Consider the following 271,561-nt stretch of genomic DNA (forward strand, 5'->3'; position numbering starts at 1 on the left):
CCACGCGTGCCAGCAACCCTCCCTGCGCCTGCCAGCCTCCCACCTCCCACCCCTGGCCCTCTTTTACTTACATTTTTAGTAGTTGCTCAGCAGGGAGGGGTGGAAACTTCCAGACAGCTCGCCTTTGCTGCAGACACCTTGCAGCACCGTTTGCAGAATGGGACTTTTGGCGGGCTCAGCAGGGCAGAGACAGCCTGGACAATTCCTATTGGCTTTTGAAAGCCAATAGAATTAGACTCTATTCAAGAGAGTCTATTCTATTGGCTTTCAAAAGCCAATAGAATAAAAGGGAGTAGCACAGCTAAGGAAAAGGGGAAAAACATGGCGGACTGCATTGTTTGGCGACCCCCGTGAAATGGTCGTCCAACCCCAAATGGGGTCGCGACCCACAGGTTGAGAACCACTGTTTTAGATAGTCTGACCCTAAGCAAAATTCATGTTCAAGAATGGGAGTAGAAAACATCGGGCTTAGATAAATTATTCTTCTCCCATCTGAAGTCAGAATGGGCTAAAGAGGGCTATTAAAGGGGTTGACTGGTTTATTTCAAATACCTTCCTTTTCTAAGCTGCAAGTAGCCTGTGTGATCCCTGTTTCAGCAGCCTTTGGCTGGGGTATTTCTGGGGGTTACAAGGGGTCTGGTGATCTCTCTGTGCACTGACAAGTGTCCTACACTGGCCATAATGGGCTTGGTAACCCCTTGAATCAACGCCCCCCCCCCAGTCAGAGGCTTGTAAGGCAGACAGGGCTGCAATAGAGATTTTTTTAGTCAAAGGAAAGTGTTTGATACAAGATGTTTCACTCCAGTATCTAACAGAGCTTGCTTAAGATCATTGTGGATTAAAACAGAAAAGTAATTCCTCATGTCTTTAGGGTCTTTCAAATGTTTTCCCAGATACCGCCTGGCAAGACCCATATGCTTATCTCTCTCTGTGTGTGTGTGTGTGCTCCATTTCCATCCACCGCTCCGTGCCCTTGGTCACTCCACACATTCCTATTGTCTTCCTGCCTTATTTCCCATCTTTCGTTACCTTTCTGCATCTGCTTATCCAGCCCAGGATTGCTCAGGATGCTGCAGCCCACCCAGCACTCCTTTTAAAGATAGGGTGCTGCATGATGTTGCCTGTAGTTTGACACTCATCCCCATTACTAGGGGGCTCTACTCCAGCTATGAACTGGTACCATAAATAGTGATGGCAGTTTTTCTAAAGGATCCTCTTTCCCCTGCTGATCCCCAATGGTCCTGCACCATGTTTTGGAACCCCTGTAAGACACTGAAGCGGTCAACAGGCTTGGGGAAATTAGGATTTCTCTAGGTGTGCTGTTTATATGGACTTCAGGATAGGTTAATATGATCTGCTCAATCTCTTGGTCAGACAAACTACCAGAGGCTGTGTAGCCTCCAGGTCCATTTGAGGAAATTGGGGCTCAAGACTCACATCTGTAGCAATCTGTTTCAGCTCTCCTGATAAAGGAGTATGAATGACTACTTATTCCCACTCCTCCAACTGCGGGTTTGGGGCATTTCTGTGCCCTGTTTGTGCCAGGGTTTCCACTGCAGCTATTGAAGCCTGGGAAACTATTGCTTAATTCCTCAAGAGGCTCCCACCCATCAGACAAAAAGTCTGGGGTTTCATCAGGATCTGAGCCTGTTAACCAGGCAATTTGGTAAGATTGCTGCCTTATTTGTCTGCGCAGCTCCCCAACCTTACTACAGTACATTCTCTACAAGCTGGGTGCTTATTCCTTGGCGAGGTCTGCACAAGGTCCTTTAAAGCTTCCATTTTTAATTCTTGCACAGCATCGTTTTATTACTCTTTGCTTTGCCTCTTCCCTTGCTAAGCTATTCGTCAGTTGAGCCAAAGTCTCTTCGTTCTACCAGTTGGCTCTTTTGCGGCTGGTAATCAGTCTGCAAAACGTGGTGGTTACATCTGAGTCGTCGCAGCTCCAGGTCTGCTTTCGAAGAGGAGCTCTCCGATCGGATCGGCCGGAGGAGGAGAAGTCCCATTCGGGTCAGCCCTGCCCCCTATATTAGGGCCACCACTCCAAGTTCATCTTTCTGTTTCTTGGCTCCTCTTTTCTACCTTGGCATCTCTCCCTGGATGCACGGACTCCTGATTCAGGTGACGCTTCTCTTACTTGACGACTTGGTTGTAGGACAGCTCCAACACCAGGTGGGTTTCTGGGCGGGCTCTGGTGTTTGTAAACAGGCTCAAATATTCTCGTCCCTGCCAAACATCCTTTTCTTTTGGCCTCCGGCAGCTGAAATGTTCCAACGATAGTTTCCCTGTGGTTGCTGATTATTTTGGCCGAGGTGTTTTCAACAAACTGATCCTCCTCGTAGACCTTCCTCCGAGCAAGTCGGCCGCAGCGCTGGATGCCAGCTTGCAGCGGGACCTGGCTTGTCAGGAGGAACAGGAGCACGTGGACGTCCTTCCCTCCAGATGGGTTTATTTTGGGGAACTGGGAAGCGGCAGAGACGGACTCAGGCGGGAACGGGGAGGAACACGACTCAGGGACAGGAAGCCCGCTGGCCGGCCTCGGCTTTCCCTCCAGGACCCCAGGATGGGCGCCAGGCAGGGCCGGGGCGGTGCAACTTTCTCTGGCGGAAACAGCCCGACTGGGGCTTTGTTTCCGGGTCTGTATGGCCGCTGGCTCTCAAGCAGGCCAGAGCAGAAGCTCCGGCCAGGCCTGCCAGGGCCACAGTGGCAGCTGCAACTGCCGCCTCGGAGGGGGGGGGGGAAGGCAGCCCTTCCTCCTCGAGGGCTTCTGCTGGTGCGGCTGCCCGGCTGCCTCAAGGGCGCCGCTTCCACCGGCCTTCTTTCGCGCGGGCGGGCCGGCCCGGGCGAGGGTACCGGGGCTGGAGGTTCGCTGACTACGGGGCTGCTAGGGCGAGGCGCCCACCTGCCGGGAAAGGTCGCCAACGCGAAGGCGCCCTCCAGGGGACCGGAACGGATGGCTCGGAAAGCCCCGGAAGTGACGTCACACGGGAGGCTCGACGCGCTCGTCCGGCGAGGTGACCCGGTCGCGGTTGTCGTTCCGCCGGCCCCGCCGCCCTTTCGTCGGCATGAGCGGCCCGCCGCCGTCCTCGTCGCCGTCTCTGGCCCCGGTGAGCGCAGCCCTCCGCCCTGTCCAGCTTGCCGCCTCACCTCACCGCGTGGCCCCCGTTCCCCGCGCCACCCCCTCGGCCCGCCCCTGCCGCCACCCCCCTTATCGCGCATCCCAGAGCGGGGCGGTGCCTGCGGGCGGGCGGGCCGGTCGGGGAGGGTCGCAGCCGCCCGGCCTCGGGCTGAGAAGCGCTGGCGGCCGCGGCCGAGGAAGCCCGCCGGAGATGGCCGCGGAGGTGAGGGGCGCGCGCGAGACCGGCCGGCGGCCGCGCTCTCTTGGCTAGGGCGGCGGAGGCAGGGGAGGGCCGGCACCGGGCCTTTCCTCCCGGTCTCGAAGCGGCTGCGGCGTTCCGGCCTCGCTTTGCGTCTAACGGGAGAAAATTCTTTTCAGAATAAAAACTCCTCGGAGAACCGGACCATCCGCGTTGGCACCCGGAAAAGCCAAGTAAGGGTTCCCAAGTCCCGACATACCGCGATAGGAAAATCTTTCGATTGCTCTGCGCTTTTGTGGGGGGGGGGGGGAAGTGTTGATTTTTCTCCTCTGCACAAACTCCCGGTTGTTTATCGCAAGTCAGCAACATTACCCAAGGGAGGCAAAGGGACAGTAGTCGAATGACGGAGTAGCCTCTCTTTTTTCCTACCTTTCAGAAGACCCTTAGGGTGGGGCTGATTGTAACCCTGCTGGGCCCCCTAAGCAGCTGAGGCACAGAGAACTTTGTAAGCTGCACCCAGCTCTTCAAATTGCACCTATGCATTTCTGCATTGCAGGGTGATGGGGTACAGCAACTTCTAGGAGCACTTTAGAGTATTACCTCTGGTGACTGGTGCACAAAGCCCAGTTTTTCTGGCCCTGTAGTACTCATGATGTTACCTATTTGGGTAATGAAATGTCTGCAAGAAAAAAACCAAGCCCAGAGACCACCAAGGACCCCTCAATTCAAACCTGAGCTACAAATATTATCTTTTACCAGTACAAAGCCAATAAGGCATTGATGGCCTCTGCTTGGCTGGCAGGGTTAACTAAAACTTTGGCTGTTGGACCATCCCGAATAGATTGAGCAAGCCTTGCTCTCTTTTCTTTAGCGTAGGAAGAAGTGCAATCTTTTTTGCTCAGGGCTGGAATGGAAAGCAAGCAGGGAAAGTTGTGCAATGTGACAGTGCCAGGAAAGCAGCATCTCCAGCCACAGAAATCCAGCATGGCTGCTAAGGCAGAGGCGTTGAAAGATCCACCCAAAGATGCAGGATTGGGAAAGGCTGATAATGCCATACCCTTGTAACCTAGAGCTAATCTCCACCTACCAGCCTCTAACAAGTATGGGGAGGCCAGCAAGGAGCCAAGCAGAGAGGAAGGGTTGGGTGGATGGGGGAACAGCTCCCCCCTGCCAAGGCCCAGGAACTGCCCTTCCTCTTGCCCAGTAGCACAGCCAGAGTCTGCCCCCTCCAGTCTCATCTGTTGGGGGGGGGGTTATTTAATGCCTGATGGAGTTCAGGTCAGGTTGTCCTTTGTCTTCTCCCAGCATTGTGTTCCCATAGTGGTGCCTGATGTCAGAAAACGTTTGTGTGAATAGCAGGCCCACCCACCCAGAGCTATTTTAGCAGATAGGATAGAGGGGCAAGGTTTCCTCTTGCCTGGGCTCTTGTACGAGCAGCAGAAAGTTTGAATTCTGTTGTTTGAGTCCCCTTCATGATGGGAGGCAGGTAGCTGTTGTGTTTCTGATGTGCTGGGGGGGCTTTCTGAGAGCCTTTTCCTTCCTTTCTCAACATTGCAGCTGGCTCGTATTCAGACTGACAGTGTGGTGGAGATGCTCCAGGTGCACCACCCGCATCTCTGCTTCAAGATAGGTGAGCATCCAGGGAAGGGGGCCTATAAGAGAGGGTCTGCTCTTGAGGTGGTGTGGAGGCAGCCCAAGCAGGTATATTAGGAGCAAAATGGAGGGAAGGAGGGAGGCCATGGTTACCCTCCAACTTCTTTTTCTCTGATAGTTGCCATGTCAACCACTGGAGATAGGATTCTAGACACAGCCTTATCCAAGGTTTGTTCCCCTGCTTATATGTTTTTTTTTCTCGCTCCAGACAGCCAGGGCTGTCCTGTAGGGCTATGTGACAATAGAGCCCTGGGAGTCCTGGGCAGAGTGGCCTTGCAAGACTGGAAGGGTACCCATGCTGTTTCTCTTCCCCAATAGATTGGAGAGAAAAGCCTTTTTACCAAGGAGCTGGAAAATGCGCTGGAAAGGGATGAGTAAGTGCTCTTCTTCTGAAGGTTTGTGGAACATTGGTGGTCCTGTTGAAGTGGGCTCAAAGCCCGACTCTCCAGGACCATAAGTAACATGGGTCCCCTGCTCCCTACTTGATGGCCATTCAGTTTGCCAGGGGAGAAGCCAGCACTTCAATGCCAGACATACTGTGGCATGATGGCGGATTGCAGATTTCTGGTCTGGCATGTTTTCTTCTTTCTTTTAGAGTGGACTTGGTGGTTCACTCCCTGAAAGATCTGCCCACCTCCCTGCCACCAGGCTTCACAATTGGTGCCATCTGCAAGTGAGTTTGAGCTCCTCTCTTGCCTGGGTGAGCCAAGTGGTGGCCCTGCCCATCTGCCCGCCTTCCTTTTGCTTGTGAACCTGGCCACAGCAGAGGTGCCTAGGGAGTGTCTCGGGAGCAAGAGGGGCCGAATGGTGCTTGAGCTTCTTTCTCTGCTTGGCCTGCTATCCTTTTGCCAATGTTTACTGGAGAGGTTTCTGAAAAAGTCATCCTCCGTCCTTTGCAGGAGAGAAGACCCACACGATGCTGTCGTCTTTCACCCCAAACATGCTGGCAAAACCCTCAGCAGCCTCCCTGAGAAGAGGTGAAGGGCTGGCTGGAGCAGGAGCTTGGCCTTGGTCCAACTTCTGGAGTCCCACCCTGGATTGATGCTCTAGTGGGCTGTCTGGGTGCTGTGCAGGAGGGGGGAGAACAGGGCTGCCTTGCTTCTTGGAAAGCAGAATACAGAATAACAGAGTTGGAAGGGAATTTGGTAGTCTTTTAATCCCATCGCCTGCTCAAGCAGGAGACCCTATACCAGGGGTGTCAAACTGCCAGCCTGCAGGCCGGATGCATCAGGGCGAAACTGCGCCCACCCCATTGCCGGCAATGGAAAAAAAGTCACGATACGTCGAGACACGTCACGTGATGTTGCGAGTTTGACATCCCTGGCCATTTCAGACAAATGGTCATTGAGTCTCTTGTTTAAAAATTGCAGCTTGCGAGGGGAGGAGGGAAGAGCCTGGGAGATCTTAATGGAATTGAGGAAGGTTCTGAGTAGCCTTGCTCATCTCAATTTTGGTTTTTCTGCAGTGTAATTGGGACCAGTTCACTTCGCCGTGCAGCTCAGTTGAAAAGAAAATTCCCTTGGCTGCAGTTCAAGGATATTGTATCCTTTCATGATTCAGGCTGGCCCAAGTTCACCTTTATTTGATTTCTCTGATCACCCAAACTTGCAAATCAACTCTGGGCGGCTTACAATTAAACAGAAGTCTAAAACCTGGGGTCATCTGCCTGCCCACAATGAGAAACACATGCTGGAACAAGACAGGCCTTGCTTTGCTCCTTGCTCTGGCCTTTATTGTGTCTCCAAGAACAGTAACTGCATCAATGATACACTGCCCCAATTCATAACAAAATTTAGTCTGAATAACCCAGCTTTTATCCTAAAAGAATTGAGATAACAGCTGATTCTTACTCCTCTTGACAAAGCAGGTCCTTCTTCAAGGTACCTTTGTTTTTTCTGGCCTGAGTTTGGCCTTTTGCAGCTGAGGTTGGCTTCTCAGAAGGGCTGGGCATGTCTCCCTCCCTCAGAGGCTTAGGGTGACCAGCTATCCACACCCAGACCTACGATCATAGTGCCCCACCTCCTGGCAGCGGGCCTGGCAGGCTAGCAGAAGCCTCTTGGTTTTGCTTAGCCTTCCGACAGAGGGGCAACCTGAACACCCGCCTGAAGAAGCTTGATGACAAGGAGGACTTCAGTGCCCTGGTTCTGGCAGCTGCTGGCCTTAGGCGCATGGGCTGGGGGGACCGCATTGGCCAGGTGAGGGGCAGGGGATTGGCATTTATGCCACGTTGTCCCAACAGTGGGGTGTTTAATATTCTATTTTAAAAAGTAGTCTGTTGCTGACTCTCACTTCCCTCTAGATTCTGAGCCCCGTGGACTGCTTGTATGCGGTTGGGCAGGTGAGTGATGGGATCTGCCTGGCCAGTTGAACCTCCCAGGTTTTCTTTTGGCAATGGAGCCCCATATCTCTCCATCTGGCCTCTGGAGAACACCTGGACCTTGGATATCTGGGTCTCTTCTGGAAGGGAATTGCACTGCTGAAAATCCCAGAGCTGGGCAAGGAGGCACCCTGGCTGGCCAGACTTTTTGGGGCGGGATACAGACTCCAGAGGGGTGTGCTGCTACTTACTCTTCATTGCCCCCAACAGCTTCTGTTAAAGGGGGAGCTGTTTGTTCCCCTTTGCTGGGTATCTGTTGTGGTAAGAGACTACTTTGGTGCACAGATCTTTCTTGATCAGGCAGCAGGGCTTAGGTGAATCATTTGGAAGGGGAATCCCTTATCAGCTCAGGTGCCTGCTTAGAGATGGGAAAACCCCCCAAAAGGGACTGTGATGCAAGTCCTAAGGAAGGAGAATGCACTTTTGGGGGGCATTGAACCACAGGAATGGAAAAGCGCCCCCTTCCCTTTACTGCCCTCTCCCCCTCCAGGGTGCCTTGGCCGTTGAGGTGCGGGCCAAAGACCAGGAGATCATAGAAATGATCTCAGTTTTGCACAACGAGGAGACTGTGCTGCGCTGCATCACTGAGCGAGCCTTCATGAAGCACTTGGTAGGTTTCTCAGGCTGGTGGGGCCCCCTGAAGCACAGCCCAGCAGCCTTGCCACGTCTTCAAGCTGTTGCTTCCCTCCGCAGGAAGGAGGCTGCAGCGTGCCGGTGGCTGTGAGCACCCAGCTGAAGGACGGCCAGGTAAAAGCAACTGGCTACTCCACCTCCTGCTTCCACTGCAAGGCAGACACCAGCAGAGTGCAGAAGCCTGCCTCATCCTGGGAGGGAGGGAACAGTTTAGAAAGATCACCTTTTTTAAAGAACTAAAATTGAGGAGGCTGTTCACAAATGCTGGCATTTGTCTCCATTCTGCTTGCTAATTGGTTTCAATCTCCCTCTTCTCCAGCTGTACTTGACTGGAGCAGTCTACAGCCTTGATGGTTCCGACAGCTTGCAAGAGACCATGCAAAGAAATGTGAATTTTTCCCTGGAGGTAACAGTCTTGGTTGTTTTCAGAGTAACAGCTACGGAACTCCTTTACTCTAGGATAACCACACTCTCTACTGCATTCTGGGGGGTGGTGGTGTCCCTATTGTTAGCTGTCAGTTCAACTTGAGCCCCAGCATGTCATGGCCGTGACCCCATAATACAGTTCCCTATGTTGTGGTGACCCCCAAGTGGGTATGGCCACCAATAAGAGGGAGTAGGACAGCTAGGGAAAAGGGAAAAAAATGGCGGACAGCATGGTTTGGTGACCCCCATGAAATGGTCGTTTGACCCCAAATGGGGTCCCGACCCACAGGTTGAGAACCACTGCCCTAGGGTGAGATGTGGCTTCTCCTCAAATCCTTTCCCACAGGCTGCCCTTCCTTTTCAGAATGAAGGTGGTCCCGATGACAATCTCCAACATGCTGGCATCACAGCATGGAATGTACCTCGTCTTGCTCAGGAGGCAGCAGAGAGGCTGGGCCAGGAGGTGGCTGATCTGCTGCTGAGCAAAGGGGCCAAACAAATCCTCAGCGTGGCAAGGCAACTCAACAGTGCATGATGGGCACCACCTCCTTGGAGAGCTATGATGCTGGCCAGTTATTTATCCCTCCTGGAGGAGAGGGGAGCAAGAGATGATCTGCCACTAGCACTGCCGGGGGAGCAGCTGAACATTTGGTGTGAAGAGGCAGGTTTGGGGCAAGAATTGCAAATCTGCATATCCACCAAGAAATCACTGGTTGGTCCAGCAGAGGTGTAAAGTTGAACTCTGCTCAGGACTTGGGAACAATTACTGCTAAAACCTATTAAAGATCGTGCACAGAGTCTGGCGCTTTTTCCACTGCAGCCGATCGGGTTCTTAAATCCCAAAGAGCAGAAAATGGGGGGGGGGACGGGTAACATGCCATCTGGGAACTAACTCGCGACCACCCCCACGGGGCAATGCGGCTGGGCTGGAGACCCCCCCTCGGTACCCCTCCATCCTAATTTGCACGCGGGGAGGGGCCCACAAACTACCGGACGAGCGCGCGTTTTCAACGTCCTTTTATTGGGGACGTCCGGGAGGCCGCGAACAGCCCCGCCATTGAGTGAGGCGCGGGCCGCTCCTTCCCGCCGCCGGGAGTCCCGAGTCCAACCACGTGGCACCAGCAGGAGGTCCGCTGCTCCGGCTTGCCCAGCTCCGCCGCCTCGGTTCGGTCTCCGGTTCCGCGGCCGCCGCGCCTAGTACTCCTGCGAGGCCTGGACGGTCCCTTTCTTGCGTGCCACCGCCCCGCCGCCCTGGGCCGCGGCCTTCCGGGGCAGGAGCGCGGCGGGGATGTTGGGCAGGACACCGCCCTGCGCGATGGTGACGCGGCCTAGGAGGCGGCCGAGTTCCTCGTCATTGCGCACCGCCAGCTGGACGTGACGCGGGACGATACGCGTCTTGCGGTTGTCGCGCGCCGCGTTGCCCGCCAGCTCCAGGATCTCGGCCGTCAGGTACTCCAGCACCGCCGCCAGGTAAACGGGAGCGCCGGCTCCGACCCGCTCCGCGTAGTGTCCGCGTCGCAGTAGCCGATGCACGCGGCCCACCGGGAACTGCAGTCCAGCGCGCGACGAGCGCGACTTCGCCTTGGCCCGGGCCTTCCCGCCGCCCGCCTTGCCGCGGCCCGACATCGCAAACGCCGAAGGAAGCGAGGAACCGCCGACTTGGGCGGGCCGCCTTTATATGGCCCGCGCGTCTCACACTGGCCCGCCCGCCGATTGGACTCTGCGCCCCGCGCTCCTGATCATTGGCTGATGCCAGGGCCACTGAGCAGACAGCGCGCGCGATTCAAAGGTTCGCAAAAAAGCCACCTCGAAGGAGTCCTTCCCGAATAAGACGCCTGCAGCCGAACCGACGTGAGGCGTGCGAAATCATAGAGCATAGAATCCTAGGATTGGAAAAGGACCTCAGAGATCTTGTGATCTAGCCCAACCCCCTGCTCAAGGCAAGAGCGTTACACGATCTCAAATGGTTGCCAAGTCTGTTTTTAAACCTCCAGTGGTGCAGCACCCGCAACTCTGGGAGGCAAGTTAATCCACTGATTATTTTCGCTGTCAGAACATTTCTACGATGGATCTCTCTTTAAAAGGCTTCCCCTCTTTACTTCTTGCTTTGCCGCCTGGTGCTTTGGAAAATAAATTAATCCTCTGTCTGGGATGCCCTCCCAATCCCGTCCTCTAGGCTAGACATACCCAGCTCCCTCCAGTGTTCATCATACAATTTAGTCTCCAGACCCTTCTTTGTTGCTCTTTTCTGCACTCTATCTGGAGCCCCAGCAACTTTTTTTTTGTATCATAGTAACCAGAACTGGATGCAGTATTCCAAGCATAGTCTTACCAGTGTGGTGCACAGCGGTACTATCACTTCTTGTAATGCTGCCTCTTATGATGCTGTCCCTGTTGATGCAGCCCAGAACTGCCTTGGCCGTTTTGGCAGCTGCAGCACACGACTGGTTCATACCTGTGGTGGCCCACTAGGATGTATAGATCTCTCTCACCTAGACCTGTTGAGCCAGGCAACACCTATTCTATCCCCCAGCTTGATATCATCTGCAAATTCAATGAGTTCCTCTTCTATCCCCTCATCTAGATCATTTAAGATGTTGAAGATGGAACTGTGAGGTATCCCACTGCATGCTTGCCTCCATGTAGATGTAGTTCCATTGAGAACAATATGCTGCGTATAGTTCATCAGCCAATTGCGAATCCATCTGGTGGTGGTACTGTCTATATTGTTCTATCTTACAAGGAAGTAGGTTGTAGCCCACTTTGTCAGATGCCTGATTGAAGTCCAAGTATACTACGTCTATGGCCTTTTGTTAGTTCACTAATATAATCACTATCAGAAAAGGCAGTAAGGTTTGTCTGGCATGATCTGTTTTTAACAAACTCATACTGGCTTCTAGTAATCTTCTTGTTTGTTTCTAGGTGTGTTCACAAATCCTCTGCTCGATTATCTTTTCCAGGATTTTCCCAGGTATTGACATCAAATTGATTGTCCTATAATTTCCTAGATCCATTTCTCTCCTTTTTATAAATTGGAACCACATCAGCCCTTTTCCAGTCCTCTGGTAGTTCCCTGCACTACAAGATATTTGAAAGATTACATTCTGTGAGGCTGAAATTACATCTGCCAACTCTTTTAAGAATCCTGGGATGCAAACCATGTTGCCCAGATGATTTGTATTCCTCCAGGGTGGATAGGTATTCTCTTACTAATCTCTTTCTTATTTTGACTTGTATATCTGTTCTATCTCTCTCAGTGTCCCAAAGGTGCTTTCTCATGAAGCAACTGGACTTTATTTTTTCTTTGAAGACTTTTCACTTCTTATCCAAGAAACCTCTTCAGTTGTGACTGGATGGGGAGGGGGGATAGATTTATATTCTTTGCAGACAGCTGGTCATTTGCATTCTTTTAGAGCAGGCATGTCAAACAAGCTACACCTAGTCCGGCCCCGCAAGGGCAAAACAAATCCCAATACGTCACAATACGGCCCGCAATGTGATTGGGTTTGACACCCGTTTTAGAGACGCCATTTGGAGATTTACCTGTGTCCTCAGGGTCAGCTGAGTAGTGCAAACATGTGTGGAGCCTTCTTGGCTGCAGGACGTTTTCTGCCCTGTGTCCCTCCACTGTTGAAAACAGGCGCAGGCTATTGGGGATGAGTCTGTGTTGCCTGCATCTCAAACTGAAGTGCAAATGGTTCCTGTAGTCTGCAATGTTTTCTGGAAATCCGTTCATACTCTGCACCATTCAAAGGGTATTCATCCCGAAGTGCATGGCTAAACGTCTATGGAGATTCTCAATCATCCAGGTCCACACACGTTTGCACTATTCAGGTGACCCTGAAGACACAGGCAAACCTCCAAATGGCCTCAATGACTCTCTAAAAGAATGCAGATGGGACAACCATGACCTGGATGACTGAGAATCTCTAGAGACATATCTCTCTCAATGCTACATTTGGTAGGCTGGGATATTTCTTCCTTTTGCGTAAAAACAGAGGCAAAGAAGGAATTAAGCAGTTCTGCTTTCTCTCTGCTGCCTGTCACCTTCTTGCCCTCTACTCTCATTAGCAGACCTATTGTTTCCTTTTCTTGTTCCTTACACATGAAAATATTTTTTTTCTTTTTCTTTTTTTTCCTTGAAGAGCTTCTTAGCATTTCTTCTATTTTACGCATCCAACACCCTCTCAACAAGCTCTCTGCAAGAACCCTCCACCTCTTCCAAATTGATGACATCAGTTATACACGTGTGAATGAAGACAAATATACACGTCCCAAGATAATATTGCAGGATCCAATCTGGGTCGGTCACCAGGACCAGAGATTTTGTCTTCCGAGCTTTCGTGGGTTCAAGTTGCAGATTTGCATAATGGAGCCATCAGCTGTGGGCCATGTGCCTCTGCCACAGCCTCCTCCCCAGCTCAACCTCTGCCTATTCCTACACCATGTCCTCAAAATGCTCGATCTCCACTTCACCCCTCTATGGCAGATACATAAATATGTTGGGTACAAAATGGGATGTAGAAAAACACAGTACAAATTTATACCCAGCAAAGTTTGTGGGAAAGGTGGTAGCACAGCAGTTCTAAACAGGCTTCAGAGCAAAATCTCAAATACACGTAGTTCTTTCAGCACAAAGTGAAGAAACCAAAATCAAATCCTCTCCTGGAGTAAACAGCAAAGAAACCATTTACGAAGCTGAGTGTCCCCTGCTTCACCTGTTGCCACAGGCATTGCCTCTGTTAGATTTCCTCCTAAGGATGCCCATAGGCACCCTGAGATCACCAGGGGGAGAAATGTTGCTTCCAAGCTGCATCTAGGAGAGGCCGACAGTTGGACCCTTTGGCTGGTCTGATCTTCCCAGCAGTAGCAACAGCAGCAGCAGCAGCAGCAGCTCACCTTCTGCCAGGAGCTAAGAACGCCCTGGGCAGGACAGCATTCAGGCTTTTCTCAGATGGATAACAGGGACAGAGGAGGAGCAAATAACCACATGTCGGCTCAGGCGTCATAAAACAGTCGCACAAGCTGGTACCGGATACCAAAAGCTACCAAGCTACCGGCAACCTCAAGACAGAAAGGAGAAGAGGGATGATAATGCAAACATGCAGCTGACTGCTCATGACTCATCATATTGAGGCTTTGCTCACCTCACTGTAACTGCTAGGATGCAAAGTACCCCTGGCTATGCATCCTGCTTTGCAAACCCCCACGTAACATACCACAGCAGTCAGGCAGCAGCGTGTGTACTGTGGAAACTAAAACTGCTTAATGTTCCCCTAGTTAGGTTTTGTTGAAAAGGGCACAACTGTCATCCCCAAGGGAGCATCACTGAACTGCCCCCCCCCAAAGTGCTCCTTACCTGTATTAGCAGCAGCAGAACCGTCAGGTTTTGTTCAGGAGTTGGTCCTTTTAGCTTCAGCACAAAGTTAATAAGGGTCATGTTATTGCATTCTGTAAATTCTCCATCTTTGTCTGTTCCCTGACGCACATCAACTAGGCAGAGTGTCTTAGCTACCTGGAGAGAAACACATTTTACTTATCACACAAAGCTTCATCAGCATAAGGAAGAAGAGCCAAGAAACTCTCAAAAGATTGCTGCTGAATTGTGCTTTCCCGCTTTGGTTAACAGTTACCTTGAGGGTATATGCTCCCCAAGGAGAGAGGTTCTTTGACTTGAATCTCGAGTAGCTCATCTCTAGCTTCCCTGTATCTGTGTTGAATCTGAAGGCAGAGATGAAGGCAGTCAGGGAGGAAAGGGGGACGCAGCCAAGGCCAGGATGAGCAGAAACCAGGTTGCAATACAGGACTACAGAGGGCACCTGATCAAGGCAGGCAACCCTTCACCCCAAGAAAAGGGATGGTTCTGAGTAAAAGTGAGAGTATCCTTTGTGAAGTTTGATTTGACAAGTCCCTATGTAAAGGAGATGGGTGGGTTCAGAAATGTGAAATATAAATAAAATGTAGATCTCAACAAATAGGATTTACAGCCCCGATCTTTGCCCAGGACCAGGCCTTTCTCAGAAGCCTGCTTTGAAAGGAATAGCACTTTCCTTGGCTCTTACTCTGGTTGCGGCCAAGCAGCAGGCAGGCTCATCCTTTTTCTTACCTGGGCAATCGATGGCGGGGGCACGGAATGATGTGGAAAAGCTGGGGCAGCGAGTAGAGAAAGTTGACCACTTGGGGAATGAAGAAGAGAAGCATTGTCTTGCTGAAGTGCCCAAGGATGCCCACCACGGCAAAGGTCATGCCAGCAAAATAGCAAAAGGTGTCTCCCACAAACACACGGGAGGGGTACCTGCAGTAAGGCAGGAGAGAAAGCAGATGTGGCAGTTCAATAAAGACTTCTCCCCACAGAAGGCAGAAAGAAGCATTATCCATAATAAAGAGAAGGCACTTAGTGCAGAGCTGGAAGGGACCTTGGAGGTCTTCTAGTCCAGCCTCCTGCTCAAGCAGGAGACCCTATACCAGTGAGGGCAAACCTTTTAAAGACCGAGTGCCCAAACTGCAACCCAAAGCCCACTTATGTATCGTCGGGTGCTGGGTGGGCGTGGCCCATTGGGTGGACGTGGCTGTGGTGGTAATGGCAGACTGGATGGGACTAAGAAGTTCAATCAATCAATTCCAACTTTGCGAGATCTTTTTTCTTCCCACGAGAAGTTGAAATTGATTGATTGAACTTTTTTTTTTTGCACACGGCAATGGAGGCCTAAAGCGAACAGGTTTTATAAAACCCAGATAAAGGCCTAGGACTGGGGCGAAGGCGTGCGTGCCAACAGAGAGGGCTCTGTGTGCCACCTGTGGCACGTGTGCCATAGGTTCGCCACCACGGCCTTATACCATTTCAGACAAGTCCAGTCTCTTAAAAACTTCCAGTAATGAACACCCACAACTTCTGAAGGCAAGTTGTTTCACTGGTTAATTGTCCTCACTGTTAGGAAGTTTCCCCTTAATTCTAGGTTGCTTCTCTGTTTTCATCCATTTTTTCTTGTCTTGCCCTTTGGAAAATAAATTGACCTCCTCCTCTTTGTGGCAGCCCCTCAAATATTGGAATCCTGCTATCATGTCCCCCTTGGACCTTCTTTTCTCTGGACTGGCCATTCCCAAATACTGCAACTGTTCTTCATATGTTTTAGTCTCCAGGCCTTTAATCAGTTTCTCTTCTCTGCACTTTTTTTTTCAAAGTCTCAACATTTTTTTTATGTTGTGGAGACCAAAACTGGATGCAGTATTCCAGGTGTGGCCTTCCATAAGGCTTTATAAAGCGGTACAAAACCATGTGATTTTGATTCTATGCCTCTGTTTATATAACCAAGGATTGTATTAGGTGTCTTGTTTCCACTTGAAACCAGATTACTCATGAGGTGACTATCTCCTCCTTCTCAGGAAAGAAAGTTCCAAAGTGCCCTGCGGGGAGTTGTGTAATCCCTCCAGACTCTCAAACTGCCACCCACAATTTGTCCAGTAAGGACTGCAGATTCTGCCGTGAGAAAAGGCTGGCCTTTGCCTTCAAAAGTGTGTGTATGTGTGTGGGGGCTCTTACCAATTGTGATATAGCAGTCCTAGCGTGGTAAAGAAAAAAGGAATCATGAAGTAGAGGGAGAAGACGTGGTCATCCTTGCAATCCCCTGCGAGAAGGCAAATAAGGAGCAGGCAGGTTAGCCAACCGACAGGGCCCAACTGGGCTTTGCCGAGAGGAGCTAAACCCTGAGTACCCACCCGATAGCTCCGCAATATTGAAAGCAATGATGGAGGCAGAGATCACCAAAGACTGCCCGGCTTCCAGACCGTTAATCCCAGCCAGAATGTTGATTGCATTGGTGCAGAACACAGCCAGCATGCCCATGTACACGTAGTACAGTATCCCTGCAGGAAAAGCACACAGCAGAGGAGATCCGCTTTGACCCTCCACCAACCAGCCCCAGGACTGCCTCTGCAGCCTCCCACAGCAGGGCTGGGAGCCACAGGCCCAGCGGGGGGGGGGGGGGCGGGGGGGGGCTCACCCAGGTCGAGGTAGACGCCCAGCAGCAGCCGGAAGGGCTTGGGCACCACGATGGTGGTGTTGCCCGAGTTGGTGAAGTAGACCATCAGCAGCGGCAGGGAGGCGGCGGTGGGCAGCAGCAGCTTGTGACGCCAGCGCAGGTTGAGGACGTCGTCGGCGAAGCCCAGGAAGATCATGCAGCAGATGGCCAGGAGGGCGCCTACCAGCGCCACCAGCTGCGAGGCAGGTGGACGGCGGGAGGGCAGTCAGCGCCGCCGCCGCCGCCGCCCGCGGGGCTCACCTGCCCGCCCTGACTCGCCCCGGCTCCCGCCCCGGCTGACCTCGTGATGCGGGAAGGCCTGGCAGCGCTCCTCGGCGAAGCAGCTCAGGAAGGGCACCGGGATGAAGCAGAAGAGCAGGAGCAGGAAGACGGCGCCGCTGATCACGCCCTGCGACTCCGGGCTACGGACGAGAGCGCTGCCGGTCAGCCCCGGCCCCCCGCCGCCGGCCCCGCCGGCCCCGCCGGCCCCGGCACTCACACGGGCTGCCTGGAACGCTTGTTCAGGTCGGTCCCGCACAGCCGCGCCGCCAGGAAGTGCTCGCGGAAGGCCGGGATCAGGCGCAGCGTGGCCCAACAGCCCAGCGCCGAGCCGCCCAGGTTGATCAGCAGCGGCACCACCGGCAGCTTCCACATCGCGCCGCCGCCCTGCGGGCAGCCAAAAGCCGGGCGAGTCGAGCGCCGCTTCCGCCAGGATCTCCCGCGGACGCCTTGGCCTGGCCCCGGCGGCGAATGGCGGCCCGCCCACCCGTCACGCGACAGCTGCCTGCGGGCCCCACGTCACCCGGCTCGCGCGCGCGCGCGCGCCGGCCCCGTTAAAGGGACCGCGGCTCGGCACGTCGGGCGCCGCTCCCAGCCGCCCTCCCGGCTCCGGCGCACTGCCCCTCCGCCCAGGCGCAGGCCGGGCCGGGCCGGGCGAAAGCGGGGGAGGGCCCGAGAGACCCTCGACCACGCCCGCCAGGGTGGGAGGGAGCCCCGTCGCCGCAGCCCTCTGGGGGACGGAGAGGCGGGGAAGTGCTCCGGCCTTGAGTGCCGCCCCAGACCCGAAGAGGCGCGGGACTCCTTGGCGCCCTCGCGCTTGCCTTGCCGACCGAGCTATCAAGGCGGCGGCGGCGGCCAGATGCTGAGCTCGCCCAGCTGCTCCGGGCCCTTCGGCGCGCCCCTCGCGGCGGGCAGGAGCAAGCCGAGCAGCGTCCCGTCCGGCGCTTTGAAGGCGGAGCCGTCCCCAGGGAGGGCGGCGGTGGCGGCGGCGTTAGCCCGGCCCAGCCGTCGGCTCTCAGCGTCGCGACGCCCCGCCCAGCTTGGCAGTCAGGAGAGGCGGAAGAGCCCGGCTGCCATGTAGCTCCGCGCCGGCTCCGGGAAGGAGGAGGCAAGCCGCACCGCCCCCGCTCGCTTCGGCCACCCAGGAGGCCTCGCCATGCATGCCCCGGACGCCCCGTGAGCGGCGGGCGCGCCATGGAAGCGGCGCCGGGGCTGGGCTGGGGCTGGGCGGTGCTGGTGCTGCTCTTCGCTGCCTCCCTGCTCACCGTCTCGGCCTGGCTGCTGCAGTTCTCCCGGAGCCTATGGCGCGGCCGCAGACGGTCGGCAGGAACCCCGCGGAGCCAGGCGGCCCCCGCCGGCCTCTGGGCGGCCGTACTGCGCCTGGGCCGGGCCCGCGAGGGCGCGGGGAGCTCTCCGGCGGCTGGGCCCCGCAGCTTGCTCGCCTCTCTCTTTGCCTTCCGCGCCTTCCGCGAGAACTGGCAGCGAGCCTGGCTGCGCGCCCTCAACGACCAGGCCCGCCAGCACGGGGTAAGCCGGCCGGGAGGAGCGGGCAGACGGGGGAGCTGCCGTCGGAGCTGCGCTCCGGCGGTCCCGGCAAAGGCTGACCGACCGGCGGGGGAGGGGGGGCAAGAAGCGGAGCGGGCGGTACTCCCCTCGCCCGCCGCAGCCGCTGGCCAAAAGCCCGGCTCTCCCCGCGGAGCGATGAGGGGCTGCGCTCGCGGGAAAGCTGCCGCCCTCCCCTGGCGGTTTCTTGCCGGCGGCCGCCGCTGATGGATCCCTCTTGGCCGGCTTTCTGCTTCTCCTGGCTAATCTTGGGGGGGGGGGGATGGGGATAGCCGGCCTGCTCCTTCCTGGCCGCCTGGCGAGTTCCGCTGTTTCCTGTATCAAGGAAGCCGAGACTGGCCGGTTGGGAGGGAGCTCCTTTCTGGGTGGTGCAAGCATTTGGGAGCTCTGGCGAAGTTTCTTGGCATCTTAAAATTTGGAGTTGGGCAGGAAACTGACCTGATACCCGGTGGTCCCTGTTTTAAAGCCGGAGTTTTGAGCTTCTAGGTACCTTCCCTCAGCACTTCTTTCTGCCTGTCAGAACTCTTAATTATCCTTATTACTCTCGGAGCAAACTTCCTAAGGAAGAGTTTTCTTAAATGCAGCAAAGGTCTTTGTAGGCCTCTCTGGGTATTTGCGTGAGGAAGAGAACCTGATTTGGAAAAGGTGCAGTTGCCCGAACGTCCTTTGTTCGATCAGGCCGAGCTTGGCATCCCCCTCCTTCTGGAGCTGTACCCTACTTCCTCACCCAAGCTGCTTTGTTCCACTGTTCTTAAAAAATAAAGATAGGGCAGCACCACAGCAGCTCCTGATTAAGCTTGCCCTCTTCCCTCCTAAGACTGGTCATCCGTTCCTAAGTGTCCTTCTGTCCAGCCTTACTTTGCTCAGATCTGTCCCTGGAGATTCTGAAGTTTTCCTCACAGGAAGAGAAGCAAAGAACAGGTGGACAGTAGGCACTTTCTGCAAGGGAAGAGTATCCATCTGGAAATAACCCTGAAGAGAAACAGCGTCAGGTGTCCATCGCTTTGGCATCCAAGGAACCTGCTGGCAAGCCTGCTTCCCCAGGTTCAGTCACCAGCACAGAGGTCCATCTCAGTAGAGTTTTGGAGGAGGACCTAAGTCCTGTGCCAGAGTCCATGTTTTCTCACACTGGAGCTTATGTGCTGCCCCCTTTCTTGCCATTCCATCAGCAAGATCGGCCCATAGGCAGAGCCAGTATTGGAGCAAGGAAAGGCTGCCGTCCAAAGGGGCTGGATTGTGCTTTGCTTGGAAATGAGAGAAATCACCAGAAGGCTTTTCATGCGCAGCACAGTCTGCCTCCCCTTGGGACTCGCACACTGCTCAGTTGAGCTGCTCAATATGTGTAGCTAATGTCCTTGTACTGTTTGCTTAGTAACAGGCGTTACGTTCACTGCTTCTTTGATTATGTTTCTAGTTCCTTGGTATAAATTCAGTCCAGAAATGGTCTGTTTGCTGTATTGCAGACCTCGAAGGGGGACGTCTTGTTCTGCATCTTAAGCACCTAAACTCTCTTCTTGCAGAGAAAAAGGATCTCTTGCTTTGGGGCTGTGACTGTACCAGGATTAGGACCACAGAGTTAGATGGCCACCAGCCTCCCCTCTCCCACTCAGTGGCGACCCCAGAGGCCAAGGGAGAGGGGAGGCTGGCCCTTCCTGAAGCCCAGCCTGCGGTCCTTATCTGAAAGGGGCATGGCAGCACCGGCTCCGTGGCAACTTGGCCATTGCTTCACCTGGTGCTGCATCCATCCCGTGAACTGGAGGTTGGTGGAGAGAGGCGGCTGCTCTGGAGCAAGCTGTCCCCTACGAATAATACATTTATTTTGGATATTGCCAGAGGGTAGAGCAAGATCTGTTCTTTCTGAAGAAGCAGGATTGCTTCAGGATCTCTCCTTGGTGTTTTGGCCAAAGTCCAAGCAATGTGCAGGAGTTCAGCAGAGGCTGACATTCAGCTGAGGAAAGCCTTGCACATTGCCAGCACCCTGCCTGGCTGCTCCAGCTTGGACTGGCAGTGGAGGCCAAGTGTCTCCCTCTGTGGCTTGAAAAGCCAGCCCATGCCCAAGAAGGGGATGCGTCTGGACTCCCGCTGGATGCCCTTGACAAATGCCACCTTGCAGAAGAGCCTGGATTGAGAACATGACCTTGCCAAATCGGCTCCCTCCTGTGGGCTAACTAGACTTTCTTCTTCCCAGAGCTCAGTCCAGATCACGTTTGAGGAAAGCCCTCGGCAGTTGCCAGCCGTAACTATCAGCCACGTGGTCTACACTGACCAGTCGGATCACAGGATGGTGAGTTCTCCAGAGGGCCACAAGCGCGAATACCTTTGCCTACAAAGTGTGGCCCTGGTTTGAACCCAGCCAGTTTTCACATCTCTTACTACCTGCCATTCACTCTCCTTCCTAACTCAGGGAAACTTCTCAGTACCCTGCAGAGTGCTGGGGGGCGCTTGTACTCCAGGCAAGGGGGCTTCTGCCCTACGGGCAGTTACCTCCCCCCCCCCCATGCCCTGAGTCCTCCCACTCAGACTCCAGCTGACAGCCTAGGTGTCAGGGCTGGGCTCCTCCCTGAAACTGCAGAAGAGTCCCCAGAAAGCCCCAGAAGCTGTCTAAATGCAGAGGGCTAGAAACCTCTGCTGTCCCTAAAGGACAGCTGCAACTGGGGGGAACATATATTTGGTCTGAGGTTTGCCAAAGTATTGACCTTGGCAGTTGCCCTCCATCACTGGACAGCTGACCTCTTAGATCACAGCAGCTAACCTAAAGTCCTGTGGCCCTGCATGGGAAGAGACAAGCACAGATCAGGAGGAAGGTGGGGAGCCCTGTAGCCTGGCAGAAGGGGGAGGGGCTGCTTTTTTGCAGGCACCAGATGTCAGCTTGTAGATGAAGGCTTAAATTGCCAGGGAACTGAACTCTGCAAATAAGAAGGACACAGTCCTGGGATGTCAGCTGATTGGATAAGTGCTTTGCTCTGGAAGTGTTGGTCCCTCCTCCACTGAGTAAAGGAACGGCACACCATAATCCCCGGGGGACTCTCCCGAGGCCCACCTGAATGGGAGTCAAGATGCTCAGACAGAGCTTGAAACTCCCAGTCAGAGATTATAAAATGTATCTATATCTAATACGAAGAGCAGCTCTGGAAGAGGGATCTGGATTAAGCTCCAGAGTTGAGCGGATTAACTTGTTTTCCTCTAAGATTGCAGGGAGGCGACAATCCTCCAGTTTTCTTGATGAAAGTCTCTCCCCCCCCCCAACTGTTATTCACTAGGTTCCAGCAGGAATACTTAATTAAAGCCTCTTTTCCAAACCCCAATCAATGAGTTATCTTCAGTAGTTCTTTCCAAAAGGTCAAAGCTGACAGGATGGCAGTTACTGCTGCTGCTCTAACTGTAGATGGAGGAGGAGGAGGAGGAAGCTGTGCAGTTGCTGCTGCTCTGCTCTGGGAAAGCGCTCGGTGACTGCCTATCCCTTTCCCCCCTCCAGGTGTTGCAGTGCCTCCTTTCAACTGACACAGTGCAGTTCCCTGTCTTGGTGGCCCAGCAGTCTCCGGCAGCGGTCTCTATGGACACCTATTGTGTCTCCCTGGCTGTACGGCAGGCCCAGGTGAAGGAGGTAGAAGGAGGGGGCTGAAAACCCTCCATGGTTTGATCTGGGGCGGGAGGGGGTGGGGTGCTTTGGGCCCCAGCGTTTGAGACCTCTGCATCTGGCACGGCTGATGTTGCCTTTAGGGGAATTATTTTTGGTGATCATAGCCAGCGTTTGCATTTCACCCTGCCTGGCAATCTGCCCTGACATCAGCTTTGTCCCATTGGCCAGTTGGAGATCCGCCTGGAGGAGGTGGAGGCCGAGGGGCTGCTGGTCTCCTGGGCATTCACAGACAGGCCCGACTGGAAGATCTCTCTCCCGCCGAGACTCCAGCCGCACAGTGTAAGTAAAGGAGGGGACAGCAATGCAGGAAGAGCCCCTCCCCCATGGTCCCTCCCCTCCCTCTCATGGAGCTCTGTGCCGCTTCTGCCAAGGAGACCCAGGGGGCCTTTTGCCAGGCCCTGCAGGTACCTTGCCAAGCAAGGGGTATTTGGCACCAGCCTTGTGCAGGGATGTCTTGGGGCAGGCATGGCCCTCTGCCTATCTAGGATGCCAGGTGGCCAGTCCAGGTAACTCACGGCGACATTCAGAGGAAAATGGTTTCCTGAGCTTCACTGAAACTCGCTACTGCATGTGCTGCAGCCCAGGGGTGTTTTTGCAATCTGACCGGATGCCCTTATAAAACTCCTGCATCGTGTTGGGCACCTAGCAAACCGCCACCCAGCCCAGTGGGCGCTCAGTGAATGCTTGGCAAGAGCAGGAATTAACCTGCCAGCACGTGGCCGGAGCTGACGAGAGCCAGCTGGTGTTTCTGTGGTGGCAGCTTTGCAGGGCCAAGTCTCCCCTCACTCCGGGAAAGGAACTCTTCCCCTGCTGGCTGGTCTGGCATAATGTTCCTGGTGCCCCTTGCAGGAAAACGATGGCAAGGCAGACCTGTCTATCATCAAGAATCTGATTGAAGACTCCATTATTAGCACCCAGCCAGCCATGATGGTGAATCTGAAAGCCTGCATTATGAATGCCAACATGGTAAGGGTGGAGGGTTGAGAGGGAAAACTTAATAGGGCCCGTCTGGGCATTAAGATAAGGCCGAACCGACCATTCCTTTCAGCCAGATATGCGGCTGGCCCTCCTTCACTGTTGAGCATGAAGAGGTTAGGTCAGCATTTTCATTGCCTGCTTCCTTTGAACCCAGGGCAACCTCTGGGAAGGGAAGGCCGTGTCCATTTCACATCCTTATTAGCATTCTGCTTGGCTATTCTGAGCAAAGGCTTCACATAAACTGATCGACTCGGGGAATCACAGGACAACAGCAGTTCTGGCACTTCCCGTGGGCCACCTCAGAAGTTTTTTGGGGGAGGGGGAGGTTCCTCCAGCCAGCTACTTAGTGCCCCCTGGCTCTCCCCCACAGGAGCCCAGCAGCAGGCTTTCCCCGGGATCCCTCTCCAGCTCAGTGCCTGCCCTGATGCCCAAGCTGCTGCTTCAGAACCTGCGAGCTCTGCACCTGGGATCCCAGGAGAGCCAAGGTATCAGGCACTCCAGGCATTTTCGGGCCTCTGGTCTCCTGCCGCATGGGGTGGGTGGGTGTCTGATGGGGAATCCGGTGAGGTGAACTTCGCCTACACTGCTGTGGGCTTCTCTTGCAGGAAATGGGCTGCTGTGCTGTGAAGTGGAGCTGGATAGCCCTCGGCAGCAGAAGAGAACAGGCTCTGTGCTGGCCGGGCCGGCTGCTGAGGTGGAGTGGCCCAGCAAGCTGCTTCTGTAAGGAGTCCTGAGCTTCCGGTATTTGGGTCATGGGGGGAGGGAGCTGGGAAAGGATGGGTGTCATGGCCAGAATCCTAAAATAGCAAAACCAGTCCTGGCTGGCCTGCCCTGAGGAGAAAGCAGATGCTGCCCACTCCCCCCCCCCCAGGCCGTCTGCACTTCAGGCCCTCTCCCTTCCTTTGGAGAGCTCTGCCCTCAAAGCTGCTGGGCAGAGAGAAAGTGGCCCTGATCCAGGAAAAGACCTACAGGGCGAGGCTGACAGCCTCTCTGCTTCCTTCCTTCCTGCCCTGGACAGGGAGCTTGGTCCCCGGAGCAAAGAGTTGGTGCTGAGAGTATTTGAAGGCAGCACTTTTGGAGAGGGTAAGTCATCTGTGGGCAGCTGAACGAGTGCATGAGGCTGGGCTTGGCTTACAAGCTAACAGCTGGAAGAGCAGAAAGGGGGTAGAAGCATCTCACCTGGCTGGCATCTGTGAGAGGAAGGAGCTGCTGCAGTTCAGTGGGCCTCACATGCTGGGTTTTTCCTTGCAGACGTGCTTCTGGGATTTGTGGCTGTCCCCATAGACCCCTCCTCCAAAGAGCCGCAGGGGCAGCAGCTCTACCTGCTGAGTCCAGGGGCCCCCAAGGGTCTGCCCCCAGCAGCAGCCATTGCCGTGGAGGTGAGAGGCCAGAAGGGGAGGCTAAACTGTTTCGTGATTGCCTGCCTTGCTTTACGCTTTTGTCTGCTCCACTCAACCCTCCCCCCCCCCCCCGTTTCTCAGCTTTAAGCCAAGTGCATTGATTTGGAGTGCAGGACTAGGTAAAGTCCAAACAACAGAGGTGGGGGAATGTTTTAATGAGTCTACGTGGCTTATAAAAACTTTATACTACCTTTTTCAAGCAATAAAGCTCAAAGAAACCCCCTTCTCGGAACAGGAGAAAATGATGTTGGTCTCCATCTCCAAGCATGCTGAGCTGTTGGCAGCCAATGTGATTCAGCTGATCAGCTCTAAAGCAGGCAATTTGGAGTGGCTGAATTTTTGTGTGTCTTTGTGTATGTGAGGCAGAAAGCTGGCTTCTCAGGTTTTGCTTTTTTGAGTTATATTTGGCTGTCTTGGCAGCTGCTCCACCACGACATGCCAGAGCTCCAGGCTGCCTCCTGCCTGCGCACCAGCATCACTCCCACTAAAAAGATTGAGATGGGCCGGACCATAATGCCCGATGGCACTATTGTCACCACCGTCACCACCATCCAGTCCAGGCCCAAGCTGGACTGTAAGCTTGGTAAGATATCCTAATTTCAGCCAGCCAGCCAGGCTTGCAAGTCATCAGCCAACTGGTTTATGAGGCTGGAGAGCATCCCAAATGGCCTCCTGATCACATCGATCTGGGCAGTAATGCAACATTCAGCCTGAGCAATAAGGAGAGAGCAGGGTTTGAGTGGTGGGAGCCTGTACCAGGGCCAGAATTCCTCTTGAAGCAGCTGCTCCCCCCCCCCATGAAGGCTGCAGCTGAGCATTGTCCTAGTGCAGGGGTAGGCATAGCTGACTCAGGAATTCTGGGAGTTGAAGTCCATGAGTCATAAAAGAGCCAAGGTTGCTTATCCCTGTTCTATTGCAAAGCATGAGTGGAACATTTCTGTGGTGCTGCTGAAGGGAGGTTTCTGCTGGATGTGATTGACTCTTTGCTGATCCTTCTTCCTCCTGCACTCTAGATTCACCCTCAAGATCTCCATCCAAAGTGGAAGTTACAGAGAAGGTCACCACGATGCTTCCAGAAAATGGCTGTCCTAGCAGAACATCTCCCTGCAGTAGCAGTGAGTCACGTCAGAAAAGAACAATTAGGGAGATTGTGAGATGGACAGTGCTGGTGGGATGCTGTCCCTCCAACACAAGATGGGCCTTTTTGAAGAAGCAGTTGACCAGCTGTGTCTGTAATTTTTCACTGTCTTCCTTCTCTCCAACCTTGGCTGAGACTAGACATGGGGATGGGAGCCAGTTCCAAACAGGAGGACAGTTGGGTTCCTTCCAGATATTTTGGATTGCCTGATTGGGCAAAACAGCTGTGGATCATGGGAAAGAGTTCAGAATAACTGGAAGGCACCAGATTACCGTGATGAAATGCTTAGAGTATTGGATAGGAATAATTCCTGCTTAAATCTATATTCACTTTGCTGAGTTGACCTGGGCCAGCCAGCATGTTCTTTTTTTTTTTGCTATTTTTTAATTTTGTTTTATAATATATTTTATTAATTTTTTAACAAAGCATAAGTCGCTCAATAATTGGTAAACAGTGTGTTGTCTGGGTTTGTTGTTGTTAATTCCGAAGTCGTGACCCCATGGACAACGTTCCTCCAGGTCTTCCTGTCCTCTACCATCTTCTGGAGTCCATTTAAGTTCACACCTACTGCTTCAGTGACTCCATCCAGCCATCTCATTCTCTGTCGTCCCCTTCTATTGTCCTCAATCTTTCCCAGCATTAGGCCCTTCTCCAGTGAGTCCTTCCTTCTCATTAGGTGGCCAAAGTATTTGAGTTTCAGCTTCAGGATCTGGCCTTCTAAAGAGCAGTCGGGGTTGATCTCTTCTAGGACTTGACCGGTTTGAACGCCTTGCAGTCCAAGAGACTCGCAGGAGTCTTCTCCAGCACCATAGTTCAAAGGCTTCAATTCTTTGGCGCTCAGCCTTTCTTATGGTCCAACTTTCACAGCCATTCATTGCAACTGGGAAAACCATGGCCTGGACTATACGCACTTTTGTTGGCAGGGTGATGTCTCTGCTTTTTAGTATGCTGTCTAGATTTGCCATAGCTTTCCTCCCCAGGAGCAAGCGTCTTTTAATTTCTTGGCTGCAGTCCCCATCTGAGGTGATCTTGGAGCCCAGAAAAATAAAATCTGTCACTACCTCCATTTCTTCCCCATCTATTTGCCAGGAATTGAGAGGGCCGGATGCCATGATTTTGGTTTTCTTAATGTTGAGTTTCAAGCCAACTTTTGCACTCTCCTTCTTCACCCGCATCAAGAGGCTCTTTAGTTCCTCTTCACTTTCTGCCATTAGAGTGGTATCATCTGCATATCTTAGGTTGTTGATATTTCTCCCGGCAATCTTAATTCCAACTTTTGATTCATCTAGCCCTGCCTTTCTCATGATGTGCTCTGCATATAAGTTAAATAGGCAGGGCGACAGTATACAGCCTTGCCGGACTCCTTTTCCAATTTTGAACCAATCAGTGGTTCCGTGTCCAGTTCTCACTGTTGCTTCTTGACCCGCATATAAGTTTCTCAAGAGACAAATAAGATGGTCTGGTACTCCCATCTCTTTAAGAACTTGCCACAATTTGTTGTGATCCACACAATCAAAGGCTTTAGCATAGTCAATGAAGCAGAAGTAGATGTTTTTCTGGAACTCCCTAGCTTTCTCCATGATCCAGCGTATGTTGGCAATTTGATCTCTAGTTCCTCTGCCTCTTCGAAATCCTGCCTGTACTTCTGGTAGTTCTCGATCCACATACTGCTGGAGTCTAGCTTGTAGGATTTTAAGCATAACTTTACTAGCATGTGAAATGAGTGCAATGGTGCGATAGTTTGAACATTCTTTGGCATTGCCTTTCTTTGGAATTGGAATGTAAACTGACCTTTTCCAATCCTGTGGCCACTGTTGAGTTTTCCAAATTTGCTGGCAAATTGAGTGTAGCACTTTTACTGCATCGTCTTTTAAGATTTTGAATAGCTCAGCTGGAATACTGTCACCTCCACTAGCTTTGTTGTTGCTCAGATTTTCTAAGGCCCATTTCACTTCACATTCTAGGATGTCTGGTTCGAGGTCAGTGACCATCTCATTGTGGTTATCTGGGATGTTAAGCTCATTCTTGTATAGTTCTTCTGTGTAGTTTTGCCATCTCTTCTTAATCTCTTCTGCCTCTGTTAGGTCTCTGCCATTTTGGTCCTTTATCATGCCCATCTTTGCATGAAACGTTCCCTTCATATCTCCAATTTTCTTGAAGAGATCTCTGGTCCTCCCTATTCTGTTGTTTTCTTCTATTTCTTTGCACTGTTCATTTAAGAAGGCATTCTTATCTCTTCTAGCTACTCTCTGGAATTCTGCATTCAATTGGGTGTATCTTTCTCTTTCTCCTTTGCCTTTCGCTTCCCTTCTTTCCTCAGCTATTTGCAAAGCTTCCTCAGACAGCCATTTTGCTTTCTTGCATTTCTTTTTCTTTGGGATGGTTTTAGTTGCTACCTCTTGTACAATGTTGCGAACTTCCATCCATAGTTCTTCAGGCACTCTGTCTATCAGATCTAATTCCTTAAATCTATTTGTCACCTCTACTGTATATTCATCAGGGATATGATTTAGTTCATACCTGAGTGGCCTAGTGCTTTTCCCTATTTTTTTCAATTTAAGCCTAAATTTTGCAACGAGAAGCTCACGATCTGAGCCACAGTCAGCTCCTGGTCTTGTTTTTACTGACTGTATAGAACTTCTCCATCTTTGGCTGCAAAGCACATAGTCAATCTGATTTCTATGTTGGCCATCTGGTGATGTCTATGTGTAGAGCCGTCTCTTGGATTGTTGGAAAAGAGTGTTTGTTATGACCATCGTATTCTCTTGACAAAATTCTATCAGCCTGTGCCCTGCTTCATTTTGTACTCCAAGGCCAAACTTGCCTGTTATTCCGGTTATCTTTTGGCTTCCTACCTTAGCATTCCAATCCCCCATGATGATAAGGACATCATTTTTTGGTGTTAATTCTATAAGGTGCTGTAGGGCTTCATAGAACCGGTCAATTTCATTCTCTTCAGCACCAGTGGTTGGGGCATAGATCTGGACTATTGTGATATTGAATGGTTTGCCTTGGATTCGAATTGAGATCATTCTGTCATTTTGGGGATTGTATCCCAGTATTGCTTTTCCTATTCTTTTATTGACTATGAAGGCTACTCCATTTCTTCTGAGGGATTCTTGCCCACAGTAGTATACCTCATGGTCATCTGAGTTAAATTCACCTATTCCTGTCCATTTTAGTTCACTGATTCCTAAGATGTTGATGTTCAGTCTTGTCATCTCTTTTTTGACTACATCTAGCTTGCCTTGATTCATGGATCTTACATTTCAGGTTCCTATGGAGAAAAAATCTTTACAGCATCGGACTTTCCTTTCACCACCAGATATATCCACAGCTGAGCGTCCATTCAGCTTTGGCCCAGTCGCTTCATTCTTTCTGGTGCTACTAGTACTAGCCCTCTGCTCTTCCCCAGTAGCATATTGGACACCTTCTGACCTGAGGGGCTCATCTTCCAGCGTCATATCTTTTTGCCTTTTAGTACTGTCCATGGGGTTTTCATGGCAAAGATATTGGAATGGTTTGCCATTTCCTTCTCCAGTGGATCACATTTTGTCAGAACTCTCTGCTATGACCTGTCCGTCTTGGGTGACCCTGCACGGCATAGCTTATAGCTTCATTGAGTTACGCAAGCCCCTTCGCCACGACAACCTCCATAAAGGGGGGTGTCTGGGTTACATGTGTAAAAACACTCAACAATTGATTTCTATAATCTGTATTCCATATATTAATTTAGTTGATTTCCTCTTTCCCCAAAACATCCTTTTTTTGAAAACATTGAGTTAATACAATTCTTATTGTTTTAATAAATGACAAATTAAATTAAGTATATACTTTTTCCAATATTCCTAAAAAAATAATCCTCATATTAGAATATTTTTTTTCTTTTCAGTCATTTGGGTTGCCTTATCATCAATCCTATTACAATTCTTATTTTAGTTTATTTCTCCCACCAAATTCTAAATATTCTTACTTGTAAAGGTTTTCTCAACGATTAGTTACATTTACATTGACAGATTTAATTATATTTTTTCCATATAAGCCATCTCACATTTTTACATTTCTTAAGTAATAGAAAAAAAAGTAAAAAGAGAGGGGAGAAAAAGAAAAACGAAAAAGAAATAAAAAATAAAAAAATAAAAGAAAGCAAGAACAATGGAACATAAGAAATAACATACTACTTAGAATATATATCCCTCCTAGGTTAATATGTATTTATTTCCTCAAATTTCTTATTCTTTTTAATCATAGTTAAAAATATATTTAATCTTTAGACATTCCATTCAATAGGTCTAGTCATCTAATCCCTTAACTCTGATTCAAAGCATTTTTTTATATACTCTTCTTAAATTCAGTCACATTTAAGTATCTAAAACATTTCATCCCTCTTAGAGTGGTATATTCCAACATTTTTCTATTTCTTTAACCATATTCAAACACATGCTTCTTTTTTAAGTATTCTTTCTGAAATGTCCCATCATCTATTTTCTTAGTTTCCATCTTAATCTTTTTTCTTTGCCCAGAATCTTTCTTAATCAATGTACTTCGCTGAATCAAAAGGTTTTCCCGTATGATCATAGGTGTTGCTGTAGATATAAAAAGTAAATCAAGGTCTTTGTCATGGGCATTTGCCCACTCCTTTTTATTAGAAATCATTTTCCTTCCTTTTCTCTCCACTTCTTTTATCACTTTTTGTCTCTTCATCCAATCCTTTCTCTTATTTTCAAATTTGCTTTGTAATGTTGAAATATAAGTTGTCTTTTCTTCCACTTGAATTAAATCATACTCTTTTATTTTGTGGAAGTCCATCTTTAAGTCTTTATCTTCGGATTTATATTCAGTCATCTCTACTCTATTCTCCTAAGGGTCTTTTTGGAGTAAAATTAAATTGGAGATAAGTTGATTTATACTTTCAAAGTTGTTTTGTATTTCTTTGTAGTTTGAGATCATTGAATTGATTGCAGCTTATCACATACTTCCTCTTGTAAAGTATACATTGTTTCTGTAGGTCTCACTTTATCTAAACAGCTGTGTTTATTAAAACTTTGAAGGCCACAGGCAGAGATTTCATCATCCTCATCTACCAGTAGGTGTCAGCATTGGATCATTTTTCAGTTCTTTCTAGACTTTTTCCTCCTTAAAGGGTTAGATTCCCCGCTTCCAATAGCCAAAAGGGTGGGGAAAAAACCCTCCCTTTTTTTTTACTCTAGGAGGTATTTTTGCTTCTTGGGAGTTCTCCTTTTCAGGAAAACAAGTAGGATAGAGAAAATCAATTCTTACCGAGCTTTAAACGCACTGTTCACTATCAGCTTATAGTAGAGCTTTTGACTTCCGTTGCTTGCAGCTGGGGCTAGACAATGGAGTTAGCTAGCCTTTCTCCTGTTGGTTTCTGGGAGGCTTCTCCTGGACCGATCAGGGAGACCGCTGTCTCTCCTAGGTCCCTGGGACTACCTTCCTTCATTGCCACCTCTCCGGGGCGGCTTCTGGCCCATTTAGGGTCCCCAAACAGGAAGAAACTCAGCTGGAGAGCTCAGCATCCCGAATCTCTCAACTGATTTCACTGCTCGCAGGAACCGGAAGTCCAGCTAGCATGTTCTTGGTTTCACCTGCCTTGCTGGCTGGCTGGCCTGGAGGAAGAATCAGGCATCATCATGTTTAACATCTCCCTGAACAAGTCTGAATGAAAAGAGATGCCTCTCGACCACTGGCACAGTACACTTGTGCAAAGCCAGGAGTTTGCCAGAGCTACTCTGTGCAATTGGCATCTTGGGCAGTGTGTCTCTTCTCCCCCAGGAAGCAGCTGTGTGTCCAACGGCCTGGATCCAGTGGCTGAGACAGCCATCAGGCAGTTGACGGATCTGACCAATAAGCCTGCAAAGAGGACTCCAACCAAGCGCAGTACACTGATCATCTCAGGAGTTTCCAAGGTAACTGGCAGTTTATCTGGTTGAGAGTTGACACTGCTTTGTTATTTTAATTTATTCATTGGATAGGGCTTTCATGCTGCTCAACTCCAGAGCACTCTGGGAAGCTCTATTGTTGAGAAAGAACTGGAAGTGAGGGCAATCCCCTCCCCCCCAACTTTCAGCTTCTCTCTGTCCTGATCTGCAGGTACCCATTGCACAGGATGAAATGGCCCTCTCCCTTGGCTATGCTGTGTCACTGGGGAATCCCCTGCAAGAAGACCCCATCATGGCTGGTCTGTCAGAATACACGCCGCCAAGCATCTGCGATGCCACGCAACATCTGGAAAGTTCATACTCGCCTCAGACGGCGAGCCAGGATCTGGATGAAACAACACATTCAGACATCTCTGAGAGACCCTCAGTGGATGACATGGAATCTGAAACTGGCTCGACAGGTGCCCTGGAGACCCGAAGTCTGAAAGACCACAAAGGTGAGGAAGGAGGCCAGCTTTCTTTTGGGCGGGGACCTCCTGGCCCTCTTCTGTAGGAGTAGCCAGGATTCGGGAGGTGGTCTCTGAGCCATTCCCCAACTAGCATGATGGAGGCTTGGAGCTCCTGTGCTAGGCAAGCCAGCAGCGCAGGTTCAGTCTCCTCCTCCTCCTGCAGTGGGTTTCCTGCGAAGTGGCACCAAACTGATCTTCCGGAGGAAGAACAAACAGAAGGAGGCAGGCCTCAGCCAGTCGCATGATGACTTGCCCAATGCCAGCAGCGCCTCTGCCCCCGGGAAGAAATCCGGAAGCTTCTCGCGCCGCCTCATCAAGCGCTTCTCCTTTAAGGGCCGGGCAAAGAGCAAAGCCAACGGGAGTACCCCATTGGTGGAGAAGCCCTGAGGAGCTGCTGCGTCGGCTGTCTCCAGAAGCCCCCGACCGTCGCTAATGGTTATCTGCTGTCTGTGTACTATGGCCCCAATCCCCCCGTCCTCCTGTGCAAAGGGAGTGAAGGCCTGGGGGCGGGTGGGTGGGTGGGAAGTCTTGCCAATAGCCATAGGAAACGGACACTTGGTGGAATGAGGAGTGTAACATACTGCTCTGCTGAGCACTCCTCTTTTAGCCTAGGTGGGGAGCGGGCAGCCCCCATGGGCTACCTCCAGCCTGAATCTGAAATTTGGTGTGTGTGTGTGTATGTGAGACAGAGAAGGGTTTTATCCAACAACAGCCGCTCTGCCTGCCAGACTGTTGAACAGTAAGGGCAAATAGCTGGCTTCCTTGGCATCTGCGGGTTCATGAGACACGATGAGAAGGGCAGACAAGCCAGGCTCTTGGGCCCTGAACTGTGGTTCCCAAAGACCCTTCAGTTGCAGAACCCTCAACCTGGCCCGCCTTTGAGAAAGAAGGATCTTGGTTGCTGTCAGAAGGGAGCCAGAGAGCTTCTAAGCAGAAATCGCCTGGCGCTGCTTGCTCAATCTCTTCCTTGCCAGACTTGGTGGCATGGAATGGAGGCCCCTTGCTGAGTTCCCGTCCCCTGCAGGGCACAGCAGGGAAGGGGAGAAAGGAGGCACCAGCTGCTGGACACAGCTCTGGAGGCTCCCCGAGAGACTGGACTGCACCGTCCTGACGTCCAGCTGGATGCCGTTCCTGACCCTGACTGGCAATGCACATGAATTGGGGTGAGCTGGCCCCTTCCTGCAGGTTCCTGGAAACAGACTGGGAGTGGGAGGAGGGGCAACAAGGAAATCACTGTTTTGTTACCTAGAAGTCAGGTTTTTGGCAAATTTGGAACAGGCTTCGCTGAAACCCCATGTTTCTCATTGGAAATTGGGGGGTGGAGGGGGTGTCAAAGGCAATTCCAGGTGGGATGGCTCCCCTTTCTATGCTGCAGGTTGAACCCTGTCCGGGCCCTCAACCCTCCAGTGGATTTCTCTTCTGGCTGCTTGGGTCTGCAGGTCAGGGCTCTTGCTGTCCTGCCCTTGCCCCATCAGCTGATACCTCAGGAGGACAAGCTTGTGGGGCTGCTTGTGCCCACGAAGGAATGCCTGCAGCTTTCCCTAGATAGGATTGCACTCCACAGTTGCAGGGAAAGTGCGCCCCCCCACCATGTGCTGCAAGGCAGGTTTGTCACAATAGGCCCCGGCTGGTTATGGCTGCCTTGGCTGTCAGCAGGGAGTGCCAGGGCATCGAAGCTTCCCGCAGTGTGTGTGCGTGTGTGTGTATGTGTGTGTGTTTCAGGGGGGTTGTCTGCTTGGGGAGAGGAGGGAGGTGCGTCCAGCAGGCACATTATTCCTGCTGACCCTTCAGCAGTAGAGAAAGTGATGTGTTTTCCCCTGGGGTGTCCTGGGAACCTGTGTCCCAGAGGTCAATTCCTATGATTGTTCCTGTCAGTTTGATGGGGGAGGGGGGAGCTGAAGAGGTCAATTTAGGTTGAAGTCATTGGTACAACTTTGCCATGAAGACCGGCAATTCTATGTTTCTCTCCTGATCTCCTGCTGGCTGCAATCCTGTGATTTGACTCAACCCTGTCTGAGCGCTGCAGATAACACTGTATTTGCCGATTTGTCTACCTTTGCCATGTTTGTCTAGTCTTGATGGAATTACTTGTAGATTTACCTTTGAAACACTTTGGATCATTTTTTTCTCATTTTTTTCCATTTCTAAGAGAGGTGAAGATAAAGAGTTAGCCCTACATTCTGACTTCTGTGGAACTTGGTTTAGGAACAGAGTCCTCGCTTTCTGAAGAGGGAGGGGGAGTGGGCATTGCCTGTAACATCCATCTTAGAGCTTGACCAGCACAATCCTTGGATTTACCCCAGGGCAGCCAGGCAAATTGGCTTTAACCAGCTGCCCATAATGTCCATGCCAAACTTCAATACTCTTCCTGGCTTTTGAGCCTGCTGCTTGGAAAATGTTTCCTGTCACCCAGAGAAGAAGGGGACAATCTGAGGCCTTGTTTTATGGCAGGAAAACATTGAGACATCAGTGCAATAAAAGTGATGGCCAAAAGTCAAACTGTAGTTCGCACAAGAGCCAATAAACAGTGCAGGGCCGAGGAAAGTGGAAATGTATCCCTTTATTTCTGATCAGAAGCAAAGGGGCTACGAGGAGCCCTGAACAAGACAGGCATTCTATTTTTGTACCCCAAGGTACAGGAAATTCAAAATGGCAACATTGATTGGTTGCAAATTTCATATTATGGCACGTGTATAAGCAATGATGTTCAGCGTGGAATAACAAGTATACAAGCCGTCCTGTTCAGGTGTTCTTAGCATGATCTATACCACATAGACCCCCGCTTGCCCCTCATCCCAAGCTGAAACAAGCTGCTAGGTGCTGTTCTAACAGCATCCTATGCCTCTAGCTGTGATTTCTCTGTAGGGTCTGCTTTCAGCAATGGTTGCCAAGCGTGCGGATCTTATTCTGATCTAGCTAAGCTACTGGCAGCTTCCTGTTCTGAGTTTCTATGCAGACAAGATGAAAGGAGATGGAAAATAACTGAAAATATGTCCCTTTTAAATGAAGCACTTTCAGGGCTGGGGTCTCAGGCCCTCAACAGCAAACCATTCAGCAAGTCCCAAGATGGCCCAAATATGGAGTTTATTGAAGAGATCCAGTTTAAAAACAGCTTGCAATGGGAAATGAAGAAGACTGGCAAGCAAAGCCAGTGCAGAAGCTGAGCATCTTAGATTAGTCTGGCAGCCGGCCAGCCAGTGCTTCGTGCTGTAATGTGGAGAAGCTCTTCTGACCATCAAACTAACATGGCTGTTTCTTTGGCAAATGTGTTCAAAATTATTTTTTTAAATGGAGCGGTGGTGGTACTTTATAGCTTGGTTTGCCCCAGGGGCTCAAGGCAAGCACAGGATGCTCCCAGACTGTGGGGCTTCTGGCTGCATGAGGAGCACCTAGGCCTCGTGCTTCCGCTTAGGGGTCAGTGTTGGTAACTGTGAAGTCAGTGGGACCAGTGGCGTTTGGTGGGAGGGATTCCCCCTCTCAGGCTGGGAGGGCCTCCTGCAAAAAGGCGTTCAGGTGATCCAAGGCCAGGTTGCCCATTGCCCAAGTCACGAGACAGCAGGGCAGGTTGTAACTGGCAGGCTACCTCTCAATCTGCGCCAATCTGATGCAGTTGTCATCAGAGAGGAGCTCCAGGGTCCCTGCCCCTGTGCTGCGCCTTAGGCAGTCTCCCAGCGAAGGATCCCACGCGTGAATCCAGTGAGTGTATTGTCCCAGATCATTGTACATGGGAAAGCCGGGGCCAGGGTTCGCCTGAGCCAAGCATTCATTTAAGGTGAAGGGCCTACCTGTGTACCCGTTGGCGGCCCTGCTGCGCCTGCTGCCTGTGACCTTATTAAGCTGCACTGGACTCCGAAGCCGCGTCCAGAACCCCTCTGGGCCTGAAAGGGGGAGGGCTTTCTCCCTTGATGCTTCATCCACTTACAGGATGCACGAAACCACGGAAGCAGCAGAGCCGGGAGGACGAGGGACAGGAGACGGCGGCGGCTTCTTCCGCTGCCGAGAAGCCCGGACGTCTTCGCCCGTCCGTCGCGGCGCTTATCCCCCGGCAGGCCGCTTCCACCGAGGGCCCCGAGAAGGGCCTTTTCCGGACCGCGAGAGCAAAAGCGTCGGTCCTACCGGAAGAGGGTATATGAGCCGGCGGGCACGGGGGCTCCGGCCTCCACCCTGCCGTCCCAAGGAATCTCCCTCCCATCGCCGCGGCCCGCTCCGGCCGAGTTACGGGCCCCGAGCGGACGAGATTGAACAGCGGCCTCGGCCTCCGCCCCCACCTCCCGCCGGCCGCGCAGCTCCTCCTCCCGCCGCCTGCGCAGAGGCACCTCCTCCGCCCCCGGGCCCGGACTACAGCTCCCGGCGAGCTCCGGCAGAGGAAAGCTTGGCCGCCGCCGTCGCCGCTTTTCCGCCCGCGGGCCAGCCAACTCTCCCGCTCCGCCGCGCCGTTGGCAACCGCCGGAGATGCCGCTGTAAAGCCGCCGCCGCCGCTCCGCAGAGGCGCCCCGATGTCTCCGGCGCTGCTGGCGCTCTGGCTGTGGCTGGGCTCGGGCGGGGCGCGCGGCCTCGGAGGCGCCCCGGCGGGGCCGTCCGGGCTCCGCTTGCCGCTGCACAGCGCGCTGCCCGGGACGCCAGCGGCGGAAGGGCGGGCGCGGCGCTCGGCCGGCGAGCGGGAGCAACCCCGGAGCCGCGCCGCCGCCATCAGCAGCAGCAGCTTCGTGGCCATGGTGGACAACCTGCGCGGAAAATCGGGGCAGGGCTATTACGTGGAGATGACGGTGGGCAGCCCCCCGCAGAAGGTGAGCGGCTCCGGGCGCGGGCGAGGCGCCTTGGTGGCGGTTTCCCGGGCTCCGCTGTGTTGCTGAGGAAGGGTGGGCGCCTCTCCTCGCCTGCCCAATTCTCTTGCCCGGGCTGCGGTGGCTACCGGCTCCGAGGGGCCCTGCCGTCCGCGGTGGCTGCCCCCGATTCCGGATCGCTCGGAGCATCATCCTGGCCCGTAGAAAGCGGTGCGACGAGTCCGGGTTGCTTCTGAAGGACCCATCCCGGCTCCCAATTTGCAAGAGATGCTCTCTTCTGCGCAGCATCCGGAAAGGCCCCCGCCCTTTGGGGCCGCTGATCCTCCAGGCCGTCTGGCCCCGGAGATCCATGCCAGCAGGCCTTTGCAGGGATGGGAGGACCACGACTTGGGCGCGATGCAGTAGGAGGGTCACCGTTTCTGACACCTTCTGTGCCCTGGTCGGGATGGTGTTGGTGTGGCTTCTTTCCAGAACCGCCTCCTGGAGATGTGCAAATCATGGGCGAGTCTAGCAGTTGCACACTGTAGATAGGACGGGGTTTGAGATAGCCTAGCTTTGACCTTGAGTTGGGGAGATGCTCACCTGAGCTGCTTGGCTCAGGGCTGCCTCTGAGGGCAACTGTGCATTTTGTTGACTATCATGTTCCTTCCTCTCAAGCTGGGGTCTACAGCAAAAAAGCCAGGAGAGCCACAGCGGCCTTGGCCTTCACCACAGCCGTTGCTGCAAAAAAAGATAACGGATAAAGCCCTAATGTCTCTTATGGGGCTGGTTGGTATCAGCACACAGAGAAGTTGTCTGCTGCCTCTAGAGTGCGTCTCCTAGGCTAGTCAGAACCATAGATGTAGCCACCACATCTGGAAACCAATGCAGTCTGGTCAAATGGGGGGCTGGGACTACAGAGACATTTCCCAATATTTTGTGTGAAGCAGATTCAGTCTCCTTCGGGCTCTTCTCTCTTCCAGCTGAATATCCTGGTGGACACTGGAAGCAGCAACTTTGCCGTGGGTGCAGCCCCTCATCAGTTCCTGCAGCGATACTACCAGTGCCAGCTGTGAGTAGGCAAGGGCGGTGAGGTGAGCTGCTCAGAGAGGAGAGGGGGCCTCACTCGAGAGCTCCCCCAGCTTGCTTTCAGCAAGACATTGCAAGAGGCAGGGGGGACGTGGCACCGCAGGGGGTGAGCCCTGACTTTCTACTCGTGTTTGTTGTAGCTCCAGCACCTATCGGGACCTGCGGAAGGGAGTCTACGTGCCCTACACGCAAGGGAAGTGGGAGGGAGAGCTGGGCACTGACTTAGTGGCCATCCCTCATGGCCCAAATGTCACGGTTCGTGCCAACATTGCCGCCATCATCAAGTCGGACAAGTTCTTTATCAATGGCTCCAACTGGGAAGGCATTCTGGGCTTGGCATATGCCGAAATTGCCCGGGTGAGCTTCTTTTACCCTTCTGTGCATCGCTCAAGCTTCTTTTCATGCAAGTGGCGCAGCTCACCCCCTCTTTTCTTGAGCAAGATACCAGCTGGTTGGTTTGGGCCTTAGGGGAGAGTCTGTTCTAGGGTGTTTCAAACGCAGAATTCAGTCCTTTCCAAGCTAGTTGCCAGCCTTCTCTAGGGCACAGCTCTGCCCTTTGGACTTCAGTGTGCTGAGCCGTCTCAGCGAAGGCCCTGCCTTGAAGTGGCTGTAGCACTGCTGTCCAGAGCAACCCAAGACCCTGTTTAGGTCAGGAAGATGGTTAAAGCCCTCCAGCCCTCCCCGTGCCCCTCCACCCTCCAGATCGTTTACAGTAATGCTTCCCTTAATTCGTGGCCAATTAGGAATTCTGGAAGATACGGTCCCAATATATTGCTGGGGGGGGGGGGGAATTGGAAAAGTCACGGCCTTGACACGATGCTTCTTTTCAGCTGAGTGAGAATGCCCAACCACACTGTTGGCATGCCCCTCTTTCTTTCTCCCGCCAGCCAGACAACAGCCTGGAGCCCTTCTTTGACTCACTGGTGAAGCAAACGCAGGTGGCCAACATCTTCTCCCTGCAGCTGTGTGGCACCAGCTTCCCGACCAATGATTCAGAGACCCTGGCGTCCGTGGGGGGCAGCATGGTGAGAGTATGCAACCAAAAGGCCTTACCTCTCTTTTGTTTGCAGAGAGTGGCTCCCCATTATAGCATCATGACCTTTAAATGGCCTCAATAAACTAAGAGACTCAGAATGAGAGCGCAAAGTGTTTACATTTAGAGATGGCTACAGCCTAGGCCCTGTTTCTTCCTCCAGATGGGTCAGCTTGTGCCTGTACCCAAAGAAGGGGGGTTGCAAGAGGCAGCTGCTCCCGATATAGGCCAATCTTCAGCCCCATTCTGGGTGGCCTCTCTGCCTCCGGCCCCTAAGAGTTCCTCTGTTCTTCCCTTTCGTCACAGATCATTGGGGGCATCGACCAGGCCCTCTACAGGGGCAACATCTGGTACACCCCTATCCGGAAGGAATGGTACTATGAGGTTGTCATAGTCAAGATGGAGATCAATGGGCAGGATCTCCAGATGGACTGCAAGGAGGTGAAGGGGCTGCTGGGGGGAGGGAGTTGGCACAGGCGCTTCAGCTGACTTGGTCAGGTTCAGCTGGATGGTGGAAGGAGTAGCGGCACCGCGACGGCCTTTCCTCCTTCAGAGAGTGCCCTGCTGCCTCCCGAGCAGCTTTCCTGCCCTGCTCAGGCTGGGTGGGCCCCTGCACCAATATGGAACCAGCACCTGAATTGTGACCTCCCCCTTCCCTAGTACAATTACGACAAGAGCATTGTGGACAGCGGCACCACCAACCTTCGGCTGCCCAAGAAGGTCTTTGAGGAGGCAGTGAAATCCATCAAGACAGCTTCCTCGGTGAGAGAAGCCTGTGAGCAGGCGGGATCATTTGTGGGCAGGGATCTCCCCTCCTGCTCAAGAAGCCAGCATCCCCCAAGAGGCAGGGTACCCCAACAGTGATTTTGGCTTTGTTGGGGTGTGTGGAAGGGGCTGCGCTTGGTCCCTGCTAGAACCAGCCTTTGAGGTTCTGCAGCTGAGGAAGCAATGGAAAGTGAGGGGACAAGTAATTTGGTGTGGAACATGAAATAGCTTCAACTTCAGAGAGTCTGTTGCCCTTCCGGCCTCTGCTGGAGGCTACCTTTTGCTGAGCAGTTTCTGTTGTGGCTCCCTCACCACAGACAGAGAAGTTCCCGGATGGCTTCTGGCTGGGGGAGCAGCTGGTTTGCTGGCAAGTGGGAACGACCCCTTGGAACATCTTCCCGGTCATCTCTCTCTACTTGATGGGGGAGGCCACCAACCATTCCTTCCGGATCAGCATCCTGCCCCAGGTGGGTGCCAGCTTCTCAGCAGTCAGAGTAGGGGGAAGGGTCTGTTTGGGGGGCAATATCAGCAGAGGGAGAGGAGGAGACTGGTGGGGACCCTGAAGGAAGGTCAGTTGAGAATATTGCTGGTAGAAACCAGGTCTTTGGGCAGCCTGGGAAAAACGGCCAACCCTCCAGGACTTGAACTTTGGGCAGGTATTTGTTATGGCATGGAGCAATGTCGGCCTTTGCGCTAAGAATGTGCAGCTTTTCTCAACGACTGAAATACAGAATTGTCCATTCTTTTCAAAAGCACATTTTAAGCAGCATCAGAAGCTTAGTGTTAAGAACTCAGAGGCTGAGCAAGAGAGCCCAGGGCACCTGTAGCATTACAGGTAATCCTTAACTTACAGTGGTAATTGGGATGGGAATTTCCATTGCTAAGTGACAGCATTGCTTAGCAACAGCAATTCCTGCAGTCCTGCTTGTACTCAGAAACCAAACCTCACTGAACCCCACAGTACTTAGGTGAACCAACTTCCTGTTGGTTTCCCACAACTAAAGTCAATGGGGAAACCAGCAGGAAGTTGCAAGTTCCAGGCTGGCAAGTAGGTAAGTGACTGCTACTGAGTGGGAGAGCGAGTAAGGGGGTGGATGAGGTCCAGGGAAGCACAGCACGTGTTGGGGAGGGTATATGAGAGGCACGGGGCTATCTCAGAGGGCCTGGGGGGTTATTGTGGATGGGGGAGACTTCACTTAGCGACTTTGACCTTCCTTGACAGCTTCCCCATTGACTTTCTGGGGAAGCCAGCTGCAACTGGTGATCAGGGCACTGAAAGAGATCCTAAGTGTGAGCCAGTTGCTAAACAGTCAGATCTTAATCATGTGACTCTGGGGTGCTGGGATGGCCGTAACTCCCAAGGACCAGTCATAGCTATCATTCATTCATTGTAACTTTGAATGGTCATTGAAAGAATGGTCATAAGTCAAGGACTACTGCATTTTGTTATGTACAGTAGCAATACTATAATACTGACATTACCTATAAGAAAAGTTCAAAATAGGGACTTTTAACACATTGTGAAGACAGTATTGGCCAAACCGTTGATTGGCCAATCCAAATGCTGGATTTGTTTTTCCCTGGGGCAAAGTAACCCTTCTGTCCCTCCCTGATAAGGCTGGTAATTAAGCATGTAAAACTTTCTAGCTGATTTATCTGCAACAAGAAAAAGGGAGCTCGTACACTCAAACTAAGTAATCTATTTCCAACAGGTCAGCCTTGTTTCCCCTGCTGTCCTGGTTTGGGACAGTCCTTGTTATGTGATAAGGCTGCCACATGGCCTTGCAAGGTGAGAGGCTGGAGGACGAGAAGCCCAAAGGGAAAACAGCTAAGAACAGCAGTGAGCAAAAGGCCAAAGGCCCTTTGCCCACAAAATGGAGCTCCTCTGGCTAAAACTAGCTATACCAGTCCTACAATAGCACTTTAAAAATATACATCAGATCTTTTCAGGCAGTAAATTTGATCCATAGATTAATTTCTGAGCTTGACTTTGGATACTGCTTAACTTTTCCTGGCAAGCCAGAAAGAAAAACGCAGCAGAGATCAAAATCAAGAAGAGTCATCATTCTCATTATGGCTCATGGGCCAGACTGCACTTGGAATATGTAGCCCAGTTTGGGCCGCCCTATTTTGGGAAGGAATTGAAAAACCCTGAAGCAGATCAGAGTTGAGCAGCCAAGAGGACAAGGGCCCTGGATAGGAAACAGGAGAAGTTCATGACATGGGATGTGCTTAGCCTGGAAGAGAAATTTGTGTGTCTCCCAATATCTCAAGGTCTGTTGTGTAGAAGACAAGAAAAGTTGTTCAGAGTCATCCTAGAAGTCAGGACAAGAAACCGCAATTTAAATGACCACAGAGAAAAGTTTGAGTTGGATGTCAGAAAAAAAAATGCAACAGACATCTTTGAGAACAGACTGATTTCCATGGGCCTGATGCCCACCTGTCAGGATGCCAGAATAGTGGAATTCTGCATCTGGCAGGGCGTTGGACTACATGAGTTCCCGAGGTCCTTCCAGTTCTGTTGGAGAAATGGCTGGACTTCATTTCAACCAGCTTAATGCAGGAATGTGTGAAATGATGAACGTCTCAGAGGCAGTGTGTGTGCATGGCTTTCCTTGATCCTCCTGGGAATGCTAAAGTCTGCTGCCCCTTTGACCTGAAGAGGCAGGACACCATTTCTCAGGCATGGCCTCATGTCTTTGTTGCCTCCTCTCAGCAATACCTACGGCCTGTCGAGGACGTGGCTACCTCCCAGGACGAGTGCTACAAGTTTGCTGTCTCCCAGTCCTCCACTGGCACCGTCATGGGGGCAGTGATCATGGAGGGCTTCTACGTGGTCTTTGACCGGGCTCAAAAGCGCATTGGCTTTGCTGTCAGCACTTGCCATGGTAGGTCTCAGAGCAGGGAGGGGGGCAAGCGCTGCCAGCAGTCTCATCTGCTGCTTCCCAGACTTGAACAGCCCCCCAGCTCCTGCAGGAGACCTCCAGGGCCATGAAAATGGAGCTTGAATTCAGCCCCTTCAGGTGTTCTCTTTGGCAGGTTGTGAAGTGGTGTCATCAGCCCTCCAACATGTCTGGAGCACTCCTTCTCCCTGGGCCCCTGGGTTACCGGACCTCCATCTTTCAGCTGGCTTCTGCCTGGCCTTCCCCACACATGAGCTGGTCACGTTTCTCATTCCTTCGCCATCCCTGGCCCGGTGCTTGGCCCAGGTCGAGATGGGGCCTCAGTCAGGCCCCTGTAGTCACGTCTTGCCTCTTCCCCTTCTGTTCCCGTGTTCAGTGCAGGATGCATTCTGGACAGCCTCAGTGGATGGGCCTTTCTTGCACCCCGACATGGAGGACTGTGGCTACAACATCCCCCAGACGGACGAGTCAACTCTGATGACCATCGCATACATCATGGCAGCCATTTGCGCTCTCTTCATGCTTCCTCTCTGCCTGATGGTCTCGCAGTGGCGCTGCCTGCGCTGCCTTCGCCGTGGTCACGATGACTTTGCTGATGACATTTCCCTGCTCAAGTGAGCGCTGCCCTCCCCCCCAGCCCCAAGCCCATGCTGGCAACATGGCTGGGCATGGGCACTGGGACCATCGTCCCCTCTCCTAGCGCTGCTGTGGCCTTTGCCTTCTCCATGCGGACAGCTGCTGTTGCTGGGTTTGCTCAGCTGCCGCCCAGGGCCTACCATAACTACCAGCCTCCAGCCTATGGTGGGCAGGGAGATTGGCAGAAGAGCCGTTGCTTCCACTGGTGTCCCAGAAGTTCCACAATTAACACAAGCAGCGGGCAGGCGGACTGGCTGGGTCCTGTCATCTCTCCGGAAAACACCTTTTCTCCTGTTGCACTGAGTTTGCCAGTAACAGTGACTGCTGCAGTTTGTGCATCACGGAAGCGCTAGGTGAAGGGGGGGGGGGGGGCTTCTGAGCAGTGCTTCTTTTTAATTTATTAAGGGTGTGTGCTTTTTTCTCTAGATTTCAATAGTTATATAACTGAAGGGGGGGTGCCATACCCCACTTTTAGAGTCTTCAGGTGCCTGCTTGGAATTTATGTCTGGTGACACCATTTCAAGGGCATCTCTTCCCCTCTCCCCATGCCTGCTGGGACAGGGATCAGTTCAAGATGAGGGACCCACTGAATTGGCGAAGGGGTTACTGGAGGTTTTCTAGATGGCTGTAGAAACCTGAATTCCAGGAATCAATGAAGTTTATGGCTGTAACAGGAACAGCCACCTGGGGGTGGGGAGACCCTCCTGCTTATTGTGTTGCCCTTCCTCCCCGGGAAGGATCCAGTGGGCTCCCCTCCTCCAGACAAGTTCTGCTACAGAGGCCCCATGAGCTGGCCATTAGGTCAAAGTGCCAGGCCCCCATTTCCAGTGTGTGTGTGTGTGTGAGAGAGAGAGAGATGGAACTCTCCCATTGGCAGAGTCCCTGCTGACAGAAGCAGGACCCAATGCCAGCCTCCTGCCTGGCTGTCTTGGATGCCAAGCAAGCTGAATGTGTGGCCTGGTTCTGGCACTTCTTCCTCACCCCTTTCTGCCGATCTGGCCCAGCTTTTTTCCTCCTGTCCTCCGCCCAGGAGGGTGGGAAGGTTCAGAGGGTTTGAGGCCGAAGCAGCTCTGTTGCCAGCTTGGGCACCCAGTGGCCTTGCGCAGTTGGGAATGGACAGGCAGAGAGACATCTTTCCTCAGTAGCCTGCAGCTGACTTGCCAAGGAGCCGCTGGCCGTTCCCCAGGCTCTGTGGCGGCAGAGTTAGCTGTGGGCGCCCAAATAGCTGCCTCTCTGCCAAATGGGCAGCCTGGACTCTGATCCCTGCTCTGGGGCCTCTGCTGAGCAACACGTGGTCAGGCAGTATTGGAGCAGGGCAGGGCCCAGACCCCTCAGTAGCACAGGCAGCTCTCCTGCAGTGGTCTAGGGTTTTTGCTTGGGCTAGTTGACCTCCAAGGTCTCTTCCAATTTCTGTAATTCTGCAGTGTGGAGTCCAAGGTGTTTCCTTTGCAGCGGACAGAAGTGGGTGAGGAGAGTTAGTTTCCTCTGTTGTATTGTGAGACCCCCCCCACCTTTTCCAGGCTCCTGGATGCGGTCTGCCTGAGAGGAGCAGACAGCTGTGGGACTGGGGACCTCTGTCCTCTGGGCAGGGATTTGGCATGGAAAGCCTTGGGAGGCCGACAGGGCACAGAGATCCCACTGGGTCTCCACTGCTGTGAATGGAACACTCCTTGGGAGATCCTCAGCACCGACGCTGGCCATGGGAGACGGGGATAGTTGCAGTCAATGTGCTTGTACAATATTTTAAATGTTGTACATTTGATGTACAATGTAAATGTACAATGTAAATATTTGTAATATTAGCTCCCCAATCTTCCCATTTTGTCTCAAATGCAAAAGAAGAAACAAGCTAGAAAACCTTTTAACTGTGTTTTGTATTTTGGTAAATGCCAGGTTGTTTGGTCTGGTTTTGTGGGTTTTACGCTGCCCATACGGAGAGGTGGGACAGGATGGGGGATGTTTTTCCCTCCTGTGAGGGCCATTTGTGCTGAGCCAAATTGTGGTAAAATTAGTGTCTTCCAGGGGACAAGTCCCACTCAATATTGACCAGGACCCTACTCGCTGGAAGTTGCCCAGTGCAGCTATGCATTTTCAGTATGTCTCACATCAGAGGATGCCTTCACAATGAGGGAGTTTCCCCCTCCATGCCGAAGTCCCAGAAGGAACTTAGGCCATAACCCCCCCCTCCAGTCAGACGCTCATGCATGCTCACCCACTGCCATTAATTCATGGGACGGTGCCATGCAATCCAAGCCAGACTGCAGTCCCAGGGGCCCTCACAGCCAGCACCGTGGGTCCTTGGCCATCTTAATTCTGAGGGTAGGGAAAAATCCCACAGCCCCACAGCGTCTGTCCTGATCCAAGTGTCCGTGACAGCAGCAACAGAGAAGGCCATGCCACTCGGGGTGCCCATAAGAGCATCTCTCACTCTGCAGAGCCATGGACTCTCTCGGGCTGCATCCCCACAGCAGAGGAAAAATGCTCCAGTTCTCACACCACCTTCTGCAGCAGAGCCGTGGTCCCTCTGAAGTAGGGAAAGGAGGGTCCTGCCCAACTACTGCATCATATACACATTTTATTATGAACTGCTATGGGTGTGGACTTTCTATACACACATTCCCTATAGAATAAAAATGTACAGGTGTATACACTGCCATATAAATACAGAGCCATACAAACACTGGGCACAAGGCCCCTTGGAAGCCACCTCCGCCTCTCCACTTCAGCCGGGGTCATTTCAGGGCGGGGCAGAAGGGACAGGCATCGTTTGTGTTCGTCTGAGCCCAGAACTTAATGCACTGCAAGGAAACAAGTGCTGCCCTTCAGCCCCAGGAGAAGGGGGGGAGGGGGCATTGTAAACCTCTCTTTATGCAATCAGGCCAATTCAACCCCCCCACCCGGAGGTCCTAGCGGCCCCTCACCTCCTTGTGCAGCACATGTGAACAGGCCATGGGGTGCAGGTCGCTGAGTGAGACCAGCTTCTGGCACATTAGACACAATTTGCAGGTCACAGGTGCCTGGCAGAGAAACAAAGCAAAGAGGCATGAAGTCCAGGCAAGGGATGGGAGAGGGGTCTCACCCAATGTGAGTTGAGCAAACTCAGAAGACCCCACTGGACTCACCTGTGGTGGCGTCCCAGAGTAGGAGACCTGTGCAGGTGGCAAGAACATAGGGTTGCTGATCTGAGGCAATGGACCAGGGAACAAGGGGGAGCACATCCGGCTATGGGGCTGCGGCAGAGGAAAGCAGACCCCCTTAGACTGAGTCTGAGCCAAACTCAACCCCACAGCTTGCCTTCAGCCTCATAATGCTTAGAATGCCCAAGGCTTGCCGGCCAGCTCACCTGGGTGCCAACAGCTGCCACCAGTTCCTGTTGCTCTGCCACTTTGGCTGCCACAAGCTGGCTCAACTCTTCCATGGTGAGTCCCGCCAAGGTCCTTCGAGCTGCTTTGATCTGCTGGAGGACATTGGTCAGCTGGGCCCTGTGAAGAAGAGGTGAGGGGACGGGCTCAGCAGGGGCACAGGCCAGCCCTGCAGGGGATGGGCTGCTCTTGCCCAGCAGAGTCCCCCACTGGCCGCCTTCTCCCATGGGCCACTGGCCGCAAACAGACCTTCTACCAGCCAGTGGGTGAAGGCTGGAAGATCCCATCTGCCAGAGAGAGCCTCTGTGTGAGGCCAGGTTGTTCCATCAGTCCGAGCCTGGATGCGTCCCAGGGAAGCCAGCTAGGGCAGACGGGGCCCCTCGCCCTTGGGGCTCCTACACTCACTTATTACACTGAGGAAAGCGCGTCATCAACTTCTCCAGGATCTTCTCCAGCTTGTCCACGGGAGGGGGTCTATGGAAGTCAGATGGGGTCTTGACTCCACCCAGGCCTGGGGGGGGAGGCAGCGAGGGTCCAGGCGCCCCATGGGAACCGACCAGGGAAGAGAGGCAGGGATTGCTCCGCTCCTGGGCTGCAGGCAAAGTCGGCGAAGGCTGACTGGGCCTGGCGATGAGGCTGGGGTTCAGCAGGGGGAAGGAGAGCACCCGTGGGTCAGCGCTAGGCATGACCATCGGGGGCATGGAAACTGTCCCGATGGGAAAGGGCAACTGGGGGGCGAGAGAGGACTTGGTCTGGAAAGGAGGCAGCAGAAAGTCTGTCTGAGGAAAGGAGGAAGAAGACCATTAGTCTGGTGCCCGATAGTGGCCAGAGCCCCGATACCAGCCTTCTGCATCCCCTGGCTCACCTCCAATGGGGGCGGGGGCAGGGGGGGTGTGGGGATCTGTGGGAGACTGCTCAACTTGGTCCCGTTCCGTACCAGCTGGATGTGGTCGTTGAACTTGTCCTAGAAGATAGATGTGCATTGAGCAAGGTGGACGCAAGCAGGGTGGGAGGCACAACACTCCTGGAGAAGAGCTTCAGCAGCACCTCAAAAAGGGAACACCCCACAAAACTCCTGAGGCCTTCCAGCTTCATCCTGAGGAAATACCTCCAGCAGTCTCCGTGGAGGCCCACAAAGCCTCAATGGCAACAGCCCTGGGATGCCTCCCATGATCCTGAAGGGCACAAGCACTGCTCCACTGAGGGAAGGGGTGCACTTCTGCACTTACACGGACACTCTCCTTGGTCATCCGTATTTTGTTCAGCCTGGTCTCCCACTCCTGCTTTGGCCGGATTGTCTCCAGCGTAGGGGGTGCTGACCTATGTGTGAGAGATGCCAAGGGGCAAAAAGAGTTCTGCCCTGAGCTCACAAACCACCAAGACTCCCCCAGCTGAAGGGGAGAAGCCTCCTCTTCCTCCTCCTCCTCCCCTTCCCCAAGTCTTTTAAGCCCAAGGTTCTGAGTGAGATGTTGCACCCTGAGTCACAGAAGGACAAGTGTGACGTCACGGAGCCGGCAACAAGGCCTGCCAGAAGCAGGAGAACAGGAGAGCAGCACGTGGCAGTTGCAGACAGGGCTGAGCTTCCCAGCTGGAGCATCGCAAAGAGCCTGACAGGAGCAGCCCCTCCGCCCCAGATGAAAACTCAATCTTGTACTACGGGCCTCCTCTTGCAGATACATAGTCCCTTTTTCCCCAAAGGTGGCTGATGCAACTCGCCCGCTGGCCTCCAAGGTCAGGATACCCCCCCTCCACCCCACTGATTGGCAATGGTGCTTTCTCTGCCCGCTGAGCCCGCCTGTGGCCATGCTCACTTGAGGTAGGTGAGGTGCAGCTCTGCTTCTTTCTCGGCTTCTTCTAGCTTTAGCACCAGGAGCTCCTTTCGGCTCTCCAGAGATAGGATCTGAAAGGGGGGGGGCAACCTGCTTATGCTGTCTGGCATGTCTGAGTGGGCAGTGAAAGCACAGTCACAGTACCTCCCCCCCCAGCCACTGGGCATCTAGCGCCACATCAGCCTCATGGGTGCTGCAGAAGTAACACCTGGAGAGGGGCCGTGTCCTTCCCACTGATGCAAAGAGCCCCCAGAGGAGGCTTAGCCCCCCCCCCGTACCCCCACCTCTGCTTTCCAGGCCCGCTCCGTCTCCTCCAAGATTGACCGGTTGATGTCACTCTGCTGGTTCTTCAGCTTGCCCAGCTCCAGTTCCCATGCTTCCCTGCAGAGCAAGCAGAGATGCTCACTGAACGAAGGGGCCTGCCAGGAGCCCTGGAGGAGCTACCCTCCAGCTACATAGCTTTTCCAGCTGGCAAAAATAGGAAGAGGCCTCAGGGACAGTGTGCACGAGTCCCTTCCCCTCCTTTCCATTTGAGGTGATGCTCAGGGCAATGCATAAGCTTCCCCCCCCCCCCGGCTTACTTCTCCTCTGCCTGTTCAGCAATCAACGAAACAATCTTGTTCTCCTTCTCTTCTTGCTCCTTCAAAAGCCTGGGGGGAGGCAGGGAGGGAGAGGAGGGCAGCCCAGTGAATGCTTTGGGCTCAAGACTCCCAGGAGAGCAGCTGCACTACGCAACTGGAAGCCAAGGGGGTCTGGACTAGAGGCAGCAATGCTGCAGATTTGCAAACATGCACAACTGGCTTGGAGGCTCAGCAGGTTGAACCTGGGCTGCTACCATGGGATACTGTGGACCTCCTGCATTGCTGATTCAGATTACTGCTGCGGGAGAAATGTGGGCCTAGGTGCCTTGCTCTGCTCGCCTGTATCCGTGACCTGCTGCCCCCTTCAGAATCATCTTTCTGAACAGGCCAGCAGCTGGCACCCTGAAATACCTCCGGCCTTTCTCACAGAGCTTCTCAATTTCTGCCTTCAGGTCCTGTTCCTTTTGCAAAAACTCCTTCTTTTCCTTCTCCATCTTCTTCCTGGTTTCTTTCCGCTTAACAGTCACATCCTGAATGGCCTTCAAGATCTCCTAATGCAGAAAACGACCAGTAGCATGTTCTCAGCATTCTCAACATGGTTTCAAAATTCAAGACACTTTGCCTGGGCTCAGCACTCTTCAACTGATAATCCACTCAGCTGTTCTCAGCTGGTGTCAGATGAAATTTCCTCCTTCCCCGGTGCCCCCCTGATTTGAGCTTGGCACTCCCTGATTTGCCACTGCAGACCTGGTGGAGGCAGCCTTGATCTCACCTGGTGATTCTTCATCTCTTCTTCCCTGCGCTGTTGCAGATGCTGGAGCTGCACCTGCAGCTGGTTCTCCACCTGCCTCTGCTTGTCCAGGACTTCTTGGTATCGCTCCTTCAATGAAGCTCTCTCAGACATCATCTTGTCCTATCGGGCAGCAAGAGAGAGGTTTGAATTCTCTGGGCCACCTTCAAAAGACAAAGCCTTAAGCCAGCATGGCCAAAGCACCCCGGCTGGGTTAGAAGACCCTGACTAGGTAGGATGCCAAGCAGAACAGTTCGACGAGCGGAGTGCGTAACGCCCCCCTCCACATGAACACTGTGCATTTCAGTCGCAGCCCCACACCACTACCGGAAGAGGAGAGTCCCATACTTACCAGGTTCTTCTCGATGTTCAGATCAGTACTGGTTGCCAAGTCAGCCGTCCTGAAGTCAGTCTGCAAAGGGAGAAGAGGATTTGTCTGTAAGCAACCAGAGGAGGAAACACGATTTCCTCTGACTCCCACCATTTCTGCCCAGCAGCCTGTGGTCAAGTGGCACCACAAAGGTTTGGGCCTGGCTAGTGGTCTAGTCGCAGCCTTCTCGTCCTCTATTCCAATGCTAACTGAAGCAGAAAAAAGGCCTCAGTTCAGACACCCGCTTAACACCGTCTTTCTCTTCCACCCAGATTTCGTGGACTGCCGCAGAGGTGAAGAAACCACCCAAGTTTTGCCTCCTTCTCTTTGTTGCATTTCATGCAGGACCAGGCCCCTTATGAGGGCCCCAAGCCTCCCCTCCCAGTCCCACTTCCTACAGGGAAGGTTCAGCAAAGCATTCACTCCCTGACCTGAACTGCAATGTTTTGGGACGGTTTTGCAGCCCCATCATCGTCCTGGCCCTGGCTCTTCATGCCCAGAGAGGCTGCCAAGCGCACATCTTCCAAATCAGGGCAGCCATTTTGCCGCCTTCCGTGCTGCAAGATCCAAGACCCCAGCTCAGCCTTGGAGCAGTTCATGTCTGTGGAGTGGGCTGTTTGTGGAAGCAGCAGGGCCGTTGGTGGATTCTCCGCAGGCAGGGAGGCTCTCTTTTCACCCACAGCATTGTCCAGATCAGGCAGGGAGGGTGCCTCACTTGAGGGGCTGGCGGGAGGCAAGTCAGCAGCCTCAGACGCAGACTCCTCTTTGGGGGCTGTGCGATGCTTGGGAACAGGCGAGCAGCAGGAGGAGGACGGAGAGCCCGGGTCCCTGGGGTCCCTTTCGGTTTCATCTTCGGGGGGCTCCTGCTCCCGCGGCCGGCTGGGCTTGGCAGGATCCGGCGGGAGGCAGCTGCTTCTGCGCACAGGAAGGTCGCCGGGGCCAACCAAGGCGGCGCGGGGGGCGGAGGGAGAGAGACGGGTCAAGGTGCTGGATACCTTTTCTGCAGACGCCTCGCAAAAGCGGCTCGGCTGGTGCCCTCGGAGCATCGCACGCAGCTCCGTTCTGGGCAAACTGCCCGCCCGCGGTGGGGACCGGGCGGAACAACCCCCGGGCCTCCAGCCCTGCCCGAATCGGGTCCGGGAAAGGCGGCGACTCTGACACAGCAACCGCTTTCCCGCCTGCCAGGCCGGCCCCACCGCTTCCCCCGAAAGCCGTCAGGAGCTCCGCTTGGCCTTCCTCGGACGAGAAGCGAGCGGAGCGGGCGGCCCTAGAAGCTGCTGCTGCTGCTCTGCCCCTTGGAGTCCCAGGGAGGGCAAGGACCGGGCGCCGAAGCGGCCCCGAGCGGCCCTCCGGGCGCAGCCACCCCCACCCCCGCCGGCCTTCCGACTGCGGGCTGCCCGTCTCCCGCAGGGCCCTCTTCGCGGCGACGCGGCAGGCCGTTCCCCGGTCTCGCCCGGCCTACCTGTGGGCGGCGCCGGGGCCTGCGCGGGGGGGCTCCGCATCCGCGGGGGCCTTCGCCTCGGCCATGGCCGCCTCTTCCGACGCCATCGCCCGGGCCGAGGGGGAATGCCGTGGCCCCTCCAGGACAGCCCGACGCGGCCGCGGGAAGCCGGGCCCGGCGCTCACCCTGCCCTCCGGCCGCGGGACCCTCGCCCGTCACAACGCGCCCTGCACGACCTGCGGCCGCCTTGGCGCGGCCTACTCTTCCTGCCGGCGGGCGGCGCCGCGAGGCCGAGCGGCCAGAGCGGCGACAGTGAAAGTCCGACGCGCGCGCAGCGCCCCCTGTCAGCCGGGAGGGGCGGGCGGGAGCGGGGGCAGTGCCCGAGCATGTGCAGAGCGAGCCGCGGAGGCTCCGCCCCTCGCTCTACCGAGGAAGACTGTCATGCTGCCGGCTGCTGGCCTCCCGCACCGCCCCACCAGCCGGGAGGGAGGGGCTCAGCGGGCAGCGGACGTGACGTTCGGCACTCTCCCACCGCCGGAACTCGACTCGCCCTCGGCTCCGCCCCAGCTCGCGCGGTGGGTGCCCCTCGGCTGGGCTGGGGGCGGCGGGCTGGCCTGGGCTAGTCGTAGGGGGGGTGAGGGAGGGAGGGAGGGAGGGGAGAGCTTCCCCGTCCCGCCCTCCGCAGCGCTGCCCGCCGAGTCTGGCGGCGAGGGAGCCGGTCCTGCGGCTGGGCGCTCCGCGGGGCTGGCTCCGCTTCCCGCTTCCCTTCGCTCGGGCGAGCACACAGCAGCCGGAGACAAGCTGGCCCGGGCGGCCCGTCCGGCCAGGGATCTCCGCTCACGCCCCCCTTTCTCCCGGCAGCCCGCTGGTCCGATGCTGTCCCGGGGCGCCGGGCCCCGCCATGGAGGGCTGTGATGGAGGCCGCCGGGGACGCTCGCCGCTGCCCTGGACGGGCCCTGCTGGTGCTCCCGCTGCTGCTGCTGCTGCTGCTGCTTCCCCGCGGGCTTAGGAGCGCCTTCGGGGCGCCGGGGACCCAGCCTTGCTCGGCTGCCCGCTGCCCGGAGAGCCTGACGTGGGCCGTGCGCCTGACCGGTCCCGAGGAGGATCTGGACCGGCTGGCCGATGACTTGGCCCGCGAGGCCCGTCTGGTCAACGTGGGCCGAATCGGCGAGCTGAAGGGCCACTACCTCTTGGCCTACCGGCCTGCAAGCGCCTCCGACCCGCCTCCCGGAGCGGTCCGGAGGGCTGCCGAGGCCCTCTTCGCGCGGCACGCAGGCGTAGGGTGGCACGCGGCTCAGCGGCTCCTCAAGCGCTCGAAGCGCGCCCTGCACTTCAACGACCCCAAGTTCCCCCAGCAGTGGCACCTGGTAAGCCGGGTCTCCCGGTGGGCTGTAGTCGCTGCCCTCCCCAGGCCCCTGGCGCTAGAAGCCCTCCACCAGGCCCGGCTGGGCATCCCTGCGCTGTGCCCCCTTGTTCCAGCCGTCGAAGGAAGGAGGGATGCAGCAGGCCTTAAAATGGGGGCGTGGGCCTCTCTGCTCTGTTCCCTGTGGGCGTCTTGGCTGGGGGGGGAGGGGCTCCGGGCCAACAGTCGCCTTCCTCCAGCCCCCATCGGCCACTGTGCCAGGGAGCAGCCCATCTGAGGGCTGCCGCCACCAGTATGGCTTTGAGAGGGGCCAGAGGCTCTCTTGATGCTGTCCCCTTGCTGGCCACGTTTGCTCTCGTAACCAGGACAATCGCAAGAGGCCCGGGATGGATATCAACGTGACAGGCGTGTGGGAGCGGAATGTGACGGGCCAGGGGGTGACAGTGGTGGTGGTGGATGATGGTGTTGAACACACCATCAAGGACATCCAGCCGAACTACGTGAGTGGCTGCCCCCCCCCCGCCGCAGTTCAAGTCCATGGGGTGGCGTTTTCCTTTCTCAACCAGGAAAGCAAGTGGGCAGAGGAAGGGCAGTCTGGGCTAGGTTTGGGGAGCCTTTTTGGGTGGTTGGCTCAGATGACCTCGGTGAAGAACGAGTGGGGGGAGCCCAGGAAGCTGGGCTCCCCATGAATTCAGAGGTGCCCCTGAGAAAGCAGCTGTCTCTGGGCTGCGAGGATGAGGCTGCAGCCTCTCCAGAAGGTCTCCCCTCCCTAGAATTGTTGAGCCTCTCAGTGGATTAAGCAGTGGGACGGAGCCTGTTTCCCACCCCGCTAGCTTTCCTCTCAGATGGCCTGGCAGCCAAGATGGGCATTGTAGTGCTGCTGGGGGATGGCTTTTTCAAGCCCTTTGGAGGAGGATTTGATTGGGTTTGAGCTAGGTTGGCTGGGAGTTCTGGACATTGGTGTCCATTCAGGCTTGAAGGCCATGGGCAGGAATGTGCTGGCTTCCCCCTCCTGGTCCCATGAGAGGAGGCGTCTCAGGCTGCTCTCTCTCCCAGAGCCCGGAAGGCAGCTACGACTTGAACTCCAATGATCCTGACCCCATGCCCCACCCCGATGAGGAGAACGGCAACCACCACGGGACCCGCTGTGCTGGAGAAATTGCAGCCGTGTCCAACAACAGCTTCTGCGCTGTGGGCGTTGCCTTTGGGAGCCGGATTGCAGGTGTTGCTCCCTTCCAGTTCTGCAGGGGAGGGGGGAGACTGCCTAGCTTCCAATCGGGTAAGAGAGGGAGTAGCCCCCAGCTGCATAAGTGGGCAGAGAAAGAGGCCCAGTCCCCTTAAGGTTCTAAAGGAAATTTGTACTTTCAGACTTCCTTGGCCTTGTGCCACACAAACTCCTCCCCCCCCCATGCCTGGTGGCGTCACCTGGAGTCTCTTGTCCCACAGGGATCCGCGTGCTGGATGGGCCCCTCACAGACAGCCTGGAGGCCGTCGCCTTTAACAAGCACTATCAGATCAACGACATCTACAGTTGCAGGTCTGCAGGAAGACACAGGGCTGGGAGCAGGGCCTGCCGTGGTTGTGTTGTGAGCTGCCCTAGAGACATTTATTTTGTGTATTTTTGTCCTGCCCTCATTGTTACTTGATAACTAACTCCAGATGGTGACCGTACTTCTTTCCTCCCCAATTTCCTCTCAAGGACCCAGCCATTGGTGGGCTGCCCAGAGAGGCTTTCCTGGCTTCTCCTGCAGAGGACAGCAAATGCCTGCTCACTCAGTGTCCCCTTGCCCTCTTTTGGTGTGGGGGTGTCCTGTGTGCATGTTGAACCCAGCCCTTGCTCTCCTCGTGCCTTTAAATGCCCTTCTCTGCCTCTTCCTTGGCAGCTGGGGCCCAGATGATGATGGCAAAACAGTGGATGGCCCCCATCAGCTTGGACGGGTATGAAGGAAGGCATATGTGGGGGGCTGTGTGCCCGATGTTCGCAGGGGGCCAGAGCCCAGGAGCCCAGGGGGGACTCGGTGGTGCCCCAGCCTCCACAGGGCCAGGCAGCTAATGAGCTTCCACAGTCTTGGCCTTTTTCTGGCAGGTTGTCAGCTGGGCAGAAGTGGGGGAGGGCGGGGGTGTTCTTGCAGCCTCCCCTCCTGAAGCATTGCCTGTTTTCTCCTCCACAGGCCGCTCTGCAGCATGGCGTAATTGCTGGCCGGAGGGGCTTTGGCAGCATCTTCGTGGTGGCCAGTGGCAATGGGGGACATCACAATGACAACTGCAACTATGATGGCTACGCCAACTCCATCTACACAGTCACCATTGGTAACGGCTCAGCTAGTGCAGGGCTCTCTGTGCTTTCGCCTTCCCCAGGCCAGGGTCCCTCTCAAGATGGGCACCCTTTTCTGGCTGTGGGGGAGCCTCAGGTGCCCTGATGGCTGTTTGGGGAGCTGTTTGGGCAACAGGAGAGCAGGAAAATGGCATTTGCACCCTGTGCCGTTCGAGATGCAAAACAGTTTCTAGGTTCCCCTCCCAAGATCTGGGCCCTGCCGGGGCTTCTTGAGAGCAGCTTTGTTTCCCCTTTCTGTTGTGCCCGTTCTGAGCCTGGAGCTGAGGCAGAATTCAGGGGAATGGCCTGATGTTGCTCATCTGCCACCTTCCATCTGGCCGGGAGGGACTCATTGCCAGGCTAAAACCAGCACAGGCCGGGAGAGTCACTGTCCAAATGGAAGGGAGCAGCATTGCCAGCCCATAGGGAGATTTCAACAGGCACGGAGAAGCTGCCTGGGAGTTGCTCAGGAAGAGGCCCGGCCGCCGCTATTCGGGAGGGGAGGGGAGGGGAGGGGAGGGGGGGTGTTATCGTGTTCTTCCTGGGCCTCAAAGACTCCTTCCTTTCGTTCAGCTGTGGGTCTCTGGGTTCTCCCACAGGAGCGTGTGCTTCAGTCCGCAGTCACAAAAAAGGAGGCCAGGCTGCTGGCTGCGAGGGAGGCTTATGGACACTCAGGGGCTCTGTCCCATGGCAAGACCCCCTGGCTAGCAATGCTGGTCCTATGGGGAAAAAGCCAGCAAGGCCAGGCAGTAGGAATCCAGTTGGTTCTTGTAGTCCCAGCGTCGTGGTCTCTGCTGTCTGTTCCCCAGGCGCCGTGGATGAGATGGGCTACAAGCCATTCTATGCGGAGGAGTGCGCCTCCATGCTGGCCGTAACCTTCAGCGGAGGTGACAAGTTGATGAGAAGCATTGTGAGTAGAAGCCCCCTCGAGCGCCTGGCTCGCCCGTCCTTTCTCAGTGCTGGTGGGGCTTTGTCTCTTTTGATGCCAAGGAGGATTCCCCAAGTATCCTGCTGGCCCTTCCCAGATGGGCTGTTAAGGGGGGCAGACTTAAGCTGCACCTCCTTTCTTTCAGAGCCCTCCTGGCTTATATCTTCCATCTCACCAGCCATGGGCAGAGAAAGTCCCAGCTGAGACCCCTTGAGGATCTTGCCCCCTTTGTTGGCAAAGGCCCTGGCAGCGGGAGCCTCGGACTTTCCTTTAGCCACGCAGAGGACGTGGAGGAAAAATAGCCCCTCTTTTCCAGACACCTTTGTGACTCTTGTCTTTTGTTGCAGCAACTGCAGCTTTTCCAATAGGCAACTCCGCGTCCTCCCTTTTGCTTCTACTCCATGACAAGGACCCCTTTCTGTCGGCTTCTGCTGGGGATGATGGGTCAAATGCAGGGAGCCAGCTGGACAGGCCCATCCTCCTGTAGTGCAGCCAAGCAGGAGGATGAGGCCAGGGACTCCCGCTGCCCGTCTGCATGAGTGCGTCTCTGTCTGACCCTCTGGCCCCAGACATGATCCTCCCAGGGCCAGTGGCTGGCCTGAGAAGTCTGGTTTTTTTTCTGCCAGGCCTCTCAGCGGGTTGATGTTTCCTTAATGGGAAGAATTTCTCCAGGCTTCTTGGCTGCCGTTTCCTGGCAGAGCAAGTGCCTGTTTAAAGATGGATTTGCAGGATCCCATTGCAGCTGTTAGCAGCTGACCGAAGGGACAGATCCTCAGTTAGCTCACCCCTCTTGGCAAGGGAGGAAGAAGGGAAGCCCCCAAGAAGGCAGACCAAGCACTCCCCATCCCACCTCCGTCCTCAGTGCCTGAAACTAATAGTTCTGCATGGAAGCAGCCCAGATCCCATCCCAGCAAGGAGCGGACCAAGGGCCAGGCAACCCCAAGACTCATCCGTTTTGCGTGGGGGGGGAGGGCCAGGGACCCTGCCTGCTTTCAAGGCATCAGAGCTCTCCTCTCTGTGTCCTTGAGAATCTGTCTGGAGCTCCCCCCCACTTGGGAGTCTGCAGTCCCTCAGAATAGACTTCCCTAGGCTGGCGCCTCTTCCTGGCTGGCTCCTCTCAGAGTTCCTGTTTCTCTGCAGGCAACAACAGACTGGGATTTGCAGAGGGGGACGGGCTGCACAGAAGGGCACACGGGCACTTCTGCCGCAGCACCCTTGGCTGCTGGACTGATCGCCCTTATGCTGCAGGTGCGCCCCTGCCTCACCTGGCGAGATGTCCAGCATATCATAGTCTTCACTGCCACTCAGGTGAGCCAAGCCCACGGAGGCACCTGAGCTGGCTCTCTTTCCATTGGCCAGAGCCTCCCTCCCATTCCTGCAGGATGGTGTGCTGGCGCCTTTTAATGGGTACGGCGAGGGTACCCCACTGCTTCTCTTCTGGGCTACCTCCAAGGAGGAACTCCTCCTCCAGACTGCCTGAAGCCATTCTAGTCACCCAGTGCTGACCCTTGGCATGGCCCAGGCTGCTTCTCCCTGCCACCCTGCCTGCTACCATGAGCTTGTGCCAGGCATGCCTTCCCAGTCTGTATGAAGCGGGAGCCCTGGCCAGGAAGGATGGCCCCTCCGTTCCGGGTCTTTTCCGATCAGGGCCGCGGGGGCTTGCCTTGGCTTGACCGGCTCTCCCCGCTGCCCCCTTCCACAGTACGAAGACCATCGTGCCCGCTGGGACGTCAACCAGGCTGGCCTAAGCCACAGTCACCAACATGGGTTCGGACTGCTGAATGCCTGGCGGTTGGTCAACGCAGCCAAGGTGCGCCCCTGCCTCCTCTGGGCTTCAGGGCCTTGTCGGTGGAGGGTGATGGTGTAAGCCCCATTTTGTAATCAGAAGAGAGGCGGGCCTCTCCTTCTGTCTGGCTTGAACCTTCCCAGGAAAGGGGTGCAGGACTCCCTCCCTTAAACTGCAGCTGGCAGAGAAGGTAGCCCCACCCTTCAGGCGGCCTGGAAAAGAGGCAGCCATTCTCCTGGGCAGCCATGCTGGCGTCACCTCTTTATTCTGGGCCTGAGGGCTGGTCTGCGATGGTGGGGTGGGGGGCTGCCTTGGTGGTGCAGGAAAGCAGAATCCTCTCTTGTTTGTCTGGCAGGTCTGGGAGTCTGTCCCTTATCTGGCCTCCTACATCAGCCCCCTTCTGAAGGAGAGCAGAGCCATCCCCCTGGACCCGGGGCAGTTGGAAGCCACCTGGAACGGTCCGTGCAGTTCTGGGGGGAGGGAGAGGGCAGCTTGGGAATTGGGCCTTGCTCCGCCCATTTCATTGGAGGGCTGGCCTCTGCCCGGAGCAGAAGAGGGGCAGGGGTTGGGGACAGGCAGACCAAGGGCAGGGATGCAAGGAGCGCTGGCGGAGGGCCGGGGATCAGCCCTGCCAGTGGAAGTGGCAAGTGCCCAGGGCTGCAGCTTGCTCTCCATTTTAGGCAATGTTGCAGCTTCTGTTTGGCCATGCTCTGTCCACGGCAGAGGCATCCTGCCTTTCCTCAGGCTTAGCCAAGGAGGGAATCTGCAGACTTCCCTTGCCTAGTGGGTTCCCTGCCTGCCAGTTCTGCAGAAACAGATCCCTCCTGCAACTGGCTTGGCATCTGGTTGGCACCAGAGGAGCCTGGCAACTCAGTGGCCTCCCTGGCAGGCTAGTCAGCTGGGAGAGGGTCAGGCTGGAGAGGAGAGGCGCTTGATGCACTTGGCTGGCCAGCCAGCCCTTTACTCACCCCAATCCCTTTGGCCAGGGTTGGGGGTCTGGCTCCCCTCTGCCCATGGGAGCTGGGTCCAGATGGGCAGCGAGCTTCTTCCTAGCTTCCATGCAGGCCTTGCTGTCCAGGGGAGACTTTCCCCTACAAGGAATTATTGAAGGAAGATATAGCAGAAGACAGAGGCAGGGCTGGGAAATGCCAAATCTTGGAGAAGGGGTCAGGGTCAGGCCTGGGGGGAGGATTTCTAGCTGGTGGTGGGTGGGGGTGGGGGTGGGGGTGGGGGTGGGGGTGGGGGTAGGAGTGGGATGCTCCAAGCTTCAATACTGCAAAACACAGCAATCCCCTCCCTTGCCAGGGGAGAATCCCACCCAGCTCTTAGCAAGATTGAGCTGAGAGCTTCCCCCTCCCCTACTGGGGGGAGGCTCAAGGAAGGTCCTACCAACAGTCAGCATGAATCCAAACCTGGTCTGAAAGCCGCAGATACTCTGGAAGGCATCTGCAAGGCAGCGCTGCTTCCCCTGGCCACAATTCCTGGCTCCTCAGCAATTGCCAAGGGATCAACTTTGATCCCTGTGAATTTATCCTGCCCCTTATTAAAAATGCCTCTCCTGGGGGCTTTGGGATCTGTGGCAGTCTTGAGACTTGTGGAAAGAGAAACACATGTTATAAATGCTGCCTACATGGGCAGGATGCAAAGACCTCATTGCTGGGTTCTCTTGACCCCCCCCCCCAGCAAGTGCCCAGAGCCTTTGGAAGGCCTCTCGGTTGGGAGACCTTTGCAGACCCCGCATTTGGGACACAGCTTTTCTCCCCCCCCCCCTTCCTTAGTGACTGAAGCTGACCTGGAGCTGTCGGGGTTGAAGACTCTGGAGCACGTGGCCGTGACAGTGAGCATCACCCACCCACGCCGTGGCAATCTGGAGATCCACCTCCGCTGCCCCAGCGGCATGGACTCCCTGGTTGGGACAGCACGCAGCATGGACTCGTGAGTGCACTGCTGCTTGGGGGCAGGAGTGGGAGGGAACCTTGTGGGGCCAGGTACCAAAAGGGGGGCAGGACCATCCCCTCAGGCACCAGGGAAGGCGCCTGTGACCCGGTCTGGCAGCTGGCCTTGCTGGACATTCAAGGCCCAACAATGTTTCTCTTGCAGACCCAGAGTTTCTAGGCTCAGTCGGGTGGGGGCTAAGGAGAGAAGCCTCCGCCCAACTTCTCTGCCTCCCCCTACAGAGATCCCACTGGCTTTGTGGACTGGACCTTCTCCACTGTGCGCTGCTGGGGCGAGGAGGCCCAGGGCACCTATCAGCTGACAATCCGTGACGTGGGTGAGTTTCCTACCCCTCAGCCTGAGCAATAGGAAAGCAAGGCACTCCCATGCTTTGTGACCTGCTTCTTCTTCAGGCGATGAGACGCAGAGAGCGGGCAGGCTGGACCAGTGGCAACTGACCCTCTATGGCTCATCGTGGACCTCCTCTCAGATCCAGGAGCGGCAGAGGTGAGAGGGACAGACAGAGGTGAAGGGCCAGGGTCAGGGCGTCTCCCTGCCCAGGCCCTTCGGCAGAAAGTCTTTGCAGCAGCCATGCCCACACGAGACACTCTAGGGACAGCTTCCAAGGGCATGCTGAACTAGCGAGTCGGGGGGGGGGGCAGGGGGAGTGTGCAGCATGAAGGCTGCTCATCTGGAAAAGTAGCTGGCCTTGCAGCTCCCCAGGCCCAGCATCAGCTTTGCAAGGCCTGGGCCGTTCTTTGCAGTGCCAGCACTGCTTTGCCCTCTGGCACCTTCCTGTTGCACAACTGGTGTGCAATGTGTGTGACTTGCTGAACACATGACTTTCTTTTGGGGGGAGGAAGACAGTCATTTGGGGTGATTAGCAGAGGACACAGGAGGGCCCCGTTGTCCCTGCGGTGATCAGCAGAGCCCCTCTCCCCCTGCAGGCTGCTGGAGAAGGTGATGAGTGGCCAGTTCCTGAACAGGGACTTTGCCTTGCCTTGCCCCCCAGGCCTCCGGATCCCCGAGCAGCAGCCCTACACCATCACTGCCAACACCCTCAAGGTGACACCCTTCCCGCTGGGTGGGGGATGGAGATCTGGTGGGACTGGGAGAAGGTGCCAGCTGGCAACACAGCCCTGCTTTGCATGGGAGGAGGGAGCCCCTGAGCAGTTGCCACTTTGGGGAGGGTCTTGATCCCACTCGGAGGAGGGTCCATGTGATTTACCTAAGCCTCTGCCACTTCCTTCCCCAGACTCTGATGCTGCTCGGTTGCTTTGCTGTCTTTTGGACCTTCTACTACATGCTGGAAGCATTCCTGACTTGCAACAACGTGGCCTTTGATCTCCCAGCTCGCAGCTGCCGGGCCTCCAAGAGCCTGGAAGAAGGAGCTGTGATGGATCACACGGTGCCCCTGTGCAAGGAGGCCAAGGCCGAGGCCGTGCAACCATCCCCGGGCCTGCGAGGCTTGGAGGATGGCTGGGGATCTCAAGGTCCTCACTGGGGAGAGGATTGCTAAACCTCGTGGAGTAGGAGCAGTCTACCTCAGTCATGGGTTGCTGAGCATGCTAGTGCTGCCTCCCTCTGCTCTATGCTTTGGAGATCAGCTGAGAGGCTTCCCCTGCCCCAGCAGCTCCCTGAGAAGTAACTCGGCTTTTCTGTGGCCTTCTTGGCTGTGCCTGTCCCCTCTTTGGCCCAGAGGGGATTCCCGGGCCCCAGCTGGGCAGTGCAGGGACAAGGAGACCAGTCCAACCGAAGGACGAGAAATTCTGGCCTGTGGAGGGGAGGGGCTGCTGCTGGCCAGAAGGGGGTTGTGGCCATGAACTGGGCTCATGCTGCCCCCAGCACTCCTCTCCTCGCCCCACTGCCTGGCAGGCCCTGGTTCTGCCAACCCGCTGCTCTCCCTTGCTCTCTGCCCCGACTGGCTGTACGCCGTTGCTGGACCAGGCCTTGCCTGGCTCCTGCACTTGCCTTGCCTGAGGGGCTGGGAGTTGCTCGGAGGGCTTGGTTCTTCCACTGAAGCTCCTGGGACCCTCTGGGGATCTTTCTGGGGACTTGGCTTTCTCTCCCAAAGTCACCCTCAGGCTGGAGGACACGTTTTGATTTTTCTGGCTTTGGATGAGCAGCAGCCAGAATTATTCTTTTGCACTTTTCCAAAATAAATTCTTGAAAATCCAGTGCTGCTGCTTCCTCCCTCTGTACACTGCCTGCACCAGGAGAAGGCCGGTCCTCCCCCCTCCTCCCCAACACCCCCTCCTGAGGCGCCCAGAAAGGTGTTACTCAGCAGAAACTTTAGGCCATTTCTAGCTCAGTCCCTCCCCCCACTTTCTGCCTCCTGGACTTGCCAAACGGTGGGATGAGGACTGGCCCTGGCCTGGCCATGTCCCTCTGCTGAGCAGGAGGGGTGCGGGGAGCCTTCGGCCTAGCCTTCCGTGCTCTTCAGGTCCTGCTTGCCAAAGATATTCCTGGCATCATAGCAGCAGCAGAGGAGAAGAAACTCAAACCATAGCCAAGGAACCTAAAAGATTCAGTTTTTAATCTAATGAATAACTCCCAAAAAAGTACAAAAGTTAGCTTTGTTCTGCGCCCCTAGCAGAGTTTGTCAAGAGAGGCTCCTTTCCTCACGCACCTTCCGCCAAGTTCGGTTCTGCAGTTGGGAGAAGCCTTCCGACAGCCCCAGGATTCGTGCCAGGGCCAAAGCAGGTCGGGAGGGTGTGGTGAGTGGGTGGGTGGGTGGGTGAAGCGGGTAGCATGCAGAGGCTGGCAGCTCTGGAGCAGGTTGGCTGCCTGGCTGGCCGTTGCTATGCAGGAGCAGCACAAGTCTTTGGGCACAGTGCCCCTTCCGGGAACTGCTTAGGGGGCACGGTGGGGAGGTTCCCTGCGGATACCCCTGGCAGCAGCAGAGGGGCAGAGCTTGCCAGGCTGTTAGCAAAGAGCGGGAAGACCAGCCGGCTTGGGGGGGGGGGGAGGAACAGCACAGCAGCTGGACTGTGCTTAGCTGATGATCTGCCGAGGTCGGCCGTAGCCCGTCATGCCTGCCTGCGATGCCCCTTTGTTAGAGCCCATCTGTAAGCCGATCACATTCTTGCCCTCCTTCAGCTGGCTGTCGGAAAAGTCCCGCTTGTTCTCCTGGGCCTTCCTGGGGAGGGAAAAGGGGTTCACAAGAGAGCCTTTGGCATGGTACTCTCCCTGGCAAGCCCTTGTGCTGCAGCCAGCAGGCCGAGGCTCTGCTTTCCCTGAAGACAGCCTCTGCCACTGGAGCGTGAGGGGGGCAATTGCTTCCCCTCGAGACGAAAAATCAGTAGAGCTGCTCAAAGCAATAGGCCCTTGGGCGCCTCTGCCGCCACTTACTTCATGAACCACGAGGGGTCCCCCTGGTAATTCCCGTCGTTCTTGGTCACGGCCAGGTTGCCCAAGGCCATGAGGGTCCGCTGGACAGCTGCCATGTCCTTGGCTGGAAGGAAAAGCAGAGCTGGGCTGAGGACACAGCCCCACTTGGGGAGGTCTCTCCACATTCCCTGCATTTCTCTAAGGGTGACATCCTACCCAGGAAACTCCCCCCCCCCAGTGCTCCCTGGGGTATTTGAAGCCGAGGCTGCCCATTTGAAAGGAGCCCTCCCCTAGCTGACTGGCTTGGTCAGAAAAGGGATCCATTTGTGGGCAAACTAGCAGCCTATTTTTGCTGAACGTGAAACTTGGCCATTTTGGAAGATGGATTCCCACTTGGCCCCAATCTTTCTGGGACAAGGAGGTGATGGCAACTTCTGGCTCTGGAGCAATGGCACAAGCTCTCCCCCTCCCCAAATCACAGCCCCCCACCTTCAAAGAGATCAACCGTCTGGAACATGTCGGTCTTCACCACCCCGGAGTCCTCGGCTGCCTTCAGAAAGTGGGAGATCTGCTCCATCTGCTTGAAGACCATGCTGGGAGGCGGGTCTGGGATCTTCACAGGCTTGCAGCCGCTGGGGTTAAGGCTGTTGATCAGCTTCCCGAGGACCTGCCCAGGTAACGAAGAAAACCTGCAACTCCTGCCAGGACTGGCTCTGGCCCCAACGGACACCCCAAGTCCTCCCCTCCCAGGCGACTGAGGAGCCCCAATACTTACAATGCCGTTCTTCAGCCAGACTTGGAAGCCCAGCCTCCCTCGCTCTGGGCGTCCCACCTCATTCCCACACTGGGCCACCACCCACTCGACCAGACGCTCTTCCAGCTCATCATCGTATTTCTTCTCGATCTTGGCCTGGACATCTCTGCTCAGCCCAAAGGAAGGCCCCTTGTTTGCCATATCTGCAGGGTGGGTCTGGGGGAGACAGCAGGCGAGGAGACTGAGGCAGCTGGGTTGTTCCACCGGAGGTCCAAATGCAGGCAGGCAGCAGGCAAAACAATGGGGGCTCATTCAGGCACAGGCTTTCATCGGTTCTCCAGGCCTCCCCACGGCTTTTAGGCAGGGTGGGGCACAGAGAAACAAAACTTCCTGCCTAGCCTGCCCACTTTCTCTTACACCATTTGGCTGAATTGGGAGACTTTACTCCCCCCCACCCCCCATGTTTCACAAAGGCTCCTCTGCTGCTCAAGTCCAGGTGTTTGGTCATCTCACCTTTGCCAGCTAGCTGAAGAAGACACCACTGGATGACCCCCTCCCCCCTCTGTACAGGCATTTGCACCTTTTCCTAATCTGGCAGCAACAAACAGGTCTGTCCCAAGATCCTGCCGTCTTCCATCCTGTACCTCCAGCTGCCTTTGTGTCCCACTCAAGTGGTCCAGTGGTAGCCACTGCCCTCCCTCGCTCTTGCTTCAGGCAAGGAGGCAGAAGCAACATTTCCAGTTCGGAAGCTGCAGAGGTAGAGTCCCAGGTGGCTGCACAGCCACAGGCAGCAAGTGGGATGGACCCGCTGCCACACAAAGCCCAGTGTCCCAGGATGGTGGTGAAGCTGGTGGTGCCCAGCACAACTGCCCTCATGCTCAAACCAGGAAGGTGGAGTGCATCACTGCTATCCTCAGTACGCCCAGTCCGGCTGCTCTCGGGCCTGGTCAACCCTGGCTTTGCAACCCTCCCTTCCCTCCTGCCCAGGATCAAATCTCTAGTTGCTTCCAGCCACCACGCCCCAGCCTGGATACGTTCAGAAAACGCCAGGGGCTGGTGGATGCTTGGTAAATCCTGCCACCCCTTTTCTGGCTTCCGCTCATAGCCTCTGTTCCCCACAAAGCCTTGCGGGAATCCTGCACGCCCGTCTCCCAGCCAGGGCAGCAGGACCTCAGCAAAGTCTAACGCATCCTGGAAATGTTTTCTGGGCTGCCTGCAAAAGGGATCCAGGCACACCTTGGCAGAGCCAAAAAAAAGGGCCCCACCCAGGACCCTCTGCCCTTCTTCACCTGCCTGTGAAGGCAGCATTTTCCAGCAGTTCTGCTTCCTCCTGGCTTTCCAGGCCTCCCTCTCTCCTGCCAGGGGATGGACCAGGGAAAGATCCATCTGCCCCAGCCCAGCTTTTTGCTAGAGCCCTGGCATCCCCCAGGTTCTGCCCCCCTCAGTAACTGTTCCAGATGACCTCTCCCCCCCCCCCCTCAGCAAAGCAAGCGGTCCAGACACCCCCAAGGCAGCTCCTACTGAATCAGCTAGAGAGGCACTTACAGCTATGGTGGCTCCGAGGCTCCCCAGATGTTGCTCTGCCAGGACTCTGCAGCCCCAGGAGGGGCTAAAAGGCCCCGGCCCTCCAGCCCCTGACATCACTGCCCCTCCCCCTCCTCGGTGGCTGAAGCTGCGCACCATATTTGGGGAAAGACTCCAAAGTCGAGCAGAGTTATTGCCTGAAGACATTCTCGGCATGCCTGAGTCCCAGCGGATGCTCGGCCTGGGCTGGCCCAGCACAGCCTCTCCTTTTTAGGCAGGGCTCTCCCCAGCCAGACGGGCCAGTCCTGGCCTCACTCCTGCCTCCTGGATGAGGTCACTCGGGAGAGTTTTGGGGTGCAGAAAGAAGGGAACGCCCAGGCCCACAGCCACTGGGGCTTTACTGTAGCCTGCCTGACAGAAGGCAATTGGAGAGAAACTGGGGGCTGAACTGAGGTCACCCCCTCTCAGTAGAGTCTGTTCTTTAGGGACAGTCCACCCCCCCCTCCATCCTACAAGCAGCTGTTCCCCCCCCCCAGCCTCATATTCAATGAAAAAAAAGCAAGGCAAGGCCATCTTTTATCACTTGCATTGGGCAGCAGCATCTGTAGAGATCAAAATGCCAATTTTCTTCAACAGTGTTTTATACCAAGAACCATTTCAAAGGAAAACCGTCTCAGCTGCAATCCAAAACCAGGAATGGTCAAATATGGAGGGAAGGCCCAATTGTTGAATGGGAGCACTCGGCTTCCGCCTCCTGAACTGGCCCTTCTGATCTTCTCCTGTCACCCCGCCCCTCCTCCATGTGCAGCCCCTGCATCATGGTGACTATCTGCAGAAGCTGCCTCCCCCCCCACCCAGGAAACCAGAGCTGGCTTGCTTGGGGGGGGGGTCAAAACTAGGGAGGGGCTCCAGGGACCGCTCAGCTGCGCAGACCTTCAGCCCCTCTAACCTGCATTGAGGAGGCTCCTGGGCCCACTTCCTCCCCATAGGCACCCACAGGGCTTGAGGAGGAGGCTCCCCCCTGCCTGGACAATGCTGCAGGAGGGGGCCCGAGTGGCCATTACTCCCTGCTCAGCAAAGAAGGCAGCTACCTCACAGGGGAGGCCCCTTCGGAGGTCAATGCAGGCACCAAGGAAGGGAGCAGAGTCAGTTTCCGAGGGCTGCCCCGCTGAACAGGAGCCCAGCTGTTCCGCCTGCAGCTTCTGCTGGACACCAACAGAAGGGGCTTTTCTCTCTGTTGTTGGCCGAGGAAGGAAACTGACAGAGAGGCAACCCAGGCAGCATTTGAACCCATTGCCCTGGCTCAGCTTTCAGAGGCTTAGGAGGGCAACTTCATTCCCCTTCTGCACTCTTTTGAGGCCTTGGTGAGGGGGGAGCACACAGCTGTGGCCCCAGCACCCGCCAGCAGGAGACCTGTCCAATCCTTCAGAAGACATAAATCTTGTCACGCTGGACACAATCCAGGTCATCATCCATTGTCAGCAAGACCTGCACAAAGGGAAGGGAAGGCACCATCAGATGCACTGTGGGGGAAGGGATGGGGTGGGTGTGTTTGTTGCTGGCATTCCTCTGCACTTCACTCTGGGTGCTTTGCGAGGTCCCCTGGAGCATTTCTCCAACAATGGCCAGCACTCCCCCACCCAGGCTCTAGCCAAGTTGTGTTCCACTCTGGAGCACACAACAGCGGTGTCCTTCGTGTTGCAACTTTCCCCAAAGGATCCTGACTAAAGCAACTTGAAGGATGTGATTGCCAAGGAAACATGTCAGATCAGGCTCTGGGGTGGGGGACAGGATACGTTCCCCCCCCCCAGTTGGAAATGGGGCTGCAACACAGATGCAGGGCCAGCTGCTGCTGACCCTGGAAATGCCAGTCTGACCCAAGAAGTTCTAGGCTCCTGGCAGAGAGCTTGTGCCACACTGGCAATTCAAGGGCCAGCAGCAACCGGCCCCACATCTGTATTGCAGCCCCTTTTCCAACGGGGGAGGACATATCCTGCCCCCTACCCCAGAGCCTGATCTGGGTCCCACAGCTCCCAGGAAGGGACCGATCTGCCATGGGTTGCAGCGCTTGAGCTCTGGGCCTGCTGAAGAGACGTACCAGGAAGGAGCCAAACATGGCGATGGAGGAGAGGAAGTGCCAGACGTCGTGGTCGTCGAAGAAGCCCAGCAGGAGGCACTCCCGGTTGTGCTCTCGGGATTCAGCCGGAGTTTTCTGTGGGGACCAGTGACCAGCCTCTTTGCAGGGCTCGGGATGGGCAGCAGGCTGGATGAGCCCCCGCCCCGGCAGACCAGGCCAAGCCCAGGGCAGGTGCTCCTCTCGCCTGCTGCCTGCACAGCCCAACCTCTGAATCAGCGGCTTTACCCAATGTGCCCAGCGCTCCGTGCAAGAGCCCAGCACGCAGGGGAACGGATGCACAGACCCAGCCCCCCAGAGAGGAGACCCATCTTTGCATTGCCTGGATGCCAAGCAGCCCCGAGGCAGCTCGGCCTCCTGTGGCGGCAGAGAGAGGCTGCGACTGGGTCCCCCTGGCCTGGCTGAGCTCACCTGCCAGGTGCTCAGGCCCTGGAAGAAGAAGAAGAGGGCGAAGCCCCACACCACGGAGGTGCAGACGATGCAGAGCAGGGAGACCAGCAGCAGACGCTCGCCACTCCGGAGCTGCAGGGGAGGGAGTGGTCAGGGGGGCCGTCTGGGGAAGACCCAACCGTTCCAGAGAGAGAAGCGCCCCCGGCCAGAGTAGTGGCACCTTCATGATGATGTAGAAGGCAAAGTAGAGCAGCAGGTTGCAGATCCCGATGGCCAGCAGGTAGGAGGCGAAGTCGTTGGGGCGCATGATCAGGCCATAGGCCGCCCTGGGGAGAGCAGAGGGGTCGGTGCGGCTTCAGAGCAATTACTGGGCCAACCAACCGTCCTCCTGGCTGAGCCCCTAACTCTGCTCCTCCCCCTCCCCCGAGAGAATCCCCAGGGGGTTTTGAGATCCCAAAGCAGCAGGAAGACCCCCCCTCTTATAAAGCGACTTTTTGCACCCCAAAGGTGGGCAGCCATTCTTCAGTCCAGTGGGGGGTGGGGGCCCAGTTGGCTGCCTCTCGGGCTGGGCAGCTGCCCTTACTCACAGAGACCAATTGATGAAGTTGCCCATCACCAGCAGCACCATCCGATCCTGCAGACAGAAGTGGCGGGGGGGGGGGGGAGTTTGTGAGGCTCCAGGAAAAGAGAATCCTTTCAAAAGTGGGAGGGGGCCACTCCCTCCACTCACCATGTACATGGGCCTACTGCACTGCCGGATGCAGTCTGTGTACAGCACATGGAAGATCCTGCGCCAGGTGCCAGAATCTGGGGGGGAGGGGAGAGACGGAGACGCTGAAGACTCCCAGAAAGGGTGGGAGTGGGCCAGCATCGTGGCCATCCCCCTGGTGGGCAGTCCCACCCAGCTCCCTGGAAGCTCTTTGCGGGGAACAGCCGGCCCCCAACTGCACCCACTCACCCAGTTTCCAGCGGCCCATGTAGTACAGTTGGGTGCTGAGCAGCAGTGTGGACAGGATGTGGATGACCGAGAAGATGATCCAGAAGGCCGTGTTTCCTTTGCCAAAGACCTGGGGGCCAGAGAGCCCTTGAAGGGCAGAACTGACGGGCTTGAAGAGGAGGGTGGGAGGGGGGGCTCCTTTTTGGGGCAAGGAAACCTCCCTCCTCAAACTCGCCTTTTGAGGGAGAGAGGAGGGACGCAGCGTCTCCCTCGGGGGGGGGGGAATCTCAGGGAAGGCACATTTCCTCCCCAGCTCCGCACCCCTTGGAGGCTGGGGCTCCCCCGCTCTCTCCAGGGCTCACAGAGCCTCCCTCCATCTCCCCCAAAGGGTGAGCGCCCTGAGGGAGGCCCAGAGGGGCTGCCGGGGGTCCCGCTTGTGCTCACTCACCACCCCCACGACCGAGAAGAAGATGATGACGGCCAAGCAGGCGTAGGCGCTGTAGGCGCTGGCGTTGATATCGGGGTGCCTCTTCTGGTACAGTTTCAACATGCACAGCCCGGCAATCATGTACATGAACGATGTGTCTGCCATAAAAGAGCCATGGCTGAGTCCAGGGATGCTACTCTCCGCCTGGCTCTGTAGCTCCTCCCCCCAGCTGAATGGCAGTGACAAACTGCAGGGCTGGGGCTTCTGGGGGCCCTTCTCAGGCCTTGGGAGCTGGGTCAGGTCACCCACCAAGGGACGAGGCAGAGGGCCACTCACCAAACTGGAAGTTGGTGTAGTTGGGGCACACGTGGTAGCACGCACTCAGAAGGCCTTCCATCATGAGGGCGGTGCCCATGGCGTAGAAGAGGCCGAAGTGTTTGGGAATGCCACACTCCTGGGAAGGGACACCCATCTGAGAAAGGAGGTCCCTCTGCCCAGCTCCCCTTTCCGTCCGAAACAGAGAGCAGGCTGAGGAGGGCAGAGGGGAAGAGAGGCGAAGAGCCACAGGCCCCTCTCCGGGCAGCGGGTGTGGCCCTGGGGAGAAAGGGGCCCCCTGTGCAGCGGGTGCCTCACCACAGCCTGGAAGTCGTTGCGCACCAAGGCCCGGTTGTAGTGGATCTCGCGCTGCAGGATGATGAGCAGGAAGAGCAGGCCCAGCAGGACATAGCCCAGGTTGCTGAGGATGTTGTTGAAGGCGCTAGAGGGGGGGGGAGGGTGGCGTCAGGCCCCACGGGGTGAGAGGGTCAAGGCAGAGACCACCCTCCCAGTTCGTACCTGAGGTTGCTCAGAGGGTGTGCGCAGAGGAAGTTGTAGTAGCAGATGTCCTGGTTCCCCGTCACGTTCACCACCTGCAGGAGGCAAAGGAGGGGCTGGCCAGGGGCCCAGGAAGGCTCGGGCCGGCATCAAGGAAGCCCAGGGGCTCCAGGCCAGGCTCAGGCCAGGGCCAAAGCAAGAGTGGGGGCCCAAGGGTGGTCAATGCTCTGAGGAAAAGGGGTTACCGTCTGGTAGGTGATGACCAGCTGGATGACTGGGAGGGCATAGAAGACAGCGATGGTGGCAATATTCCTGCAGCAAAGGGAGGGAGGGAAGGAGGGACGGGCGAGAAGAAGTTCTCCATTGGAAGACTCTGGTCAATTGCCCCGGCAATGCACAGCCTGTGGGGGACGCACAGCCAGCCCCCAGTCCCACCCAACTATCTCACCAAAAGTAAATCTGGTATTTCTTCCGTAATACTCGCTTATCTTTGCGGGCCAGATCTGCAACACACAGGAATTTCTGCAACAAACACAAGCATCTCGTGAGGAGATGCCAAATTCCCTCGTCTTCCCTGGAAACCTCCCCCTGCGCAGCCTGAACCTGGCAGCGTCTCCAACGGGACGTCACCTCTGTTGGCATCCAGGAAGAGGCTCCTGCAGGTAACGGGAGGGGGCACTCAAGTTGCCCCTGAGCTCACATAATTCACAAACTCCTCTTCCCTCAGGCCCAAATTTCACAGCTCTTTAGAGAGGCCCGAGGCCTCACTGCATCCAGAGCAATTCTCAGCCTGCTTCTGAGGACCCGCAGCCCTCCTGGGCCCCTCCTCAAAGAGGCTGCATTTTTGGCGGGGCTTTGTAGCAGCCGCTGCAGCCCCCCAGAGGATGAGATGTTGGGCCGCCGGAGCGGTGCCCACTCTCGGTAATCTTCCCCTCCCTAATTTCTGGGCATCATGCCTCGGAACCCGAGAACCGGCCCACTCCCACGGGGCAACCTTGGTGCGAATGACGTTCTTGTCTGACTCGATGTCGGCCAGTGTGTCGTAATCATCCTCTTCCACGGAGCTGAGCGAGTCGAGCCGGGGGCGTCCCACCAGGTTCTCTAAGGAGCGATCTGCAGAGGGTGAAAACCCAGCATTACAGCAAAGATTTGGGGCACTCCATGTCTTGAAAGGGTCAGACAGTCTGTGCCATCGAATTACCGATGGAACCGACTAGAGCCTGCTGACAGCTGGCCTGTCTGGACGTTGACTGGGCAGGCGTCCCGAGGAGAGACAGGGCCCACAGCAGCCTCCCCGCTTCCCAAGCACCCTCGCCCTGCTGATTGGAAGCCATGCAAGCCCCTGGCATGGGGAGGAGAACCATCATGCAAACTGCCCCTCCCCTTGAGCTTTCTGAGGGGCCACCATTTTCTCAAGTGCAGAGGGAGCAGCAGCTTGGAGGCAGCCTGGGGGGCATGGAAGATTCAGGAAGACGGTGCTCCCTCCCTGGCCAAGGGGCAGCCCTTCAGGAAGCCTCAGTCCATTGAGGGAAAGGGGGGCTCTGGCCTCCCACCGACGGTGCCCTTGCCAGCCAAGCAGCAACGGGGTCAGGTCTGCACAGGCCAGGCCCTTGATGGATGCCCTGGTCCTTCAAAGCTGCTCTGCCAACTGTTCCCTCGGGAGGCAGAAAGGCCACCCAGAGATCCTCAAGGCGAGGAGCAGCTAGGAAAGAGCATGTGCAGAGAACATGCTGTGCCCCACTGACAGGATCAGGGAGGAAGCGAGAGGCACACACCTCATCACTCCCTATTCTTTTCAATCACAGCCCATATTTTCAAGCTCAGAAATACTTTGCAAGAACATTTCTTCTCTGCAGAGCCCCGAATAGAGAGATCTGGCCCATTGTTGGCCAAGGAGAACCACCAGGCTAGGCAAGGGGCACAGTAAGGAGATGCCAGGCTGACAGGGAGACCAGTCTCTCTACCCATTGCAAAGGCTGCCCAGTGTCTCTGCCGCTGCTGGCACAGATCCTGCCCTTGGGGAGAGAGGAAAGAGTTACACAAAGTGGGCACAATCCTGTCCAGCCAGGCCCATTGGGAAGCTGAGGACAGTGCAGCCCAGTTCCGGCCTCCTGGAGAGACCCCGCATGCATGGAAGTGGCAGCCGGGTGAGAGGAAGCATCCTGAGTGCCAGCATGCCAGCCACACATCTCACCAGCGTAATTGGAAGAGGTTTCCGTGGAAAGCAGGCTGTCCGTGACATTCTCGCTGCTGGCAGCTGACCCAGTGTCTGCTGGGGGGAAGGGAGTGGGCCCCCAGGTAAGTCACCAGACAGGTAGGAAAAAAAGCCACCTGCAGGTGCAGGTGGCACTAAAGGAAAACACCCCCAACAGACAGGAGCCCCCCTCCTCTGTCTGGCTGGGAGGCTGGAACTCACCAAAGGACCCGTAACTCTGACTGCCAAGAGGAGGGTGTCCGTGGAAGGAATCCGGGAGGTCCTGGGGATTCCCTGCAACAAAAGAACCACAATCCAGCTTGGAAACGGGGAGCTGCATCAGGTACTAGTGCCTGGCTGGCCTTGGACCAGCCAGCCCAACCAGCTCTGAGGATGATAGCCCATCCCTCTGCATCTGATCTCAGGGCCTATCCAAATGGAAGTGGGTTTTCCCCCAGCACAAGAAGCAAGAGAAGTAGAGGACGGAGATACTGACTGCTTACCAAGGAGAGAAGCTTGGCGCGGAGCAGCATCCAGGAAGGAAAGGAAAGGAAAGGAAAGGAAAGGAAAGGAAAGGAAAGAAGACGTTTATGGATATAAATTAAGGTAGCTGCCTGATGCAAGGGAAATGCATGCCGTAGTTCTGAAACGTGGCTCTAAGGTCTTCAGTGAGGTCTTCTCTACATGCCAGCTCCTAGCCCAAGACTAACAAAATCTGTTACGTCTATGTAACATGCAAAACCAGCAACTAGGTCCTTGCAGCATCGCATTTCAGCACAGTCCAGCATGTTGTGCAAACCCATCATGATTTATGGAGCTGCATTTGAAGCTGATTCAGTACTGGAGCTCCAGCAACTGAGAGCTGGTCCCTGCAAGAGTCACACCCCAACTGGATTTCAGCGCGCACCCTCGCCACTCCCCACCGTGACTCAGCAAAAGGCCTGCAGGAGTCAGAACCGTGAGCACCTCAAGCAGAAGCCGAACAAAAGGAGAGGCCCACCCCTGGCCACAGACCCCACACTTCACGACGGCACCAGACCCCCACCTACCTCGCACACTCCCATCAGAGCACGGTGTGTCCACAGCACTCAGGAGCCGGAGCTGCTGCTGCCTCCGCTTCTGCTGCCTGTCGAGCAAGGAAGCCCCCTGAAAGGATATGCGGCTGCCCTCCCTGGAACCCCCTCCACGCGGTTACCGAGTCCCCCTCCTCCTCAGAGGAAGCAAGCATTAGATGGCATGAACACTGTTGCCCTAAAGGCCCTCTTGCCTTGTCTGCCATCCAGCCCTGCCACAAAAGCAGGGGAAAGCCACGTTCTCTGCCATGACCAAGCCCCCACTGGCAAGGAAAAATGGGGTCCATGACGGCAAGGAGGAGAGGAGAGGCTGCCATTCCCACCAGGAGAGGGACCCTGATGGGCAGACTCACCGCCAGTTCTCCCAGCAGACAATGAGCACTGCCAGTATGTAGAAGGACAAGAAAACGCCCAGGCAGAAGAGGATCCCGTTCACATAGGCCTCTGCTGCAGAAGAGGCAGGGAGATGGCCTCACGCACCTGGCAGGCCTTGCTAGGTAGCCCCAGCGGGTCAAGAGCTGCCAATCCCCCTCCCCTCCCACCCCAGCAGCTTTCCTTCCTTGCAGCCTCTCGGCCTCTCTCAACCACTAACCTCAACTCAAAGGTTTCTGGAGATTCAGCCCCCCTCCCCCAAGCCCTCTGCTACCTGCTACTTAGGTCTACAGAGGAGCCAGCTCCAAATCAGGAGCAGGGGGAGCTGCTTCCCTTTCTCCTCCATACTGGGGAATATGCAGCTGAGGTGCTTGCTTACAACTGACAGCAGGGGTCACCACAACGTCCAAGGTTTTCTGGCGGTTGCCTTGGTCAACAGGTTCATCTGGAAGATACAAAGTCCGGGACCAGCTCACCTGTGGAAGAGCCCAGCTGCAAGTCCCCTTCACTGGTGATCGGGCAGAGCTGGATCAAGGCCTGGTTCTGAGGGCCCTTCCTTCAACAAGCCACCTCCTTGCTAATCACGAAGGGCTCCCTGGAGGCCTCAAGCCCTGAGCTCAGGTAAGCTCAGGCAAGCCATCTTCTTGCCCCAAAGACGGGGCACTGGACTAGCTGTAAAAGTGGAGGCCAGAAGGCTGAACGACTCTGGACCTCCATGGCCTCTTAAAAACCTTTCCACTCTCTCCAGCTGTTGCAAAAGAACAGACTGCCGGCTTGCCTCTCCTTGCCCCCAAGGTTTCCTGATCTCTTTCCTCTTATTCCAACGTGCACATCTGCTTTCTCCACCAAATGCACTGGTGGAAGCGGCCAAATGGAGAAAGGGGATCAGGGGAAGAAGCCCTGGAACACAGACCAGATTATCTCCAATCCTGGTGTTGGCTTCCAGATCCCTCAAGCGCCAGGTGCCACCCTCCCTGGATGCTCCTTGGCCCCTACCAGTTAGGTGACAAGGCCTCCTCCACAAAAGCTGAACCCACAAACAGGCCTTAGCCCGGCTCCCCCCGATACCTTTGGAAAAAGGGTAGTAATGTAAAGGTCCCCCACAAGCTTCATCTTCAGTCTTCACTACCACGACCACATAGAAACTCTGGCTGGGGAAATCCTTCTTCTGTGAAAAACCAAGGAATGGAGAAAATCTTTGACTGAAAATCAGAAATAAAACTGATCTTCAGACCCAACTGGGCAGCGACAGGCTCCTTGTTCGCCCCTTCAGGTGTCCTGGTTTCTACTCACTAACCGTTGTGTTACAGACAACACGTGGATGAACCCTCCAGAGACTTGAGTTTGTGGTTCAAGATGCTGCTTTAGAAGCCAAGGCAAGATAGGCCATTCAGGCCAACCAATAGCAGCAGCATTGCTGGCTAACTGATGCCCACGGTATCCCACATAACAGGAAGGCGGACTCGGGCAGTCAGATTACAGGGCTCCGACTAGCAAAGGTCCCAGCCAATCAGTTATACCTGCACTGTGATGGCTGCCTTCTTGGTCATGGTCTGGTATGTGCCAATAAAAGCCACGTTGTTATCCAGATCGTAGACGGGACACTGGGCAGTAAGAAAGAAAGCAAGAAGTCAGCCCCTTGGGCGAAAGGAGGCTTGGAGCCTCCTGTGTCCTGTAAGCAACTCCCCCACCCCACCTCACTGACCAGAATGTCCTGGACGGAAATGACCGAACAAGGGAAAGCTGTGGATGAGGTCACCTTAATGATGGCAGAGTCCACCCCCTCTGGGAACTCGTACTTGAAGTACTGTGGGTCAAGGAGAGAGACAGAAGAACCACTTCAGAAGACCCTGGCTGATGACATCTTCCTTTCTTGGAGCAGCACATCCAACCTGCAGGTCCTTCTCTGCCTGCCAGCTGTGGCAGCTCCTTGGGGGCCCTTCCTGAGACTGGGAAGCCTCATCAGGGAGACTAAGGAACCAAGCAGCCTCATCTTGCTTGGAAACCCTGCAGCCGGTGCTCCGAGGGCAGAAAAATCACAGCAAAGAGGCTGCAGCTTGGCAGACAGGGGCCTCCCTCAGCTCCTGCCTGACCCGAGGACAACAGCAAGGCCTGTCCAAGCACTGGGGTGAGACGGACAGAACCTCCGGCTAACTGTCCCTGTTTGACAGCCAGGTCCAGAACTCAGAGGTGCCCAAGCCTTGGCTGGGGAGGGTCTTCTTCCCATCCAGGCTACACCCTCGCCCACCTAGATTGCTGGGAAGCCTACCTGTGGCTGGGCTGCTGTGGCGTTGAAAGTGAACCGCTCACCTGTCCTACATCAAGAAAGACCAGCAGGGATAGCGGTTGGTGCGGGCAGAGCTACCACAAGAGGGGCCGCACTGTCCGTTTGCCCTCTTGGCTCAGAGACCCCGTCAGAAACAGAGAAACTGCTGCTCCTTACTGACTGAAGTTTTTCACAACCCAAGTCCCAAGCACACTTTTGGGACTGCGCATCTCCCAATCTCCCTGCCTTCCAGCCTCCCTCTCCTTTCTCCACCCTCGTCTGTTCAGACCTTCCCCATGGCTGGGACTCTTGCCACACCTTCGCCCTTCGTCTTGGACCGCCAGCTTGGCTCACCTGAGTACAAAATTCTCCACACGGGAGACCCGCAGTTGGTAAGAGGCGTTGCTGGCCGAGAGGGTGGAGACGTCCACAAAGAAGAATTGCATCTCGACCTCACTCTTGGTTGGAGGCTGGCACAAAGTGCGGCTGACATCTTGGTAGAGATACTTCCTCTGGAACCTGCGGGTGGGGGATAGGGTGGGAGAAGGAGCTGCTGCGGGCATCCTGGGGGCCCTTCCAGGCGGCCACAGAGTGATCGGGCCTCACACTGAGGTGCCCTAACCCAGCCAGCCTTTCCGTTTATAGAGGGCAGCTTGAGGACCAGGCAAAGCCGAGGTGGGGCCAGGACATTGTCCCAGGCTCCCACAAATTGGCTGGGTAAGGGCGCCAGCTGTTGGCCCCAGCGGGCTCTCCCGCCTGTTGGCTTCCCAGCTGGGCAGTGCCATGGGAGGACGGCGGGGCCGGATACTCACAGGCCGCGGAGGATTAAGGGCACTTGGAAGGAGACCACCGCCTCCTTCTGCCGCACCACGAAGAGCACCGGCCTCTCCTTCTGCTCGGAGAGCACGTTCACCGACACCCGGACGCCCTCGGTCTGTGGGGCCACGAGAGAGCGGGGACTCAGGTCGAGCAGCCCCATGCCCGGGACCTCCGGCCTCGGGAGGGAGGTGGAGCCGGGCGTGATTCTCGGGCCAGCTGGCAGGCAGGCGCGGGGCAAAGGTCGGAGAGCCGAGCGGCGGAGGGCGAAAAGGGCCTCGCCTGGCGCGGAACTCCGGGCTCCCTCTTCGGCAGGCAGACGCCCATCGGGGCGCCCGGCGCTGCCGCCGCCCCCGCTTCCTGCCGCCCGAGGTGCCAGCGCGTCGTCCGGGACCGGGCGGAGGCGCTCATCCGGCAACCCGGATTGAGCGCCGGGCCCGGGGCGCGGCAGAGGGGAGCCCCGGGGAAGCCGGGCCGAGGCGGCCGGCCGCTGCTGTACTCGGGCGGCGGCAGCTCACCCGGTTGCGCGAGACGGTATGATTGAAGGCGTAGATGTTGAGCAGCTTCTCGTTCACCGCGTCGCCGTAGAGCCGCTCGAAGGCCGCCTCCTTCTGCACCACGCGCTTCTCTGCCGGCCAGGCCGCGGCCCCGGACAGGGGCAGCAGCGGCAGCAGCAGCAACAACGGCAGCGGCGCCCTCAGCATGGCCAGCGGGCGGGCGGCGGGGGCCGTCGGCCGCGAGGACGGGCGCTCCGCTCGTCTGGGCGGCACCGCCGAGGCTACGTCCTTTAAAGGGGAGGCGGCGAGGGCGGGCCGCGGAGAAGAGGCGGCCAGCCTTCCCGAGCAATACGGTGCGCCGCGGTCGAGAGGCCGGCCCGGCTCGGAAGGCGGCGGCCGCGCCCGGCTGCGAAGCTCCCGAGGCGTGAAGACCCCAGCCACAGCCCCCACCAATGAGAAGCTGACAAGGCGATTCGGTGGAACACAGATCTTTATATGGAAACACGCACTAAACCAGTGAGCTCTCCCGGCCATCAACGCCACTTAGCCAGAGTAGATTCATCCCTCCAAGGCGCAGGGAAGCCACTGATGTGGGGTCACCGAGTGACTGCTGCACCCCAACTTTCAGCTCTTCCTACAAAGCCAAGGGAGTCGGCCCCTTCCCACATGCATGTTACAAATAAAAGACAACCACCCCTTCATCTACACTCCCCAACTGCTGCGATAAATAGAAAATAAGCAACGCTTGTACATCACAGGACAGACAAGATTCGGGGTGCAGCACACGCTTTCATACAGGAACAAGAGGAGGGGGACTCCAAGGAAAAGCAGAGGAGGAGCCTGGTTATATAAGCAAGTGGTGCTCCTGGGCTGGCAGTAGGTGAGCCAACCTGAATCCTCAACAAATCTGAACACCTCTGTGGGGTACAAGGAAGCAGCAGGATACTGGCCCCAAGGATACAGCAAGGAGCTCAAGAGACTCTGGCGAGGCCGCCAATCCCATGGCAAGAGACTGTGCTTTTGTATCAAGATCAAGTCTGCATCCGAGGACGAGGGCCACTGGCAGCTGGAAAGTCCTGTATGCAAGCAAAACTGCTGGGCTACAAAGCGGCCACAGCTCCGAAATGGCTCCCAACCAGCCAAACCTGGTGCGAGCATTAGGCCACTGAGACTGCCCCTGCCGGCTCCCAGTTCCCATCCCAGAATGTCGACACAGAGCACTCAAGAGAGTGTGGATTCACTGGGAATGTTTTGACAGAGCAAAGCCTTGTGCTTTTGTCAAGCTGAAGCCTGTGCTGGGAGATGCAAGAAAAAAAGATGACGGGCTAGATGACCAACCAGGGCAGGAGCCTCAAGAAGGGATGCATGACCAAGAGCTCGTCCACGAACTAAGACGCCTTCTCAGAACAAATCCAAAACCAAGTGGGTAACGGGTGATCTTCCAGGGTCTACAGCAGATGGGGGAGGGAAATTATGACAACATTTGGATGGTCACACACTGCATCTCTTACACTGTGCTCTCGGGTTTCAAACTGTATTTGGGGAACTGGGGCAGCATCCCCTTGACCAATCAGGTGAAAAGAGGTAAAGTATCTTCCTTCTTCACTGCCTGTTTAGGGACAAAATCTTTCTCCCACAATCTCACTTGTTTTCTAAGACTGAAAAGTCCTTCCCAGAAAAATCTCATCCAAATATAAACTTGAGGCCTTTCACTTCAGAAACTTTTTCTAAAAACTTTTCATGACACCAAGCCCAGAGAAAGAGGCCTATTTTCTGGCAGAACTGAAATATCCTGGGCAGATGAAATGGCTGCAGCCAGAGGCCTCATTTGCATGAGTAGAATACTTGTATAAGGTTGACCCAAAAAAGAAATGGATGCCCTGGGATTATGAAGCTCAAGCCTTGGAAGAAGGGAAAGGGCTGGGGAGGGAGGGTGCAATGGAACAATCACTTGCTTTCTGCTCTTAAAAAAGTGAGCATTCTGAAGCAGGAAATCACCTAGCAAAAAGCATCAGTTTGATCTGGATGGGAATGAGCAGATAGCCTCCAAGGCCTTGGACGAGTTGAGAGTGTTGCACCAACACACCTCAGAGGCAAGTCTTTCCAAAGCTGACCACATCCCACCCTGTCCCCAGCAAGGGAATCACATCCTTTTAACAAAGAAATGAAATAGCCAAGTTAAATGTGTTCACTCATTCAACACATAATTGTTCGCAAGTATCAAGTTGTCACAAGTAGCTGTCTCCTGTTCTGGTTTGTTTGTTTCCCAAAGCAAGAAAGCAGCTAATATCACTTAAAACAAAAACCCAAACCCAGTAAATATAAAAACTCTTCAAACAATTCCAATTTTTAAAGAAGCAGCTACTTTTCAGTTCAGGGGCTGGAATGTGAGTACGACCAATGAGTTTAGGCATTTCAGCTTTGAAGACAGCCTGGATATCGAGGAGTCGGGAATGGGAATGAGAGCAGAAGAAGCCAGCAGGTTGCTGACCAGCATGCTCAACCCACGAGCAAGAAACGGCTTAGGGGAGATCCTGTTCCTGTTAGAGGAAACCTGTTCAGGCCAAGTGAGCAAAGAGGCCTTGGGAGATCTTTGGCCAGCCACAGGCTGTGAAACTGGCCACGCTACCCCCCACCTCCCTTTTCCAGTGCTAAACACAACACCCAGTAACATTCAACAATGGAAAGCACGTCGAGCGAGGATTCAGTAGTGCCATGGAAAAAAGAACTGGGCTGATGGCGCTGGGATGGGGCTGGATGGGAGGCTGTCAGGCCAGAGTTGCCTGTTTCTCTTCTGGGGTTTCCTCCAGCAGCTGCATGATGAGTTCATGGAGGGGTTTGCAGATCTTTGTGTAGCCAGCACCCGTTAGGTGCAGAAAATCGAACATGTCATGGCATGAAATGGTGCCATCCGAGTGCACAAAGCCCCCATCCACATCCAGCAGCTGGACTCCAGCCAGCTTTGGCAGGGAGGTCTTCAAGAGATGGTTCACCTTGGAGTTCTTCTGCCGCAGGGGGTTTGGCTTCTCGCCTCGAGGGAGCAGGCCCTTGAACGAGGGAAGGAAAAACAGCAGGTTAGCAGGCTCCTATCCTTAGGGAAAGCTCACCCCCAACCCCTGGCCTAGCATCACTCTGTACGCTGACACTGCCCTGCGCGCTGTCTGGACATGGACATACAGGTGCTGCCTCTCTGGCAAGCTGAGACCTTTGTTCTTACTTGTCTTTCAGAAGTATCTATAGTCTTCCGGTACTAAAATGTCTTCCAAATTCCCATAGATGCATTTTTGGCTTTTCCACAGCCATTTTTTAAATATTAATTAGCACGGGAAGAATTGTGAAAGAAATTATCCAGATGCTTACAAAAATTAAGCTGTCAAAATCAATGATTAAATTAGTGATTGTCTGAGGCAGATTTCTAGTTCCCTTCCTCAGCCAATGTAACTCTTCTCCAATTGATTTTCTCTAACAAAGGCCAGCAGGCTACCACAGCTGTTCTCATGATGCTTCTCTTCCACCTGATTAAAAAACCCATACAAATGCATCAAAGATGCTATTTTTACATACCAGTACAATAATCTTAGCCTGGGGCTGCTGAATATTGATCAGTCTCACAATGGCCTCTATTCCACCAGCTATTTCCTCTGCTGTGTTTTCATAGTTGTTTGTTCCAACCCAAACAACGATGACCTGTGATTGAGGGACCAGAAAGAGACAAACCGCAGTGATTTCTGCGAGATTTCCCGGCTTCAGAGGAAAAGGAAACATGACATGCTGCCTCTATAATGTCAGTGCCCAGAGAACACGGCAGTCAGAAGCTCTCTGTTTCCTTCCCAGTCACAGATATCAATCGGACTGTGAATGTAATAGCTGTGAATTAAAATAACATAGAAATGCTTTAGGTAGAACAAAACCTTGCAAAGGGCTGTGGTATGTGTGTGTGTCTGGGAAAGAGGGAGAGAGAGAGGGAGGGAGAATGAAGACTATACCGCAGGAGGTTTCTTGTTCTTTCTCATAATTACAAGCACCCTACCTTGGGCTTAATATTTTCCAGTTCACCGTTCTTCAGTCTCCACAAAACATGTCCTGTAGTGTCTCCACCAATCCCAAAATTCAGTGCATGTAATGGTGAAAAAAGTTCTCGCCATATCTGCAATGATAAATTTTAGGAATCTTCCTTGAAGAAAAGCAGGGGATTTCAGGAATAAACTATTGATATAGTTAAGCATTCAGAGGTTGATTAGATTAAAAAAAGGGAACATGTTTATTCAGGCTGAAGCAAAGGGTTCACCCTGGGTCATTTGCAATCCATATAAGGATTTAAATCATCTGGAGGCCTGGAAATCATCTTATGATGTCACTGAACTTCCTGGACTGGGAATGGAATCAATTTGTCTTTGGAAAACCTCCCATGGCCTTTCCCACTATGCAACACAACTAACACAAGAAACAACCAAATTATGATATTGAAATCCAGCCACAATGTTGTCTGTGAGATTTTCAGATGCTACATTGTCCCCCAAGGGCCAGATGTTGCCCACCGAGGTGGCCCCTGGTCTGCCCTAGCTGTTTGTGCATCCTCAAACCGCTTACAAATATGCCTTCGGGGGAACAGATGCAAAGAACCTTTTCAGCATGATAATCTGCATTCTGCATGATAATTTTGCAGAATGAGTTTTGAGGAACAGTCTCCATAAGAAGGCTTTCTGGGGTGAGTGAGCCTTTGCCCTATTTTTTCAAATCAGAATTATTTATCCAAGCTTTTCTACTGGAAATCAATGTTTATTTATTGTAATTTTACTGTTTATTGCAGATCAATTTAAAGATGAACAGAAAAGATGAAATCCTATATAATGATGAATGTGCAATTTTACTAAACCACAAGCAAGTCCACTAAGTGGATCAGATTCGACCAGCCGTGGATTTCCGCAGGAACCCCGGAAAGTCCTCCAGCGCAGCGCAGAGTACCTCGTATTGCTGCAGCAGCTGCACCATGGAGTCGCCCACGAACAGCACGTCGGGCTCCTTGTCCTTGCAGTCCAGGACGAATCGGCTGTGCTGGAGGGAAGGAGGCGAGCAGCGTGAAGGAAGGCCGTCGTTTTTCCACGCCGGCCCCTTCACCAAGAGGGCGGGCGGAGAACGGGCGAAACGACCGAGGGCCACGCTCTAGGGCAGTTCCGGGAGCGCGGCCGAAGCCCCCCCGCAGCAAGGCTCACCTGGGACATCCACCGGCCGTCGCCCTGCACGTCTTCCGCGATGTGGGGCGTCGCCGCCGGGTTGGAGTCGCCCTGGCTCATCCGGTTCCTGCCGAGAGACGGGGGGAGGGGAGAGGGGCGCGTGGGCGGGCGGGCGGACGGGGAGCGGAGGCCGCCCCGCCCCGCCCGTCGCCATGGCAACCGGGCGCCCGGGGCCCCGCGGGGCGGGAGGAGGCGGGCTCGGCGGAAACTGCCCAGAGGGGAGACACGTCCCTCGCCCGTCCCGCACTCACGCTGCCGGCGACTGCGGCTGCCCCCGCGCCTCCATGGTGGCTTCCCGGCGACGATCCGATCTGCCTGCTCGGCCTTCTCTCGCCCTCCCCCGCTCCGGCCGCCACGCAGCGCGCCTGCGCGATGATCCGCTTCCGCCGTCTCGGCAGCTCTCGCCGGAAGTCCCGCCCCTTGGCGCCTCGGTGTTCTCCGGGGGGGGGGGCGGTCGGGCTTCTGCCCTGCTGCTCGCGGGCTTTTTTCGCCGGCGCCCTGTCGGGGGCGGGAAGAGCGACGCGCCTGGGGGCGGGGCCTCGCCCGGTGAGGCGGTCTCCAGGGGGAGCCGCCGGTCCCGTGGAGTTGGCGTCGCCGAGGGGCTCGGCTGTGCCCGCAATGCTTGTGCCCGCATTTCTGAGCGTGGCCCGGAGCCCGGCAAGTGCCCACGGCGGTCCCGACGGCTGAACAGCACAGCCCGGGGAAATGGCTGTCGACTGTGGGATTAAGGCCCCGCTGTAGGTCAAGTCCGACCCCTGCTTGGAAGGGCGTCTGCCTGCGAGGCCTTGGGTCAGCACAGCTTTCCGCCTGAGGCGAGCCAAGCCTTCAGGAGCCTCGATTTGGGGGCGCTCCAGAGCAAGCCCCGATGCGGCGCGTCTGCTTGAGGCCAAATCGCAGTGCGGAGCTGGTGATGTAAATCGGAAGGAATAGGGAAAGGGCCTTCTGCTCTGCCTGGTCCCGGACCCCATTTCTTCAGCATCCCAAAGCCTCTTAGCAACTAAGGTTTTTCGTGGAATGGACAATAAATATTTGAAATCCACTAAGCTGGGCCTGGTTATCTGAGTTTGAAAATTTCTTAGAAATCCAAAATAGTTGACATTTTAAAATTGGAAACAATGAAATGTTAACCACTGGATGATCGTGTTTAAAGTCCCAAAGCAAAAATATGTTCAATTGTAGAGTTGCAAAGGAATTACCTGTGTACAGTTGCCACAGTTTCCCTCAATTCAAAGCATCTCATCTTTTCCTATTAAGATCATATTCCTTGGTGCTAATATCCTTCATACAATCTTCCACCTCGTTGCTGTTAAAGAACCAAATTCCTTTCCATCTCCTGATGTCTAGAGACTTACATGTTAACATCCTTGATTGTCTTCCTTGCCAGAAGAGGCGCCCACTAAGTAGCCAAGAACTGGATGCCTGTCACTGTAGGGGTATATTGAGAGCCAAAGATTTTCAAACTGCAGATGTCAGTTGTTTGAGCTAGTAGTTACCTTGCTCCAAGGCTGATTAAGTACAAAGAAAAACTCTTAAGCTGTGGGAAAAGAAAACAAAATATTTAGGGTTAGGGCAGGGAGTAGGAGATGAAACTGTACTCTTATTAGCACAGAACATCAGCTACTCTCTTGTTTTTCCCCAGATAAAATGTCCTATCTAGCCTTGCCATGCAATGTCTGGGAAACCTCTGAAATTGAATTTGAGCAAGAGGCTGACACCTTGGGCATTTTTGAGGTCACAGAAAACAAGGCGCAGATGACTGAATAAAGGAGGGTGGTGGTGGAATGGGAAAAGCCAGATAAAGCAACAGTACAGAATATGCATTTTCACCTGAAATCCACAAAAGGCCAGGTTAGCCATCTAAGTATGAGGCAGTTCCTTCCTCCTCTCCATGCAAGGATTACCCTTTGATTCTTTTTTTCAGCAGTAACCACACACCTGTTCTTTGCTTTCAGGGGAAATGAAGCTCCAGTGTTGCCATTGGCAACCACTGGACTGCTGGAGACTAATTCAGCTGTTTCCCTAGGCAACAGTTGGAAGGAAGCAGCTTTAGTAAAAGATGCAGGCCACAGATCTCTACGTGGAGCAGAGCCCATCAGCCAGCAGCAAAGTCAAGCCCTTTAACTCTTGGAGTATGTGTAGGTGTTATGCAGCATTTCTTTTTTCCATTGCCTGCATGGTCCATAGTCATTGTCCTAGTTTTCTTCAGTCTCCATCTCACAAGGGGAAGGGCTGCTTGCTACCTGCACTGTATTAAACTTCATAATCTGGAATTGTGCCAAATTAATCATGAGTGGACAACATTTATGACAGATTGGAACTATCATTACCATGTATTTAACTCTCAAATTCTGGAAGCAGCAAGCTTTTTCTATGGCCAGCAAGATCATTTGGTAACTATTAGAAAAAACAATGAGGAAGATGAGAAATATAAAATGGAAAGTTACCCTCCTCTTACCTTTTGAAGATCTGGTAAAAAAAAAAAGGCAGAAAAGGAGAAATGTGATTATCTTTGTCAGGGATGGAATCTTACAATAGCAGGGTATATGGAACATCTAGTCTCAGTGCAGCTACTCTTCTAATGAGCTCAAATATGGAACTCATCTTCCCCACACCTGTTGCTTGTAGAATGCCACAGGAACATAAGTATGCTTCAGCTGACAAAAAGCCAGTCTATCCAACCTTCTGTGGCCAACCTGGGGCTAGTTCCCAAGAACATGAAGCAACAGCAATTCTCTTTTGGCTGTGCTAGTAATTCATACTACCGGTAAAATCTATTTTGCTTTTCTTGTTGGTTAAAGCATCACTACTTAATAAACTTAATAAACCACCAACTACTGAAGTGCCTGTGATGAAAACATAATTTAAAATGTACAAGCAGAAAAATTAACATCAACAATTATGATAAATCAGAGCCTGTATATTTAAGGTTTTTTGAACAGCTAGCAAAGAGATCAACTTCAATTTTAGGGAGTGCATTTTAAAGAACTGGGGGACTGTGGAATACAGAACTGCAATGACTTTCCATTGACAGCCATATCTTCCATGAAGTTGCTCAGAACCCAGGATAAGTAAACTAGGTTTATCAGATAAATCTTTCAAGAAATCTCCACTCTTCATGAATCCTAGGGCACTGGCAAGGTCCTGGGAGGGTTTTATTTTAGTCAAGCGCTCTAGAGGGCACCAAGATATCCTTCCCAGCTGAGGAACCCCAGCCTGGAAGTTGCTCCTCAGAGTTCCCAGCTTCACTCCAGGGCGGTGCAGTGCCTTCTGTGCCTATTGCTGTACAGACTGTTATGGAGTCTGGCCTGGAGTGCTCAGCACAACTCAGTATTCTGACTCAGGTTTGTTCAAGCTTTTAAGACTGAGAGCAGATTGTTCTTTAGCCCTCTGAAAAAGACCAGGAAGTTATGACATTTCCTGTTGGGACTTGTGAAGAATCTGTATCCATTGAAAACTAAAAGCTATGCTAATGCAAGGGCTTTTTTCCTACTTTTGTCATACAAGAACAACAGAGAGGTAATTCCAACTATCTGTTGAAAAGTGTGGTTGCTAGTTGCAATCTTCTGCAGAAAAATCTAATGATACCTGTAGGATTCATCTTAATTCTATCTTACTGTTATTTTATAAACTGCAGACAGGAGCTTTTTTGTATTATTGAATAATCTTTTCCTTTGCTGTGGTTTTACCTCCCAACTTTCCTTTCAATTCATGATAGATGACTCCATTCAGGGAGCTGTTATTTGGCTCGAAAAAAGTGCGTTTAGGTATTGGCTACATCTTTCTACCACTGCTTCCATTGGTTTAAAAAAGCAGGACGCCTCGCCTCCTGGGGCGTTTCTTCCTCGGTCCTGCTCCAACCGGTTGCCCGAGAGCAGCTGCTCGAGGCTCCCCGGCTCTCTAGTTGCTATGGGGGCGTTCCTCCGGCGACTGCCCTGCTCGGGATCCGGCGCCGAAAGACAAGGGGCTGAAGTTCCGGGTGGGAAGCCAGGCTCGGGCCCTTCCTCTGCCAGGGCGAGGCTGAGTCGCCCCGGTCCGTGTCCGACCTCGACCTGACCGCGCGGGGAGGCCTCGGGCCTCTGCGTTGAACCAAGCAAGCGGGGTGGAGGAAGACTTTCAGGGAGCCTTCGGCTCGCCAACAGGACCAGGTCGGCGCTGAATCAGGCCGAGGACGGGTATCCCGGAGGTAGCTGCTGCTGCTGCTGCCTCCTTTCCAGGCCCCACGACGAACACCGGGAAGCCCATCAACCGCGGCCCTCCGAGACCGCTCGGCCCGGCAGGCGCACCACGTCCCCGACGGCATACGAGGCGGCTTGTGCCTTCGCGCGCGCCGTAGCGCTCCTCCGCAGGCCAATCAGGGCGCAGCTCACAGCGCCGACGTCCTCTCGCGTCACAGCCGTCGCTGCCGGGCGCGCTCCTCCTCCGCCGGTTGCTATGGCGGCGGCGGCGACCCCGCCCCTGTGCGGATGAGCTCACGCGGTGCCGCAGCTCCGGGAGGCGGCGGCGGCGGCGCGGGGGGAGGGTCGTCGTCGGCTCCTTCAGAATAAGATGGCGGCGGCTGCGGTGTCCGGGGGGGGCCCGCTCGCGGCCCCGGGCCCCCGCCTGGCCCCGCCGCCGGCCGCGGGCCGTCCTCCGGGCCCCGCGCGCATTGGCTACTACGAGATCGAGCGCACCATCGGCAAGGGCAACTTCGCCGTCGTCAAGCTGGCCACGCACCTCGTCACCCGCGTCAAGGTGAGCGACCGCCGGGGCGGACCGAGCCGGGCGCGCCTGCCCCCTCCCCGCCCCGGGAGTCGGGCGACGGTGGGCTCTGCTCCGCGGCCTTAAAGGCGGCCCGCCGGGCAGGCAGTCGGGGGGTCCGACGGTGAAGCCCCGGCCGGGCCTAGATCGGGAGGCCGGCGCTGCGGCTGCAGGGTGCGCGCGGCCCCGCAGGCGCTGGGGCGAGCAGGCCCCGTGGCGGCCTCCGGGGCTCCCAGCCGCTCCCTCCCCGACCGCGTCCAGGGATTGGTCCCCCGAGCCCGAAGGGCGCCCCAGTCTTGACGCGAGTCTTGGAGACACGTGAGAACGTCCCCCACGGCGCTTCTCGTCTGAACTTGCGGGGAGGTTTCCTTTGCTTTGGCCTGCGAGGGAGGAGCGCTTCGAGGGGGGAGTCTGCGCGGCGTGTCCCCTGACCCGCTTTCCGCCTGCCCCCGGGGGCCTTTCTGCCGTGGGAAGCCGGACTGCGGTACAAAGGGCTCCTCGGGGCACCACAACCGCGCCTGGGCAGCGTCTACTAATCGGGGCGGGCAGCTGAGCCGGGCGCCCAGCGTTCGATGGCGCCGGTGGGCCTTCGCTGCCTCCGCCGGCGACGGGCCAGAGCGAATTGCTCCGAGACCTCAGGAGGAGTTCAGTCCCTGGGATAAGGCAGCCGCATCCCTGGGATTCTGCCCGAGTTTTGGTGGTGAAGCTTAAACTGACCTAACCTGCTGCTCCCGAGTTATTTTCCGTGCAAGGCGAGTGGGCGCAAAGTTTCCTGAATGTTTCTGCATACAGAGTAGAAATAGACCTTGTTTGGTCTTTATCGAAAGCTGTGGGTCTCGCCATCCAATGTGAATCTGGCCCAGAATTCTATTACTGCCAGGTGAGAGAGAGTATTGGCATCATGAGTTGGCACTCTTGCTGTTTGCCTTGGCCCTGAATCGCTGCCAGGGACAAATTGCCAAATCTGGAGGAATTCCACATCGGTGTCTTTGGGATGATCCAGCAGAACTACCCGGTCACCTCTGTGCTGAGGTTTTGCTTCTGTTCAGGGCAGAGAGCAGGGAAGGTCATTGGGGCAATCCTAAGACTTGAGGGCTAGCTTGCCTCCAATAGTTTCAGCTTGTGCAGTGAGATCAGACAGGGGAGCATTTAAGCTCTTTGATTACATAGTGTCACATATTTAGGAAGCGTGCTTGCCTTCTCTGTTGCAGCGCCTATCTGCTGGAACAGCATCCTCCAGAGGTCCGTATGGCTCCCACCCTGATGACACTCAGAAAGTTATTGAAGACTTGGGGCAGAGGGATGGGGGAGCCCTTGTAGGATGTTTGATTTGCTGTGGAGAGTGCACCTTCTAGACATGTATGATCTACTTTTTTATTTGCTCTTGTTTTTGCTTTTTTAAATTTGTGTGCTCACAGGCAACCTCTAAATTGTATGCATGTATGTATGTATATACAAACACACACACACACACACACAATGAATTTGTATTATGACTTGGGTACAGTATGCAATCTCTGCCCACAGCTGTGGTCCTTTTCCAGTTCCTTGGTAATCTGGCTGCTGCTTTAAAAATGATGGTTAGAGTCTGCTGATGAAAGTGTTTCTTCTGAGGTGATTGTCAGTCCCTCTAGTCCAGGCATGTCAAACTCGTGACGTCACATGACATCGCGCAACGTATCGGGCCAGTTTTGCCATTGCCGACAATGGGGTGGGTGCGGCTTCCACGTGATGCGTCCAGCCCACGGGCCGGCAGTTTGACACCCGTGCTCTAGTCTGCAGAAATTAATATCTTTAGACATTTGGTTTTGTACGGTTGATCCTGAAGACTCTGAATATTATAGTCAGAGGAATGACTTGATAGGATCTAGCTTTCCAGTACTACTTTGTAGGATCAACATTCTTGGAAATTTACCTGGTAATGATTCTTCTGTGATTTGGAATGATATTTAGATTAGGAAATCTTATTGGTTGAACACTTTTGCAGTATTTTAAACCAGTTGCATCAGAAAAATAAATATTTCTCCCTGTGTTTAGGTTCCTTGGTACAGAAATACAGTGGTTTGTGGGATCAGAGACATTGAATGGCATCTGAAATGCATCCTGAACCTGATTAAGTTCTATTCCTGAGTGGAGAGGAATCATTGATCATTAAAAGCCAAGCCTCTGATCAGTGTGAAAAATGTACACTTCTGTAGACCAAAACTCTTTTTCTCTCCATTTCTTTGGTCCTTGAAACTCAGCTACGTTTCTGAAGGAGACTGTGATAAGAAAAAGGTTCTTTATGTAGGATTTCTCTAGTTTCTATGTTCTGTGGTCTTTACTGGAGATGGTCACTGCAGTGATTCAGAGAGCGCTGACTGGCTTCAAACAGATGTAGAAACAAATGCATGATTGTGTACATATTCCACCAGAGAGTTTGAATGGTTCAGTGAGAGATTTGGAGTAGTAAGAAGGTCATTATGGGGAACCGTCATCCCCCTCCCCACTATAAGGACTAACCACTCTGACAGGAATCCTGCCTGGAGCCTGGCTTAGCTGCGTAGGGTAGACAGAAAGGTTTATGGGGCATTTTTTGAAAAAGAACTGGGACCCTGGGATACTCTTTGAAAAATACACTTCAATTTTATAATAAAAGTTTTTTCCAGTAGTTTGAAAGCTATAGAAGTTGATTTGTATGTGTATTATCTGAAATATTTTTACCCTGTTCTTCAGAAGAAAGAACTTCCACAGTATCAACAGAGGTTAATAAAAAAGGTGCCCTAATCTCATTCTTAAAGAAGCACAAAAAGGAGGTGGACTGGAATAATAATGAATTTGGAATTAGCTTTTACTTTGACATTTTTGGAAATATGTAACTGTGATAGAGGAAATCATGAGAGAATCCAAAGGTTGCTTATCAAAACTGATGACAGTTTTATGAGACAAATATAGCAATAGGCATCAACTGTCAAAAGGGCTGGCATTCAAGAGCCAGGGAGTGAGGATCTAAAGCCGCTGCCCACCCTCCTCCTCAGGCAAAGGAGAGGGCATGGGATGCAGAGAGGATCACCCACCACACCAACATCCTGCAGGCCCTTGAATGCAAACCCTTTTGTGCCTGTGCCATTGAGGAGGCCTCACATGCAACAAGAGTGCCCTTGATGCCCAAGTCCCTCACTGTGTGCTGTGGCTCACAGTCAGGGGTGCAGGCTTCAAAGGGCCTGTGTTGGGAAGAAGGGCATTTGCCCCTGCAGCCGTTACACTTGCATTCTTTTGAGGGGACCTGTTGCTATCTGTTTGGCTGATTAGTGGGAATGGATGAAGGGCTGGGAATGCTCTTGGCTGGAGCCATTGTGGTTTTTACCTGCGTTCTTTGGAAGGCCAAGGGAGTCTCATCTGATGTCCCTGCAGCGGACTCCTGCCTTCCTCCCTGTCTTTTGGGGGAAGAGAGTGAGTTTTCACATCCTTGACATGACCAAGAGAAAGATGTAATTGACTGGTTGAACAATCTGCAATGTGCTTCAGCTCCAGGCCGGTGACTGAAGTGGGAGGGGCTGCCTTGCTTTGTGGCTTTGCACCTGCCAGTAGTGGAAGTAAAAATAAAATATTGGGTAGTAGTTGTTTTTTTCTTTATAATTCTGTGTGTTTTGTGGCTACTTTACTGAAAGGACAGCCTGTCTGTCACGGGAGCCTCTTGTAGGCCCTCCCAGGGAATGGCAGCTCTGTTACCCTAGCCTCCCCACCCCTACCTGCTGAATCTGACGGGGCTTCCATCCTGCAGGGCCTCTTAAAAGCCTCCTTCTGGGATGGAGGCAGCAGGGCAGATTGACTGTTTGGCTGCCTGCTTGGCTGACGGGCATGAAAGAAAGCGTTCCCCCTTCCGGCTCTTCTGCTCCTTCCTCATGTGTCAGAGACCCCTGTGCCTCCCGAACAATGCTCCCTGGCACTTCCTTCAGGTTGCCCTTGGTTTTGGGTCTGACCAGAAACACGGCTGCTGGACCTTCCCCTCCTGCTGCAGCCTTCCGGTTTTCAGTCCTGAATCTTGTGAATGATCTTTCTGTCATTGATTAGAAGCCACCTTCTTTAGCAGCACTCCTGAGGCCTGTGGTTTCTCCAAGTATCTGGGTAGGGGAAAGAAGCGGAGAGTTGCTGCCAGCTAATTCACTCAGTGATTCCCTGGGTGCTTTTTGAGTAATGGAAGGATGTATTAAATACATTTTGGCTATTAACTGCTTTATCTGGGCTCTGAATTAAATTTTTTAACTCAAAGAATGTTGTGGGTATACACATTATTTGGAAATGCTAAATCTACCCAGTTCAGTTCAGTTGATGGAACAATTCAGACTTTGTACCTGAGAACCCTGAAAATTGTGGCAAAAAGTTATGTGCCATTTATGAGAGGCATTTAAGACAGCTATTGACAAGTCATTTCAACCACATTCAGAGAACTATGGTGCAGAAATACAGCAAAGGGGATAGTAAATTGCATTTATATAGATCTATGGAAAATTGATGAGGGATTCCTGGTGCTCTCTGAGCTTGGTTGGGTTTCCCCTGCCCCCACCCCAGACGTTTGGTGCCAAACTAAGCAATGTCATCAGTGTTAGCAGGGAATGGGATTGGCTCTCATTGTATAGACGAATGACTTGCCCTGTCAGTGTCCAACTTGCATCTTGGTCTAGATGTGGTTCCTAGAAGTGGGTTTTGTGGGTATGTATATACACAGGCGCAGGCAAAGTAGGGCTTCTAAGCCTTTCTGTGGCTATGGCGTGTTTTCTTTGACTGCTGCTGAAAGTTGTTTAGTTGTTTGCCCCTCTGTTTACTCCAAGTTCTCTGGAGGAGCCTGTCATTTTCACTGGCACAGCGAGAAGCGGCTCAGCATTATGGGTCTTTTACTTTGCCTTCCTGAGAACCATCAAGATTGCAGGCAACTTGGTGTCTCAGTGCCTATCAGTAGTTGTTATTGTCCAAAACAAGGGCAATACTGTAACACTTTCACTACCACTAAGTAAAAACCAAAAGTCACTTCAGCTGGTGTTTTATTTAGTGCAGTGGTGGCAAACCTATGGCACGCATGCCAGAGGTGGCACTCAGAGCCCTCTCTGTTGGCACGCGCAACACCAGCAGCAGCAGGTCCATCAGGCCGCCACTGCTGCCCAGAGCAGGAGCCCCACCCAGCACAAAGGAGGTGAAGAGGCTGACTAGCAAGCTCGAGTACAGGTGGTAGAGCAGAGCTCACCAACCATTGTTGGACTGGAAGAAAAGGGAGGGGGAAGCATTTTGCACTACAAAAGGGGCGGGGCTAGTGCCTGCGTGATACTAGCCCTGCCTTGTTCTTGCGTGATGCAGTGCCTTGTATCTGCACTCCGTAGTGCGGCGACGGCCGTTTTTGCGCCTTGCAGCACGGTGGCCCATTTTTGCGCCCCCAGTTTTTGCGTGCCATAGGTGGCACTCAGAGGCACCTCCCTGCCCCCCCCCCAAGGACACCACAATGCTGATGCAGCCCTGGCACTTTGCGATAAATAAATGGGTTTTGGGTTGCGGTTTGGGCACTCGGTCTCTAAAAAGTTTGCCATCACTGGTTTAGTGTAACTCTTCATTGCTCTTGGCATAAAATAAAGGAAGAGAGAGGAAAGAGAAGATGTTTAGCCGGACAGGGAAGACACCTACTGTAGAGTGTTGTTTTATGTGCAGATTTTCAGAATCAAAGTAATGACATTCACCTGAAACATCAGAGAAGCATCGCTGTTGTTTTTGAGTTACATAAAGCCCCTGAGCTGAACTCGGCTCCTGGTGAATTCAGTGACATATCCATGTAGTTTTCTTGGGAATACCATAATAAGGAATTGATTTGCCATTGCCTTTTGCCATGATTTTTTCCCCCAAGGCTGCAATCATGGGATTTTCCAGTAATCTCCATCCAATTACTAATCAAGTCCATCCCTGCTAGGCCTTTATATCTTACTCCTAAAACTCTTCACTTGTCTAGTTGGCAGGTCGGTATCTAGGTACATACAATGCTGTTTAGATATTTTATATGTTAGTTCTCATAAATGGGATCAGTCTATGCTGTTGTAGAATGCGCCTGCACAGAGGGAGGAAAGGTACGTGTTTTAAATCTCAACTGTGTGGCCTAAGCAAGATGTGGCACGTAAGTCCTCTCTCTTCGTTGGGGCTAGTTAGGTTTGCCTGGCCTTGCTAACCAAGCTCAAAGTTTGGGTTAACAGGGTGTTGCCCTTTCCTTTTCACAAGATTGCCATAGAATGGGGCCAAATGCTTTTGCTGATGAAGGTCTTTCATCTTGCTGCTTGAAAGCAGACCAGGTGCCCCCCAAGGCTGCTCTTTAGGAGTTGGCTGGTCAAAGACTGAAGGGGTTTGACTGTACAACTATGAAACAAGTTGCAGTTTTCCTCCCAATTTTGAGTATAGCGTGTGATTGCTGACCTCTGCCCACATTCACTTACTTGTCTGCAGTAATGATTTACAACTGATTGTAGAGGTTTTTGATGTCTGTGTGAACTGAAGCCTCTATTTAAAAGCAGATAAATACGTCCCCCCTCCCAAGTAACTGCAGTGGACATAAATGAGAAAAAGGAAGACTGAGCTCTTGTTTTCAGGAGTCTTTATCTTCTGTTTTGGAAGTGTGTTTGCCAATTTAGTAGAGCACAGTTTCACCTGATATTCCTAGAGGTATATCTGTGGGCTGACCATCAGCCCTCCACATGCTTCATCAGCCAAGGGATTTTTGCTTCGCTGAGTGTTGTTGTGAGAGGAGTCTATTGGAGGAAATTAGTAAATTCGCTTGAGAAGGAAATAGTACCTTGATTTATACTGAAGGGGATTACCTGGGAGTATGCAATTGTGGAACAAGCTATTTTGGAGATAGGGGTGAAATCTGTATCAATAGAATAACGGCATTGGCATTCTTCAGTTTAGAAGTGGCACCCAGACAACTGGAGTGCTTTAGATTTTGATGAAGGCAGACTTGAGTTGAAGTCCCGTGGACCAATGTCTTTTCATTTAGTTTGGTAGGTGAAATTTGTAGTTGGATATATTTGGAGGTCCTGAGGCTGCAGAAAGAGGACAAGGGCTGAAGCAGCAGTGAGTCTTAGGCACCGGGAACAAGTAAGTGCCAGTCAAGCAGGGAAATTGTGTGGACCGCAAAACAAATGCCTCCCAGCTTTCACCATGGCAACAAGGGTACCTGTGGCTTGGGGAGGAGAGGAAAAATCAAATAGGGTAAGTTGGGGGGGAGGCAAGATGGGAAGCTGGCACAGTTTTGAAATTGCTTTCATAGCCAGAATCTCCTGCACAAGGTGAAGCACTTTATGCTCTGGGTTATTGGAGGATTTGGAACGGGATGAGTTCTGCAGGGAGAAAATCTGAAGTTCCAATAGAAAAGAATCTATGTAGCCACCGTAACCAATGGCAAAGAGGGAATTATGATCAAGAATTTCTAGCACCAAATTCTACAACTTTTTGAAGTCTTTTTCTGAAGCAGATGGAAATCGAGGGTGCCATGATAAATACAGAATACTGATCGCATTTCTTGGATGCAGCCTACAACTGCATTTGCTTTGTTTGCAGCTGCATCGTGCTTTGGATTACATTCATCTTTTATTTATCTCATCCTGTTCATCCTGTTCTGATTCACCAAGACGCACAAATCACTTGATATGCATTGCTTGCCACTGTCATCTGTCTCATTCCGCCGTCATTATACTTCTGTTTCCCATCCAAAGGAAGAACTTTGTCTCTGCCGGAATTCTTCCTTTTGGTATCTTTTCACTGTGGGGCCCATGAAAGTCCTGAAACTTGATACTGGCCTCTAATGTGTTTGCTCCTCCTCCTCTTGGTGTCTACCATAATAATCATATTTTCTAATATTGAAGAGTGCAGGACCTAGAACAGAGCTTTGCGGTATGCCCCCTGACCCCTTTTTTCTCTTGACCCAGAAGTATTGGTGTGTGCGTGCATGTGATAATGATTGCTCAACCAATTCTGTATCTGCCTAATGATATTAGAGTCCATCCCACATTTTGTTGTTCTCCTTCTTAGGATTTCAAAGGAGACTCTTCTGATGCTTTGCTGAACTTGTGATTATATCCCCGACATTCTTTTGGTCAACTAACAGGTTACTCTATCTAAAAAGCAGATCAACTTGTTTGGCAAGTCTTGTGGGTTTTTTTTAATAAACATATGCTGGCTTGTGCTAAGATATGTCGTCTTTTTAAAATATTCAGAAACTGACTGCTTCAGAGGTTTGTCCAATCCCTGCATCAAACTGCCTAGTCTCTTGTGGCCCCGGCCCTCTTTTCTGCCCTTCCGAACATAAGAAGGCCGCCTGCCCTTCCGCTCCCTCGGCAGACAGGGTGCTGCTCTTCTTCCAGGGGTCTTCAGGGAGGACAGAAAGGAGCCTCACGTTGACTTCCACACGCAGGTCAAGGCACCTTAGTGTTGTGGATTTGGCCACGGGTGCTTAAGTTAAAGAGTTTTAACCATTTTGGTATTTAACTTAGTTTGCTGCTTCAAGTGGTCAGTTGCTCTGTCCTGACCCACTTGAACAGGGTTCCCCTTTGGGGAGAAATCCAACACAAGTAGGAATTGAGATGCTTTGCCCTTTCTTGGCCACCTGTTACCATCTGCCCGCCTTCTCTGGACAGAATAATAATAATAATAATAATAATAATAATAATAATAATAATAATAATAATAATAATAATAATAATAATAATAATAATAATAATAGTAAAGTTGGAAGGGACCTTGGAGGTCATCTAGTCCAACCCCCTGCTCGGGCAGGAAACCCTACACCATTTCGGACAAATGGCTGTCCAGTCTCTTCTTAAAAACTTCCAGAAGGCCCATCCCTTCCTTTCTCTCTCTCCCAGTACTACTGCCAACTACCCACCCTCCTTTTCCTTACATTTCATTTCCCTTGCACGCCTTTGTTCCCTTTGTGCTTTATTTCTGAAGATACCGTACTTCCTTAGTGATCCCACCCATCTTCCATTTCCTATAGATACCCCTTTTATGTCTGTGCCTGAGCAGTATCCTAAGCTTTCCCCGCCTCACTTTTTTTCTCCTCATGGCAATGATATGTGATGGTCCTTCATAATCTAGTAACATGTTTTTGGAGAAGCTTCGTAGTCTTCTGTACTTTCCTCTGCCTGAGGATTCTGTCCTGCCTCATACATCTTCTTTAAAGCTTGCTGAAATGGGCTCTTCCATAATAGAGTGTACAAGTACAATCATGTCCCAATGTCATTTGCTCTGATATTTCTGAAATCTAAGGTGGTAAGATGACTTTCTCCCAGGTACCTGTTGTTTTCACTTGCCCAGTCAGCTCTTCCGCGTTGGTTAGGATAAGACCTAAACCTCCTTGTCTTTTCTTCGGTGTTCTGGACAATGTTAACAGCAAGACTGAGGTCTCTCTAGTCCACAGGTCGGCAACCTGCGGCTCCGGAGCCGCATGCGGCTCTTTGAGCCTTCCCCTGTGGCTCCCAGCCTCCTCTGCCTTTGCAGAGAGAGACAGAGACAGAGAGAGGCAATTGCACTTCCCTGCTTCTCTCTCTCTCTCTCTCTCTCTCTCTCTCTCTCTCTCTCTCTCTCTGTGTGTGTGTGTGTATGTGTGTGTTGTGTAAAAGAGAGTGCACTCACAGTGTTCTCCGAGGAGCTGAGAAGCTTACTGGGCGGAGCTCCTCCCTTTGCTGCTCTCTGCAGGAAGCAGGAAGCAGGAAGGGCAGGAGAGAGCTAGCTAGCCCAGCTAGGCTGACTCAGGAATTCTGGGAGTTGAAGTCCATGAGTCATAAAAGAGACCAGGCTGCCTACCCCTGATCTTGTTGGACAACAGCCTGAAGCTTGTCAGGTGAGCAGCAGATAGGAGAGGGGGGGAGAAAGAGAGAGAGAGAGAAAGAGAGAGAGGGAGAGAGAGAGGGAGAGAGAGAGAGAGAGGAAAGAGAGAGAGAGAAAGAAAGAGAGCAGGGGAAGAGGAGTGGCAGACCAAGGGCAGATAGAGAGGTAGAGAGAGAGAGAGAGACCCTTTTGACATCTAAAATGAAGATAACACTGTATATATCCTTTTTTTACCTGTGTGTGTATGTAATTTTATTCTCTTAAAGCATTCTCTTGGTGATCATTGTTTTAATAGTATGGATATTCCCAAGAGTCATATTTTTACTTTTATTTTTAATGTGTGTGTGTGTGTGTGTATACACATACATACATACATATACACACACACACACATACATACAAATATACACACACACACACACACACACACACACACACACACCCCTATAATAAAGGTAAAAAAGGATATATGCAGTGTTATCTTCATTTTAGATATCAAAAGGGTTTTGTGGCTCCCGGTGTTTTGTTTTTGGTGGGAAACGGGTCCAAGTGGCTCTTTGAGTGTTTTGGGTTGCCTACCCCTGCCCTAGTCCAACATCCTTACCACTCCCCCACACCAGCTCTCATCTAACAGTTCCAAGAACTCTAAACACTTTCCCAAATGTTCTGAATTTATGTGTATGTGTGTGTGTTGATTATTCTGAGAGTGTTCAGCCTTTTTTCAGACTGCAGCCCATGGAGGAACCAGGAACCATTTCAGTACCTGATTGCTTGGTGATAATTCTCATAAATGGCAAGACTTTTACTCAGCTAACACCTCCGTGATCCCTGACAGGTGGATTTATGGCTGGTTTGAAGTGATACTCAGACTGTTCCTTAACAAAGTGGAGGGAGGTTTGGGTTGAGACAGCAGAAGGGTGTCTCTTACAATTTGTGCTCTTTAGCTGTTTTTTTATCTGTTGTTTGGGAGGGATTCTTGTCAGCCTTGTGGATGGGACAGTTTTACAATTTTATAGGCCTGGTTACTATCTGCTTGGGACCACCAGACAATTTCAGATTGGAAGCTAAACTGGAAGCAAAAAATACTTTCCCAAAGAAGGTGACTCTGTATTGTTGTCAAGAAAATTACAGGGATGTGTCCATGAAATCACTAGGAACTGAGCTTTGTCTTTTTACCTTACTTAATAAGGCTTTTCCTTTACCTTACAAAGCCTGTGGATACATCCAAATACCCGAAAAATTCAAAATGACATTTGTAAGAACAGGAAATAACCTGATATTGACAAAAGATTGGTTTAAGACATTGTATTTATGCAGGCAAGTAATCAAATGCACATGTATTGGATGAAGGAAAGCTGGCGCCAATTGTTTTGTGAGTAGTGATGCTGCTCAATTGTAGGAATCTGTAGCAGAAATATCTTTGTATTGTTTTCTCTGCAAATTTGAAACGATGTTACCATTCAGTTTGTTCTGATAGGATGAGGGAGCAGGCTGTGCGAAATATAGATCTATATAAATAGGTATAAGGACTCAGAATGCTGTTGAAGGCTGTCACTGGACAACACTGAAGTGTGTTATGTCGGCCCAGATGATGTACACAATCCAAGGCAGCCCTGGAGTTGGTGCTGCCTTCAATGTATAGCCATGGTTTATTGACCAAGCCAGAATTGTCTGAATCCAGACCCTCCCAGTCATAAAGAAGCAAAATGTAGGGTATGAGGCTAACTGTAGGGCAGGGATGTCCTGTTTCTGGCCGTACTAATCACTGTCCGAACTGCTGGAACTGGATAGCAGAAGTCTGTTCCCTTCGGCTGGCTGAACTGCCCTTTGCTTCCCTTGCAGGGAACCAGCAGCCCTGGGGTGCAGTTTCTTTGTAATCCCTCATTCCCCAGGGCTACCTGAACTTGTCTCCCTTCCCTCCAAGAAGTCGGGGCAGGAAGCCTGAGCTGGCAGCCCTTCTAGTTCTTGACTGTATCACCAGGTCCAGCTGCTGTGGTTCCCAGGCTGCTGCTCCAGGGGGAAGAGAAGACCCTCCTGGTGTTTTTTTGGGGGGAGGGGGGAGGTGGTTCTATAGTAGGTAGGCTGCCAAGTCAGTCAAAAAGAAACTCCCTGAGTGCCTTGCCAGGAGATAACCTATTATCCGGTGTCCCTTGTAGGTCCCCTTGTCTCCACATAACAGCTGGATACAAATCTGAGTCCCCAGCAACACACCCCAAAGACCTTGGGGGGTATGTCTTTTCCCAGGCTGTTCCCTGCAGGGGGCAAAGCCCTTCTCAGCCAGAGGCAAGGGGCCATCCTGGTCTGCTCTCTTCAAAGACTCAGAAGAGCCAGGCTACTGAAGTCTTGGTGTTTTTATTGTTAATTTTAAAAAGCCAGGAATGTCTTTCTCCAGTCATGAGTATTCTTTTCTTTAAAATAAAACTTCCTCTTTTAAAAAAAAAATAATAATCATATTTTCTGACATGCTACAGATTCCCCTATAACAAATATCCCACATTATTATATTATGAATAGAGCAATGGACATTTTTGCCCTTTGATTTCTAGAATTATTCTCGTTCATAGTAGCATTTCTCAAAATAAGGAAAGGAATTGTATAGCCAGAGTGGCCTGTTGGCAATTATCACGGTGACCAAGCTGAATCTGTGCTGTGAATTTTGATTGTGTGACCACAGGAATGCTTCAATGGCTGTAACTTTGAGGATTGGGCATGAGCATCGTTTGTTTAGTGCCAACATCATTTCAAATGGTTTCTGAACAAGCAGTCATTATGCGAGGACTATCTGCATGGTCCTTTGTTGTGGTAGTCTGACCAAAATGGATGGAGTTCATGATTTCCTGAAAAAGGAAAAAAAAATAAAGACTGGGCAACAACCTAAGAAGCATTGTAAGGAGGATGGGGTGGAAGCGAAGGTAGCTTGCAAGGACTGACAGATACAGAGCATAGATTTATCCCCTTTTTCCATTTCTTTGGCTTATGATATCCATCTTCCTTGCGGTCAGATGATGTAATATGACTGCAGACATTTAAATTAGCCTCTCCCAGGCATTGCACTGGTTTCACCGTTTAAGTTAAATCCAACTGGGTTGTACGATAGAAGGCTCAGGCTGGGAAAGCTGGTGCTGTGGTTTCTTACCCCAAGCAGGGAAAGAGGATGACCAGATGTGATCAGGGTCTGGCATTTCTTATAGGCGTTTCAAGGGGTCTTCCTCAGTAGCAAAACAGACGAATGTAACAATGGCAAAAGAGCAACTGGTCCCTACAAGCCCTATTACATCCTCCAGAACACCTCACCTCATCCTTCCCAGTCAGGTGAATCCGCTGCTGTGAATGGCAACCTCTGGGACCTGCAGTTCTCCTCAGAGTGATCAAGGTGCTACATAGGGGGTGGGGCATCATCATTTTATGCACAGTAGAGACGGAGAAGTGATGCCTGAATCCAGTGGAATGTTTGAAGCAGCATTCCTAGGATGGTGGGCATCTCTTGCTGTTTTCCACTTGCGGCTTAGGCCTGGGATGCTTTTTTGATGAGCTTGTATAATTTTTGTAGTTTTACCCTATTCAAGTTGCAACAAGAACCAGTAATTTGGGAGTGTCAAGATCCTGCATTTGGGGCAGTTGCAGATGTTTTTAATTTTGACAAAGTCTGGCTGTTTGGAAGCAGCGAGGAGGACTGTTCATATGTCCGTGCTAGTCTCCAGATGAGAGGGAGCCTGTGAAAGGCAAAGGTCCTTACTAGTTGTATCTAATGAAGGTTACTAACATTGGAAAAGGAATTAATGTACCTTTTTTGAAAAGAGTTTTGCTGTCCATAATCAGTAGTTGGGTGTCTAAAACTGGATCGTGTGCCAGTTCAGATATTTTCTAGCCCTGGTCTCAGTTTGTGATTACCACAGAGGTTGTCTAGCCCACCCAGTGCATAAATCAAAGGCAGAGACTCTCTGGCTTCCCAAGTATGCCTTGGGCCCAAACCCACACTAGCCCAGTTGGCAGGGTCAGTTGTCCAGAATGATGAGCCTTTCTAGGACACGAAGATGGCCTGTTGGAGATTACTGAGAGTGGTTCCCCCATCATTTCTGCTAGCTCCCCCATCCATCTGGGCTTGGAGGTGAATATTTGCTTAAATTAGCTAAATCCTCTTCCTTGTTTATCCTCAGGCAGAGCTCCCTCCCTCCTTCTCCCAAGGGCATCAGGATGATCACTTACACCTTCCAGAGAAGAAGCCGGGGCAAAATAGGGGTTGAGTTTTGCCTGCTCACCATTGTCCATCCCACAGATTTGACCCTAGAGGACTCTTAAGTGGAAATTTTTAGGCTCTGGCTGCTAATGAATAATAAACAGATGTTATAAGCCATGAACCAGACAGTGTAATATTGGGAGAACTGATTTCTGTTAAGATTTTTCTATTTGAGGAAGATATTTTAATAATTCTCTAACTAGACAAAAGTCTTTATCACATCTTGTGCCACATGAAGTTGAGAAGGGATTAAGAAAACAGTTTTATATATATTTGCAATAAACATGTATCTTTAAAAACATGAGTGATTAAAATGTATGGGGAATAATGACATTATAACACTGATGTGGCTGCTCTCTTTGGCGTATGTGTTAAATCTCTCTCCCCCCCCCCCCATCTACGGAACTGCAGCCCCTCTGCAGCCCATCAGTGATAGTAAAGTTTTGACAATGGAGAACCCAAACAAGGGTCTTCCCAATCCCAGAGAGACAAGAAGGCACTTTCAGGTAGTTAAAACTTGACTGAAAGCATGGTTTAAAAATGCAGAGCAAGTAATTTGACCAGTTTAATAATAATACAAAGAAGAGGAACTCTTTTTGAATCCATGGAATAATTGCCTAGCGTTGCAGTCGGAATAGCAAGCTATCACCTGGCATTTAATTTCACTCCAGAGACCTAGCCGTATTTGAAAATAGACCATTTTAGTTCTGTATCTGTAGTGGCAGGAATGAAAGGACTTACAATTAAGCAGCCTCTTCTGGTTCTCCTGTGTATTGCAGTGGTTCTCAACCTGTGGGTCGGGACCCCATTTGGGGCCGAACGACCATTTCACGGGGGTCGCCAAACAACGCAGTCCGCCATTTTTCCCCTCTTTTCCTTAGCTGTGCTACTCCCTTTTATTCTATTGGCTTTTGAAAGCCAATAGAATAGACTCTCTTGAATAGAGTCTAATTCTATTGGCTTTCAAAAGCCAATAGGAATTGTCCAGGCTGTCTCTGCCCTGCTGAGCCCGCCAAAAGCCCCATTCTGCAAACGGTGCTGCACCAGTTGAGTAGTTCTCGACTTACGACCAGTTGAGTAGTCCTCGACTTATGACCGGTTGGGGGTCGCAGCATTAAAAAGGTTGAGATCCACTGGTGTATTGAGATTGCAAAGTCTTTGTGTGTTTGTGTTGTGTGTCCTTGCGTGTACCCAAACAGTCATCCTGTGAATAGAGGCACAGTCTCTGTGTCCAAGCTTCTCTTATCTTTTTTTTTTTTTTTAGTGCTTCAGACAAAACACACGAGAGGGAGCAGTTTTCCAGGCTGCCCAGGGTGTGGGAGCCAGAAGGTCAAGTGTGTTCAGTTTTAGTTTGCAACACAGTGCAGTGTGGTTGAGACTGACCTGGGCTGTGCTTGGTGGGTCTTCTCCCTTCCTCGTCCTTTGGCTAATTTCCCCCTCTGTTCTTAGTGCTATGTTGGCGTTGGGGTGTGGGGGTTGTTGGGTGCGCTCTAGGCCTCTCCCACCTCTATAGCATGGAGGGGTAGATTCAGCACTTTAATCTCCTGGTTTTTCCATTGCAGTGATGGAGCATTCCTGCCATATGAATCATTGTTACTGTATAGAGCTTTTCCTGTAAACACGTGTATTTTTATCAAAACCTCATACAGTAGCAATTTTTAGCCTGTATTCTGGGCTGCTATCTTGGCACAAGTAGAGGACAAATGGAGGTTTCCTTACGTGTTTCAGGGCTGAGGCACTTTCCCTTCCCCAGGACTTTCTTGAGGCTGAAATAATTCTTCCTGCCCTCAGGTGTAGCACCGGCAGCCAGACCTTTCTTAAACAAAGAAGGCCAAACATTGGGGGGAGGAGGAGGAGGAGGAGGACTGGGTTGGATGTGAAGTTCTGGCTAATAAGATGATTTTTGCAGGAACTTAGAGCTCACCCTGGTCCTTTTGGCTTGTAGCCTGCTTTGCTGATAAAGGAATATTTCAGCCTGAGGGAAGAACAGAATGGAGAACTCTTTGTTTAACCTTGAAATGAGGCTCAGTTTTGCACATGGGTCTGTATTGGACAGCTTGGCACCAAGCGACACTGCCAGATGTTCTCCTGTATTCTCTGCCAATCCAGTGCAGGGAAGTCTAATTGTGTCTGCGACTGGCCTGGCTTCAGCTTTCAGGAAATGCAGAGCTGAAAGAAAGGCTGTTGGTTCTGACATGGGCAGGCAGCAGCTGAGGATACCGATGCCTCTCCAAAGGGAACCTGACGCTGTTCCTTCAGAGGCTTGTAGATCTGGAATGTCCAGGCTGACCTCTGGCTGCAGCTGGCCTCAGAAGCCTTGGAAACGTCACCAAATGAAGTTGAACAACTGGAATGGTTTGTTTTAGCCAACCACTCAACCTTAATCTTTTTCTTTTCTAAGTGTTATCCATTCCTTCTAATGTGTTGTTTACAAATCATTCATACTACACATGTCAAACAGCACTGGGCCCAGGATTGAGCCCTGAAGCAATCCACTTGGTTTTGCTCTTCAGGTTCATGTGAAGCCATTGATGAGATGCCGGGTCCTTGGTGATTTGTCTTTGCCTTTCAAAAGTGCCAAGCAATCTTTGGGTGGGCCAGAGGAGGTGACTCTTCTGTGTGTGTGTGTGTGTGGGGGGGAGTTTTTGCAGAGGATCAGCTGTGCGGCCCTGAGCTCCTCCTGACAGCCTGGCTTTTGCCCTGGGAAAAGGGATCATCTGCCACTAGCAGCCAAGGCACTTTTGGGCCTGATGCAATCGCTCTGGTGGTTAGGACAGCTCAACCGAGCATCCCTGGGAATGGCGCCTCCTGCCTTGCTCTGCCAGGAAAGGGAAGGCATTTCCTCTCTCTGCAGAGCGGACATTGTCTGTTCGAGGGCTGATCTCAAAGGACAAGTCACAGAGGCTTTCTGCTTCAAATGGTGGAGGAGGAGAAGATTGATTTGCAGTTCAGGTTTTTAAAAAAACACAGAGTGGAGAAACCCTCCAGCAGCCATGCCACTTTTGTCCTTACTTGCGGAGCTTCTCCTGGGTAAAGGGGAAAACCAAGGATGATGAAAAATGGATCGCCAGGGACTCTTTGCTTCTGTGGTTGCTGACCTTTTTTTCTGGCCTAGGGATTATTCATCCCACAATTGTCTCTTTGATTGGAGGGCACATTTCACCTCCCCTGAACTCTGGTGAGCGGGTGGCTTTTCCATGTGCAGCCTCAACCTTTCCTCTGACTGGCAGGGCCCTTTCCGGAGGACAGAGGAAGACATCCCAGGAGATGAGTTGGGACAAGCAGAAATTGGGTGGCCTGGAATTCCCGTAGGCTCCCTCGTTCAGTCAGCGTCTTAGGGAGAGCCATCTGCGTCACTCTCTTGAAACTCCAGCCATGGTGACGATCTCAGAAGGCCTTTGCTAATTGGCTCAGTGCCTGCCCAGCACAGAGCATCACCAGTGGGAGGAGAGCTAAGCTGCAAGGCAGGAAGATCTCGTCTTCTTAGTGGGTTATGCTTTGGAGCTTGCAATATTTGTAGAGCACCTGCAGAGCTCATAGCCATCTCCTTTCAGTACTGCAAAGTGGCTCCTGCCCCAGGGACTGCAACCCCAGTGCTGCAGTGAAAATGCTGGCAGGTTGCGAAGGGCCAGACAGGGACCGGCCTTTGCTGTGCCCCTTGGCAAAATGCTGGCCTTTTCCAGTTCTGTTCCATTGCAGTTGTAGGAGAGGTTTTCTGAGCAGCTGCAATTCAGTGCATCAGCTATCCTTATCTTTGGGCACTCTGTACAGCTACAGCAGAAGGAGCTACTCTGTTTTTTTCGGTGGTGGGAATTGCCAGCGTTTTAACTTCTTAGAGTTAAACCAACAAAAGACACTGGCTAATAAGGGATAGAGCCTCCTTGTGCTTTTCTGACATTGCATTCCTTGGACATTTTCTTCTTCACTTTTTAAAATACAGTAATAATAAGGTAATTGTTTCCAGAATAATTACATTCCAAGATGTTTTTGTTGAGACAGAAGCATATTTTGTCTTAAGCAAGGAAGAATAATTATGGCTAGTAGTTGACAGGCTTGACTATGTATCCTGAGTCAGTAGTTCACAGATCTCTGGACAGCTCAGAGGCTTCTTCCTAAACGTTGGTACTGAAGGAAGCAGGGTGAGGGTGGCAGACTTGGCTCGGAGGATGGGAACAGCCCTTAAGGGACAAACCTGCCTGTGGATGTTATAAACGCTGGTCAAATGAGCAGGAAGCTGGCAGACACGAACTGTTAATATCACCAAGGTCCTCAAGGTGTCGTCTTCAGCAGAGACTCTATTAATCTTTCCTAACTTGTTGGCTCAGTTGGACTGTAGTTTGTGGAATTCCCAAATAGGTTGGCTATTTGGGGGAAAGGAGGCTCAGTCATTATGATTATGTCTGTTGTTTGTCTTACTCAGTTGGTGTGATGTATGGATCTTTCTATTATCACTGTGCAAAACAGGCCACTATGGCTTGGTCCGAAAGATGCTTAGAGTGATGCCACATGATGCAGTGTTTCAGTGGTAAGTTCTGGCCAATAATGATATCAAGCCAGAATATTGACATAAATTGCTGTTGTCACAAGGATGATGAAAGTCCTGGACCAAACTTTCCTGATAATGCCTAGCAGCTTCCAGATGCTTTCTGGCAATCAGCAGCTCCTTTCTGGCTGATATCAGCCTGCCTTGACTGTACTGTCTTCATCAGGGTGTGCTACTGATTATAAAAAATGTGCAGTTTCCCTTCTTACAGGAGTGTTACTTATGGATGTACACTGCATGGGAAAATGGTGAGTTCAAAATCTGCATGAACTTTGAGAAACCACAATTAGTTCCTCAATGCAGGACACATCAAAGCAGAAGTGAGACTTTTGAGAGGAAGAAAATGACAGCTGCAGAACTGTGTGTTTGCAAGGGGAATCTGCCTTTGAGTTAAGCTGTGTAGTCTCAGAGGTCTGCTTATAAGTTGTGAATGTGAAAGAAATTGGCAAGGTTAGGGGTTGAGTCCAAAATAATCTTAATTCACTCTACTCATTTCTGTCCAGGCTGTCTGAACCCCAAGAGTCTGTGCCAGCAGGTCTTCTGAGACGTGCGTTATAAGGGAACCTTTTGAAGGATACATAGGAAACCAACATGTTAGCTAAAAATGGATGTCTGTCAAAACTATGTCCCATTCCTGAGCCTTTGGAGACCCAGGTCTGCATTCATCTGCACAGAGCAAGGTGCAGGTTTGGCATAGAATGATAAAAATGGGAAAACTGAGCTGGGCTCATATAAGAACTAAATAGAAAAGGGCCTGCCTTTGTTTTAATGCAGCCAAAGGTGTTCTTGAAAGCAAGAAATGGGAAGACACAGGGAAGCATCAGCTCCAGGTTAAAGAGAGCCTTTTGGAAGTCTCTGCAGATAACCAAAAGGCTCCCCAAGAAGTCGCTGTGCAGCTTATGTCACCCAAATTTGCCTCTGCTTCTCCCTGGTTTCCATAGGAACTGCTGGCTGATTGCTGCAAATGGCATAGAAAATGCTTGTCAGAAGTTAATTTGGAACGTTCCAGATCCCCCACAGTAGCTCACATCCACATCCTCTGAGATAATTTGGGTTCTAAAACCCAACTGAAATTGATCTGGCCAGGAGCACCTTCCTGCCTTTGGCAGAGCTGGGATTATTACTGAGGGAGTAGGGGGCTGGTGCCTTGCGCTCAGGCTCACCCCAGGAAAGGCCAGGTTGAATGGGCTCGGGAGAAGACTTTCTCCCAGATGGTCAATTCGTATCCTGAGAAGAAGTGAACTAGAAATGGGGGATGGGAACTTCAGTAGCAAAATGCCCCGAACAAACATGACAGAGCGGGGAAAAATAAATGTATAGCAAAGTGCTTTGCAAAGTAATCACTAGAGAAGTTAATAAAGATCATCCTTAAAATTAAATACATCAGAAACAAGAAAGCAGATAGGGAACAGCTTGAAGACAATGTATTTATGATGCCTGAATAATGAGCTGAGGCAAATAGCAATCATACCTAGTGAAATTCTAAAACATATTGACCCATTGAAAACCAACAGATTGCCAAGTCCAGATACTGTATATCCATATATTGAAATAGCAAGTGTGCAACATGCACATAAGATGCTAATTTTAAAAATGGACCCAGGGGAGTCCAGAAATTTAGACTGGTCACCCAAAGGTTGTTATGACTAAATGAGTGAAAATAATTATTAAAGACAAATTGCCAAGCTTATAATTTTGGAAATATTGCTGAAGAATCTACATTTCTTCTATGAAGAACATTTCAGAGTTCTTTGAGAATTCTCTCCAGATGGATGATTCTGCATATAGTTTTCAGAAAGCCTCTGGTAAAATCAAAGATCTTTTAGCACAATTAACTGTAATGTAATAATAACTAAATTCTTCTGTGGAACAATAGCTGATTAAAAAAATGGAGTATAAATGACAATTCTTACATTGAAGGTTTATGATATCTGCTTTCAATGCTTCCTCGGATGTTTGCAGACTATCATGGGGTAGAATAAGGTGACCAAGTTTCCTGAGAACGTAATATTATTTGTGCTTCAATAAAAAGAAGCCACGAAGAGAAGAGCGTCAGAAACTTCTCTCTCCAAACCAGGGGAGTAAAATGAAAATAGAAAGTGCGGTTTAGAATAAGCAAGTACAAATTGATGCACATTGGCATAAACATTCCTAAGTTCAATTAAAAGCCTAGTATTTTCTGAGCTGGCAGGAAAGGGATGCGGAAAGAGGCTGGTTGAGAAACTTTAGCCCAACCTGTTGGGTGTCAGATTTCCTGTTTGGAATCTTTGGGAAAGTGACTGTGGCAGCAGCTCAGAGCCTGTCAGACACGTTTTCCTCTTGACAAACTACAGCTCTTAGCATCACACCTCAAAAGTATTATAGAAAAGATGCAGAAGGGGCCAGCCAAGTTAATACCGGAACTAGAGCAAACCCATTAAGAGAGTTCTTTTTCCTTCCTCTCTTGTAATATACTAGGATTTGGAAACATTGTGAGACTTGCTGATGGGAAATTTATGAAAAAGAAATGCAGTAGAAATGCAAATTCTAAAATTACTCTCATACAGTAGAAATGCAAACTCTAAAATTACTACTGGTAACAAAATATCCGGAGGCTTATTGTTACCATTGGCAATTGCAAATATGCCATTTGCTAGGAAAGTGTAATTTCCTTTATGAGGTTCCTGTCTGTTCAGCCTGAGTATGTGGTAGTCCATTGTGAGAACAGAGGGTCCAAGGGCATCGACCTTTGAATCCTTTGCGTCATTACAATATATATTCATTTTAAAAATTTCTTTCTGGGAAGGAACTTTTCAGTGAAGATGGTGCTTCTCCTTTTTTCTAGCTTCGGTGTTTAAAAGATGCTATGCTTTTGCACATCTATATCTATAGACAGGACAGTAAAGGAGATTTAGGTCCAGATTGCCAAGCCGGCAAGGGATTCTTGCTCAACATATTTAAATTAAATAAATAATTCTATTATGGACATGCTTCTGCCCCCCCCACCCCACCCCCCGGCTTCCTCTTCAGACCAAGGGGAAGCTTCAGGTTGAGAAGCTGGTATTAGCCACCCCCGCCAGTCACTTGATTTTCTGGCTTAAGTGGGGTAAAAGGAGCGATTAGATGCAGTTACAAATTCCTCTGGAAGAGATTGCCAATTGGGGTACAGGCCAAGGCATCCCACACATTTTCTTCCTGAAAGTGATCCAGTTTAACCCTTGTGCTTTGGGAGGTACCAGCTAAATCCCCGGGCTTGTAGCTCAGGAGAGCACACCCTGGGATGCGTCCCAGCTTGTACATCTGAAGGATGACAGATCCTTTAGTCGGCTTTGGTGTTACAGAGCAGAGCAAGGAGAGGAAGTATCTCAATCAAAGGCTGTATCTGGGTTGAGATGAATCATTCTCCTGAGGTGAGAATGAAAATGCTTTTGATCATCAGGCACCAGAAATACGTGTAGCATATACACTATGTAGATCTGTTTTTTCTAACCCCCAAAAGCCTCTGACCGTGATGTGGTTGGAAAGGAAAGTCCAGATGTCGAGCCTTCCAAGAACACCTGAACACCTATAAACAAACCACTGCAGATCAGCTGTAATGCATACCGTTGTCAGGTTAAATGCCATCATTTAGATAGTGGAATCGTTACCTAATAAGAATAAAAGGGAACACATATCCTTAAATATAAATAAACAGTACAAGAATAGATTTTAAAAATGTTGCTGTAGAGTCTACATTTCTTCTACAAAGAATGTTTCAGAAGTCCTTGAGAATAGATTTTGAGGAGCACAGTATTAAAATGTACCAGCCACCCAATAAAGCTAAATTCATTGGAAGAAGTCAGCTAGAGAGGTGGTTGGACCTTTGGATGACAAGGAATTAAAGACTGACATATGCATGCATGTGTTTGGACACAAATATGTGTGTGTATGTGCACGTCTGTGCACAGAATATATAGAAATAAAAGCTCTAAAATGCATGTCATTTTCTAGCAAGGAGTCATGACGATAAGAAAGGACTTGGTTGGGGTAAGAGATCCTGGGGAGTGGTCCTCTCTTAATGGTTGGCAAAGGAGAAAGCAGGAGAATCCCAGACGGGAGGCACCTAGCAATTATGCAGCCAAGTTCCTGAGGCCACCAGACCACCTCCTTTGGAGTGGGCAAGGGGGGCCTTTGGTCTTGGGGGGAGAGCGCAGGGCTGGGACAAACTCCTCTTGGTTTACAAGGATGGGATTGCCAAAAGGAGCTTGAGTCCACGTTGGCCATGCCTAGCAGAACTGAGGGGAGGCCCCAAGGAGGCCTTCAGTGATATCAGAGGTTTGTTTGTCAATCCTTCTGGCAAATCCAAATTGACACTATTTAGTATAACACGCCAGTCTCCGAGGAGGCTGCTGTACAGATTAGGCCAAGATTTAGCCAAGGCTGTCGATCCTTTCGCCTTTACCTCCCCGACCCACTTTATCAGCTCTGTTCCAGTGCTATAATCAAGGTGGCACCAGTCACAGGCAACTTGCTTTGTCTTTTCTGTCCTTTGGGTCCAGGTCCCTGGCCTGGGGGAGCCTGGGACCTGGGTTCAGGTCAGCAGGACTATTTCTCAGGAGCCCTGGCCTGCCTTTGAATGCTTCTGCTGCTCCGGCAACCTGTCACTCCTCAGCTGCTAAGCAACTTTGCATGGCATTTCAGCTCCTCACTGGTGCTGTGCCAGAGCACAGCAGCTGTCCTGGGCTCCAACTCCATTGGCACCTCCTGCCGAGTGATCTAAGAGCCACGTTCCTTGAGAGACAGGTTATCCAACGGCTGGCAGACGGACCGTCCTGCTTGGCACCAAGGTTACTCCTGCTGGCTTCTGCCTCAGAGAAAAGTGCAGAGGCTACTTGGTGACTTCATAGCCTCTGTTTTATGAGTACACCTTATGTTTATTACATTAATTGATCGCTGAAGGTTTGGCAGCTTTGCACAATTGAACGTGATTAGATTTTAGTTTGACTTTGTTTTGGCAACTGTGTCATACACACTCGCTTGATTTTGTGAAATATGTTTTCTCCCAAGTGGTTAAATGCTGCCTCTCTTCCATCACAGCCCTGTTCAGTCATTGCTGCCTTTAATCTCCAAAGTGGGCGACTTCTGCAGCTTTCATGACACTGATAATTGCCAAGTTCTTCAGTTCTCAAGAGGTTCTTCTATGAATTATCTGCAGCTTTTTCCAGGAACTCATCAAGGCCACTCTTCCCATTTCCCTCCCCTCTTTAACAAGGTCCATTTAAGTCTTTTATTCCGTGCTTCCAATGTTAACTGAAAGAAATTCCCCGTGAATGAGATTTGGACAGTTTTAACCCTATTTTACCAGTGCTGACAGACTGTCAAGAGAGATGTACATTCCACTCTGTAATGCATCTTAAAAGTGCCCCCCCATTCCCCCCCCCCGGGGTTTTCCTAGTTGCTAGATGAGTTGATCAGGCTGCTCGAGCCGGCTGGCTTCCTTTCTTTTCCAGTCGGCCTGGCCTTTTGCAGGATCCACTGCCCCCAAACCTGTGTGCCCCTCCTTTTCTTTCTTCCTGAGAGGTTCAGGGCTGCATCCATGGGAGACGGTTTTCGTCTCCCTGCCCACGTGCCGTGATGAATGCTTGGGTACATGTGTGGGAAAGCAGCTTGGAGGACAGAACAGTCTTGGTTGGATCATCATCTGCTTTCTGTGTTTGTGCTTCCTTGATGGAAGTGCAAGCTTGAGTCACCCTCCGCTTTAGGCTGAAGAACCACAGGCTGCCTCTATTCAGAGGCGCTTTCCTGAGCAGCTGCATCCAGCAGGAGAGCTGGTTTGTTAGGGAAGCAGCCTGGCTCAGCAGATAACCCAGAGGTCGCCCTTCCAGGAATGAGAGCGAAAGGGAGGGAAGGAGATTTTGCTGCCGCCCCTGGCCCTGTGTTGCCCTGATTGTTGGAATCTCTGCAAAAGAAGGGTCACCAAGAGGCAGTGTGAAAAACAGCAGTTGTGCTGCCTGGGAAGGGAGAGAAGGAGGGGGGCGGGGGGCAGGACTAGGAGTGAGAGGAGGTGGGCAAGGGATGCCCACATGCCCAGAGCAGCAACTGCACAGGGAAGGTGTCCGCAGGCCTGGCTGGATCTGTGAGCGCTGGGCAGGACAACAGGAGCTGATTATAATCTTCTCTCTCTCTCTCCCTGCCCTGCCGGTCCTGGCGGCTGCTGCGTTTTTTGTGTTTTCAGCATTCAAGCCAAAGGAACCTAATTCACAGCTCCCAGCAGCGCTTTGATGAGAAGCCGTATGGGGGCTCTCAGGGCCAGAAGGGCCAGGCTGGCTTCCCCGAGAGGCCCTGGACCTTTTCGCAGGGGACTGAACCCAGGCAGAATGGGGGGCTTGCCGTACGAATTGAAAAAGATGTATATATGTATGTACGTATACACACACACACACACACAGACACAAACATACATGCACATACAATGTGTATGTATACATACATACTTCTTCTTCCCATATTTGGGCCGACTGGGTGCATCATAAAAGAAACCACTTAAGATACATACACACATACATACATACATACATACATACATGTATGTAGGGCTTTTTTTGTCATAGAACGCCCAGAACGGAGTTCCGGCATCTTTTTTGGATGGAACCTTGTAGGATAGGCAAGGTTCTCGTTCTCCCTCTCCCTCTCTCCTATATATGTCCATATATAATGCAACCTATAATACCTGGTGCTGTCCAGACCACTACTCAGAACTCCCCATTGCCGTCCGTTGCCACTGTGAGCTTCCTATGCCCTCCTGGACCATTTCCTGGCATGCCAAGATTGGACTGTGGCACAGAAATGGGCATCCTGCCATTTGGCAGAGACCGTCGTTGATTGCCGCTTGCTAAATTTAAATCCCGTGATGTCATACTGTGTGTCTAGATTGAGTTGAGTTTTGCCTGGAGAACTCGGATCAGGAAGAACCCCAACTTCTTTGGCCAGGCTGCTTTGGGTCGCAGTCCCAACAAAGGCACTCAAAGATGGTTAGATTGTTTGTGGTTTTTAGGTGGCTGCCTGGATGTGACCCAAATGTGAGAAGAGCCGGGCAGGGCTCCTTCTCTCGAGGGCTTCCTGGCCCTGGAGCTGGGAGCCCAGGCGAGGGCGCCAGGCGAAGGGAGGGAGGCCGGCCTCTGCGGGAGAGCTCAGGGGGGCATTCTTGCTGTAGAGGTATCAGCAGTGCCACCTGGTGGCTGCCCACGCAAAGACAGGGAACAGATGGCCGGGTCGTGCTGGGCCCCAGAGCTGACTATTCTGGGTGATGTTTGCAGATGCAGCTTTGCAAAGATCGACATGGTGCAAAGAAGCAGACGGGCATTTGAATTAAGCAGCTGGTCAAAAACTTGGAGTCTCACTGTGTGGAAGGAAGGAAGGAAGGAATGGAGCCAGGAGGAGGTAGCAAGAGAGATTCTTCATCGTTGTGCTGCCGGTTTACTGTCTCGGATTGCTGATAAGAGGGTTTATGAACTGGATATCAATCCAGTGGGAAGATTGATAGTGTTATCCCTGTAGTTAGAGTTTCAAAAGGTGTTTAATATTTGGACTGAAGGATTTCCCTTTATTATCTTCTTTTGCTGTTTTGCCAAGAGAGAAGGCAGGGTGTAAATTAGATGGATAGATAATTAAATAAAGTCACGTTAGAGTGATCTTGATTTCCAAAAGCTCTGCATAGAAAGCCTGTAATTTTGGTCAGGATGTCAACTACCCAGTGATTATCTTCTTGGTTTTTTTAAGCACTAGCAAAGCATATTAAGTTATATTGTAGCACACTTCCAGATGAAGCCTTCACGGTGAAAGCATATCTACTCAGTCACAGAGCTTTCTTGGAGGGGCTCCAGACACCGCATCCCCTGTGTGTAAACCTTCCGTGCACCACAGGTTCATGTGCTGAACCTTCCTTGGGTGGTTCCTGACTAAACAAGTTTTTTCCAGCTCTGCTCTTCCTTCTCCAGTGAGCAGAGCTGTCCTCTTGTGTTTCTGGAGCAGCAAGGAAAGGATCCCTCTTCCCCTGAAAAGGGCTATGTAATCATGAAAGCCCTGAGCAGGGAGGCAAGAGAGATTATGCACTATTCTGGGACAGTTGCTGCAAGGGGCTTAAGTAGGAAGAAAGAGCTGATGGTAAACTATTTTGCTGGCTGAACAGCAAAACAGACAGTTCCTGTCCTTCTTGCTCCCAGCATTTGCACCAGGAAAGTGGCACAGATTTGGGCTTTGTGTGGAATTGCAATCTCCATGGTGACAGATACCCAGGCAGGAAAGTAGGTGGCTTCAAACACTGGAGCAAATGTCTCAGCAAGAATCTGCTGGCATGGAGTGGGACAGACCCCGTGGAAAACAGTAGAGAAAGCAGCAACAGTGAGGGGAACAGCCAGCAGCCTGATTAATAGTGATTCCTCTCCTGGGCTTCCGGCCTCTGTTCCCACAGCTGCCTGCAGAGTTGTTGCTGGGCTGGGCAAGGAGGTGGGCTGAAGAATTGGGATTTGTAAGAGATACGGGTGGTCTTTGAGAGTTTATTTTACTATTTTTATGTTACGTTGGATCTCAGCTTTCCTTTGGGAGCTCTGGTCAATGCACCTTGTATTTACCCTCCCCATTTCCCCCCTGAAAACAACCTTGTGAGGTAGGCTGGGCTGAGAGAAGAAAAGGGAGCATTTGGCAACCCATATTCTGCAAGTGGTGCTCAGAGATCTTCTGAGCACAAAACTGATAATCAGGGGAATAAGAGCCCACCCTTTGAAGGGGAAGCAAGGCTGAAGGCTTGTTTGTTGACAACAGAGACAAGACAGAGGCACAAGGGCTGGAACTTTGCATGATGATGCATGAAATTTGCATGATCTTCCTCAAAATAGTAAATTCATGGAAAACTACCATTCAGAGCACAGTTTATAGAAAGTCACTGGCATCTCGGTCATACATATTAGGGTTTTTGGGCCAACCTTGGCACGTTGTTCAGAATTAGAAATCAATCATTCACTTCCATAGACCAATCATTTTTCTTGCTGTCAGAATGAATCAAACGGCAAGAAGCAGTAATTCTCCTCTCCCACTTTTCCTATTCTCAGATTGGGTTTCATAATGACTGCTCTCATTTTTGCCCTTTCAGGTCGCAATAAAGATCATTGATAAGACTCAGCTGGATGAAGAGAACCTCAAGAAGATTTTTCGAGAGGTCCAAGTGATGAAGATGCTGTGCCACCCTCACATCATCCGATTGTATCAGGTCTGGCGACTGAGTAACTGAGACGGGGACAGGCAGCATGTTGGTAAACACTGTGGGTGGGGGCAGGAGGTGCCTCCAGCCGTTGGGCTCCCTTCAATCCAAAGGGAACCACTGGGGCGGGGGGAGGGGGGGCTCTTGGAATCTACAAGACTTCCTGGGCCTTTGGGCCCCCACCATCAGTAGGCCTCTTGCTGGTTCAGATGAATATAATGATTTCGGAGTGAAACAGTTTTGGTGGGGCGTAAAAGATAACTGTAAACCTTCGGTCTGTGGACCCTTTGGTGCCTCGACCACGGGGAATCCTGTGGATCCCCCCCCCCAAAAGAAGCCCAGTTGGCGGAGGGTGTTTTGCCTTGAGCCTGTCCATATTAGCAGCTGCTTTGTCCTTGTGCAGGTCATGGAAACGGAGCGAATGATCTACCTGGTAACCGAGTATGCAAGTGGAGGGGAGATATTTGGTAAGTTTGTTGTTTGCCTTATTCGACCGAATAATATACTTGATCAACTCTGATAAATAAAATAGCTGGCCCTTTTGCTGACCTTTTGGCTGATGCTCTGTGGTGTTGGAAATTTCCACTGTTGCATCATTGCTGTGGAAGAAAGATTAGTGAGCTCTGGTGCATTTGGATAAAAGAAAAGGAAGCAGGATAATTCTGAGGGGGCTCGTCACAACAAAGGACTCAAAACGTGAAGACTTGGGAAAGTGAGAGCAGGTACAGGATGTTGACCTTTGGTGCAGGTCAGCTGCCAAAGTAGCTAGAATTTCCCCTGGGCAACCCAAGCAGACCCACCGGGCTGTCCTGCTGAGTTTCCCAGAGCACTACAAATCATCTGGCAAGCCAGGTTAGATGCAGAAATAGAGCCATCCAGGCCCGTTCCTTTCTTGGGCAGATTTATTTTTAATAGGGCGCGGTTGCAGTGGCTACGGAAGAGCCAAGGGGACTGCAGACCATAAAAAGAGACTCCACCCTGGACCCTGACCACCCAAAGGGCCCTCCTTTTCTTGGGCCAGGGTTGTGCTTGGCCTTCGTGTGTTACTGCACTGGATTCCAAACAGCAAGCAGGGCCAGGGCAAAAACCAAATTAAAGTTTAAATATTAAAATATATTATAATCAAACCCATTTGCTGTGGTTACTCCCTGTGTATTTTAACACTCTCATCTGGGATCACATTAAATCCCATTTTGGCAGCAGCCTCTTGGGAGGGGCTCTGCAGCTGTGTGGAGGCTTTTGAGAGCCGAAAGCCACGGCCCTCTTTGCGGGGCAAGTTGCCAAGATGAAGAGCCCAGGAAAGCCCAGGCATCTCAGTGGCTGGGGCATCCTCTTCCTGCTGCCAGCCCCAGGGCCTAGCTGGCTCCCACAGGTCCAGGAAAGCCAGAGCTGCCGTTCTCTTCCTGGCTGTGTCTGCAGGCTGCTCTCCCTGGTTCTGTGGGACCCTCCCAGCCCCCCTTCTTCCCACCCCTCTAATGTGGAGGATGCCCTTCCTCACCTGCCATGCTTTGCCCAGCTCTCCTTCCCCTTAGGCAGGCAGACTGAATGTGCTCTGCCATTCCAAAGAAGTTCTGATTATGCTAGGAACAAGCATCAGAGTGGGTGGGGAGCTGTTTGAGTGGTTAGGTAGGGTTAGGGCCCCAGACTGCGGGTGACCTAGGATACGTCTCCCACGTATCTCCCACAATCTCCTTCACTCTGTGCAAGGCAGGGCTTGCATCACAATGGCAGCTTTTGCTGACCCATGGCACACTAAATGGAGCAGCTTGGGTGCTCTTGTTTCTCCTGGGGGGGGGGAGATCTAAAATTACACCCATGCCTTGTGAGGCCATCCTTCTTGGGTAGAAAGGTTTCTTTTCGGCACTCCCTCTTCTCCCCAAAAGCCTCGGCAAGGCCGAACCTGGTCATGCTGAGGAGCCTCTGAAGCCGTCAGGTTAGACAGAGGCAGCTCCAGTGCCTGAAGGGCCAGTAGGCAGCCTTGGGGCTGGGCGAAGAGCATCCGGTGGGGGACATTTCTCCTTTGCTGCAACTCTGTCTCGCTCTTTCCCTTGACTGCGCTGCAGGTGATTTGGGAGGAACTGTACCGAACTTCAAGAGAGCCGTTTGCCCCGCCAGCAGTTTTGGCTGGCAGTTACACAGAGTCTCCTTCCACAGGTGGCCTAATAAATTTCCTCGTAGGTCACTTCCTTACACCTCCCCTCATTCACCCAGAATAGACGTCTAACCAGCTTCGTTCCTCCCGGTCTCGTTCAGATCATCTGGTGGCTCACGGACGAATGGCTGAAAAAGAGGCTCGGAAGAAGTTTAAGCAGATAGTAGCAGCGGTGCACTTCTGTCACTGTCACAATATTGTCCACAGAGACCTGAAGGCTGAGAATTTGCTTCTGGATGCAAATCTGAACATCAAAATAGCAGGTGATCCATTGTAATTTGGACTTTCAAAAGGTTTCTTGGCAAAACAGGTGGATTGGGAGGCAAAGAAAGTTCAAAAAGGGAGAATGAGTTAAGGAACAGTCCTTGCAATAGAGACAGCAAAGTGGGATTTGGGGGGAATGGCTGCATTTCCTGACAGCATATAATTATTTAACCTGGTTGAAGCAGGAAGAGAAGTGAAGAGATCTAAAAGGATCTCCAGACTCAGTCAGTGATATTACACTGGCAAATTCAATTCAGCATACACCAGGTGAAAGTCACCTTGGAGCAATGGGCAGGGACCTTGAGGGTTGTGGTGGAGAGTTGTGTGGAAACCTGTGGACACACAAGTATGGCATTTCTTGCCAGACAACGGCTCTGCCTGCTGCTCTCCCCGGCTTCCCCTGGGCGTCAGCCTACTCTTGGGCAGGACATTAGGAAATAGACAGTTTGGTGGGAAATCACAGGCCCTTCTTCTCTTCCAGATTTTGGATTCAGTAATACCTTCACTCCTGGCCAGCTATTGAAGACCTGGTGCGGAAGCCCCCCTTATGCCGCCCCTGAGCTTTTTGAAGGGAAGGAGTACGATGGGCCGAAAGTGGACATCTGGGCAAGTGGCCAAGACCTTCTCTTCTCCCTTGGGAGTGACCCAAAAGGCATCATTCTGTTCAATAAGCCAACATTCAAAGCTGGAATCTTTGCTTTGGCCTTTTTAGGGATGACCTCCACTGGCCATCTGCGAGGCCTCCCTCCACACTGCCCTACAAAGGAGTCTCAACGCCCTCTTCTTTTGCAGAGCCTTGGGGTGGTGCTCTATGTCCTGGTGTGCGGGGCCCTGCCCTTCGACGGGAGCACGCTGCAGAACCTGCGCGCGAGGGTGCTGAGTGGGAAGTTTCGCATCCCGTTCTTCATGTCAACAGGTACGGAGCCTGGAGAGCGGTCGGGCCCCACCTGGCAGTGTGTTTGGAGGGTGGTGCCTGCAGACGAGCCCTGGAGGAACCAGGTTCTGTTTCCTTGTGTCCATTGGGTAAAGCTGCAGGGCCCTAAAAAGCTTGCGCCCCAAAATAGGTATCGCCTCACACTCCCTACCCATTATTTGAAACGTGGAGCTGCCCCTTTGCTTGCAGAATGAAGCAGCTGCCTTGCTTTCCTCCCAGGACTGGGCACAGTTAGACTTAGAAGCGGGTATAATTTGTGGAAATTTAGAGTCATCCAAATAGCCCATTTTGCTGTAGAAACAGCTGTTGCTGTTGCTTTTTGTGCATGGCTATTCTTTGGTCTCTTCTGCTTCAGTGGGAAAGTCAAGCGGTGGTTGAGGCCAGTTCATGTTTCCCAGCTGCTGCTTGCATTGAGGACCCCCGCCTGCCCCAGAGTCTTCCCCCACTCTACTCCCCCGATGGGAGAGAGGGAGGAGGCCGTGATTAGTTTTTCTGATGCTTTTTAGTTTTGCAGGAAGTCAGACACCAGGAAAGGACTGACCTGGGGAAATGTTAAAGCAAATTATTTTGATACAAGCCTGAAAAGCGTCTGTGAGACTTCCCTGCCTCCCCAACCCCCAATATGAAAGGGAATCTAGGCTTCCCTGCCAGTCCCTGGCCTTTCCTCTTCCTGTGAGTAGGAAGCCATTATCTAACATTCAGTGGGAGGAATTTAGTTCTGCCTACTGCAGAACTATGTTAAAATGATTTCCTGTGGTCTGATTAATTAGAACTTGTATGTCTTAATGCCTGATAAAGTAATTAATGCAAAGCAGTAGCTTCTGCTGTGCAAGGGAGGGGCAGCCTTAGGTAGGCCCAGGATCAGGCCAGGGAATGTTCCAGCAGGGCTCAGCTTTGGGACAGTGGTGGTTTCACCTACAAGTAGCCTTCAGCACAGAGGCCCTGAGCAGGCATGTTTTTTCTGTTGTTCACCTGATTCCTGCCAGGAATGAGACTGTATAACTGGTGGGCCAATTGCTCTTGGTCTTCTGGTTTCCAACTCTGGAGCCTTCCTGCTTTGGCCTGTTGTTTACATGAACATCAGTGATTTGATAGAGGCAGAAGTAAGTCTTCCTTCCATAGAAAAATGGTGGTACCAGTCTAGAACTTTGTGGAATGTTTTGTCACTCCCCTTTTCATGGAATTTTTGTGGGAAAAATGCAGGCAAAGTATTTGGGAAAACACAGGATGGATGGAAGGTCAACCTCCCGTACATTCTGTGACACGAAGGAGAGAAAGTGGAAGATGGCCCACTGGACTAAGGTTCCTTCTATGCTGGTTCAATATCTGTCCTTCATAGGTTCTCGAAGAGAGAAATGGAGGAACAAATGTAGGACTATTGTTAGTTGTGGGCAGTGGGCTGTTTTAAAAGGGCTCTGCTTCCTGGATGGTTCTCACTGCAAGGTATTGAACCCCTTTCCTGGGCCTGCAACACCGCCGTTTGGCCTTTGGGTTCTGGTGGAGGAGGGACTCGGGGTCACCTCCCCTTTGCAGTAGGAGAGCCAGGTGTGGACCAGTTCACATTCTTAGATCACATCAGGCCACAGGGCAAAGGGCAAAGGAGGAACTCTTTGGGGATGCAGGAACAGACTGTTGCAGGTGGCCTTTGGTGACATTCCAATGCCTTATCCTGGCTGCTGTCTTGCAGAGTGTGAACATTTGATCCGCCACATGCTGGTGCTGGAGCCGAGCAAACGGCTCTCCATGGAGCAGATCTGCAAGCACAAGTGGATGAAGCTTGGGGAAGTAGACCCCGAGTTCAGTACAGTGAGTAAATTCGTTTTACTGACTTTCATAAGAAGCTCATGTATAAAAGCAGGGTAGGTTGGGAGACGCATTGGGCGGACCAGGTCACCATAAAGGGAAATTGTTAAAGGTAGGGCCAGCCCTAGAGCAGATGCACATCTATAGCCTCTCCACAAGGGAAGGGAGGGGGAGGGGAGGGGAGGGGCTTGTTCCTGCCAATGGGGTCCCTGGGGCTGATTCCCTGCCAGCCTTGCTTTCTCATTTCTCAGCTTTATGCTGTGTCTTTTTTGGGCTGGGAAACTTCCCGCAAAAAAAAAGGGGGGGGGGAATGATGTCCTGCTCAGCCAGCTCATAGGCAGCAACCACCCTCCCTTTGCGCATTTGTGCTTTTTCTTGTTGTGGGAACAAGCAGCCTTGAAAAAGTTCTCTGCTTTCTAGTTAATAGCAGAATGTCAGCATCTGAAAGCCGAGAGGCAGCTGGAGCCCCTGAATGAGGAGGTGCTACTGGCCATGGCTGAGATGGGGCTGGATAAGGAACGCACCCTCCAGGTACCAAGGCCACTGGCCCTTTGAGGACTCTGGTGGGCGTGCTCAGGGGGCAGGGAAGAGTGACGCGTGGCTTTTGTGACCTCCTAGTCATTGAGGACAGAGGCCTACGACCACTACAGTGCAATCTATAGCCTTCTCTGTGATCGCCAGAAGAGGCATAAACCTCTGCGTACTTCTGCCCTGCCCAGCCTCCCACGGACTCTGACCTTTCCAGCCAGTCTCCAGGTCAGTCTTGGGGGAGAGGCGGCTCTGCTGCTGGGCAGCCTGCAAGCATAAAGCCCCAGAGAGGCCCCCTCATCCCCTGCCTCACAGCACTTTGGGGGCTTTCACCCGGAAGTTTCTGGTGACCTGGGAATGGCTCGCATGGTCTGGCTTGGCATGTATGTGGAGGGATAAGACAGCCGTCCCTGTGTTCGTTGGGGTATCCTTTCTGCCCTCTGACTGCCAAGATCTGGGGTGGGCCGTGCTCCTGTGTGGCTCAGCCAAGTGAAGGACTTGACTGTGGCAGAGAGGATGCAGGCCTCCCTGTGGGAATTCCTTTTCTCCCTGGCTGGAATGGCTCATGGGACAGAAACAACTGCTCCCCCTGCCCTTCTTCCCAAAAGAGGCAGCCCTCCCAGAGAAAGGGAGAGGAAATGTTGCCTGTCTCTGTGTGTCTCATCTGAAAGTCGGAGATGGGCTAAATTCTCTTCTGGGAATACTGCTATCCAGAGCAGCTCTTAGAAGTTTGTTTTCTGGATTGTGTCCAACTCACTCTAACATAGTCTCCTTCTCTCCCCCCCCCCCGCGAGCAAGGCAACTATTGCGCTGGTGGAAGACCTGGTTGGGGGGGGGGGAACCTGGGCCAAGGCAGCTCTTGGTGGCAGAGTAAGAGGGGTGGGCATTCAGCATTTGGGGGTGGGTCTGTTTTACAGGCAGAACCTGCTGGCAACCCAGTGAGCCTCAGCGTCCCACAAGTGCAGCTGATCAACCCAGACAACCAGATAGTCGAGGTAAGGGACTTTCCACCCAGGGCTTTTTCTTGGAGTCTCTCCTTTCTCTTCCAGAGGCTCGTGCATTCCTCCTTCTGGGGTCTTTCTCTTATAGACGGATGGCACCATGAACTTGGACAGCGATGAAGGAGAAGAGCCGTCTCCTGAAGCTCTGGTCCGTTACCTCTCCATGCGAAGACACACCGTTGGCGTGGCTGATCCTCGGTGAGCTTTGCTGACCCTCCCCCTGCTTTGTTCCTCTCTGAGTAACACTTGGGTCTATTAGTGCGATTGCTTCTCAGCCCCTTCCCGTCCGTTTGGCCAAGAAATCATGGAACCCAAAGGCAGGTGTGCCGGGGTCTCTGGCTTCTGATATCCAAGCTCTTATTTCTGTGTTGGCAGTACTGAGGTGATGGAAGATCTCCAGAATCTGCTCCCAGGCTTCACGCGAATCGCCCCACAGGCCCCGTTCCTGCAGGTGGCCCCAAATGTGAACATGGCAGCCAACGTGCTTCCCAGGCAGCACCTGCAGCCGACCGGCCAGTTGGAGTACAAGGTACTCTTCCCCTTTCTTTGCCGGCCTCAGCCCGGCAGCTGCAGAAGGCTGCTGAAGATGGGGCACAGAGAGCCTCCTGCCTTTGGGCACGCAGAGGGCAGCCATAAGAGAAAGCTTTGTTGCAGGAGCAGTCTTTGCTGCAGCCGCCCACACTGCAGCTGCTGAACGGGATGGGACCACTGGGGCGCAGGGCCTCCGACGGGGGAGCCAACATCCAGCTGCACGCGCAGCAGCTCCTGAAGCGTCCCCGGGGCCCGTCTCCCCTCGTAACCATGACCCCTGTAAGCCCCCATTTTCTTATGGACACCTCTCCATAAGGGGCTCCTTGGCTGTGCTTGCTTGGGTCGGGTGACAGAGACCCCCATGTCTGAATTGGCTTTCCACGTTGCAAGGGGGGGGCATTGTTTCCTCCTCCCTGCTCATCCGAGTCTGGGTCTGGGTCCTGGGGAGGGCTGGTTAGCCTTGGCGTTGCCACCTTGCTTCCTGAGCCCTTGGCAATGAAGCTCCCTTGTGGGCTGCGTGTTCTGCCTTGCCCTTCTTCAGGGCCCTCCTTCTCCCCCTTGGAAGGGGACCATTGGGGAAGCTTTTGGCCAAGCACAGCCAGTGACCTTGTCTCCCTTCAGGCAGTGCCTGCTGTAACCCCCGTGGATGAGGAGAGCTCGGACGGGGAGCCAGATCAGGAAGCCGTGCAGAGGTAACTCTCGCACCTGCCTCCCGGGAGCTTCCGCTTGCTTTTGCTTCCCTGGGAGCCGAGGGTTCTGCTGCTTGGACCTGCCCTCCTCTCTCTCACTAACCTCTTTGCACTGACCGGAAGGGAGGGGCGGCCGTCTGTAAGTATGACGTTCCAGGGCAGGCACCCAGCATTTGCCCTGCTGGTGCCCAGCGGCTTTCTTTCCTATAGCCAAAGTGGTTTGTCTTTCCTTCCAACACCCGTCTCGTAGCTTCTGCGCTGGGAAAGACCGACAGTGGTCTTGACTGCTGATTCCCAGAGGGCGGCGTATTAGGCTGTTGTGGTAGAAACAAGAGTCACCGATTGAGATGAGCAGTTATAGAAATCAGATGAATGGATAATAACTGCCCCAGAGGCCTTGCAGCATTTTAAAGGCACACTAGCATTTTAGAGCACAAGTATCTGATGAAATGGGTTACGGCCCCCACCGTCTTTGGTAAGTTCTGAAGGTGCCACAAAATTCAGTATCGCTTTGGATTGCAGCTCTTTGTCTTCTGCTGATCCCCTCTTGCAATCACAGCGGTCAGGCACCCAGTGGGCCTGGCTCCCAGGCAGCTTGGCAGATGCTCCTTTGGAAGTGAGGCTACTCTTTTCCCGTGGGAGCAGGGAACGGGAAGGGAAAGCCGTGATGTCATCAGAGCACGAAGGCACTCTTAAGACAGCCGTCTGCACCAGAGTCTGCCTGGAGAGCAGGGGAGAGGCAGGTCCTCTCTGTGAGGTTGCTTTGACTGCCTGACCTCAGAGTGGGACCAGAGCAAATTGAAGCTTTGGCCCAGGTGAGCGGATCCTGCCTGGGAACTCTAGCAGAAAAGGAACTTGCTCACTTCTCACTTTTTAAGAAGGAAGGCAACTTGGAGGCCAATGCTTTCATAGAATCGACACTGGTGGGTTTCCCCCCTCCCCTTTGTAGAGATCCTCTCAGATTTGTTTTTAAAGTCTCCCGTGAGAACTTGCAAGATCTAGTCAATTTTTAAATAAGAAATGAGAATTTTTGATGGTTCCTGTGACATCACGGAAAGCACCTGCTGGCTGAACATGTTGGTGACCCCTGTCCTGAATGATCTTGCATTCTTCTCCGTGCTCTGCCCTGAGCAGTAGGCCTTCCTTCCCTCACTCAGCCAGAGGTTGAGCCATCTGGTGCATGAGCTGAATCCCTCCGGTCTCCGTTCTGGACTGCGAGGGCAAAGCTGTCCAGCTTCTTCTTGTCAGTGATCATCCCAGGCTAGGTGGCAGCTCTATAGAGGGAGACCTGGCCTTTGTCCTTCCTCTCCACCTGAACCTGTGTTAGAGAGGCAGCTTAGGGTGGGCTCTCCTGTTGGGCAAGGCGGCTCCCCAGTGGCTAAAGATAGTTACTCAGAGCAAATAGCGGGTCAGAAAATGGGGCAGGGCTGGCTTGCACAGTGGCCATTCTTCTGCTTCTTCCTGGATCATCTGGATGGCTTGGTCATGTGGATGAGGGAAGCTTTGTGGTTGCGCTCCTTGTAGTTGCCTTGCTCTAAGTGCCCTTCCTCTGTCTATAAGTAGCCTTTGATGCCTCCTCTTCCTGCCCTCCTCCCAGTTATCAGTGAGTGGTGAAAACTGGTCTAGGCAGGCAGGCAAGTAAGCAGGCACTTCCAAGCCTTCCCCTCTCTGGGGCAGGTTCCTGTATTTCTTACGGGTCATAGGTTGGCATCCTGGTTAGCTCTTCTGAAGCCTGGCCGTTGCTAGCCAGCAGCTTCCTTTCAGCCTGGCTTACTGCAGCCTTGGGTGTGGGCCTGGTGCTCCAAGGCTGTGTGGCAGCAGCCCCACTTGGAAGGAAAGGGCTCCAGCTTTTGATTTGTTCCTTCCAACTCTGCACTGGACGGGCTGCCTTGACAGCGTCCCTCTCAGGCTGAAAGGCCTCTCTGACCTCTTATGCCCCATCAGTCCTTGAACTCTGCCGATGGGAGCCACATTAGAGCGGTTCTCCTGCTAGGCTTGCCCTTCCTTGGGGGCCCCAGCATGGGTGCTGAGGTAGCCCTCCTTCCTCCTGGGTAAGCCTGCTCGCAACTCCACCTGCTTGGCTTAATTCTCTGGCCCTTCTGCTTTCTCCAGAGTGGGACTGTGCCAGTAATGGCTGGCCTTCTTGCTCTCTCTCTGCCTCTCTGTGCCCCCCCCCTGCAAGGCTCTAGAGAGGTGGGCAAGAGGCTGCCCCCCCCCTTTTGCTGCTGCTGCTGCTGTCGCTGCTGCTGCTGCCGCTCTGTCTTCAGAAGGTCCTGGGTGCTGCCTTTTATCCAGAGGGGCTTCTGCTCATCTCCTCTGCTCCTGCTCGTTGCAGATACTTGGCCAATAGGTCAAAAAGGCACACCTTGGCCATGACCAACCCCACTGCGGAAATCCCGCCCGACTTGCAGAGGCAGCTCGGACAGCAGCCCTTCCGCTCCCGGGCCTCACACCTGGCACCTGACCAGCACCGGTGAGTAGCGGCACTGGACGCTTGGGAAGCTGCCCCTCAGAGGAGGGCAGAAGTTCTTGCAGTTTGCCCGGGTGCCTGTGGCTCTCAACTTGTCGATCGCCCCCTCAGGCTCGCTGCCCCCTTGGGCCTCGGGGATGGCTGTCAGTGCTGGGTCTCTCCATATAGCAGAAGTTGGGGCTTTGTTAGCCCCCTGGAAGGCAGCTTGGTGGGCAGCTGGCTAACTGGGTGGCCACCTGCTAGTTCTCCCTGACATGGTGGATCCAGGGTGGAGCTGGAAAACGGCAGCATCAGCAACAGCAGCATCAGCAACTTTCTAGAGTTGGATTTGTGAGCAGGACAGAGGACGTGGCCAGAGCATCCAGTCTCCTCTGTTTGTACTGATACAGGGGCCGCCTCTTGATAACCATCCTCAGAGAACAACCTCTGAACCTTGTTCATGTCAACAGCCGGGCCAGGGGATTTGCACTGGAGTGGCCTGTTAACCTGCAGTCCTTCCAGGCTAAAATTCCAATGGGGGGCGGAGAGTAGAGGGGGCAGATGTAGCAGCTGACCGTTGATCATTGGGAAATGACTTCTCAGCCTGGGACATGTTACCAGGGACGGTGCAAAACTCCTTTCTCTGCCTGGGAAGACCAGCAGGAGGGGCTCTGCTCCCTCTCTCCCACTTGTCGTAGTTTGCCCCCACCGAGCCCCCCCCCATCCTGCGTTGTCTGCAGGGGAGCTGGAGGTCTCGTGGGCAGAGCATGACGTCACCAGAGGAGCAACTGGACTCTGAGCCAGCTGGGGCCACAGGGCTGCCACGCTGGAAGCGGAGCAAAAGGGCAGAGATAAGAGTCCGCCCCTTCTGTGACTCAGCTAGGCTGCTCTGGGCCAAGCATCCTCCCTCCCTCTGCATCGCTAGGCCACAGACGACCAGGAAGGAGCATCTGGGCTCCCGGGGCTTCCTGGAAGCCTTTCAGCTCTGTCCCCCCTCCCCCAAGAGACACAGCCTTTGAATTGCTGCAGGGCAGGAGTGTGGCTTGGGGGAGAGGCAGGCATTCTGGGGAGTAGCTGCATGGCGGTTTTGGCACGCAGGGCTCCCAGGCACTTGCAGAGATGGCCCAGTGACTTGAAATCTGCCATTGTGAGCTGGGTGGGGCAGCCAGCCAGGCTCCCGAGGAAGTGAGGAGCTCTCGCCCGTGCCTCCCAGAAGTCCCTTGCCAGGCAGCTCTGCTGGCAGCTGAGGCCACTCAGCCGCTCTGACTTCAAGGATTTGACAGGAAGGGGAGACGCTCCCTGAACCTAGTGGAGAACCTGGTTGGGGTTTGCCTCTACTGGGCTGTCCCTGGCCTCTCTTCTTTCTCCCTTCTCCTCAGTCCGTGAAAAAAAGGAGATAATTTCGCTGACTTTATTCATTTGTTTAAAGATTTCTACGATAGCTTTCCATACCGTGCATGTCGCTGAGATTCATACAGCATTTAAAGTAGGCAAAGGCAAGGGTGCTTAGAAGACAAGAAGCCCAAAGCCAACGCTTAGACGCTATTCCAGAAGAGTCATGAGAGGGCCTCTCCTGCGGTTCACAGGCCACTGGAGGAAATCCCTTCCTGAAGAGGGAGGTTTAGGCCACTGGACTTGTGCCCGAGAAAGGAACTGGTAACCAGGACAGTGTTGGCAGGACCAGAGTAACTTGGCCATGCCCATGTTTCCAAGGTAGCCCCAGGCCAAGTGCATGTCAAGCACTCACTTGGTTGGAAAGAGAGGCGTGGGCCACCGTGGCCAGGGCTGGGTTAGCATGCCAGCTTAAGCTGGGCAAAGGTGCAAAGCTGAGTCCTCCCTAAGGCTAGCCCGATTCCTGGGGGTGGGAGGGGGTTAGGGTTAGATTGGCTCTCTGGGGCTGAATACAAGTCCTGCAGGAAGAGCGGGATGCCCAAAGTGTTGTGCCAGGTTTTGCTGACGTACGCCTAACAGGTCCTTCAGCACCAACCGGGATACATTCATCTGAAGCCCGAATCCTGATGGAGATACCTCTGGATAGTTTGTTCTTGGAGCTGATGTGCCTTAGGGGTCATCTCCCCCACTTGGCCTGAGCACTTTGCAATATCCTAGAGATGATCAGGAAACAACTCCTTTCTGCTCCTCTGGTAGTTAAGATGGGCGTTAATCAGTTGCAGCCCTTTTGGGCTCTTATAGCAAAGGGAAGCACATGCTGCAAATGCTTTTTTCCTGTCTTGGAAAGATGGCATCAGGTGCAGGGGGTGTAGTGACCCTCCAGCTCCTCTGCTGCTGCTCCCTTCGTGTTCTTGGGGGGTCAGGTGGTGGCCAGACAGGCCCTGAAGCCAGAGACCCCCGGACGTGGCGTTGGAGCCCGGAGCAGATGGGAGGAGTTCCTCACTTCCATTAGTTGCTCTGACTAATAAGAGACAAATTGGGTAGGTTTGGCAGGCAGCCAGTGATCAGATTCTTCTGTCTCAAGTGGTTCCTGTTCTGTTAGGGTGAGTGGAGGGGGGAGGCTGGCCTTTGGGGAAATGGCCCTGGGGTCCAGCTGCTCCTCCTAGCCTGCTCCTCTCCTCCGTGTGTGTCTCCAGCTATGTCTACAAGGACTCGAACACGCTGCACCTCCCCACAGAGCGCTTCTCCCCAGTGCGCCGTTTCTCAGACGGGGCAGCCAGTATCCAGGCCTTCAAGGCGCAGCTGGAGAGGATGGGCAACCACAGCAGCATCAAGCAGCTCCAGCAGGTACAGGGCTGAGTTTGGGAGAAGCCAGCCGGGCCTCTCTGCCAGTGCGAAGCCAAGTTGGATGGTCTCATAGGCAGCTGACCTGCAGGGTTCCTTTTGAAGCCCAGAGGGTTGCCCTTTTTCTCACTGTTCGGCCCAGAACTTCTTGTAGTGCTCGGAGCCCTTGTTTTGGGAAATCTCTTCTTTTTCCCTGAAGAGTTGCCAGTTTTCAGTTCAGGGTCCGCTACTGCGCATGATTATGTGGTGAGATGGTCGCTGGACCTCTCTGGCTACCAAGGGAGCTGCTGGAGGCTTCAGTGGGCTCCCAGCTCTGGCGGGCAGCTCCGAGGGTGCTTGCAAGGAGGATGGGGAGCGAGTGTGACAGGGATGCCCAGTTGAGGTGAGGCTCTTGGCAGCCCAAGAAGCCTTTCAGCCTCTCAGGTCTTCCTCTCCGGGCAGAGTGGGGCCAGCAGTGGGCAACTTCTTTTGAAGAGGGAGCTGCTTCCGGGCCTGCCGTTCTGCGCAGTGCTGAGGCAGCTGCCATCACCCGAGGCCAGGCCTGCTGCAGCCCCCTCCTTGCTGGCTCTCTGCAGCCAGGCAGGGCTGAGCCTCACCAGGAGGTTATTTCAGGAGTGTGAGCAGCTCCAGAAGATGTACGGGGGGCACATGGACGAGAGGATTCTAGAGAAGACACAGCAGCAGCATATCTTGTACCAGCAGGAGCAGCACCACCAGATCCTTCAGCAGCAGATCCAGGTAGGGGGGCGTTGAGAAGGGCAGCACTTTAGATTGGGGGGGGGGCTGGAATCTCCTTCTGCCCACTCTTTGGGCTTCTGCAGAGCTTTGCTGCTTTGCAGGTATCCAGAGTGACTGCTGAATCCCAGGGCAGTTCAGCAGCCCAGCTCTGATGCAGAGGCGGCTCTTCTTTTGCCCATTGCTCAAGGTGGGGGGGAGTCAGTGGGGGGGGAACATGCTCACCGCATTTCTCTATGTTCTTCCTCTTCCTCTCCCTTGCACAGGATTGCATCCGTCCGCCACAACCTTCCCCACCCTTGCAGGCAGCAAGTGAAAACCAGCCTGCTCTGCTCACTCACCAGCTCCAGAGGTGAGCAAAGCCTCCACCCTGCCTGCCTTCTGGGAGCCCCAGGAGGTCTAAAGCAGGGCTTTTCAACCTTTTCACCCATTGTACCACTTTTAGGATATGGCAACATCCGAGTACCACCAGTCGCCTAGCAAGGTGTCAAAAATTTGATGACCAAAAAAAAAAGGAAAAAAGTGATAAAGTACAGGTAGTCCTCGACTTACAACAGTTCGCTTAGTGACTGTTCGAAGTTACAATGGCACTGAAAAAAGTGCCCCCCAAGCCACAGCCGAGCAAGACAGGGCCCGGCGACGCTCTTCCTCCTGTCCGAGGTTTTCATTGTTGTGAGCATTTCTGTTGAGGATTGGCAACGGGGGTGGGGTGGGGGGTGTTTGGTTTTTATTCTCCCCGTCTGCTGGGTGGTTGCAGTAGGTTTTGGTCACTTCACATGACCCTGGGACACTGTGACAGTCATAAATATGAATCAGTTGCCAAGCATCTGAATGTAAATCACAAGACCCTGGAGATGCTGCAACATTCCAGCTGATCGGCGCTTCTTCTGGGCTCAGCAGAAGCCTGAGCTCCAGTCGATCCTGGCACTGATCCTGGTGCTTCCGCTGAGCCCTGATAGTCCCGAAGAAGCGCTGATCCTGGCGCTTCCGCTGAGCCCTGACAGCCCTGCAGCTCCAGCCGTCTCTCGCTCAGGCCTGTGTGGTGCTGCCACCGGTTCAGCTCATTCCCCTCCCCCACTACCACTTTTCTAGGATGGTCACGTACCCCCTGCCAGGTGCCCATGGACCACAGGTGGTGCGCGTACTCCTGGTGGAAAAGCCCTGCTCTAAAGGCCTCCCAAGACCTCCTGCAGGGAAACGACGGTGCCTACTGGGTCAGCTGAAGGAGAGGCCTCTAGGCCTTTGGAAAGCTCAGCTCTGGCTCAGATCTCAGGAAAGGAAGGAGGAAGCAGGATGGGGGTCCTGGCTGAAATCCCTGACAGCAGCTTCAGCAGGGGTTGTGGCCCTGCTCCCTTTCAGCAGGGAAAGACTGCAGGCATCTGGCACAGCAGATGAGAAAATGGCTGAGCACAGCAATAAAAGGACAACTGGTTAATCACCCTCAGCTGAATAAAGCTGAGCTTGGAGCTGTTGACCTTTGCTTGCGTAAGGAGGAGGACAAGGGGAAAACACTGAGAGCTTCCAGGCCCTCATTGTGGAAGAGAATTAGATACGGATGTAAAGAACGGCAAAGCTCCTTCCCTGTGAACATGTGGCCTTGTATAAGAAATACGCCATTTGAACGAGGGCATTTCCTAGTTTTGCTCTCGCTGTTTTATAGTGCTTTCCTAGGTTTGGTTTTGTAAAAAATCTGCCTTTCATTTTCTGGGTCTTAATTTATTACTTCAAAGATTAGAATTTGGTACCACAAGAAGTGGTGCTAGCTGTCAGGTTGGCTGGCTTCAAAAGAGGATTGGACTCTTCTTGGAAGTCCTGGGGATGGGTGGCTGTTGGCCTGGAGGCCACCGCAGTGCTTCTGAAGGGCACAGCTAGGTGATTCTGGGCTTCCTTGTGCCCTTGGCTACTGGCAGAACAGCTGCCGGACTACCAGGCCAGGAATTCAGTCCCAGCAGGGCACGGCTTCTGTCCTCGTGTTCCCGTGCAGCTTCATCTGGGGAAGGCTGGGTCCAGGTCTCAGCATATCCCTTAGGAAGCCACCGTGGGCTGAGCTGGAAAACTGCCTGGGTCTGGAGTCCGATGCAGCAGGGCCCAGCTTCTGCTCTGAGGCGCCGGTATTCTGCTTGGGGCCGAGGGGCTGTTCCTTAGAGTGCCAGGCCCTCCTGGGGCAGGGACAGTCCCAGAGCTGGCCAGCCAGCCAGACTCACGAGTGGATCGTGCTGTATTCTCCTGAGATGCCAGGGCTCTGCTTCTGATTTTGTGTCTGTACACACAGATTGCAGATCCAGCCCTCCAGCCCACCTCCGAGCCACCCCAGCAACCATCTCTTCAAGCAGGCGGACAGCAGCCCCCCGCCCGTTAGCAGCGGCATGCTCCAGGCCCACAGTAGGTGTCGGCTGGTGAGCAGCCCGACAGGATTTGGGCTCGCTCCACAGGGCCCCTCTGCTGCCCGGGGAGTCCCCGCAGTTATGGGGAGGGGAAACGACAGGGCCAAGGCTCGCTCACCAGGAAGGCTGTGCTCTTTGCAGGTGCAGCCTCCCAGACACCCTTCCAGGGGGGGACGCCATCACCTCTGCCTCCACACGGCAACATCTTCCGGCAGCCTGGGAATCGCTCCCCACCCCCTAGCCTGGCCTTGCCCTGCGTGGGCCTGCAGCAGCCGGGGCAGCCTGTCCCCCTCCCGATGCAGGAGCCCGGCGACCTCATGGGCAGCAGTCTTCTGCAGGCTGGGCGGGGCTTGCCCAGGCCCCCCAGCACCAGTCCGCTGCAGATGCATCATCGTGCCAGCCTGATGGCCTCCCTGACCTACGGACATCGGCCCCTGTCGAAGCAGCTCAGCGCAGACAGTGCCGAGTCTTCCCACAGGTGCGGCTGGCCGAGGGTGAGGGAGGGGAGGCAGCCCGGGCTTGGCCAGGCAGACTGAGCAGAGCAAGCCTACCCCATCCGGCTGGCCTGGGCAGCGAGCCGATCCAGACGGACCCATCTGACTTGGCCTCTCTTTGTAGGTACCCATCCACCACAGGCTACGCCCAGGCGCACCTGCACCCCCAGCTGTTCCCTGAGCCGTCCCGCATCTCTCCGAGCAGCTTCGGCCCTGCTGCCCCCGCCGGCTTCCCTCCGGCCCCAGCCCTCAAGGTGCCACTGCTGGAGCAGTACTCCGGCTTCCCCCAGAGCAGCCAGCAGCAGCAGCAGCAGCACTACGCAGCCTCCACCCTGCACCAGGCCTTGCTGTCCCCCACCCCACCAGACTACAGCCGGCGCCCGCAAGTGCCCCCCATCCTGCAGGGGCTGCTTTCTCCCCGCCACTCGCTGGCCGGCCATCCAGACCTGCGACTGCCCCAGGCAGAGGTGGCCCAGCTGATCAAGCGACGGCAGCAGCAGCAGCAGCAGCAGGAGTTCCAGGAGCTGTTCCGGCAGATGAGCCAAGGGGACGCGGGACAGGGGCTCCCCAGCATGGCCCAGAAACTCCCTGACCGGCCGCCCCTGGCTTTGCCTTACCAAAACACTGACCTCTACCATCCCCATGCCAGCCCCCAGACACTCTTGAAAGTCAGGGGACAGGAGTGCCTCTCGCACGCCTCAGGGTCGGCCCGTGGATACGCCCCGCCTTCGGCTCTGCTGCACTCGGAGAGCATGGAGGAGGAGGAAGCGGCGGACTGCTTGTGTGAGGGGCCCAGGGACCCTTTCCCGGGCCACAAGACCAAAGGCTGCCCCGAGACCCGGCTCCTCTTAAGCATTGGGGGGCCTGGGGATTCGGACTCTTTATTTGGGCCTGCCAAGGGTGAGCCAGAGCTGGGAGCCCACCTGTATCGGCCCCAGACCGTCTCGCCCTTCAGTCGGAGCGAAGTGCCCTGCCCAGGTAAGGCCCGGCTCCCATCCACGAGGCGCTGGCTAGAGCCCCTTTCCAGGGCTCGCTTGTGGGCAGAAGGGCGCTCTCTTTCTCAGCTGAGAGGCAAAGGCAGCCCCCTCTGCCCCTGGGCGGCGTTGGCCTTTCGGTGGCCCCAGCTTTCCCTTCAGGAGGAGGATGGTGTTTCTCGGAGCATGGCATCCTCAGCACTGCGGGGGGGGGGAGAGGGGGAGCTGGATTTGGAGCCCTGGAAGAGCAGCAGGTGAGCGGGGGCGGGGGGCGTTCTAGAAGCTGCTGCAGTTATGTGGAGGTCTGGCCAAGTGAGGGTCAGTCTGGTAGGCTTAGTGGGAGGCCGGACCGAAGCTTTGTCACGGTATTCTGTCAGGCAGGTGCCTGGCTGCTCATGATGGGCGGAGTGATTTGGGATGAAGGGGAAGAAGAAGCAGCAGAGCCCAGATGGCCACGGGAAATGCTGTCTTTGACCTCTGTGCCCTGAGCCAGGGACCATAGGAGACCTTTGGTGACATTAAGTGGCTTGGCCTCCGGGGCCAGCACCCCTGATTTGGATCCCCTTGGCGACCCAGAAAGGCTCAGCCAGTTCTTGACTGGATTAGGAAATGGTCTTTCCTGTCCCCCTGTTCAGCCGGACGGAGCTGGGCTCGAGGGGCAAAAGATCGGGCTGGCTGGAAGACTTCCCTGGACTCCTGACCTCTTTTGCCCTCCTGCTTGTCCATCCAGATCCCATGGTCACCGGTGGCCAGGAGAGGACCTTGCCCGGGCACATCGAGATGGCCGATGTGGAGGGGCTCACGGCGTTCCCAGCGAGAATGATTCCTGGCGCGCATCCCAGATCCCGGCCCCTGCAGAGACACCACACCATCCAAAACAGCGACGATGCCTACGTGCGTTGGGGGCCGGGGGCAGGAGAGTCTGGCTGGGGCAATGCCTGAGCCTCTTGTGTCGTGAGCAGGGCTGGGTGGTTTTCCCTGTCTTATCCACGCATCCCAGCCCCTCAGTGCCCCTTTTGCTGGCTGCTGCAGGTGCAACTGGACCCTTTGCTGGGCATGAGCCTCATGGCAGGGAAAGCACTTAGTTCTGCCCGGATGGCCGATGCCGTTCTCAGCCAGACCTCCCTGGTGGGCAGCCAGCCTCTCCCTGAGGGAGAGAGGAGGGGTGAGTGCCAGACACACAACTCTGGGGGGACCCAGACTCCGGGGCAGGGAGAGCCCAGGCGGGCGGCCCTCCCTTGGCCTTGGACACGTTGGGTGGCAGGAGGGCCCTCCCTACAGCCCGGGCCCTCAGCCAGGAGGGTGGTTTCATTTTCCTCTGCCCCCACAGATGGTGGGGAACGTCTGGAAGGTCGGGAGCAGCCCGGCTTGGGTGATGGCAGCCAGCATCTCAACGCCTCTTGCTACCCCTCCACCTGTGTCACCGACGTCCTGCTGAGCTACAGGCACCCAGAGCTTCCCTTTGGGGTGGAGCAAGCGGGGGTCTAGCGAGCTGATGGCAGACGTGAGTCCTGGAGTCGGGCGCCCCACCTGCTGAGAAAGGAAGGGGGACCCGACTGGCCCTTGTTGAGGGAGCAGCACCCCAAAGGAGGGTGGGCCTGGGGCAAAGAGCATGTGTGAGTCGGGGCCTGGGGCGTCCCGGACCTCCTTGGTGCTTCCTGGCTGGAGGTGCCGACGTCCGGTGCCCACAGGAGATGGGGCGGGGGCTGGAGGCCCAGGGTTGTGTCTTCAAGGGCCATGGGTTTGCAGCTCCAGCCCAGCTGCCCACATTTCCTTCCTGGTATTGCGTTGACAGGGTTTTATACAGCTCCGAAGTGAGAAGGTCCATTTCAAACCGACAGTATCTTGCAGCCTTGCACCAAACAGCCATCACGTTTCTCTGGGAAGGAAACCTCATGGCAGTGGTGACTCTTCCTGCTCTTCCTCCTCCTCCTCCTCCACGTTGGTCCCAGAGCGTGCTTGTCCCTTTCAGATGTTCATTATTGCCATATCTGCCTGTGATGCCGGCTGTTCTGGAAGTGCCAGACCTCCCTTCCGGGGGCTGTGGAGAGGGATTGACTACCACCACGAGGGCAGCAGGCGCCTCCCTGGCCTGGCTGGAGCCAGCAATAAGCAGACTTTTGGACAGGGCCTCTCCAGGCCGGCCCTCTGCAGGGACTGAGGGGCTGGGCTGGGGCCGTCTTTATGCCTGCCTGCCTGCCTGCCTTCTGTTGCTCGTCCCCCCCAACCCCCCCCCCAATTCAGGCTCTCTCTTCTCTCCCCAGTCCCTTCCTGGCCGCAGTGCAATATTGCTTTTGTGTCTCTCTCATTTATGGACTTTTCTGTGTTTGGATTTTGTCATTGTGCTTAAACATCCTTTTTTTCTCTTTTGTATCTCTTTTTCATTCATATCATGTGCTATCTTTCCTTTTTTAGTTTAATTCTGAGAAAGTTTGGTTCTTGTTTTTTAATTTGTTTCCCATCAGATCATGTAGGAATTTGTTTCAGTAAATTTTTGGGTATTATTATTATTATTAATATTAATAAATTAATTCAGAATGCCTTTCTGCCCTTGGCCGTGCTGCTTGCCCCCCTCTCCCTGCCCCTCTGTTGGCTCTTCCCAGGGCCCGGCATCTTGGCTGCGCGGCCTGCCCTCCGGAGGAACCCCCCTTCTCGGTGACTGGTCGGGTGAAGAGGCCTTCGTGTGGAGAGCGCCTGGTATCATCTTTCTGCCTTTGGGGACCTTTGGAAGCCCCCCCCCCCCAGAATTCCTGTTACTGACTCTTTGGAAGGATTTTTTAAAAGGGCAGCCTTCCTGCAGCTCTCCGGATCGGCATGGAAGCACAGAATCCCTCGGAGGGCTGATTCTTTGGCTGAGCCTCCCTTCTCTTCGGGAGCACCTGGTCTCTTCCTATGGGCTGGATCAGAACTGGAGCTTCCGTGGCTAGGAGGAGGGGGGACCTGAAGGTGGCCCATCCACCCACCACCTTCGGCCCAGCTCTGGACTCCGGCTTGTTTATCCTCCTGTTTACATGACCTGGGAGGTGACAGCAGCAGCACCCCCCCCCCAGCCCTATTCCAACAGGCTGGGTGGGGCATGCCGGGCTGGGCTGTTTTGCAGTATCACATTTTTGTTTGTTTGTTTTCAGTTTTGGGTTTTTTTTAATTGTTGCTTTGTATTGTATAATCAGTACTTACAGTATATGTTGAATGTATAATATACTTTGCTATTATTTCTGTTTTGGGGAAATGTCCAGAGTATTTTTCTTGTTTATGTTGGACTAAAACAAGACCCTCCATACACACAGGTCCCCCAGGTTTTCAGTAAATTCTTAGTTCCGTTTTGGGTGGGTGGGCTGTTTGCAACTAGCTGTTCAAATAAACCCTTGATTCTGATTGGCTCTCAGTTCTGGTCTGGCTCCTCTCTTGCTGCCATTGGGGAAGCTGCTGCCCAGCCCAGCCCAGCCCAGCCCAGCCCAGCCCCCGGGGGCTAGGGGGGGCGGGAGTGGTAAAAAGAGCCCAGAGGATGGCTGCAATGTTGCCGGTGAAGTGAAACTGCGTCCCTTTGACTTTGACCACGCCCTGCAGGGAGCAACGAGCGTGGCAGCAGGGGTCTCCTAGAGCGGCTGTAAGGGATGGTCTCCCCCAAGGTGACTTGGGGCCCTTTTTGCCCTGAGGGCTGTAATCGGCAGCAGCCCCCGTCTGTGGCTCCAGTGCCCCAGCCAGCCTCCGTTAGGTTGGATAAAAAGCTGGTCCCACTTGGAGTCTACAGGGTTTGGCAGCTGACCCGGCAGGGCCAAGCTCTTCATTGCTGGCTCAGGGCAAGCAAGTCTCCGTCCAGGCTCTGGGAAATGGCCGGCCAGAGCAGCCCTTGAGCAAGGAGGAGCCACGCTCCTGTTTCGTGTCTGCCATTTGCATGGAGGATCCCTCTTCCTCCTGACAAGGAACTGGGAGCCTTTGCCAGCTCCAGAGCTTTGGCCTGAAGTGTGCCCACGGCCTCCTGGGTCATGCCAGGCCTGCTCTCCTCCCTGGGCGGGCATCTGGGCAGCTCCTTCACTGTGGAGGGGCTCTGAGGCTCCTCCGGGGGTTTTGGGCCAACCTTTCACTAGCAGCTCATATTGACGCAAGGGACCTGTTTGTAGCCTTGGCACAATGGCAGGATTTCATCCAATGGAGCAGGAGGGGGGAGGGGCTTGATCCAGAATTTGGAGCAGCCATTCTCCACCTCCAATTTTGCTGGTGGCAGAAGGGTGGGTGTCCCTCCTCTGCCCTTGCCCACCTAAGCTGCTGATTGGTTGCAGGCTAGAAGAGCCGGGGGGGGGGCTGCATGCCCCCAGTAGCTTCTCCGGAAATCTGGCTGTAGGAGTACTTGGGTGGGATGTGCGATCAACCCTGGCATGTGTTGGCTGTTGAGAAAAACAAAGCCCCCCCCCCGTGTGGCTTGGCTCAGCTCCATGAATTAAAGAAAGGAGCCCCCACCTCCTGTCCCGTCCCAGGTGTGGAAGGACAACAGCGGTGCAGAGCACCTCCTTCAGCTCTGCCTGCAATAGGCTGGGCTAGTATTTGCCCTGGGCATTTGATTTCACCACCTGCGTGCCAAGCAGGGCTCAGGGCTGAATTTTGGAGCCTCCAGGAGTGGCTTCAATGGGGGAAGCAAGTCTGACAGAGAACCACAAGAGAAGCCTTTGCTGGCTTCTCATGCTCAACTCAGTTGGTCCTTCATTTGGGAAGGCCCATCTGTTAGGCCTGGTTGGAAACTGAAACCAACTCATGTCCACAAAAGAGGTTTGCCCAGGCCCCGGATGAGTCCTTCCAGGTGGGGGTCTCTGCAAAACCCATCTTCCGTCTAGAATATTTGGAGTGCGTCTTCTCTGCCAGAGGGGTATTGATTTGCCAGTGTGCCCCCCTTGTCTGACACTGGTGCTCCATTCCTGTTTCCTGCAGCTGGGAGTCTGTTCAGGTGGGCCACTGTCCGCTGCTTGTGGCAGAAGCAGGACAGAGAGGGCCTAGCCTTGATGGGAGGAGGAAGGCTGGCATAGCCTGTTGGTCTTGCCCCAAGTCTGGGGTGAGCCTGACTTCCATCAGCTTGCCTGGAGAGTGGAAGCATCTCACGGCCGGAGGGCCCTGCCAGCTACTAAGCCTCCCCCACAGTCCCAGGGCCCTCCGCTTGTTTACTGCTGCTGGCCGATGACTGCCAGCTGAGTACGCAAACTGGCCCTGAGCCCAGGCCGGCTCTTGGCTTGATCCCAGTCAGTTCTCTTGTCCCTGGTTCTCTTGCCTGGGGATGTGTTTGATCCTTGAACTCTTAAGCGCCACATAGTCACAGCTCAGGAGTGAATTCCCTGTTTATAGCTACTGCTTATCTCCAGCAATAAACAACCCTGTCGGTATAAAAAGCCTCCATCGACTCCATGCAGCAAAGACCGCAGCAGACACCTGAGTGGCTGGTAAGATGTGGGCAACCCCCGGGCTTGGCTTCATCCAGCTGCTCTCTTCCTCCCTCATTTACTGACCCTTCTCCCCAATTCCTTCGCCGGCAGGAGGGCGGTAGAGAAGAAGGGCAAGGGAACATTTGGCGTGGGGACAAGGAGCAGGTGCTGGGGGAACTGCTCGGGGTCTCTTGGGGATGGGCAGGGGCCCAGGCTGGATCCTCAGCTGAGAGGGTGTTTGGGCATTAAGAGCCACCCTGCGCCCCTCCAGCTTAGCCCTATTTCCCTTGGGTCACTGCCCATGCCAGGAGATGGAGCTGTGGGCCTGGGCAGAGGTACGGAGGGCTTCTCTTTCCCAACGGCTTTTCTTGCTCCCAGGGTTGAACGTAGTTCATGATGCAGAGCCTCAATCTTGTCCTGGCCCTCCTGCTCCTTACAGGTGAGTGTGGGCAGAGGAGCCGTCAGGTAGGTTGGGCTGGGTGTGGGGGCAAGGCTGCTGCCCGGGTGATTGTGGAGAGGAGAGCAGTTGCTCCTGCTGTGGCAAGGGCTGCCTTTGGGTGGCTGGGAAGGGAGAGTCCTCCGCCTGTGCTGAGCCCACTCCGCCTTGCCCTGCAGGAGCCCAGGCCCGCTACTTCTGGCAGCATGATGATCCCCAGCAGACTCGCCTGGAACGCCTGCAGGAGCTCGGCCAAGTGTACCTGGAGTCAGCCAAGACAGCAGTCCAGCAAGCTGTGGCCCAGTTCGACTCCTCTGCCGTGGCCCAGGAGCTGCAGTGAGTAGTGCCTCGCACCTTGGGGCGAGGCTGGGGGGCACCTCTGGGATTTTCCGGGAGGAGGAAGATGTGGTTGCCCTGGAAGATTGCGAGCCCTCTCCCCATGTACTTAGCAGGCTGATTGGCAGAGCAGACATGGCAGGAGAAGGCTGCTGGCTAGGGAAGGGTCCACTGTCCTGCCCTGTGGGATGGACGAGAGAAGAGGCAGAGCCAGCCGGGCTGCTTCCCAGGGGAGGAGAGGAGGGTCCCTGGTGATGGACGAGATCCGGGGTGTTGGACCCAGGAGAGAATGCTGGCAGTTTTTCTTTTTGGAAGATAAAAAGGCCTCTTGAATAGGAAACTCAAACGGAAAAGCATTGAGTAACAAAACCCAAAGCAACTGAAGAGGAAAAACAAAACAACATTTCAGAGTGTGCACCTGTTTGAGAGAGGTCTTGGGGCTCTGTGTTCAGGATGCCCACGCTGATCGGCAGCCACTCCGAAAGGCAGGGCAAGAGGGCTGGTGGACCCACCCAGGGATGTAGGGCGACACCGTTGTTGAAGGCCCTGCCAGGTGTCTGGTGGCTGTCCCTACCCTGGGCGAAACAGCCTTAGAACAGCCATACCAAGATGAAGCTGGCTTCTGGGACACCCTGTCCCTCCCCAGGCCTTTTGGGCAGTGTCCAGTTTCATGTCCATCCCCCAGCATCTCTCAGTGATTAAGGCAATCTGAGAGAGGTAGGTGGCATCTTCTGGGCTCCTCTTAAATGCAGCTTTAATGTTTTTGCTACTGCGAGAGAACTGGTTGCATGCTGACCCTGGATCACATGAGAAGTGAATTTGTTCTAATGCTTGGACTGAGCAAGGGACTAATACTTCAAATCAGTTGATTTTCAGAGGTGGTTTGTATATGCTTTGAATTCAATTTACCTTCCAAATACATTTGGCAGTGTACAAACTGAAACATACGCTAAGGAAATGGTGTGGCTGGATTTCTAGATTCTGTCAAAGATGCTCTGCTTGAACAGCAGCCAACCAACAATTCTTCTCTATATGGAAAATCAGTGGCTCAGCATATTTTTTTAAAAAAATTGAAATAAGAAACGCATCTCTCATGATTTAAAAATGAAATCAATTCATCAAGCAATATATTTTCAGCTCTACTACCCTCCTCTAAAAACCTTTAAAAAGCAACAGGTGTTACTGTTCTAATAATCACTATTACACATTTAAGGTCCTTTTTTCTTTCACAATATATTCATTGTAGGCACTTGCATTTCACTAAAACAATGTGATTTTTTTTTTAAAAAAATTAAAATAGTTTTTTAATCTTTGGTGTTTTTGTTAGGAGTTGTTGGTTTTATTCTGTTGTACCCTGGAGAGAATTTAGAAAATGAGGTGGAAAAAAAAAAGATAGGTGACCTTATCCTAGTGGGCCACCACAGGTATGAGCCAGCTGTGTGCTACAGCTGCCAAAAAGGCCAATGCAGTTCTGGGCTGCATCAACAAAGGGACAGCATCACGATTGCAAGAAGCGATAGCACCACTGGTAAGACTATGCTTGGAATACTGCATCCAGTTCTGGTTATCATGATAGAAAAAAAGTTGCTGGACTCCCAGAAAGAGTGCAGAGAAGAGCAACAAAGAAGATAAAGGGTCTGGAGACTAAATTGTATAATGAACAGTGGAGGGAGCTGGGTATGTCTAGCCTAGAGGACAGAAGGATTGGGGGGGGGGCATGATAACTTCCAGAACGTGAAGGGCTGTCCCAGACAGGAGAGGATCGACTTATTTTCCAAAGCACCGGGTGGCAGGGCAAGAAGTGATGAGTGGGAGCTTGTTAAAGAGAGATTCATTCTAGAGCTAAGGAGAAATTTTCTAACAATGAGAACAATCAGTGGATTAGCTTGCTTCCCGGAGTTGTGGGGGCTCAGTCACTGGAGGTTTTCAAAAATAGACTGGACAATCATTTGACTGGGATGATGAGGTCTCCTGCCTTGGGGATGGAGGGGTGGACTAGAAGACCTCTGAAGTACCTTCCGATTATAGGAGTCTATGTTTTATTGGTTATGTCATTTTTTTCAGCCAGATCAACTTCCCATCCTGTCATCCAACAAAATATGTATTTTGATTTTTCACTGTTTTTCAAAATACTCTAGATAGGGGGATGGGGGTCAGCTTCTCTTCCCCCTGCAGCCTCTGACTCAAGTCTTACTCTGTTACAGAGTGAATTTAGGGCAGAAACTGGAAGCCCTGACAATTGTACTGCGAGAGATCAAGGAGCAGATAACCCCCGAGCTGCAAGAAGTCAGGACCGAACTGGAGACGGCCTGGCAGAAGCTGAAGGAAGAGGTGACCAGGGACGTGCAGGACCTCGGAGCCCAGATCCAGCCCTTGCTGCGCAGGCTTCGGGAGAATGTGCAGCAGGACGCGGCTGCCTACTTCCAGCAGCTGAGTAGCGTCTCCAAGGAAATCAACCAGGTGGCCCAGGAGAGGCTGAGGCCGGTGGCCGAGGGCTTCCGGGACAAGGTGCGGACCCACGTGGACGAATTCCGCAAGGACGCTGCTCCCTACGCTAAGAAACTGGAGCAGCTGATCCAGGAGAAGGTCAAGACACTGGAGCAGAGTGCCCAGGCCGAGTTCACCGAGTTGCAGACTGAGCTGCAGCAGCAACTGAGCGAAGTGCGTGAGAAATACGGGCCCCTCTGGGAAAAGGCCCGGGAGGAGCTGCTGACCGTGCTGGAGAACATGAAGTCCTTGTTTGTGGCCACCCAGAATTTGGAGCAGGAGACACAGCAGCAGAGTTCCTAGAGGCCCTGCCTTGGTGGGCCCCCCAATCAGCACTGCCTCTCCCCCCTCCCCGCAAGGGTCACGGTGACCCATCCTAATGGCTGAGGAGGCTGGCAAGTCCTTTGTAAGACAGTAGAAGGCCAGAAACAGCCCCCCTCCCAGCTGCTAGTCTCATGTCCCCTCCCTAGACTTTTTTCTCTTCTCCTTTTATGCCAAATAAAAAATGATTATATGCAAATGATTTCTGTGTCTACTTGCACAATGAGGGGCCGGGGGGACCTAGGCGGTGAGACTGGGAGTTCAGCTCATCCAAAGCTCCCCCATGCCCCTTTGCCAGCTAGGAGGAGATGGGAAGGACGCTTCCTGCCCCTCATCAATGACTCCAACTGAGGGTGGGTGGGGTGGTCCTCAAGCTTTGAAGGGGGATGCTTGGGACACAGGGCACGCTCCTCCCCCCCAGATAGTGTTCCCCCACAGGCCAGGCCACGAATGGGGTTAGGGTGCTGACGCCTGCCAAGGTCAGGAGTGAACGGGTGGTCTGGAATGCAACTATTCTGGGATTGGGAGGAGGTTTTTGGACCAGAGCCAAACTGCCTGACATGTGGGTCCCCCAGAACCACGCTTCTCTCTGGCCCCAGGGACCAAGGGCAGGGACTTTCCCCGGCTTCTCTGCAGCCCCCCTTGGCCGGGGGGCAGATCAGCCCTCTTCACAAGATGTGCAGCACCCCCTCAGCCAAGGCTGAGCAGGGGCATGTTTTGGGACGCACCTCTGCTCTTGTGACTACTATCTGAGGATGAGGAGCAGTGAAAGCCCCTATGAAATCCCTGCCCTGGGGGGAGGGCGGATGCCCGTCCACTGGCCACATAGGAAGAAAGCCAAGCATGCAACGGTCTGCTCGTTTTAATGAGAAAAATTCCACAGTAGTCAGAAAGCGGGCTGGGGGGGAGGGGGGAGCCGAGGGTCCCCAGTTAGGGTGGATGGTGCTCCGTTGGGCTCCTGAGCGTAGAAGGGGGCTCCAGTCTCAGGCGCTGGCAGGGTTTCTCTCCAGCAGGTTTGAAACTCGAGTCTTTACTTGCTCAATCACGTCCCGGGTGCGTTCAATGCCAATCTGTGCCAATTCCCTGGAGAGAGTTACGGTGGGGTGAGAAGGGGAGGAAAGGGAGTTCAGGGAATAGCGCCCCCCCCCCCCCCAGAGAGGCCCTGTTGGGTAGGGAAGCCGTAGCTGGACGCGCGCTGAGCCCAAAGGGGGTCTGTGCGTTGCAAAGGTTCAAGGTGGAGAAGCGAATCAACGGCACAGCCGGCCAGGTGTCCTCGCCAGTCAGACGGGGACTTTGTGAGAAACGAGAGTCTGGTCCCAGTCTTGGCCAATTTAGGAGGCCATCATGCTCTCTCTCTCTCTCTCTCTCTCTCTCTCTCTCTCTCTCTCTCTCTCTCTCTCTGTGTGTGTGTGTGTGTGTGTGTGTGTGTGTGTGCGTGCACGCGCGCGCGGGTGTGTCCCGGTGCTCCGGAAGCTGGACACGAAGCTGCCGCTGCCGGCTCTGCCCTCCTAGGAGTGCCTGCCCTGCTCCCCTGGAGAAGAGAGGCCGGACAGCCCCCACCCCGGCCTCTTGCTCCACGTCGCTCGGCCCACAGGAGGAGCAGCCCCCAATGGCTGTGCAGCGTCTGCGTCCTCCTCCCCACCCCCAAAATGCCAGAGACCCCCCAAACCCACCTCGCTTGCTGGTAAACAGCGGATGCTCGGAAGGCGGCGATGCGCTCTTGCGCCTTCTGGACGACGCCCTGGAAACGTGTCCTCAGCGTCTCCTGGGCCTCTTCAGCTCCTGTGAAGCAAGGGCGGGAAGACTGAGCGAAGGCGGGGGCAGGGAAAGAGCCGGGGCCCCGGGCCCCACCTGCCAGGGCCCCAGTTCAGCCCCCTCGCCACGAGCCCCGCTTACGTGCAACGGTGGCCAGTAGCGCCAGAAGGGCCGGCAGTAGCAAGAGCGGGGCCCTCATCGTTCCTGGGGAGGGTCCTGTGCCGAGAAAAGGGGCCGTCACTGGCCTGGGGGGCGGCGGCGGCTGGCAGCGCACGGGCGGTCTGGGGGCGGGCGGTGCCCGAGGCGGCTCCAAGCCAGGGAGAAAAGGGGCGCGAAGGGGAAGGACGCGAGGCTGGGCCGGGGCTGGTTAGCGAGGGGCACAGCAGGCGGCCGGGGCCGGACTCAGTTCGCCGCAGGGCTTAGACGGGCGGATGGCCGTCGGAAAGCCTTCGGCGCACGCCTTGCTGGGCCGGATTGCTGGGTCAGGCTTCTCTCCCACCTTTCCTTCAGGAGCTGAAAGTGAAGCTGTCGCCCTTTCAACCCCGAAACAGCCGCCGGGGGGGGGGGAGGGGGAGAAACTGCGGGAGTCAGCCTGGCGCGGATCTCCCGAGGGAGACGCGGCTGCGGCTCTCCCCGGCCCGCCGCTCGCCGGCCCCGCGGGACCCGCCTGGGAAACGCGGAGAGGCGCAGGGCTGCCTGCCGCGGGCCGTTGAGCCGGACGGCCGAGGAAGGGAGGCTGCGCTCCTTGGCCCGGTTCTCACCTTCTGGCTGGGCTTCCTCGAGCGGCTGTCCAGACTGCAGGACGGGCGGCCGCCGCTCCCCGTTTATAGCCCTCCTTCCCCCGGCTGGCCCCCCGGGGCTGCGCGGTCAAAGTTCCGCCGGGGAGGCTTTTGGGAGGCGCCGGGCCAGGGCAGGGGGCTCCGTCCCCCCCTTTGCCGTGTTTGCCCTGCGGTCGCTTCTGCAAAGGTTGGGACATTCGCCTGCTGGCCCCGCTCCGGCGCTGGGCCCTCCACCGCGGCTGCGGCTCCGCCAGTCTGGCAGGGCCCCTCCCTGAGCGGCCCCCTCGGAGCCTGGCCCTGGCCCTGGGGTGGGCTCGGTGGGGCCTGGCTCCGTGCCACTTTCTCCTCTTGGCTGGACGGGGCACTTGGAGCCCAACATGGAAACCCAGGAAAATGTCACCCCAATGATGTGGAAGAAATGCAGACCCCCTGGGATGGGGAGCCCTTCCCCTGCCTGCCTCAGTGGGGCTGGGCGCCCCAGAGTTGTTTCCTGTTGCTCCTGGGGCACCTGCTGATTTTCCGGGGTCAGGGCAGGAGGTGCCCTCTCTACTACCATCTCCTGATTCATTCGGGCTTTGCAATCAGTTGGCAGGCTGTGGCGAGGATCCCAAGGCTTGTTTGGAGTCTCTCTTCAGAGGCATTGGGGGGGGGGGTGTCAGTAAATCTGCCCCTCCCCCAGAGGGGTTTAAATTGGGCAGCTGGGCAATCGGTGTCCTTGCGGTGACCAGGCTGGCCTGTTTCTGTGACAGCTCTTCTTTTGGGGAGACTTTGGAAATCAGGGTGCAAAAACACGGGATCCAAACCCATCCAGCTAGCATACGCCTCTGGAGGGAGACTGTCATCTTGGAGGGGGGGATCAGCCCAGATTGAGGGGGGGGTCTGCAAAGTCAGGGTCTCTTTTGATGCCCAGGATGGCTTCCCAAAAGAAGCCAGTGGATCCAGCTCTTTTCTCGGCCTTGGGTCTTTCCTGGCAAGGGCAGCCCTGGCTCCTGGCCAAGGTTGTGCTGGAGGCTGTTTCTTTCCACGGGTTCTTCAGGGCTCCCACACAATCCAATACATTCCAGCAACCTGTGACCTCTCAGCACCAACGGGATCATCTTTGAACCCTCTGGGCTGTTGCTGGCCGCTGCCGCTTCATCCTGCACAACAGCCCTGCCTGCCTTGGACTGTGACCTCCAGATAACGCAGCCAGGCCAGCCAGGGGTCAGTTAAACAAACTAGTTTATTTCTACACCCCAGGAGAGGCCTTCAAATCCAGAGTGTGTGTCTCTGTGCTGCCTGTTTCAATCAAGGTGGAGGGGGGCACCCTGCACATGCTCAGAGGCAAGAGCAGAGGGGCACCTTCAGTCTCTAGACTTAATCTCTGTCCAGTTTCAAGAAGCATCACCCAAGAGATCCCCTTTGGTTAGCTGTCTGCTTTGACAGACAAATGCAATATTGATTCTCTTGGACTCTGTGCCAGGACGCTGATGAGACCCAGACTTTGACAAGGGTAGCAAGTGGCCAAAACGTTGACATCACGGTTGTGGGCCTGGCATGCAGAACTTGGGTGGAAGTTTGCAAAGACAAGCCAGATGGGAACAGGTGGGAAGAGAGGCATCTGGAAGGATTTTGGAAGGCCAGCTTTTGATTGCCTGCATGGCCTCTTCTGCCTTCATCCTGACCAGATCCAGAGAGCCAATTTATTATTTCCCTAGCCAGGAATTTCTCACATTCCATTGGAAAGCATCACTAGCACCATTTGGCTGGCAGGATTTGGGAGCAAAGCTTTTAGCCTACTGAAAGTGTTTGAAAGAATCTTTTGTTGATTGCATAAAGGACACCGTCTTTGGAGGAAGCCTTCACCCATTTAGATTTTTCCTGGGTGGCTGTCATCAGATTGTGTTTTGTTCTGTAAACCGGAAGGGTCTTTTTCCCTCCGCCAAAGAGAGGTGGTGCAAAAGAGGAAGGTTTGTGATCCTTTTGCTTCTGGCCAAATTCTGCCCTAGAGTTGCCTTAGAGCTCCCGGCAGCTTCACAGGGCAGACCCAGAGTGTGTCCAGTCCTGATTTGGGGGCTCTTCACACCTGAGAAAAGCTCACTTTGAAAGATGGCGTCTGATCTGTTCTAATCCACAGACTAATGAGCCACCAAGCCAAGTTCATGCCACGGCCAGTGGATCACAGTTCTATGAAACTGAAAGGCATCAAATCTGAAAAGGGAAACAATGCAACTGGCACAGGGTGCGGGTCTCACTTCGTATTCATGTGTGCTGAACCCCAAGTGGCTCCCGGGAGATACAAAGCCATCCAACGTCCCAGGGTCCCTTTGGCCTCTCTGGGCAGAGGCTGCTTGCTCCGAAGGCTTTGCTGGACCTCCTGCCTGCTTTGGGGCCTCCCCCTCCTGGACCCTCTTGGCAGGGGGGGGGCTTCCCTCTACTGCCACCTGCTGGCCAGAGCCACCCAACAAAGTGGTGATTTTCCACTCTTCTCCTCTTCTCCGGAAGGTGATAGGGCCAAGGGGTGGGGATCACTAGTGCACCAGATGCCCATGGGTTCAGCCGTGAGGGGTGTGCTGTGGGATGTGGTAGTTTGGAAGCCTTGAGTGCAGGTAGGATGACATCCTGGGATGACTCTTTAATTCCATGCTGAGTCTAAGGAAAGCCAGCCCACCAGACCTTGGCCAGAGGGCCGGGGACCCCCCCCCCAGGGGTCTGATGTGTTTTTCCAGAGGGACCACAGGAGGCTCCGGACAGCCACATAATCTTTGTGGCTAAGCTCTTTTGCTAATGCAAATGGGGGTGAGGGGTATGTGAAAATGGCTCAGATTATCCATTCCCACTGAAGACTCCTGGCCTGCCCCCCCCTCCAGGCACAAGGGCCTCCAGGTCTGGGTTTCAGGAGAGATTCCTGTTGAGCAGCCTTCTCCCCTACCAGGTTGCTCCCATTCTTGACCTCTTCTTTTATTGTTATTATAATATTATTACATTTTGCTTATCTCCTGTTCTCCCCACCTTAGACCTGGCCAGGGATGTGCTGTCTTCTCCCTGCTGGCAGAGGCTGGGCACTGTGCAAGAACTCTCCTGTGGAGCTGCAGATAAACGGCAACCTTGTGACCATGCAGGCCTCCACGTCACATTCCTGCTAAAGTCCAAGAGCTCAAGGAGGTGTCATCAGCCTGTGTGGATGCAAGAAGATGCCATCCCCAGGAATATAAATACAGAGACGCTCCCCAGGCAGAGCTGCAGAGCAGAAGCCTCTCGTGCAGAAGGTGAGCCCTGGCTGCAAATGGAGGCCAAGGGGGATGGGTGGGCTGGGCAGGCTGTGCGCTTGGGCTTCTTTGTGGGAATGGGCAGCCCTGGGTGCTTTGTCAGGCAAGAGTGGGCTGGGTGAGGCTGCTGTTGCCTTTGCCTCACGTCACCTTGAGAGGCATCTGGTTCCCCCCCGGGGGGGGGAAGCTCCTGACTTCCTTTGCCTTGGCCTGGGGGAGCCCAAAATCCTTGTTGAGGTGATGCTGCAGGACTGGAGCCAACGCAGAGCACAGTCCCAGGGCAAAGGGCTGCCATGAGGAGGGGTCACCTCTGCCTCTTCTCCACAGGTCTGTTGCTGACAGGGCTTTGTGTGCTGTTCCCTGCCATCTGCCATGTCTCTGAAGGCAGCTGCTTTCCTCCTCGGACTCTTGGTTGCCACCACAGGTATCAGGATCTCGTCATCTCCAACTTTTAATTGCAGACAGCCTTAGTTCCTCCACCCTTCCTCGGGCTTTCTCGGGCTGGGGTGTTTCTGCTAATTGGCTGCCTACAAGAAGTAGGGAGAGGATGGGCTGAAGACATCCAGAGATGCTGTGTGGCTCAGATCTGCAGACAGAGATGGGGGTGCTGCAGAAAAAATGCGTCCTTGGTTTTGTCCCTCATCCAGAGTGGCTGGGGTATGGGCGACAGAGATATGAAATTGCCAGCAGCAGCCCCTTTGATGGGCATGGCTGGAAAGGGGGCCACAAGAGTCCAGGCAAGGGTCCCTAGTTCCTTTCACAGGTCTGGCTGGCCCAGAGAGGAGGCCCTCAGGACTGACCTTTTTCTCCTCGTTCCCTGTAGGGGCCCAAGACGGTCCCACCCCCCAACAGCTTACTGACTTGGTCTGGCAGTACTTCACCCAGCTGAGCAACAATGCCGAGGAGACCCTGAGACAGGCCCAGCAGTCGGACATCAGCAAGCAGTTCACGTGAGTTGCCAATGGCTTAAAGCCATTTCAAAGCAGCCAGTAGGTTCTCCTGCGCTAAGATGGGGGAGGCCCACTTGTGGAGGTGTGGCTGTAGTAGGAAAGGATCAGGCAAAAAGGGATGAGACGTGATCTCCCTCCCATTTTCTCCCAGGGTCCTGATCCAGGACAACCTCCAGGCCATGAACACCTACTCCAAGCAAATGCAGAAAAAGATGGCCCTGTACGTCACACAGCTGCTGGCCCAGCTAAGCGAAGAAGGGGAAAAGATAAAGGAAAGGATCAAGACGGAGCTGGAGCAGCTGCAGACGGATATCGGTCCCTTCTCAGCAGATGTCCAGAACCAGGTGACCACAATTGCCCAGAACCTGAAAGTCCAGCTGGCCTCCCACGCCGAGGAGCTGCAAGCAACAACAGACATCCTGGCCACCCAGGTCAGCCAGCAACTGGCGCCCTTTGTGCAAGAGCTGCAGGCCCAGCTGAAGGAGAATGTGGGGGACCCAGCCTCTCTCTCCCCTTACGTCCAGAGGCTTCAGCAGACCGTCAACGAGCAAGTGGAAGACATCAAGGTGCAGCTGGGCCATTTTCCTGCAGAGGTAAAGACCAAGGTGGACCAGGCGGTGGAGGAGCTGCACAAGCGCCTCTCCCCCTATGCCCAGACAACGCCAGAGCAGCTGAGGCGGCAGCTGGAAGAGCTCTCCTTCCGGGTGGCGAGAAGCGCGGAGGCCCTGCGGGACAAGATCCAGGAAGAAGCTGAGCGGCTGCAGGGACGGCTCGACGGGCTTCTGCAGGGAGACCTGATGTCCCGCCTGGACAGCCTGAAGGAAGATGCCGGGCAGCAGATTGAGGACTTCCGCCAGCAAGTGGGGTCTTTCGGGGACAGCTTCAACCAGCTGGTGGTGGGAAAAGTGCAGCAGCTGGGCCAGAGGTTGCAAGACCCTGCTAGTGGGGTGGAGGACCACCTGAGCTTCTTGGAGAAGGAAGTCAGGGAGCAGATCATCGCCTTCACAAACAGCCTCCGGGAGACTGAGGAGCGCCTCCTTCTTGCCCCGGAGGAAGCATAAGAGAGGGGAGCCCTGCAGCTCTCCCAGGAGACCCCAAGACTTTGTGCTTGAAATAAAAGAACTGCTCAGCCACCCTCCAGGCTCTGTCTCTTGCGATGGGGGGGGGACCCAGGAGAGCAAGCAGGGAAGGGCGCTGGGGGAAGGGGCTCTCCATCAGGTTTTATTTATTCCTCAACTGCACAGGGCTGCCCATCCCACGCTTTTGTGACTCGAGGTGGCACACACAATAAAACATTATAAAATATTAATAAACATTTTAAAGCATTTTAAAGAGAAAACAGAAGCTGAGAAAAGCAGCAGAGCAGCCCGATGGCATAACAGCATCCCAATATGGGGGCAACCGGGCCGCACGTGGCTATGGGCAGAGACCCCCACCCGGGAAGGGGCACCAAGGTCCCACTGCAGGTTGTGCATGCAGCCCCCCCCCGGCCCCACGGATGGCAGTGGCCTCGAATCGGTGGGCCTGCCCGAGCGGCCATCTCGCCTGGACCCCCGCCTCTCTCACGGGCTTCCCGCCTTGCCTCAGGGATCACGTGAAGGGCCCGTGCTGATTGATGAGGCCTTGGAAAGACCCCAGCTGGAATGCTGCACCCGGTTTTGGTCACCGGGATATAAAAAAGATGCTGGGACTCTGGAAAGAGGGCAGGGCAGAGCCACAAAGAGGTCGGGGGGGGGAGCTGAAACAGACGAAGGACGGCTGCAGGAATAGGAATAGAAGAGCCGGGCGCGACACCAGAGCAGCCTTCCAATATCTCGGGGGCTGCCACAAAGGAGGGCTGTGCGTGTCAATCTGTTCTCCAAGCACCCGAAGGCCAGACAGGGAACAGCGGAGGAAAAGTAACCAAGGAGAGAAGCAATTTAGTGCGGGGGAGGAACTCCCTGGCAGTGAGAGCAATCAGCCGGCGGAACAGCTGGCCACTAGAGTCTGCGGGGCTTCATCACTGCAGGCTTTTCAAGAAGAGACCGGACAGCCGCTTGTCTGAAATTCTGTACGGTCTGCTGCTCAGGCGGGGGTTGGACTAGAAGACCTCCAAGGTCCCCCTTTCCAACTCGGTCACTGTCATTCCGCATAGGAGTCCCCGGGCGACCCCGACACGCAGGGACCCCCCCCCCGGTGGGGACGGGAGCGGCGCCTGCGGGCCGCCTCTTGACACTCGCAGCCAGGGCAGCAGGGCGCTGGGGGGGGGGCGAGTGACGTCACCGGCGTTCTTCTTCCGCCGGAAGCGGAAGCCGGTGCGGAGGGTCCGGCTGATATGGCGGCGGTGGGCCGGGAGCCGGCGGAGGGCGCCGCGGGGTTCTTCCGCCCGCTGAGCGCAGACGACGAGGAGCAGCTGCCGACCGAGCTGGAGTCGCTGTGCATGGGCTGCTTCCGCCGAGTGAGGGCGGGCGGGGCGGCGTTGCCCGGGGTCCCGGGGGGGGGGGTCCCGCCTGCAGCGCGGGGCAGCCCGGCCGGGCCTCAACCTCTCCCTCCCTCCCTCCCTCCCTCCCCGCAGGGCGTGACGCGGCTGCTGCTGACCCGCATCCCCTTCTTCCGGGAGGTCATCGTGGGCTCCTTCGCCTGCGGCAGCTGCGGCTGGAGCAACTCGGAGGTCCAGTCGGCCGGGCGCATCCAGGCGCGGGGGGTGCGCTACGCGCTGGCCGTGAGGAGCCGACAGGTGGGATCGCTGCGGGGCCCCCTGTGTCCTGCGGCCGCGCCCTGCGGCCCTCGCCCCCCCCCCAGGCGACCCCCCCTTCTCCCCCCAAACGGGAAGGGTGGGCCTCGAGCAGAGCCTTCGAAGGGAGGGGCTGTTGACGGAGGAGGCCTGGGGGCTGCCCGAGGCTCCTGGCTGGGTCCTCTTGGGGCAGAGCAGCCTCTGCTGACCCGCTTCTCTCCAGGACTTGAACAGGGCCATGGTGAAGACGGACGGCGCAACCGCCAGGGTGCCAGAGCTGGACTTCGAAATCCCGGCTTTCTCTCAGAAGGGAGGTGGGTGCCAGGCCCTCTTCTGGCCCGTCTTGAGGCAGGGGGACGCAGGAGAGCACCTGGAGGGGGAGGGGGAGTGCTGGGCAGGGCACAGCTGCCAGGGGTCTCCGCTGCAGGGTGATTCCCGTAAGCAGGTGCTTTGGTCCCCCAGCTAGCTTTCTTTGGGTCTGAGGAGGGGAGTGTTGGCTCCTTTGCAAGCTGGGTTCCTTTTTGGCTCCAAGGAAGTGCGGCTTTAATTTGTGTGGCTGAGCTCAGGCCATCTGCTGCCATTTCTCCAGGCCGACTGGAATTAGGGCACAATGGGAGGGGGCTTGAGAGCGCCTGGTGTGCGTGTTGCCACCTTTTGAGGGACAGAAGCTGCAGCCTTTTCTTTCTGACCACTGGTTTCCTCCAGAGGATCTGGTGGTTGGCAGGATGCCATATTATTAGTTTTTGTTTTTGTTTTTTAATAGTTAGGATAGCTATTTTCCTTTTCTGGGTGGAAGGAATTTGTGATTGTCTGGAAGCATGGAGTAATCATGGCAGTGTTTTCCCCCTTTCCCTCCCACCAGTTCTTACAACCCTGGAAGGGATCCTTGACAGAGCCATAGCAGGACTGGAGCAGGATCAGCCCGAGCGCAGAGTAAGCTGCTTGAAAGAATCTGGGAGGGGGGGGGTGCTTCCCTCACACGGGGCAACATTCTAGCTTGGCATTTGGCTGTGTTAATTGCAGATAGGCTTCCTGCCATCTGGGGGGGAAAAAAACTGGTGGCTGTTCTAGCTAGATCTCTTGTTCATTAATAAATTATTGGTGTTTGAAGCCCCCCTCGGGAAGTGAAACAGGACAGAATTGTCATCTGCCTGTTTTCACATGGCTGGCTGCAATTCTGATAGCTTCACCTGGGAGGAATTCCAAGGAGTTTTGTGGCACCCTTAAATATTTCACAGTGAAAGTGCTTGTGTGCCAGGGCTTGCCTTGTCTTAATTTGGTGGGTATAGCATGTAGTCAGCCCACAAAATGAACAAGCCCTGGAGGTTTTGACTGGTGGCTTAGGGTTCTTACTGTAGAGTTGCCTTTCTAGAGGAACAGTCCCAGCTTGGACTCTAGAAGCTCCCGTGTCTTTGTGTGCTGCTTCCACTGGGAAATCAAGTCAGTGGTTTCTATTTTTGGGCCATAGAAAATGGACACTGAAGCGGCAAGAAAGATTGATGAATTCATCTCTAAGTTGAAAGGCCTGAAGGAAGTGGAGTCAACTTTCACTTTTGTAAGTTACTGTGGGGTGCTGAGAGGAGCTTCTGCCTGCAGGCATTGTTAATCCTGGCAAAAGAGTGATTTTGGTGGCACCTCTTTCTCCCTCCAGATTCTCGATGATCCTTCAGGAAACAGCTTTGTGGAGAACCCTCACGCCCCACAGAAGGATGACGCTCTAGAGGTCACCCATTACAGGAGGACAGCCCAGCAAGCAGCTCTGCTTGGAATAGAGGTAACGGAGAGGGCTTGGAAAGGTCTTGCGTGAGTGCAGCCCCACGCTGTTCCTGTGGCCTCTGAACTCTGTTGCAAGCCCTGACAGCCTGCCTGCTGAACCCTTGTGGACCCCTCTGTTTCCCCCCCCCCCCCAGGAAGAGGGCTTGGAGGAGGATTCTGCTGATTCTGCAGATGATCTGAGGAATGAGGTGAGCGGGTGATGAAGGGGCTGGCAGTTGGGTGGCTGAGTCCCCCTTTGGACCGGCGCCTGTCTGGTCAGGAGCGGAGATGTCGCAGTGTGGCTTCTCTCCTACCAGGTACTGCAGTTCAGCACCAACTGTCCTGAATGCAACGCTCCCGCCAGCACAAACATGAAGCTGGTGCGTATCCTTTGAGACGTTGCTTGCCTGCATGCAGTAGTCCTGTGACGGGGCCCCTGGTGTGGGCACTGGCTCCTGGAGGGCAGAAGGAGCTGACCGGGCTCCTCCTCTCCTGCCAAGCAAGGTGTAGAGCAAGAGGGCTGGGGAATGAGGCTGCTGGGTCTGCGCGGTGGAGTTTTTCTTTACTGCTTCTCCTCAGAGATTCCCCATTTCAAGGAAGTCATCATCATGGCTACAAACTGTGATGCCTGTGGGCACAGAACAAACGAGGTCAGTCTTTTCGTTCTGGAAGGCGGGTCACCAAGGGCTCTACTCCCTGTTACTGCTTGACACCCCCTCCCCCTCTTTATTGCCTTAGGTGAAATCCGGGGGAGGTATTGAGCCTTTGGGTACCAAGATAACCCTTCATGTGGCGAGCCCTGCAGACATGACAAGGGATGTCCTGAAGGTGACTCTCTTTTCCATCAGTTTATTTATTTATGAGACTTATATACCGCTTTAAGTGCAAGCACTCTCTAAGCGGTGTACACCAGTAAGCAATGTATATATATATATATTTACATTGCCCCCAACAATCTGGGTCCTCATTTTACCTACCCTGGAAGGATGGAAGGCTGAGTCAACCTTGAGCCGGTGAGATATGAACCGCTGACCTGCTGAACACAGTCAGCTAAATGTTCTCTTTTTTTGCAGTCAGAAACTTGCATGATACAGATCCCAGAGTTGGAGTTTGAGTTAGGAATAGGAGGTCTGGGAGGAAAATTCACCACTCTTGAAGGGTTGCTGAAGGACATCCAGGCTCTGGTGAGTGAGCGATAACTGGAGGCCTATCCCATATTACATTTCTTAAAAGGAAGGAACAGGAGATCAGCTGAAACAGCAGTGAGCGCGGAAGCCTTGACCTTGGGCTGAGCTGCTCCTGCCTCTTGACTTGTGGCATCTGGGCAGAAGGCAGAGAGCTGACAGCCGGGTCTCCAAGGGTGATTTTGGGAAGCCTGGCTTGTTGATCAGAGAGGGGATGCCTTAGGGTGGTCTGGGGGAGTGGGACCTGAAGGCGTTCTCCCCGCATTGGGCCTAACCCTGAGCTGCGTCTCCCGCAGGTGGAGAAGAACCCTTTCACTCTGGGGGACGGGTCTTGCCCCGAGAAATCAGACAAGCTGCACGCCTTTGGGAGGAAGCTCCAGCAGGTAGGCCGTCTTTGCCCCCCATGAGCAGCCTCAGGTGCAGGTCCACTGCAGGAGGGATGGTGAGCCTTGCGTTGGGCGGGTGATGTTTTCCCTTTTCTTTTTCTGCCAGATTGTAGATGGGCAGATGAAGGTACATCTTGTTCTGGATGATCCTGCAGGAAACAGCTACCTTCAGGTAATGCAAATCAATGCAAATAACATGGGAGGAAGAGGGAAAGGACCATCAGTTTTAGGAGAGTTATTGGGTAACTCTTTTGTGGGCAACTGTTTGTTATTGAAACTGTTTTGTGTTTCCTGTAATGGCTCAATGAAGGGCAAACATACCGTATGTTTATACCTGGCTGTGGGGTTTCCAAGCATCCTCTGCTGTGGAATGTCCCTGTGGGCAAGACGCAGGAGGCTGTAAAGTCTACCCTCTCTGGCCTCCGTTGTTGAACTGCCGGGTTGTGAGGGTCACCTTTATTGTTCTGGCATTTTGGGATATGCCAGCAGGGCAGTTTGGCTAATGTGTTGGGGAAGGCTGACCTTGGTGTTTCCAGGGAAGATGCATGAGGGGGGGTGTTGTGCATATTTTTGATAATGGTGTAGATGATTCTTAGCACTTTTCATTTTGGCTTTTTATAAACCCAATCCTGTTCCTAAAAGGAATCCTACTGGATTTGGACAAAAGATTGCAAACCCCAGGGATTTATTGTACACAGCCTGCTGCCTCATAGTCTTGTCTGATGCAGCCCCTTTGCACTTCCAGAATCTCTATGCTCCTGAAGAAGACCCGGAGTTGCGTGTGGAACGATACGAGCGGCGCTTCGAACAGAATGAGGAGCTGGGCCTGAATGACATGAGAACAGAGGGCTACCAGGCAGATCTGTCTTCCCCTCAGTAGCCAAGTTGACATGCAAGGCACCGTGTGGAAAGTACTAGACTGTTGGGTTTCAGGCTTTTGTTTAGCAAGAAATAGCTTGTTGTCAGGACTGACTCTGCCCCACACATAGAAGTCAGGCTAGCTGGACTCTATTAAAACTGAAGCTGGGAAGTCGGTATCCTTGTCTTAAAGTGAAGCTGAAGGGTGACTTCTGGCTTCCTGCTACTTTCCTGGGGAAATCTTGAGCCCAAGGGGGGCAATTACACGACCCTTCTATTTCAGAGTTTGCAAGCTGCCCTTGTACTATCAATGCTGATAATTTCCTACAACATAATTTCCTACAACTCTCCTGGGCCCTGCTGGTGTGAGTGATGGATTCAGGGGTTATAGCAACTGGGAGCCCATTAACACAAGAGGTTGGCAATGTCCTGGCTTGGCCTTCTTGCAGAGATTCTGGGCCCTTAACAAAGTGAAAACTGGAATAATAAAAACTATACCTAACCACGAAAAGCAACAGATTAATAAGCAAAAGCTCTCCGATGCCAATCTGTAATCCCTCAGAACCCAAGGCCCTGGAACAATAGACGGAGAGCGTACCCCCATAGCGAATCATCCTGCAGGTTGCCCTTCCCGAGCAACTTAGAGGATGTGGGTGAACCCCAAAGCTGACTCTGGTTCATGGCATAGATGAAAGGAGCAGCTCCACCTATTTCAAGCAAAGCAACACGTTTGGATCGCTAAAACGGTTTGGAGTTCGGTGGTCAACATGGTGGGAGGGCTATTGCTTCCTGGGGCTGTGCTGCAGGTCTGGCTTGTATTCTTTGCTCCCTGTTCAAGAAGGCGAGGTGCCATAAAGGTGGTAGTAGCTTCAAAGCAGGGAAATTGGAACTGGCCCCTCTGGGGCAGAGATGGCTGAGGAAGCAGGGCCTGGGGAGGGGCGGTCAGACTTTGGGCGGTGGGGGAGCTGCTTTTGAGGTTCTGCTGGCATCTTGAGAGGCAGACTGAGCTCTCTTGCAGATGGCATCTTGCCAACTCACTGGCAGCAACAGTCATAATTAAGCCTGCCGGCCACTCCGGGTGAGCAACTCGCAACAGTCAAATTAACATCCTCCTCCCCGGATGCGGAGGGCGTCGATGGCAGCCACGGGCGCCGCCAGAGGGCGACCTTGTGCGCCGGAGATGGACACGGGCCGTTTCCTCCGAGGCTTCGCTCGACGGTTGTCCTGCTTCCGGGTCTCGAAGAGAAGATGGCGGCGGCCTCCAGTCTCTCAAAGGCCGAATACTTGCGGCGGCGCTACCTGGAGGGCGGCGATGCCGAGGTGGGCAAGAAGCGGCGGCGGAAGAAGAAGGCGGCGGGCCGGTGAGTGATTTCGGCCTTGAGGACCTCCGGTCTTCCCGGGCGCCCCTGGGCCAGCCGCTGCTTCGCGTCCCGCGAGGCCGGCGGGCTTCTCCCCGCGCCTGGGGTCTTGGTGGGGCGCGTGGGCGCCGCGAAGAGGCGAGAAGCCCGGGGGGGGGGTCGGTCTCCCTTGGCCGCCTCCCTCAAGGGGCAGCTGGGGCCGTCTGGAGGCAGGCTCCGGCGGGAGTCCCTTTGGTTGAACTGCGGGGATCCAGCCGGGGCGAAGGCGGGCCGGCCTGGGCCTTCTCCTCCCGCGAGGGTTCCTGCTTGCGAGGGCAGCGCGCTTAGGAACGAGGCTGAGCCGGTGGTGAAGGCGCTCTTTCTCCCGCCCGCAGGATGCGCATCGTGGATGACGACGACGTGAGCTGGAAGAGCCGGCCTGCCGAGGAGGGGGAGGCCGAGGAGGAGGAGGGGGACGAGGGTGACCGGCCAGTGGTGAGTAGGAGGCGGCCGGAGCCTCGCCCGTTGTCTGCAGTGCGAGTGGCTACAACTCTGGTTTATGTAGCCCGGTCAAATGTCGAGCCAAAGCTATCAGACAAGCACCCCCCATTGAATGGAAACGGTAACCGGTTGTTGCAGGATCCAGTCTGGCTCGGTCACCGGGACCAGAGATTTTGCCTTCCGATCTTTTGGACTCCTGCTGGGGCCGATCCTCAGGGAATTGTTTAACCGGTTGTTTGGTAGGAGGGCTTTTAGCTGTGCAGAAAAACAGGCCTGTCTTATCTGTTGTTTCCAGGTGGCTGAATTTATCGATGAACGGCCAGATGAAGTTAAATGGATGGAAGCTTTCCGAGCAAGTAACAAATGGAAGTTATTAGGAGGTTAGCAGTTTGGTGCTTCTCTGAGAGAATGGTTTAATTGTGCGTGAGATACTTGAGCTGGATTGACTGCATGTACCCTCTACCTAATTCAGGCTTTGAGCAAAAAGGACTCAGGTTATACTGGCTGAAAAGACGCTTTAAAATGTGAAAGCTGGAACGGTTTGGAAAAAGAATCGTGGAACAGAATAAGCACTATTGAATGTGTAGTTCTTTTATATCTGAAGAAAGAAAATTATGTGCTTGTAGAATTAATTTGCCGTGCCTAGCCTCGTATGGGGTATTTAACACAATCTCTTGTTTGCTTCTCTGATAAGAAGATGCGGTTTGTTGAAAATGGGATTTTTTCTCTGTAGGATATTTAGAAGGTCCAAAAGTGGGAAGGTAGGTATTGTCGAAGTTCCACATTTTACTTTTCATTGAAAAATCATTTTTTAAAAAAATGAAATGTCTTTTTATCCTGGAAATCAACTTTCTTCAGAAACAAATTTGGTGCCCTCCAGATCTCCAGGGCTTTGCTTGTTCTTTAGGAATTCTGTAGGTTGTAATTTCCACATTTTGGGAAACAGCCAGATGGAGAGAGACGATTGTGGATCTTTCAGATGCCTTGCATATTAAAAATGTTTTATGTTTGTTTTTAAAGATCAGAATGAAGAGCCACAGTTATTTGGACATTCTATGACAACCACATCAATAAGCAGGTGAGATGTGGGAATGTTAGCTGAGTAGCTAACAGTCTATTCTTTCTGGCTGTGTCTGTTGGTTGTATTAATAAAGGAGAATATTTGTAGCTCAGGGTTGACATGTTTCTATTTCTTCAAGTGTTTTACAATATTTGGGGTAAAGCTTTACCACATCAATTGCATTTACTTCTGATTGGAGGCCTTTTATTTAGTGCAGAAGCTGTTATTTCAGACAGTTTGTGGGGGGAATAAGTGGGAGCGGCACTTTTAAAAGACACAGCTGCTGGACTTCCACACTATCCAATTCATTGATTTAGTGAAGTTTCCAAAACAAAAATCCAAAATCCGCTGGGAATGAGCTTCCTGTTTCCTATGCTTTATTTATTTTAAATTCATTTAATATTATTTGTAGTTGTTTTCAGGATTTCTTTGGAAGATGTTTAGGGGATGTCATGCAGCATTCAGGCAGAGGTTGGACTGCCTTCTATTAAGAATGCTTTAATTTGGATGTCTGCATTGGGCATGTTTTGAGTTCTCGGACCTCAGTGGCCCCTTCCACTTTTAATTTTGTGGTTCTTGGGATTTTGGCTTAGGAGGAAAAACTTGTGTTGCTTGACGTTATATGCTACTGCCAGATTGCTGAATAAGCCAGTGAGTTCTTGGATCAGGAGAATTTTTCCTAAGATTCTTGTTCAGTTCCCAGGCAAGGACCAAATATATATATAAAACTGTATCTTGCAACACAATATGAATTTGATGTTGAATTTGATAACAGCAGCAAGGTTATTGGTAGGGCAATATTGGAAGAAGGATTGCTTGCCTACTATAGAAGAATGGACACTTAAAGTCTCAGACTTAGCAGAAATGGCTAAGATTTCTGCTTATTTGAAGGATCATTCACAAGAAAGATACATTTCGGTTTGGAGGATAGATTGTATTCAGAATAAATATGGGACTAAAAAGTTCCACTTAGTTTATGAGCAAATCTTAGAGTATTATTAATAGTTTATTATAGCGGAATATTATTATTATTTTTAGTATTAGTATTGTTTAACAATTTGGATATTGTATTGTTTAATAATTAGTTTAATAATTAGGATATTATGTTTGTTTATGTTTTTATTATTATTATGTTTACTTTTAATTTGTTTATATTTATGCTAAAGGGGAGTTAAAGCGCATTATGCACTTGGTTATTGATATAGTTGGTTAATGTTAGTTAGATTATTATAATTGTATTCAGCTCTGGGAAGTGGGGGAGAGAGAGGGGGGGTTTAAGGTGGGTTGGTTTTGGGGTTTATATTGTAACTTTTATAAAACTCTTCAATAAAAAAAAAAGAAAGTTGGTATATTTGTAAGAAACTTAGATGGTTGTTTCTGTTATTTCACTCAGTTCAGAAACCTCCAGAACAAACGAAAAAAAGCATTTGTCGGACCAGTCCCCACCTAGGAGGGCCCATCACGCCCAGCCTGATCTGTCCCCTCTAAGAGTGCCTTCAGCAAGGGGCACAAATCGTGTCAAAGGCTCCAGTGGAAGCCAACGTGAATTGTTCTCAGATGAGCGCTCTGCTGGCCAGAAGTATAAGGTGGTGGCGGCTGCTGCTGCTGAGGTGTTGTTGCCTTGCAAGAAAGCATCTTGTGCTGAGGGAGATTTGCTGCTGCCGGCCAGCAGTGAGTAACCCTGTGCCAAAGTACCTCACATAGTTTGGGGTGTGAGATGTCCGAACTCCTCAATGAAACCTTGGCCACCATCGGCCATCCTTGGTGATGCATTCTGAAAATGTCTGTTTTCCTTCATGTTTTTCCAGGCAACTTGCAGTCTGCAGCATTGCCAAGGAAGTGGCAAAGACATGATTCTGAATCCAGTTCTGACTCTTCTCCAACGAGGAGAGCTCAAGCCACCTCAGATTCAGACCTTTCGCCACCACGGGCCACTGGCCGACCAGGCACACGACGACCAAATTATCCTTCCAATCTCTCCCCTCCTAGAAGGAATCGGCACAAATCGTCAGATTCGGACTTATCCCCTCCCCGAAGAGGAGCAGAAGCAAAAAAGAAAGGCCGCAAGTCCAGGAGCCCCTCGACTGTCCTGCCATGTCATCAGGCCTTGGAGTCCAATGGGAGCAGCCAGAGGGTGAGGCTTTGGCTTCCAGCCCTTGAGACGTGCTGCGGTGCCCAGTTGGGGGGGGGGGGAGAAAGCCTTGCTCCAGCTGAGGCTGCCAAGAGGCAATAGGCTGTTCCATGAATGAATGATTTATGGGACGTGCCTCTTACACTAATTCCGGCTTGTGTGTTCCTCAGATGCTGTCAGGGGGCAAAGCTGGCTTGGTATCAGCTGATCTGCTGAGAAGGGAGAAGCAGGAATTTAAGAAGCTGGCTGGCAGCAGCAGCAATAGCAGACATCTGGAGGGTAAAAATCTTTTCTACAGATCCTGAAATTGTGTGGCATATCCATAGTGCAGGCCAGGCTTCTGCCCAGCTTCTTCCAGGCAGAATCTGGTCCAGATGGCCAGTTTGTTGGATGTTCAGGGCAGTAGGTGGACTGACTTTAGATACTTTCGCATTGTGTTCCCATTATGAAATCCTGCTGCTCCTTTCTTGGGATTCTGTGGGGGATCAAGTGCTGCCAGTCAAATCTGTTTCTATCCCTCTTCTCTTTTCCCACTGTGGTTTTGCTGTTGCTGCAAGAATCTGTGGTGGAAGAAAATAAGGGACAGACACCTCCACCTGGAAGCTTCCTTAACTGTGTGGTTGCTTTTGAATGTTCTGCTATATCTGTTTCCCCTTCAGATGAATCTCGGCACGCAAAGACGATTTTCCGGGATGAGATGGGCCGTAAGAGGGACCTGAAGCAGGAGCGGCTAGAGCAGCACAAGAGAGCCGAAGAGACGTCTGAGCGAGATGAGCAGTACGCTAAGTGGGGGAGAGGGTGAGTTTCTGCCCTCCAGCATGGGGGCCCTGGGAAAAAGGCCTTAAGGGCCTTCCGGCCAGTGTTGGCTTCCGCCAGGGTAGCAGGTCGTAGAATCTCAAGGTGAGCTTTTTGCAAGGACCTGCCACTTAACTGTCCTTTGGTGGAGGGCCTGGACGGGAACTTGAGGCTTCCTGTATGCTGGTGTGCTCTCTTACTAAGCTGTGGCCCACAACTGTGTTGTGCAGCGGTTTTGAGAGGGGTGACGTTCTATGTCTTCTATCGCCTCCTGATGTGTAGCCTGTGTCTTTTCCAGCCTGGCACAGAGCAGACAGCAGCAGCAAAAGGTGGAGGATGCAGTGAAGGAAATGCAGAAGCCGCTGGCGAGGTACATTGATGACGAGGACTTGGATCAGATGCTGCGGGAGCAGGAACGAGAAGGAGACCCGATGGCCGACTTCATGAGGAAGAAGAAGGCCAAGGAGAGGCCAGGTAGCAAAGGTCAGCACTCGCAGCCTCAGTCTGGCAACTGAGGGGGGGGGGAATTTGGAGGAGGGAAAACTATCAAAGGGAGCAGCGAGCGAAGAAATAGTGACTGAAAGGTTTTCAGGAAGAAGGTCTGGGTGTAGCAGTGGAAAATCACATCAATTTGTTGCATTCCGCTTTTAAGGGAACAGGTGGCAGACGTCTAAAAGAGGTGGATGCAGACAAAGACATTTGTTAATTTAATCACATTTTTTGCTCCCTGGTTGCTTTTTCTAGCTTGCCGCAGTGATGTCTGCCTCTTGCGTACTCTGCAAGTCACTGTTTCTTTAGAGGCATCTAATATTATTAGTAAACCATCTGTAATACTTCTCTGTATCTTGGGTCTGTGCTAAAATGGCTTTCTTTAAGGGGGGGGGGGAAGAATGAGCTTCCATTGTTTGTTTCCTCCATTTTCCTCCAGAAAAGCCAAAGTATAATGGGCCAGCACCCCCACTGAACAGGTTTAACATCTGGCCAGGCTATCGCTGGGACGGAGTAGATAGGTAAGTCGCTCTTTCTGGGAGTAGCCAAAACGGGGACCACTCAGTTCTGTGTCCCAAAGACCAGTAGGAAGGATCCAGGCCTCTGCTGGCAATGTTGACTTATGGCTACAGGTTTTTTTTCTTAAGGTAGAGCCTTGCTTTAACAATCCTAACCCTGGAAGCACTGGCTGGGTATGTTGCTGTACATAAACAGGGAGCAAATCCTTCACTCGCTAGCACTGATGATGTTATCTAGTTGGGCAATACAATGTCTGCACACAAACCACCAAGGACTCCACAACACAGCCTCACATTCCTTTGATCTTTCCTCCAGGAACCTAAGAGGCAGTAGGTCCTCTGTGCCGTTCTAGGAGGGCGCTTCTAGGTGGGAGTTGCCTTCCCTCCCCTCTATTAATTTGGCACCTGGAAGGTGCTGATGCTGTCATACAAGCGATCTAGTTTTTCCCCCAAAACTCTGCATTACCCAGAGTTGATAATGCTACCATCTAGCAGTGTTGCCTTTTGCTTCTGCAGGTCCAATGGCTTTGAGAAGAAACGCTTTGCGAGAATAGCAAGTAAAAAAGCGACACAGGAACTCGCATACAAATGGAGCGTGGAGGACATGTGAGCACCTGGGCCAAACAGGGACAAAGATTTTTAAAGGCTCCTGCAGAAGCAAGGATACTTCCTACCCACCAGAGTTCACCACCTGGAATCCGCAGGAGAACCCCTGTACCCAGTGCAGCTTAATAGGAGCCCTGGAACGCAGAGGGTGTTTGAAGGAGCCCTATGAGCTGTTGGAAGGGAGACTCTGGAAGCTTGGTCCAGCCGAAAGGCAGAAGTCGCAGGGCGGCTGGTCACTGCCCCTTGTCCCAGTTGCCAGGTATTTTGGGGAGGGAGAGGTACAGAGAATATACGGCTCTTGTCCTCAGTGCTCTGGGTCTCCCTGGATATGTTGCTTCCACTGAATAGTTCGATTGTGTGGCTTTCCTAGTGTGAAGCATCACCTTTCGGTCTCTTGGGAACGTGTAACAGGGCATCCTTGGAGCAGGGAATCATTGAGTTCTCCTTAAAGGACTTGCTGGAATGATGAAATTTGGCTGTTCTGGGGATCCCTGCAAGCTACAGAGGAGCGCCAGGGCGTTTATAGAGAAAGCAGGCTCTGCAGAGGTGCAGGGCTCTTCACAGATTTTCAGTACTTGCTGCAGTTTAAGTGTACAGTTTGTAAATAACAGGTTTCTTTTTTCCTAATTCTGTGCCTGTGTTTGTTCTCTTGTTACTACTGTGTCGGTAGCAGGAAATGAAGGAAGTGGGTTCTGTTGACGTGTGTTTAGGACACATCTTCCTTTCTATGTGAATGGAAGCAGCTGTCAGACCCCCAAACCCCTCACCTGTTCTCTTTTGTCTTCTATTATTTTGGGGCCTGCCATTCTGTTGGGGGAGCTTTTCTTTGTTTGCAGATGAACAAACTTGAGAGAATGTCTAGTCAACATTTGACATGTTACTGTTGGCCTGTTCTTGTTGCTGTGTGAGGGGCTTTTTCTGGGCAGCTGTTGTTGGATGAAGTTTGCCACTGTCAGGCAGGGAGTGGACTGGGTCTGCAGGAGAGCTGCTGTGTTCTAAACTGCTTTGGGGGCCTGTGCTATGTTGAAATTTTAGCTGCCTCTCTTTCAGTTCTGATTCGAACCTCTTTCCCTCAGCTGCTTCCTGCAGTTGGTTGTACAGTACTTTGATCTCAGCCCCCTTCTCCTTTTAACAAGCAGGACAACAGGCTGTAGAAGAGGTCGAGCATCGGTATTGGCAGAAACGTGTCCTCAGTATGGACTGCAACCCTCAGCTAGCAGGAGACGGTGGCCGACCCAGGAGGGCCATCTGTCTGGCACAGAGATAACAGAGGAAGGGGCAGGAGCGGAGGAGAAGGCCAGGAGTGGGGCGGGGGCTACTGGATGGGGTGCAGGGAGGTGGGGGGATGACTTGAAGGGAATCAAGAACTGCTCTGCAACTCACCCAGCATTGCAGAGACCCTCTGGAAAGCTTGGGGTCTCCATACGGGGTGGAGAGGAAGGTGGCAGAAGCCTGGAGCTGGCTGGATTCCCCTGAGTGGAAAGGCCCGTCCTTTGGACAGCACGCAGAGGAGGGAATGCTGGTCGTGAAGGTCCCTTCCTTGTCCTGCTGGGTGGAATTGCTCCAGGGGAACCAGATGGCAGATTGGCCCAAAGCATTCTGGAACTGCTGCTTCTGTTTTCTTCTTGGCTGCTAAAACTTCTCACTTCGATCTTCCTTCCTTCCTTCCTTCCTCTCCCTCTCTCTCTCTCTCTCTCTCTCTCTCCCTCCCTCCCTCCTTCCCTCTCCCTTCCTTCCTTCCTTCCTTCTTTTCTTCCTTCCTTCCTTCCTCTCTCTCTCTCTCCCTCCCTCCCTCCTTCCCTCTTCCTTCCTTCCTTCCTTCCTTCCTTCCTTCCTTCTTTTCTTCCTTCCTTCCTTCCTTCCTCTCTCTCTCTCTCCCTCCCTCCCTCCCTCCTTCCCTCTCCCTTCCTTCCTTCCTTCCTTCTTTTCTTCCTTCCTTCCTTCCTCTCTCTCTCTCTCCCTCCCTCCCTCCCTCCCTCCTTCCCTCTTCCTTCCTTCCTTCCTTCCTTCCTTCCTTCCTTCCTTCCTTCCTTCCTTCCTTCCTTCCTTCCTTCCTTCCTTCCTTCCTTTCTTTCTTTCTTTCTTTCTTTCTTTCTTTCTTTCTTTCCCGATGTTGCCATGCTGGCCTTGGGCTGCATTATGCTGCAGGGAGGGGCTGTGAGCCTGAGAGTTGCTGTTTGACTCTGCCTGCAGCTTTATGTCCAGGGCTGAGGTGAGGTGGGAATCAATTTGGGGCATTTGCGGGCACCAGAAAGGCGCTACAGCAGCAGCCTTGTTCCTGAGTTTATGGGGCAAGGGAGAGAATTTTTTAGGTGAAAGGATGCTCATCACCATTCTGCTTTTTAATAATAATAATAATTAATAATAATAATAATAATAATAATAATAATAATAATAATAATAATAATAATAAGAAGTTGGAAGGGACCTTGGAGATCATCTAGTCCAACCCCCTGCTCAGGCAGGAAACCCTATACCATTTTGGACAAATGGCTGTCCAGTTTCTTCTTAAAAACTTCCAGTGTTGGAGCATTCACCGCTTCTGGAGCCAGGTTGTTCCACTGGTTAATTCTTCTAACTGTCAGGAAGTTTCTCCTTAGTTCTAGGTTGCTTCTCTCCTTGCTTAGTTTCCATCTGTTGCTTCTTGTCCTGCCTTCAGGTGCTTTGGAGAATAGCTTGATCCCCTCTTCTTTGGGGCAGCCCCTGAGATATCGGAAGGCTGCTATCATGTCCCCCCTCGTCCTTCTCTTCATTAAACTAGACGTACTCAATTCCAGCAGCCGTTCCTTATGTGCTTTAGCCTCCAATCCCCTAATCATCTTTGTTTCTCTTCTCTGTACTCTTTCTTTTGAGATGTGCCTTTGTAGCATGCGAAACAACAGAGGAACACTGCACAGGGATTGTGTTGTATGTGCACATCCTTGCATGTGGGCACGTACTCGGGAGTGGCAATATTCCTGTTTAAAAGAGTGTTTTCCCAAAGAGCCTGGAAGGGGGGGGGCTTTGTCCCTGTGCCCCATGACTATGCATTTGGGGGGTGGTCTCCCATCGATGTCTGTTGGGAGTGTGGTGGGAGCTCCAGAGCAAGAGGAGAGCCAGCTGTCTCTTCAGAAGGTCCTTGGCTGGGTGGTGGCATGTCTCCTGCTGCTGCTGCTGCTGCTGCTGAGACAACGATATCCATTGGAGGAATGGCCCAGTAACATGGGTCAACTTGGATTATCTGTAGCCACAGGAAAGGGGAGATGTGGAGACCCTATTTAAGCTTCTGTCATGGCCAACCCGAGCAAGCTAATCTTTAGGCAAATAAGGCAGATGGGAAAATGGGTAATAATTGGACAGCTTACACATTATTGTAAACCTTCTTTGTGTATGATTTGTCTGCAGAGCACGGTGCGGGTGGGGTCTGGTGCAGCTGGCTTTGCTGTCCAGCTTGCCTTGTTAGCATGGTTTAATTAGGGATTGGAGAAAAAGTGGAAGCAGCGAGGCAGGAAGGCCTTGGGCCTACTTGCAGGAAGGACCTGGAAATTGAAAGGAAGGGCTGGCCCACACTGGCCAAGCCCTTCCAAAGAAAGTGGAACGCTGCAGGGGGTGTCCTTTGCCCTCCCAGTTGAAACCCTGGAGAATGTGGGGAGGAGGGAAGGGGGATGTTTAGCACTGTGGCTGGTGGCAGCTGCTCTGGCTTTCTTCCAGGGCAGCGAGAGGGGCTGCGCTGCCTCCTCATTGCCTGGGCCTGGGCTGCCCTCCTGCAGGGTCAGCTGCTTCTGTGAAGGGAGATACCTGGCTTGGCTGTTGAGCTGTTAATTACCCCCCTTCCATTGTTTTATATTTTTGACAGGAAGCCAGACGATGATGATGCTAATAATAAGTTTAAACTGGGTAATAAGCTTACGTGGTACATTATGCATGTCGAGGACAAGCAATTAAGCCTGGCCTTGCACATAATAATTAGATTTTTCTTGATGAGCTCATTGGTAATGTGTTAAGATTAAGGGCTTAGCTTTCAGTGTGCACAGTAGCCCCCCATTTTCTTCACCCCCATTCAGCAGAAACAGGCTGGACAGGTAGAGCAAGAGGTAGATGCAGGGTTGGACCAGAGTTTCTTGGCCGTGACCAGCTCTCCTCCTGGGTAGGAAGATAATTGGAGGGATTTGCTACTCCCCTGCTTTGCACCAGGCATTGGAGCCCCCGCCTGGAAGGGAAAAGGTGTAGCATTTGGAAGTCATCTTTAAAGAAAAAGCTGGGGGTGAGCTATAATTCCCAGCCACCCACGTGGCCTGGGCATCCTGGGAACTGGAGTCAGGGCACCTCTGGAGGACACCTGGGCAAGGGAGGCAGATGCTCATGTTGTTCTGATATGGGCCAGCGTCTGTGGCGTGCCCTGAGCCCTCCTGCATTGCTCTGCATGGGTGCCCAGGTTGCCCATGGTCACGAGGACTGGGGTTGCCCTGGAGGAGGGGAATATGCTGGTTACCTGGGGCCTCTTACTGGCCTTTGCACTAAATCTGTGGTGCAGGCGCCCAGCTCCACTGCCCTGTCCTGTTTGGCAGTGTCTCCTCTCCCATTTCTGTTTTTGGGGTGGCCAAAGGCACTGCTCAGGGAAAGCTACCAGCTGGGGCTTCAATTAACCACTGTGGTGCTTTTCTGTTCTTTAATGAATGTATCTTGTTTCAACTCCAGAGGTGTAGAATTTTAAAGCACAGAGTCACAAAGGAAAAAAATACTAAAATCCCAGCGGTACAACATCAGGCTTTAAAAATGCTATGAATCTTTTTGGTTTATACTTTGCATAATTTAGTTATGGAAGTTGTTTGCCATTTCTATTTAGAAATTTGGATTAAATTGGCAGTGGACAGATTCAAATCAAGCCACTGATGACCATATACCCTTTCCGTGAAAAGGTGAAGTGCCCCAAGGAAATGGGATAAAACACCCTATAAAGACAAAAAACACCCTATAAAGACAAAAAACACCCCCTAAAGACAAAAAAAACCCTATAAAGACAAAAAACACCCTATAAAGACAAAAAACACCCCCTAAACCCGAAAAACCGACCTTTCGTATAAAATGCAGCTCCGAGTTTGGAGCAGGGGAAGGGTCTCCCTTTACAGAGGAGACCACCCTCTTTCTGAGCTATTGGGTAAGTATTAAGGCTGCCTTTTCTACTGTGCCAAGGCTGGTTAGGAAGCCTGGCAGGAAGGACGGAGAGAAAGAACGAAGCCTCCTTTGGACAGAAGGAAGAGATCTTAGCCAGCACTTAGTGACCAGCTCAGTTGTGGTCCCAGAAGGCTGAAGTTCATGGAACAGCCATTGGGTGGCAGCAAGCCTCAGTCCTGGGCCCAAGTTCACCTTTTAAGTTCCTCCAGGTGTTCCCTGCTGACTTCCCTCCAGCATGAGAAGGCCTCTGCTTTATCTAGGGTTACAGAACCCTTTTCCTCCTGCAAGATTGATTTTATTGTTATAAAGGGAAATCTGGTTTCTACTAAGGGATTTCTCTGTGGAAAACTTCCAGTTAGGAGAAAAGCTTGCTTATACTGAGCCCCAATGGCTGCCTTTTGCTGACCACTTGGAAAATAATTCCATCTTCTCCCTTTTTCCTTCCACCGGTTCCCTCTCTCTTTTCCAGCTGCATGTCTCTACATCTCCCTCCTCCAAGGAATTTTGGAAAGCTTCAGAGAGAATTAAAGTGCTTAGTTAGACCTGGTTGTAGCCCCTCCCATTTTCTCTTCAGATGCCATTAGGGAGCAACCCAGCCCAAAACCCAGCCAGGAGAGGTTTACTTTCAGCCCCTCTCCCCCTGAACCCTTAACATCCCCCCTTCTGTGAGTTTTGGTGACATGCAGCAGGTCCTCATTAAGAAATGTTCTTAAGTGCCAGCAGGGCCCTGCTGCTCCCTGCAATCCTTTTAAACAAGAGGCTTTAATATCAATATCAGGCTCCTGTGACTAACAGGAAGAAAGGAAAGGGAAAGGAAGCCCCCAGCTGGCCTCAAGGAGCTTAGAGAATGGGTGGGGGGGATTGATGGAGTGCTGCCTTTTCAATTACAGCCACCTCTGATAATTAAGTGCTAATAACCTTGTTAGTGCAGAATGGATGTTCCTCCTCCTGGCCATCTCTTCTCAGAATTAAAAGCAGATTGCAGGCAAAGGATTGTGGGCTGGTGGCGGGGAAGAAGATCCACAGAGTTACACTTGAGATGAAAAAAGAAAGGCAAACCAAACCTCCAGGGCCTTTGGGCACCACCTTGAAAAGCCTCAGAGGTGCTGCACCATAACAGCGGCTGCTTTTTGCCCACCTGTCTTCTCCCTTTAAGTTTCTTTTCCCAGCTCTGGGTCCCTCTGTAGTGCTCCTTCCACACAACTCTTCTGTGGCCTGCTCAGAATCAAGGGACCTGGGAAAGCTTAGGAGGTGGTGAAGTGGTTCATCCCCAAGTGCCGCAGAAACTTCCAACAAACCCCGAGTGTCCCAACAACAGAGGAAGGGAAGGCCTTATTTTTTCCCAGGCAATTCCTCCAGCTGGGCATACACTTTATGCTGTGTATTCTTGTGCCATAAGAGTTGCTTCCTCAGTCACCTGGCTGTATTTCATTTGGGGGTTATAGGTACATCACCCTCCTTTCCTTTCCTTTCCTTTCCTTTCCTTTCCTTTCCTTTCCTTTCCTTTCCTTTCCTTTCCTTTCCTAACTGGCCATTCCCAGTTGAGGTGCTGGAAAAGTAAAAAAGGAGGATGGGGTTTTATGACCTTTGTGTGGATTGACAAGCATTTGCTCATCCCAAAGTGCATTTCCTATTTTAATACCCCTTTTCTTGTAGTGAGTGATTTCTTTGGGGCTTCTTATTTCCTCCCTGCCCCCTCCCCACTTTGTATATGTGTGTGTGTGGGGGGGGGGGAATGTGTGCTTATAAATATTCTATGGCAGGGGTCTTCAATCTTGGCCCTTTTATGAGTTGTGGACTTCAACTGCCAGAATTCCTCAGGCAAGCGTGCCTGACTGAAGAATTCTTGCAGTTGAAATCCACAAGTCATAAAAGGGCCAAGATTGAAGACCCCTGTTCTGTGGTGCCACCAACCAGCTTGACTGCCTCCTCGTAGCTCACCCTTAATTCCAGGACATTTCCGAACAAGGCAGCCCCAGCTTTCTCCCACTGCTCCCTGTCCTTAGCTCTATGTCTGTTGATCCCGGCTCCTACTCTAGAACGATTCTCATCCAGGCCTGCCAACCCAGGACAACCAAGTTTGCCCTGGAGACTTTGCTTCTTAACTTTGAAAAGTTGGTGACCAGGCCTAGTAGATTCCCTGCCGGCTCCTTGCTGACCCTGGGAAAAAATGTCCATGAGACAGAAAAACCCTGTTGATTCTTTGTGATAATTTCATCTTCAATCACGCTTTCCACCATTTACCCTGAACAAGTGTTAAGCTAAATAAATCCCCATTTTGGTTCATTAAGACCTTTGAGCTGTGTGCCATCTGAGAAATAGGATGGTTTGGCTCGTGTTTCTTCCCTCGTCATTAACTTCGAGCAGGCAGGCTGATGACCGGACACGCTTCGGTGTGGTTGGCCAGAGAATGTCCTCCACACCCCTCAAGTTTCCTTTCCTTGTGCCAACTGCTCTGCAAGACTGGCTTCTTTTTGTTTGGTTTACCCTGCTTAAATTTTTAAGACAAACAGTCATGTAACACATCTAATGAAACTGTTTGAGAGTAATTAATTATGTATCAGTCTTGTTTGCATGCCTGCTGCAGCTCTCTTTGCCTCAGCCGAGTCTTTGATCTGTCAAAGGCTAAGTGGGAGATAAATAATGAAATTACAAAGCCACCAGCGTGGAAATAAACACTTTCCAGGGAAAGGCAAGGAGGGAAGAGGTCACCTTTAGCAAGCACATCTCTCTTCCAACCCAACTTTCTAAGGGGTCAGAACCCTTCCGGCACCCACCTTCTCCTTACAGCCCCTCTGGAAAGAGGCTGATGAAAGTGTGTCGGGATCCTGCTGTGGGTGGCCAGGTGACAGCATTCCAAGACCCCGACCACAGCCTTGTGGCCTCCAAAGCAATCTGCTTCCACCCAGCTTGTCCCTATTCGCCTCTGCTGCAACAGTGTAGGCTGGGATCGACCTCCACCTGCTATGGATGAGCAGCAGAGAGGCCACGAGGTGGGTGTGAGCAGCTTCAGGCCTCTGTTGTCATCTTACTTGTTGGAGGCCCATTCATACAGGTGAAGAATGGAATTCAATAAAACTTATTAGCCTAACACCAGACAGGTAAGATGAGTATGGAGATGGTGGGTTCTCCAGCACACAGCTACTCCCAGGCTCTGCCACAGACGAGTAATTGCTTCAAAGCCAGCAGAAGGTGCATTGATGCACTGACAATGGAAGATCTGAGACCCAGCAGACATGTGGAAATGGAGGAGGGGGCTGAGGGATATTCCTTCTCCCCCTGTGAAGATCTCATCCAGGTAAATGAAACTGGACTGGCCAGATGAAGCTGACCAGAACCCGCACTTGGAAGCAAGATGGTTGACAACCCCCTTTTATGAGTCAGTCTGTTTCTCATCAGAGATGCCTGGTGGGAAGACGGATGAGCTCACTTAAGCTCCCCCTGAGCACTGCTGTGCAGCCAAGCGCAGCTGGGTCAGGGTGTCCCACCAGTCTCTTGAACATCCAGCCATCCTGACTGAAAGATGGACAGCAAGAAGTTAGCAAAGTGGTGCTTCTCCAGAATGAAATTCATGAAACTTCAGGGAGGTTCTGAACCTGAATCGTGAAGTTCTTTTGATCGCAGGTCAACATCCCTTCTCCCTTGGTCCTTCAGCCCCACTTGCCTGCCTCCTTGGACATCCCCTCAGTTGGAGGAAGGTTCATCAGGCTCATAGCCACAATGTTGGAAATTAATCTGACCAATAAGCAACTTTTCATAGCTTTCGATCAAGGCTGGCTAAGTTTAACCTGAATTAGCGGGAGAGAAAGCCTTCGCTTCCCAGGGCACAGAAGCAGCTCCTCAAGGGACTGACCGCTCCGTTTTCTGGAAGCCCCTTTGGCTCTGGGCATTGCTGTGCTTCCGTGGCCACCAGATTGGAAGTGGGTTTGGATCAGAGGAGAGTCAGTTAAGTTGGGAGAGTGGCCCAGGTCATACAACTAGTAAATAAACAGAAAGCCTATTGATTTGTGTTATCAAAGTTTATCTTTTCTATTAATAGCTTTCTAAATTGGTGGCACTGGAGCAAAGAAACCCAATCTGAACTTAAGTGGGCCTGATTATGACTGTAAAAACCCTGGCTAATAAGAATATGATGTGGAGTTAGGCTGAGAAAGAAAACACATTTCTCATTAGCTCTTTGATTAATTACTCTCTGCACTTTCCTAGCGGGACCCCTTCAGAACTGCCTCGCCTTGAGATGTGAAGAAGAGGCTTATCTTACCATAATCATTTCCCTCCGTGAAGTTTCAATTAATCTGTTGTCAGCCAAAGGCTCAGTTCTTTTCATGTAGCTGTTCTAGCTGAGTGGAGAAGGAAAAGGGCCTACCCACCCTGAAGGGCAGCTCTAAGGCCACAGCCAGTCCATGTTCTCTGCCTCCCAAGGCCCAGAAGTGAGCTGGCAGAGTTGTGTGGCTTTTTACGGCTTCTTCTCGGTTGGCAGGTAGGTAAGGCCTTCTAGGTAAGGCCTTTTTGGGGCTGCTTGGGGGAGGATCAGAAGCTCACCCTTGCTACGCACAGCAGCCCCATGGAAAGGTAGTCCTGCCACTCAGTGGGTCCCCAGGGATGGAAAGAGATGAGTGGTTGTGTCTCTGGAGCAGCTTGGTCTCTTGGTCACCTTCACCACCATCGAGATGGTCTCTAGTTTGTGCTGCTTCTCCATCCCCCCCCCCATCTGCTGTTTTCAGCCTCTGCTTAAGATTTTGGTCCCTTTTGACGTCCTCTGATGGAGTCAATAACATCACAGGATGCTGTAACGAAAGTCTCTCTTGTTAGGTGGATAAATGAGGCTTCCTCATGGGCATCTCTGCTGCTCCCTATTATCTATGTAGCCCACGAGCGATTGTGGGCTTGGCAGAAGGAGTCATGGGGGTGGGAGAGAGGCAGGAATTCTCCACAATGCCAGAACATTTGTGAGGCCCACAAGCCCAGCAGGAGCAGGAGGACAGCAAGAATGTGGCTGCTTTATTAATGTCTTTTTTCAAGAAGCAAAACAGGCTCCCCACATCTGGCTGGAACTTAGAGCACCATGTGGCCCCTTAATTGCTGCTCAACGCCTGAAAATGAAGAGCCCATTTACTTCACATTCAGAGGCAAAGAAAAGGAAGTCCCAGGAAAGTATTTTTCCCCCTTGTTCTGGAGAGGCCCGCTGCCCTGGCAAGCCCAGTGAATACCCCCCCTTGAAAAAAAAGGCTGGGGGGGGGGCGGTTGGCAGGCAGGATCCTCCTGCTGGACTCGGCTGCCTCCACCTCTGTCCACGGTGCTGAAAGCAGAAGCGATGGCTGTGTTTATGCTTCCATCCTGCTGCTTGGATCAAAGCAGACACTTTAATCTATCCAGCAACAACTCAAGGATTAAAAAGTTGCTGGCAAATCAGAACCCCAAATTGGTGGGAGAGAGCTGCTTGTCAGTTGACAAATCATCTTATAAAGGAAGCGCTGCGTGGCCTCCGTTGGCAGGCTGCTTTTCTGCTGCATTCCAGGCAAGCTTTGCCATCATTTCCCCCAATTGCACCCATTCGTAAGCAATTTCATATTGAGCTGCTAAGATCCCCCAGCAGGGAGTCAAAGCAGGAGGTGGCGGTGAGCGAGTGCTCGCTTCCAGCCACCTCCACTTCCCTCTGTCTCTTGCAGTTTGTTCTCTCTTAAGCTGAGGTCCCGGCAATAGGCCTTCCAATCAGGCCTTGCCAACACTTCAGTTTTCTGGTTTTCCTTTTTTCTTTTTTGTTTGCCACTTGCAATACATTCCATCTCATCTTGGTTTGCAAAGGAAAGATCTGCAACCCACTATGTTCCTGGGTGTTCCCTGTGTGTGTTTGGAAAGGGAAAGAGGAATAGGCTGCGAAGGCCTAGCAAGAGAATGCCGGTCCTTCCAACAACTGAATCTATTGTGTGAAGGTCAGTGGGCATCCAACATTATGCAAATGGTTGGCAGAACCCATGGAGGAGCCCATCAGTTCATTGTTGGTCCTGGTCACAGAATGGCTCAGAGGGGCCATCTGGTTGAGGAACAGCTTCTCAGGAGAAATATGGGCCTCTTCCTGTTTTTATCCCACCTTGCCTTCAGAACAGTGTTTCTCAACCTTGACAATTTTAAGGCATGTGGACTTCAACTCTCAGAATTCCACAGCCAGCGTTGCTGGCGGTGGAATTCTGGGAGTTGAAGTCCACATGCCTTAAAATTGTCAAGGTTGAGAAACACTGCTTCAGAAGCTCAAGGCAGACTGTTGTTTCCCATTTTGTCATAACAATAAGACTTTGGTTGAGTGGTAGTGACAGTTGTCCAGTAACTACATTCACATGCAATATTGGTTAAGAATGTGTGGATGCAGCCACAGTACTTAAAAAACTTGGTTCAGTTTAATCATTTGAAATTGGCCCATTTAGTTAGTTTTCAATTGGATGAACTGAAAAAAGTCAGTGAGCTTCCATGGCTGAGAGGAATCCTGGAGCTACCAAGGTCTCCCAATTTTTCTTCCACTTTTCTTCCTTTTTTCAGCATTTAAATAATAAGAGGAAACATGTTTTTAATACCAGAACATTTGGTATTAGCTATCTCTTAAATACTAATGAATATATTTTATGATTGCTATTTTAAGCTTGGCAATTTAATTGCACTTCCCCGTTGAACTTTGTAAACTGCCTGGCAGGATATAAATATTGGAGTTAAATAAGTAGGATGTTCTCACAAAGCATTAGGCTCAAGCCTCCAAGGAGCCACAGAGCAGAGGGATTTTTCAAGTTGGGCTGCTGGGATGCACAGAAGTGGTGGGGTAATTGCTGATGGGCAGACTGCATCTTGGGTACCGATTTACACAGACTCCAATGCAGATAACACACCTTGTTGGTCAGCATTAAGGAAGAGAGGAGGAAAGGCAGAGTCCCAAATGGGCAGAGCTGGACAGAGGCTCTTAGGGATGCAGCCTCTCCGTCTCCAGTAAGAGAGAGGCTGGTCCGGAGCTCTCCATCACTGCCCCTCCCCAATCTAGCACTTCCAACCAGGCTCCCTTGATGTTTTCCAGTCGGCTTTTGTGCAGGCTTCAATCGGCACGGAGGCTCTGAAGGGCAATTGTGTCTTTTTATTTTGCAAAGAGTTGGCAGCCCCAAAGACAAAGCAGGGGGTGGGCAGGGGGCTTGCAGAGGGATCAAGGTTCATGCTGCCTAGCCCAGGGGTGTGTGACCATCGCATAGCAACCCTTGTGGTCCTGCTGCCATTTCTGGATGATTTGTAGAAAGGTTCCATCTAATGGGATAGATTAGTTGATTAAAAGTAGTGCTCTTGATTAGACAGCAGCTTTTTCTTTGAAAATATTACAGAATATATTGGTGGCCAATCTCATTTCAAAAGAGGTTGGGCCTTTTTTTGTCAGAACACCCCCCCCCCAATGGGGGATGGGAGTAAAGAAGAAAGTGTGATTTTTGCTTTAGCTGGTTTCATTTGTGACTAGGTTAATATGGGAAATAAAAGTAATTCCACTCAGAAGTCGAATTTAGTCAAGCAAAACTGCTCCGAAGCAAACATCTTTGCTTTGTGTCTGGAAATACCTGCCTGCCTTTGGCTGCAGAGGAGCTCCTGTGCCAGGCAGGGCCCTCCCAGGATGCCGCGCGGGCAGGAGAGGAAAATGGGAAACGGGCCCTCAGCTTCCAGGATGGACCAAACTGCCCCAAGGGCCCCACGCAGGGGCCTGCTGGGCTGCAGCCCCCCCCCATTCCTCCCACCGACCTCCCTGATTTGGGATGGAGTCCCTGCTGCTTGCCCAGTAGCGGCAGGGGTTTTCTGGGAGGGGAGAAGATTGAAAGGCCTGAAGCAGAGAAGCCCCCGTCCTCCCCTCCCCCGGCAGAATCACAGGCCAGTGGTTTGATGCCTTCCTGCACAGAGCTTCTCCCATGGGACCGGGCTCTCTGGCTGCCTTATGTTCAGGGCAAACTCGAGGCTGGTGACTTATTTCCACAAACTGCTGCTGCTCTGGAGCCGGTCTACCCAAACCTCCAGTTGCCATGGAAACCAGTGCTGGGGCAGTACTGGAAGAATGAAGGATTGCCATCAGAAGAAGAAATAATCATGAAAATATTGGAATGTGCAGAGATGGACAGACTAACTGTGAGGCTGAAAGACAAAGAAGATACGGACTATTATAAAATTTGGAATTTATTCTATTCTTGGTTAGAGAAAAGAATGAAGGATTAGGAAGTGAACATGTATTAGCTTAGCAAACATCAGATAACTTGTTTGATTGGAAAAATTAACATATGTTAGTGGGGAAAAAAATTAATAAAAAAAAAAAAGAGAAAAGGAAACCAGTGCTGGGGTGGCAGTTCCACAGCCCAACTCTGGAGGGAAGCAGCAGGGCCGGGCTGGCTGGGCAAGGATGCAGGCCAGTCTCCAAGGAGCCTCTCGCTGGCCTGAAGCAGCAGGAAGCCCAAGGGTGCTGTCCAGCTGAGGGGAGTGCTGGCTTCAGCTGTTCTCTGCCGGGAGCCCTGGAGGTCCTTCCTGTGGTGGGGTCAAGTGGCCCAGGATGCATGCAGGCCTGCTGAAGAAGCAAGCCTTGCCTGAGAAACCCTCCGAAGCCATGTGCTCCGTGGGTGGCAACCAGGACCTTTCCTCCAAAGAGTTTACTCCCGGCTCCTTCCTCAAACTAGGGACTCCTCACACCACCACCCCCCCCAGGTTTGCTTTTCATTCTGCAGCCAGTGTGTCCTCCTGCTCCCTCACCTCCTGTTCTTGGCAGCTTTCTGCCCTCCTCAATACCCCTGTGCCAAGCAGGGTAGTGAATTATTCCAACATATAGTCTCTTGTTTGGAAATCATATATATCTCTGGCAACTTATTATTCTCCCTTATCAGAATGAGGGCCCATCCAGCTGCCACGAAGCTGTCTCACCACTGCTTCTGCAGCCAAGCCAGGGGCAGCACGGGGGGTGAGGTGGTCTCCCTTCTTTTCCCAGATGGCATTTCTGGGAGGTCTGGAGTGCCAAGACACCAGATAGGCCAGGTGAGGTGGACTGTTAGAACAAGAGCTTCTGCAGGCCTGTGATGGCAGGGTGGGGGGAGGGGGAGAGGCACCTGAAGTGGACAGAGTCCTGGGACCACCCAGAAGAGTCTTACTGGCATCAGCCAGAAGCCATCAGGGACAACATGTCAGTAGCCAGTCTTTAGACGCTTCAAATAACACATGGTCAGAAAGGCGTTTCTAAGATTGCCCAGCAGCCAACTATATCCCTCATTAACGTATGCCCTGTTGGGTGTCCTGAGCCATTCAGGGTCTTGGATTGGCTGATGGCCTTCACCTTTGCTTATTACAGAATTGCCTCCTTTAGTGATGGACGTTCTTGAGCCATAGCTCAGTGGACTTCCCATGAAGACAAGGACATCAATACAAGGGAGACTAAGATTCCTCACTTCAACTATGACCACTGGGTCACTTTACAAAGCCCTGAGAAATGCCTGCCAGGGGTAGGTGGGGTGTTGCCTCCTCTCTGTGCCAAGGAATCCAGGCCAGCCTCATCTCTGCTGAGAGTCAAGGCTTCGCCGAGTGTCTAATCTTCTCCACTGGCAGATTAGACAAGGCAACAAGACAGGAGGTTTGGATAAAAATTGGTGCACAGATCAGTGAGCAAAGAGTTCTCTCCCCCATCCTGTAATGACATCCCAGATTCTGAAATGAAACTCAGTGGGAGGCCAATTTTGCACCGACTCCAGACAAGCTGCTTTGCAGCCGGCCAGCCTCAGCAGCTCTCACCCTTCAGTGAAGGCAACCGTGGTCCAAGCAAAGCACAGTATCAATGCTTTGGGAAGCCCCACCCACCCAATCAGGCTTTGATGCTAATGCCCAGTCATTACCCCAAATTTACTGATCTGCACACCAATTTCATTTCTGCTTCCTGCTCTTCCCAATTCAGGACACCCGCCAAGCCCTCCATACAAAGCATTTCAGCCATGCTCTTCTGCTCTTTTTAAATGGGGAGCTCAGCTCTTTGCCCCACTTTTCTGCTCCAGAAGATGGGCTTGGGCAGTTGGTTGGTTTTGTGCAACAAATGAAAACGGGGGTTCTGAGTCTCTGTTCTGATGGGACCTTGTGTCTCCCAGCATGAAGCACAGGTGTGTTTCCGTGGACAGAGAATTTTGCTGGGGCTTCTCACCAGCACACACACGCTTGAGAGGACAATAGATGTCTCCACTCTGGAGAGGAGGGTGCCCATGCTTTTGCACAGGACTTTGAAAAAGCAGGTGTAAAAAAACCACCATAGTTTGGTTTCTCATGGTCTTCAGAGAGGGTATGTAACTTGGACCACCACGGGGGACCATCAGCTGCAGGAACCAAAGGAATTCAGTGCTGGGAGCACTAGAGGGAAGAGAAGGGCAAAGGGCCAACCTGGGACATATTCCAGTTGTTAAGCCAGCCCAGCAGATCTTGGGGTGAACTGCCTGACTCAATTGGGGCACAGTCTTGGTCTTGAGGATGATGAAAGTGGAAGAGGGTGATTTAGATTTCAGTTTGAGGTGCAAAGATGGTCTGTCACAGTGGGAGGTATGATGAGTCTGATTGCTGAGCGTCTGGCAGGAATGGTTGAAAATTATGTGGGGGAAGCAGGTGACTTTTGGGGGTGGGAAGAGTGTCTCTGGCCAGCTGTGGCCCAAAGTAGGTGCCCCTTCCTCCTCCTCCTCCTTCTCAGGTTGTGTGTGGAAATGTGTATCTGAGAATTGGGAAGAAATGAAGAGCATTTGTAAAGCATTTGCCAGCGGGCGCCCCAAGTGAAGACAGCCGCCACTTGCTCTCCCAACTGCCCAGCCTGGAGCCTTCGGGGAGACCCAGAGGGGCAGGCGGTGTTGGAGTCGCTAAACACTTGTGCAACAACAAAGCTGACGGGCAATTGCTGTCCTGTTGACAGAGGCGGGTCAGAGGTCGAGAACTTTTCTCATTGCCAACTAATTTAATTCATGAATGTTGTGCTGGTTGAAGTGAGGCATTCAGCCCCCAGCCCGGCTTCTGAAGGCAGCCAGAGAGCTGGACCTGCAGCCCCAGCACAGGCCAAGGGGGCAGTGGCTGGCTGGCCATCCTGGCTAGTCACGCTGAGTGTGGAAAGGAAATCCAGTCATAAAGGCAACAGCTGGCGTTCTGACCACCACAGCATCACAATAATCACACAAATCTGAATCCCAGAAGATGGGAAGGGTGACAGAGACCTTGAAGAAATGGGAGAGACTGGACCACGGAGCTTTTCGGCCCAAATCCATTGGCATTTCAAAGGCTCAGACTGATTTGAAGACATTTACAGGCGGACTTTAGTGGCAGATAAAATAGTTTGCTTATTTCACACTTGTGTGGCCACCTGCTATGTACTGTTTGTTCGGTTTCAAATTCTTTAATTAAAATCAACATAAAACAGATTGAAAACATCCCAAGAAGAGAACCGCTTGATTTGCTGGAGGATATTACTGAAGAAGCACCAAAGTGGTTAAGGAAAAAGCGTACGCTGTTGTTTGTGGCAGTGCGTGCTGTGCAGGGTTTATGGCAGCCAAAGCGCCCTGGCTCACCACAGGGACCTGTGCTGTGCTGTGCTGACAGGCGGCTGAGAAAGCATCTCCTGGTTCACACTCTGGCTTCTGTGCACACTGTGTGTGTGTGTGTGTGTGTGTGTGTGTGTGTATGCTTCCTCCTGCACAAGCCCCACCCTTGCTGGCATGCGGCACATTTACCCAATACTTGGGTGCGATGCCAGGCTTGTGAGACCAACACAGGAGCCAAGCAGGGACCAAGTCCCTCACAGCTTGTGATGTTGTGTACTGCTGTTCAAGAATGCTTTTCGAAAACATCTCAGTGTGAGGTTAGAGTTGATTTTTTTGTGTGTGATGACTTTATTGATTTGTACTATTGGGTGATGTTCTTGGTGTGTATTGCCTTGTGACTGCATTCATGGGATATATTTAGGCAAAGGGAATTCCTTCCTTCCTTCCTTCCTTCCTTCCTTCCTTCCTTCCTTCCTTCCTTCCTTCCTTCCTTCCTTCCTTCCCTCCCTCCCTCCCTCCCTCCCTCCCTCCCTCCCTCCCTCCCTTCCCCCCTTCCTCTCTCAAGCTTCTGATGGGCACTCCTGTAAGAGGAACAGACATGACTCCTGGGACGATTTTGCTAAGCAGCTCCAGCCAGGGCTTTGGCCTCCTGCCTGTCTGCTGATGTCCTGCCATGCTCTGTTCATGGCAGGGGCAGCCTGCCCCCTTTCCTTGAATCCAGAAGCCAGTGGCCCCTTTCTCCTTGCCTGCCCCTCCTGCTCCGAGGTTTGCTTGGAGCCAGTTCCTGGGGGTTTTCCAGCCAGTCCCTGCTCCTGCTCTGGGTGCTTGGCTGCTTTTGTGGAGCTGATTAGAGGCCCCCTCCAACAAGCATCAAAGCTTCAATTAACACGGCCGCTTGCAACCCTCTTGCAGAACTCTGATAAGAATAGAATTTTCACTTGGAAAATGGATTTTTATTTAGTCGTCTGTACATTTCAGTAAATGACCTATGTGGTATAGCGGCAGAGAGACTCCAGGGACAATTAGGGGCCTCATTGGGAACTGGTTATCTGAAGGAAACAGGCACACACCGCTATTTAGCTGTCTAATATCCTGGTAGGAGGGTAAACCAAATTAAAAACAGCCTCTTTTCACCACCATTGAAATCTGAAGCAGGCGTCTCATCCTGCCCCTTCAAACTCTTTCTTCTCTTTGGGACATCCCGGAAGCTTCTGCTCTGGAACTCCCAGAAAAAAACCACGAAATGACGGGCTAATTGCTGGGTGGAAGCTGTGTGTGAAGGTTGGGGGGGGGGAGGTGCAGGCCAGGAAATATTTTCTTCCTTGCCAATGAGTGTGGGACTTCCACTCGCAACCTGGACCTCCGCACAACAAGTGAAAACCGGTCTCACCCGGGTTTCTAGGGGTTGGCAGGGCTCCCTTTCCAACACTTGAGCGGGTAGCAGGCCAGTTTCCAGAGGGAAGACATCTTTGGCTCGGATGTTTCCTGCTTTTTAAACTGTGCAAAATGTGAGGTTCTTGGCAAGTGGCTCAGGGCCCTCTGGGATTCTGGGCCCTTCTGCCAGGGGGACTCTCCATCACAGCGAGCTTGGGGTGCTGGCCCTGCCAGGAGCTCTGGGCTGCCTCAACCCCCCTAATCAGAAGACAGTCCCAGGTGGGATGAAGTAGGAACAGGTTCAGCCAAACCATTCTGAGCACCTGTGGCAAAATCAGCCCCTCTTGGGCAAGCCAGATCGAAATCGCAAACACCCGGCCTGTGTGCCACAAAACCATCCTCACCGCAAACAAGCCCCTTGTCAGTCAAAGCTTTTGCCGGGGCACAGTGCTGGCCACCCTGGTGGGCAGAGGGGGCCGGGCAACTGCGCTGGCTGCCCTCTTGCTGGAGGAAAAGAGGTCTGGTGGTGACCCAGCACCCAGGGGAGAGATTCCATGGCCCAACCGAAGCAGATCTAGGGCAGAGAGCTGAGCGAAGAGAGCCTCCCGTGAGCGGCCCAGGGCCTGCTGCTCTCCCTCCAAGGCCGGCTGAAACAACAATAATGAACGCGGAGAGCCAAAAGCTAATAGGGAGCCAGACAAGTGTTTTAATAATGGGAAAGGTTAGAAAAATCCCTCTCCAAGCTTCAGCAAAGCCTCTTGCCAGCTGTTTGGGAGACCCAAAGTACCATGACTGTCTATTGATTCAATTATTCTCTACAATGTAATTCTCTGCATTTATGTGATACCAACAAACAGAGTTGAAAGACATACAAAAATAAATGATCTGAAAGTTAATATGGCTGAATGAGCAGCACTGAATAAGGGGACCAGGCAGTTTGGTTTTACATTGTACGATCAATAGCGTGCAAAACAATGTCCTAACTTTCTCCAGGGAGCTTGGAGAAGACCTGTCTGAATTGATCGCTATGGAAATTAATTGAATTTGTGGAATTCACATCGCTGGGTAATTGATGCTTCTTATAATTACCTCCAGGTTATGAGCTTTTAAGGGAATTGCATTGATTCCAACAAACAGAGAAGGAGAAAGGCAGATAGGGCGCCCTTCCTGGAATTGTGCAGTGCGACAGGGCTGGTCCTTGGAAGATTTCACAACAAAGGTGGAAGATTCGAATCCTGTCCTTGCTTCACACACCCCTCCCCCTTTTGCCAGACTCTGGTTGGAACACAGAAAGAAGGAAGGAAGGGCCTGATTGGAAGAGGCAGCTTCTCCTGCAGCGCACGCAAGGAGCCTTTTTCCCTTCCTGAGAGCTTAAGAACCACCGTCCGAGGGCTGGAAGGAGCCTTAGAGGTCTCCTAGTCCAACCCCCTGCCGAGAAGGAAGAAAGACCTGGGTTGTGTCTGGAGGAAACTTTTTCAATCAGAATAGAGCTGGAAGGACTTGGAAGGTATCTACAACACCAACTCTGCATGGATGGTTGGAGCAGGCGGAGGGTTCAAAGGACAGCTCTTCTTCTACAGCCCTGTCTCCATCTAGCAGCAGTGGCTGGCCACAACATGTCGTGTGTCACCAAGAGTTTTGACATATAAACTAACCATTACTGACCTGTCCAGAAGGGGAGGGAGAGAGAGACCCGACCCTCCCATAATGGTCAGTAGAGAGCAGGGGCTGTTAAACTGGGGAAGGGACCCATTTCTAATTGCTTTTTTGTGAGTCGATCATCCAGTCTGGGACTGTGCTGCTAAGATGCTTGCTTCAAACAATGGATCTGGTGTTTTTTATGGGGGGTGATGTTAGTGGAGGCTGGGAAGAGGGGTGATGGGATGAGAGAACCACAGATCTGAAGGAAGCCTAACTAAGCTCTCCTGCTTCTTACTGAAGGGTTAATTCGATAGCTAATCAGCCTTTTATTCGGGAGCACAGTAGGTTGTACACAGCACTCCTATCCCCATTAAAAACAACTGCAACAAGTTTGCCAAATATTGCCATTTGCTGCCAAACATATGCGGTCTGGTATGAAGTGCGAAGCACAGAGCTGCGGGTTGTTCCAGGGGAAACTGGTGCCCGGCCATTTGGGGTCCCATCCGGTCCCTGCATCAACGCCTCTCCCACTCTCTCAGTGACTGGTCGGTCTTCCCGCCTCTGCCTTCTGGCGGTGACAGAGATTCATGTTTATTGATGGAGGAAAGATTTACATGGCCTCCCATCTTGTGACACGGAACTCTGGGCTGCTCACCTGTTGCTCTCAGTTGGGCACTAACTGGCTGGTTTTGGCCCCAAACGGTGTTGCAAGAAGGCCCATTTGGGCTCCTCCAGAAGGGGATTCCTCACTTGAGAGATCATGGATACAACATCAGGCTGCTCTGAAGTTCGCAAAAGACCCTCATCAACTGCTGTGTGCATCTGCATTCAATGAAGTCCACAAATCCTTGCTTTGTTATACTTTAGTGATCACAGAGCTTAATCCATGGGGTTGGGAGGCCTCGGGGCTGCCCTAGTTGCTGTCTGAGGCTGATCTCAGCTGAGACAACAGGCACCCAATAGCATGAGCCAGCCTGCCCCCTATGCTCCCGTCTTCTGTAGTTCCCTTCTGCCAGTGACAGGTTGGGGGGCTGCCCTGTACCTATATAACATCACCCCCTTCTTTCAAGTACAGTATTTGCCCACGGGCAGGGGAAGCAGATGGAAAATGTGGGCTAAAGCAAACATTCCCGTCCGAGGCAAGGGATTCCCCACTCTTTGCTGACTGCTGAGGCTCATTTATCAGGCTGTCAAAAGATGGCAGTGCAACATTGCTCAGTGCCAGGGAAAGAAAGGCGGGTTGAAAGGGTGGCAGGAAGGAGGGAGAGGGCACAAGTGGAGGGTGGCCTTTCTGACTGCCCCCTCCCCTGAGCTCCATTGGGAAAACAAGGGGCCTCTGGCCTGGAACCTCTCCCTGGGCATGCACCGCACCCCCTGTTTTGACAAAGGGTGCCCTGGAACCGGGAAGGAACAGCACAAGCGACTCTGTCTAGCCTCCATTGGGTGGAAGAGGCTGGATTTTCCAACCCTGTAAAGCAGTCAGGAGTTCAGTCCTCCCCATTAAGAAAGGGGGGGGGAAGCTTAGGCTACAACAGGGCTTACACACTTCTCCTGTTGGGTGAAGGCCTGTCTCAAGGCTCCTTTTTGGAAATCCCCTGCAGGGCTGAGTTCTCTAGCAGAGAAGGACCTGGCGGATGGTTGCTGAACCTCAGAGAGCCGGAAGCGGCCAGAATGAACCTGCACTGAGTAGTGAGCGCGGCTGGTGGGGCCAGTGGCCCCCATTCCAAAGAAGGGCCCTCCCCAATCAGGAGAGTACCCTGCCTCCCCTTTGGGCCCTTCTCTGCTCAGCTGCTGACTCTCCGCCCAGGAGAGAAGACGGCTCTTTCCCTAATGAGAGAGAATCTTTTTTGCCTTGGGAGAGATCAGGTTTCCCCAGAGCCTCTTTCCAAACTTCCCCCAAACTGGATGAGCTCAAAAAGTAGGGGAAAAAAATAAAATAAGGCAAAGCGGTGGATCACCAACACACATTGCTCTTGCTCCAACAGCATCTTAGCTGAGGGGAGGGGAAGTTATGTGTTGTGGAAACACAACAAAGAGGATCAGCTGACTGAGTCAAGTAACATCAAGGGGGTTGCATTTGGCTCTAGCAGACCCAGCCCTGTGGAGGATCCACACCTCCCTCCCTGTTAGTTGTGCCATAGAGAAATCAGCCTTCTTGGCACATGAAGCGATCCTGGTTGAAGATAATTTGAACCAATGTTTGCCTGAGAATCTCTCCCATCTGAGACATGACATCGTTTCGGCACGCTTGTCAGAGAGAAAATCCAAGGTGCTCTGAATCGCGGAAGGTCTGGTCTCCTGGTCTCTCTGCCTAGAAACAGGCAGACAATTGGAAGCTGTCTCCCTTTTCAATGTTCTTGGCCCGTTGGATATACTAATTGGCTCCACTGAGCAAAACTCCTGCCGGGAGGGACAAATCTCTTTGTAGCTTTCGCTCAGTGCACAGGTAAGTGAATTCCTTGCTCAGGTTACTTGTTTCACGGAGAAAAAGTCATTGGGCAGTGCTTTCATTAAGAGGGGGCTCCATGAAATAAGGCGAGGCTTGCACTGCAGAAACCAAAAGCTCCAATTCTTTTGGGCATAATCTGGGGGTTCCCTCTTCCTTGTCTCCTCAGCCTGGTGGCACCTCCTTGTGCCACAGCCGGGGGGGGGAGCATCATGGTTGCCATGGCAATGATGCTGCTGGAGCAGAAGCTGCTGATGCCCAGTTGTCCTTGGGTGTGCTCCAGGCAGAAGGATGGACAGGCAGGTGTACCCCAGAATGATATGTTGCCATTGTTCTGCTTCCCCCAATGCTCTAACTTGTTAGGCTGTGTGAGAGACTAGCTGTGCCTGACAAACTCCAAGAGTTGTTGATCTGGAAACCGGTGATTAAATACCACGTAATAATGGTGGCTGGATTTTCATGGTCCTGTTGGGAAGAGCCAGAGCAACAGGGAGGGTAGCTCCATGCCAGGCGGCTGCCAGTTGAGTGCCCGGCCTCCTTGCTAGGGTATAGGTGCCCTGCTTGCTGCAGGTGGTTTCCGCAAGCAGGTAGGCTGGGGTCAAACAACTGCAGTGAGGTGCCTTCTAGCAGATGGGCAGCTCAAAAACAACAGCTGCTTCCCTTGGAGGAGGGAGCTGCAAAATACCTGAAAGCAGGAATTGGCAGAATCCCAGGTCTCATCCAGATGACAGAGATTTATGTGTGTTTGAAGCATCGGGAGCTGCCCTTTTGCCCAAGATGGAGTCAACCGCATGGAGCAGAATAGACGGGTCAAACAAGCTAAAGCCATCCATGCCCCACGAGGACATAAGATGTCTGGGGCCACCTCGAGCCTCTGTGGCCAAGAAGTGCAAAGTATTCCCTCAGGTCTGGCCAAAGCCCTTTGTAATTATTTTTATAATTTTTAAATGTTTTTAACATTATAATTTGTTAATGACAACGATTTTAGATATTTCTTGTTTTAGTTTTGAGTATACCACCCAGAGACATCTATTTGTGAGATGGGCGGCTCTGTAAATTAAATTAAATAAATAAATATCTGGACTCATTTTCACATGAAGTCGAAGTGGCCATTTTGCTGTGTTTGTTTGGGGTCCTTTCCTGGCCAGGAGAAGCTCGCAAGGAGCAGGTGGGCCTCGGTCTCAGGAGTCTGGCTTTGCTCTGTGGTGTGCAGAACTGCCAGGCCTGCACCGTGACCAGGAAGGAGGCACTTTGGGCTCAGTAAATCCAGGCCGCTGGTGCCGCCAAGCCCTCTTCCAAACTGGGTTGGGAAATGCAGCTGCTACACTCCAAGAGACAGCTGATCTTCTACACCCAGCCACCCGCTTCTTTTTGAAGAAGATGATTGCATGTAGAGTCAACAGAAGGGATTCCCCCCCTTGTCCCTGGATCTGGTTCTGTCTTCAGCAGATACATGTCTTTTTTCCCTCCTCACTGAGCCCCAGGATGTTTCCCCAAGAAATGGGGAAATGGGTGAGCAATACCAAAAGTTGTGTGTATAAATTTATTTTACTCTTTATCTGAAGTATTTTTATGATGTAATGTAAAATTGAAAATAAAAAAAAAATTACAAAAAAAAGAAAAGAAAAAGAAAATCAACACCCGAGACATGTGCCGTTTCTGCCAGCATTTCTGAAAGCAGACGGGTGGGTTGTGATGGAGCTTAAAAGGGTGGGCTTGCTTCCCTCATTCTCAACATTTGGTGGGATGGGAAATGAGAACCTAAATTACTGTTAGGGACAAGTCCTGACATTTGGGTGAATGGGAGGGTGGCTGTGGTGGGATGCAGCTCCAGGCTCACAAAAGTTTCTCAATGTTCCGTAAAAGAGAGAACAAGGGAATCTTCTCCGAAGGGGCTGCTCCCATCTTCCATCACCCCGCCTGGAGGGGGGAAAGCCATGGTTGCAGGTGGAAGGGCATTCCCGATGGGTCTGCAGAAAGGCAGAGTGTTCTTAGTAACCTATATGGCCGTTGCAAATCTCACGGGTTAGAACTGAGCTCCTTTGAAGCTGCTGCTGCTTTAGACTTCAGCAGACTCTCATTACTTCCCTCTCATGACTTGTGTTGCTTACAAAGAAAGAGCAGAAAACTCTGCCTCTGCAAGATTGATGCAGCCTCAGCCCAGCTGACCATTCTGAGCCTTTCCAGGGGGCTGAGTAGCCCACCTGTCTTCCCCTAGCACAGTGGTTCTCAACCTTCCTAATGTCGCGACCCTTTAATACAGTTCCTCATCTTGTGGTGACCCCCAACCATAAAATTATTTCCGTTGCTACTTCATAACTATAATTTTGCTACTGTTATGAAATAATTGGTCCATTAGTACAGGGCTTTTCAACCTTTTCACCGATTGTACCACTTTTAGAATATGGCAACACACCAGTCACCTAGCAAAGTGTCAAAAAACTTGATGACCAAAAAAAAAAAAAATGGAAAAAAGTGATAAAGTACAGGTAGTCCTTGACTTACAATATTTGCTTAGTGACTGTTCAAAGTTACAACGGCACTGAAAAAAGTGACTTATGACCATTTTTCACACTTATGACCGTTGCAGCATCCCCAGGGTCATGTGATTTACATTTCGATGCTTGGCAACTGATTCATATTTACGATGGTCACATTGTTCCAGGGTCATGTGATCACCTTTTGCAAAAAGCCCTGGTCTTAGGTGACCCCTGTGAAACGGTTGTTCAACCCCCAAAGGGGTCACGACCCACAGGTTGAGAACCGCTGCCCTAGCACTTCCAGAAGGCCTGCATGCATTTGGCTCATGTCCATTAGGTTCATATTAATTTCAGCACCCTGGACAGCGCAGAGACCCAAAGTGCAGGGAATCAAAGTGCCCCCCCCCCAAACTCCATCCAGCCAGCTTGATTCGCCCTCTAGACTAGAGGACTTAGGGACCTTCATGGACAAACAGCATCTTGGAAAACATCTTCTGCTACTGGCTCCAGAAACACCTTCCTTGTTTCCAGCTGCAGTGCCACACCCGGACTCAGCTGAGTGCTGCACAGCTCTCTCCTCATCTGCCCAGAGGCTTCAGGGCTCCCAACGCTGGGCAACCACGTTAGGTCAGTCTGGAGCCTCATCCCTGCCTCATTATTTGTGGATAGCGCAGTGCAGAAATGGATGGATAATTATCCCGCCAACATTAAGCACTGGGCAAACTACTTACTCTTGAGAAGGCAGGTAGAGGACTGCAGCGATCAGTGTGCTCCAGGGCAGCTTATGAGTCTTTTCTGTAATCAGTGCTAGCTTTGAGGGACCTCCTCCAGACTGATGATTGAGCTACTCAACCGTCACCTGGAGACACCCAGCCTATCAATAGCAGGGGCAGTACTGAGCAATGGCCAGATGACCATTGGTGCAGAAACTTCCTTAAGGTCAGGCATCCAAGCGTGGAAGCAATGGACTTTAAGGCTAATCTGGCCCCCGACTTCCCAGTCAGAAATCAAGCCTGCCAAGCCACTTTTGCTCATCGCCTGCCCCCTTTGAGATCCCAGGGCTTATCCAGTAGACACAGCCGAAGGATTCTCGACTCGCCTTTCCCCATAGGTGGGCTCTGCCCACTCATCCACCACCCTTTGCCTGCCAGAGCAGTGGGTGGCCAGGGGGCCGGCAAGGCAAGGGAGCGGCCTGGGGGGCTGACCTGTTCATGGCCACTCCTGGACCGAAGCATCTTTTCCTGTTGTTTTGGAGGAAGGGTTGGAGGACAAGGCAGAACAATTTCCACTGTAAAGCTGGGTGTGTGTGTGTATGTGCGCCTGTTAGGGATGGAGGTTGGGCACTGGGCGGAGCTCCTGGCTTTCTCCCACCCAGTTTCCTGGTGGGCATGCAGGGGGAGGAGCTTCCTAGGCCTTGTGGCCTGTGACCCAGACAGCAAGGCGGTCACTGTCCCTCATGCCCAACCAACGGGGTCTTCACCACAGCAGGCTCTAAGCAAAAGCACCCACCCTCAAGCAGGGTAACCCAGTTTTCAAAGATATACTACTGTTGAAAGTGGAGGTTTTATTTAACTACAAATGCTCGAGCCCTGTGCATCCTCCGAGGGGAGCTTCTACGCAGCACGGCCTGACTCTCTCCAGGTGGGAGGGAAGCCAGTGAGCCCACAGAGTGGCTATGGGAACAGATTCAATAAGGGATCCCCAAAATTGTATCATCCCCAAGTAATATAATAAGCCCGCAAATACTCCCATTTATCTCCTGGAGTTTTTTTCCCTAAGAGCTGTAATCTTGCATCTTCTACACTGATGGATTAGTGAGAGGGAGACTCGGTTGGGGAATAAAAGTCCACAACATGTAGTTTTTGACGTGTTATTATTCAGTTTTATCTTGAGTTGTGCCGTCCCAGTTCATTACTCATGTCCACAGGGGGAAAGGAAGGGGTTCTCCCACCAGCCTTTACTCCTCTTCAGAAAGCAACCAGACAATGGAAGGGGGGGGGTCTGGTGCCTGGGTGGGGCGGGGCTTCCCTCAGTTACTCCTGTATCCTGGGAGGGGCTTCTCTCCTCTTAGGGTCTCCCATAAACATTATAGCCAAATGAGCAGCTGGAAAGGAGCTGGTTTTCATGGCCAGACACCCTCCCACCTCAGATATGCATTTCTTTTAAATCTAGGCAGGTGGCTGTGGTTAACAGCTACTTAAAAAAACCCAAAACAAGAACAGACTGAAGCCGCCTTTCATCCTGGGCCAGCAGTCTTTTCCTACCCTTTCTCCAAGCAGCCATAAATGACACAGAATTGGGAGATCAGATATTTGGTCTCCCCCGAGAATCTTTTCATGATCGCCAACCAACTTCCTGTTCAATGCTTGGTGGCCAATTCTGCATTGCAGCTGAGCACAGGGAAAAGAGCCTGTTTGGAGCCACAAGTGGAGATGAAACAGCCACTCACGGCACTGGGGCCGCTGGCTGTGATAGTGCCCAGGGCAATTACTGTTATGTCCTGGGCCTGCTGAATGACTCAGCAGGCTCAGGAGGCTGCAGAAGGCCTGGGCAGACCATGTGGTTGCCTGGGACCAGACAGGCTGTCTCCAGCCTTGTGAGCATGTGCAAGGTGGGAGACTAGCCTTGCATTGATAGGCTGATGCTGTCTCTGCAAGGGCAGTATAAAAGAGCCAGCGCCATTTTGTTTGCTGTTCTGTTCTGTTTGTGATCTCAATAAAGAAGTTGTGTTTGTTACTCCTGCCTCGCTTCGATGTCTCTGATTCTAAAACAGAACATTGGCGACAAAGGTGAGATTGGCTGCAAGAAGAACAACAGGAGAAGCTAGGCTGACTTACCAGAGGAGGCCTTGAAGCGCTGGGAAGTTCAGCGTCCAGAGGAAGTGATTGTCTGCCAGTACGAGAATGCTGGAGGTGAGCTCAGCTTTGTGGGACCCCTTCTCATACCTTACAGTGAGAGGCATCGAAGAGGCTCCAGGCTGTAATGATGTCAAAGCTAGGCCGTCTATCGGAATTTGATACTACTCACCCTGAGTGTTGGAGCTCCTACGTGGCTCGAGTAGAGAATTACTTTCGAGTAAACAAGATCCAAGAAGATGGCCTTAAAACTGCTACATTGCTGTGTGTCTGTGGGCAAGAGACTTTCGATATTGCAGAGAATCTTGTAGCCCCAGCACCACTGGAATCAATTGTGTATGCTGACTTAAAGAGGATGCTGCGAGAGCACTTTGAACCCAAGCTCTCAGTAATTGCATGGAGGCACGCCTTTGAGCAGAGGGATCAGAGGCCTGGTGAGTCTGCTATGGACTTTGTTGCTGCCTTAAGGCAAACAGCTAGGCCGTGTGCATTTAAGGATCTAGAAGAGAGGCTCCAGGATCGCTTGGTTTGTGGCCTACGAAGTCGTGAGCTAGAACAGAAACTTTTTGCAAAAGAAGATGTCTCATTTCAAGATGCTTTGAGAGAGATTGCAGCTGAAGTAGCAGCGGGAGGAGCTGTGAAGGCCGTGCCGCTTGCCAAGAACCCCCCAACGCCTAGCACCGTCCATCACGAGGTCGCTCGGGAGATTCCAGAAGAGGATCCAGAGTTGGAGGTAGACAGGCTTCAACAGCAAGCAGAAAGAAGGCCTCAGGAAGGTAGACAACAGACAACCTCATTCCCTTGGTGTTTCGGGTGTGGAGGATGCCACAAGCGCTCTGATTGCCGGTTCTGCTCTGCTATCTGCTGGGCATGTGGAAGGCAAGGCCACATTGCCTCCGTCTGTTTGGGTCGCCAGAAGGAACAGTGTCCAGAAGAATTGCCTTGGAAAGGTACCAAGGTCTCCAGCCAAAACAGGGTGGGCTTCTGTGCATCCCGTAGGGCCGTTTTCAAAACCGGGATTCACAGACCACTTAAAAAGAAGCTTCACATTGACGTGAAATTGCAAGGGGTTCCCTAGTCGATGGAGTTGGACACAGGGTCCGCTCTATCAATAATTTCCTTAGACACTTTTAAAAAGATTTGCAGCAGAAGTGGCCTACGAGTAAACTTAGGCCTTCAAATTTAATCCTTACTGACTTCCAGAATTCCAGAGTCAGTGTGAAGGGGGAGGCCATGCTCAAGGTGCAGCGTAGGAGTTTTGAAGGGCTGCTAGATGTGGTGGTAGTTGGGGGTGATCGTATGAGTCTTATTGGACTTAATTGGTTCGAGACCCTTGGAATTCAAGTGACTGGACTTCACAATCTGCAAACGTCAGGCCTTGCAGAAGTTTGCAAGGAGTTTGCTGATGTGTTCAGTTCAGAGCTTGGATCGTACAAGGGGCCTCCCATTGCTTTACGTTTAGATCCAGCCATCACACCCATCAGGATCAAGCCCCGAAGGATGCCTTTTGCCCTAAAGAACAAAATAGATGCAGAACTGGACAAGCTGCTCCAGCAGGGCATCTTAGAACCTGTGGACTCTAGTCCATGGGAAACCCCTATAGTCACGCCACTGAAAGCCAATGGAGAAGTCTGAATTTGTGTGGACTATAAATGTACACTTAATAAAGCATTGCAGCAGCATGCCTACCCGGTGCCTATGGTGAGCCACATTCTGGCCTCACTCAAGGGGGGGGGGGCAAATCTTTGCAAAGCTTGATTTGGCTCAGGCCTATCATCTGTTGACGAGGCAATGGCTGAGACCCAAACAATTGTGACACACCGAGGAGCCTTTAAAGTAAAAAGACTGCAGTTTGGGGTTAATGTGGCCCCTGGAATATTCCAAAGTGTGATGGAGCGAATGCTCCGTGGTATTCCTGGGGTCTTTCCCTACTTTGATGACATCCTCATTGCTATGGAGTCATCTGGGAACTTAGCTGAAAGCAGGGCTGAAGCTGAAGCAAGACAAATGTAAGATTGAGTTACCTCCACTGAATTTGTGGGGTTCCATATTGATGCTGAAGGCATCCATCCTGCTGAATCCAAGCTCAAAGCAATTCAGCAGGCCCCAAGTCCCAAGTCCAAAAGCGAACTTTCATGCATTTCTACCTCACAAGGCCGCAGTGGCTGAGCCATTACACTGGCTCTTGGATAAACAGGCTCCTTGGCAGTGGACACAAGTCCATGAAAAGAGTTTTTCAGAAGCCAAGGCCTTGCTGGCCTCAAATGCTGTGTTAGCTCATTTCAATGAGCAATTGCCTGTATGCATAGCCTGTGATGCATCCCCTTATGGGGTTGGGGCTGTGCTGAGCCACCTCAAGGCTGATGGGACACAAGTCCCTGTGGCCTACTATTCCAGGACTCTCTCATCTGCATAGCGTAATTATGTGCAGATTGACAGAGAAGCCTTGGCAATAGTGGCTGGCATAAAGAAATTCCATGATTCACGGTCTACACAGACCATAAGCCTCTGCTGAGCTTGTTTACAACAAACAAACAAACCCCTCACATAATATCTCCACGAATGCTGAGATGGTCAATTTTCCTGTCAGCATATGACTTTACCCTGCTTCACAAACCAGGTAAAGAAATGGGCCATGCAGATGGCCTCAGCAGATTACCTCTACAGCAGGTAGAGGCAGATCCTGCTCCTGCTCTGCACATTCTCTCCATTCAGGAATTGCCTGAATCTCCCCTCAGTGCTAGGGACATGGCTGCAGAAACTGCCACTGATCACACGCTTACACGCATGCTGACATGGATGTTGTCAGGATGGCCTGACATGTGTCTTGGTGCAGCTTTCCAGAGTTTCTGGCAAAGAAAGCACGAGCTTTCCACTTTCAAGGGGTGTATCCTATGGGGTAGCAGGGTGGTCATCCCAGCCTCATTGAGGATAGAGTCTTGCTCTCTCTGCATGAGAGACATCCGGGAATAGTCCGGATGAAGGCGCTTGCACGTAGCCATCTCTGGTGGCCTGGGCTCGATAAAGAGATCGAGACCCAGGTTCATGGGTGCCAAGTGTGCCAACAGTCAAGGCCTGAAATGCCCCAGGCCCCTGTACATAGGTGGGAGGAGACACATACTCCATGGTCGAGGATACACATTGACTATGCTGGGCTCTTTCAGGGGCAATTCTTCCTTCTCCTCATGGACAGCCATTCCAAGTGGCTAGAGGTTGTTCCTGTCTCCTCCACTACTACTGCTAGGACCATCCAGGTGCTGAGAGGAATCTTCGCCTCACATGGTCTTCCAGACGTCCTTGTCTCCGACAACAGACCCCAATTCATGTCTTCTGAGTTTCAGGCTTTTCTTCAAGCCAACTTGATCCAGCATGCCACATCTGCACCATTCTATCCAGCTTCCAATGGCCAGGCTGAGCGTATGGTGCGTACTATCAAAGATGCTTTAAAGAGAATCACTCATGGCAACTAGCATCACAGATTAGCTGGCTTTCTTCTTTGCCACCGCACCACACCTTGTACTGCCACTGGGAAGAGCCCAGCTGAATGCTGGGGTCGCAGACTCATTACCAAACTGGACAGGTTGCACCCAGACCGGGTGGCTTCACAGGTGTCACACCCGCTGGCACCTAGGAGACTACAGGTGGGTGATCCGGTCTGGGCAAGGAACTATGGACCTGGACATCTCTGGGTGACCGCAGTGGTATGCAAGGTCTCTGGGCCACTGTCATATGAAGTGGCCTTGGACGATGGTTGTGTGTTAAGGCGGCACATCGATTAACTATGCTGGAGGCTTCCCAGCAACACTTCCACTCCTGGCTCTGCTCTCGGGGGGGGGGGGAGGAAGACCATGATTACGATCGTGGACCACAGTCTCTCCGTGAAAGTGGGAATACACTGGCTCCAGAAGGGGGTTCTCCCTACCAGGCGGCTCCTGACTCGGGCACTGGGTCTATGGATTTGGCCAGCCAACCGGCACTACAGGCTTCTCCATCTGCTGGTCTTGGGCTCACGGGTCCATTGTGGACTTGGGGAATTCCACCTCACCAAGGAACTCTGGTCTGGGGTTACAGGCTCCGGCCAGTCAGTACGATGGAGGGTCACTGGATTCAAGGGGGCATCTACGTCCTGGTCTGCCAAGCCTGGCAGGTGAGCTCGCAGGCCAGGCACCCACAACAGCTCTAAGAAGATCAGAGCGAGCAAGGGGTCCCCCCAAGCATTTACAAGACTATGTAAGGTTCTTGTCAATTCCAGTACAGGCCTAATAGTCTTGTGAAAAAATAGAATGTATGTAAGGGAGGCTTAATAGTTCTCTTGAACTCAGGGCACACTCAGAGTTGGGGTGTTTTGTTTGATAGTATTAAACAATATGTGGTATTTGTGTAAATATGAGAAATGTAATGACTGGGTCTGCCTGCGTGCAGGCATAACTGTGTTTAGAAATAACAACATGCTTAATTGAACACATGTATATGTATGCTGCTATAAAACAGTAAGTATTCACTTATTGTTTTATCCAAGGGGGGAGGGATGTTATGTCCTGGGCCTGCTGAATGACTCAGCAGGCTCAGGAGGCTGCAGAAGGCCCGGGCAGACCATGTGGTTGCCTGGGACCAGACAGGCTGTCTCCAGCCTTGTGAGCATGTGCAAGGTGGGAGACTAGCCTTGCATTGATAGGCTGATGCTGTCTCTGCAAGGGAAGTATAAAAGAGCCAGCGCCATTTTGTTTGCTGTTCTGTTCTGTTTGTGATCTCAATAAAGAAGTTGTGTTTGTTACTCCTGCTTCACTTCAATGTCTCTGATTCTAAAACAGAACAATTACTACAATTTGCTTTGTCTCTTTACTTGCAAAGATGTGGCTTTAGAAAATCCAGGAGGCCAAAAATAGGCCCACTATTCACATGATGGAGGAAATGGACCCTTTGGCTGCAGGGCCAGAAGAAGCCTCGCTGGGCTGCTGTTTAGGATGTTCTGCGCTTTGGCTAGGACTAGACACCTCCATGCTTTCCAAGCAAGATGAGCAGAAACCCCAAATGCTGAATCCCAACAGATAACCCTGGAAAAGAGGGACGTTCAGGCTGAAGGTGGAGAAGGGGACAAAAAGAAGTGAGGCTGGCTTATTCACCGGGACAACCATTCAACAGTCCTGCCTGCTCAGTGGGCAGAAATGGGCTTTCGTGGGAAAAAGGCGTCCTGGTTAAAGGGCTGCATAAAAGGGAAAGACGTGCAGGTGGTCCTTGACTTATAAGCATTCACTTAGTGACCATTCAAAATTACAACGACACTGAAAAAAGTCACTTATGACTATTGCAGTATTCTCCCAAGGGCTCTGTAGAGAGCCCACCCTTTCCTCCTACCCATGGCAAACTTCTTTTCCGTCTCTGCTTTCCGTCCTGGAAGTGCATCCAGGCGTCCAGAAAGGCACATGTCCTCTGGAGCTGCTCAGTTTTGCTCATGTGTCTTGGATGGGAATCTGCCGAGAAGCATTGGAAAGCCCAGTTCTCTGAGCTGGAGCCCGGGAAGCTGGTGTTCTCCCCCCCTGCAGGGCTGCCTGGCATCCCAGGGACCCTCGGAGCCTACGGACAGCAGCCCTCCAGACTGCGCTATGGTTAATCCAGGGTCTGCCTCCCTGCCTGCCTTCAGGACCCTCCTTCCCTCCCCCTCTTCCAGCTGCGCCTCCTGTGCTTCTGCTAAACTTTACATGATGGCTGCAATTAGCCCAACAACAAAGCCTCTGTTTGACTGCCCCTGTCCAAATTTGCTTAGATCCAGCTGGAATTGGTTCTCAGCAAATGGCTTTCTGTTTATACTCCACACTAATGAAGAGCTAAGGAATGCGGCTGCCCATTAATAATGGGAAAAGTGATGGTGTTTGCAGAAGGACTCTGTGCCACATGTTCTCCCCTCAGGCACGGGCAGGACTTGCTTCCTCCATGGGGCTGTTTCCTTCTCTCTGCTCCTAGAGAGAAACAAACCACCTGAATCACTTATGGGCACAAAGACAACTTCATTTCTGTGGCAGAAATTTTCCTGCAGGGATGCCTCCTGCAAGAGTGAACTTTTCAGCCACATATTGCTGGTCCAAATTAAGGAACATTTAATTATGCAGCCATATTAGCCAAGCTTTAGGGGTTCCCCCCTCCCATTTTGTGAGAAAGGAAGAAGTTTAAAAATAAAATGGTCACAATTGATTAACAATAGAAAGATTAGCCAAGCCCTGCAGGTAGGCACTAGATTCCAGGAGGCTTGGGTAGAAGACACACTCAACAAGACAAAAGGATGGCAGAGGGAAGTTCTAAACAATGTAACCAAGGGGGGGGGTTATTCTGGCTAGGCGGATTGGACAGATTGTGCCCCCGGAAGTCCTCTCAAATGGGACCTAAGGGGAGGGGAGGGGGGCGTCGTGATAGGAGTGTATATAATGTTATGTGTTTGAATATTTTTGGTTTGGTCTCTGGGTTTTGAACTTCCTGTTGAAGTCTCTCACCAGGATCCACCGCACTTTGCAAACCGCTTTCTATTTTCTGCAGAATAAACTCTTTTTCTTACCAATCCAATTTTGTTGGTATTTTAATCACGTTTCCAACACTAAGAATGCTGTTTATGAGAAAGAGTTTGGCATGTGTGTCTCAAGTGGGGTGCCAGCAGGCAGATCATGGCCAGGTCAAGTCCTCTGGGAAGGACAGGGATCCCTTTGGGTCCTGCTGCTGACTGGGCCCTGAAGAATGGGATTTCCAGTTCAGCTGGTCATTTGGGCCATGGCTTGCTTGGGTCCCGCCAGAGTAATTGCAGAACAGAGCAGGCTATGGTTAGGACAGGCTGGATGATGGCTTTAATGTCTCCTCATAAAATGAAGTCTTTGTGCAGGCAAACATTTGCTATTTAGCCTAAACCCACGTTCCTCTTTTCCCTATTTTTAATTGGTTTATATTCTTCTGTTTCCTATTTCTGGAAATTGTGGGGGCCTTGAGAATATCAGAAGAGAATCTAGGGCTGGATCAGGCCAAGAAACACATGCAGCCCAGATCCTGTGGCTCAGGGGCTGATCGGATGTGTTTGGGAGCCAGATGGGGTGTTTGCCCCCTTCCCAGTTGGGTTGGCCTTGAAGGGCCGATGCCCATCACCTGGTTTTCTAGGGGTTCTGTCCCTGTCCTGGTTTCCTAGATGTTGCAAGTGCCACTGATGATGGACTGGTTGGAGAAGGGTCCTGGATTGCAAGGTCAACATGATTTCAGCAACGTTTCTCCTGAACCTCCCCTCTTGAAGAAGCCTCATTTCCCAGGCTTGCTGGCTGTGGTGGGCAAAGGAGGGCTGCCTCTGCCTTGCAAGCTTTGTTTCCAGCGATGGGCTGCAGAACTGCCAGAAACTGCTAAGATTTCTAATTGAGATGGAAGAAAACAACAAACGCTATTTCCAAACGCTTACTCCTGGAGTTTAATATGATTTCCTTCTTTTTGTCTCAGGGCTGTTTAATTTCTAGATTAGCCAACGTGGCCTTTGAGCACAGGCTGCTCTACTGTGGGTGTCCTCCAGCAAGGCTCTGGCCTTCGCTCCAAGAGGAAGGAGGCAGGCCTTCTCAGAAGATGTGAATTCAAATCTGGCCTTGAACCTTAATGAAGGGGCCCAGCCTGTGGCTTTTGTTTACTGTTATCCTGGAAAAATAGCCTGGGAGGCGGGTGGGGGCCAGTTCAGCTGCTCAGGGCCAGAGACAGAATGTTCTCACTCTTTGGAGATGGTCTCTGGCATTATTGCAGATGTCACAGTGAACGAGATATTGGGATCCAAGCCATGTATATGGGCTTCTTAGACTGACAACTTCCCAAATGATTAAATTGCTTCATTGCATTAATTTGTTAGATTTGGGGGTTGCTTTTCCTCTAGAAACCCCAGGTGGTTCAACCAGTCAAGGGAGCACTTCAAGAACCTCATGCATGGAGGTTCTCTATGCCTGAAGAGCCCCAGCAAGGTTAAAATGGTCCTGTGGCCTCTCCTCTTGGTCAGTGGCTGATATAACATCTAAAGCTACTTACGTCTCCCCTCCCCATAAAGGGAGATGGCCCCAGGGCCTCCAGCATCTGGCCCAGACCAATAAAAACCACAGCATTCTCTAACATGAGAGCATTTTGGAGAGGGGCTGGATATGACAAGGCTTCTTTTATCAAAATAATTTGGGGATGTAGGCTGGGCCAAGACTTCTTGACTTCCCTTCCAGAGTCAGCATTTTTTCAAACTTGAATTGCTAAGGGAAGATGTTTAGGGGCCTCACTCTAGGGAAATACTGCAAGCATGAAATGATCTTCCCAGGCAAAGGGAGGTGGACAGAGAGGATCACTGTTGCTCATCATGAATGAGAGAGAGAGAGAGAGAGAGAGAGAGAGAGAGAGAGAGAGATGGGGGATGATTGATGACCCCATCCCACTTCTCTGTCCCACCTGAAGGGAGTGAGTCACACTGATGGATCTTCCTCATCATTGGAATTTGCTGGCAGGGCCAGGAAGCACATCTGCCAAGCCATTTGGGACTGGGGGGGGGCATTTGCTCAGAAGGGGGGGGAGGGGTGAGGCCAGAGACATCCAGTCTGGCAAAAAGGGGGTTCAACCAGATGCAGCCTTAACCCCAGCTCTAGAGACTGAGGGTGGAGGCATCAGCTGGCAGCGAGATCATGGAAGCTCAGAGCCACAGCCCATCTGGGCAAAACTGCCTGGAGGTGACATCACCAGGTTCTTGTGGGAGAGGTCTCCTAACGTCCTTGCAGTCTTCTTAGCAGAGAAGATTTCCTTTGCCTTCTTCCTGGATAGTTTTCAATTTCCTGTGGGATTTCCCTGTGCTGTCCCATTGAAGTTCTCACTAGGACCAAACCTGCATAGCTTCCTTAAGATCAGCCAATATCTATCAAGTGCAGCCACCTGATTGATCTTCACCAAATGAAAGCCCTCCCCCCATTTTTGTACGTTTCCCACATTATCTGGCCCTCTGCTAGCCTGTGTCCAAGCTTTGAAAGTGCACACAGGCTAATGGCAAGATCCCAGTTGCTGTCCCCCATTACAGAGCCAGGATTTGGGAACTGTTTCTGGGAGGAAGGTCCACTGTGCTTCTGGGCTGGAGCAATGAAGATTCTTTGCAAATCCACCCCTGGAGGAGCAGACCCCAGACCCCTCTGCTTCTTTCTCCATTCATCTCTCCACGATATCAGGCCTATGCAACAGTGTTCCTTCCTCCTTTTAATTAAGTGCTAAATATAGATCTTAATTAAGGTGCTGATGAATTTAATTTAGAGCAGTGGTACTGCTTTAATGCACAGAGTCTGGTGCCTTGTTTGGATAATGTTGAATACCAGCTAAACGTGCGCTTTCCACATTGCCCCCGTAAATAATTCCCTTGCAAATCCTCTCCGATACGTCGCCGACACTAATCCATTTCCTCCTACAGAATATTCATGAGTGCCAGTCAGCCTTCTTCCTACTGAGCAGGTCTCAGTGCCTGCCTCCAAGCAGTTTGCCACTTTCCTGCCGTCAGAAGGAGCAAAAGAGCTGAGCTCTCCTGGCAGGCGTCAGAAGGAGCAAAAGAGCTGAGCTCTCCTGGCAGGCACGGCCGGCCACCTTGCTTGGCTGGGGAACTGAAGGACTTGGGAGGGGGTGCCAGGCTGCTGTGGAGAGGGTCCCCCCACTGGGCAGGGGAGAGAGGTGGGAGAGGCTGCTGCGCTGGCCCAGGATGTCCACCGGGACGCTCACATTCACTAGAGGCTCTGAGGAGGCCATTTAGAGCAGTGGTTCTCCACCTGTGGGTCGGGACCCCATTTGGGGTCGAACGACCATTTCACGGGGTCGCCAAACAACGCAGTCCGCCATTTCCCCCTTCTTTTCCTTAGCTGTGCTACTCCCTTTTATTCTTTTGGCTTTTGAAAGCCAATAGAATAGACTCTCTTGAATAGAGTCTAATTCTATTGGCTTTCAAAAGCCGATAGGAATTGTCCAGGCTGTCTCTGCCCTGCTGAGCCCGCCAAAAGTCCCATTCTGCAAACGGTGCTGCACCAGTTGAGTAGTCCTCGACTTACGACCGGTTGAGTAGTCCTCGACTTACGACCGGTTGGGGGTCACGGCATTAAAAAGGTTGAGAACCACTGCTTTAGAGGGACAAAGTCCAGAGACGCTGGTTAAGTTTGGGACATACATCTTCCACCTCTGAGCCATTAAGTGGGAACAGCATCAGGTTTCCCCCATGAAACCCTATTTTTCCCCTTCCCTTTTGCCTCTGTCTAGACTTCACGTTGTGAGGCTAAAGCAGGATCCATGCATCTCTCTGAACTCGAAGCCCCTCTATTGAAAAAGCCATTTTGTCCCTGGCTAGCAGAGTCAGGCCTCATTGTTCGTAATATCACTGAGCAATTTCTGAGCTAAATTAGAGCTGAATTGCAGTGCAGGCAGATGGGTGGAGAAGTCGGTCAGTGGTCCAGCTGGGATGGCTGGGTGGACAGGAAAGGCAGCTGCTTGTTGGATAAACCCCTTGCTGAAGCTCCCCCATTTCCAGGGAGAACAAATGAAGGACAGCCTTGCTCTTCAGCTGCTGCCTTCCAGGTTCGGCTTTTAGACCCTCTAAGCCAAGGAGAAATGGGGGGTTTATACTTGTCCCTAAAGGCTCAACTTCACTACGACTTCTCTCCTCCCTCCTTATCCTTGTACATCGCAAGGAGGGCTGAATGCACAGAAGAAGATAGTTGGTGGGATCAATGCCTTGTTATGGGGAAGGACAATCCTCCCCCCCCAGGAAGACGATGTCCATGCAGAATCCTGGCTCTGGTATGTTTCACCATGGGAGCCTGTAGATTCCTCTCTCTTTCAGCTGCCCCCCTTCTGGACAGGGGCTCCCAGGGGGCTCCGCAAGGAGATACAGCCTTTGGAGCCACTGCCCCTCCATTCAATCCCCCCCTCCCTTCCTTCATGCTCTCTCAGTGGTGTTTGGCTGACTCCCACCTGCTAACTTGGCATGGCTGCCACCTGCTTCATCATGCCCAGGTCAGAGGGAGATCCGAAACAAAGCGGCCTCCAGGGACTCAGTGTGCGTGTGTGCTTTAAAGGATGTGGGGTATATTTTTTGAGTCCTTAAAAGGAGCAGATAAAGAGGAAATCAAACTCAACTGTCAGTCTATCAGCTTTTGCAAAATGCCTTTTGCTCATTCCCCCCAACCACTAACCACAGATCAAGGGCTGCCTGGATGAGCTCTGAATGCAGCACTGTGTTCCTGACACATTTGTTGGTGGTTTCGTTTCTTCTCTGCTCTCTCTCATCTTCAGTGGAGAACCTGCCTCCCCTGACAGCGCGTCCCAGTCCACGTCTCACGGCAGGCAGTGGGGGGAGGAGGAGGAGGAGGTGGAGGAAGACAAGCCCACCGGCCATTTGGGCTCTGAGGAGAGCCGGGAGAGTCGGGGGGGGGGGGGGATCCATCGTCCAGCCCTCCCCACCGCCCAGGTGACAGCTGCTTTGGATGCTGCTCTGAGCATTGACTGACTGCAGCTTTGTTCCCTACCAGGAAGGGGAAGAAACTTTTAAAAGTTCAGTTCTCTCCTTTTCCATTCTCTTTTTATACTGGTAGAATTTGTAAAGATCACAGAGATGCTGAGCTGTGGCCGAATCCAGGAAATCAGCAAAGAAATTTGTGGCACCTGATAATTTAATATTTGCAAAGATTCAGTTCTGTTGTTTCTACGGTTGACAGGTTTGGTGCTTTGAGTTAGTTTTAGTTTTCAGTGCATGAAATGCTCTGTCGCATTCAATATTTTTTTAGCATGTCATTTGAAATTTCCATACTGATTTTGATTGTGCTTTTTATTATATTTAATCTGTCTCACACTGCTGTGTTGTCTAGAGAATTCACTTTAGGAGGTGACTAATATGTATAAATTATAAAATAATAAATTAGCACGTACAACATTCTGTCTCTTCCTGGGCAGAAGAACTAATTGCTGCCTTTCTAGGCCTCTTTACTCAAAAGTAAATCCTTCCATATTCAGTTAGTATGCACAGAATTGAACGCCTCTTCTGCGCTTCAGTATTAATGGCTTTATGTTTTTAAAGTTAGTTTTTTTGAGACTTTTTGTTTAAATATTTTGAATAGCTTAAAAGTAAATCCACCTAGACCTTAAGCAGCCAATAAAATATTTTCAGAAATCACACAGGGGAGCAATATATGAACAAGTCCTGTTGGGAAAAAGTCATCCTCATATATAGCTCAATGTGATGTCATATCTTTGCTTTTTCAAAACTGATAGATGCCTTTCTAGGTAACCTTGTTTTAATCTGGAGTAAAGAGCTGGAGGAAGAGGAGGAGGAGGAGGCCCACAGCATAAATTCCTGACCAGTCTTTGTGGGAGAAACATGGCCCTCTAGATTTTAAGTCCTCTGCTCATTCCACACTTATTTCCTTCAGCAGAAAGTTGCTCAGTTTATTTTCCTAAAATCAAGTGTAAGCATGTTGTGAACAAAAGTACTGGATTTATTTGCATCCGGGGGTGACCAGTTTTTACCTGTGTGGAAGCATTCTTGCAATCTGTTGCCACTCCTAACACAACAGCTTGGACACACTCACTGCTTCTACCCAGAGCATCCCACCACTTGTGTTTCAAGGGTGGGGCTGGGGGGGGAGGCGGCTGGTGGCTCAGGCTGGCCTGGCTCTTCCCTCGTGGGGAAAGCTGCTGGAGGTTCAATTATTCTTGCAACAATTGCCATTTATGAGCTCTTTGGATCCCTGGCCCAGGGGTGGCAACACGATTTCTCCACTCTGGTTTGCAGCAGGAGGCCCTCCATGAATCCAGCTGCAGCTCCAGGGCAGCGGACGATGGCATGAAATTTCCCTGCCTCTCCAACACGCCCAGGTTTCTTTTCAACCTTAACAACATGTGTCACCACATTTCACAATGAATTTAGCTGTCATTCATGTTTCATTAGGGTAAGTGCCTTAAAAACAGATTAGAGACTCAGCTAATTTACTCATTAGTGAAAGGAAATTAGCCATTTGAGATCTACTCTAATAAAATTAGCCGGGTGACAAATGCTTTGTTGCTCTGTTTATTAGATTACCATGCCTGCCGCATTTTAAAGGCATCACTGGGCCTTTGGCAGTCATTGCCAGCCTCATTCTTCTGCTTTTGATATTTGCTTCTGGATTTCCCTGCAAAAAACAGGAGAATTGTCCAGAAGGCCACCCGGGCGTTGCTGAAAACTCCGTTGAGCGAGAAAGAGCCACCAGGCTTGCCCAACTTTGCTCCCTAGGTAACTTTGAGGTCTGGTGCCCAGTTTGGTCTGGCTGTGACTTGTGTCCTCCAGCCAAGAATTTACTTGATGCCACTGGGACATCCTTAAGTGCCAGCAATATTCCTGCCACAGTCCTGATGCCTGCCTGGTGGAAGCTGCAATTGGGCTGTGATTGCAACTGAATCAGAAGAACGCCAGATGTGGTCAGATGTGGCGAGCATCAAAGGTCTCTGGAGTTGCCTGGCTTTGTCCCCTGTTGGCATCATAGAAAGACCAGAGAGCACTGGGCAAGGCACTGATCCCCACAACTGTCACAGATTTCTTCTCCCCACCTGTGTCCGCAAGCAGAAGAGAAGGAAGACCCTCCGTGTGCCAGGAGCAAAGCTGTGAGCCTGCCAGGTCCAGGAAGGGTTTGCAAGAAACTTTGCTGTTGGGCCCTGCTCCTGCTTCACGGACTTGGAGCAGAGAGGCTCCTCTGATTCTGGCAGCCCCCACCTCTTGCAAACACTCCCAGAGCCACGGCAGAGCCCATTCTGCTTCCTTTGGGGAGGGGTCTCCTACATCCTCTTCCCCACCTCTGACATGGCCTGAGAGGAAACTAGGAATTGCCCAATCGAATACAACTGACTTCTGCTCAAAGAGATAAATAGAAAAATACGACAGTTTTTAAAGAATTTTACAATATGGTGTTAATAGGATTCATTTAAACAGGCCTTATTGTCTTTGGACCCAGTCTGTGGAACAAGCAGGTTGCACAAGAGATCACGTGAATGACCAGGCTTCGCTGGGCACGGTCAGAGAGAAGTGACCTCTGGACCAGGCAGAACCTTTGGGCCCCTGTGTCCCATGGATGAGCAGAAACGTCAGCCAGGCTCCCTGGGGTGGGTTGATTGAGGACTCTGTCGAGGGGCCCGGCCCTCCCCCTGGGTTGCTTTCGGCTCAGCATGGGGGGTGGCAAGGAACCCATCTGCTTCCTGCAGATCTTTTTAAGACGGAGGGGGGGAGCTCAAGGGGAGGGATTTTGTTCAGACTATAACATAGTAATTAAAATTATCTGATGGATCAGCCGTTTTCATTCGGACAGCGAAATTAGCCTGCTCAAATCCAGTGGGAGATGATCTTCCATATTTCCATTTTCCCCTTAGCCCAGATTCCCGGATCCTGAGTTAGCGGAAGAATGGAGATGACCCTCACAAAAGGCATGCTGAGCAAAAGGGGGGCAGCTGGAATGGGGGACCCGGATACAATCAGGTGACTAGTCCTGCCCCAGAACAAAGAGCGGAGCTCCGAGAGCCGTTTCAGGAGCCACAGTGCTCCTATTTGGGGCTGAGTCCAATGCCCAGCCCTAGGGAGGGCAACAGAGCTGGCCGGTGGGGGCATTTCGGTGGCCTTTCGGCCGCCTTGTGCTGGTGTGGCCAGGCAGTTTCACCGGGGAGACTGTTAGCTCCATTTTCTGGCTCCATTTTGTCTTGGAACAAATCACTGTCTCGGATAACTGCTGATGTGTTTATCCCAAGGGATATGACTCTGAATATTAGGATGTCAAAACCATGCACATTTGCAATACGTTACTGTCAAAGAGGAAATAAAAAGGGAGTTTGGCTTATTTAATTTAGTGCAAGAGTCTGCTCAAGAAAGAGCCAGTAAATAAATAAATAAAAATGAAAGAGTAGAAAACAACGACAACCCCAAAGGGGAGCAAAAGAGACCGACGAGCCTCGCCCATTTCCTGGGCAGCCCTCGAGAGCAACTGGGACGTAGAGTTGCAGCAGAGGATTCCTGGGGCTCCTTCTTCCTGTGCCCACAACTCCCAGACCATGTTGAAGGGCCCCAGGGAGAAGGCCTTGCCTGTGGGGCTGAGAGTGAGGGCCTTCGCCCCCCTGCAAGGGGTCCAGGAGCTTCATCCAGACCGGCCTCAAGGGTGGCAGTTTATCCCAGGGGATCCCCCTGCAAAGAGGGGGCAGGTTCTGTCCTCACCTGCTGGGGGGGGGGAGGTTTCTAGAGGGGGAAGGTTCAACAACTCCTCCAGTTGTTTGGAATGCATCTTTGCCCCTCTTGGAGGAAGGAATCAGGAGGTCTTTGGGTCTTTGGGGTGGGGGTGAGAGAGAGAGGGGAGAGAAGACTCTTCTCCATCCAACCCTGCCTGCTGTGCTTGGAGCAAAGGCCCACCAAGCACTCTGGACAAAAGAAATGTCCTTTCTTCCCTCGCCTGCGAACCTCTTGCTGAAAGTGAGACCAGATGCTATGTGACCAGTGGACAGATTCCAAGGATCTGCTCCCATGGGGGTGGTGCAGAGATCTGCTTCTCCCACCCAGGCAAGCCTTTGCTGCAATTTGACGAGCTCCCCCCCCCAATTTAGGCCCTGCAACCAGCCTGGGGTGAGAGAAGGAAGAAAAAAAATTGATCAGGCGGCACTGCTGGAATTATTGACAGCAAAGGAAGGGATATTTTCTCTCCATGGCAACCACACTGCCCCCACCCCCCAATCAGTGGCATCCCAGCCTCCTTGTGGCTCTGGGTCTCCTGGGTGGCTTTGTGCAGATTCTTGCTGGGCAGCAAAAGCCTTGGGCCACGGGGCCCAACTCACCTCTTCACCAAGATCTGGGCCTGGGCAGCTCAAGGGCTGCCTCTCCTGGTGGGTCGAGATTCCCCAAGTCTTTTCTGGGACTGCACCAGAGCTTTTCTCTGGGATCTGCACAGTTGCTGCTGGGAAGGTGGGGGGCTGGATGGGTTGGAGAAGACCCTTCTGCACCTCCCCAAGAGAGAAGACATGGCTGTCTCCTGAAGCAGCCAGTCCCTGACCTAGGAGAAGGGAGGTGGGTCAGCCCAGCTTCCTTGCACTGGGTTCAGAGATGTGGAGCCATTGATCACCCACCCTTCTCCACCTCCCTCCGCCCATTCCTGCCCCACAGGAATGGGCGGAGGGAGGGGGGCTTCCTTAGGAACCAGCCTCTCCCTCCTTTGCTGCAGCTGTTCCGGGGGTAATAGGTTTTGACATGTTTCATTGAAATATAACAAAATATTTGCATGGAATTATTAGATAAATGAGAGCTGGCTGGTGTCAGCAGTACTCATTTACCAAATGTGAGATGAACATTCATTTAGAACAAAGGAAAAGGAAAAGTTAAGTTTATCATCTGCTCAGCCCAAAGGATCCTCTCTTCAGCCTGGTGGGGGTGGCAAGCAGGGGTCTGCCTCTACCCACCACCCACACGGGCCTCTTAATGCTTTGCTTAGAAAGGCTTCCCATCCATTAATTGCTGAGGCTGAAATTGTGTTTTTCATTTACATTAGGTACCAAAACAGCATTTGCAGCAGCTCCCCCCCCCAATCTCTGTGACAGGGGTAGGGAAATCCTGTTAATTAATTCCTCAGCTGAGCTCCACTAAGAAGTAGCAGACCCCAAAGCATTTTAGTCGGGGGGGGGGCTGCGTCAGGGTCCTGCTCTCGGTCCCTTCCCCTCGTTTCCTCCAGAATTTTGCCTGGGCTCTTGACTGAGGCATGATCACACTTTGAAATCACGCAGGTAGAATAAACGTGCCAAGTGCTGGACCTGTCCAAGTTTGAGGATAGCTTGAGAAATATTGGTTGCGTTCCATAAGGAATAATTAAGGTGCCCCACTGAGTCAAGGGGCTGAATTGAGCTGGGAGATATATTAACATGCAAAATTAATATATAGAAAAATACTGGAAATCCATTTTTGACTGTATTGCAAGTTTGGCTCCTAGGCTTCAAGACTGCAGTATAATTTTTTCCACTTCCTCTGCAGCACTGATTGCTTGGCTATAATGTCTCTACCCCTGGCACTCTTCACATGCTCCACCGTCCCTTCCCAGCATCCCATCCTGTCCTGGGATGTTCTTGCAAATGGTGCTGCTTCGGGGTCAGAGGGGAGATTCTTCCCCAACCCTGGTGATACTTGGAGTCTGATGGAAGCCTCCCTGCGGAGCCCCCCACCCCAGGCCTGCCTGTCTGGCCCATCCCTTGACACAGAAGCAAGCTGCGGGGAAAGCACGGAAACCTGCATTGCAGATGAGAGGCAGGGAAATTAATGCTGCAACTGTAATAGTTCTAATGAGCAGCTGTGCATGGGCTAATTAGCCCCAAGCCCTCCCCCGTCCCCTCCCCTCCAGCTTCTGCAGCACTCCAGATCTCTCTTTCCAGGCTCCCTTCTTAATGAGCCAGCTCTAAGATTGGGGCTAGCGTCCCCCTGGCTCGGACACTGCCGCATTTGCCTGGCTAGTGAGTGCCAGGCACAGGAGAAACTGGATGCAGATGCCTGACTGAGCAATGGGGGCTCTCCAGGAAAGAGACCCCCCCGCCCTCTGGAAGGAGGTGCAGCCCATTGGGCAGGAGAAGTTCAATTTGGCCAACAGAGCAGGGGTGGAGTGCCCCAGTCAGCCTCTTGCTGGCTTGACCCAGCCGTGCAAGGCATGCCTGGAGCTGGGGCAACCCTGACTTAAGGGGGTGGAAAGGAACCTCCTGGGGCCCTGATCCTGCCACCTGCCTCTGGGAAGGGAAGCCAGGCAGGAAAGGGGCTCCTGCACTTGTCTTCTGCCCTGCTGACCTCATGGGGTCTAGAGAAGAGACAGCCTGGGGGGGGGGCTGGCTGGCGCAGAAGGAAGCCCTGGAGGGTGGGCAGCCATGCCTTCCTTCTTCCCAACCCTCACCTCCTCACTGCTGATGCAAAGAGGAGGGAAGGAAGAGGAGGGGAGCTCAAGCGGAGGGGCCCAGTTGGGTGGTCTGAGGTCACAGGATCCACAGCCTGGCGTTTCCCAGAGTTGCCTCCTCCTGCCTGGCCTGTGGCAAGCAAGAGCATCTTCCAGTCTGCACACTGGTCCCCTTATGGCCCCATGGAGCGGGAGAAAGAGGGTTGGTTGGAAGCGCTCCAAGGGGACAAAGACTTTGCCTACCCTGCTTAAAATAACTTGCACAAAGGGAAAAATAGAGGAAAGGATCTGCAATAAAGACCCTCCGTTTTATCTCGGCAAAAACACTTTGATGCTGTGCTTACAAGAAATACCTAAAAACATCATTACCTGCATTGCAAAAAAGCTAAGATTTTTTTCTAGCAGAACCTGTGGCTTGGAAAGAAAAAAGCCACCGGGGCCCGGACAGGGCCACTTCAGGAGAGACCTCACGCCTAAAAGTCAGAGAAGACCCGTTCATATTCTGGTCCATTGTAAGAGACACTTACGGCCTAAAAACAGCTTTCTGGAAACACAATTGAAAAAACTTTCCAAATGACCACTGGAGAATGAGTGATGTGCCCTTCTTAAGCTAAATAAAATTAAAGTCAAATCTTTTAAAAATACATGAGCAACACATCCTTTTGCCGTTTCATTATGCAAATGCAGCTGGCCAGCGGTGCTCAAATTAGTCCTTGTCTGTAAAAGGGACTTGATTTTGCTTCTTGTTCTGGCCAAAGACAGCTGTGCAGCATTGCTGGGGAGATTTTCCTCCTTCCCTTCCCCCCCTTCTCTTTTTAAAATCTCTGATGAATTAAAAATAATGGATGACAAGAAGAGGCTAGAAGGACCTTGGAGAGGCTGAAACCCCTCGGCTGGAGCAGCCTGGGATACCTGCACACTCCCGCCCTGACTTTCTGGCTGCAGCCATTGAGCCTTGGAACCTTTCCTGAGGGACTCACCACAAGAAGTGCTGAGAGCCACTAGACGAGAGGGCTGGGCTGTTTTCAAACAGGAGTTAAACCAAGCGCTCTTCTGTAGAAACAGGTGGGCAACGCTTTGCTTTGGGGTTTGACTGGAGGAGCCACGCTCACTCCCCCCCCTTCGGCCACCGGCCATGCGGCAGTCACGTTGTCCTGCCTGCTTCAAAGGTGGACTTTTTCGATTTGTGCCAGCTGAGTGCCTCTGAGTGGTTCTGTACAGAGGTGCCCACAGACTGCCGCCCTTGGCCACTGCCAGCAAGGTGATGGCTGAGGAGAGGACCTGGGCCGGGGGCCTTCTTTCTCTGCAACCAGCAGTGTCCTCAGTCCCCCCTTGTTGGACAACTGGGGCAACCAACCCTAGCTGATCACACAGGGATGGCAAAAATGCTGGGTATGCATTCAGGATTGACCAGTGAAATGAAAGTTTTTGATTTTTTTCCCAAGCAAGTGTAACTGACCAGGTTTCAGCCAGTTTTGCCTTCCAGTCCAAGTGAGGAGAACAAGGGCAAAAGAAGGCTCTGGGTGTGATTTAATGCATGCCTCTTCTTTTCTCTGAGTCGCCTGTAGGGGTGCCTAAAAGCAGATGTTACCTGGAGTTTTGGCCCCCACTTTAAAAAGTATATACTTAGACTGTGGTAAAGGAAAACAAGCCATGAAGTTGGTGCTCCTACCTTACCCCCAGTAGCAAGAATCAACCACAGTGGGGAGCAACACAATTTCTGGGACTTTTTTATGCTTCTTGCATAAAGAGATCTGGAGAGCTGCCTTCAGTTTGTTTCTTTATCACATCTCATTGGAGACCCCGTTGCAACGTTATAGCTGAGAAGTCCTCAGAATGTAACTTCTAAAATTCCATGTTAATTGCAGCATCCTTGCTAACTGCTTCTCTCCCTTCCTTTGTCCTTGTATCTAATGAGTGACTTCCACACAATGTATAATATATAAGTGTCACACACAGGTTATTAATCTTCCCCCAAAGCAATTACATCAGCTCCAAATTCCTCGTGGCTGGTTCTTCACATGGTCCCTTCTTATCCGGTTAGCAATTTCAAATCTACATTAAGACTTCCAAAATCAATTTTCAGCTGATTTTGTGCTGCAAAAATTTGCCATGGCTGGATCTGTGCTGCTAATTGAACACAAGCAATTGATGTTTTAGCAGTAATTAGAGATGGTAATTATTACCAAATCTCTCCCCCCCACAACTAAGTGTTGCTCTGGACCTGTCAGAATGACATGCAAGCCAAATCAATCTTAATAACCCAGACTGCTTCCTGTAACCTCCCTCCCAAAGGCCAGCGAAGGGATGCAGCCTGGGCAGGTGCCCTGGCCTCCTCCAGGCTGGCTCTGGGGTGGGGCCCAGCACCCATGGCCCACCCTAGGACATGTGGGGCTGCAGCCAGGAGAACCTTGGCCGTTCTGGGCTCAGGAGCAATTAACGGGACAGAATTCTAGTGCCAGAAGGTGTGGAAAATGCATGTATGTGAGACAGAAATCCATGTGCTTCAAGAAGTAACCATGTTGACCAGGTGCTCATGCACACATGATCATCCCATGCCCTGAAGCATCTTGGCCTTGTGCATGCAAACTATGCCAGCCTTGCAGGATGCCCATGGAAGAGACTCCAGCCCTCCCCCCTTGTTCCCATGGAAATGGAGGCGAGGATGCAGCCCGGGAGAGAGCTGGCTCCCCGGGGCCATCACTGAAGCGCTATTCAAATGGACACAAATAAAATAAAGAAGCAGACAAGAGGCAGCCCACCTCCAGAAATCCATCTCGGCCGCACAAAGAAGAACCGGGCTGTTTTCCTGCCCCCTCCCTTTCCCCTCCCTCCCCCTCCTGCCTGTCTTCAGGGAGAAATGGAAATGTAATCAGATCAGTTTGGAGAGTGCAAAGAGAAAATCAGTTTTAATAAAGCCAAAAGGAAATGCAAAGCAGCTGTTTGAGATGGAAATTGTGTTAAATAGACACCTCTTTAGGAAGAAGGAGATCCAGGGATGTTTATCAAGGGGGTGCAGAGGTGCTGGCCTGTTTCTTTTCATTGGCAGCTTTTCAAGCGCAGATGTGATTAGTCTCGCCCAAGGGGACGGACGGCAGACGGATGGAAGGAGGGCAGTGCGAGCAGGGGCCGAGATGGGAGCTGTTTATTATCAGAAGGAACAGGGTTGTTATTACTCTGATAGCCCCTCTTTGTTTGGAGGGGGCACCTTCTAGCAAGGCCTTCATTTAACTCTGCGGGGGGGGGGGGAAAGCTCTGGCGCAGGCTGGTTCAGAAACGGCACCCATGGCTCCTCCCCTTGCCACTTTCTGGGCCTGGAGGGAGGAGAATAACTGTCTGCAAGGCCCTCACATGGCTTTTCTGGAGAGGGGGGGCTCCACCTGCCCCACCTTAACCAGAAGCCTGGGGAGGTCTCGGGGTCTCCTTGATTTCATTCCCCGCCTTGGAAACCGCTATCTGGGGAGATCCTGGTTGATAAGCCGTACCCAGCTGTCTTTGTGAGGCAGAGAAATGTCTTTTTTGTGAAATGTTTGGCTTTGCGTGCTGCTACAGTTCTTCCTTTTCCAGGAATGGCATTTTGCAAAATGAACAGAAAGTCTCCCTTCCCAGCCTCCTCCTTGCTCAATCCTCAGAAAGTCCTTTGACGAAGGGAGGCAAAAGGCTGGGGCCCAGGCTGGCTCCATCCCTCTGGCGGTGAGCAGGACGCACACTTAACATTTCGGGAGAGCATCTGAGGCTCAGACAAGAGGGTGCCAGACATTTGGGGCTGTGTTAGGCCTCTGCAACAACTTTTTGGCAGGCTTTATAGATCTCATTCCTGGGAACAATGGCAGGAAAGGCTCAGAGGTTCTGCCCCCCCCCCGGGCATCTTGGGGTTTGGATTGGCTTCTCCAGTTTGGGGACCCAGGTGCCCCTTCTGGCTTTGCTGCCAGTTTTGGCCAGGTGCTTCTGCCGAAAGCCTCTTAGTAACAGGGACCATCTAGCCAAGCTGGGCTTGAGCCAGCAGGTGGTGGGTGCTTCTTCGTAGGCCCAGTCCCACTCGCCAGCCTACTTCCCGGACAGGCGGGCTGACAGTGGAGGGTCACTGGGGGCTCCTGCCAAAAATCCCCATCACCACCTCGACCGCTTTTGGCTGTTCCTCCTGCTGGGGCTTTGCGTTAGTCAGGAAGGAGCGGTCTCTTGGTCGGAGGCAAGGCGGTAGCTGAGCCAGAGGTGGCAATTACAGACGGGTGCAAGGACGTCTGAAAACCAAGATCCTTTCTTCCTTGTTCATTTAGCAGGTGTCTGGGGCAGGGCAAATCCATCATCCTGAGCCTAATCAGCTACTGTTGATAAACTGCCAGCAATAACAGCCAACTGAAGTGGGGTGGGGGGGGGGAAAGCCAGTGAGGCTTGGCTTCCAGTTCATTCCTTCTCAGGGGCCATCACCAACCCATATAGGAAGGAAAGATTCTTCCCCAGAGCTCCAGTCAAAGCTCAGCTGACCTGGGTGCCAAAGGGATCTGAGCTATTGCTTAGGGCCACCGCAGGGGAAGGGGCTTGGCCTCTGCATCCCGAGGCAGCTCCCTCCAGCGTACCTACATGGTGGAAGGTAGTCTGGAGTTGCAGGAGGGAGGGGCTCAGTACAGTCTGGAATGTCTGGTGGGCAGGAAGAGAACGAGGTTGGACCCTCCTTAGCAATTCCCAGAGTATATCTGTAATTATTGCAGATAATTGCTTTAGACTGGTGAGATTCCTTTTGTAGGGGAGCAACAATGAAGGAACTCTTCAGAACTAACTCCAGGTGTTCTTCTTGGTTCTTTGAGCCTGATATAAAATATACTGAATCCTAAGCTAAGGCTGGATTTGCAAAGCACATCTCATCACAACGAAGCAGAGTTAACTGTAACCAAGCTTAGCAAAGGGTTTGAATTGAGCTGCTGGCTCTTTCAGTGGCCCAGCTCAGCATGTTGAGAACCAAACCTCTGATCTGGGAAAGTTGTCTCAAGGTAGAATTTTGCAAAGCTCCCAAATGTGATTCATCCTGCCTCCTTTATCATAATAGCAAAGACCTCCATCTGGGACTCCTGGGTCAACTGAACCCCCTTGCAGAGGTTGTGCTCGGTCCCAATAGCCCATGCAGGACATTGTTTCCAGATTTCCTCCACTTGGCAGAAGAAGGAACGCACCGGATGAGTCCCTTTCCCAGAAAGCAATGCTAATTTTTATTTGAAGCCTGGCCCTGTGACTACCTTGACAAGCCGTGGGCAAAGGGAGAATCCCCCCTCTTCCTCTCCCTCCATCTGGACCCCACACCAACTGTAATTAGTTGTCAAAATTAGTGTTGGTGGCGAGAGGTCCTGATGAGTCAATGCTGCAAGGACTCCATTTCATCCCCAACTTGACATTAAACTTTAATAGTCTCAAGGACAAGAAGCCAGCAGATAGAAGATGTAATGAGATAAAGCAAAGTTTCTCTGACAGCAAATTTGATCACAAATGGGCTCTGAGATTGCTTCTTTGATATAAATGAAACATAATTCATCTTCCCCTGCCTTGGATGGTCTTTAAGTCCTTCTCTAATATGACAAGTGCCAGAGTGCCAGAGTGGCAAGAGGGAATGGGCACTCAGAGATCTCTGCCTGCTCCTCTTGTGTGGCATCAAAGATGGAGAAGGCACCAGGAAGCTGTAGCTTTTGTCCCAGTCTGTAGATTAGGAAGCTTCACAAGGATGCAGTTGTGCCTTGAATAGCTGCCAAGAGTTGCAGTGACCATGTGAAACTTCCAGGGCCTGAAGCAATCACAGCTGCTGCCCTTGTGTGCTTTCTGAAGGTCCTGAGTTGGCCAGAGGGAAGGCAAAGCATGAGCTGTGATTTTCTTATGTTCTTCATCCACATGACATGAGAGGAATCTCAGGGCAGGATAAGACCAGGGCTTTGTTAATCGTGGTTTCTGTATTCCATAGCACCTTCAGCTCCTAGTCCTCCCCCACTGAACCCTTCTCCCCGCAACTGGTATTGAATTATGGTAACCAGGAGTGAGAGATTTATACAGATCTCAGAGTGTTGCCACTTAGTTGTTCTGGGAATGGCTGAATCCCCGTTTAAAATCACTAGAATTGTTGGCCCTCTGTGCTAGACTCAGTGGCACCGAAGGCCAAAGATTAACTCTGAAAATGCCCTGAATTTTTGCCCATTAATTTTAGTGATGATCCTGAGTTCTAGCAACATGTGGGAAGTCAGAAAAATTCCTATCTCTCCATGTTTTTCACATTGTGGTGACTTGGTCTCTTTCTGGGTCCCTGCTTAATGTCCCCCATCTCTCCAGTAAAGAACGAGTCCTGACCTCTAGCCTTGACATGTCTTCCTGGCTTAAGTAGTACTGACAGCATAAATGGCTGGTGGGGGATTCTGTGGCCTTTGCGGGAAGAGCCCCAAACAAAATGCATGAAGCCCCCAGTCCCTGGAAGGCCCCCAGCTTGGGACGGGATCACCTTTCTCTGCCACAGACCCCTTTGAGAGTCTAGGAAAGCTATGAACCCCTTCTCAGAAATACATATTTAAATATCTCACATAAAATTCATAGATCTAGATTGTATTACAAAGGAAACCAATTATGTTCAAATATAGTTTTACAAATATTAAAAATAACACATATGTAACACAGTAGTGTAAGTCCTTTATTCATCCATTAAATGAATAACGAGACAATATCCTTTTTTAAAGATATAATCATTTTAGACAATGCAATTTATTGAAGTTAGCCAACATTTTTGGAGTCCAGAGGCCATAAATTACTTGGCTGTCTACCTTTGTAATTGAACGAAAAGCTATGTTTCAGTTGGAGGTTAGTAATAACCAAATAGTCAATACTGTTCCAGGCCAAGTTTATACCCCCTGCCCCCCCCCCCCAAATCTACCGGGGGACCAAGGCACCTGCGGACCCCACGTTAAGAGCCCCCTGCCAAAATCTGTGCCACATTGGGTTGACTTAATCAAAGGAGCCTCCCCACTCCCCCAGGCCTGGCTTCAGCCGATGCCTGTAGGCTTCCAGGCAACCCAGCTTGCTGCCAGCCGGCTGCTTCTCCAGGTCTGGAGCCCCTTCTTGCTAAAAGCCCCCAGGAGGAGGCCTGAGACTGTGTGCCTGACATGGTAATGATAATGGATTCATTTGGCAACTGCTTCCTGAACTTCTGATTATCTCTGTCATCAGAATTAATGTAATGCCATGTTATGTCTCCCTCCCTCCTCCTGCTTGGCCTCCCCCCTCCCCGTTCCTCTTTCTCATTACGCCGTCTTGCAAAAGGGATGACAGCCTCCTAATGGCCACCATGTTATGGGAATGACAATCATCTTTCCTAATTGCTTGACCTTTTCAAAGAGCTCCTTGTGCCCGGTGGAGACGGCCGGGATCCTAGTTCCAGGGCGGGCAATGGATGGCCTCCTGGCAGGCAGGAGCATGGGGGGGGGGCACTTGCCACCCATTGGACAGTTGTTGGCAGATGCCCAGATGCCAACTGAGGCGAGGAATGGTTTCCAGCATAAACTTCTCTGCAATGCTCATCCAACAATTTTTTTTACTGAAGGAGGGGAGGGTGAGAGTGGCATTTTGGCAAATGTGGGATAAGGGCAAAATTTGGTATGTGTGTGGTGTATGTGTGTGTTTGTGTGTGTGAAGAGAGAGACACAGAGAGAGAGAGACAGAGAGATATTTATGGCTTAATAAAAAGTGCAGAGTATCAAACATAACCCCAAATTACATGAGGACATCAAAAGCAAAGTTAATGTGAATTTTAAAAATAATTAACCATGAAGTGTTTGGTGTGAGAGAGCCATTATTCCTGCCTTCTGAACGCTGGGGTGGGGTGGGCAATGCAACCCCTCGAGAACCAGGCAGGAGAAGATCCTGTTCTGCCCCTGGCAGTGGGGCTGGCACCTCCCACAGTCCCCTTCCACTGCCCCCAGCAACAGGAGGGTCAGGGCAGGGGGGCCACTCTGGTGGCCTGGCCTAAGCTGGAAGGCTTAAACAGTCAGTGCTAGCACTACCTGGAGGGTAGCTGGTTACAAGGTTTTTGCCTAAATCATTACATTTTTACTACTGATTTTTATTTTATTTTATTTCAAGGTGACACATCATCGCAGGAGAGGAGGGAGAGCTCCAATGAAACGCCACCAGCACAACGCACATCTTGCCCCGACCTCTTTTGCTCATGGCCAGAGGTCAGTCAGTAGAGAGGATGGCCCCTCCAGCCTCCCGACTTAGTTGTGGAGGTGGCAGGATTAATCTTGCAGGGATTGGCAGGACCCTGAGTAAATCAAAGACAGACCATCTCTTGTCTCCCACGCTCCTGAAATAAAACCTCCCCCCAAAGTCTTCCCAGTGCAAGAGTCACACATTTAGCATTAAATGATGGCTCTGCAATCTCTTGGATGCCATGGTGAGGCTCCTGTATTTGCCCAGGCAATTTGAATGAACCGTATTAGCTGCAGGATAGTTGCAGCTCTCAGTTGTGTTATTGGTTTCCTCGTTCTTACAGTTTTTGAAATAAGCTCATTTCTTCTGGGCTTTCTCCTTTGTTTAACCTGGGCAACCTTCCTGGGCATCTCTTTTAAGAGAAGGCAGTAGATTGTTTGTGAATTTTAACATAAAAATTACAATATATTAATTAGCTGACTCCACTTCAAAGCACAGTGTGATGTAAGCTGTCCAGATACATTAACTGAAGATGAGAACTACATCTTAATAAACCAACAACAGAGAATGGAGGTGCAACTAGGCAGGTAATCACACAACCCTCTGTGTGGCCATCCAGAGCTGGGTTCTACTCATGACTAGATTCTTGATGACCTCTTTAGGATGTCCACGGGGCATGGCAGAAAGTCCGGGAGACAACTGTAATGGTAGATTCATGGCTGCAACATCAGAGCATTGCGTAAAAGTGGGCAGAGCTTCCTTTGTGTTATCATGGCGGGCATCTTGCTTTCTGACTATACCCTGAGGTGTCTTGGCTGCTTTTAGTCTGGTGGAATTTTCTGGCCTTCTCTCCCCCCTTCTCAGTGAAGGTCTGGCCCTGCACTCCAGGAGCTGCCTGTCCTTCTGGTGGAGGAGGGTGGCCAGTAGGCAGGGCGGAAACTCTCCCCCTTCATGGGGCGCTGAGAGGGAGGCTCAGTGGAGGGGACTTTCTCGAGGGCCTCCCTGAAGGGGCTGCATGAGGAGCAGACAGGGGCAGGGAGCAGGAGCTGGGAGATCTAACGGAACGGTGGGGAGGGAGCAGCTGGCTGCACCTGGTCACCTTGACAACCCAAATGGCAGGTGAGCTGCCCCACCCAGCAGTTCCTCTCCACCTGCATGGTGAGCCTAGCATTAGCACTCCTTTTAAAGGAATCTTGGAAGAAATAGGAGCCGTTCCACAAATAGCAGGTGCCTGTGAGAACTGAGGATGTAACTCTCTTTCTCTCCACGGGAAGATCCCTGATACATGCAAGTCACACATCGACATTGTGCACTGAGATCCAGATGCAAAGAAGCTAAAAAGTAGAGGCCAGCAAGGAAGACGCCCTCTGCCAGTCACCCCCTTACACATACCCAATTGCAGCTGCCAGTGGGTGAAGGCAAGAAGCTGGGTCCACTTTTTGCAGACCCAGACCAGTAGGCTCTGCTGCCCCCTCCCCCTCTTATCCTGGCAGGGGCCGCAACTCCTAGGAAGAAATTGCCAAGACCTGCTTGGTGTTTGGGGGGTGGTGGAATGAAGAATCAGTTGCTGGAGGGACCAACTCTGCACAGAGCACAGAAGATGGGCTGGGTGGAGCAGAAAACAAGCACACCTTGGAATGGATATGTAACACTCAGTGCATTTTCCTAATTAGCAAGACAGGCTTGATTTATTAGTTAATTAACAAAGACACATGTGTGATGAGATGACTGGGTTTATGCAGAGGGATGATTGACAGGCTGATCGGCCCTGGCTGGGAGGAAAGGTTTAAATAAGTTTATTTTGGACAAACTTCCTGCTCTTTCTTTTCATTTTAAGCACCTGGTTAAAAGGAAACACTTGACTTTCAAAGGCATTGTGTGTTTGGGGGGGGGGGCACATATCAGATTGCAATACCTCCCACTTCTGGGCTCCGAGGAGCTCCTTCTTGGAGCAGATCAAGCTGCATGTCATGTGTCTGATTAACGAAACACTTCAAAGAACTTTCAGGCATTTTTTTAACCTAAAAAGCCTTTATTAGTGTTACAGAGATGTCAGCACAGCATGGTGGAAATGCTAAGATCTGAATTTCCCTTCCTTTGCACATAACATTCCAGGGATTTTCCCTCCCCTATTTTGGGGTCATGATTCACATCTTCCAATTAACTGGGAGGGCAAAGATTCCCCCCCCCTTTCCTTATATACTCTTCCCCTTTCACTGTCACCTGATTTAACTCTAAAAATACCAGACAGTTCTGCATATATTGTCAAAGCAAGAATATTCAATATTAGCAGCATTGACACTGCAATCTGTTTCCATGGATTGGTCATGAATCATGGTAACCACTGACTTAAGCCTTGTCCAATAAGACCACTGATCGGTGTGCAGAAAGTGTGGGGCAGAGCAGTACATGTATTGCTTCAAAGCCTCTGCCAGTGCCCAGTATGAGACCCCCCCTGTTTGCCCCCTTGTGTCTTCTCACAGAAGGGGGGTTGGGGGGTTGGCTGGCAACAGCAGTTTTTGCTGAAGAATGCCCATTTTTGTGTATGAGATGCCAACCTGATTTCTGCAATAAAAGAAACAGTTGGCCATCTTGCTTGCAGCTTGAGGTCTCTGCCAATGCAATTTGTTCCCTGCCTGGAGGCCCTGCAGAAGGAGGAGGCTGGGCCCTCTTTCCTAGGGATGGATCAGTTGACAGGCTGTTTGGTCTGGGCGGAGGAAGGAGGAGGGGCAGAGAGGAAGGAGGAAGAAAACCAATCAAGAATCAAGTGGCCTGATTGGGAGAGAGAAGATCCATGTCCGCTCAGCTTACCTGCACCCTACTGGCTGTGGTCTGAATATGGCTTGCCCATTTGGTTGCTGCTTGAGGTTGGACCAGCATGGGCCAAGATGCTCCAACTGGGGGTCCAAGTCCAAAGACCCTGGGCAAGAGAGAAGAAAAGCTTTCCATCCTTTGGAGAGGGCAAAAGGAGCCTCTGGCCGTTGATTCAACTTCAGGTCCTTCCCCAACAAGAATGGAGTTCTCCATCTTCTCTGCAGGCAGTGAAACCGTGGATGCCATTTTCCTGAAGATGCTTCAAAGGAAAGAGAAAGTCCACTGGACTGGAACTGGGGATACCTGAGGCTGGAGTCGATGTCGGGTCCTGCCAATAAGGGGCACAGCTCTGGGTGCTACCATCTCTCAGGATGGCATCACCTCTTCTTGCCCTTTCAGAGTTTTATTAGCTCATTGCACAAGGAAGATAAAACAGTCAGAGAAGACCCACCAAGTGGTTTCCTTTTCTCTGGAGGAGGCAAAAGGCAACATGCTCAGGGGCGTCTCTAGAACTTGGTCTTGGCTCTCAGTGAAAAGCCGCCATAGCTGCAGCAGCCGTGGATGAGCATCTGAGACAGTGCCAGGCTTGCGGAGGTCAAGTCCTGCAAACATGCTGAGCAGCTTCTGGCTGACTTCTCTTCCTGTAGTTGCAACCTTTCCTTTTAGCTTTTACTGTGTCTAATTCATACTCAGCCATTTGCTTGCTGAAATCAGCTCTCTTAAAGTCTAAAATACTAGTTTGCTTGAGCAGGCGTTGGACTAGAAGACCTCCAAGATCTCTTCCAACTCTCTACACTGTTATTGCACTGAGAGGTTGACTGATTCCTCCTTTGCTGCTTGTCATAAATTAATTATTCCTCACTTTTGAATATCCTCTCCCTGCATTGGCTGGCATTCATTCTCTCCCTGGCTCCCCACCCCCACCCCGGGAAGGGTGATCAGATCAGATTTATGCATTTATCTTGGGACATCCTTTTGTGCCAGGATGCTGAAAACTGAGTGGCTGAGGAGGCAATTGGGGTGGTCTTGGCTGGTCAGTGAGCAGGTTTTGAAAACCACCTAGAGAACTGCCAGAGTGTTTCAGGAGGGACAGTGTTTCAGGAGGGACAGTTTTCCCCTAAAGGGGAAATAACTCAAAAGGCTTGGGAAATTTTGAAAAATGAGATAATAAAAGCACAGTCTAGCACAATACCAACAAAGAGGAAAAATAACAGCTCTCAAAAGAAACCAGCATGGCTGCATAAAGGACTCTCTGACAAATTGAAAGATAAAAAGGACAAGTATAGAAAATGGAAAGAGGGGCACATAACTAAGTCAGAATAGCAGCAAATAGCCTGAGCCTGCAAAGACGAAGTGAGGAAAGCCAAGGCTCAAAATGAACTAAGGCTTGCGACCAAAGTCAAAAATAACAAAAAAAGCTTCTTTCAACATGTAAAAAACAAGAAAAAAGTGAAGGAAATGATTGGTCCATTAGTGGGTGAAAGTGGCAAGAAGGTAACAAGCAACAGAGAGAAAGCAGAACTATTTAACTCATTTTTTTCCTGTGTCTTTACACAAAGGGAAAAAACAAACCAACCTAGCAAAAATAGTGCCATAAAAACAGAATAGAAACACAAGTTAAGATAGGCAAGAAAATGTTAAGTGAGCACCTGTCCAGCCTAGATGAGTTCAAATCGCCAGGACCAGATGGATTACACCCCAAGGTTCTCAACAATTAGCAGATGTGATCTCAGAACCTCTGAACTATATTTTTCAAAAATCCTGGAGCACAGGGGAACTACCAGAGGACTGGAAAAGAGCTGATGTAGTTCCCATCTTAAAAAAAAAAAAATGGACCTAGGAAATTACAGACCTATCAGTCTGACCTCAATACCTGGGAAGATCCTGGAAAAGATAATCAAACAACGAATCAGCGAACACCTACAGGTAAACGAAGTCATTACTAAAAGCCAGCATGGGTTTGTCAAAAATAGATCATGCCAGACAAATCTTATTGCATTCTTTGACCAAGTGACAAAATTAGTGGATCAGAGGAATGCTGTGGACATAATTTACTTGGATTTCACTAAGGCATTTGATGAAGTAGATCACAATCTACTACTTGACAAGATAGAAAAAATTGGGGTAGACAGCATCACCACCACATGGATCCATAGCTGGCTGACCAGCTGTATTCAGTGGGTGGTCCTCAACGGAACTGCATCTTCACGGAGGGAAGTGTGTAGTGGGGTGCCCCAGGGCTCTGTTCTGGGCCAAGTGCTCTTCAACATCTTCATCAACGATTTGGACGAGGGGATAGATGGGGAACTCATCAAATTTGCAGACGACACCAAGCTGGCAGGAATAGCCAACACTTCAGAAGACAGGCTTAAGATATAGAAGGATCTGGACAGACTTGAACACTGAGCACTATTTAACAAAATGAAATTCAATGGTGAAAAAAGCAAGGTTCTACATTTAGGCAAGAAAAATCAAATGCACAGGTATAGTGTAGAGCAGGGGTAGGCAACCCAAAACACTCAAAGAGCCACTTGGACATGTTTCCCACCGAAAAGAAAACACTGGGAGCCGCAAAACCCTTTTGATATCTAAAATGAAGATAACACTGCATATATTCTTTTTTTACCTTTAATGTATGTGTGTGTGTGTGTGTGTGTGTGTGTAAGTGTGTGTGTGTGTGTGTTTGTGCGTGTATATATAAAATAAAGGTAAAAAAGGATATATGCAGTGTTATCTTCATTTTAGATGTGAAAAGGGTCTCTCTCTGTCATTTTCCTCTCTTTCTCTCTCTCTCTTTCCTCTTTCTCTCTTTCCTCTAACTTTCTCTCTTTCTCTGTCTCTCTTTCTTTCCTCTTTCATCTCTCTTTCTCTTTTCTCTCTTTCTCTTCTTTCTTTCCTCTTTCATCTTCTCTTTCTCTCTTTTCTCAATCTTTTTTCTCTTTCCTCTTTTTCTCTTTCCTCTCACCCTTTCTCTTTCTTTTTTCTCTCTCTTCCCTCTCCCTCTTTCTCTCTCCCTCTTTCCTGTTTCTCTCTTTCCTTTCTCTTTCCTCTCTCTTTCTCTCTCTTCCCTCTTTCTCTCTTTTTCCTTTCTCTCTCTTCCTTTTCTCTTTCTCTTTCCTCTTTCTCTTATTTCTCTTTCCTCTTTCTCTCTTTCCTCTAATTTTCTCTTTCCTCTCTTTCTTTCCTCTCTCTTTTCTCAGTCTTTTTTCTCTTTCTTCTTTTTCTCTTTCCTCTCCCCCTCTTTCTTTTTCTCTTTCCTCTCCCTTTCTCTTTCCTCTCTTTCTTCTCTTTCTCTTTCCTCTCTCTCTCTCTTTCTTCTTTCCTCTTTCCTCTCTCCTTCTTTCTCTCTTTCTCTTTTCTCCCTCTTTCTCTTTCCTCTTTCTCTCTTTCCTCTCTCTCTTCTATTTCTCTTTCCTCTCTCTTTCTCTCTCTCTCTTTCTCTTCTCTTCCTTTCCTCTTTCTCTCTTTCCTCTCTCTCTCTTTCTCTCTCTCTCCCTCTCCCTCCAGGTGAAGAGAGAGAGAGAGAGGGCGTGAAAGGCAGAAGGCGCCAAATGGACAGGGAGGCGTGCCACCTGTCCTGCGGCTGCTTGGCAGCAGCGCTCTGTGGACTCGGAGCTCCCTCCCTCCCCCCCCCACTGACCGTCCATATCCAGCTCTGCTGCTTCTTGGCCAACGGTCGCACTGGCTGGGCATCACAGGGGCTGCTCTTCCTTGGGGCTGCGGTTTGCAGGAGGGCTGGCCCGCTCAGCGGAGGCTCCGGCAGGCCGCTCCCAGTGGGGATCCAGAGCTTCCCCGTGCGGCTCCCCAGCCACATGAGCCTTGGACGGGGCCAGCCCAGGAAAGGGACTTCCTGGCCGCCCTTCTCCCAGGGGGCGGGGCACCCAGGTGCAGGGCCAATCAGGAGCCCTGTAAGAGGGCAAGTCCGTATGACAGAGAGAGACAGAGAGGGGAAGTGCAAGTGCCTCTCTCTGTCTCTTTATCTCTCTGCAAATGGCGGAGGAGGCTCCGGAGCCACAGGAGATGGCTCAAAGAGCTGCATGCGGCTCTGGAGCTGCGGGTTGCTGACCCGTGGTATAGGGGGTACCTTGCTCAATAGTAGTAACTGTGAGAGGGACCTCGGAGTCCTAGTGGACAATCACAAAAACCTAGCAGACAACTTTGTCTCCCAAAAATTAGAGAAGGGAACTAGGGGATTAGCCATTTTGGACCTAATTCACACTAACAGAGATGAAATGATAGAAGGTGTTGGGAGGAAGTGATCATGCAATATCATTCAACATTATGGAAGCACAAACAATAGAACACAGTCAAACTAGAGTCTTGGACTTCAAGAGAGCTAATTTCAATAAACTTAGAGAGGGTTTGGGAAGGATTCCATGGATGAGAATCCTCCAGGGGAAAACAACTCAAGAGGCTTGGGAAATTTTGAAAAGTAAGATAATAAAGGCCCAGTCTAGCACAATACCAACAAACAGGAAAAATAACAGCTCTCAAAAGAAACCAGCATGGCTGTATAAAGAACTCTCTGATCAATTGAAAGATAAAAAGGACAACTATAGAAAGTGGAAAGAGGGACCCATACCTAAGTCAGAATATCAGCAAATAGCCTGAGCCTGCAAAGATGAAGTGAGGAAAGCTAAGGCTCAAAATGAACTAAGGCTTGCAACCAAAGTCAAAAATAACAAAAAAAAGCTTCTTTCAACATGTAAAGAACAAGAAAAAAGTGAAGGAAACAATTGGTCCATTAGTGAGTGGGTTGAAAGTGGCAAGAAGGTGACAAGCAACAGGGAGAAGGCAGACTATTTAACTTGTTTTTCGCATCTGTCTTTACACAAAAGGGAAAAAACAGACCAACTTATCAAAAATAGTGCCATAAAAAACAAAATAGAAATACAAGTTAAGATAGGCAAGAAAATGGTAAGTGAACACCTGTCCATCCGAGACGAGTTCAAATCACCAGGACCAAATGGATTATAACCCAAGGTTCTTAAGGAACTGGCAGATGTGATCTCAGAACTATGTTTTTCAAAGATCCTGGAGCACAGGGGAACTACCAGAGGACTGGAAAAGAGCTGATGTAGTTCCCATCTTCAAAAAAGGAAAAAAATAGGACCCAGGAAATTACAGACCTATCAGCATAATCTCAATACCTGGGAAGATTCTGGAAAAGATAATCAAACAACAAATCACGGAACACCTAGAGGCAAACAAAGTCATTAATTAAAGCCAACACGGGTTTGTCAAAAACAGATCATGCCAGACAAATCTTATTGCATTCTTTGACCAAGTGACAAAATTAGTGGACAAGAGGAATGCTGTGGATATAATGCCTTCAGTAAGGCATTTGACAAAGTAGACCACAACCTACTACTTGATAAGATAGAAAAATGCAGGTTAGACAGCATCACCACCAGATGGATCCGTAGCTGGCTGACTGGCCGTATTCAGCTTGTGGTCCTCAATGGAACTGCATCTACATGGAGGGAAGTGTGTAGTGGGATGCCCCAGGGCTCTGTTCTGGGCCCAGTGCTCTTCAACATCTTCATCAACGATCTGGACGAGGGGATAGATGGGGAACTCATCAAATTTGCAGACGACACCAAGCTGGCAGGAATAGCCAGCACTCCAGAAGACAGGCTTAGGATACAGGAGGATCTGGACAGACTTGAACACTGGGTGCTATCTAACAAAATGAAATTCAATGGTGAAAAAAGTAAGGTTCTACATTTAGGCAAGAAAAACCAAATGTACAGGTATAGTATAGAAGGTACCTTGCTCAATAGTAGTAACTGTGAGAGGGATCTTGGAGTCCTAGTGGACAATCATTTAAATATGAGCCAGCAGTGTGCTGCGGCTGCCAAAAAAGCCAACACAGTGCTAGGCTGCATTAACAGAGGGATAGAATCAAGATCACGTGAAGTATTAATACCACTTTACAATGCCACACTTGGTAAGGCCACACTTGGAATACTGCATCCAGTTTTGGTCACCACGATGTAAAAAAAGATGTTGAGACTCTAGAAAGAGTACGGAGAAGAGCAACAAAGATGATTAGGGGACTGGAGGCTAAAACATATAAGGAACGGCTGCTGGAATTAGGTATGTCTAGTTTAATAAAGAGAAGGACGAGGGGGGGCTTGATAGCAGTGTTCCAATATCTCAGGGGCTGCCACAAAGAAGAGGGAGTCAAGCTATTTTCCAAGGCGCCTGAAGGCAGGACAAGAAGCAATGGGTGGAAACTAAGCAAGGAGAGAAGCAACCTAGAACTAAGGAGAAACTTCCTGACTGTTAAGTCCTCGAGTTAATGGCGAAAGAAAGGCACACATTCTGAAGCCAACAACTGTTTATTCATCTTCTGCTCACTCCAACACAACTCTGAGGCTCGCAGGCCTCTCTCACATTAAATAGAATCCCCGGGCAAAAAGGTTACAATGGAAATGGCGTGCTTTTGCGCCTTGCACATGCGCGCAGGCTGGCGCTGCTTAGTCTGGTCCCGGGCAGCTTGCAACAGCCCGGAACCATAGCAACATCCCGAGCATGCTTTTGCAGGCTCAGGACACAACACCCCTTCCCCCCAGATAAAACTATACAGATAGATATACGCGACCTCATGAAAGACGTGGTGTACTTATTCAGTATTGAACTGCATGTACTGTGGAAGTTATTACATGACCACACTCGTGTATGGTACCGTGCTATCATTTTGGAATTGAGTGTCCACTACTCACAATTCTAACTTCACCATGCAGTTGAGTATCTCCCTTATTTCCCTTAGCTTGACAGAAACTTCACATATTCTTCAAGGTGTTTGGGAGGTCTTCTAACCCCCTGCGACCTCCTCGGATTTTGGGAACACCCTTGGCTTTCCTGTGTAGTTATTGTAGTTGGGTTGCCCCCTCTTTGTTGCCCTGGTGGTCCCCGTGACCTGGGTTCTGTTGCCTGGTCTGCTTGCTTGCCCACCGGGCTTGGCAGACCAGGACTTTGCTCCATTCCGTACCTGGTTGATCTGACTGAGTGTAGGCTGTCGGGACCCTCTACATCCCACCCAGTATTTTGTGTGTTTGTGGTATTCTCCGAGTCCACAATGGACCCATCATGGGAACACAGTCCCTCACTCCCAAACCCAGTAGATGGGTTGTCTGGGGTCTCTGCAGTGCCCCAGTACTCTATTACCCCCCATTCAGTGCCGGAGGTACCAGAATCAGGATTTGCCTCTCTGACTACCCCCTTGTTTACTGACTTCTTTTTGGGAGCAATTGCAGCATTTGGCCAGTTTGTTTGAGATGATGCCAATTCTCTGGTATGATTTGGGTTGTTTGGATACTTCTGGTTATTCTCCCTGTCTGGAGTGCTGTATTGGGTTTGTGAATAGTGTGAGTACCCCCTGAGTGACTCCCTGGCTGGAGTAAGTAATGGTGAATGCATTATTCCTCATTCCCATGGATTCCTGTTCGGCACACTTGCGGAACCTTGGGAGGGGCCTTCCCCTGCCTCTCCATTTGCCCCTGACTGCTGACAGTACCCTTCCCTTTGCACATGATAGTCCCCCTCCCCCCCAGAGAAGATCCAGGAGTGGAAGAGGAAGAGTCCAGCTGATCGATATGCTGCCAGAGAACACGGCCGTCGTCCAAGGACATATTGTAGGACAAGGGACCAGTGACCTTGCAGACCACAGCTGGAACCCACAGATGACTGGGCCCGTAGTTCCACGTCCAAACCAGGGCACCCACTTGCAAACACCTTGGTGCCCTTGGTTGAGAAACCTGAGGCACCACCCTGTCCGGATGCAACCTGTCAAGTTTGGTGATCAGTCTGTGACCCCAGCGGGGTTCTGCCAGGCTCTTCCCAGTGGAAGTACAAGGTGTGGTGCGGTGTGCAAGAAGAAAATCTGCCAACCTGTGATGCCAGTCACCGTAAGTCAGTTTCTTGAGGGCGTCCTTGGTGATGCGCACCATTCGTTCAGCCATACCGTTGGTGGAAGGGTGGAAAGGGGCCGAAGTCGCATGACGGATCATGTTGGCCTGCAGGAAAGCCTGGAACTCAGAAGAAGTGAATTGAGGACCGTTATCTGAAACCAGAACATCTGGAAGGCTGTGTGCAGCAAAAAATCCTCTTAATACCATTCAGCTTCCAGCCACTTTGAATGGCTATCAACAAGTACCAAGAAGAATTGCCCCTGAAAAGGCCCAGCGTAATCTATATGCACTCTGGACCAAGGTGATTGTGTTTCCTCCCACCTATGCACAGGGGCCTGGGGCATTTCTGGCCGTGAGCGCTGGCACAAGTGGCACCTGTGCACCTGGGCCTTTATATCATTGTCTAACCCAGGCCACCATAGATGGCTGCATGCAAGCGCTTTCATCCTGACAATTCCAGGATGACCCTCATGGAGAGAGACCAAGATCCTAGGTCTCAATGAGGTAGGAATAACTACTCTCTGCCCCACAACAGGCAACTCTTAAAGGTGGATAACTCATGCTTCTTGAGCCAGAAGCTTTGGAACTCAGTACCTGGACTTCTCTCAGGGCATCCAAACAAAACCCAGGAAAGCACACGTGTAAGTGATAGATCTGTGGCTGTCTCTGCAGCCACATCCCTGGCATTTAGGGGAGATTCAGACAACTCCTGAATAGAAAGAATATTGATGGCAGGAGCAGGGTCTGCTTCTACCAGCTTCAGAGGTAGTCTGCTTAGACCATCAGCATGGGCCATTTCCTTACCAGGTTTGTGAATCAGAGAATAATCATAGGCTGACAAAAAAATAGACCACCTCAGCATTCTAGGAGAGATAATATGGGGAGTTTGTTTATTAGTTGTAAAAAACCCCAGCAGCGGCTTATGGTCAGTGTAGACTGTGAAATGTCAGCCATATAAAAAATCATGGAATTTCTTAATTCCTGCTACTATGGCTAATGCTTCCCTGTCTATTTGAGCGTAATTACGCTCAGCAGAAGATAGAGTTCTGGAGTAACATGCTACAGGAACCTGAGTTCCATCAGCCCTCAAATGGCTAAGTACAGCTCCCACCCCATAAGGAGATGCATCACAAGTGATGCAGACAGGTAGTTTTTCACTGAAATGTGCAAGCACATCATTGGATGTAAGCAAGGCCTTGACCTCATTGAAGCTCTTTTCGTGGACTTGGGACCACTGCCAGACTGTCTGCTTGTCTAAAAGCCTATGTAGTGGTTCTGCTACAGCAGCTTTGTTAGGTAGAAAAGCGTTGTAAAAATTCAAGAGACCTAGGAAAGCCTGCAGTTCACTTTTAGACTTAGGGCTAGGAATCTGCTGTATAGCTTTTAATTTAGATTCAGTAGGGTGAATACCCCAGGCATCTATTCTGAATCCCAAGAAATCTGTAGAAGTGACTCCTATCTTACGCTTATCTTTTTTAAATTTTAAGCCTGTTCTTCGGAAACGAAGCAAAACAGCCCTCAATCTCTCTGCTAAATTCTGAGTAGATTCTCCACCAATAAGGACATCATCGAAATAGGGGCAAACCCCAGGAATACCTCTAAGTGTACTCTCCATGACACTTTGGAATATTCCAGGGGCTACATTTATTCCAAATTGCAGTCTCTTGACCTTGAATGCACCCCTATGAGTTACAATAGTCTGTGCTTCAGCAGCTGCTTCATCAACAGGTAACTGTTGATATGCCTGTGCCAGATCAAGCTTTGCAAAAACTCGCCCCTCTTTGAGGGAGGCCAAAATATGGCTGACTACTGGTACGGGGTACGCATGCTGTTGCAGTGCCTTGTTTAGTGTGCATTTGTAGTCTGCACATATGCGTATGTCCCCATTAGCCTTGAGAGGCATAACTATGGGGGTTTCCCATGGAGTTGAATCTACAGGTTCTAAAATACCTTGCTGGATCAATTTATCCAGTTCAGCATCAGTTTTTCCTTTAAGTGCAAAGGTACTCTCCTAGCTTTAACCCTAATGGGTGTTGGATGGCCTAAGTTTGGCCTGGAACCCACTGCTTTTGCAAATCTTCCTAAATGTATGAATGGAAATGATTGAAAGAGCAGACCAAGTGTCCAGCTCCATAACTAAAGGGACTCCTTGCAACCTCACCTTAAGTGACAGCTTCTTTTTAAGTGGTTTATGTGTGCCTGTTCTGCAAATACTTTTGCGTGATTTGCAGAAACCCACTCTGTTTTGGCTGGGGACCCTGGTACCTTTCAGACGCAATTCTTCTTGAGGTTGTGCCTTCTGGCGACACAGACAGATGGATGCTATGTGGCCTTGCCTGCCACATGCTCTGCAGATTGCAGAACGGAACCTGCAGTCAGCTCTCTTATGGCGACCTCCACACCCGAAGCATTTGGACGCAGCTGGAGCTTTTTCTTTGCTTTCCTTCTGTTTTCTTTCCTTGGACGGGTAAAGATGATCCACCTCTTCTTCAGGATCTTCCTCCGAGCCTTCTTGGACTCCCTCATGGTACACGGAAACTGCTTCTGGGTTGTTCCTGATGGGCCGCATATTCTTGACCACCCCACCTGCTGCCTCCTCAGCTGTAACCTCTCTCAAAGCATCTTGGAACAAGATATCTTCCTTTGCAAAGAGTCTCTGTTGCAAGTTTCTGTTCCTTAAACCGCATACAAAACGGTCTCTCAGCCTTTCTTCTAGATCTTTAAATTCGCAGGGCTTGGCTGCTCTTCTCAAGGCTGCAATGAATTCTTTGGCTGATTCACCTTGTCTCTGATCCCTCTGTTCAAACGTGTGTCTCCACGCAATGACAGATATCTTGGGCTGGAAATGTTCCTTTAATAACTTCTTTAAGTCTGTATACGTTACAGACTCTAGAGGAGCAGGGGCTGCCAAATTTTCCGCAATTTCAAATGCGTCCTGACCATAGACACACAGCAAAGTTGCAGCCTTCAAGCCATCTTCTCTAACTTGATTCACTCTAAAGTAATTTTCTACTCTAGCGACATAGGACTCCCATTTTTCTGGGTGAGCAACGTCGAATTCGGACAACCGCCCTATCTTCGCCATCCTTACTTCTACATTTAGGAAGGGGTCTATCAGCCAGCTTACCTCCAGCGACGCTGTACTGGCAGGCCAGATGCTGAATTTAAAGCCATCTTCCTTTCCTCAAGGACTCCTTGGGTAAGTCTTACAAGTTTTCTTTTTTCAGGTTGCAAGCCATCCCACCTTCGTCGCCAGTGTTAAGTCCTCGAGTTAATGGCGAAAGAAAGGCACACATTCTGAAGCCAACAACTGTTTATTCGTCTTCTGCTCACTCCAACACAATTCTGAGGCTCGCAGGCCTCTCTCACATTAAATAGAATCCCCGGGCAAAAAGGTTACAATGGAAATGGTGCGCTTTTGCGCCTTGCGCATGCGCGCAGTCTAGCGCCGCTTAGTCTGGTCCCGGGCAGCTTGCAACAGCCCGGAACCATAGCAACGTCCCGAGTCTGCTTTTGCAGGCTCAGGACACAACACTGACAGTTAGAAGAATTAACCAGTGGAACAACCAGAAGCAGTGAATGCTCCAACACTGGAAGTTTTAAAGAAGGGACTGGACAGACATTTGTCTGAAATGGTATAGGGTTTCCTGCCTGAGCAGGGGGTTGGACTAGATGATCTCCAAGGTCCCTTCCAACTTTATGATGATGATGATAATGATGATGATGATGGTGATGATCTCAGTTTTGGCTTTTAGCAGGTTGGTTGAAGGCAGCCATACTCTCCATAAAGCAAGGCTAATAGCTTATGGTGATATATGAACAAGAGGATGGAGGCTTAGTCAGCAAATCTTGGTTTGCAAACCCCTCTTAACAATAGGTAGGAGGCCAGATCCTCTGTGGATGTGTTTGTGTGTGCTTGTGAGATTCCTTTGAATGCAAAGAAAAGCTTGTTCCACTGTCACGTGCTTCTTTGGCCAGCCTTCCCTTTGTATCTGCTGGTGTTCCCATGAATAAGGAACCAGGAGAAGGGACCACACATGGATTTCTCTCCACCAGAATGGTTCGGGCAAGCAGGACTTTCAAAGCTGATTCCCTCTCATAGCCAACCAATCCAATTGTTTGGGGACTTGTGTTATGCCGAGGATTAGTTAACATCAGTCAAGAATTATGCTTTCTGTTTACTTACTGAAATTTCTGTTATTTTTCCTATCCTGTATATTGAAATGTACATTAACTGTTCATTAAAGCATAATCTCCACATTCTGTAATCTCCAAGCAAACTAAGCTCCGTTGTCTGGCTTGCATTTGAATGAAACCATGGTGGGAGAGTCCACAGCAGCTGCTTGAGAAGAGACCATTTCCAAAGCTCTCCAGATGCTTGCTGGATCTTATTGTGTTTATAACGGAAAAGACAATCTGGAAGCAAAAGTCAACAGCATGATTAGCAGAAAGGAGGTGAATTGCCAGTGGGTTTTGATCTCTTCTCCTAGCCCCCCAAAGCAAAATAGCAAAGATTGTCAGGTTTTTCCTAGGTAGCTTCCTCTGAGTCCAAGATCCCTTCCAGATCTTTGAACCCAACTAAGCCTGAGAACTTCTGAGTAGGATTGGACTCAAAGGATTGCAGTATTTTCCAGATTCTTACTGTGGGATCCAGTCACAATGTTTAGTCTCTGAATCCAGTAAATTATTTGTTTTAGTTAAACGGTTCTCCCCATTTGTGTTCCTTTTATGCAAATGCTGGGTAGGTTAGTTATTTGGATTACAAGTAGCCCTTGACTTACAACGACTCATTTAGTGATCATTCAAAGCCACAACGGCAGTGAAAAATTGACATAGCCGTTCCTTGCACTTAAGACTACCACAGCATTTCCCACGGCCATGGGATCAAAATTTGTGTCCTTGGCTACTGATATGGTTGGAAGCCTGGCATTTTGGCATTTCACTGGTGTCTTCTCTCTGCTGCTGAGAAGCAGGCAGTGGCTGATGGGATCAGGACATGTGGATTCTCCTAGGGCTTGGGGGGAACCAGCTCAGGAGGCCTTGAACCTGGGGGTCCCTCCTCCCCTGAGGAATTGTGCAGGATCTTGGAAAGGGTTAGGGTTTGGTTCATCAGGGAAGGAGCCAGCTGTGAGGATTGGGGTCTGTGCCAGGCCCCAGTTGAGGGACGGCTGCTCTTCATCAGCTAGTGGGGGGGGGTCCAAGGAAGCCGCGTTTCCAGGCGGTCTGTGGAGGCAACGGTGGCCTGTTCTCTCCCCACTGATGGGCCTGAGAGGAAGGTTTCCCATGGGGGAGCCATCCCAATGCTCTCACTTCAAGGGATGTGCTGGGAGGGAGGAGCAGGAAGGGAGAAAGGAAATACCCATAATAATCTGGAATTCTTTGACCTCCTAGCCACCCTGCAAGAGTTTTAGAAGAGGAACCTTCTTTCCTTGCTGCTGGTGTTGAAAGTGTGAAACTCCCCAAACCTCTATAGGGCTTCTCAAAGGAGGCCCTGCTGCCTATTTTCATTCCTTTCACTCTCACCTGTCATGGCTGCACTTTCTGCCTACTCCCCCCACTTTACTGGGGCAGATGTCTCCCCCCCCCCATTGCAATTGAACCATTGTATTTTGGGTAGTGAAATTTTGCCCAGTCCAGCCGGGGAGGGGCTGTTATCCCCGTGTGAGCACTCTTGTTTGAACAGGTCCCCACTCGGCATTTTCGGAAAAGAATTAAATCAGCAGGAGTCTATTCTCCTTTAGCTTCCTCTCTTAATAAAAAGAATGGCTTTATTTGTCCCTGGTGAGAACAGCTTCTCCTCTGCTTTACAGAGCTTCATACCTGCTTGGGCTGGGCCTTGATGCAGACCGCAAGCACCACCATGGCTGCGGTTCCCCTTCAGCTGTTGGGGCTCTGTGGGGGGGCCCTGAGTGACCCAGGATAGCCCCCCCAGAGCCAAAGGCAAGATCAGCACCAAGGGAGGGGGCGAGGCTGCTGAGCTGTTCTGGGCTGGGGAAAAAGAGTTTGAATAATGCATGTTCGGCAGGCAGTTCAAGGCCCTGCTGCCCACTGAACAGCTCTTCTCAGGCAAAATCAAGTAATAAACGTGCTCTTAAGCTCTTAATTATGCACCCCCTGCTTGGTTCCAAATTTGAGAAGGGTTCCCCCCTGCCCCACTGCTCTGCACATGCTTTGCTTGCCTTCCCAGTAGAGCTAGTTAGGCTCTCTCTGCCCCAGACTGGCCTTGCTGCAGGCTGGGAGCACGTCCGAGGAGCCCTCGGAATGAAAGACTTCTGGGCCCTTTCAGGGAGCAGATCGGCTAGAAGGAGATGCTCCCCAACTGTGCTGGGCAGAGGCTGGTGATTGACAGCTGATTCTTGCCTGCCGAGACTGCAGTGACTGCCCCAGCCCTGATGAAAGCCTGGGGGGACTCTTGAGCTGCTCGACTTGGCAGTGCCTGTTGGAAGAGGGGTCAAGAGGGCCAACAGACAGAGAGGCAGAGGAGTTTTACATGCATTTGTCTGGCACAACCAGTGGATACGAAAGCCAAAATGGAGCAATCCTTACTTCAAACAGGGTTGGACGGATTTATGAAAATCCTGGTGACCAAGGGTCTTAGCCTTGATGGGAGGTCATCTGCTGGGAGAGCCTTTGGTTTCCTGGGTCTAAGACAGAACCTCGTGGGCAATTGGTTGGCCACATGAGAACAGGTTGCTGGACTAGATGGGCCAGGGATCTGTACTAGCAGGACCCAGCTTCTGTTCTTCAGTTTACAAATATCCAGCTCTGTTTCTAATTTGATCTCAGTATGGTTCAAGCTTGATCACTTTCTGTTAAAGAGAGCCAAACTCACAGGAAAACTTCCCAAAGGAAGGCATGCAAAAAATCTCAATATTTAAATGTTGACAGCATCTTTTGATATCCTCTGCAGGGCTAAAGTGTAAGTTAGGTCTCTGTCCTGAAGCTTTCTGGAGGCTGGTGGGGATGTAGTGGGGAGCAAAGGTCCCATCGCACCTTCAAGTCTGAGGCAGATCCTAGAAAAGATAATAAAAAAACAGATCTGCGAACAACTAGAAGCAAACAAATTTATAACTAGTAGCCAGTACGGGTTTGTTAAAAACAGATAATGCCAAACCAATCTTATTTCATTCTTCGATAAAGTGACTAAACTAGTAGACAAGCAAAATGTTGTGGAGATTTCAGTAAGGCATTTGATAAAGCAGACCACAACTTACTCCTTGGTAAGCTAGAAAAAGATGGAATAGACAACATCACCACCAGATGGATCTGTAGTTGGCTGGCAAACTGTACTCAATGAGTAGTCCTCAATGGCACCACATCCACATGGAGAGAAGTAAGCAGCGGGGTACCACAAGGTTCTGTCTTAGGCCCAGTACTTTTCAATATCTCATAAATGACTTAGATGAGGGAATTGAAGGGGAACTCATCAAATTTGCAGATGACACCAAACTGACAGGAGTAGCCAACACCCCTGAAAACAAACTCAGGATCCAAAAAGATCTTGACAAACTTGAGCAATGGACCCTATCCAATAAAATGAGTTTCAATGTGGAGAAAAGCAAAGTTTCCTTTTAGGCAGGAAAAATCAAAGGTACAAGTACAGTTGGGTGAGACCTGGCTCAAAAACAGTAACTGTGAGAGGGACCTTAGAGTCCTAGTGGACGATCATTTGACTATGAGCCAGCAGTGTGCAGCAGCAACCAAAAAAGCTAATACAATCCTGGATTGTATAAACAGAGGCATAGAATCAAGATCACGTGAAGTATTAGTACTACTTTATAAAACCATAGTACTAAGACCACACCTGGAATACTGCAGCCAATTTTGGTCATCATATCACAAAAAAGATGTGGAGAGTTTGGAAAAAATTCAGAGAAGAGCAACTAAGATGATCAAAGGCCTGGAGACTGAAACATACGAAGAACGGCTGCAGGACTTGGGTCTGACTAGTCTAAAGAAAAGAAGAAATAGGGGAGACATGATAACAGTGTTCCAGTATCTGAGGGGCTGCCACAAAGATGTGGGGTCACGTTATTCACCAAAGCACAGAGGGCAGGACAAGAAACAGTGATTGGAAACTGATCAAAGAGAGAAGCAACCTGGAATTAAAGAGAAACTTCCTGACAGTGAGGACAATTAACCAGTGGAACAGCTTGCCTCCAGAAATCGTGGGCGCTCCATCACTGGACATTTTTAAGAAGAGGCTAGACAGTCACTTGTCTGAGATGATATAGATTCTCCTGCTTGAGTAGGGGGCTGGAATAGAAGACCTCCAAGGTCCCTTCCAATTCTATTCTATTCTATTCTGTTCTGTTCTGTTCTTCTCCTCACAGTGGCCAGAGAGGCTCTCCTTCACCAGAGTCACATGGCTGTGTGTGTATATGTATGTGTGTGTGCATGCACACATGTGTTCCTCTGACTAGTAGAGGTTGAGCAAGTGGGAAGTGAAGATACAGGACACCAACCCCAATCCTGTGTCATGGTTTGAGACCTATTCATGTTGCTGAGCTCTTCCAAGGACAAGCAAGTGTTGATCCCATTTGAGTCTTCCAGCAATCCTCTGAAGCGAGGCAGCAGCAACTGGGCAACTTATCTGAGAATAGAAAGGAGCACTTTAGCTGTCCAGGAATTTGATCACTGGCCTCCCTCTGTCCAAACTCCAAATCTCTTGTTGCAGCTTGCTGGCTTCCCATGACCAGGCAGCAACGGATGATGCAAAGGCTGCCTCCGGACTTCACTCTTGAAACCATAGGTAGAGTTGATGCCCCTTTGCTCTGGGGCTGCCCAGTTGGTTCTTGCTCAGCAGGCAGCCCAGAAACCCTGCAAAGCTGCCCAGTGGGCCTTTCCCCCCTCCCTGCTGTTGGGCCTTTCCACAGGGGAAGACCAGCCCTCATTCCAATTGCATCAGGGTATTCTGTGCGCTGCAGCCAAGGGTGGCAGCATGCCCAAGGGTCCTCCACAAGGAATGCCAGCTCCTTTCCAGGGCAGAGAAAGAGCCCTTGGAGGAGGGGGCAAGGGTTAGGGTTGTCAAGTTTTTTCTTGTTCCTTTTCCAAAAAGCTGATCCTATCTTCTCCCTGGGCTGAATTATGGCTTGCAATATATATGGCACTCCCTCCACCATCCTTTGTTACCTATTTGCACAAAAGCAGATAACTCCATTAAGTGTGATGTGAGCAGATTTGCCAAGTGAGCTTTATCTCTGGGGTTGCTGGTATCCAAATTACGCACAACCAATAAAGCTGTCTGCAGACTTTGTGCCAAACGAGAGATGCTTTTCTGGGGATGATACAGGAGGAACTGCACAAATCGCTTCTTTATATATTTCTTCCCTTTTTCATTACCAAATTCTTTCTTTTCTCTTTCTCCTTCCTTTCCTTTCTTCCTTTTCTGCACCTTCTACTCTTTCTTTTTAATCTTCTGCTTTTTTCTCTCACTTGAATTAGTTTCTCTATTGTAATCATAACCTTTAATGAAATGGTTATAGAACAAAAGCATTGGTGGACAAATGGCCTGCTAGGTTGGGAGGGGAAGCCAACCTGCCTCTGGTTTCCCTTCCCTCTTCTGCCTGGCTCGCCGGGCACAGGTTGGTTGGGCAGCGCTTCGGCTTTGTCAGCTTCCTTCTCCTCCTCCTTGTTTCTCTTTCTCTCCCAGTAAAGCAGCTTAGACTCAGCCTGCTTGGCCTTCACCAAGGAGACCTACCAGGTGGATGCAGGGGGTCCAACAGAGGAGGCCGCCCCTATCAGAGGGCTGGGGTGGTGATAAATGGCAGGACAGGTGGAGGCAGAGCCAGAGGAGAGAAGGGCAGATCTCCAGAGCCCTTTTGCCCCTCTCTGCCAGCCCTGGGAGGGGCAAGCCACTTCCTCCACCTATCAGAAGGGCTCATCAATAGTTTATGTGAATGGAACATAGAGAGATCACTGGTAAAAAGGGGCAGCATGTCCTGCTTGAAATGATCAGGCCATCAGGTTACCTGATCCAGGCTTTCTGGGATCTCTTGCAGGGAGGATCTGCTCGGGGCGGGGGCTTGGATGGGAAGGGACCCTTCTAAGGGCTGCAGGGACATCTCCTGCAGCTGGTAGGAACCCAGGAGCAGCCCTTCCCAGCATGAGCTGCTGTCTAAGGGAAGAGGGCGCATCTGGGTTACCATATGGTGCTGTTAGGTTAGATAACATTTGGTAAATTGATATTACACTATAATTTTATTGTTGTTTGCTTGTGTGTACTAAACTGAGGTGCTAAATAAAAAGACTGCCATGACTTGCGGCTGCTCCGGCAACCCCAGGAGCCCCTTGGTGGGAGGGTAAGAGGATCCCCCCTCACCCCAGGAGAGATTCCCAAAGGAGACACCTCTGCCTTCCTGAGTGGGCTCTTAATAGGGTGCAACCAGGGTATGTGTGGGGAACTAAGGCCATTAGGGAACACTGCTTGCAGGTCCCTGGGTGAGGATTGACGGAAGGCATCCAAGTGGGGCAGGTTTTGAAGAGGGCTCAGTCCCTCCAGCACTTTCCTGCTACTTCTTCCTCTGGCTCCTCCTGCTTCTTTGCAAGCTGCTGAAATGATGGCAGACGGCAACGCATATTTAACTGCTATTTACATTCAACAATGTCTCTGTGTGGTTCTGTTTTCTTTCCCAAACACTGTAATTCCTCCAGGCATCTGGCTGGTGTGGCTTGGATACATGCTGTAGGAAACAGCTGAGGTGAAGCTGGATGCACTTGGCACTTTACCACTGCTGGCTCCAAGACTGTTTTGAGCCCCTGCCAGGCTGTGCATCATGGGCCCCCTGGTCTCAGGAGGTGCCTCTTTCCTCTGCATATATACTGAGAAACAGGAGGTTCTTGCTGTTCTTGCTGGTAAATCATGGAGGATTTACCAGAAATTTGAAATTGAACTTCCATAAAGCATAGGGTGCCCAGTTAGGACTCAGAAAAGCTGCATATGTTGAGCCAAGATCACCCTAAATCAAGAATACAGTCATGTTATGGAAAGTCATTGACAATGGGTGGCTACACGAGAGAGGCCATGGCAACTTGGGCTTATGACAAGCTGCCATCTTGGGATCCAGGCAGTCCATGAGCAGGTGGCTTCTTGGCATCTGCCAGCTTTGTGGCTTTGCTTCTGGTGACCAAGTGCAGGGCAGCTTGGTAGCTATCTCTGGACTCTTTAGCTGGGACCTCCCCGAGCCCTGGCTTTTCCATGTGAGAGCCGTGGTGGCACAGTGGTTAGATTGTAGCATTGCAGGCTAACTCTGCCCACAGCCTGGAGTTCAATCCTGACAGGCTTGCTGTCTTTCCTGGTAAAATAAGGACCCAGATTGTTGGAGGCAAATATGCTGACTCTATAAATCACCTAGAGAAGGCTGTAAGGCACTATGAAGCAGTATATAAGTGTAAGAGCTAAGTGCTAACATTCTTTGAATTGGTGTCTTGGAGGAAGTGTTGCCCCTCCTTTTCCAATCTGCAGTGATTCTGAAATTCCGATATTCTGATGCCGCCTTCATCTCAGGATGGTTCTGACTTCTCAGCTTTCCCGGCAGGTGTTTGCTTGCCATTGTTATTCCAAACACTGAAGCACAGTAATTGCCCATAATTACTGGTAGGCTTTGGTCCAGTGACTATCTATACTTAACGCCCCCAATGAAATTTCCATGAAGAAATACAAGACTTGCTTCATAAACAACCCCAGACATTCAGCAGGATTTGCTCATTAGGGTTTTGCTCATTAGGATTTCTCATTAAGGTTTCAACCTTCCAAGGGACCTTTTGGGCTCTGCCCATGATGCTGTGCTGAAGAGTTGCCCTTTGGGCATGTGCAGACTACTCTTCCAGGAGAGCTGTAGTGGGCCCTGAAGTAGGATCAGCAACACAAAATCCATGGACAGGAGGAGCAAAAGGCCTAAGGAGAGAAGGGCGGTTCTAACATTAAGCAGCAAGGATCATTGCTGAGGCTTTGACCACCGGCTCTCCTGCTGCTGCCAGGAGCCTCTCATATCCCACATATTTCAAGGCTGGGGTTCCTTAGCAGCTAAGGTGTCCAACCTGATTCCCCAAGAGAGCCTCTGACCTGGGAGTGGCCAGAGATAGTGGAGAAACCAGCATCTTCCATGCTTGAGTGGCGTCTCCACTGGCACACTCACTTTCTAATGACTGATTCAGGTTTCATTTGGGGTTGCCCTGAGCTCTGTATCAGGCCTCCTGTGCTCATACTGTCATTCTGCACCCGTGGGCCGTGTTTGTGCGAGGCCATTAGGAAGCACATCCAATGCCTCCAGCTCCCTGCAATCTCTCCCATGTAACTGCCTGCATGGCAGGTTGGTGTGAAGCCTGTGAGATGTGGAGCTCTACATTTCCTCCCCAACCCCTCCCTCACCTTCCGAGCCTGTAATGTTGGCTTCAGCTGGAGCTTTGCACACACGGGCAGGATATTGCTGTCCATCTGCTGGTCATAGATGGCGTCTCCAGGGAAAAGACTGGCAGGACGCTCAAGAATGGCCTGGTGTCAACACAACACCACATTTGCTAAATTTCTGGTGGAATCATCTATTCACTTTCGTGGCAGAACCCTCTGCAGAAGAGAGATGAACTTCATGGAGAAATGACTGAATTCCCTCTAAGGGTGCAGGGATCTCTCCCACCACCCCCAGAGATTCCTCTATTAGTCTTTGTTTGCACAACACAAGTGACCCTGATTCCCTCCCCTGACCAACTGTCCTGAATCCTCTGGATTGTGGCACTGTCACTGGCAATCCAGGAACAATCAGAGGCTGAAGAGATTTTCTAATCTAAGGAACTCATCCTTGGGGTGAGTTTGGTCCCAGTCTGAGTCTGGATGCTGTCTTGGCTGCTCCAACTCTTTCTTGGCTCTTCCACCTGACTACAGAGGGAGCCAAACCATTAATATTGCTCCTCTTATTTCTTAAATATAAAATGAGCCAGGAAGACCGTTGTGTCACGCATCTATAAATGCTGTCCAATGCTGGAAATTGCATTTCTTCATGCAACATGGAGATTTCCTGGCTTCTCATCAATTAGCGAAGGTCTGAGAAAGGCACAAGTTCCTCTTCTTTGCCTTTCAAAGGGGCCATTTGGAGCAAACATCATGGCGTTTGGCCTCTCTGCCACCGTCTTTAGGGAGAACCTTCCTTGGTAGCTGCTTCTCCCAAAGTCCAGGTGGACCACAGAGGAGGGAGGGCCAGGGACTCCCCTGCCTCTGGACAGAGCAGGAGAAGGAGCACGTCACCAGGGGCTAAAACCAGCCGCCAGAGATACCGCAGAGTGTCAGCCTGTCAAAGGAGAAAGTAAATACTGAAAGTGTGCTCAAAAATAGGAGACAAGGAAAGCAGAAAAAGGTACTTGTAGATTTGTGGCATGTGTGTGTGTGTGTGTGTGTTTGTGTGTGTGTGTGTGTGTGTGTGTGTGTGAGAGAGAGAGAGAGAGAGAGAGAGAGAAGCATAGCAACTATTGGAGCCCTTTTAAAAGAATTGCACCCTATCCTCTAATCCTCTAATTCCTTGTGGCCACCTTTGGCAACACATGGGGACTCTGATGGAGATGATAGATAGGTAGAGCAGATACTATATACTGTGTGTTTGTGTGTGTGTGTGTTCAAAAAATGACTTGAATTGACCACAGATTCTTTCTTGCCACTAGAATGTTGGGTGTTTCCAAGCCCAGAAAAGCTGGCACTGTTGATGAGTCTCCCTTTGCTTTTTTGAGAGAGAGAGAGAGAGAGAGAGAGAGAGAGAGAGAGAGAGAGAGAGAGAGAGAGAGAGAGAGAGAGAGGGAGAGAGAGAGAACTGAGGCACAAACATCGGAGTAATTTCTTCTTTCTTGAGCTTTATCTCAGTTTTCCATTGAAAAAAGTAGTGCAAAACTGGCATTAATGTTGTTGGATCATCACTCATCAGAGTGTTGCTTTCTCCAGGCAGGGCAAGTTTAATCCACTGATTTTATCAAGATTTGCCTTGTAGGTGTTGCTTAAAAAATTATATGTATTTTTGCAGTCTCTTTTCTGCCTGAATTGGAGGCTTTTAAGAAAACATACCTTTCCCCTTGTCTGCTGCTCAGTGATTGCTACGCTGCACATGTCTGTACTTCCCATTCTCCTTTGGTGACATCTCTTTGTAAGTCAGTTTTCAAAGAGGAGAACCTCCCTCCGCCACCAGCCTCCCCTTTTGAAGGTTGGTATGAAACTTTAATTATAGTGGTGCTATCTAACAAAGGGAAGAAAGGAAGGGATCATTCCACCTTGGGGAAAAACTGGAAACAAAATGTTCCTGTAAAATACCGGGTTGGTGAAATTTCTGTAAATACTGCAATACAGGCTGGTGGGCTCAAGGAGTGCCAAGGTGCCTTGGGCAAAGGGACTAACCAGGAAGGGCCGTTTCCCTGCAGCACCTCCCATCTCCCTTCTCACAAGAGGTGGACCAGGGGGAAGGCTGGCACCCCCAGACCACCACTTTATGGGGCCCCCCTCTGGTCTGTCCAGAGTGAGAAGAAGAGCTAGAGACCTTCATGTTTGAGGTGGTCACATCTCTGGACAGCAAATTCTGACCTTTGTGGCAACCTGAAAGCCCCTCTAGAAGACCTTCAAGGTCCTTTCCAGTCCCTTAACTCCCTTCTATGGTTGGGGAAGGTCTGGGTGTGGGATCCAGATCCCCACACAGTCCTAGATGGGTCATGGTTTCTCAGCTTCAGCATGTATCATGGACTGCCATAAAAATAACAGTTTATTTGTATACAAACAAAACCATCCTGAGAAGAAAGGAGCAATGGACTCTCTCTTCCCACCCCCAGTTTGTGCCCTCCCTCGCTTTGTTTTTGGGGCTGCTGTAGCCCCTCTCTTGCCCCCCCCCCGAGTTGGAGAAAGAGAGTAGTGGCAATTGGACGACACCTCTGGCATCTCATGCCCCAGAGAGGGAGGAAAACAATTACAGGCCGGCTAGTGGTGTGGCATTTCTCACTCAGAGAGATCCAGGGGTGTTGGCTCCATGGATCCTGGAACACACACAGCCAAGGAAAAGAATTCCATAAGCATGGGAGGATGAGCTGCAGCAGAAGGTTAATTGATGAGAGAAGGAACCCCAAAAAACGGGGGTGAGAAGAAGCTTGCCACTCACAAATTGCTTCCTGAGAGACACAGTATATGATGTTCTTAATGTGAGTTTTTCAAATAAATATTCAGAGGTGGCATCAACAAAATCTCATGTGGATGCGAAAAATATGCACAATAAACAGAACGTCAGCTCAGAAGGACCATGGGAAGCAGCATCTGGGCTATTTCAATTGAGGAGGTGGGCTTTGATAACTCTGAATGGACTCTAAGGAACCAAGAGAGCAGCTGGGAATTGATCAAGGCAGGATTCATTCTTGGCAGCTTAAGATCACCGTGGCAAGAGCAACTTGACTGGAAATTTTGAGGAAGGGTGAAGCAGCCAAGCCAGCAGTCAAGGATGGATAGGGAACAGCTTCATTTTAGGAGATAAAATGTGTGTGGCTCTCAGGTTGCTTTCTGAGACTTTCCATATTCTAGTGGAATGGCCTTGGAGAGAAGTCCCCTGACTTAGATGGTTCCATGCAGATGCATTTCTCCAAAATGTGAAGCTGCTCAGGAACCTCTTTGAGTTTCGGCAGTGTTCCTCTCTTGGGACCAGTGGTCTCCAGGAACATGACTATAATGATGCTCTTCTTTCTCTTGAGTGTCCACTTGAAGAATGTCCCATGAGCGAAGCCTTCTTGCCCTGCTAGTCCTCGTTCCTATAGGGAGCTTAGACCAACAAAGACTGTGCAGTCGATGAGGGAGGTGGGTGGAAGAGGGGTAATCAGCCTCATAGCTGGATTCTGGGTGCTTCCTACAGAGTTCTGACGATCCCCTTTTGAGGCTGGCATTCAGGCAGGCTTCCGTGATCAGCTTGTCAGAGCTGTGTGTCTATTGTGGCGGTTGAAAGAGGGAGACCCCCTAAAAGAAGAATGTCCCATGAGCGAAGCCTTCTTGCCCTGCTAGTCCTCGTTCCTATAGGGAGCTTAGACCAACAAAGACTGTGCAGTCGATGAGGGAGGTGGGTGGAAGAGGGGTAATCAGCCTCATAGCTGGATTCTGGGTGCTTCCTACAGAGTTCTGACGATCCCCTTTTGAGGCTGGCATTCAGGCAGGCTTCCGTGATCAGCTTGATCTCTTCCTCAGAGCTGTGTGTCTATTGTGGCGGTTGAAAGAGGGAGACCCCCTAAAAGCCCAAAAGTCAGCCTTTCCTCAGCCCTGTCACCCCATAGGATGCTGTGTTCCACATTCTGCCATCTCCTTCCCTGACCTTCCTTCACACAACAACAACACACACACAAAGCATTGCCTTGAGATTAGAAGCAGGTGAATTTTTACCATTGAAAGGAACAGTAATAATTGAATATGGAAGACTTGGCTTCGGGTGAGAGAGCAAAAAGGAATGAAGCAGGCAAGATTTTGATGTCTGCCCTTTCTCCGGGATGGGGAGGAATGTTTATTTAGAACAATCTTTCTTTGGGGCAGAGGGAGGCTTGAACTTCAAAGGGCAAGACTGGACTCTGTGGTCTCCCAGTGCCTCTAAACCAAAGGCACTCAGGCGTTTAATGCAGCAGGAAGAATAAACCTACATTCTCTTTTTCTTCCCCTGCCCAAATTTCCATGGAGGTGCAAAAGTGCACATCCTTGCTAACCCTGGGCTGCCTCTATTTTTATGGCATGCACTGCAGCTGATTCAAATAGTCAACAATAGAAAAAGTCCAATCAGCAACCCACCTGAATGTACAATATGGACTCAATCAAATGTTACAAGTAATTATAAAGCTAAAAGAAAACTTCAGAAAACATTAGTATTACAAGAACGAAACTATTTGTATTTAAAAGAACTTAAAGTGCCTTGAAGAGCAGAAGATCTTTCCATGCTGTCAGATGGGGAGCAAATCACTTTTCCTGCCATTCAGCGATTGTCTCCTGAGTTCCATGTTGAGGCCCTGTGGAAATGCCTAATTCTCCCTCAGCCAAAGCCATGAAGTCTCCAAAGGGCATCTGAATGCCTTCATTGCTCTTCCTTCTTTGGAAGAATTAGTTTAGGCCTGGAGGGGTTGGAATAACACAGACCTTCTACCTCCCCCCCAAGCCTGGAGATCGGTGGCCAGAAAAGGACTAGGTTTCCACAACAGGCTTGAGCCTTGTACAAAAACCTTCCTCTTTTTGGAATTTGATGATGAGGATTTACCAACTCATTGAGCTCATAGCCATGCAGGAATCATGCCCCTTCCTGGGCTGGAAGGCCTAAATCGAAGATGACCTAGGAAGCCCTTGCACAGAAATGAAGCCGTCTCAGAAGCAGAGCAGTGCTGGCCAAGCCATCTTCAATCTTCGCCTAATGCTCAGGGCGACACTCAGCCAGAACTGTGACTTGGTAATCACCATAGAAACGCCACTTTGTTTCCAAGAGTGGGGATTTAAAAAGAGAACAAAAGCAAAAGATAAAGTGTTCCTTATGCTGCCAATGAATGGGGAAGCCAGGTGATTCCTGGTTTCCTCGAGCACCACTCCTTTCTCTCCTTGCTCCACTCGTTCCTGTCTCCCAGCTGGTTTGGTCTTGTCCTGCCTGCCAGATCCACAGCAGAGCAACAAAGCAGCCCCCCCCCCAGATTCGGTGCTGAGGCTTGCCTAAGAGAAGCTCCGTGCCACCAACAACCCACAGCGGCAACGCAGAGGGCAAAGACAAGGAAGGCTCCAGCCCTGTGATTTGCCAGGTTCTTTGAAGGCCTCCTCAGAGGTCCTCCGGTATTCATTAGGCTTTGTGTTTTCGCCAGTTCAAGAGGGCAGCGGATGAATGGGAAGCGCTTCTGAGGAGAGCTAAGAGGCTTAGTGAGTGGGCAGGAATGTTCAGCCCAGAGGCAGGAAGATAAGGAACCAGCCCACCAAGCCACCTTGGCTCAGAAGTCCCAACGTCATCGTTTCAAACTGGGCCTCTTTCCAAGAGATTTCAGGATTTCAGTCCATAGGAGATTCGCTGGCAGGTTTCTTATCTTTTTCAAGGGTGTTACAAAAAAAGGGAAGAAAAGCTCCTGATTCATGCTATTTGCAATAGCGAGTGTTTTGAACAGCAGAGAAAATGCGTATGAATGGGTACCTGCTGAACATCTCGCGTAAGGCCAGCTGCAAAATATTATGTCTCTGCTTGTCTGGGGTAGAATATTGTACCTGTCCTTCTTTTGAAACTAGCGTTCCTTTATCTTAGCAAATGCCCTGGGAAGAACAGATAATACAGCTCCAGTGATAATGATGAAAAGAGATGGAGAATAAGGCTATCAATAATCAGTAGTCACAGTGGTTGTATTTTATCTTCCAGTTATAGAGTCAATAGAATTCTCAAAGCAAACTGATGGGAATGTGTGTGCGTGAGGATGTTGCTGCTGCACATTCACTTCCTGCTGGTGGGTTTTTCAAAGCATCCGATTCCATCAGGTCCTCTCGTGCATCTTCTCGGCATCTTCTGAAGGTGGACCTGATGGTCCTGCTCCTCCTATAGAGAAGCACTAGGATTAAAGCAGCGTCTCCCAGAGGCATGCTGTGGTGTGACAGGATGGCTTGTTTGGAAAACAGAACTGGGCAAGAGATGGTCCCAAATTGACCAGTTCAGACCCTAGATTCGCCATCTTGGAGGGGCAGCATGGAGACCAGGAGCCAAGGCCGGGCTGGGGGCTGGGGGCTCAGGCTGCCGTCCTCCCATCTGCTGCTTTCTAATTAGCAGAAGCTCCTTGTGCCATTTGCTTCACTGGCCAGCCTGGCCTGGCTCTCTGAGGACGGCCTTGGCTGACCCTTCCGTGGGATTTGAGCCTTCGCCCTTCTGCAAAGGCTGCCTTATGGGGCTCTGATGATGAGCTGGTTCAAGGCACTGTGTCTGAGCCATTCTCCTCCTCCTGCTGCTGCTCTGGTTGTTTTGCTCCAAAGAATGAAATCTGATTACTGCTTTCGCAGATCTGCCAGTATCTGTTAGATTGTGGTGGAGAAGGCAATGGATTTAGAGACAAATGGAAGCCTGTTCCTCTCATGCCAGGCCCCTGGAAAGAGGCCTGGAGTCCAGGAGGGTTCTGTTTGACCAGAGGAAACTCACTTGTTTGGCAACCTGGGCCTCATCCTGCATCAGGATGATGTACTTGATTTCCACTTGATGCAGTCATGCTTATGACTTTCACTTTGACCATGGACTTCCACATGGTTGCTATTTACAAACAGGCAGCTGATGGGTTACGCTTCCCACATGGACGTGGTTGGTAGCAGGAGGGAAAAATGCAGAAACTCCTGTTCTATTGGATTCCCTCCCAATTTGTGAAGAAACATTTCCGGTATCTTTTTGGCACCTAATGGTGCCTCCAACAGTTAAACTGTTGTGACAGAGGAACAGCGGGCTCCGTGGGCCGTGCCTGGCTGTGTCCTGCAGGACTGGCAATTGGGTCTCATTCTCAGGGGCTTATGAGCCACGGCCTCCTTGGGTCAGGTGTTGGCTGCATTGCTAACTGGTCTATAGAGTTAATCATTAATGAGGCTGGGCTGGGCTGGAGGGAGGGATAAGTCTTTGACCATAGGTGGATTTTGGCATTGAAGACCGCCTGGACCAGTCTGGGGCCAGCCAGGCTGCCTGTCTTGGCAGCCTCTCTGCCCGGCTGTCCTTCTATCCCTCAAGATCAAAGGCACTTGCTGCAGCAGGCTGCTGGGTGGTGAGCAGCAGGTGGTTGCAAAGCTCCTCCTGTTGCTCTGGGCTGCGGCTGTTGTTTGACGGGTGGATTGAGCCCCTCTTGCGTCTTCCACCAGCAATCCAGGCCAGCCTGAGCCCCGGCTGGGAGAGAGTTTTTTTCAAGGACTTGTTTATCTTGTTCCATTCAAGGGTTTATGGAAAGATTGAAATCAGGAGGGGGGCTTTTAATAGGGCCAGGCTTTAGAAACTTCCTCTGTCTTTGAAGGGGCAGCTGAAGGCTTATCTTTCCAGGGATGTGGCAGAAAGCAGAAAGCAGGGGGGCAAGGAGGCCAGGCCTGTTATCGGAGCACCTTCGGGCCCGGCTCCCTCTGGACCCCTTCAGCTGCTCAGGGGTCTTGTTGCCATGCGATTAGCTTCCCCCTCCATCTGGGCAGACTTGATCAAATGCAATTGTTGCTTCCAAAGCACGTTGTACAGTTGCAACCTGGTCTTACAGGCAGAGGGATGTGAATGCAGAGTTGGGAGTTATAATGCGAGTTGGGGGGAAATAGAGACCGTCCTTCTCTGATTGCCCTCCCCCCCCCAGCTCAGCCCCTGCCTCCCTCCAAGTCTCTCCGCATTATCTCCCCATAAATTGTTTATGAAAGCCAGCGCTGCCTTCTCAAGGTGAGGCGGGTGATCCGGAAGGCAAATATATAAATCTAAGCAGCTCTCGGAGCCCAGAGAAAAGAGGGGGGGAGAGTCTCTCTGTGCCCCCCCAATTGGAGAGGCCTCGCAATCTCCTCTTGGTGTCTCTCTCCTGCCTGGTGTACTTTGATGGGAGCTTACATTAACTGGGGTGGCCGGTAAGTCTATTTACAGCAGACGACGCCTTCGGTGTGTTTGTGTGAGATGCTGCAGCCTGAGATTAGTTAAATTGGAAATAAATTGGTTGTTAAATAAAAAACCTCTCCAGATGTGACAGTGATGAATGAGGGAGGCAAAGGGGAGGGGGGGGGATGATCTTTCTGCTACTGCAAAAACTTGGCTCCACTCACAGGAGAGCCAGCAAAAAGTCCTCTGTCCCCATAGGAGGTGGAGTGGCTGGGAATTGGGGGTCCTGGTGGTCTGAGGTCTCCAGTTATACGGGACTGAGACTGAGGGAGGGCATCCCACTTGCTTGCCTCGCCCCCGTGGCCCAGGCCCAACACGTCAGACAGCATCCTGGCCCCATCTTGGCCAGTGTGGGGCAGCACCTGCCTTCTGCCCTGCTCCCCTCTGGATGACCGAAGGAGCAGAGCAAAGTTCTTCTCTCCTTCCATCCAACTTCTCTGGCTGGATGATGATTTCTGGATGGTTCTCTCTGGTTCTCTCCATGCCAATTGAGATGGCTTGTGAAGAAGCTCCCCCCCCAGTCAGAGGCTGGCTCAGGGGGGGCTCCTCATCCTGCCCCTCAGCAACTCCAAGCCCCTCACCCGTCCCTGTCCATGCAGGCTTCTCCACTCTCCCCCAGCCTCCCAGTTGAACTACTGAGGAGGAGGAGGACTAGACGAAGGTCCTGTGACGGGGAGCCCTGAGCCCAGGAAAGCAGGCAGACCAATGAGGCAAGGAATGGGTTGGGGGCTCTGGACTCCCTTCAGCCAGAATTCCAGCTGGGCTTAGGAAACCCTGGGAAGAGGGACCTCCACATGGACATTCCACTTTCTTGTGCAGCAAAGCTCCCTGAAGCCTTCTGGAAGGGAGGAGGTGGGGCAGGATCTCCCGGTCTGTTTCCCTGTCCCTGCTAAAAGCTTCTCTTGATGGCCTCCTTTTGTTTTTAGATAGGCAGAAGGAGATTTAATCGTTTTCTTCTAAACCACTTTTTCTATGTTACTTTTCCTGCCCCACATAAAGTGCTTGAAACTGCAGAGGAGGAAAAGAAAGTTTCCTTTTAGAAAAGCAAGAGATGGTGGGAGTCCCAATCCTGAGTCTTTTGGGTCATCACCACAAGACGGGAGGTTTTGAACCCTAACCCGGCCAGCCAAAGTCATCGAAGTTCCTGCTGGTGGCTCCCTCTCTGGGGCCCACAGTCCCAGTTAGAGACCCCCTCCCTCCCCCTTCTCTGCCATGGCTCCTCTTCCCTCCTTGGGCTTATTTATATAATATCCTGTAATTATATCAGAATAACTGGCTCCCACTAATTAGAGGGTGATTATGTTTCATAGCAACAAAATGAATACTTCTCAATTAACTCTTTGAGTTTATAATATAGAAGGCAAAACCTTGTTTTCCCCCTTGTATTTTTTAAAGAGAATTAAATCACTCTAACGAAGCCGTCACTGTCTTGCATGTAAACAAAATCATTAATTGGTTAATGCTTACCATGCAAGTTAAATAGCTCTCCCCAGAATAGGTGATGGACTGTCCTGCCGGCTGAACTACTAGAGAATATGCTCCAGTTTTGTTTCAGAGCACCCAGAATAATAAAAGGCACCCTTCTAACTCTTCATGCCCAACCAGTTTCCCCGTCTGTAAAACTTCCCTAAAAAAAAGATGGAACAAGGAATGTGCTGGTGAGCAGAGGCAGCCTGATGGATGCCATCTTGTCAGGACCCCAACAGCATATTTATCCCAGCTCTGTTTGTTGCGCTGGGGCCATTTCCTGAAGGATTTCTATGTCTCCCAGCTGACCATAATAATAATAATAATAATAATAATAATAACAACAACAACAACAACAATAATAATAATCCCCCAGTGAGGTACTACCTTGACGTGGTTGTGGGGCTTGTGTGCTCTGAGGAAGATGAGAGCTATGCCAGAGGTTCAACCATACTGGACAGGTATCATTAGAGGAGTCAGACAAAGAGTGTCTCTCCCATAAAAAATATGGTGAGAAGTAAATTTCAGAATGCCATACCGGTTCGGATGTCGCCCGGGTTAACAAGGTCTGCACTAGATATTGGAGTTCCTGGATATCTGGTGAAAAATGGGCTACAGGACTCAGGACTGTTGGCTGAGCAACCAGGGCCAGCAGCTGCGGAACTATTGGAAGAAAAGGTGTTTACCTGTCGCAGATACACAGTGATTGAAAACAAAGAAATAATGATCTGTTACTACAGATCAAGTCCAATAAGAAGAGGATATCTAAAACGAATGCACCAGTTCTGGAAAGAACAACATCCAGAATCAGAAATAACAGAACAGAGACTAGTAGATCAACGCCGATTTATAATACGAAATAAAGTATTCACAGAAACAGAATTGGACGAACTGCAAAGGTTCACCCAGGGCAAAGAAATCAAAGCCTTGCCAGAGGTAATTCAGAATGTAGAGGCAAACCAGGGGGAGTTGGCAGTGAAAGAATCCAGCAGAGATATACAACTGTTCTCATTTGGAAACCAGGCACCTCTTCCTCAGGAAGAACAAAACCCACTAACTAAAGAAATAAAAGAATTGAAACAAAGAATAACTGAGCACAAAAACAGCACAAAAACAACAGAATAAGGCTGCCTGCATTGAAGCTTGTTCCAAAGAAACAGCTAGCACAAGCCTTAAAAGATGCAAATACTGCAATATCAAGAATAAGCACCAATTCACTGCAAGAAACAAACCAACTAATGTACAGCACAGCTGCAGTTATAACTGAATACCTGGGATGCAAAATCAACAAAGAAGAAAAACAAACAAAAAGTGCACCAGAAAAATGGAAGGTTAGACTAAAAAATAAGATCAGCAAGTTAAGATCACATGCAAGCAAGCTAGAACTCAGGACATGGCTATCAAACATCAAAAACATCTGCCAGACTATCCCACCTCCTTTACATGGATGATCTGAAGCTGTATGGAAAAACATCATCTGAAATAGAATCGCTGCTCAACACTGTCCGTATATATAGCCAAGATATTGTAATGGAGTTTGGCTTGGACAAATGTGCCACACTTACTATCAAACAAGGAAAAATAGTGAAAACTGAAGGAATCAAGATGCCCCACGAAAATAACATTAAGAGTCTGGATGAGGAAGAGTACTACAAATACTTGGGTATCCTTGAAGCTGACAACATCAAGCACACTGAAGTCAAGAAAAAGATTAGAGGTGAATACATCAAAAGAGTGAAGAAGATCTTAAAGTCCAAACTCAATGGAGGAAATACCATAAAGGCAATCAACACCTGGGCAATTCCAGTCATTAGGTACACAGCTGGAATAATGGATTGGACTCAAGCAGAACTAAAAGCAATGGATAGGCAGACTAGAAAAATAATGACAATGAACCATGTCCTTCATCCACGCAAATAGGTGGGCGTGGAATGTTACAAGTACATCAGATGGTTGAAGAAGAAAAAATGGCTTTGGAAGAATATCTGAAGAACAATGATGAAGATGCACTGAAATTAGTATATCAGGAAGGCTTACTGACTACTGGAGAGAACAAACTGGCCTACAAGAAAGACCAAATGAAGAACAGAATAGAGGCATGGGAAGACAAAGCACTACATGGCCAATACATGAAAAAAATAGCTGGGAAAGCAGATAATAATAAGACCTGGCAATGGCTAAGAGCAGGAAAATTGAAGAAAGAGACCGAGGGACTAATTCTGGCTGCACAAGACCAAGCCTTAAGGACAAATGCATACAAAGTCAAAATTGAGAAGACAGCAACAGACAGTAAGTGCCGCCTATGCAAAGAAGCTGAAGAAACAGTGGACCACTTGGTAAGCTGTTGCAAGAAGATTGCACAGACTGATTACAAGCAGCGGCATGACAAAGTAGCAACAATGGTGCATTGGAAGATCTGCAAAAAATATCATTTGCCTGTAAGCAAAAACTGGTGGGATCATAAAATAGAGAAAGTCATAGAAAATGATAAAATTAAACTGCTCTGGGACTTCAGAATTCAAACAGACAAGCACCTGCAACATAACACCCCAGACTTAACAATTGTCGATAAGAAAGACAAAAAAGTCTGGATAGTGGACGTGGCAGTGCCTGGAGACAGCAGAATAGACGAGAAAGAACTGGAGAAGATAACAAAATACAAAGATCTACAAATAGAAATAGAAAGACTGTGGCAAAAGCAAGTAAGGGTAGTACCAATAGTAATAGGCTCCTTGGGTGCAATCCCAAAACAACTGGAGCACCACTTGAACACCATTGGCATTGACAAATTCGCTATTAGTCAATTGCAAAAGGCGGCCTTACTAGGAACTGCTTCCATCCTGCGACGATATCTGTAATACCATCAAACATCCACATCTGCCTATCCCAGGTCCTGGGTAAGGACTCGATAGGTAGACAAAATGCCAAATCCAGTCTGAACATCTGGCTGACTGTGCGATGATCCATAATAATAATAATAATAATGTTGGAAGGGACCTTGGAGGTCATCTAGTCCAACCCCCTGCTCAGGCAGGAAACCCGACACCATTTCGGACAAATGGCTGTCCAGTCTCTTCTTAAAAACTTCCAGTATTGGAGCATTCACCACTTCTGGAAGCAGGTTGTTCCACTGATTAATTCTTCTAACTGTCAGGAAGTTTCTCCTTAGTTCTAGGTTGCTTCTCTCCTTGATTAGTTTCCATCCATTGCTTCTTGTCCTGCCTTCAGGCACTTTGGAGAATAGCTTGACTCCCTCTTTTCTGTGGCAGCCCCTGAGATATCGGAACACTGCTATCATGTCCCCCCTCGTCCTTCTCTTCGTTAAACTAGACATACCCAATTCCAGCAACCGTTCCTTATATGTTTTAGCCTCCAGCCCCCTGACCATCTTTGTTGCTCTTCTCTGTACTCTTTCTAGAGTCTCAACATCTTTTTTACATCATGGTGACCAAAACTGGATGCAGTATTCCAAGTGTGGCCTTACCAAGGCATTGTAAAGTGGTATTAATATTTCACGTGATCTTGATTCTATCCCTCTGTTAATGCAGCCTAGCACTGTGTTGGCTTTTTTGGCAGCCGCAGCACACTGCTGGCTCATATTTAAATGATTGTCCACTAGGACTCCAAGATCCCTCTCACAGTTACTACTATTGAGCAAGGTACCTTCTATACTATACCTGTACATTTGGTTTTTCTTGCCTAAATGTAGAACCTTACTTTTTTCACCATTGAATTTCATTTTGTTAGATAGCACCCAGTGTTCAAGTCTGTCCAGGTCCTTCTGTATCTTAAGCCTGTCTTCTGGAGTGTTGGCTATTCCTGCCAGCTTGGTGTTGTCTGCAGATTTGATGAGTTCCCTATCTATCTCCTCGTCCAAATCATTGATGAAGATGTTGAAGAGCACTGGGCTCAGAACAGAGCCCTGGGGCACCCCACTGCATACTTTCCTCCATGTAGATGCAGTTCCATTGAGGGCCACATGCTGAGTACGGCCGGTCAGCCAGTTACGAATCCATCTGGTGGTGATGCTGTCTAACCCACATTTTTCATCTTATCAAGTAGTAGGTTTATCCAATGCCTTATTGAAGTCCAGTAAATTATATTCCTCTGGTCCACTAATTTTGTCACTTGGTCAAAGAATGCAATAAGATTTGTCTGGCATGATCTATTTTTGACAAACCCATGTTGGCTTTTAGTAATGACTTTGTTTGCCTCTAGGTCACAGGTCGGCAACCTGCGGCTCCGGAGCCGCATGCGGCTCTTTGAGACTTCCCCTGTGGCTCCCAGCCTCTTCTGCCTTTGCAGAGAGAGACAGATAGGCAATTTCGCTTCGCTTCTCTCTCTCTCTCTCTCTCTTTCTCTCTCTCTCTCTGTGTGTGTGTGTGTGTGTGTGTGTGTGTGTGTGTAAAAAAAAGAGAGTGCACTCACAGTGTTATCTGAGGAGCTGAAAAGCTTACTGGGTGGAGCTCCTCCCTTTGCTGCGTCTCTGCAGGAAGCAGGAAGCAGGAAGGGCAGGAGAGAGCTAGCTAGCCTAGCTAGGCTGACTCAGGAATTCTGGGAGTTGAAGTCCATGAGTCATAAAAGAGACGAGGTTGCTTGTTGGACAACAGCTTGAAGCTTGCCAGGTGAGCAGCAGATAGGAGAGGGGGGAGAAAGAGAGAAAGAGAGAGAGGGAGGGAGAGAGAGAGAGAGAGAGAGGAAAGAGAGAGAGAAAGAGAGTGGGGGAAGAGGAGTGGCAGACCAAGGGCAGATAGAGAGGGAGGGAGAGAGAGAGACAGAGAGAGACCCTTTTGACATCTAAAATGAAGATAACACTGCATATATCCTTTTTTACCTTTATTATGGGTGTGTGTGTGTTTGTGTGTTTGTGTGTGTTTGTGTATACATATATACACACACACATACATACACACACAAACACACACACATACACAAACACACACACTGATAATAAAGGTAAAAAAGGATATATGCAGTGTTATCTTCATTTTAGATATCAAAATGGTTTTGTGGCTCCCAGTGTTTTGTTTTTGGTGGGAAACGGGTCCAAGTGGCTCTTTAAGTGTTTTGGGTTGCCTACCCCTGCTCTAGGTGTTCACTGATTCGTTGTTTGATTATCTTTTCCAGAATCGTCCCAGGTATTGAGGTCAGGCTGATAGGTCTGTAATTTCCTGAATCCATTTTTTTTCCTTTTTTGAAGATGGGAACTACATCAGCTCTTTTCCAGTCCTCTGGTAGTTTCCCAGTGCTCCATGTTCAGGTCAGTCTTCCAGGCTCTTGTGGTTCCAGTGCCTGGGCTGGCAGGACCTGTGAAAAGAGCCTTGGTGCTGCCAGCTGGAGTAGGCAGTGGCCAGGGCATAGCCAGGGTGTAGCTGGCCAGGGGCTGAGTCAGGGACTGGCAGCTTCATCTCCTGGACAGCAGACATCGGCAGATGCCCTAAGTCTTCCGTAAAGCTTAGAACCCTTTTCTTTCTCCATCGCCTTCCACAAAATCATTTTCCATGCAGCCATTTGGTCTATTGGCTTGTTTTTGATATTTATAGTCAGCCCAACAGCAAAGGTTCTCTTAGTAGCTTAGAGGAGCACAGAAAGAAAATGAGAAAGAAGCATATTCAAAGATTAATTGTTAATATTAGAGGTTTGGGTGAATTAAAATATTTGTAGATATTCATTCCATTTCTGGTCCAGTGCTTTCACCTTTTTTTTTTTTAAAAAAAAAGGTTGGGAGGGGCCCCCGGGTACCTCCAAGAAAAAAGAGTTTGAGAGACTGGTGCCCTTTGGGGTTCCTCATGAAACGTCACTTGACCCATGGCGAATATAAAGGTCTCCAGGTGTGTATCACTTTCCAATAATCTCTAATTATCTCTATTACCATCCCTGCCCAAAGGATATTTGTCCAATGAAGAGGTCAGTTATAAACCAGCTTCCTGGAACTGGAATAGGATGTCAGATGCAGCGAGGAGCAAAGACGACCCTTTCATGCTCACCTTTGCCTGGAAAGGGGCCTAATGATGATCAATCTGGAGCCTGGAGGGAATTCAACTGTGGCCAGGGGGGTCTGAGTGCTGGAGAACACTCTGAGCCTCGTTTACACATGCATTGGATGTATTGGCCTCCATTTTGAAGACGGGAATGATGGAACAAAACCCCTTTGATCCATTACAGAGATGGAGTGAATGATGAACCTGCCAACCTTTGCTTGCCAAGCTTTAGATTTGGACTCTCTCTGGGTTGAACAGCAAGCTTTATCTCTTAAAGTAATCTTTTCTTCTCCTTCTCCTTTTTATACCTTACTCAAAGGAAAGCAACAGTTCTTGGTGGCTGCAAGCTCTTCGTCAGCTCTTATTAAATGCCTCATCCCATTCTGAGAAGAACTTCAGGGCTCGCTTAGAACTGGATAGGTCAAACACTGATCGAAAAGCAGAACCTGGCTCATTAAATTGGAACAGGTGATGGTGGATGGTGTAGTTTGTCTTCAGCCGTTCTTCTGCCTCATTACATGGTGCTTGCAAAAGAGTCACTACTCATGTGTTGGGGCAGCTCTGGTGGGAGGGGCTTCCTCTGGCAGGTTTACTCCACTAGGCCTAGGCTGAAGTTTTACTCTTGGCCAAAAGGGATGTTTTTGAGGACTGGAATGTTCCCAGAAGCCCTTCCTTGAAGTAGCTGAACTGGGGGCTCATTGCTGGTGTTGCCTGAGTGCAGTTTCTCAAGTGGTCCCAATCAATCAGGTTGACATCATGGCCATGCTTGGCTTTTAGAAGACCAGAAAAGACACACCCCTTTAGCCTGGCCTTGAAATGTCTGTGATTTCACACTGACGTTTCGTTGTATTTAAAGTTTCTATTCTGAGGTATCTATTTATTTCAAGGTACATATTGCTTTCAGTATACTGTTAGCATGGAAAGTAAGAAACAAATTGATTTTTTAAAAATATTGTGTTGGTTTTATAGGTTTACATTTACGTGGGTTGGGCTGAGGGACTGGCTCAAAGTCACCCAACCTGCCAATCAAGGCGAACTTGCTTGCTTCCAGAGCCTGGGGCATCTGCAGGATGTGGGTTGAAAAACCAAAATGATGGCCACATTATGTGACTGAATCCTTTTATTGCTCATGATTCAGGCACCTAAAGTCTAAACAAAACAAAAGATAAACTGGTCACAGTCCATGAAATTATGGACTGCCCTTAGTGCCACAGCTTCCTGGAGCAATCTCCCCCAGAAGGGCTTTTTTAGTACTTCTAAACAGCTTTTTTGAAAAACACTCTTTTAATCCCAGCCCCAGAGTGGGCTTTCTCACATTTAGGTGGTAACAGCAGAGTTAAATTGAAACAGAAACCCAGCCAAAATTGATGAACAACAATAATTTATTCTCATTCTCCCTTGCTCAAAATTTTAGACAACTCTCACTTGAACAAATTTCTTTTTTCCCTTTTAAATCCTCCTTTGTTTCAACTGTTTTAATAGTGTACAGTAGATTTTATGGGTTAGTGTGGAATGCCATTTTTTCCTTCACTCAGAATTGATGGAGAAGCAGCAATTTCTTCAATTAAACACTGAAATGAAAAGCTGTAGATCTCCTTTAGTGTTGTATTGAGCAATACATTTCATTTCCCCTACCATTAAGGGGATGAGGGTGGGGGTGGGAAGCCAGAAAGGGGCTTTGGAGCCACCAGGAGAGGCAAGATCTGGGCTCAGCCTCAGCTGACGTCCCAATTCCTGCTTACCAAGATCAGCGCTTGGACAGCTCATTTTGCTGTCCTTAGTCCTGATCTAAAAGACTCCCTGAGAACAGTCGTCTCCAGACATAATGGCAGGTAATTCAGACACCTATTGAGGCGATATATATTTTGAGAAATCTGCAAAGTCATTGATGCTGAAATGATGCCAGCGGTTCCTCTTTCTAGAGCTGTCGGGAAGATTTGCAGGAGAGGCTTCCATTCTCTTGGCCACTCTCCAGAGGCCCAACTTTCATTAAAACATTGACCACCAACCATTCCTTTTATTTTGGGTCCCAGGACCACAGGATGAGGTTGATCCACAGACTCATTAAAGAGAAACATGGCACAATTCTGCAGTTCTCTAAATGCTCATGGAGTGAATCATTTCCCTGGCATTATCAAAAGGGCTGGTATGGGCCTTTGAGCTTGATGTCCCTCCTTAGAGGAGCAGCAGGAGAAGTGAGGAGGCTTTGCTGGAATGGCTTTCGAGAGGAGAGGGGAGCAGGAGGCCCTTGGCACCCAGAGTGCAGGGAGCAGAGGCTGTTGTTCTGCACCCGCAAGGATTCCAGGTACAAGGCAGGGCATCGGCCAGCCTAGGGCTGCAACCGTCACCCAAACAGAAGAGAGCGATTGCCCACATTGCAGTATTTTCTGCTGTGCCTTCAACTGAAAGGAAGCCCAGAAGGTCACCAAAAGAAAGATCTTAGATGGAGTTTGTGTCCCCTGGCTAGAAGTTCAAACCCCAAAAATTTGAAATGAAGGGGCTGCCTCTCCTCTTTTGTATAGGTTGTTGGGCACAAAGGGCAATCTTCTGCTGTCTGCAAAAAAGATTTGAGATGAAGACATGCCTTCTTACCTTTGATGCCTGCATCCATCAAAGGCCCATTTTGCTTCCTGAAAGGAAAGATGAGACCCCCCCCAAGCCCTGTAGCCAAGTTCAGTGTTCAGGAGCACTGGATAGGCAAACCCTGGGTTGGCATGCATATCCCCCAGGCATCACCCCAAAAGGAAGGAATGACAGGCAGGCAGGGCACATGGGAGGTGGATAGGAGTGCCAGGGATTTCGAGGGCAATGGCCCCGAATGATCACCCCTTCTGGAAAGGTGGTCTGTCTGGGACACGGTGCAAAGCTGAGCTGTGGAAATGCTTGGTTCCAATATGGAAAATATTTTTGGCCAGGGAAGGGATCAGATCTCGGGGAGTCCCAGAAGGGCAGCGATGGGCCCCATTGTGTCTCACTGTGTCAGACAATTGTCATCAGCCCCTGACTGGGCTGTGTGTTCAGCAGCCACATTGCAGGCATCAATCCTTTTCACGTGGAAAGGACAGGGACTGTTCCTCATTGATAACACAGCTGCTATTATTGTACAACACAAAAAAACTGACAATAGGCACAACAAACATTCTTCAGATACATGAGGTGTTTGCTTTATTTTTGCAGTTTACTCTGAAATGCAGCCAAGAGATGGTGCTTGCTGGCTCTCGTTTTTCAGACTCTCCTCTCCCTGTTTGCCTCTGTCCACAAAAGCACACGGTGCTTCTTACAACCTTCCAGTTTTGCCAGGGGATGATTGCAAAATGTCTGTGGGTTGTTGCAAGAGGTGGTCCTCCCTCTTAAGTTGCTGTGCTCCTGTTGTCCAGGTGGCCTCCTGCCATCCAGAGCCTTTGGAGGCTGCCTCCCTCCTTCCCTGGGGAACAGCCTGCCCGAGTCCATCCATCGGAAGCCTTGCTCCAACATGGCAGATGCACTGCTAGGGCTGAGTGATGGAAGGGCCTGGCCTTTGCTGCTCCCTGGGGGAGTCTTCCAAGTGCTGCCCTCGGGGGAGCCCCACTGCCCAGGCTGAAGGGCAAAGGGGCACATGGGCATGTATGTTTCCATTTTGCTGGAGTAGTAAAGTGATGGAGAGAGAAATCGGTGTGCGGATGAATAACATATAGAAAGCAATCCTGCTGGCCAATTGGTTTCCCATGAAATGCCAGGGTGGAATGACAAGAATGGGGGGCTTCACTAGGTGTGTTTCCTGCAGGCCTTCAGCTCCTTCTCTGGGGAAGGTGGTTCTCAATCTCACCTCTATGAGCAAAAACTGCAATTTGGGTCTGCTACAGGGAGACACTCAGATGCTTCCTGAAGCTGGGCATTGGAAAAAGATTTGGGATCTTGAGTATATTTAGCCTTGGTTCCTGTTTCTATCACATTGAGGCACTGCCTCTTGGTCCAGAAGGAGGGAGGGAATGGGGGTGAGCACTTGCCAAGAATGGGACTCTGGCAGCTGGGATGTGTGTGTGTGTGTGTGTGTGTGTGTGTGTGCATGCTCCTGCCCAGACCAAGCTTCGCTCTTGCAGTTCTCTGCTATCAATGCCCCAGAAAGACTGGGGGCCCTTGGCTTCTTGGTAGGCCATCCACCCAATGAAGAGGTTGGGAGCAGAACTTCCCTCCCCCAATAGTTCCAGGATGGCAACTGCTGACTGGCTCCCTTAGGGGCCCAGGAGTCACCCTCCCCTCTCCTGGTTTGCAGATGACAAATGGGAATCCTGATGGAGTCAGGCCTGATTGCGTATCTCTGGTTCCCAGGGCACTCCAGATTCACAGCCTGGCCATGTTGCCACAGAGCTCTCATCGATCATGCTTAAGCATGCACCAGTTATTGGCTGTGGCCCCCTCTGGCAACCAAGCATTTAGTGGGATAAATAGATATACTCCCAGTGACATGCAGACTAAGGTAAAAGATGAAGAAGACAGCCTGGAGGAGCGGAGGGGGGGAGGGGGGCAGCAGAAACACTGCCCCAAAGCAGCAAGGGCAATAGGGCCGATTCTCCTTCAGCAAGGCCTGAGGGGCTGACAATGGGGGTCGTTCTCTTTCCCTGGCATGGCTCATTCCCAGCTCAGCACCCTTTGGGGCTTCTCCTCCACTAGATCAAAGAGCAAGCAAGGGCAGCTCTGGAGCATTCCCAGCAAGCAGCTTCAGCAGCCTCTGGGCCTTGCCACGTGGGGAAGTCAGAGCAGGGCCTGTCCCAGGCAGCCACCTAGGCAGGTTTTACACACAGTGATGTCATGGAGTGACACAGTTTGAGTGCTGCGATTCTCCAAACTTTCCATGTTTCGCTTCAGCGTAGCATCGATGCTGCTCCACTGGTTGTTTGATCTGATAACAGCTTCTGATGGGTGGCTGGCCTTTCTATCTGGGTGAGGAAGATCTGGTGACCATCAGAGATGGGCAAGGAAGAACGAGCGAGAGCCAATCTGTGCCAAGGGAGGAGGCCATGTGGCCTTCGTGGCTCCACCAGCCCCAACCCAGGAGATCTTCATCAATGAGCCCTGCCTCAGGGGGAAAGGGGGCAAACTGGATTCCAAGGGGAGGCTGAGAATTGGCCCTCAATTGCCTGTGTTTACATGTGTGGAGGGGGCAGGTGCCTAGTCCATAACAGGAGGGCTTCCCCCAATTTACTGGGAAGCCTTGGGGATGGGGATGGGAGGAGTTGAGTTATAGCTGGCAGACCTTTTTTGGAGGGGGTGTGTGTCCTCCCAAAGCCTCATTTGGAGGCTCCAAATGCCTCCAGTGTCTGTCCCAGAAACTCCAGGGCTGGAATGGTCAGTTGAAAAAGGCGCTTGCCACAGCTAACATGACAGGTGATGTGCATAACTGCCTGTAATCTCCCTCAGACGTTCAATTGCTTCAATCTGACTCCATTGAGTACAAAGAGGCTGTGATTATTCAGAGATCCGTCTGTCACCAACATTACAAATGGAGGCTGACACAGTGCTCAGGCATGGAGCATCTTGCTTATTAAAGCAGATCTTTTGTTGTCTTTGGCAAAGGCTTGGGAAGGTGTGCAGCAAATGATTATGGACATTTGGGAAGAAGTGGGGGCCTAGGGAGCCTCTCCAACCCATCCCTGACACAGCTCAGATCCCCTTAGACTTGATTAGGTGGGATAAAAAGAGGGCTGGCCCCATCATGGTAGGAGCAGACAGGGTGTGGCATGAGGGAGGGGGGCTGGCAGCCCCATTCAGAGGCCCTTTGTCAGCCCTTCAAGGCTGGTACCCCAAGCAATCCTGGAATTCTACTTTATTGCTTTGGCTCCAAGAAGCAAATCTTGAAAGTGTTTCTTTCCCTCCCATTTATACCCAGGAGAATCAAGGCAGGGCCATCTTGAGTTTCTTTCTCATGCGTTCTCATATTCTGGGGCTCAACTGATGTTTTGTAACAGTTGCTGCATATTTTTTTTCAAGACTTACTTTCACTCTTCTACCTATCCTCCCCTCAAAAAAAGCCAATAGAAGGGAATCCAGACAATAGAAGGGAAGGAGGAGGGGGGGGGGATAAAGGCTGCCTAGGACCCTACAAAGATCAAGGCATCCCAGGTTCCACAACAGAGACAAGCATATCTGGTTTCATTCTGAAGTTGCAGTCTTTCTGTGGAGGCACCTACTGCCAATTTGCCTCTGGCTACAAGGAGAACTGGAAGTTGGAATAATTTATCCATGGGGAACCACAGGAGCACACTTGGGTCTAGCAGTAGGTAGGAGTTTTTGAAAAAAGAATTCTCTGATGTTTCCTTTTTCTCTGTTACTTAAAATGATTCTGTCTTTCTATGTCCCTTAGATATAATTCCGAAATAACTGATTCAAAGTTACATCAAAAGGATTTAACTTCTTTCTCCTCACCCCTGCCTGCCTCCACCCCAGATCTTTTGCAAATCTAAATACCCATGGTTTATCCTTCCAGTATATTTCTAGGTAATCCTTTTTTTTTTTGAGGGACCAAAGAGAAAAAAAGAAAGAAAATGAATAAATGCCACATGCTTTTCTCTGCTCTTTCATCTCAGGGAAACTGCTGGGGGCTGGGAGTCCTGAAGATGATACACTCTCTCTTTTGCAAAACAGGGCTGGGGGCTGGTGCCCCATCCTGCAGAGAAGAGAAGCCACTTCAATTGGCTGAGCAGCGGGTGATGTGCTTGGCCAGAGGCATCCCCCTGAGGGCAAGGGCAGATGAGCAAGACGTTCTCCAGCGCAGTTCCTGCTTCTCCAAACCAGACCAGACTGCTCCACTGAGCAAGGTTTGATTGTTCCATCCTTCCATCAAAGGGCCAGCCAGACTTGCTATTACTTTGGTGGGCACATGTCCCTGCTTGCAACTCCAGACTCAAAAGCAGATGAATCTAAGTCTTGGCCATTCAACTAATGAAAAGGTAAGGTCTCAGCACTGACACGTCCATATCCTTGGGAATCATGTGAATGTCTGCCCAACATCCAGTCTTCAGGATCATCCTATGCATGAAGGGGTACCCCAAAAGACAATCCAGTTTGGTTCTACATCCCAAAGTGTCACTATCTGGTGGCACAGAGAAGACCTGAGAAGGATGCCAGGAGCCACAGTTTTACACATGGAAGATGCTGATGTGTTGGTAATGGTTGATGACCAGTGATGTAGAAATCCAGTTGAATAGCTGGGATTGATCCTGGGACCCTCTGTGCACTAATAGGCTGCTGGGAAAGATATTTCCAGGAACATGTGTGGGACTTTCCATTTAATTAGGGTCAAGCAAATTAGGCCACCCCAGAAGTCAGTTTGGAATTTATTAAGTGACCTCTGAGCAAGCGTGAAAGAGCAATTGCCTGTGATTAATTTTACCTCACCACTTATTAAATGGTGTGTGCCACCTAGCTTGCAAGAGAAGTTTTTAATCGGTTTATTCACCCATAAGGGATGCATTTAAGGAATGTTTTCAAGACCAAAGGTTGAAAGCATATTTTGATATGTCATGTTCAACAATAAAAATTCAAACATTAACATGTAAGACACCATCATTTTCTTGCAAGGAATGGAGATGTTATGAGTGTTGCAAAAGCAAGCTGGGATTCTAAAATTATTCCAAAATCCCAAATTAAAGAATTACCCCCCCCCCATATTCTGGAAAAAAAGCTCCATCCCACATGCTGACAGAAATTGAGCCTAGCTCTGAAATCACATTTGGATGGCAGCTGTTTCTGGTTTAACTGCAGAAGAACCCAAAGACCTTTTCTTCCCCAAGAACTTTGAGGTAGCCCTCCATGACTTCTCCTGTGAGCTTTAAGAGAGGGAGGGGGCTGCTTCCCCTACCAATGTAATAAGAGAAAAGAGATGAGGAAGAAGGAGGGATTTCCAAATTACTGCCCCGGCTGGGAGTGGGACACTGTAAGAAAGGAACTTCTTTGGACAGAGTCCAAATGTCTGGAAGTCATAGGAATTTAGTTAAGATCTGTTTGGAGCCTCATCTTAGATTGAAGTTCTGTTTTGTTTCTCATCCAGTGAGCATGCTCCTTTCAACAAGTACTGGTGGTTTCTTGTTTGGTCATCAACACGATTTGAGTTCCAGCTAGTTTCCCTGACTTTCTTTGAGGCTTGTTTATTGTATGACTTTAATTCGCTTGCAATCCTTGTCACATCCCAACAACCAGGGCCTGTCGCCCAAGACCCACAAGCCACAGCGGACCTTGTAAGTCCATTAATGCAGTATTAAGAAAGGAGAAGTCTTGATTCCTCAGAGTGTCCAGAGTCACCCCGTAGAAGCTCCCCATGGGCAGAGAGTGGAGGCATGTCCACACAGTCGGGTGCTCCGCTTTCTTCTGGGCTGAGGATGCTGGAAAGCTCACCTGGACAGGACTGAGGCTGGGTTCCCGAGACTGGAGACGGGCTCATTAAAACAGAGTCCCCCAACCCACAAATCTGCACAGAATTAGCCCCTTGGTGAGCAAAGTCACACTAAGTGCTTTTCACAGGTGACGTCAAGTAAAGAAGGGAGGCATTAACATGGCAACATCCGTATTTTAAAGTAAATCTTTTGAGGGCAAAATTAATGTAGGTGCCTCCTCTGGGCTTCTTGCCTACGCGTCTCTTGTCCTTGCTTCTCAAAAATGAGTTTCTGCAAACATGATATTATTCATTAGGCATCTAAGAAAGGGATAAATAAGTGTCTCTTTCCATCTAGGATCTTCCGTTCTTCATTTAGCCAAAGATGCTGTTTATTTCTCTGGAGGACAAGGAGCTAATCAGATCTTGTAATGCAGACAGGTAAGCCCGACTAACTGCGGGCAGGGAGAAGAAGGCAGGGGAGAGCAGAGTGGAGCACCTGGACTGGGCACCAGGCAACCCTGAAGGTGGCCTGGTCCAGGAGGATCAAAGGGCTTAATGAGGACAATTTAAAATGGGGCACCCCACGACAGATTGGCATCCGCCAGCTGAGGTTGAGCAAAATCTGTGGGAAGGTTGCAGGGTTGTGGTTCTGATCCAGCCACACTAGGAAGCAAGTCCTGATTTGTGATGTGGGGTGTGGTGCTGCAGGGGTCAAGGCAGGCTCGCTGCATTCTCACCATTTGGAGGACGAAGGGCTACTTTGGTGGCTTTGGTGACTCTAGATGTCTGCAATCTTTCTGGAGCTGATCCAAAGGAACTGTTTTGCCTCTGTCTGAGGTCTTGTAAGTGATAAACTAATCTATGCAGCAATCACATCTTTACTTTAATATCAGAACAGGGTCTTTCACGAATTCTTCATGTTTACTCACTTTCAAATCATTAGCATGAAAAAACTAGGGACCTGCTGTGGAAGTACACGACCACAGCTTCCACCTGCTAGTGGGTTGGTTGATACTCCGGGGTGTTGTGGTGATGAAAGAGTCGGAGTGGGATCAACTCAGGGTGGAGAGCATCCTCTGCCACGAGCACTGATGGCTGGGTCTGGACCAGTCCTTCTTTCTCAGCACAGCCAATGAGCTCACAAGTGCCCCGTAGGTAACTCCTTGCACCCTTGGGAAAAGGTGAAATGGGACTCTAACCATTAATAAGCGCATACCTGATACAGGAGCTCATCTGCACCAACAGGGCTGACAAAATACTTCCTGTTCCTATGGAGATAGGATGTTAGAACTGGTAGCACACAATGAATTTTGTAATATTCTGTAATTTTCCATTCTGAAAGTAAAAGCTTGTACGGCCTTAAAAGCAAGTGAAATTATGCATTCCACATATCAAGCAGATAGAAAATGCTTCAGAATAGTTAAACAATACACAGCCTCTAGATTCTATTTTATTCTGTTCTACTCTGTTCTGTTCTTTGAATATCTATATCTACATATATAGCTATACCTTCATCATAATAAAAAAGAACAACTAGGGAAAGCACATGAAATAATCAGCAACATATTCAAAGGTATAACATTCACAAAGGAAGAAGAAAACAGCAGGACATGGTCCTTCCTGGATATCCTCATCAGCAAATTAGAAATACGAGTCTATCGAAAAACAACCCGCCCTAAGCAAATGCTCCATTACCAAAGTAACAATCCAACCTCCTACAAGAGGACCTGGGTAAGAACATTATTTAGATGAGCACAAATGCACTGCAGCAACCCAGAACACCAGAAAAAAGAAACAGATTGCCTATACAATACTTTCCAACAAATGGGTATTCATGCAACTTTTTAAAAAAAGTGCCTGACCACTTAAGCATGTGCAGACCTATTGTGTAGATATCAGAGACTTTAATTTTGTGCATGATTACCTGGTAAATAAGTGGGCCTTGCTTCTGAGTAAACAAGCATGATGCTTCTTGAAAAAGCTCTCATCCAGATATATAAATATACAAAGGTGAAATTGGAACTTCCTTCCTTCCTTCCTTCCTTCCTTCCTTCCTTCCTTCCTTCCTTCCTTCCTTCCTTCCTCCCTCCCTCCCTCCCTCCCTCCCTCCCTCCCTCTAGGCTGCCTTTTGGTTCAGGGACAGTCATAGCCTCATGAATGAGCAGCAGGACCAGGATTGTCAATTCTCACAGAGTATAAAGTGCAATTAAAGCATCAAGGCTGTGACCTTGTCAGGCAGGGAGGCTGGATTTACAGTGCCAAAGGGACTGAGGAACAGCTCCAACATTGTGCAAGGGTTCACAGCATAGTAAAGGTCACCCACTTTGTGCAAATTAAAGGAGACCCTAAGATCACGATTGTCATGGTGAGCTGGATTTATTATGGTAAATGTAAAAAAAATCTCTAATAAGGGAAAGGGGTGAAGAAGGGGTGCTAAATCACACTAAAGTACTGGAATGGAGATATTGAGACACCAAGGCCTGGGACTTTAGTGAGGTTGAGCAAATGAAGAACATTCTGGAGGCTCAAAGCAGGTGAGGAATTGTTAGAAAGAGAAATGATAGCATGTTCTCTGCTTAAACATGGCTTATGTGAGTCAAGATGGAGATTGTTCTAAAGGAATGGGCTTTGGTTAGATTGTAGTACCAGTTCTCCTTGGATGCTACACCTGGGCCAGAATGTTGGTTTGTGAGTTGCCTTGTTGTGAGCAACTTCAGTACATGCTGGTCCCAGTTTTTATGTTCTTGCTACTCCAAAGGTTACCAGATAAGCAATTACGCAACTTCTGTAGCACCTGCGGTGTCCAGAGTGAGGGAAATGAGACCTCTTTCTGGAAGAACTTGTTGCGTAGACTGTGGCCGGTGTCTGAGCCCATCTCTTGAGCTTTGCTGCTTCCTGATGCTTCCTTGCTCCATTACATTTGAAGTCCTTTAATCTCCAGAAGGCAAACTCAGGATGTGGCAATTGGGTGACAGATCTAAATCTCATTTTTGCAATGAGCCAGGCAAGAGGAAAGAGGGTGGGCTGATTTGAAACTTCTTTCAGTTGAATGTTGTCAATCTTTCCCTTTATGGATGCATTACAGTGATGACAGGATGATTAAGTATGTAAATAAGAATGAGTCACCCACTTAGTTTTCATTATATCTGGCTAGAAGCCTCTCACTCTCCCTGATGGCCGCTTCAGATGTGCCTCCCAACACAGAAGCCAACATCTAGGTACAGCTGAGACATCCATGGGGTTGTAAAAAAGGGAAGACACGCCTGTAACAGCCCGAGATCCAATCCTTATTAACATTGCACAAAAAAGGGCAGGATTCCATCAAGTGACCTGATGATCTGATGTTTTAGCCCTCTCCCTGCCCCTATGGACCCCCCTGGCATAACGCTGGGCCTCTTGCCTTGGGATCTTACTCCACGCAACTCCAAGCAAGGTTCTGGTGTTTAGGGGCATGTGGGGAGGGGACCCTTTGGGTGATGGGCAGAGGAGTGTGCCAAGCGATCTTCATTCTGGATCCTGCAGAACTCCATGCCACTGTCTGTTTCTATAAGGGCTTGCCCAGCTGTGGAGGTGGCCAATTCCTCTCCAGGGATTTAGACCTACCGCACTCTCTGAAGTTGCCCTTTATTACTGTGGGTGATTCAGAGGCTTCTCTTTCTCAGATTTGCAAGGAATGTTCAGGTGGAAAACCTTTTTCAAGAAAACTTAATTAGATGAATCAGCATTTTGCCCAGGTTTAAGTGAGAGTCCCTGGACTGCAAGGCGATCAAACCGGTCAGTCCTAGAGGAGATCAACCTTGACTGCTCTTTAGAAGGCCAGATCCTGAAGTTGAAACTTAAGTAATTTGGCCACCTAATGAGAAGGACTGACTCACTGGAGAAGAGCCTAACGCTGGGAAAGATTGAGGGCAATAGAAAAAGGGGACGACAGAGAATGAGGTGGCTGGATGGAGTCACTGAAGCAGGAGACGTGAGCTTAAAGGGACTCCAGAATATGGTAGAGGACAGGAAGGCCTGGAGGAACGTTGTCCATGGGCCGCGATGGGTTGGACACGACTTCGCAACTAACAACAACAAAGTGAGAGTTCAGTTTCCTTGCTATCCTGAGCGGGTCCAGTTTTACCAATCTATTTCACCACCACTCAAGTGGACTGACAGGCAGCAGCTTATTTTGGAAGGAGGTGGAGGCATCCCATGACTGTTACTTCAAAGCTAATTTCCAATACCATAGTGTGGTAGGTACACACAGTGTGTGCGCCACAGAGGTTGTTTCTGCTCTGTAGATCTTTGCTCTTTGCCATCACTGTTGCTTTCAGAAGGCAATCATCTTCTCTTCCTTTAAAGCACAACAAATGAAGACCTTGGCAAGGAAATGAAATAAATGATTTATGGTAGCCTTATATATCAAATGACAAACTTAATATTATGGTGACTTTTTCTGGTTGTCAGTTCAAAGCTAAAGCAGAGAATGAAGCTATTGGCAGAGCACGGACTGCAGCCTCTTTAACTATGGAGGTCCAAAACTTATGCCCTGGTACATTACTGTCTCCCTTAGGACTGAGGCTAACCTGTCCTAAATCCATGAGATCTACTACTCGTAGCAGCTACTTAGTGGCAGGAATCACATAGTAATGCCCAAACACTATTAGGTAGTGTTCACATCTGATAAGGAAGAAAGTGACATTCACACCTGGGTGAAATCCAGAAGCCACAGAGTTCAACCTCTTCTCAAATGTAGCTTATTTTTATTGTATTTTGCACCATTCTGGAAAATGTACCTACTTAATTTTTTTAAAGAAAAAGACACAATCATAGGGAGCTAATTAATTGGAGGAGTGACATATTTATTACTAATGATATATAATTTCTCTCCTACTGTGTTTCTCCAGTGGGATGCAGCCCTGGGAAACTGTGACTTTGCCGAAGGTTTAGAGAGAAAGAGAAAGCAGACTGGAAAAGAAGCTGGAGCTGTCCCAGGAACCCCTTGATCTTCAACACCGCCTCCCCTTTGGGCCACTTTCATCCTGCTGTGGTGCCCCAGATGTTCTACTGAATACCAGCAGCCCTTAGAGCAGGGTTGGTGGTTGCCCTCTCCAGGAGCCATCTTTGACTTCTCCAGAGCTGAGCTGTCCAGCCTGTACACTGCAGAGCCTGGCCTCTCCCTCCCCCCCCCTTTCTTTCAGGCGGGCATCCTATTCATCCCCTCAGCCTAGCCATTGGGGGTAACCTGGAGGAGGATTAAGACCTCCCAGACCATCAGACCTGAACTGCATGCTCTTTCTGGGGTGGTTTCTTGATTTGGCCTTCAGGGCTGGCCTGGCCTACAGGGATCTTCGGGGCCTCCCATCGGCTTCTGGCCTTGGAATGACCTTTGGCAAAGGCTGCCTTTCTGTCAGCTGGATCGCTTTTCTCCACGCCCCCAAGATGCAACTGGGGCAAATCTGGCAAATTCACACCACCACATTTTAACCCTGAAGGAGGTATGAACTAGCTCAAAGGGTTCCTGTACCGGAGAAAATTGAGATGAGTAAACTGTGGGTAACTTAAGATCCCTGGAGTGTTCTGAGCCCATCAGCTCTTTTAAAGGATATTCTTGTACGCCTTCCTTGACTAAACTCTGCCTAAACCTAATCTAGAAAACTTAGTGAAAATCCTAAGAACATAAATTATATTTCAGCAACTGTACAGGACTATTTGAAACAATAAGTGAGATTATTAGATAAAATCTCTGTGTTTGGAAAATGGCAAAACAAAAGAAGAAAGGAAAACAACCCTAAGTAATTTGGAAGCATTTTGACTTGGAAGAAAGGCAAAATCTCATATTTGGGAATGAATCCCAAATAGTAAAAATCACCCTAGATTTGTCTAGAACGGGGGTGTCAAACTGCCGGTCTGGGGGCCGGTTGCATCATACGGAGACCACGCCCACCCCACCTCCAGCAATGCAAAAAAAGTTGCAATACGTGGCATGGTGAGTTTGACACCCATGGTCGGGAAGTTTAATTTTTTCCAATTTCTGATGGAAGAAAAGCAAAACATCACCTATCAGCTGAACTCATTTTCTTAATAACTATGCAGTTTAATTATAAATAATGGGTTTGAAAAGGGCATATTTGGTACACAACAGGTTTCATTTGCAATGTCAGTTTCAGAAGAAGCATCAGAAAGAGGAAGGGGCAGTATCTGAGATTGAGAAAGATGTTCTAGCTCAGTGGTTCTCAACCTGTGGGTCGGGACCCCATTTGGGGTCGAACGACCATTTCACGGAGGTCGCCAAACAACGCAGTCCGCAATTTTTTTCCCCTTTTCCTTAGCTGTGCTACTCCCTTTTATTCTATTGGCTTTTGAAAGCCAATAGAATAGACTCTCTTGAATAGAGTCTAATTCTATTGGCTTTCAAAAGCCAATAGGAATTGTCCAGGCTGTCTCTGCCCTGCTGAGCCCGCCAAAAGTCCCATTCTGCAAACGGTGCTGCACCAGTTGAGTAGTCCTCGACTTACGACCGGTTGGGGGTCGCGGCATTAAAAAGGTTGAGAACCACTGTTCTAGCTGGAAGAGAGAGGTCTGAATCCAGAAGAAGCCATCTTTAGAGATTCTGGAAGGTTTTCAAGAAGAGATTGGACGGCCATTGATCTGAAATAGTTTAGGGTTTCCTGCGTGAGTAGGGGTTTGGACTAGAAGATCTCCAAGGTTCCTTCCAACTCTATTGTTCTGCTCTGTGTTTTAGTCAAGCACTGGCAGGGATTCTATGCTGCTTTGCTCGTGAGTTGCCCTCGGCCGCTGTGCATAATTCTGCATGCCATGAACTTTTAGAAGAAACTGGCTGCCTTCTAGGTACATGGGGGACACGCAGTCCGTTTGAAGAATGGGGGGCTTGTTTTTCTTAGCTAACCTTGGTGCCGTGGAGAGGTCAAAGACCACCTCTCAGGTGTTGGGGTTTCTTGCCAGGGTGCTGTTATTTCGACCTTGGCAGTCCTGAAGTCCAGATAAATATAATTGAGCTCTTACCCAGAGGATGGGGAGAAAGAAACAACAATGTCCTCTCTTAAACACAGTCTGCAACTTTTGGCAGGCTGTACGGCCAATCCAAGGCTTGCGAAGGGCAAAGGGTTTGTCAACCTGGGACTGGATGGCCCGGGTCTCAAGGGGATCCTCAGAAGGATACCAAGGAGAAAGTAGCTGTCAAGCAGTCCTGTGAAGGGGGAGAGCTCTGTGTGTGTGTGTGTGTGTGTGTGTGTGTGTGTATGTGTTATGTCTTTGGGGGCAAAGTGCCCCTCTCGCTTTCCTCCTTCCGTGTCTCTTGATAAACTGCATGGCGGCCCCTCTGCTTCCAAAGCTCAGAACGCTGTGAGACCCCCAGAGATGCCTCAATCTAAACATAGCCCACCAGTCACGATGACAGGCATTTTGTTGATAATCACAATCACAACTTTACATGTCCGGCAGAGCTCTCCTGGGCCTGGGCGCATGAGTGTATGGCATGCCACTCCACCAGTCAGCCAGGTATCTTCACTACTCACTGGCGGTATTTCCATTTCTCATTATTTTCTCCATAATTTTGATTCTTGGTGTCTTTTGGCATTCTCTCCAACAATCAGACTTTTGCTAAATCAGTCCAGAGCAGACATGTCCAACACATGTCCAGATTTGGCCCTCCTGGGCTGTCCCAGAAATGGCAAGAGACTGGCCCCTGCTGCCCCAGCCCTGGCCCACCGCAACCCAGCTATGCGCCTTGGAGCACCTGCAGGAAACAGCAAGCTCTCAGGGATTGGTGGTGTGCAGCAACAGCTCATTTGCATTAGCCCGCCCCTCCCCTCCCAGCTTAACCCCATCATGCCCCACTTTGCTGGGCTTCTCCTTGTGTGGCTCTGCTTTGCCAGGCCAGAAAGGGTGAGAAGGAAGAGAAAGCAGGAAGGATTTCTGTGCATGTATCTGTGTGTATATGTGAGGGAGAGAGACAGGGACAGAGAGACAGGAGTGGAAGAGGAGGAGGAGGAGGAGGAGGAAGCTGAGGTGTTACAAAAAAGGAGCGCTTCTCCCATTCTTCCACCCCTTCTCTTTTTTTTTTTTACTTCCTCCCACTCCGTTCAGGTGCAGCT

General features: G+C 51.4%; 15 protein-coding genes across 45 annotated transcripts; 9 read left to right on the plus strand and 6 right to left on the minus strand.

The window, feature by feature from the left end:
• Positions 1–1,328: 1,328 nt before the first annotated feature.
• Positions 1,329–9,204, plus strand: HMBS (hydroxymethylbilane synthase). Of its 3 annotated transcripts, none has more exons than XM_039329816.1 (14): positions 1,329–3,107; positions 3,497–3,550; positions 4,875–4,947; positions 5,089–5,138; positions 5,289–5,344; positions 5,566–5,643; positions 5,870–5,947; positions 6,436–6,511; positions 7,052–7,165; positions 7,270–7,308; positions 7,838–7,957; positions 8,041–8,094; positions 8,300–8,386; positions 8,753–9,204. In XM_039329816.1, exons 1-14 carry the CDS (start codon positions 3,066–3,068, stop codon positions 8,939–8,941), a joined length of 1,110 nt encoding a protein of 369 aa, XP_039185750.1. In that variant the 5' UTR covers positions 1,329–3,065; the 3' UTR covers positions 8,942–9,204. The 3 variants fall into 3 exon arrangements, with proteins under 3 accessions (XP_039185750.1, XP_039185751.1, XP_039185752.1); XM_039329817.1 differs by having other exon boundaries at positions 1,354–3,107; positions 8,771–9,204; XM_039329818.1 differs by lacking the exon at positions 1,329–3,107 and adding an exon at positions 3,192–3,341.
• Positions 9,205–9,408: 204 nt separating this feature from the next.
• Positions 9,409–12,369, minus strand: LOC120301968 (histone H2A-beta, sperm). The gene has a single exon (XM_039329824.1). The coding sequence runs from the start codon at positions 10,030–10,032 to the stop codon at positions 9,601–9,603; it is 432 nt and encodes a 143-aa protein (XP_039185758.1). The 5' UTR covers positions 10,033–12,369; the 3' UTR covers positions 9,409–9,600.
• Positions 12,370–12,925: 556 nt separating this feature from the next.
• DPAGT1 (dolichyl-phosphate N-acetylglucosaminephosphotransferase 1) lies at positions 12,926–17,652 on the minus strand. 3 transcript variants are annotated; one of them, XM_039329814.1, is made up of 10 exons: positions 17,525–17,642; positions 16,924–17,090; positions 16,726–16,846; positions 16,407–16,620; positions 16,123–16,269; positions 15,947–16,031; positions 14,513–14,701; positions 14,040–14,127; positions 13,766–13,921; positions 12,926–13,470 (listed from the first exon to the last, which is right to left on the minus strand). In XM_039329814.1, the coding sequence occupies exons 2-10, from the start codon at positions 17,076–17,078 to the stop codon at positions 13,405–13,407; spliced, it is 1,221 nt and encodes a 406-aa protein (XP_039185748.1). In that variant the 5' UTR covers positions 17,079–17,090; positions 17,525–17,642; the 3' UTR covers positions 12,926–13,404. The 3 variants fall into 3 exon arrangements, with proteins under 3 accessions (XP_039185748.1, XP_039185749.1, XP_039185747.1); XM_039329815.1 differs by lacking the exon at positions 16,924–17,090 and having other exon boundaries at positions 17,525–17,652; XM_039329813.1 differs by lacking the exon at positions 17,525–17,642 and having other exon boundaries at positions 16,924–17,115.
• Positions 17,653–17,709: 57 nt separating this feature from the next.
• Positions 17,710–34,007, plus strand: C2CD2L (C2CD2 like). Of its 2 annotated transcripts, none has more exons than XM_039329802.1 (14): positions 17,710–18,230; positions 20,455–20,550; positions 21,742–21,861; positions 22,075–22,185; positions 22,756–22,872; positions 23,255–23,369; positions 23,490–23,604; positions 23,903–23,967; positions 24,136–24,263; positions 24,705–24,867; positions 25,298–25,399; positions 31,216–31,349; positions 31,534–31,819; positions 31,995–32,342. In XM_039329802.1, the coding sequence occupies exons 1-14, from the start codon at positions 17,898–17,900 to the stop codon at positions 32,216–32,218; spliced, it is 2,109 nt and encodes a 702-aa protein (XP_039185736.1). In that variant the 5' UTR covers positions 17,710–17,897; the 3' UTR covers positions 32,219–32,342. The 2 variants fall into 2 exon arrangements, with proteins under 2 accessions (XP_039185736.1, XP_039185735.1); XM_039329801.1 differs by having other exon boundaries at positions 17,863–18,230; positions 32,165–34,007.
• A 151-nt stretch (positions 34,008–34,158) lies between these two features.
• BACE1 (beta-secretase 1) lies at positions 34,159–44,881 on the plus strand. Of its 4 annotated transcripts, none has more exons than XR_005555075.1 (10): positions 34,159–36,618; positions 37,578–37,666; positions 37,824–38,040; positions 38,571–38,708; positions 39,023–39,157; positions 39,377–39,478; positions 39,799–39,948; positions 41,194–41,270; positions 42,198–42,369; positions 42,761–42,903. XR_005555075.1 is itself a non-coding variant. In XM_039329810.1 (9 exons), exons 1-9 carry the CDS (start codon positions 36,328–36,330, stop codon positions 43,000–43,002), a joined length of 1,536 nt encoding a protein of 511 aa, XP_039185744.1. In that variant the 5' UTR covers positions 34,159–36,327; the 3' UTR covers positions 43,003–44,881. The 4 variants fall into 4 exon arrangements, 2 of the variants coding, with proteins under 2 accessions (XP_039185744.1, XP_039185745.1); XR_005555076.1 differs by having other exon boundaries at positions 42,766–42,902; XM_039329810.1 differs by lacking the exon at positions 41,194–41,270 and having other exon boundaries at positions 42,761–44,881.
• Positions 44,882–45,578: 697 nt separating this feature from the next.
• On the minus strand, positions 45,579–51,708 carry RNF214 (ring finger protein 214). Of its 5 annotated transcripts, XM_039329807.1 has the most exons (15): positions 51,415–51,708; positions 50,384–50,867; positions 49,935–49,994; positions 49,565–49,705; positions 49,204–49,343; positions 48,793–48,861; positions 48,496–48,592; positions 48,194–48,282; positions 47,612–47,702; positions 47,248–47,346; positions 46,788–47,161; positions 46,364–46,502; positions 46,143–46,250; positions 45,942–46,037; positions 45,579–45,818 (listed from the first exon to the last, which is right to left on the minus strand). In XM_039329807.1, exons 1-15 carry the CDS (start codon positions 51,498–51,500, stop codon positions 45,753–45,755), a joined length of 2,139 nt encoding a protein of 712 aa, XP_039185741.1. In that variant the 5' UTR covers positions 51,501–51,708; the 3' UTR covers positions 45,579–45,752. The 5 variants fall into 5 exon arrangements, with proteins under 5 accessions (XP_039185741.1, XP_039185743.1, XP_039185740.1 ...); XM_039329809.1 differs by lacking the exon at positions 51,415–51,708 and having other exon boundaries at positions 46,143–46,169; positions 50,384–51,405; XM_039329806.1 differs by lacking the exon at positions 51,415–51,708 and having other exon boundaries at positions 45,579–45,840; positions 50,384–51,404.
• Positions 51,709–51,811: 103 nt separating this feature from the next.
• PCSK7 (proprotein convertase subtilisin/kexin type 7) lies at positions 51,812–61,896 on the plus strand. 3 transcript variants are annotated; one of them, XM_039329803.1, is made up of 16 exons: positions 51,813–51,968; positions 52,255–52,760; positions 53,122–53,256; positions 53,813–53,978; positions 54,203–54,293; positions 54,640–54,694; positions 54,928–55,066; positions 55,880–55,980; positions 57,139–57,306; positions 57,701–57,808; positions 58,140–58,242; positions 59,563–59,719; positions 59,962–60,056; positions 60,133–60,226; positions 60,667–60,784; positions 60,975–61,896. In XM_039329803.1, exons 2-16 carry the CDS (start codon positions 52,308–52,310, stop codon positions 61,236–61,238), a joined length of 2,247 nt encoding a protein of 748 aa, XP_039185737.1. In that variant the 5' UTR covers positions 51,813–51,968; positions 52,255–52,307; the 3' UTR covers positions 61,239–61,896. The 3 variants fall into 3 exon arrangements, 2 of the variants coding, with proteins under 2 accessions (XP_039185737.1, XP_039185738.1); XR_005555074.1 differs by lacking the exon at positions 60,975–61,896 and having other exon boundaries at positions 51,812–51,968; positions 59,885–60,056; positions 60,667–60,715; XM_039329804.1 differs by lacking the exon at positions 51,813–51,968 and having other exon boundaries at positions 52,051–52,760.
• A 338-nt stretch (positions 61,897–62,234) lies between these two features.
• On the minus strand, positions 62,235–65,765 carry TAGLN (transgelin). 2 transcript variants are annotated; one of them, XM_039329820.1, is made up of 5 exons: positions 65,349–65,765; positions 63,825–64,019; positions 63,539–63,716; positions 63,071–63,173; positions 62,235–62,858 (listed from the first exon to the last, which is right to left on the minus strand). In XM_039329820.1, the coding sequence occupies exons 1-5, from the start codon at positions 65,541–65,543 to the stop codon at positions 62,714–62,716; spliced, it is 816 nt and encodes a 271-aa protein (XP_039185754.1). In that variant the 5' UTR covers positions 65,544–65,765; the 3' UTR covers positions 62,235–62,713. The 2 variants fall into 2 exon arrangements, with proteins under 2 accessions (XP_039185754.1, XP_039185756.1); XM_039329822.1 differs by having other exon boundaries at positions 63,825–64,053; positions 65,349–65,420.
• A 125-nt stretch (positions 65,766–65,890) lies between these two features.
• Positions 65,891–78,991, minus strand: SIDT2 (SID1 transmembrane family member 2). Of its 13 annotated transcripts, none has more exons than XM_039329793.1 (28): positions 77,268–78,991; positions 76,746–76,867; positions 76,288–76,452; positions 75,937–75,982; positions 75,427–75,474; positions 75,188–75,271; positions 74,736–74,835; positions 74,047–74,112; positions 73,649–73,742; positions 73,272–73,348; positions 72,726–72,737; positions 72,445–72,516; positions 72,223–72,300; positions 71,993–72,043; positions 71,023–71,141; positions 70,477–70,550; positions 70,274–70,340; positions 70,050–70,123; positions 69,849–69,972; positions 69,552–69,669; positions 69,237–69,373; positions 68,810–68,918; positions 68,582–68,658; positions 68,439–68,485; positions 68,072–68,177; positions 67,873–67,983; positions 67,426–67,539; positions 65,891–66,815 (listed from the first exon to the last, which is right to left on the minus strand). In XM_039329793.1, exons 1-28 carry the CDS (start codon positions 77,778–77,780, stop codon positions 66,753–66,755), a joined length of 2,868 nt encoding a protein of 955 aa, XP_039185727.1. In that variant the 5' UTR covers positions 77,781–78,991; the 3' UTR covers positions 65,891–66,752. The 13 variants fall into 13 exon arrangements, with proteins under 13 accessions (XP_039185727.1, XP_039185722.1, XP_039185721.1 ...); XM_039329788.1 differs by having other exon boundaries at positions 72,223–72,297; positions 75,373–75,474; XM_039329787.1 differs by having other exon boundaries at positions 75,373–75,474.
• Positions 78,992–79,433: 442 nt separating this feature from the next.
• On the minus strand, positions 79,434–82,887 carry PAFAH1B2 (platelet activating factor acetylhydrolase 1b catalytic subunit 2). The gene is made up of 6 exons (XM_039329819.1): positions 82,732–82,887; positions 82,460–82,547; positions 82,212–82,301; positions 81,277–81,393; positions 80,811–80,933; positions 79,434–80,293 (listed from the first exon to the last, which is right to left on the minus strand). The coding sequence occupies exons 1-6, from the start codon at positions 82,764–82,766 to the stop codon at positions 80,015–80,017; spliced, it is 732 nt and encodes a 243-aa protein (XP_039185753.1). The 5' UTR covers positions 82,767–82,887; the 3' UTR covers positions 79,434–80,014.
• A 2,336-nt stretch (positions 82,888–85,223) lies between these two features.
• On the plus strand, positions 85,224–136,107 carry SIK3 (SIK family kinase 3). 3 transcript variants are annotated; one of them, XM_039329783.1, is made up of 25 exons: positions 85,228–87,211; positions 114,941–115,057; positions 115,452–115,515; positions 117,302–117,463; positions 117,946–118,070; positions 118,257–118,380; positions 120,086–120,204; positions 120,622–120,732; positions 120,820–120,957; positions 121,647–121,724; positions 121,819–121,928; positions 122,106–122,259; positions 122,385–122,540; positions 122,883–122,953; positions 125,286–125,423; positions 127,988–128,138; positions 128,748–128,873; positions 129,137–129,222; positions 131,143–131,252; positions 131,396–131,732; positions 131,873–132,726; positions 133,453–133,616; positions 133,755–133,887; positions 134,053–134,226; positions 134,518–136,107. In XM_039329783.1, exons 1-24 carry the CDS (start codon positions 87,026–87,028, stop codon positions 134,208–134,210), a joined length of 3,972 nt encoding a protein of 1,323 aa, XP_039185717.1. In that variant the 5' UTR covers positions 85,228–87,025; the 3' UTR covers positions 134,211–134,226; positions 134,518–136,107. The 3 variants fall into 3 exon arrangements, with proteins under 3 accessions (XP_039185719.1, XP_039185717.1, XP_039185720.1); XM_039329786.1 differs by lacking the exon at positions 85,228–87,211 and adding an exon at positions 88,079–88,097; XM_039329785.1 differs by lacking the exon at positions 125,286–125,423 and having other exon boundaries at positions 85,224–87,211.
• A 1,921-nt stretch (positions 136,108–138,028) lies between these two features.
• Positions 138,029–141,909, plus strand: APOA1 (apolipoprotein A1). Its single transcript, XM_039329823.1, has 4 exons — positions 138,029–138,148; positions 138,509–138,569; positions 138,746–138,902; positions 141,107–141,909. The coding sequence occupies exons 2-4, from the start codon at positions 138,524–138,526 to the stop codon at positions 141,690–141,692; spliced, it is 789 nt and encodes a 262-aa protein (XP_039185757.1). The 5' UTR covers positions 138,029–138,148; positions 138,509–138,523; the 3' UTR covers positions 141,693–141,909.
• Positions 141,910–147,303: 5,394 nt separating this feature from the next.
• On the plus strand, positions 147,304–149,577 carry APOA4 (apolipoprotein A4). Its single transcript, XM_039329782.1, has 4 exons — positions 147,304–147,492; positions 147,820–147,916; positions 148,316–148,442; positions 148,594–149,577. Exons 2-4 carry the CDS (start codon positions 147,865–147,867, stop codon positions 149,501–149,503), a joined length of 1,089 nt encoding a protein of 362 aa, XP_039185716.1. The 5' UTR covers positions 147,304–147,492; positions 147,820–147,864; the 3' UTR covers positions 149,504–149,577.
• Positions 149,578–150,717: 1,140 nt separating this feature from the next.
• ZPR1 (ZPR1 zinc finger) lies at positions 150,718–155,510 on the plus strand. Its single transcript, XM_039329781.1, has 14 exons — positions 150,718–150,879; positions 150,997–151,158; positions 151,379–151,469; positions 152,018–152,088; positions 152,624–152,710; positions 152,807–152,929; positions 153,066–153,119; positions 153,228–153,294; positions 153,490–153,560; positions 153,649–153,738; positions 153,984–154,094; positions 154,391–154,477; positions 154,587–154,652; positions 155,226–155,510. The coding sequence occupies exons 1-14, from the start codon at positions 150,757–150,759 to the stop codon at positions 155,358–155,360; spliced, it is 1,338 nt and encodes a 445-aa protein (XP_039185715.1). The 5' UTR covers positions 150,718–150,756; the 3' UTR covers positions 155,361–155,510.
• A 146-nt stretch (positions 155,511–155,656) lies between these two features.
• Positions 155,657–163,402, plus strand: BUD13 (BUD13 homolog). Of its 2 annotated transcripts, XR_005555073.1 has the most exons (12): positions 155,657–156,699; positions 157,071–157,170; positions 157,472–157,556; positions 158,197–158,254; positions 159,630–159,907; positions 160,045–160,370; positions 160,538–160,646; positions 161,027–161,165; positions 161,461–161,645; positions 162,091–162,172; positions 162,686–163,034; positions 163,146–163,402. XR_005555073.1 is itself a non-coding variant. In XM_039329780.1 (11 exons), exons 1-11 carry the CDS (start codon positions 156,587–156,589, stop codon positions 162,777–162,779), a joined length of 1,569 nt encoding a protein of 522 aa, XP_039185714.1. In that variant the 5' UTR covers positions 155,657–156,586; the 3' UTR covers positions 162,780–163,402. The 2 variants fall into 2 exon arrangements, 1 of the variants encoding a protein (XP_039185714.1); XM_039329780.1 differs by having other exon boundaries at positions 162,686–163,402.
• The last annotated feature ends 108,159 nt before the right edge of the window (positions 163,403–271,561 follow it).

Source organism: Crotalus tigris, unplaced genomic scaffold (genome assembly GCF_016545835.1).
Source record: "Crotalus tigris isolate CLP2741 ecotype Arizona unplaced genomic scaffold, ASM1654583v1 scf7180000024416.509849, whole genome shotgun sequence".
Taxonomy (NCBI): domain Eukaryota; kingdom Metazoa; phylum Chordata; class Lepidosauria; order Squamata; family Viperidae; genus Crotalus; species Crotalus tigris.

Bases quoted from the DNA above. Each gene is read 5' to 3' on its own strand.
- HMBS (XM_039329816.1), top strand. From the start codon at position 3,066: ATGAGCGGCCCGCCGCCGTCCTCGTCGCCGTCTCTGGCCCCG. The intron at 3,551-4,874 runs GTAAGGGTTCCC...TCAACATTGCAG, and splicing joins TTGGCACCCGGAAAAGCCAA to CTGGCTCGTATTCAGACTGA. The intron at 5,345-5,565 runs GTAAGTGCTCTT...TCTTTCTTTTAG, and splicing joins AATGCGCTGGAAAGGGATGA to AGTGGACTTGGTGGTTCACT.
- LOC120301968 (XM_039329824.1), bottom strand. From the start codon at position 10,032: ATGTCGGGCCGCGGCAAGGCGGGCGGCGGGAAGGCCCGGGCCAAGGCG.
- DPAGT1 (XM_039329814.1), bottom strand. From the start codon at position 17,078: ATGTGGAAGCTGCCGGTGGTGCCGCTGCTGATCAACCTGGGCGGCTCG. The intron at 16,270-16,406 runs GTGAGCCCCCCC...CTTTTCCTGCAG, and splicing joins GGGCGTCTACCTCGACCTGG to GGATACTGTACTACGTGTAC. The intron at 16,032-16,122 runs GTGGGTACTCAG...GCCTTCTCGCAG, and splicing joins CAATATTGCGGAGCTATCGG to GGGATTGCAAGGATGACCAC.
- C2CD2L (XM_039329801.1), top strand. From the start codon at position 17,898: ATGGAAGCGGCGCCGGGGCTGGGCTGGGGCTGGGCGGTGCTGGTGCTG. The intron at 21,862-22,074 runs GTGAAGGAGGTA...CCCATTGGCCAG, and splicing joins TGGCTGTACGGCAGGCCCAG to TTGGAGATCCGCCTGGAGGA. The intron at 24,868-25,297 runs GTAAGATATCCT...CCTGCACTCTAG, and splicing joins CAAGCTGGACTGTAAGCTTG to ATTCACCCTCAAGATCTCCA.
- BACE1 (XM_039329810.1), top strand. From the start codon at position 36,328: ATGTCTCCGGCGCTGCTGGCGCTCTGGCTGTGGCTGGGCTCGGGCGGG. The intron at 37,667-37,823 runs GTGAGTAGGCAA...TGTTTGTTGTAG, and splicing joins CGATACTACCAGTGCCAGCT to CTCCAGCACCTATCGGGACC. The intron at 39,949-42,197 runs GTGGGTGCCAGC...GCCTCCTCTCAG, and splicing joins GGATCAGCATCCTGCCCCAG to CAATACCTACGGCCTGTCGA.
- RNF214 (XM_039329805.1), bottom strand. From the start codon at position 50,998: ATGCTCCGAGGGCACCAGCCGAGCCGCTTTTGCGAGGCGTCTGCAGAA. The intron at 49,995-50,383 runs GTCAGGGAGTGA...CTCCCTTTGCAG, and splicing joins CCCAAAACATTGCAGTTCAG to ACTGACTTCAGGACGGCTGA. The intron at 45,819-45,941 runs GTGAGGGGCCGC...GTTTCCTTGCAG, and splicing joins CACATGTGCTGCACAAGGAG to TGCATTAAGTTCTGGGCTCA.
- PCSK7 (XM_039329803.1), top strand. From the start codon at position 52,308: ATGGAGGCCGCCGGGGACGCTCGCCGCTGCCCTGGACGGGCCCTGCTG. The intron at 53,257-53,812 runs GTGAGTGGCTGC...TCTCTCTCCCAG, and splicing joins AGGACATCCAGCCGAACTAC to AGCCCGGAAGGCAGCTACGA. The intron at 57,307-57,700 runs GTGAGCCAAGCC...CCCCTTCCACAG, and splicing joins TAGTCTTCACTGCCACTCAG to TACGAAGACCATCGTGCCCG.
- TAGLN (XM_039329820.1), bottom strand. From the start codon at position 65,543: ATGCCGAGAATGTCTTCAGGCAATAACTCTGCTCGACTTTGGAGTCTT. The intron at 64,020-65,348 runs GTAAGTGCCTCT...TGTCTCCCCCAG, and splicing joins GCCTCGGAGCCACCATAGCT to ACCCACCCTGCAGATATGGC. The intron at 63,717-63,824 runs GTAAGTATTGGG...TTACCTGGGCAG, and splicing joins TCTGGCTGAAGAACGGCATT to GTCCTCGGGAAGCTGATCAA.
- SIDT2 (XM_039329787.1), bottom strand. From the start codon at position 77,780: ATGGCCGGGAGAGCTCACTGGTTTAGTGCGTGTTTCCATATAAAGATC. The intron at 71,142-71,992 runs GTAGAGAGACTG...CACCCTCTGCAG, and splicing joins CTGGGCAGCCTTTGCAATGG to ATCGCTCCTTAGAGAACCTG. The intron at 68,178-68,438 runs GTGAGTAAGGGC...TGCTCTCCCCAG, and splicing joins AACTTCATCAATTGGTCTCT to GGCGGCCTATGGCCTGATCA.
- PAFAH1B2 (XM_039329819.1), bottom strand. From the start codon at position 82,766: ATGGAGGCGCGGGGGCAGCCGCAGTCGCCGGCAGC. The intron at 82,302-82,459 runs GTGAGCCTTGCT...CCTTCCCTCCAG, and splicing joins ACGGCCGGTGGATGTCCCAG to CACAGCCGATTCGTCCTGGA. The intron at 81,394-82,211 runs GTACTCTGCGCT...TTATCATTGCAG, and splicing joins AGCTGCTGCAGCAATACGAG to ATATGGCGAGAACTTTTTTC.
- SIK3 (XM_039329783.1), top strand. From the start codon at position 87,026: ATGGCGGCGGCTGCGGTGTCCGGGGGGGGCCCGCTCGCGGCCCCGGGC. The intron at 122,954-125,285 runs GTAACTCTCGCA...TGCTCGTTGCAG, and splicing joins GATCAGGAAGCCGTGCAGAG to ATACTTGGCCAATAGGTCAA. The intron at 129,223-131,142 runs GTGAGCAAAGCC...CTGTACACACAG, and splicing joins CTCACTCACCAGCTCCAGAG to ATTGCAGATCCAGCCCTCCA.
- APOA1 (XM_039329823.1), top strand. From the start codon at position 138,524: ATGATGCAGAGCCTCAATCTTGTCCTGGCCCTCCTGCTCCTTACAG. The intron at 138,570-138,745 runs GTGAGTGTGGGC...CTTGCCCTGCAG, and splicing joins GGCCCTCCTGCTCCTTACAG to GAGCCCAGGCCCGCTACTTC. The intron at 138,903-141,106 runs GTGAGTAGTGCC...ACTCTGTTACAG, and splicing joins GCCGTGGCCCAGGAGCTGCA to AGTGAATTTAGGGCAGAAAC.
- APOA4 (XM_039329782.1), top strand. From the start codon at position 147,865: ATGTCTCTGAAGGCAGCTGCTTTCCTCCTCGGACTCTTGGTTGCCACC. The intron at 147,917-148,315 runs GTATCAGGATCT...CGTTCCCTGTAG, and splicing joins ACTCTTGGTTGCCACCACAG to GGGCCCAAGACGGTCCCACC. The intron at 148,443-148,593 runs GTGAGTTGCCAA...ATTTTCTCCCAG, and splicing joins GACATCAGCAAGCAGTTCAC to GGTCCTGATCCAGGACAACC.
- ZPR1 (XM_039329781.1), top strand. From the start codon at position 150,757: ATGGCGGCGGTGGGCCGGGAGCCGGCGGAGGGCGCCGCGGGGTTCTTC. The intron at 152,711-152,806 runs GTAAGTTACTGT...TTCTCCCTCCAG, and splicing joins TGGAGTCAACTTTCACTTTT to ATTCTCGATGATCCTTCAGG. The intron at 152,930-153,065 runs GTAACGGAGAGG...CCCCCCCCCCAG, and splicing joins CAGCTCTGCTTGGAATAGAG to GAAGAGGGCTTGGAGGAGGA.
- BUD13 (XM_039329780.1), top strand. From the start codon at position 156,587: ATGGCGGCGGCCTCCAGTCTCTCAAAGGCCGAATACTTGCGGCGGCGC. The intron at 158,255-159,629 runs GTGAGATGTGGG...TATTTCACTCAG, and splicing joins ACAACCACATCAATAAGCAG to TTCAGAAACCTCCAGAACAA. The intron at 161,646-162,090 runs GTCAGCACTCGC...ATTTTCCTCCAG, and splicing joins GGAGAGGCCAGGTAGCAAAG to AAAAGCCAAAGTATAATGGG.